Here is a 274,640-nt window from a genome sequence, read left to right as displayed (position 1 = left end):
AGTGGCTGGGTCTCGGCTTTTTAATAACCTGCCTCAAATCCGGGGTTCCCTACCGGGGCCCCGGACTGGGTCTCGGATTTTTCCCCACCTAAGGACCCAGGAGTCCCCGTTCAATCATTGAAGGTGGGATGCCAGAGCATCCCACCCCTGCCGAACAGGGGCTGTCCTCCCTGCCCTAACGCGTGGCTCACTCTGAGGCAAGTCAATACTACCGACCGAGATAACAACCGGTCTATGATCGCTTCCAAAAACGTTTTTAGAAACGCGCCAAATAAGACGTGGAAGTAGTGATACTGAACACAACGACAGATCAATACACGAAAATGTACCTGATGAAGATGACGTAAACCTATTCGCCCATCGTTCAACAAACAAAAACCATGTTCTGTCTCAGTCGATCAATTTTAGTACCTCGATAAGAAAGTGATGATGAGACTCATGAATAGTGATGGGCATTGAAATCGCCGATTATTAGGAAGTCCCATGAAATCTGTGAAAACAGATTGGACAGAATATCCAGGTTGGAAGGTATAAATAGCAGAGTCATTTTAAATAGCGCCAATATCTTTACTGAGATTGTAGGGCTATTTTATCCCGTGGAATCCGCTTGTCTAATACGATTTCCTTTAGGAAAATTGTCACACCTTCTCATCCTCTACCCTCAGCTAGATGGTTGCATCTCTCACAGATGTATCTGCTAAAAGACACTTCATTCTGGGGATGAAAGTGAGTCTCCTGCAGACATAGTATTAAACTTTCTTTCTTTAGAAGGACTTTGATTTCCTATGCCGGTTATGGAGACCGCAATCGTTACATTGAATAATATTTGTACCTATAAAAATTACTTTTTCTTGTTACAAACTTTTCATGCAGATTACTTATGAAATAAAATGGTTTTTCTGTTTTGATTTTAAACCCTTTAGGAAGTACTTTGCTTCTTCGGGCACTTCTTCCGCCACCATATCTTCATAGATATCTGAGGTGGTGGAGGGAACTTGGAAGCCTGGGAGGACGAAGATGACCCGCCAGGCGATGATATTTTTATAGATCCCTTCACAGGGTTCTTAGTAGCTTGCTGCATAATTAGTGCAGCAGGAACCTTATGTGGTGGTGTATTGACTAAACTGTTTCTGATAATCCACTGTCGGTCTTTCTTGAAGAAGTTACCTTCTTTCCAGTACTCAATGCTCCAACAGCAGATGTGAGGGATTTTACTTGGTCTGACAAACGCTTCTTGGTCAGATCTTTACTTTGTCAGATCTGACAAACTTGGTCAGATCTTTACACGATGCGCATTCTTTCCCTTTTTGTACGTTATTTGAAAGAGCCTGTACAAAATTAATACCAGATTGTACAGGATTCCTCATATTGAGAGATTTCCTCTGTTCCCGACATGCCACTGAAAAAAAAAATTTCTGCTCAGTACATGTCTTCAATATTGCTTTTTCTTCCTTGTAAATGGGAATTCCTAAGACCTTGCCGAGGGTGGATCTTTACAGTTTATACATTTTTATTTTTCAGCACATGTGCTATCATCATGTCCCATACAACTACAAGATGCACAAGCCTGTTCCTTTGTGCAACCAATTTTGCTGTGATCAAAACCCTGACACTGGAAGTATCATCTGGGGTTTGGTATACATAATCGCAAACAGATAGAAGGCAGAACTTTTATATGGTTAGAAACGGTCAGACTAGAAAACTTTAGAACTAGCGAGGATGTTGGTACATCTACCCATTCTCCTTTCTTATAATTCTCTGCTCAGATGTGACTGACTGCTGGAACAACTATTCTGTAATTTCAGTTATTTCAACATCAGCCAAGTCACAGCAAAAGATAACAACACCCTTGCTGAAATTCAGTGTCTTATGGGGCTCCACCCTACTCTGTCTTTTCCCTATATATTTAAGGGCTAGTAGTTTTTAGCATTGTTTATTACTTACTTCAGCAAGAAGGGCGCCACTATTGAGCTTTTTAAGATATTTCAGAGACCCACAACCTGTTACGACACTCTTATTTATAGGAAGGGAGACATTTTTGCAAAGGGTTTACCTTCCTTGTTGTATCTCAAAACAAGAAACCGTACACAAGAAAATTTAACATTCTCTGTAACATTTCTAGTTTCCTTATCTTTGGTTAAATCTTTAGTTGACAAGACTTTGTCAGCCAAAGATTTAGTTGAAGTCTCTTATAACTCTCAGGTTTATTGTTTTTTTAAGTGGACCAACAACCACATAAGAGTTGTTAAGTGGAACTGAAATTCAATTCCTACCGAGTACCAACAATTTAACAGCCACTACGGCAGAGTGTGCATGTACTGGAGCTAATGAAGCATACAACTGAGTTCACCTAGTGCCCAGAGAACATTGTTCGAGACTTATATGTTGTAAAGTCATCCACCCATCGGAATGATAGTTTCCACCTTGGATTACAGTTGCACTTCAATTGGTGTCACAATACCACCGAGTATAAATGTTAGAAACTGTAAGATGTTGTTGTTTTGCTGTGTAAGGGTATATGTTACAGTTTGTGTAGTGTTTGTGGTGTGGTGTGTAGTGTACTAGTGCTGTTGAAAAATGTATTTGAATTTTTTCTTATGAAAGAAACAATTGAAAAAGAAAACATTGGAATACTGCAACATTTCAAATTTATTAATTTTAATGGTTGGGAGCTACAATCAACTAAAGAAAAATGCTTGTTTCTTGTCAACATCAGTGTTTCTTTCTAAGTTACAATAAATTTTTAAAACATTTGAATATTGCAATACCTAAATTTTGGTTTTTTTTTTTGTCTAGAGAGGCCAATTTATATAACAAAGAGTCTAGAGGTTTTTGGAAGACAAGGAATCAATATTCATTTATATATATATTATATATATATATATAAAATGTGAAATCTTTTGCTTTTTAAACAACAAAACTAATAAATGTTAAATTTTCAAAACTTATATCATAATATTTTCAATTGTATTTATCGCCATCTACAGTGACTGATGCTGCTGTCCTAAACCTGCTGATGTCATTGCATGCAGTTTTTTCTTAGTCAAGTAAACAGATATTTAGAACAGGGTTGAAAAGTATATTGAGTTTGAATTTTAATCTTACATACTTCTTACAGAAGTAAGCTGATGATACCTTGTTTCCTATGAGATAGGCACCTATCTCATTCTTGAGACTGATATCTTGTGTTATGTCAGCTACAGTTCTGTTATATTATATAATAAGTATTTACAAGAAAGAAAGAGTTTTGTTAACATCAGACTTAATAATTTTAAGGATGTATTGAAATGGATAAATTGTTTGATAGAGAAGATAATTGAATTTTCTTTAATAAATTGATATAGCATGTTTGAAAAAAAAGACATAGATGCTATGCTTGTTCAAGCAGCACAATTCTTTCTTATGTTAAGTCCTGGGTCAGGTTGTTTAGCATCCTGGTAGAATTTTCTTTTAACCTCCAGGTCCGCAGTCAAGCAATTCTTTTCACAAAGGATGAGATGAATGTTTTTGTAGCGTGCATGAAAAATGCCATGTTTGACTGGGATTCAAACCCAGAACCTCTGAGTGAAAGGCCGAGATTCTACCACTCGCGCCACGAAGGCTGGCTGAAGCTATGTTATGGTCACCATTGATCTACAATTTAAATTTTTTTATTTTTGCTAAATTCCATCCTTGAATTGCTTAAATTAATTTGAATCTGGTGATTGTGTTCTTATTATCATGTGTTTATGCACATAATTTTGTAATTTTAATTTATAACTACTCCACATGAAGCATGTTTTAATTTACATAAAAATTACATCCAACCTGTTATATGATTAAAGATCTTCTCACCAACTTACGTAAAGTTAAAAGAGTCTCATTTTAAAAAAAACAATATTACTTTGTTAATGAGTTTATAAATAGTACTAATTAAAAGAAAAAACACACTTTTAATCTGTCTACATCTTTGTGAAATATATAAATTGTATTTGCTGAAGTAACATTTATTCCTTCCTACCTTCTAAATCTTTTATACTTCACAAAATTTATTTGCATCTTCAAATATTTATAATTTTTCAGTATTATGTTATTTAATTTTAAATATGGATTTTATTTTATTTTTTAAAAAAATTAATTGGATAACTCAAATAATAATTTTATTGCGCTGCTCCAATTCTAATCACGTTTTATCAAAGTTTTCTTTGATCTATGTAGGCAAATGCTATCCTTATTTTTCACCTATGATATTTATTTTATATATATACATAATTTTATCACCTGTATAGGAATTATGGCAACATCACTTGTATATCAGTTTTTATTTATTTCCTGGATTTATTTTCCAAGATAGGTGAAAATAATAAAAAAATTGAAAGCTTATAGAAATTTATTAGGAAAACTTGGAGATTTGCAAATGAAATTTTGTAAAATTAAATCAAACTTGTTATAGAGTCATTTTGGTTTGATGTGGGTACCACTCTTATGATATGGTTACCTTGTAATGGTTTGCATTACTAACAGTTAATAAAGAATTAGCTTTTAAATAAATGTAATATTACCTCCTGCTTATTGATGATATTGTATATATCCCATTGTTTTTTGATGGAAAGGGTATAATAATATGTAGTTTTATATTATCTGTTGCAGTCTTTATTAAGACTGTGATTCATGTGTGATATTTGAGTTAAGAACAGCAACAGTCAAAGTCTAATTTTCTTAGAATAATAATGCTTGTTATAAAACCAATCCCTACAGTGAACAGAGTGAAGATGTCACTTATAGAGCTGAATACCATTTTGATGGGCTTTGTATACTGATACGGAACACTATTTTTTGCTCAGTGGAAAATTTAATGGAAAGTTCTCACTTTCCATTGTAAGCCTGGTATGAAATGAATATAATTTTCTGAGATGGTTATGCTACTTTTGAGACCGACTGATATCTTGTGTTACGTCAGCTACAGTTCAGTTATATTATATAATAAGTATTTACAAGAAAGAAAGATGTTTTGTTAACATCAGACTTAATAATTTTAAACATCAAGATAACATGGATTCACTGAAGAAACACTGTAGTGACAAGGAGTATGTTAAGATTGATATTACTAAATCTGGTACCAATTCCAAAGAAAAGAAATACAAAAAGTATGAAAATCCAGGTCTATTAGCATAATACCTCAGGCAGCAGAGGTACTGCTAATTTTAAACAAGAAGCTTTACAAAAAATTGAATGAAGATATTGGGGAAGAGCAGAATGGCTTTAGAAGGGAAGTTGGAACTAGAGATGTTTTAGGTCTGCTAAAAGTGATAGAGAAGAGATATATATGGAAAAGAGACAGAAGATGTATATTGCATTTGTTGAGCTGGAGAAGGCCTTCAACAGAGAATGATGGAATAAATTAATGTTAATTTTGAAAAAGAAGAAGGTTGGCTGGAGAGAGAGATGCCTGATAAAAGAGCTTTACTGAAACCAGAGAATAAAAGTTAAAGTGGGAAATGTGATGAAAGAAAGGATAGAGGTGGAAGAGCAGTTGGGCAGGGATATGTATCTAAAAGAGATAATTAAAAGTCATTTTAAAGGCAAAAGAGGAGTGGCAATCAGAGGAAGTTAGGTAGAATGTATACGATTTTCTGATGATATGGTGGTGGTAACAAAGAGTGAAACAAAGCTGATTGAAATGCTTAATGACTTAAATGAATCTTGTAAAGATCAAGGAATGAGAATAAATAAAAAGAAAACAAAATGCATGACAACAGGTGGAAAAATGAAGAAAATTGAGGTCAGAGTGTGAGCTCAATTATTAGAACAGGTAGAAAAATTTGCATACTTGCATACTTCAGCATTTTAACTGAAGACCTAACTTGTACCAAAGAGATTAAATTAGGATAGCTAGAAGTAATTAAGCATTTAATAGTTGGAGTAAACACTGTTGTGTGGAAAATAGAGATGGGATTTATGAAAGAGATTGGCAAGATGTATAAGGAATGTCATGCTATATGGAGCTGAAATGTGGATATTAAGGAAGGTGACAGAAGGCAAATTGAGACATTTGAGATGTGGGTGTGGAATAGAATGATTAATGTTAGGTGGCAAACCGGCCTCTATGGCACGAGTGGTAGTGTCTTGGCCTGTCATCCAGAGTCCTGGGTTCGAATCCCGGTGAGACATGGCATTTTCACACACGACAAATCATTGATGTCATCCTCTGAAGCATGCCTAATGGTGGACCCGGAGGTTAAACAAAAAAACAAAAAAAATGTTAAGTGGCAAGATTGTGTAATGAATGTTATTAGAAAGAATAAAAAAAGGTAGGAGAATGTTAAATTTAATTGACAGCAGGAAAAGGAATTGGCTGGGATATTGTATGAGAAGAAAATGTTTAATGGTTGATGCAGTGGAGGGTTTGGTAAATGGAAAACAAAGAAGAGGAAGAAAAACATCTCAAATGCTGGATGGGGTTATGAAAAATACAAAAAGACAAAGAGATTGGCCTAAGATAGAATGAAGTGAAGAATGGCCATGAAAAGACCTGCCCCAATGGCAGAACAGAATGAATGAATAAAAAATTATTATAAAAATGTAATGTGGACACTATATGACTTTCTTGTACGTCTATTAAATTTCATATACAAATTTTTTTTTAAATGATAAGTACATAAAATTTTATTTCATTAATAACTTCTAATATTTTTTCATATTTTTTTTTATTGTTATTAGTGAATTATTATTTATTGTATTTTTTTTTTTACAATCAGAGGTTAATAATTATTAATAAATCAATATATTTAAATTAAAATAAATATATGAATATGAAGTCGGATTCGAACCGATGTACCTTCTTGTAAGATCCAAACATTTCATTAATTAAAATTTTATTTGGCTATAATTCTGGAACCAATGAAAATAAGTGCCACTTATGATATATCATTGATAAGTTCTCAATGAGGGCTTATTACTGCAGTTAAGAAAAAGTTCAAAATCTAAATTTTTTGTATTTTGGGCTTTCTTGGTACTTTTGGTCCGGTCAATTGCAATCAAAAGGGGAGGTGCACAACTAGATGTTACAACAGTCCTAAATCCAAAATTTCAACATTCTACGGTTAATTGTTTTTGAGTTATGCAAGATACATATGTATGTACAGATGTCACGTCGAAACTAGTCAAAATGGATTCAGGGATGGTCAAAATGTATATTTCCGTTGAAATCTGAAAACTGAAATTTTTCGCGATCACAATACTTTCTTTACTTCATACGAGGAAGTAAAAAGAGGGAAAATGATAGCTATTCATTCATATTAGAATAACTAAAAGTGCCTGTACTTGAATAAATGTAGCATTAAACAAATTTTTTTTAGATAAAAGCAATGCTAGTAAAACAACAATACCAGAAGTTGATATTAACAAATTTTTCAAGTTATCAATGGTTATAAAAATAATGTAAAAAATATAATGAGATAATAAATTGGTAACAAATTTTCCAAACTCTGGGATGGAGAGATAGCATCTTGGCTTTTCATCTGTGGGTGCTTGGTTTGAATCCCGTTCAGGCCTGAACAGGATTTACATTGAAAAACAGAAGGAATTGAATCAGTTTTTAAATATTATAAAAGAGAAATTACATACTATTCAGTTAAAAAGCAGAATAAAAATTATTATTACTTTATTAAGAAAAGTTACCTTCCTAGGAAAAAAATTATCTTTTGTTGCTTAATAAATACAGTATAAAGATTTAAAATAAGGTCATTAAAAATGATAATAAGTTCATTTTTAAGTAAATGAAAAAAATAAAGAATTCCTGCTAATTCTATAACTTGTAAATTCTACTTTATTAACATACCAGATAGTAATACACCACACATAAGAATTGTTTGACAAACATTTAATAAAGATATTCTTATAAAACTGGAAAAAAATAGCATTAATTAATTTTTTTTTCCAAAATGTAATAGAATACTGTAATTTAAATAAGTAATTTATTAAATAAAAAATAAATTTCTGAAGGTCTTTTCAGAGCTACATTTGTCAGCTTCAGCTTCATTATGTTGCCTCTTTTACTTTACAGCTACCGAATCTTTTAAATAAATATAATAAGCTTATGAATGAACAGCATGGTTTCAATATGAAAATATGGTTGTATTCATTTCTTTTGTTATAAAAATAGTTAGAAGTTTAAGCAATGACAAAATTTTGGATCCATTAAGGCATCTAAATGTATAAATTTGAATATTAAAAGAGAGAAATTAAGTTCATTTGCAATAAAAATTGACTTGAGTCTTATCAAATAGAGAAAATGTATAAAGTAATCTTCAGTTTGATATTTTAATAATCTACCATCTTTTCTTCTGCTATAATAAATCTAATGGTACTCACTACATTTTAAAATTTTGCTGTAAATTAAAACATTTTGTAATACATTTCTGTGTGATATTTTATCTTCCAATAATTTAAAAAGAGTTTAATGTTGCTTTTTTTAATATAAAACAAACAGTAACAAATAAATAAACTCTGTTGCATTGTAAATAACAAAATATTGATTTGTATTTTACTTTTTGTGCCTTCAAAACAATTTTAGTTCAGAATTGTTGTTACTGCTATTTGGAGTTTATAATACTCCTCAACAGCCTGTAAATTCAATATTCATATGATGCTTAATTTTAAACATGTGCTACTCATCCATCTAATGTTTTATCATAAATAAATGTTGTAGAAAGAAGGCTCTATTATTACTAAATGTTACCATAAAAAAATGATATGTATAATCAGCTGTTTCAATGGCTCGCTCGTATTATATATACTTCTCTTTCTTTTTCCTGTTTAGCTTCCGGTAACTACCGTTTAGATAATACTTCAGAGGATGAATGAGGATGATATGTATGAGTGTGAATGAAGTGTAGTCTTGTACATTCTCAGTTCGACCATACCTGAGATGTGTGGTTAATTGAAACCCAACCACCAAAGAACACCGGTATCCACGATCTAGTATTCAAGTCCGTGTAAAAATAACTGATTTTACTAGGACTTGAACGCTGGAACTGTCGACTTCCAAATCAGCTGATTTGGGAAGATGCGTTCACCACTAGACCAACCCGGTGGGTCGTATTATATATACTGAGTGGCTGAAAAGTAAATTACAATTCCCTCTAACTTTTATTATAATTGAGATAAATGAATTCGGTTTGCAGCATTCTTTCTAATACCAAGAAGCTACTTCAATGAACATATATTCACTCTTTTTGATTTTTGGGCAATGGGAGATGGGTGGCAACTAAAACATTTCAAATGGGAACAATGGTCAAAATGATATATCACTTAAAAATGATACAATTAAAACTAAATTCTGACTCCCAAATTCAAAATGACGGCCAGCAGAGTGTATGTTTCAGATAGTTAGAACTACAGTTGTATGTCCCCCTTTAATGCTTTTGTTATTTAAGTTATCTTGATTCTTTCTTTGGAAATCTTCTTCAATAAAAGAGCCTAACTCAGTAAGCCCCAATTTAGAGTATTAGGCCTACAAGGGGGGGGGGGGGCAAGAGCAGCTAAAAATTTTAAACGGGACATATGGTCATGTGATACCTTGTTTAAAGAGGTCTTGTGAGACAAGCAAAACAGTATTAAAAAAAAAAAATTCTGACTATTTAAACCAAAATTGTGACCATGAATGTCATTAGGTTAATTAAAAAATTAAAAAAAATTAATTATTACAATTTTTCAAATACCTCTTTTAATTAAACATATAGTCTTGAAAACAAACACACACACACACACTCTCTCTCTCTCACTTACTCACACACACAAACATGAACAAATTGTAATGCACACATTAATATATACAGATGATTCAGGAGGAAAAGGAAATATTTCTAGAGCTTGAAATTAGGAAAGAAGTTCATACAAACATATGTCCGAAACACTTTGTTGTAGAGTTACGGCTAGCGAAAAATTTTGCCTGGATTTCAGTTCCAGTCAAGTTAAAATACTTTAAAGAATACTCACCACGGGTTTATACTGTATTCATTTACAATAAATGTTGAAAATTACACCAATGATATCGATGCATTTTTCAACTTGTTTCCTTACATTTTCTGTCACCAACCTAATGATTTCACATTTCTTGATGAACTCAGCAGCATTAAAAATGCAAGTGATCAATTTATCTCCTATGTTTACTTTTCGTTTGTATTCCTCGCATTCTACCATTCCCTTAAACAGTAATTTAAGAAAGTATGGTCTGGTGATCTTGATGGCTAGTTTATCGGTCCTCCATGTCCAATCCATTTACCAGTAATTTTTTCATCTAAGAATTGCCTTACTTCATTCATGAAATGTGCTGATGATCTATCACAATGATAAAAGATTTTGCAAATGAGAAATTTTCAAGGACTTAAGAAATTCATTGTTTAAAAATTCCAGATGATTTCTCCCTGTGACATGTTCTAGTATGAAAGGGACTATTAATTGGTTGTCAATCATGCCACACCAATAATTTACTGAGAATCATTGCTGGAAATGTAATTCAACAACAGCATTGGGTTTTATTCAGACCACTGATGTGAATTCCATGTATTTTTTTGTCATTATGGGTAAAAGTACCTTCATTCAAAATTAATATGAATGGAATTAAGTGGTAATTATTGTTAACCTATTGACAAAACTGCAGTTGTCTGGCATGGTCACCAAGCTGGAGGTGTTGAACTTTCTGAACATGATAAGGACACAGTCTGTAAGCATATAATGTCCTCTATACTGTTTTTGGTGGAGTGTTGAGTAGTGTAGAAATTCTTTAGGTAGGACTAACCTGTACCACCTGAAGAATGTTTTCCCTTTTCTCACAATGTACCGGTTGACATTCAGATCAAACAAGATGGTTGAGAAGTGTACCATTCTCATGAAGATTATTTAAAAATAAAACTAAACATGAGATAAATATTTAAAAAAACATGACTGCCAAAAAAAAAAAAAAAACATTGCTTTTTAATATAGAATAATTACTAAAGAGTTTTCGGACATATGTTTGAATAAACATTTTTCCTTATTTCAAACTGTAGAATCAGTTCCCATTTATTTCTCTTTTCTTCTGAATCAATCTATATTTCCACCAAGAAATTAGGGACTGAAGAAATATAGTTAAAAATCACTAAAATTAAAAAAAAGAGTTATTTCTGTATTGTTATATAGTTTAAAATGTTTTAATATACCAATGTGTTTAAGCATCTGTTTGTTTTATTTATGAATAAATAAAACATACATACTAACCTAAATACTAATTTTCACGAAAATCATCGAATAATGCTTTCTTTCTTAGTATTTATCATCTCAAAAAAATTATGCTGATTTAAAAGATTAAATTTATCTTATACTATAAAATGGAAGTCAGTGTCAATATTAAAAACGCTATAACCTACATTTCAACTTAGGTAAAAGTTATAACAGCCACAGTTTATAATTAGACTCATGAGTTAGTAAATAGCATTCATAATTCTTTATTTAGCTTTGGCAAATAATCAAGCAAATGATAACATAAAAAACGTTCTAGTGTATTACGTTAAGAAAAAGATTACATTTTTTTAGTTTGAAACAACTTATATTAATAATGGTTTTTTATGATAAACAAATGTAGCAGACTATTAATTTTTACCATTAGCTTGAAAATACTACATATTAACTTGTTTAAAATGATGGATTTTTAAACCAAACCAAACCAAACATTTTTCCTTGCCTTGTTATACCATGATTTCATCTACATGTGAAATAATTTACACAAATTTTTATCACAAAATGAAAAACTACCTTTATTAAAACATCTTGAAAGAAACTACATAATATATTATATAATATTTCCAGTTAAATTTAGATTTAACAGGAAATATATATACTACTGTTTGATTAAATGATTATGGTACATTTGAAGTTGTTATTTTGTTTTATTATTGTGAAGGTAGAATAGTTTGGATAAGATGTAAACATACCTGAAATGGAAAAATTGGTAGCTTTTCTAAAACAAACTATCAAAAGAAAAAAAGAAAAGATTAATTAAATTGTACACGGTTATTAAAAATAAAAAGACACTTTTGATGGTTTGTAAAAAATTTATTTTTCAAATGTTGAGGTTACAACTTCTTGGTTTTACAGAATATTTCTTAAAATTTGTGTGTATAAACAGAGTATTCCACTCAACAATAACATCAGAATTTATAATGCATTGTTCTAAGTCATCTATATCAAGAGGAAGGGAAGGGACAAAAACTTCATTTTTTGTAAAACTCCACAAAACTATTGACAAAACATTAAGTTTGGACTTCTTAGTAGTTTCTTCTTTCTTTCTTGGTGTCTCTCAAAATGTGGGGTGTGCCTCCTAGGGGAGCATGATAACACTAAATTGGGGGCGTGAGCATATCAAATTATTAAAAAAAATTATTAATTTACTGAAAGCAAAGCAAAACAAAATACAATCTGACATAATAAATAATAAAATACACATTTACACTGATTTATAATACACTTATGAATAGGATTGTAATATGATGTATAAGTTAACTTATCAATAAGTTATCAACAAGTTTAATAATTATTAATGACTTCCTTAGGCTTGTGCTGCAGAGCAAAGTTTTTCGAAGGAAGATTTAATATTAGAAATAGACTTTCTGAGTTCTTTTTCTACATTTAGCTGAGATCTATATTTTGTCTTCAAAGCACCCACCACAGAAAATCCGGTTTCGCAAAGGTAGAATGTTGAAAATGGTAATAGTATATGAAATGCTCTTGTTTTCAGTATAGAAACTCATCATCCACTACTGCCTAAAATTCAAAGAGTGATTTATTTCTAAATTGTCTTTTTATTTCGCCACTTGCTGTGAAGTCTATGAAGATTTATTCTTTGACAATTGAGGCCCTTCAAGAGTATCATGAAATGGATTCCTAATCCACTTGCTACAAAGTTGTCGTCGGCAAGAAAATACTTTTTAAATTTCTTTGCCAGCACGGCTAAAGAATCCAACATATGTTATGACAACCAAATAGCTCAGTACCATCACAAATAGACCATCCCAAAACTTCTTGGCTTCCAGTTGGCTTTCCTCTTCTAGAAAAATGGTGATTTCATCTCTTAATTCATAAGCATATTACAATAATTTCCCATATCATAACCATTTTCTGTTGCAATAAAATAGTAACACTGAATGTACTGCACCCATCAGGCTCATCATATGCAATTTAAGAGTTATAGAGAGATTCTATTATGAGCCCAGCATTATCTTTTGTTAGCTGTTGTCAGGGGTTACTGGACTATCTTGTGTGAGGCAGTCTCTCTTATCGCCGGCATGAAACCAACAGATATTCTTGCTACAGAACGTAGCTAGCATTATGTTGCCAAGACACTGTGGATCATGTCCTTTATGTTTGCCCATGGTATTAGGCTGAACTTACCAGAGTTTTTAGGGAACTTGAGAGTACAACCCTTTCTGGATCTACGTGTTAATTGAAAAACCTGCAGAGAATGGTCAATAGTGGCTGACTTTTCTTCGATTTCTCGCCTTGCGCAGATCAACTGAGGGGGTCTGATTAGAGTAGTACCCTAGGTGGCTAGGTTACTGCTTGGATGCTTAATTGGCCAGAGGTAGGCACACTGGCATCGAGCCTTGGTTGGTGTTGAGTTTGTTGGATTAATTAATATGTAGCAGTATCGTGATTGGTGGGGTGGTGTCTGCACTACCGAGAAGTGTGGTAGTCCACAACCGTGAAGTGTGGAAATCCTGGTAGGAGAAATGTGGACACTCTCCTACCAGGAGCAAACTGATTGAGGTGTACTGTGAGAATGAGGTCGTTCCTCAACTCCCTGGCAGACCAGACCAGGGTAAAGTAAATGTCACACAGGACTCCGCGATGGAACTGAGTGGAGTATTTCAAATTCATATATTTCCAACTACAATAGAGTAAGTTATACACCAAACTCTTCAGCAAAAAATGAAAGGGAAAAGTATCTTAAGAAATAAATAAAATCCAGTATATAATTTGATGACAGTAGAAGACAGGTACGTTGCACGGGAGAAAAACGAGGTGGGAAAATATAAAAGAATATAGGCTAGATGTGAGAAATGAAAAATAAACCAGGCTTTCAGAATTTTTCATTAAGTATAAATTAATGTACAGAATGCCCTTTTTTAAACAATGAAAACATACTCGCTGATTTAAATAGAAAACTTAATTTTTACTATATTAAGAAAGTAGAACTGGTGTTCTGGTGGAGAGTATGAGAACTGGTGGGGGAACTGGACTATGAGGACACTGGACTAACTATCCAAAGAGAAAAAAAAAAAAATGTTAATTTACAGAGTGATTCCAAATTGCATAGCAATATCTTGGGAGATGATTCTATAGCCAAAAATAGAAAAAAAGTTCATATAAACATAGGTCAGAAAACAGTTCCAATAAACAAATAAAAATTTATAGTTAACTTTGTAGAGAATTTAATTTTGAGAAAATTGATGTAATTAATGTCTATTAAACATAAATTTAAGAAGTTCAACCTTAATTACAAACAAAACACAAACTGAATCGTAAAATTGATATGATTTTAAACAAAACAATTTTAATCAATGTTTGAACAACATAATATATAAGAAACCAAAAATAAAATAAAACAGATAATATAAAATAAATAATAAAATAAAATAAAATAAATAATAATATAAAATAGACAAAAAATGAATAAAACAGATTTCAAAAATAAAAATCACCACACTTTTTTTGTTTTTTTTTTCTAAAAAATATTATACATCAAAATAACTACTTGAAAAGCTGCAAAGATTTCTTCAAAGCAGTTGCTCAATGTGGCTTCCATTCTCTTCAATGCATAGTTCAGTTTGGTGAATTCATGCCAGCTGAGCACATCTAGCATCATTATTATTCCTAATAGTAGCTCCAGCTTCTGTTATATGATGTCTTATATCTTCTTCTGTGTCAATACGAGCAGAATATACTAACGACTTCATCCAATTCCAAAGGAAAATGTCTGCTGGCATGAGATCGAGGTGGCTATTTTAACCAGTCCATTACTTATTAAATGTGTCATTTTAATGATTCATCACATTATGACAGTAGTGAGCAGGTGTGCCAACATTGAATATCATTCAAGAGTTTCATCAGATTTGTTTGCCAAAAATGTAAGTACTGCCCTCCAGCGAGACTTGGCGGTAAGAAAAAAGGACCAATGAGATTATGATCAGGAAGACACCACACCACATTAAACAAAAATGTTCATTGGAAATGACTTGTAGCAGTCTCATGGGACTGCTTTATCTGAATATTAGATCATGAATATGGCTGTTCTTTGGTGGTTGGGTTTTAATTAACCACACAGCTCAGGAATGGTTGACCTGAGACTGTACAAGACTACACTTCATTTACATTCATACATATTGTCTGAAGTAATACCTTACGATGGTTCCAGAGGCTAAACAGAAAATAAAGAGAGGAGTTTGATTCTGAACTGATTTGTTTGGATTTCAGTCGTATAGGAATATTTTCCGCCTGAGTATTAATTTATAATGCCATTTCTTGTAAAACAGGATTCATCAGTAATTATATTATTTAGGAAATTGGGATGATGTTTTTTGGTTAACTATCAACAGTATTTCGTCTGTTTATCAAAATCAGTGGGTAATAATTCTTGAACATGTGTTGTATGGAAATGGGTGTACTTGTTGCTCCCGTAACATCACCATACACTTGATTAGGAAACATGAAAGCAATCTGACAATCTTCTTGTGCTTAAGAAGGCAGATAATTGTATTGCATTCAATATTGCTTCTTGAGCAGTGGCATTTTCACAAAACATTCACAACCAGCATCGAATCGTTTTGGTTTAAGTATACCTGATTTTTGAACTCACCTCTACAAAGCCTCAAATGTTTTACGACCTGGTACTCTTTGATCTGGATAGTTTTACCAATACTCACGCATATCTCAATTCCCCCCGAGGGAGAACACTTGAACTACATTGATACTTGAACTACTGTAACTGGGGCTCGTTGCCAAGCACACCTACGTCTGGCCAATCAAACTGTCGTCTTAATCTGTTTGGCTATACCAGCTTCATTGGCCAATCAAACTGTCTGGGTGGACCCTAGCCACCTGGGTAACTAACACTAAATGAACTCGTGGTTGCCAGTAGAAGATGTGAGGAGAAGTAAGCTAGCCAAGTAAAATTGAAAAATACAGCAGTAGAAACTGCCGAGAAAGAGTTCTCTACCAGGTCCTTTATACCTATTCAAACAACACTTCAGTTGAGACTGAAGCAACTCAAACTAAGGAGATTAGATCAATCCATCCAATGCAAAAATGTCCCTGCAAGCAGGGACATTTTTGCATTGGGAAACACGCAGAAAATGCCCAGAGTTCATAACCTAACTTGCAATAGACCTAAACCAAAAGCCTCTTGCATTAAGGGGTGGGAAAATCATCACACATATGAAGAGACCATAAAATCCGCATGATCTGGTAGATCGTCCTACTAGTAAAAAGCACTGCAAAAAGCAACCCCGAGACTCACAACAACCGTTCACCTAACACTGTACACAAACATCAAGCATCAATGAGAAGTCCTAATGTTCCAGAGAATTGAAGAACAATCTACCACTCATAAATAATAGCCATGCTCCTTACTGTTGACCGAATGTCTGCACTCTTTGTGTGCAACCTTTTACAGCTGACGCAGGATTTTGCCTCAGCTTTCTGTGGACAATCTTCCCTCAAGTTTGTAGCCTCTTCAAAAAGCTACAAACTTTTAGAAAAGACCATCCCAACCCCGTAGAGGAAGACACCCGCCTAGTGACTTTCCGGTCGGCACACCACCCCACCCTTTCCTTGCCCTGTTGGGCTTTAACGGGAGTCGTCTATCGCCCTCTGACTTTTTACATCTCATAGTAATAAGCCTGGCCTCGTTGGAATGCCACCGATGCAAATGCGTCGGTAGACATTTGCATCTCTATAACTCAGCTTACTGCCTTCGCTGTAGACATCATCCGGACATCTTAAATGTCCTACATCGTCTCCCTCTGAACTAGCAAACCGAGCTCAAGGAAGCGCGAACCCCGCGCCTATTTCTACTTGTTATGATCCAATTTCGTGAATGTCTCGTAATTCGAGGCAAAATAACACAACATACCACCAAACATGTTGATCGCAACAACGAAATTTAGTCCTAGTTCTCTTAGTGAACTCAGCTTACGCTTTAAATAATCCCTTTACTTAGGTTAATTACGGACTCCGGTCTGGTCTACCAGGGAGAGGCGGATTGATCGCCTACTCCCACTCAACGCCATCGCAGAGTCCCGCGTGACATTCACCATAATAAACCGCTGTCGAGATGCCGCTACACCTCACGGCTGCATGGCATCCCATGTCCATCGGCAGTGCAGTCGCTGTTCCGCCGATAGCTTAACAATTAACTATTGACACCTTTTATCTGACTAACCGTGGCTTGCTGCCACGGCGCTTACCGTCGGCCAATCAACTGTCCAGGCGGACTCTAGCCACCCAGGTTCCTACTCTACTATTTACTAGATCCCTTCGGCCGTCCTACGCAGGGCGAGGAAGCGAAGGAAACCAGCAACGATTACCCAGTCTCTGCGAGTTCTCCAGTTGACCCGCAGATCAAAGAAGGAGTTAACTCTCTCAAGTTCCCTAACAACTCTGGTACGCTCAGCTTCGTACCGGGTCAAACATACAGGGCATGGTCCACAGTATCATTGACCCTACAGTCCGGACACAAGCCGGAGACAACCAACCTAAACCTAGCAAACTATCCCTAAGAGCACCATGTACCGAAAGAAATTGAGTAATGTGCCGATTGGGGGAAACCCAGCTAATCGCTCGCAACTCTCTAACATTGGGAAAAATACCATGCCTATAACGTCCAGTAGAAGAATCGTTCCACCTAGCTTGCCAAGAATCAAAACCTTGGTCTTCAATTTCCCGCATACGCCCTGACGTAAGAAGGCCACCCTTCTTAGAAATATACCGCTGGGTACGTTCTGTAGCCGAAATGTTCAGGGGTTTTATGCCAGCAATCACAGTTACTGCCTCTCGCGAGAGTCCTGTAGCCGCCGACAACAGCTAACAAGAGAAGATGCTGGGCTCGCAAAAGAATGTCACTATAACATTGGAATTGTAAACGATGAGCCCAAACAGGCGCGGCGCACAACATTGTGGCCTCACAGACACCTTTAAAAAGAATGCGCATGGTATGAAAGTTCAACCCCCAATCGGGATGAATGAATCTACGGACACCGAAGAAAGCATCGATGGCCTTCTTCGCTACAAACTGGAGGTGCTCCTTGAAGAGAAGTTTCTCATCAAGGATAACACCCAGATATTTCTGAACGCTAACATACCTAATCGGAAGGCCATCACAACCCGCGGATGACGGATTGCAGTCAGACGACGTTTCAAAAAAATCATAGTGGTTATCTTCGCACTGAAAACCATCTTATGCTGAAGACTCCATAACCTTAGCACCTTACATGCCTGCGTCGCTCTGAGCTCGATCTCAGCACGCGAAATACCCTCGACCAGCAGCAGCCCATCGTCGGCATAAGCCACGATGCGACAGCCACTGGCATCCGCAATCGCATGAGAGAATCGAACTCATCGACCCAGACGAGTGGACCTAGAACACTGCCCTGTGGACAACCTTTAGACAGACTCTTTTCTACTTCCGAACTGCCGTCACGGAGGACAACAGTTCTGTTGCTGAAATAATTCGAGAGAGTTCTGATCTCATTTAGCGTGCAACCACGCTGCTGCAATTGAAACAAGGCAGAGCCACCACAAGTTATTTAAAGCCCCGGATATATCCAAAAAGACACCGAGTACATACTTGCCCTTGCTGGCTGAAGCCAAATCCATAACCCTAAGAAGCGGGTCCTCTGTGCCCTTGCCAGGGCGGAAACCATACTGGTCGTCCAACAGTATGTGATTAGAAGTTAGCCTGCTGTTAATGCGGAGGTAATAAAACTTTCTTGAAAACCTTACCTACTACAGGCAAGAGCGTCAGAGTGCGACACTTAAGAGGAACTGACACTGGGATCCTTGTCGCCACCCTTGAAGAGCAATTTCAAAATACCACGTTTCCAACATGCTGGGAATTGCCCAGCGAACAACAACCTATTAAAAACCCTAGTCAATGGACCAAGAATCATAGGCAGAGTGGGAACAAGGAGTTCCACCGTGATACCATCATATTCGGGGGCTTTATTCCTAGCCAGACTAAAAATTACTTGGCGGACTTCCGCCTCAGTAATTTCTGAAGTCCCAATCTGAGAGCGAAGACCTACAACTTCCTTTCGGACGCGTCGATGATACAACGTCTCACCAACCTCGGTATCATCTGAAGTAGATCGACCATCAGATGAGTGAGGACGCGATCTTTATCTATAACAACACAATCTTGTCGAGAGAGTCGACAGAAGAATGTCCTTTTTCCGCTTATGACCAAGAACTCGATAAACAACACCTCACGGTCCTTATTTCCCTGCTCTTGAACAAAAGAGCGCCAGGAATCTCGTTTAGAAGACCTAATCTTATGAAAATACTCGGTTCTTTTCCGGCGACAATCCGCAATCAAGACTACACGCCGATCAGAATCACCCGCACGCTGTGCGGCTCTCCTGAGCCGGTTCACAGTCCGCTTCATCGCAGTCAATTCCCGAGTCCACCATCCAGCTACTCTCTCTCGACCCGTTCTCCAAGGGATAGAATGTTCAGCAGCTTCAACTACCGCAGAAGAGAAATTCTCTGTCAGGTCATCTAATGGGACCTCGTCCAGGCTGCGAGTAAAAACCGCAAGAATGTTTGAAAACTTAGGCCAATCCGCCCGCCTGTGCAGAAAGCGCCCCTGCTGAACAGGAACGTCCGCTCTAAAGACATCGCGCAGCCCACCTACCCAATCAAAAACTATTAGCCGACTACCGACCAATTTCGAATCCTACCGGGAATATCCTTACCAATGGTAACATCGATGTTGGTACCATGGAGGACACTCCGCAAACCAACTGCACCGGCAAAGGTAGTCAACTCACCGGCTGCATTAAAAATATCAAACTGATGCTGCGCGATGAAACCTTCTATTAACTCGCCACCATCATCCGTGATCCCACCGTGCCAAAGAAGCGATTTGGCATTCGCATCAACTCCTATAAGAATAGTTACGACTTATCTCAATTTATGAGAGTGACGGGTGATATGTACATAATTAAGAGCAAAATTCAAAAAATTACTATTAAATCCAAAATTAATTAAAAAAATAAATAATCCCGCTACCAGCCTAACAATTCTATCCCATCGTTCCAAATGCTGTTCAGTGGGATCTCTGTACTGAAAATACGAACTGACTACCACTAGGTCCAAACCATTCACGGCGAGCTTAACAACGACGTGATGCTTGTCACAGGCCTGCCGTATGAAGATGACTTTTATTGACTTGCTGCACAGTACGGCAGATTTGCCGTACTGCACTGCACGTCAAGGTATTCCTTGACGCGACAGGATGCAAAATCAACTAAGATTCGTCCCTCCGACACGAACTTCTGATGGAGACCAGCCCCTAACTCGAACACATCGTGATACCGTGGGGCATCACGTTTGCCACTCTTGAAGATGAGCCTACACTGCCCCTTGAACGAGGCCTCGTCCAAATCAGTGTTCTGCTCTCGGATGAGAGGCAGAACCTCGTCATCGAAGAGACTCCGCTCTATGTCATAAACTATGACACGGGGCCTTCTCAACCAATTGGGATCTACCTTGGCCTCAAGCTTCTTGACCGCTGGAGAGTCCTTGATGATTTGGACCCTCTCCTTATTTTCTACCACAACTACCAGCCCTTTGCTGGTCTCCTTAATCTTCAGCTGATTCCGGTCACCACGAAGGGCTGCCTGGAAATCACGCTTAAGGTCTTGGCTCGTGGTCTTCGAGCCCTCCGCCTTGTTGACGAATAGGACCTCCGGCTTCTTAGCCGCCTTGCTGGCCTCACGCTTGGTCTTCAGCAAATCAGCTTAGTTGATTTGTTCCCAGGTTCCCAAGGTGGTTCAAGCCCCAGCTGCGCTGGGGCTTGAACCACCTTGGGAAACACTTTAACTTCCTTGGGCTTGGAGGCCAAAGCTTCAAAGCCCTCACTCATCGCCACAAAAGCTTTCCTAATCTTAGCAAGGCGGGGAAGAATGGTCTTCCTCGCTCCTGCACTGACTCAGCCGGGAAGCATAATGAACTCTAACTAGTAGTCCAGATCCTCCTGGACTACTTTAGCCAGCGGGGCAGAACTGCCGGGTCTACCCTTTGCTTTCTTAAATGCCTCAACTACTGGGGAGGACCGCACCTGGGTGGGTGCCCCCGTATCCATCGCGTCGCTTACCTCGTCATCAGAAGAGTTCGTCGACGGCACGGCTCAGGCTTCCTCTTCTGCCTGGACTTATGCACCTCCTGAAACAAGGGCATGTCCGAAGTTCCCCTACCGCATAACACGCTAACCTGTCCTAACAAGATTCTCGCTGTCTTCTTCCTACTAAAATAAATTGGTCAAGCCCACAAACGTGACAACTGCCCGCAGCGAGACGGGCAGCCGGAGACCTTGATATTCTCCTGTCACATTATGCACCTCTTCGCTACTGCTGGATCGATTAAATGCAATTTTTGAAGAGACCAGCACCAAGTTCAAAAAAAAACTTTTGGGCATTCTGCTTCCCAGTTTTGAAGAGTAGCCTACACTCTTTCTTGAATGCAGCCTCATCCAACTCAGTGTTCTGCTCCCTAATAAGAGACAGAACATCCTCATCAGATAGCCGCCGGTCAATGTCATAGACAATGACTCGGGGCCTATGCTTTTGCTTCGGGTCCACCTTGACCTTAAGCTTCTTCACCTCAGAAGACTTGGACTGTCTCCTTGTCATTGGTAACCACTACTAGACCCTTGCTGGTCTCTTTGATTTCCCTAATCTTGAGGCTCTTCCACTTGCCATGAAGGGCAACCGTGAAGTCCTGCTTGAGTTGCCTACTAGTTTTAGTAGACTCCTCAACCTTGTTCATAAATAGAACCTCGAGCTGCAGCGAGAGCATGGCCAACCTCATGTTTACCCTGCACAATTTTGGCATAATGCCTCGGCTGTGCAGGAACAGTAACTTTTGGTGCCTGAACCACTTCGACCTCCTTGGGTCGGGAGGCCAACTTCTTGAAACCTTCCGCCAAAGCAGAAAGAACTCCCTTAACATGACTAAGCCTAGGCAAAATCCTGCTCCTCGCCCCTGCACTGATGCTGTGGAGGCTTTATATGAAGTTCTGAAGGTTGTCTTAACTTTGCTGAGTCGCTAGAAGAATCTGGGTACCAGATCTACCCTTTGCTGCACAAAACTCTTTGATCAATGGGTCACCGCTTTCTACTTGGGTAGATGTCCCTACATCCATCTCGGAGAACTTGTCGTGTAACTCTGAGGAGGAAAGGGGGAAAGTTCTGCCGTCCTCTTCCACCCAAACTTAACTAACATAGCCTCTTCAATCATGGCCAGAGATACCCTAGCCTCACTACTCTGCATCAACATTGCTTGCTGTCTTTCTCCTACAAAAATACTCTGGGCAGGCCCACGAATATGACTACTGTCTGCAGTGAGCCACGAATTGTTGGGGACCTTCTATATTCCCGTCACTCTTTGTAGCTTCTGGATCGGTTATAAAATAACCATGGATTACAACCCTCAGCTTCCGTTCTAAAAAGAATGCAAGCAGGACTAGGGAGTATTCCCTTGCTTGTCAAGGGGACTAACAACCAGGTGTTGCCACCTTTCAGCTGCAATGAGGCGGGTACATGTCGAATAAATAGCACCTTTTTACTTCTGCAAAAATTAGATAGGACAAGTCTAAACTCAAATTGTGGCAACTGTAATCGCAGTCTACATCCAAGAAAGCCCAACACTGCTGGAGGGTACACACACAACCAACAGCTCTAAAATCACCAAAAATAGATTCAGGCTTACAGCACTCTGGATGCACTCAAGAACACCAAAGTATTAGTATTCATGCTCAGCATTTATATTTATTTTACCAGAAATTAGCATGTCTGTCAACACTTCAAATGAAAACAAATTTGTGGTTATCAGCCATTGTGAATGACTGACCAAACAATAACTGTACAAACACTGCTCAAGTGAATATTGAAATGCTTGATACTAAACTTAATTGTTGATTAGCTGTTATTGCCAATCTATGAAAAAATAAAAATTTTTAATTGGTTTTAGAAGGATGTCTTTCAAATTTATTTTTATAATTTGTAATTTGTGTGCAAATTGTTCTGTTCAAAATCATATCACTTTTCCAATCCAGTTTGTAAGTTTTGTTTTTTTATTAAAGTTGAAATTCTCAAATTTATGTAGATCAAAAACCAAAAGAAAGCATTAAATTTACCCCTCAATTTGTACTCCAAGAATTTTAGTACGGTTCAGTTTCTGCACAGAGAGAGCAGAAAGCAGGACTAAATGATTTTTGAGCCAATACTTACTAACAAACTGTTTTCTGACGACCTATTTTTATATGAACTTTTATACGACCTACTTTATATGAACTAAGAGATTACCAATTTGGAATCACGTGTATGCCAATACTCCATTCTTTTGCAGAAATAAAAAATTTGTTAGAAAAAATTCTGAATGTAGTAGATTTATTGTTAGGAGAGAAATTTAGTTCAAACAAAATAAATGATTAAAGCAAAGGTAACAAAATTTAACCAAAAGGAGGATAATAAATTATTAAATAATAACAGTTTAATATTATACATTAGAAAAGAGTTTTGTTATTTAAGGCATCAAATGATTGATGGCTCAAAAAAAAAGACAAGACATATGTCTTAATATGCGATGTGTAATAAAAAAAAAATGAGTTTCTATTTTAACCTTAAAAGTAATCCTCCGGAGACAGCACACTTATGGCAGCATTGGTTGCAATCCTCAAAACATTTTTGGACAGTATTCTTTGGTATAGCCTTAAATTCACTTCAATTTTTCCTTAATTTCATCTATCATTACAAATTGTTGTCCTTTCAAACATTGAGAACAAGAAAAGAGTTGTGAAGTGCCAACCACTAAAGAATATGGAGGGCTGTGGCATCAGTATTTTGTTATTTTGGCTAAATAATCACAAATTAATAATGAAATGTGAGCTGAAGCATTATTGTAGTGCAAAATCCAAGAATTGTTTGCCGACATTTTGTTAATTTTCTTTGTATTATCTCACATAAACAGCGTAAAACTGCTAAGTAATGTTGTTAATTGACTGTACAATCTTGTGGCAAGAATTTATAATTGATGATACCATTATAATAAAGAAAAAAAAAACAATAAAGTGAACCTTAACATTTCATCAAACTTAGCATGTTTTTCAATCTTGGTTCTTCATAAAGCTTCCATCGGCTTTGTTTTAATATGTATCCATACATCCAAGTTTCACCACTTGTCATGACACATTTGAGTAATTCTGAATTATCAGTGAAGTCAGCTAACAATTATTTTGTGATATTGCTTTTGTTGAAAATTCAACAGTTCTGGATTAAAATTCTGTTGCTACTCATTTTGTATTAAAAATGTATATCAAAATTGTTTCACACAAACATTTCTTCAGTAACTTCTCTGATAGTGATTCAATGATTGGACATAATGTTCATTATTTTGTCAATATTTTTATTGGTTTGTTGATATGTTGGGATGATCAACCCTTTTGTCATCTTCAACGTCATCAAGGCCTTCTTGAAACCAATTGCATCAATCATAAACCCTTGGTGTTGGCATAAACATTTTCACTACTTCACTACACTTTATTTCAACCTTTTTAATGCATCCTTTGTTTAATAATATTATCAAACAAATTAAATCGCCACTTGTAATAAAATAGGTTCTAATTATTCAGCTGCCAAATTTGAACTACGCAACTAACATGACTCATTATACTAATTAATATAAATTATAAACAGTGCTGTTATCACACGGGAAAAAGATTAAATCAGTCAAAAAGTTTACATAAACATGGATATCGAAACATTTTGTTTTAGGGTTATAGTTTGCAAAAAAATTCTTCCCTGATTTTTGCTCAAACAATAAAATGAAGTCACATTGAAATTTTGAAATTGGGACTTAAATTAAGATGTTAATTTAATGGTCTCATATGGTTTATGACCTCGATAGTAGAATAAAACAAACCCCAGAACTATCTCTAATAAGTTTTGAGAAAATTACTGTAAACAAAATTAGTGTTAAAAACACAACTTTTAGATTTGATATACAACAGTTTTAAATTTGTAAATATTAATTTTTAAATCTACTTCTTATTTTCATTTCTATTGACAACCACAATTATTTCTAAACTAATTTCTTTTATTTATTAAAAATTCAGTGCTCCGTCATACAGATTCTCCATTTGTCTGAAGAAATGATATTTGATTGAACAATTCGTTTTAATTTCACCAATGCTTATATTGTCACAACCATTTTATTTTAGAAATTCTTCTTAAGATTATACTCCCTTAGTTATACATTAAATAAATTTATTAATTGTATTGATTATAAAGAGTGTTTCATGAAGTTTTCCTGGGACTTTCATAACCTATTCTACTCATGAAAATAGTGGAAAAAGTTAATATTATACATATATACTAAAATGCCTCATTTGCTAGTTACAGCTAGTGAAAGATTTTGCTGGGATTTCAGCTTCCCTGGTGAAATGAGGCTATACTGAAATTTTTAGGATGTTAATTAAGGGGCAGAATTAGCGATTTATTATGGTTTTTTACCTGAAATATTGAATAAAGTAGGTATCAGAACAGTATCTGGAGTAGTTTTTGAGATACCTGAGATGAAAACCAATAAATTGGGGTAAAAATCCTGTCCTGTTTGACTTACAATAACTTTGTTAAATGGATAATAAACATATAAAATTTTTAAACTAAACTTGTAGAAAATTTAATTCTGAACAAAATGGTGTAAGATAAATATCATAAACCATAGAAAAGTTAGAAAAATTTGAATTCTATTTAGAAACATATACATGAAGTACATTAGACTAAAGTACATTATACATATCAGTTTATAATAAATGTTAAAAAATAAGCCTGCCATTTTCAATATACTTCTTGGAATGCTTCTGTACTGTGCCCTATTGTTCTTTTTCAGGGCTGTCCTTAAGTTGTTCAGCTGCATCCATAATGCAGACAATTAATTCCTCCTGAGAATGTATTTCTGTTTTGTGTACAATATTTTTCCTCCATCCACAACCGATCCATTTCTCAGAGAAATGATCTAAGTGAGTGTAAACAGCACAAGAAAAATGGGTAGGCGCGCCATTGTGCTGGAAGTATACCCCTTAGCATCTCAGCACTAAAACAACATCTTCAAGCAACTGCTACAATTCTTCTTGAAGAAAGTGCAAATAGACCTCAGCGTTTAAGCGGCCGGGTAATATGAATGGTCCAAAGAGCTGATTGTGAAGAAGGCTACATCACACACTGAAGCTAAAATTGCCTTCCATTGTTTCATGAGCATTTACTTCTTCCCATGTATGCTCATTGCTTAAAAGTTGTTGATGCCATCTCGACTGAAATTTGTTTCATCAGTAAATAAAACATACTAGCAGAGTTGTAGATTTTTATTCCACCAGTTCCAGAACTTCGGGTGCAGTGGACTGTCTCCTGAGTATGTGAAACTGGCTGTTTATGATAAGGATAAAACTTGTTTAAATGTCTTCCAAATCATCAAATGTGAAACTCTGATCTGCTTAGAAAGACGTTGTGTATCACTGCCTGGCCTGTACTGAACTGTGTTGATAATATTTTTATTAATAACAGCATTATGTTGGACATATCATTTGTATCTGATACGAATACTAGATAGTGAATGTGTTTCTCAAAGATTGCAAAAAGTCATGCTAATTGTTTTGGGATCTGGAATACTGTGATTTGGAAAACATACTTCATAGTCTATTGCACTATATACAAATTGTATACCATATCAGTGTAATCCTTTATTATAAATAACTACAGCATTACTTCAATGGCAAATTGATGACGTTCAAATTAAAACTGACAGAAAAACTTTGCTAATGACAACACAGTTGAGAGTACCCGATATACTTAATATACCTTAGATTTAAAACACTAATATAATGAATGATTTAAACACTAATATAGTATTGCGCATTGTTGATCACTATTGTTATTTTACTGCCAACTTTTCAAATAATTTATTGTACTTTTGTCATTAATAAAAAAGTTATCTAAGCCATTTTCATTCAACTATTTTTATTTTACAATTGTTAATTTACAGTTTTCTTTAAATTTTCTAACATCAATTTTTAACAGTAAATCTTGTTTTACAAAATTTTCATATCACCAGAAAAGAATTTGGTTTTTGTCTACATTAAGTACTTTTTTAACAAATGTAGTAACAAGTTTCTAAATAATATTCAAAGAGTTTTCTAACTTTTTTGGTTTTATTCAACTTATCTTAAACCATTTTGTTCAGAATTAAATTCTTTACAAGTTTTGTTTAAAATCTTTATGTGTTTATTATTCATTTAACAATGTTAATGTACGTCAAAAATAAAAAACAGCTTTTTTATCCCAATTTATTGATTTTCACCCAGATCTCTCAAAAGTTACTGCTGATATGTTTCTGGGATCTATTTTATTCAATTTTTCAGATAAAAAAACACACAAAATCACTAATTCTGCCCCTTAATGTCTTAAAAATTTCAGTACAACTTCATTTCACTTGGGTAGCACAAAACAAGAGAAAAAGAAAGTGAAAGAATTTTTCACTAGCTGTAACTCACAAAGCATATTAGGACATATATTGGTATGAACTGTTTCCATTATTTTCATGAGTAGAATACATTATGAACGGCTTGGAAGAACTTTCTGATCACTCCCTATAAGAAGCCTCCAATATAATTTTATTATTACTTTGAATTTAAGCAGTTTTTATGACTGAATTATTCTATTATTATTATTATTTTGAATCCTCCTATTTGTGGATAATACATTTAAAAACCAACCATTGTGAGCAGTAAGAAAAAGAAAGCATACACAATTAAATTTTCTATCCATCATACTACAAATATGAAAATAAGTTGCAATGTATGTAATTTATTCATCCTGCACTGATGGGTTAACTGAATAACATTGGGTAATTCAAGAATAAGTTTAAAAAATATGTTGGTTTCATAGACTTGCATGTAGAAGAACCAGTAAATTTCAAACCTATTTTATACCTTTTTGTTTTTGTCTTCTTTTTTATTAACACATAAACCACCAAAGCTGTACTATTATGGATTTCAATCCTTTGTTGCTTAGAGTAGCATTAAGATGTTTATGAATGGTTTTCACTAGTTTTGATCTGTGATGGAGCTACAATATGGGAGGGTGTAGGCATTAACATTGTTCCTAAAAGCAGACCACAGCAGAGAGAGATAGGATATGTTTTCATTAGAGGCTTATTAAATTTGAGAATCTGTTTCTTGTTTTTTAAGTAAATCAAGAGGACTTGAGTAAATTGAATTGTAGGACAAAATTGTCATTGTTGTGATCAATACTTGTTCTGTTGGTATGACAATAGTATTTTTGGTATTTAAATACTCAAGTAATGATCTGGGTGCATAGTCTAGTTGAAGTTACATATAGGAAGAGTTTTTGTGTAAAACCTTTGGTATTAGAGGAAGGTGCGGGATAAAGCTTTGGCGAATTGGTTAATTTGATAATTGAGGGTTGTAAGTTACTATAGGTGGTCGTGGTTAGAAGAGGCCATACAACAGCAATAATAGGTTGACACTGATAGAAATGTCTGTCAAGGCATCTGCATCAGTGGCATCCCGACAAAGACCAAACTGATGACTGTGTTATGATATCAAGTTTAGAGAGTCTAAAAGATGATCTCCAGTAAAGCCCATCAGGGCTAAGAATGGAGGGGGTGGTATGGCGTCTGGGATTGTCACAAGGCAAATGTCTTTCCCTACGGAATACGAGATGTTTTTTAGCATGATTTTAAGCTATTAGAAGTTTTTAATTTAAGAACTAGGCAGTGTCGAGCAATATAATGAAAGTTGAAGGAAAGAAGAAAGAGAGAGTACATACAGGGGAATTTGGATACAATTAAGTATTTTCATCGATAAAATGAAATAAACTAGTTTTATCATCGAATAAAAATAATGAATACTAACTATCATCCAAAAACTAACAAACATATGTTAAGATAAAATAGTTAATATTTTGTCTAAGAAATGAGATTATGAACAGATGGATAGAATATTAGGAAGAAAGTGTTTGAGAAGACATTAATGAGACTGATAGAAGGTGGGAGCGCTGCAGAAAATATTGCTGAAAAGGAAACTGACACCCCACACTAGAAGAATTTAGAAAACAGAAAAAAAAGAGAAAACACCTGGTGAGGACTGGGTAGTGCAGGAATTTGGAAAAAAGTTGGAGAAAGGCTTACGTAGTGGTTGAATCAATTAATTATTCTTAATGAAAAGTAAAAATGATGCTTAAAGACTGGAGAGTGGGGTTGACCTATTCTTTTTATAAGAAATGTTTCATGTAACAGATTACTGACTACAATGGAAAAGTATCTATTTATATACCTACGGACTCAAATTACACATCTTCAGCAAAATAAGTAAATAATATAAACAACAGGACACATTACATTAATTTTAAACTGTTAAAATCTAGCTAATATCAAATATAACTAAAATAAAATTTATAATCTTTAATTAAACTGGTTGGAATTTATGGAGGTGATGAAGCTTTAATAAATGGTTAAAACATTTTTGAATGGAGGATAATTAGAAAAATATATGATTCTGTCAATGAAGGTGAGGTATGAAGAATGAGGTACAATTTGAAATAAGCATTTAAAAAAATATATATATTAGTTTGAAATTAGCATTTTTAAAAAAATTATATTAAAAGAAGGAGATATTTTCAAATTTATAAAGTCAAAGAGAATTTCCTGGCTTTGTTGTGTGGGGAAAACATATTATGAAAGATAAAGGCTATAAAGATGGATGCTCAGTAGGGAATTCTGAAGGCGAATGAAGAAAAAGACTTACATTATGTTGGCTGCACATGATTGGTAATTTAAGGGTGGTAGAGATGAGAAATTGGAAGGAAATGGTGAATGGGAGAGGATTAGAACTTTATTGATTAAGAGACCAAGACTAGATTGGACTGCAGTATTAACAAAAAAAAAAAAGAAAAAGGGTTTGCTAATTAGCTCATAAAAAATTTATGATTAAAATACAGGGTGTCCCATATAAAACGCAACCCATCAATCACTCATCCATGAAATTTCAAAAGTCAAGCTTACTCCCCTACTCGTTACTGAAATGGACTCGTCCAACATCTGAACATCACGGCGATGCAGTAGAACACTACCGATAGTAACAACAATGCAATCATAACGTTCAGTATATTGCTAGAGACAAGATGGTGTTTTCGCTAGATGAATGTGTTTTCTTGTTGAGTCGTACTTCAGTACGAAATCAGTGCAAGATTTGTTTCGCCATAAGTACCCAGATAAACCAGCTCCTAACAAAACATCAGTATTAAGGTTAGTTGCAAAATTTAGAGAGACTGGTTCTGTTAATAACAAGGAACACAAAAGATCTGAGTCAGTGTTGAATACAGATACAGTCACTGAAATCAAAGACCGATTACTCGTCTCGCCAAATAAATCGATCAGATGTTTGTCTGCTGAAATTAATTTATCTAAATCAACTGTTCATCAGGCGACCAAACAATTACAATTACGACCTTATCGCATTCAAACAGTTCATCAACTTCTTGGGCCTGACAAAGAAAAACGGCTACAATATTGTCAATGGTTCCGTCGATTTCTGCGTGAGGGAATTAATGTTATAGATTCGTTATTTTTCACAGATGAAGCATGGTTTCATTTGGATGGCTACGTAAACAGCCAAAACAGTAGAATTTGGAGTGCTGAAAATCCCCACCTTTATCACGAAAAACAATTACACCCGTAGAAGTTGGGCGTGTGGTGCGCGATATCGCGGAAGAAAATAATTGGTCCTATTTTTTTCGAGTACACCATTAATGCAGAACGATATCAGGGTATTTCATTTCAGTTCATTGCACTCTTGGAAGAGGAAGACAGACACTGCTGGCTACAACATGACGGTGCGACATCGCACTACGCAGGTTCAACTTCTGATTTCGTTGAGGAATTCTTTGGTAATCGTGTTATCGGTCGAGGCTTGTGGCCACCAAGATCTCCAGATTTGACAGCGGTGGATTTTTTTTCTATGGGGTTACCTCAAAGAAAAAGCCTACAGCAACAAATCACGAACACTTGAACAATTGAAAGTCAATATTGAACAAGCTGTATTAAATATCAAGACATAAACTTTGAAAAAAGTTGCAAGAAACGCTGTAAAAAGAATTGAAGCTTCTATTCAAGAAGATGGCGGCCACTTCCAACATTTACTCTAAATGTAAGGTAATGGATGGTAATAATAAAAATTACATTTACATTTACACGTGCCTTTTTATTATTTCAATACCTACCAATGTAAGGTTGGGTTGTGTTTTATATGGGACACTCTGTATAAGCACCAGCATTGAATACATAGAAATCTTAACTACCTACTTATATTAAACCTTGCATACAGTTATTAGTTTATTTGTCTTTCATATTTATAAAAAAATATATATAATACAAATAGAGATGATTAAAAATTAATAAAAAAGAAAACAACAGAAAATTCCTATTTTTGTTGACATAATGATATTTTGAAGGAGACTGCCTGTGACAAGGCTCAGAATGCAAATAATTAAAAAATTATTATTTAGTTTGAGGTATAACAATAAAAAAATTACCCAGCTCAATCTGATTTTTACAGTTATTATACAGAGAATATTGGGATTAGGGAAAAATTTATCATTTACTATGACATAGTACAATAATTACCAAAGGAAGGATCTTTAAATGTTAACGATAGGGCTGGATCAAAGAACAATTGACGAGTATGAATTGTAGACTAACTTTAGACTAACTTTAACATTTATTAAGATGTCTGATATAAAAGCAAAAAACTATGAAGCTATTTAGTTGAGCTTGTGTAATAAAGATGAATGAATTAACTCTTATCTTCTATATATCAAAATATAAGCCAAGAAAATAATTGTAAAATAAAGCTGTAGAATTTTTTGAGTCATTTAAGAAATGAACAAGACTATTTAAAATAATATAATTTATTAACATTTAACATAATTTACAAATTATGATAGTAATAAAAATAGACCTATTGATTATTTTGGTAATTTAATATAAGTTAGTTTGGTATTATTATAAATATATAAGTGAATATAATTATATTGTTTATTGACAAGACCTGAGATCATAATTAAATTCTATTAATTTTCTTCTTAAATGGCTGAAAGAGTACGTCTTTCAATTTCTGTTAATTCTGGATGCCATACATCGACAATAAGGACTAGCCTTTGCTCTGTGCCATTATGCCAAACTTCATGTTCGAAACTATCATCAAATATGATTACTTTGCCTTCTTGCCAAGACCTACAATAGATAAAAAAATTTCATTACATTAACAAATAATAAATAATTCTATACAAAATATTTACTAAATAAAAATTATTACAAAAATAATAATGAAAAATATAATTTAAGCATCCCCACTTTTTTTTTCAATACTTTAAACTAAAGTTCTAGACTGTTAGACAGCCAACATACTTTTGCTATTGATGGATGTGCTCTATAATTTCTGCAAGGTTTAAACAGAGAAAAATGAATGCAGTGTTTTTTCTTAATGCTTTTATATACGGAAAGTAAGCTAAACTATCCTTTGTTCCTCTAAGAACCAGATCTAATCTACTACCTTGAATAAAAGCCTCAGGAAAAATTCTGAAAAACTATTTCATATGAAAACTGTTTCAAATATTTTTGTTTTGATTCTGGTTTCCTTGAAATCTTTTACTAGCATTCACCTATAGCATTTAAATCAAAATGAACTACTGTCCCACAAGATGGGAAAGAATCCACATCTGAAATTTCAAAGTTTCTGAGAAAGTTATGTCTACTTTACAAGTTAGTTGTATTACATTTATTTTTATTTCTACTGGCTGTATAGAATTTTACTAATTGTATTATTCTATTAATTTTCTGAATTTTTTTCCTAAAACTCATTTTAAGGGGGTAAATAAAAGAAGTCTTACATGGAGTAGATTGAATTCTTTTTTAATAAAATTTATAATGAATAATATTGTCATCAGAGCAATATTAACTAAAAAAAAAAAATTAGTAAAAGTTGATATCCTATTTACACAAAAAAGAGTGTAAAGAAATTCGAGTGGTGTGTTTTTGTAACTTCTAATGCCACCAAATAACCACTATACAGTGGACTTTTTTTTAACAGCACTTAATTTGGACATACTGTAAGCAGTTTGAACAACTATGAATAAGCATTCTGGTAAATTTGTTTATCATTTTAAATTTATATTCTGTTTATAAATCTACATTTAATTATCAAATATTCTGAATAATTCTTATGATATAATACTACTATCAATGTTATAATTTTATTGTACCGATGGAATAGGAATATAAGTACTGTAAATAATAAGGAGGATGGTTTTTATTTTTGTCATTAATATGGCAGCGGATTTAAAACAATTATTTGAACAGCCAGATAAGCTAAAAAAAGAAATTACAGAGAATACAGAGGAGTCATCAGGAAAAAGATAAACATCTTAAATACAAATACTTTGTCTTTTTTAGATGAACAAAATAAAACGACTGAGAATCTGGATAAAGGAAATAATGGACTTCATCAGAAGTTGCTGATACAAGATAAAATTATAGATGCTCTACAAAGAGAAAATAAATTAATTTTCACAAGATTGCTGAAGAAACATACAAAAATACTGGAAAATTAAAAGTTACTGCTGGATTTGTGTAATAGGACCATGGATGTGAAATTAACAGAAGTGGAAATTAATTATGTAAGAAGAATAGGCACTAAATGCAATGGGAAATGTCCAGTTTTGCTTTCATAAGGTTTTAAGATCAATATTGTACATACTTATTTACTTATACTTTATTTTTGAAAATCTATTTTGTTTTTTTTTTTATTGTACTGTACATAGATTATTCAATAAAGGCACTATTATTATTATTACTGTGCTAAGAAGAAAATATGTAATTTTTAAATTTTAAAACAATATAGTGGCTGTGCGAGAATACTAAGGAAAAAGGATATCATTAACTTTTTAATGTTATTTTTAAATTTATGAAAAAAAAATATATGAATGAAGTTACTTTGTTTCTATACAGTAGTATATTATAGATTGTTAGAATTAAAAAAGATCTTAAGAGAATACAGTTGAAACAATATTAATATGAATAGTAACAAGAGACTTTTTATTAGTAATGTTTCAAACTGATAAATCTAAGGAATAAATAAAAGATAATTATTACCTTATTTCTTCAGCCACTCTGATAAACGTTTTAGGTGGAACTACAAGACCTAAGTGAGCACGTAACCTACTATTAGTTGGTCCACAGTGAGCCCATACATGTGTTCCACCTTCCATAACGCTAAACTTTGTTTGACCTCTTCGACAACTGCTTGCTGGGGCAAATGATTCAATGAGTCTGCAGGTAATTGGAGTCTGCTGACAGTTCTTTTCAGACTTCATACCTGAATCATTTTACAACAATATATTATGTAGCAGAGAAAGTAAATGACTACTAAACATGTTTAAGTAAAAATGTACCTCTTTTATTCAAGATTTTTCCATAAACTGTCAGTGAATTGAACTTTAAAAAACTACTACTGAAGTGAGAAGTAAATTCATATTATTTCTAAATTAAAATACACTTTTATAACATGTAGAACTAAAAATTCTGTTTAAAAGGAATATACAAACAATTTTTATCATAAAAATAAGAATTACAGTACAATATATAGTATACAAGGTTTGTCCAAAAAGTAACCAAACTTTTCAAAATTATCCTATCAGATTTATCATTTTCAAAGTACTGTCCTCCACTGCCCCAACTTTTTTTTCATAGGTGGAGTGCTTTCTGGTAAGAGTTTAATGGAATAAACCTCTCTGCTCAGACATAAAATCAAGTAATGATCTATTCTTTATTTTATAAAGAGTACTGTGAACCTATAATTTCTTATTATGCTTTATGTGATTATTAACCAACATATTGTTTTTGTTTCTTTAGTCTTGCACGATTAATCAGATTAGTAACATGTCTTGTCTTTATTAGAATCCTAACAGCTAACATAAAATTTTAAACAATGTATCAAAACTTTACTAGTAAGAATTTATATGGTGCACGGACTCCAAAATATTAAAATGATTTTTCCAATTTAAATAAATCACAGTCTAACCTACAAATATTTTGTTAACTTCATTATTTATGCAACTGGCAATTCTGTACAATTCATTAACTAAACAGTTAAAATGTATGGCAATAATTGTACACTACCTATCTAGAGCAATTTTCTTTAATCTCTTCTACTCTCTAGAAACGCTGCTTTTCAAGCTGATTTTCATTTTTTGAAACAAAGAATTTTGGAAATTAAAATCAAATAATTAGTTCTGCTATATATCAAGAAGTTTTGAATATGCAAGCGCATTATCATGGTATAGCATCCATGTTTTGTTTGATTATGTTTCAGGCCTCTTATTTCTTACTGTATCCCTCAAACACTACAGCATTAGTTTTAAATAAAATTCTTCGTGTTTTTATGATTACATGGTGTATTCTTAATAAATGGCATAATTCATTAAAATACGGAATGTTTTCCATTATACTACTTAATAAAAAACAAGGAAAGAAATAAATATAAAATATTAATGTAAAAACGAAGGTTTTAATATACAGTTCAAAACATACAAAAAAAAAAATTGTGCATAGAGCTTACTCATATACTTCTCACCAACAAGGTAATCATTTACAATACATATTCTATCAGCTCAGTCTGAGGTAATGCTTATGGCTATAAATGTATTTTTACTAATTTTCTGTGCATTAAAAATACGTGAAAAAATAAAAATTCCTGCCAGATGTGAAATTAGCAATCCAATCTAATATTTAATGCAAGAAAAGTTTATCCAATAAAAATTTATATGCAAATAAGGACAATGTATGGTGATGAAGTTATGAATGAATGTATGAAGCATTAGAAAATAGTTCATCATGTTCAAGACAGGACAATTGAATGTTCATGAACATCATTCTGGATGACCTTCCAATAAAAAAAAACTTAAGAAAAAACTGATAACAAAATCTGTCACGATGGATATTCATTACAGATTGATTTTAATGGCTCATTTCCTCAGATTTTAAGGTCTATCCTATGTGGAGTTGTCTGTGAATTTCAAAGGTAAAATAAAATTTTGGCCTTGAGTTCTCAGAACTCACCTGAAGTTCTGAGGTGAGTTTACAAGAATGAACAAAAAACTTATGATGAAAGAAATAACAAACGGAAGAATCCTTGACATTATTAATTGATACAAGTGAAAGGGCAATGAATTTCTCTATCATATTGTTACTGGTGTTGAAATATGGATCTGTTATAAAATTGTATATTAGCAATCAATGGAACAGCATTATGTTGTAACTTCTTCAAAACTGAACAAAGTTAAGCAAACTATAAGCACATTAAAAGGGCAATGGTGATTTTCACATATCTTTAATTTACATTTTAATTCTATACTTAGTAGAAAAACAATAAATACATAAACTTACTGCAAAACATTTAAATAGTTCTTTTTTTGCAATAAAGAATAAACAATGCTCCCTATTTTTGTTGTACAATGATTCAGCTGAAATAGCTATAATGTTTAAAAAGTTTGGCTGGGAAGTATTTAAGTACCTACACCATGCACATTTTATATGGTCAGCAAAAATTTTAATTTATTTTTTATACTAAAAGAACTGTTAGAGAGCAATATTTAGGAGGTGATGAACTCAAAAAAGTTGTCATTTAATTGCTGACAAAACTAATTGTGTATTTCTATAATGATTGAAAAAGAAAAACTTATAATATGATGCAAATAAAAAACAAAATATTTTTCAAAAGTGTATTTATTTTAAGCAGCATTGGCTGCTGCTGTCATTACCCACTAAGAAATGCCAAAAGCAAGCAGTAAACTGTACTCAAGAGTTCTTAAAATCAGTGATATGAAGTGTTTCACTGAACATGGCTGTTAGCATTTTATTTCATTTCATAACCTTCAATTTCCACGATATCACACTTTGATACATCACAAATATGATTTCAACTATCAGGTTATAAAGATGTACAATTTATTTAAAAATTGCATAATGCTTCCACTCACTCTTGCGGTCAACTTCAGTGAATGATACTAATGTTCTCACTGTGGGATCAGCTGATCTCTTTGCTAGTAAGATTGTTTTTTATTTAGTTAGGCAGACATATATTTAGAATTTGGTTGGTAATATAGATTAGAATCATGTCTGTTGATTTACAATATCACTGTTCTGTCATGTGTGTTAATAAATTTCATAACATTCAAGCGCTTTATAAGGTTCTTAGCATGCATGTATCAAATATCATGGAATGTCATTCAAATTCAAAATACTTCTCCACCAAATTCTAAATTTTTTAAAATTTATTTTATCCTTGTTAAACACCCTAGGTTCAGCTAGCATCCGCCAGAAGGCATTACTTTAGCTGGACCCGAGTGTTGTGGCAGCAGACTGCCCACTCCCTCTCTTGGTCCTCTCAGGAACCGCCCATCAGGGTCCCGCCTGGATCATTAGGACATCCTGATCTCCTTGCCGGAATGCCCCTGCCCAGAAGCGTCTGACCTACATGGGGTCAGGGCATGTATTGCACATGCCCATAGCCATTCTCCTCGCGCTTTCCTCTCACACCATGAGGGCCCTTATTGCGTCCTCAGAAGTGCCACGACCCAGCCACTCTTGTGAGTGACTGGGCCAGGATGTCCTCAGCAACTAGGCTGCCTTCTGGGCCCTACATATCGCCATGATTCGTGCCCAGGCATCAGTATTTTCTATGCCTTGTAATTGTTTTTTTTTTTTTTTTTTTAATCAGATGCAGATTTTTTTTTTCCACATTTTGTGTGTATGACAACTGATATTAGTATTCAATCAAAAGTCACAACCACAAAATAATTACCATCCAGTAATTCACCATGACATTCAAAATATTTCAACTACAGTGTGCGTATTACATTAAATTTACAATACATCAAATATTTACAATACATTCTACAAACTAACAATGAATCTTAGTCTGATTTTAACTTAAGTGTTAGCTTCTCGCCTTCTGGCAGACTTTATTTCCATGGCTTTTTCAATTTCGGTCTTAATCTGCACTCCATATTTCTGTTTCTCTTTCCTTTGTTCTCAACAATTATGAGACCAGCTTCAGGTCACTTCAGACCACTGCCTCCTACCCCGGAGCATGTAATCTATTATGTTGTCTGGAGTGGTCTAACCTAGCGCATAGAGCTGCCTTATTACTTCCCATCGTCTACACCTGAAGAATGTATACTCCAGGGTATCATCACTATCGCAGTATATGCACGTCGGATTTTCTAAATCAGAATAGATTGACACCGAAACTCACCATCCCCCGAAAGGAACTGGGTGAGGAAGTAGTCCCCAAATCCCCTTCGAAGCCACGGGTGTAGACATGGGATCAAGAGTCTTGTCCATGCGCCTTTGTCTGACGTCTCCCACTCAGCCTGCCATTCCACTATCCTTCTGCGTCTGGCCTCCACTTTGGATACTCCCTCATGGATGCGTTTCAATTCCAATGTCTGAAGGTGTTTGGGTGGGACTTCTGCTATAATTTCTGCCGCAGAAGAGAGGACATCCTTCCTACATTTCTTTTGACTTCCAACACCTCATGCCAGACTGAAACTGCATATAGCAGCAGTATTGAGTTTGCCACGGACAGGAGAAGCCTTTTGTTGCTTGCTCGTGGCCCTTTTCTAGCCATCAGGATCTTTCCCAAGTCTGCCAGAGCCTTTCCAGCTTTGTCTATAGCCTCCTTCACATGAAGCGAGAATCAGCCTGATCGACCAACCACACCCCCAGATATTTTATGCACCTGCTTTCTCGGATGGTATGGTCATCAACCAGCACTGCCACTGACCTCAGCTGTCGCTTTCCAACTAAAGCCACCACCACCGTCTTTTGAGGTGCGAGCTCTAAACCTCTTTCCCTCAGCTATGTGCTGATCCTTTTTGCGGTCTCCTCAACAGAATCTTCTGTTCCCCCCGCTACCAACAGGACCAGATCATCTGCGTACGCAACCATCTGTGAATCTCCTGGCAGTTCGACATGCAGAAGGCCGTTGTACGCAATAATCCACAACAACGGCTCGAGGACTGAACCCTGTGGCACTCCCCCATACATCTCAAAACTCTCGACACCCTCTTCAGTGCTCACCAGCACATTTCTGTCCTTCAAATAAGTGTTGATGATCGACAGAAGTGAGGCACTGATGACTTTCTCACGCAGTGCCATCAGTATGACACCCCAGAGGACGCTGTTAAATGCGTAGATATCTAAGAAGGCCGCCAACGGGATCCTCCGCCTTCTCCAACTACCTGCACCACACTCCCTTGTTCAGTCAGTCACATACCTGATCGCGTCGATGGTCGACTTCCCTTTGGTAAAGCCAAACTGCTGTGGGGAGAGTCCTCCCACCACTACGAGTTCTTCTTTTATGCGTTCGGCTATCATATGCTTGTACATTTTTTCCATATTATTCAGGAGGCATATTAACCTGTATTTGGTCTCCTAATAAGCCACACCTCCTTCCAACATCTAGGGAAGTCGCCTTTCTCCAGTGTGTTGTTTAGAACATAAAGCATCAGTCCCAGATGCCGTGCGACCAGACATTGTACCAATGCAGCAGGCACCCCATCCGGGCCTGGACTCTTCTTTGCATTCATCCTTAACGCCACCCACTTCATCTCATCTACTGAGAAGCGGAGCGCATGACTGTGATCGATCTCCTCCCAGTCCCTTTCTCTGACCTCAGAGTGTTAGCACTATTTGCTGGGTCTGTCCACGGACAGCTTGGGGAGGCGCCTACCCCAAAACTTCTTCATTATTATTTGATATGCTCTCCCCCAGGGGTCCGCATCCAGTTCCCCAACGAGCTTCTCCCACGCTTCTTGGCCAGCCATTTTGCAACGTGCAGTTGGCGCTTCAGAATCTTCTACTCTTCCTGAAGTTTGTCAAACCTTTCAGATGTTATATTGTTTCTTCTTCTAGCTTTCATCAAAGATCTCCTTTTGGCTAGAGCCTCTCTTCTAACCAATGATATTTTGACTGACCACCAGTACACATTTCTTCGTGGCCGCTGATTTGTTTGCATGGCCTGCCTGTACATTTCTTTCAACACATCCATGAGGTCATCAGGGTTAAGAGCCTAGTTGTCGCCAACCTCCTGAGCCGTTACATCAACTATTTGCTGCATCTGTGCAATCGTTGGGTCTCCATGACTGATAAGAGGGCTGGTGGTGCAGTTGTTCGTCAGCGACCACAAAGACAATTGCTCTGTGGTCACTGCCGAATTCACATTTGCTTATCTCCCACTTTTCCACCATCAGGGCCAGTCCCTCCGAGACTGCTGTAATGTCAAGGACTAACCTATTCCCTCTACCCATAAACATTGGGACAGCAGGTAAGTTGGCTACCACCATCCCCAGTGATGACAAAAGAGCCGCCAAGTCATACCCTCTCGCCATGGACTGCACACCATTCGACTCCACACATTTGGCGTTAAAGTCCCCGGCCAATATTGTCTTCCTTCTTGTTCCCTACTATTGGGAAAGACATAAGCACTAACCAATATCTGTACGTAAGCACCACGGCCACAAAGCCTCTCTTGGCAATGGTGCATTCCACTGCGTATCTTTCAGATAGCGTACCAATCGCTGCATCACATTTGCGATCCACCAACCAGGGACCATTCTCCATCATGTGTTTGTTGGGCTCCGCAACTATTACAAAATCAGCCAGTGCCAATGCAGATTGCCACAGGAGATCCTGGGCAGCCGCACATCTATTGATGTTAAGCTGTATGCATTTCATTGGTGGCTATTGCACACCTGGCTGTCCGTCCAGTGGCCGCCTTCTTCACAATTCAGACATTTTGCGGGAGCCCTACACTCTGCTCTCACTCTTGTCTCACAGAGAGAATGCTACTTGCCATTTCTTTGCTTACCGTTGCTTTTACAGTTCTGAGCAATTCTGCATAGGTAGCACTCTCTCTCTGCGCAGAACCATTGTCGATGCGTTCTGTCTTTCTGATTCCTGTTTCTTGGGTGCATTCCCCAAAGGGCAGATATTAACGTCACAGTCTTTTCGTCGGGCCCAAAACTCCATTGTTTTCCAAACCCTGTCACCTACTACATTCTTTAGCGTGACCACTTCCATCATTCCTTGAAAGCTCATACATACAAAGTCATACCCATTCTTTCCTCCACTTCATCTTCTCCCAAGATCAAGGCGCCAGACATGTCCTTTACTATCATACCAGGTTTAGGCGTATGTCATTCCAGCCACTTTCTGGTGCTTGGGGCCCATTTACCTACCTGTTCAGCCATTTTGTCTTTTCCTACTCCAAGTGAGTCCATCACAAACAACCTGCCTGTATTTTCCTTGAGGGCGGTTAAGTGGCTCACCAGCTTCGTACAGTTGAATGACTGAGCAGGCCATTTCCTGTGTATTACTTCTTTCAGGTCTTCACTGGCAATATGAATGTAAAGATTATGGTAGATAAACTTAAAAACACTACAACAAGATCACCAACACTACAGTTATCTGATTCTCCACTATCCGCCTTTTTTGTCGCTACCTCCGAGTAGGTTGACACACTGGTCTGTGTCCTAGTCGGCGCTTTTCGTCCAGTTTTTGGGTTCTTGTTTGTTGATTGTTCTTTCAGTGTCTTTTCTTCTTTGTTTTTGAAGGTCCTAGGGGGCCTCCTCTGTCTCTCTAATCCTGGCGATGGAACTGCTCTTGTGGTTCCACAACTTCCTTCTTTTCCATCTTTTTGGTGGTATTTTTAGATGGACCACCAATCATCATACGAGTTATTTGTGAATTCTGTATTTGTGTTCCCACGAGTACCGGTGAAATAAAGAACCACCCCAGCAGAGCGCATATGTACTGGGGGTTGGGCTACAATACAACTGAGTTTGCTCTGGTGCCCAGAGAACATCATTCAAGACTTACTACGCGGAGCCATCCAGCCATCAACACGACCTTGGGTTACAGTTGCAGATCGGAAAATGCCGCAACAGCACTGCATGTAAAGTTTTTAAGGAAGGGTAATTGCTGTATATGTGTAGTGTTGTCAGTGTATCATGTATGTATGGTGTGTCCAGCAGCCCAATGTGTAGTGGAAGAAAGGGTGCTGGGGCTAGGGCCGTGGGAACGTCAGCCCCCAAGGTCCCAAAGGATGAGACCTCACCTGCGGGGAAATTCTAAATCTGGGTATGCTTGACTACACTTCAAGCATAGATTTAGAGAGTACAGCTAAATTGCATGTCAGTATCATTGGTTACACACAAAGTCATGAACAAGGGGTTGGATAACTAGGAAATGTAGTCTTTGTGCTAGATAAATTAACTCTCTTCTACACTCCCAAGAATTGTACAAATTGCGAGGTAATTGAATTTAACATGGAATCAAACTACAAGTTCATACCTGTCAGAAGAAAAAATAAAAACTCGATTACAAATTAATATGCAACATAATTAAAATTGCAGAATACCAAATATATAAAATAAAAGAAAGAAATAAAGAAATGATCAACCAGAAGAAGAATGATCAATGTAGAAGAAAGTTGATTGATCTTGCCCAAAAGCTATATATGGCTGCATTTCCTAGTTACTCAACCTCCTTTTGTTCACAACTATCAGGAATAAATAAAAATTTTAATAAGATTACTTTTGAATAGTTTTTGACTTTATGAGCAATTACATTAATTGAAAAATGTAAATAATAAATGATCTATCATTTAACTAGCATAAAAGTATGCTAGTTAAATGCTAGCATAAAAAGTATGCTAGTCACTTTAATAGTTAAAGTGATTTACCAAAAAGTAAAATATTTGGTTGACAAAGATATCTTCTTGACAATGATGGTAATAGAAATTAATTAAAACTTATAATTTTTTTAATAACAAACTGAATAAAAATTCAAAAATATAACATTGTTAAAAGCTTGTCATAATGTTTCAGTTAATTTTGCTTAACCTTCAATGATACGTGCTGTAATTTTTATGCTGGTATTAACTGATCTTTTTCTGGCAGGTTTCTTTTTTAGTTAAACAAACTCAGATTTAGAATTTGGTCAAAAAGGTGTATTGAATTTGAATAACATTCCATTGACCTTGATGTTAACAACAGAACAACCTTGATATTCTTTACATGCATGCATGCTAAGAACCTTATAAAGCACTTGAACATTATTATGAGATTTATTAACACACACACACACACACACACACACACACACACACACACACACACACACACACACACACACACACACACACACACACACACACACACACACACACACACACACACACACACACACACACACACACACACACACACACACACACACACACACACACACACACACACACACACACACACAACAGAGCAGTAATATTGTTAATCAACAGACATGATTCTAATCTAAAGACTGCCAACCAAATTCTAAATATATGTCTGCCTGATTAAATAAAAAACAAACCTACTAGTAATGAGAGCAGCTGATTCCATAGTGAGAACATTGTTATCATGGGTGAAAATGGCCACAAGAACGAGTGGAAAATTGTTATATATTTGGTATTAAAAAGAATGATGTAGTAGAAAACATTTTACAAACCTCTGGCAAAAATTTCAAATTGTTTCCAATCACCAACTTTTCTTAAGCTCTCAGACTCATTTAAAAAACCTCTTTTAGTTTTTAATGCTGCAAGCCCTTCGTTTCTTATCGCCTCCCAATTCTTTTCAAGATTTCTAAAAAAGAATAAAGATAGAAAATGTACAATAAGTACGAACAATATCAAGAATGGAATCTGATGAATTTATACAAATATGTACAATAAAACATAAATGAGAAAAAGAATCAACATATCTTGAATTTAAACACATAAATGCATACATACATTCACTCATACATATTCACAACATTGTTATATCAATGTTAATGGCAAAGGGATTAGATACATAAAGGAAACCATTGAAAACATGATTGTTTCAGTTGTAGAGGCAGAATTAACATTTCTAAGAACATGCTAACAAAAGCACAGCTCTTACTAGGTACTACATGTACTAATAAATAATCAATGGATGTAAATGCTTTTTAGATTAATTCATCATGTTCAGTCATGATAATAGTTGTATAACTGACATTATTCTCTTTTCCTTTATCTAAAGAAACAGATGAACAACCAACTTCCATACAATTTCTTGTACATCTGCATTATGTAAAGTAGTGGTTTAATTTGCAGTTTTACCTGGTTTCAAGGAGAAAAACTGTTGACAGCATTAATAAAATATAAAAAAACCAGCTGAAAGCAATGGAAAACTACAGCTATTTTTTTTTCCAAGAAAAATGTGGCTCTCTGCATTTTCACACAACAATAATGGAGGCGCCTTCCTTGGTAAAATATTCCGGAGGTAAAATAGTGTCGCTTTATATGGAAGTGAAACTTGGACAATCGGAGTATCTGAGAAGAAAAGATTAGAAGCTTTTGAAATGTGGTGCTATAGGAGAATGTTAAAAACCAGATGGGTGGATAAAGTGACAAATGAAGAGGTATTGCGGCAAATAGATGAAGAAAGAAGCATTTGGAAAAATATAGTTAAAAGAAGAGACAGACTTATAGGCCACATACTAAGGCATCCTGGAATAGTCGCTTTAATATTGGAAGGACAGGTAGAAGGGAAAAATTGTGTAGGCAGGCCACGTTTGGAATATGTAAAACAAATTGTTAGGGATGTAGGATGTAGAGGGTATACTGAAATGAAACGACTAGCACTAGATAGGGAATCTTGGAGAGCTGCATCAAACCAGTCAAATGACTGAAGGCAAAAAAAAAACAAAAAAAACCAGGTTTTACATTATTAACTTTTCTTCTGGGAAGTTATGCACTAATGGGCAGTAGTACTCCAACAACAGGATTATTGTAATATTTAAAATTAATTTAAACAATTTGAATACTAATAAAGTGAAAAGTAATATAATAAACCTGTAGAAATAACTTATAAATAAATACAGTGGAGGGGGAATTAGGATGGAAGAGATACTTAAGAAAACTGATATAAATTTTCTTTTTCAAACTCCTTCTTACCTGTTAAGACATTAATCAATCAGGATAGTTCTACGGACTGTCATAGTTTGTAAATTATTTAGTATGAGGAAATTCTAACCCCACAGAACTATTAATCCCGAATAAGGAAATAAAGAAAAGGATTAACTAATTAATGAAGTAATTGTAAAGAAACTGTGTACAATTTTTTATTTTGTAAAAAAATTCTGCACAATAGAAAATGCAACCACATTTAATTGAGAACTATAATAAGCCTTGATCATGATAACGTAATCATAGCTTCATTTAAAGCCATTCACAAAGATGTTTGAAGTTATTAATTTCATTTTATATCAACAGAAAAATTTAAAAATACAATAATCTGTTGTTGTTAGTGGGCAAGATACATTCCAGCACTATATTGACAGGTCAAGATAAGATTAAGGTCAAGATAATTAAAAATGTGTGAATGGATTTGGTTCTACTTAAGTCATTTATTGTTTTTTATTTAGTAGATAAATAACTTTATTATTCACAAAATATTCTTTAACTTATTTTATTATCTTACTAATGAACATTTTGCAGCAAACTACATAAGATAAAAAGAAATTAATTTCTTTTATCTGTGAAGTAATTTTACTAGTTTTCAAACACATTAACTTATCAAACATACTAAATTTAATTAATAAATTTACACTTACTGTTGCTGTTATTAATATGAAGAAAAACATTTTTGGAGTCAATAATACATCAAACAAAGAAATTATAACATGCAAATTACTTTATATACACAAATTTCATTTAATAAATTTATAGTAAAGTTAGGTTTACATTTGTTACCAAAATTATTCAATAGAATAAACTGAAACTGCCTGACATTCAGGCACTCCTAACAAAAAATACCAGCTGTTCATAAAGAATTTCCATTATTATAATCTCTTTTGTTTATTTCTAAAGGCTGTCTCTGCTTAAATTGTGTACTATTGAAGAACAGCATGCTATAAGATTTTTATATTTGAAAGGTATGAAACTGGTTGAAATTCTCACTCACAGATTTTAAAACAGTGCAGTAAAAAGTTTATTAACTATGCAAATTTTTATAAGTAGATTAAACAGTTTTATCGGGTGGAAAAAATATCATTGATTTTCGTCACCAGAACACTGGAGGAAGTTTTGAAATGCTTTGCAAAATTGAATGAGGGTCTTTTTCTTATTCACAAGGACAGATTCATAAACAATTTGGGAAATGGCTAAAATCTGTAGTGTAAGTATTGGCACTGTCTGGCAGTATACATTCCATTATCCATAAGATGTATTACTACAAGAAACTTATTTGCTGACACAAAAATCATGACCCCCAGAATCCACATTTGAATAGAACTTAAATGACAGATATTAGTGGAAGGTAATGCTTTTTTAGGTTGCATAACTTTTGATGAAAACAGAATTCGTCATTTTGATCCAGAGTTCAAACATCACAGTATGGAATGGAAACATGCGAGTTTGCCCACCAGGAAAAAATTCAAAATCTTTACTTCAGCCGGCAAAGTGATGCTAATTGAGTTTTGGGACTGCAAAGGTTAATTTATTAAGATTTGGAAGAAATATTGTGTAACTGTGAATATTATTGTGAAAGAAAATAGAGTGTAATGTACTACAAGAAGAAACTGTTCTGATTCTTTCTTAAAAGGCTTAATTCTTCTGCACAATAATGCCCCCCCCCTCATACTATTCAAAAGAACTGGAAGCCATTCAAAAATCAGGTCTGGAAGTGTTATGATATTCGTGTTCCAATTACCCGATATCAGATTTTTTTTGTTTGGTCTTCTCAGAATTTTTATGTGGTACAGAGTTTGGCAACAATGAGTGGTTCAAGAATGTCTCAGAAACTGAAATGAACAATTTTTTTTCACTGGAATAAGAAATCATTCAAAAAGGTGGACAAGTGCCTAAATGTAGGCTGGGGATTATGTACAAAGTTGTGTTAGTTTTATTTCACTAAATAAATAATTTTTCTGCAGTCATTTGTCTCTTTAAACACTGAATAACCCTCAAAATTCAATCTCCTACTTTTCCCAAATCTTAGCAAGTAAAGATGTTATTCTACCTATTAATTTTTCACCTGCGTAAAATTTATTTTTGTAAAGCATAATAATTGAATAAAAAATTAATAACTGTAATAAAAAAAAGCAAGATTATTGTACTCCTAAGAGAGTAAAATAGTTCATTACTTACAAGGCAAGATGTTTTGGATAGAGTAAAGAGCAGTTAGTTACAATATGTTAGAATAATTGGCCAGATACAAAGATTAAACAAAAGTATGTGTTCTTGTAATACAATTTTCTAATTTGTTGGTATTTATACAGTTTAATTCTTTCTGTACATTAATTCCTGGCTATTATATGAACAAAAAGACTGTCTTTTCATACAATTTATATTACACCATTCTGAAGTAATTAAGGTTTACAATGAAACTTCCTGAAAAAAAAATAATAAACATACCGAAAAAAGTCCTGATAAGTAGTCTGTTCATGAGTCCACCATGGTCTTGATGTTAACCTATCAACATTATACAATGAACGCTGATATTTGGATTTAAAAAATCCTTTTGCTGTACCTTCTTCATAAACCTGAAAAATTACAATTTTCAGGTATAAAAACAATTTAAATTTTGCAATTGAGTTAAAAAGGTTGGTTAATCTAGTTTTGATAATTTTTAATTCTATTCTGTTTTGATGTTTATTGTAAGAGTATAAATATCATTCAATATTTCTGTTTATATTTCTTATAATGTTCCATATATTTATAATTAAAGTTTCCTTCATTTGGTGATTCATGGATAATTTAACCGAATTTCACATTTATTCTTGGACATTATGATTAGTAAGGACGATTTCAAAAAACAAACAATGCACTATGAACCATAAAATGTTTTAATTTGATATGAAGAATTTGTATCTATATAGTTACATGTCTGTCGAAAGAGGCAAATACTCGGGCAGATCTTCTACAAGCAAAGATCCAAAAAAATTAACCAAATTTGATAGATGGTGATGAATGGTTGTTAAATAATAATTAGAGAGCTTGAAAACGAAGTAGGAATCTCATTTAGCTAGTGCAGTTGATTTTAATGAAAGATCTTGGGATGCAGCACGTAGCATCAAATTTGTCCCAAAACTTATCACTTATGAACAAAAGGTGCACCAACTGCAAAAAATTGCACAAGACGTGCTAGAATATGTTAATACTGATACTGATTTTATGAAAAAAATAATAACTGGAGATGAAATGTGGGTCTGTGGCTATGACCCTGAGATAATTGCACAGTCATCCCATTGGAGAACACAAAGTTCTCCACGGCAAAAGAAAGCCAGGCAATACGAAGAAATGTGAAGGTCATGCTAAATGTCTTTTTTGATTATCACACCATGGTTTATCATGAGTGTGCGGTTCAAGGACAAACTGTCAATTAAGAGTACTATATAAATATTCTTCATTGGCTAAGAGAAGCTTTTCACACAAGAGACTAAAGCTTTGGGAAAATGATGATTGAAAAATTCATTGCAACAACATTCAATCTATGCATCATAACTTGTCCAGAGATTCTTGGCAAAACATGGGATCAAACTACTTTGCAGGCTCTCCACTCACCAGACTTGACTCCCTGTGATTTTTGGCTCTTTCCTAAGCTTAAAATTCCACTTAAAGGAATGAGATTTGAAGACAGATAACTTATGGTGCTAACTGAAAATGACTCCGAAGAATGCTTCCAATAATGAAAATGTTGCTGGGATAAGTGTGTTACATCAGAACGGGCCTACTTTGAAGAGGATGAGTTATTGAACTAAACAGGTTACATATTTTTGTTATTATGAGCCAAGGTCAGATGCTTTTGATCCAACCTTATACTAACATGCATTTTAAATATTTTGCTTACTTAATTGCATATTAACATTTTTTTTTAATTTTAGCATTTCTTGATGTCAGTAAGATTTGTTTTAAAATTTCTTTATTTACATCACAAAAGAAAACTAAAAGAGTTGTACATAAACAAATACAATCAATGAGATATTTCCATGTCATAAATAAAAACAATTGGTTTCAATTCAGAAAAGTTGAGTAGTTTTTCTATAAAACATTCTATATAATATTGACTAAAAAAAAACCAAGTCTACAGAAGTGTCTTAGGGGATTGGGGGCAGAAAAAAATATCTCCAAACAATTTTTCAGTGAAATTCTGTTTATGAAAACTAATGATATAAAAGTTTCAAAACACTTTTTTAATGGGAAAGACTCAAAATCTAAACATAATTAAATAAAATTTTTAACAAAATATAAAACAATAAAAGAGGGCATAAATTTCAAGTAAAAAACCATGAAAACCAGTGTTTCTCAAACTGAGGGACATGCCCCTCCCACCCGCCCTAGAGGGGCGTGATAATACTAAATGAGAAGTGCGAGCATATTGAAAAGAAAATATTATTAAAAAAATGTATAAATTTAATGAAAGGAAAGCGAAACAAAATACATTCTGACATAATTAATAATAAAATACACATTTACTCTGATATAATACACTTATGAATAGGATTGTATTAGTACTGCAAATTGTATTTAATAATTAACTTAACAATACTAAATCAAAAACAAGTTTAATAATTATTAATGACTTGCTTGGGCCTGTCTTGCAGAGCAAAGTTTTTCAAAGATTTAATACAAGAAACAGACACTCTGAGTTCGTTTTCTATATTTAGCTGAGATCTATATTTTGTATTCAAAGCAGCAACTGTAGAAAATCTGGTTTCACAAAGGCAGGATGTTGACAATGGTAATAGTATATGAAATGCTCTTGTTTTCAGTGCAGAAAACTCATCATCTATTCCTGCCCAAAATTCAAAGAGTGATTTATTACTAAATTGGCTTTTGATTTTGCCACTACTTACCATGAAGTCTATGAAGATTTCTTCTTCGGCAGTTGAGAACCCGATGGATTCCTAACCCACTCGTAACTTGCTACCAAGTTGACGTCATTAAGAAAATTTTTTGCCAGCATGGCTAAATGATTTTCAATGGTTACAAAAACAACTTTCACATATTCTTCAGCCTTGTAAATTTTAACACATTCATCCACATTTGCAGACATTTCTAGGTTTTTTTGCTTTAAATTTTTGGTCCAAAATTCCAATTTTCTACAAAAAGCATTAACTTTATGACTTGTATTCAACATATATGTATTTGCTCCTTGGAGTTGGAGATTCAAGGTATTTAATTTCTCGAATATATTGACCAAGCAGCTCAATTCCATCAAACCATCACAAAACTTCTTGGCTTCCACTTGGTTTTCCTTTTCTAGAAAAATGGTGATTCATCTCTTAATTCATATACACGTTGCAAATACACGTTCCCATGTGATAACCATCTTGCCTCGCAATAAAATAGTAATGCTGAATGTACTGCATTTCTTTAAAAAGTGCAGAAAAGATTCTTGATTCTAGGGGTCTCAATTTTTATACAATTTCCTATGGTTACAACCATCATTAACAAAATATTAAGACTAGGACTCATTTCTTTGGAAGCCAGAGCTTATCTGTGGTTCATGCAGTGTCCAGACACACTGTGGAGATTTATCTTTAACAAGAGCTTGTACACTTTGGAATGTTTTAGACATTGAATGAGCACCATTGGTGCATATTCTGACACAATTTTTCCAGTTTATATTTACCTCATTTATAAAATCATTTAAGTTAGAGAATAATGCAAGTGCTGTTCCTTTGAGTTCTATTGGTTTGCAGCAGAAAAGTAGTTTGTCTGCTGCTGACATCATCACAAAATTGAATATAGGCAATGAAATGAACATCTTTATTGCTATCTGTTGCCTCATCAAGTTGAATTAAAAACAATTTGTCACGCAACTTCCTGAAATGATGCTCTACATCTTCAGCAATATCACCACTTCGACGGGTAACAGTAGCATTTGATAGAGGTATGGACTACAATTGTTTGGCAAAATTATCCCCAACATAGTTTCTACAATCTCAACTGGAGCTGGCAAAATAAGCTCTTCACCAATGGTGAGAAGCTTTTTTATATGAAACTTTGTCAGAGGCAAGTAAAGCTTTTCATTTACAAAGTTTTTTTTAAGAATGATGTTTGCTTTTCATATGATTTTAATTTTAATAATTCTCGTGGTTTGTTAATGTACTGACTATGAAGCGTTTCCAAATGTTGTTTAATAGGTTTCATGCTATTTGCTGCCAAAATATTTGAGCAAATGACACACAGGGGCCTTCTTCTTCATTTATTTCAACACTGGTAAACCCAAAACTGAAGTATTCTTGAGAATATTTTATTGATTTTATTTTTGGAACCATGCTCGTCTGTGCACTTGATGCTTCACTATCATCTAATGTATTTTAGTCACTTAAAAATTTGTCCAAGATTCTCTATAAATCTACTACCATGAATATTTAATACCGTGAATTGCAATTAAGATGCAAGACTGAGACTGGCTGGAATTGAACGAGGTGCAGCATTTATACACGTTTGCGCATACATTCCAGAATGTTTGAGACAAATTGGAACTACTCACGAAGCTGCAAGAATGTCCGATGGACATAAGACAGAGAGCAATAGAGAGGCATCGATTCTGGATTTGTCAATGCAGCGGATTGGTGTTGCCAAATATCAACAAATTTACTTACTCTTTGTAATTTGTAAGGTTTGTAATTCAGGTCATAGCATAGTTTTAGTGTTAAAATACTTAAAATTAAAATACATTATTATTGTTTGACAGGGAGGACACAATGAAAATTATTATTGAAAACTGGGTCGCAAATACTGAAAGTTAAGAAACGCTGATGTAAACCATTCCAGTTATAAGAAATTATTACACTGCATTAATTCACATATGTAAAAGTGCCACAACTGTAAGAGTTGAAATATCATTTTTGGACATTGCTTGTATATGTCATTGTTGGATAAAGCTACAATCACGAAAAAACCATTCCCTGTGATATTTTACTATGGAAAGTGAGGATTTAAGTAATTTCCTGTTGCTTTCTTCACTGAGTCAATGGTATATTTTGTAAATCAGCTTTTAAATCCACTGAAATTCAGGTAATATTCACCTCTAAAATATCTTCACTGTGTTCACAGAAGAGTACATAACATTAATTTCAGAAAAAGCAACAATGACTGGTGTCTCTAGTAGCTAAGTTATCAAAGTCATAATTGATTCCACTAATTAAGCTACAAATTTCAAACATACACTAATCACTGAATATAATCTGTTACAGTACTTTCAATATTTAAAAGATTTATTTAAAAATACAATAAAAAAGACTGAATACAAAATACAATACAATTACAAAACAGTTTACATTTGAATAAATCATACAAATTCACAATTGACTTCTGTTTGACTACTGAGAATAAATCAGTTGTCATAAATCGGTGCTAGCACAATAGCTCACAACAATCTACAATTTTATTATATGCACACAGCCAGTCATTCTATATAGAGCTAGTAAAACAATGGTTGATAAAACATAGAAGCAGTCATTATTGCAACTGCTGTGTGAGTGAGTATGGAATGATTTGGTTTTTGCAAATGGAAGAACTCAGTACCCATGAAAACCACTGATGATTATTCATATTGTTTTCAGTGTAATAATGATATGAGTGAGAGTGCCATGAGAAAATGGTGCTGGAAATTTGGAAAGGTGTTCAGATTGAAATAATGGAAGAATATTCAAACTCATGGACCTGGGATCACAATAATACCAGAAATTTACTGTTTATCCAAAACAAATAGTGCATGATGCTCATGAAGATGGTTTCTTCTGCAAGACAATGGTGGTCCCCCTCTACAATCATTAAAGGCTTACTTAAAGACAGGCTTTTTAATTTATTATTCTAAATATGACAAGTAATATTCACACTTAGGTAACTTGTGAATACAGTATAATCTGTTTAATTTTTTACTACCAATAGACTGCCAATTTTGGAATATCTGTTGCATAATTAATATATATTAAATATATTAGATTTTTATTTCACAGTAATTTACACCCTCATTCAATTTTGTGTTTGTTCTGAAATACCCACTGATAGTTGGTGGGAGAGCTGGTTTTTTTCTTGCTCTCAGTTGAGTGGAGAGGGGCTCTGTCAGTTGGATGAGCTAGAGACTCTTGTTACTATTAGGCCCGCACAAAATTCCAATCTAGGGTCTGAGATATGTATCAGCTAAATTTTATGAATGTACATAAAATAAATAATTATTAACATAGAATATAGCAGTTTTAGAAGAATGAAATATTACAATGAGTTAAACATTTTCATCATATTAAAAGTAAAATATGTAATGTGATAATCTTCTTAGGAATTATTTCTCCATAATATCAATTTATATATATACCATATATATATATATATATATGTATATATATATATACTACCACTTACAATACACAGCTTCAAATTGCATGCAAAAACTGAAGAAAGCAGATAAATTTATAAAGATTACAAAAATACAAACACTACTTTCATCGCTTCCTCAGGTTGACCGATGCGTAAAAGAGCATCTCCCAGATGAAAGAAGAAGTTGCTTTCCTGAGTGCCATTTTCATTTGAACTGATCCCTAATTTAAGATGTGGCACTGAAGATGCATAATGACCTTGCAGTTTTAGCAGTAACCCGTATAAAGCATTGGTCAATCCATCCTGAGGCCATCGTTGCAGACTTGTTTCTAATACCATCTTAGCATCTTGTAACCTGCACGCACCCATACATACCAAGCACAGCAACAAATGAGCATTACACTACATTTAATTTACAGCCACAAGAAGCATAAGTATAATATGGTTAAAATACATACAACCAGACTGAACAGGAACGTTTACAGAGTGAATAACTTCATCACTTTTAATTTACCATTATATAACATTAGCTTTTTAGTTTTCCACCTTGTTTTTTACCATAATAAATTAAAATCTTATACAGCAAACAACCCTCTGGAATATTTTTTCAATTTGACTTCTACATGCATATGGTGCTTGTTGCCATACTGCAGCATACCTGTCATGCTGTAACAGTGCCTATAACTCCTCTTGTGAATATTTTCTTAAATATAGTGTCTTTTTGATGGATATGCTTTACAGTAGTTAAATGTATTTTATCTTGATGATCATTAAGCAATATGATATGTTTGATTATTTATTACTTATATAAAAAGAGTATATATTACTTTTGCAAAAACTATTGAATGAGAGTAAAAAAAAAAAAGGAATAAAATATTTTGACAACTGAAAGCACTATAACTGTAAATAAATTATTCTTATGATTTACTAATTCAAATAAAATATTAAATGAAAAAACTGATTGTTCAATCTACATTTTTGTTCAAAATATTATCAGGGTTTTATAAATGCTGTATAAACTCTTTGGATGAAAATTGCAGAGATATAACATTAATCAAAATAATTGGCATTTATTAGATTAAGAGGCATATTCATAACATAATGTGATAATCCTTTTAGGAATTATTTCTCCATAGAATCAATTTATATATATATATATACAAACACACTTTCATCGCTTCCTCAGGTTGACCGATGCGTAAAAGAGCATCTCCCAGATGAAAGAAGTTGCTTTCCTGAGTGTCATTTTAATTTGAACTGATCCCTAATTTAAGATGCGGCACTGAAGATGCATAATGACCTTGCAGTTTTAGCAGTAACCCGTATAAAGCACTGGTCAATCCATCCTGAGGCCACCATTGCATTAAAAAAAATTGCCACTATCTGGCCATTAACAAAAAATTAACTCATGAGAAAAGGTTTTTATACTTACAGTTTTAGTTTACTACATGTCTACTTCACTTTTGCATATAATCGCCATTCAGTTCTAAGCACTTTTCATAATGCTGCACCAGTTTATTTAACACCTCTGCATAGAAGTTCACCACCTGGGAATTGAACCAGTTGACAATGGCAGTTTTGAGTTCCTTGTCGTTTTCAAACCATTGTCCACCACTTTTTCAAATGCAAGAGGAAGTAGTTGCTAGGTGCAAGGTCAGGACTATATGAAGGTGGTCACAAAGTTCCAAATAAAGATCTTGAATCTTCTTGGTTAAAGTAGTGATGTGAGGATGTACATTATCATGAAGGAGGATTACACCGGACGACAGTTTCCCGTGTTGTCGATTTTGGATCATACATCTCAGTTTGGTGAGCATTTCGTAGTACATGCCAACTATAATTGTTGATCCACATTCAATAAAATCAACCAAAATGACACCCTTTTCGTCCCAAAAAATGATAGCTAACATTTTTCGAATCGAGTTCGGAGATTGGTTAAACTTTTTTGGTTTTGGGGAACTTGAATGGCACCACTGCAATGATTGTTATTTCTATTCTTGTTGCGATGGTGTAGGATATTCATGTCTCGTCGCCCAAAACAATGTGGGAAAACAAATCATCTCCATCTTGATGATAGCGGTCCAAAAACACTTGTCCACTGCATATTCTTTGTTCTTCGTGTTGATCAGTGAGCATTTTCGGTACCCACCTTGCACACAATTTGTGATATCTGAACTTTTATGTGTACATAGAGGTGCGTCCAACATGCAGAAATTCATCAACCAAAGCACTAATCATCAGTTGCTGATCACATCGCAGTTTTTGGTTCACTTGTTCAATGACTTCATCAGTCTGAATACTGGGCCTGCCACTCTGCTCTTCGTCATGCACATCTGTGCGGCCATTTTTAGTCTCAAGAGCATCTGCCAATAGGTCTTTGCCCACACACTTTTATATTAAATATGTATTTTTGTACCGTTTCCTTCACCTACAGTAATGACAAAATATTATTCAATATACAAGGTGTGACTGGAAAGATTTAAGACTAGGCTTGTCATTTCAAAATGGCAGTACCTACAGGTTATTGTGATGGATCTCCTTCAAAGTAGTTCCCTTCTTACAGAATACAAATACTTGTACAGTTTCTACTTTTGGAAGCATTCTTGGAAATTTTATTTCTTAAGGGTGTTCCCTTCTCTGTATTTGCTGGATGTCTTCAATTGAGACAAATCAGTTCCCATTCAGTGAAGATTTCAATTTACAGAACAGGTAGAAGTTGGCAGGGGATAAATCATGTGAATAGGGGAGGTTGCGAAAGCACAGGAATTTGAAATTTGGCCAAAATTTCCATCATCGAGAACATATGAAGAGCTGGTGCATTGTCATGGTGGACCCAATTCTTGTCTTGCCAGAGTGCAGGCTTTTTCTTCCACACATTTTTGTGAAAAAGCTGAAAGACACATTTATAGTGTCCTTGGTTTACTTTTGACAGAGCTTGTTTTGTGGTGGCCTCCAAGGTCATCCGATCTGACCCCTTTTTTAATTCTTTTCCTTCAGGAAGTGCCTCTATTAGCTACCAGCTGTGGCTTTCATTGCTTCAAACATGCTGGTTAAAGTATGTTTGGATGAACTCCAAACATACTCCAGTATGTATGGGATGAACTCTCCTATCAGGTGGTTGTGTGCTGCATGACAAAAAGTGTTCATATTGAACACTTTTAAGGAAAAACTTTACATACTCTTTCATTTTATTTGTGATTCATTACTGTAAATCTACGTTAAGAGATATTTAACAGCTTTAAAACCTAGATATTCTTTTTGTACACCTAGTATTATGAGTATGTATATGAAATACATATACATACAATCCTGCAGTCCAAGATATTTTTCATTCTATTGACTATACATGGAGTAGAGCTAGTTACAAATATTTTGTGTTGTTACTATGTGGCATTCAAAAAGATTTAATTTTTAATAAGTGTAGATTTTTATATTAAAGTATTTTTTATAATTAGATAAATTTCATAAAATTTTTATACATGACTACTATCTCTATACATAAGAGCACTGCTGTTTAATTTTGAGAAAACAAAATGTGGTTTTCCAGGAAAAAAATATTATTTTCAGTGGATCTACAACTTCCTTTATATACTCTATACAACATTTAAGTGAGTGTTCATGTATGTTGAAGTTGTTGGCTTTTCTTCGTTCACTGATGGCCTATCTGGCTTAAATTATAATATTAGTATGAGAGTTCTTTATTTAGTGAGCAAAACTTTAGAGAATACTCAAAAGTGCAGTGTTATAAAGTATTATACATTCAAATAAAAATATAACTTACAGAAAATTAATACATTATTTTATTCTATTTTAGAGAAAAATTGAATAAAATCAGCAAAAAATGTTAAACACAATTTTTATAATTCAAATATTTTTATTATAATGCAGCAGGATTTTTTAAATTTTATTTTAAAATATTTCTTTTATACATACATTGCTCAGGGTGTGCTCAGATTTAGAAATTAATGAGCTACTTTTTTTTTTTTTGTCTTCAGTCACTTGACTGGTTTGATGCAGCTCTCCAAGATTCCCTATCTAGTGCTAGTCGTTTCATTTCAGTATACCCTCTACATCCTACATCCCTAACAATTTGTTTTACATATTCCAAACGTGGCCTGCCTACACAATTTTTCCCTTCTACCTGTCCTTCCAAAATTAAAGCGACTATTCCAGGATGCCTTAGTATGTGGCCTATAAGTCTGTCTCTTCTTTTAACTATATTTTTCCAAATGCTTCTTTCTTCATCTATTTGCCGCAATACCTCCTCATTTGTCACTTTATCCACCCATCTGATTTTTAACATTCTCCTATAGCACCACATTTCAAAAGCTTCTAACCTTTTCTTCTCAGATACTCCGATTGTCCAAGTTTCACTTCCATATAAAGCGACACTCCAAACATACACTTTCAAAAATCTTTTCCTGATATTTAAATTAATTTTTGATGTAAACAACTTATATTTCTTACTGAAGGCTCGTTTAGCTTGTGCTATTCGGCATTTTATATCGCTCCTGCTTCGTCCATCTTTAGTAATTCTACTTCCCAAATAACAAAATTCTTCTACCTCCATAATCTTTTCTCCTCCTATTTTCACATTCAGTGGTCCATCTTTGTTATTTCTACTACATTTCATTACTTTTGTTTTGTTCTTGTTTATTTTCATGCGATAGTTCTTGCGTAGGACTTCATCTATGCCGTTCATTGTTTCTTCTAAATCCTTTTTATTCTCGGCTAGAATTACTATATCATCAGCAAATCGTAGCATCTTTATCTTTTCACCTTGTACTGTTACTCCGAATCTAAATTGTTCTTTAACATCATTAACTGCTAGTTCCATGTAAAGATTAAAAAGTAACGGAGATAGAGAACATCCTTGTCGGACTCCCTTTCTTATTATGGCTTCTTTCTTATGTTCTTGAATGAGCTACATGATTTTTATACTAAAAGAAAAAACATTATAATATTAACTTATAGTTGTATAACACATATATATTTTATAATGGTATATTTTTGAAGAAAAAAGTAATTTCTGGGGCAGGAAAATGTGTTTGTGGCTAGTACAGTTACCATAAAATGCACCATCTGTCAATACTGTGTCAGACAGGGATGACAGGGAAGAGTTAAAAAAAAAGAAGTTAATAATAAACATAATTCAAAAGCAAAAGCCACCAACACTACAGTAGAAATAAAATATAACTTTCATTTAAAGAAATAATTGGTGAGTCATTGGAATGGCCAGTTACAAACATACATTTTTAAGGCAACAATCAGTAAAAACAGATTCTTTTTTCTATAGCACTTACTTATGATAAAGTATTAGATAATTAATTATAGCATTCTACAAAAATGGTAACAGTTTTACAGCAGCACTAAAATTGTTTCAATGCCACTTCAATATCCATTAGAATGATGTGGTGCGGTAAGCGCATGACGTTGAATTCTGGTTACATAAGTTTAAAGAAAATGATTCAATGAACAAGATGCCTCCTAGTAAACAATGAGCAAAGAAAACACCTACAAACAAATTGTATAAGAGCTGCAAAGCTATTAACCCTCAATTCAACTGCACGTTATAACTTATTTTCACTTGGTTTGTTAATAATCAAAGGACTATAAGAATTTATAAATACATTCATAAAAATCCAAGTAGTGCAGGTAATAAATGATAATGATTGAGTCACAAGTATGACCATTTACCACAAAATTAGAAATCTTATGAATGTAAGCATATTGTAAGCATGTATGAATACATTACTCATACAATATGCTTATGAATGTTGAATCAGATTTCCACTTAGGTGGATATGTGAATGAACAAAACTGGCACAGAGCAAAAACAACATGTAACGAAAAACATAAAAATTCTGATTGAAGAATGTGCAAATTGAAATGGTGCCACCTTCAGGATGTAGTATTCAAAACTTAAGTGTGTTAAATGCAATTAAACTACTTACAAACTGACAGTAAAGTTCTTTTTTAAATGTTTAAGTAAAAATAATTAAATTTTTAATATTGCCTATCCTATTGGCTCACCCATTATAACTAAACAAGACATCACCAAATATAAGCATAGGAACAAAAGGAAGGGAGACAAATAACACCAGTCACCACCAAAAGCAAAATCAGTAGTTTATAAAACGTAATAAAAAAAGATCCGAGTTAAGTAAAATAATAAAAATCTGTTTAATTCTACTGCAATGAAGTGGGATAAGAATATAAAATGAAAAAAGATAAGCTTTATTACAGAAACAAGATTATAAAGGTTATTAATGGTCTCCTCTGTTTTTTTTACATAAATTTAGAGAAAAAACAATAAAAGAATTAAAGAAAAGTTTAAGAACAAAATAAATGTTAAGGGACAAATAGTGATAAGAGTCAGTTATTGTTGATTTGGCTGAAACTGGGAATGAGTTAAATGAACAATTTGGATTCACTTTGTGGGAAAAGGTGGTGTGAATTCAATTTCTAAGTAAACAGAATAAAAAATAATAAAATGTCATAAAAACGAAGATAATTAGCAGTTATACATAAGGTACAAAATCAACATAAACTCAAATCTGTAGAATTTATTACATGGACAGTAAATTGCAAAGGATGGATGAAATAAAAAATATATTAAAAGTCAAGAGAGCTTAGGGAAATTATTATTTAACTTTTAAGAAGAAATCTTTTAATTTAAAATAAAATTTAAGAAAAAGAAAGAAAATCCATTTTTATGGAGTGTAATGTTTCATAGCAGTGAAATTAGACAACAAAGCCACAAAAACAAACAATAAATGCTTTAAAAATTTGTTGTAAATTGAGAATAATATTGATTAAAAATGAAGACTGTGCCTCTCTTTTTTCAGTAAACAAAAATTGTAAAGGTTTGAATACAGCTAATCATTTAAATTCAAACTAAAATATTTGTGGAAATTTTATCTTTACAGTACAACTGGTTATAACACAGAATCAATTAATAAATAATGTGGATAAAAAGTTATGTATGGGCAGTAAATAAGTATCCTCCCTTAACAGAGAGAAATTCTAGTTGTAGTATTGAAGCTGACAATATAAAAATCATTAAAAAACACTTACAGAATAGATCTACATAATTTTTTTTTGTTAGCAATGCTGCTACTGAAAATGGTAATTGCATTTTTTTTTTTAATGATCATGAAACTATTATTAATTACAAGGAATATTAATTAAAAAGAAAACCTACACTATATTAATAAAATATTAGAATAATAATTTACATTAATTACACCTAATGTAATATTAAAAACTCATAAAAAATAAATCAGTATAGTAAAAAATAAACTTTAATCCAGTATTCTTTACCTGTTTATCATAAGATAAGTAACAGCAAGTTCACTTCTATATTGAGGATCTGCATGAAATCTAGATATCAATTTATTATGAATTTTTACTGCATCTAAATGTGTTCCTGTAAAATTAATAAATAATTAAAATAAATGTACAAACCAAACACTTTATAAAATTAATTAAAAAAAATATATAATAGGATTATATATATACATATACTGTTTTATGTACATAAAAAAAATATTAAAAAATGTAATACATTTTTATTTTTGTTACCAAGTAGAACAAATAAATAACAACTCACTACATGCTTTTAGGATATCTCTGAGAATTACAGTACAGTTTAATCTTCAATATTATTGCAGATGATGCTTGTGTTGAGGTAGTTAAGGAAACTTAGTATATGAAGTGGTTTTTTTTTACAGTTTCAAATTTAGTATGTTAGTAAATTTGATGTTATTTAGGTATGTTAAGTTGATGGCTTTTACATGCTATGTTTAGTTACTACATGTTATGATTATTTTTGTATGCATATCTGGTTTCCATGAGGTTATTTCCATGACTAACTTTGATTTTGAATATAAAGCTGATATGTATGCTTTGTGTCTTTGTTCCAATTTGCTAATTGTGGTAAGCACTGTATTCACTTGAAGTTTAATTTATATAATCCTGAGTTGCTTTGTTTAGCTGTGTTAATTTTGTATGAATATTCAGTTTCATGCATTTTTTCCTTTAACAGTAGTAGTAAAATAATTAGAATGATATTGTCAGTTGAAAGATGAATGTCAATGTCAATGAATTATCCTTGGCTGCAACCCAATAACAAGGTTTAAATCTGCTCTCAGTATCCATTTAACTGTAGCCCAGATGATTATGCTACACAGGGTCAATTGATAATTAAAGAGACAAATGACTGAACAAAAATTATTATATAATCAATGAGATGACAATGAAAGTAATGCTACTTTTCAACATAATCTCGGGTTATATTTAGGTACTTGTCCCAAGTTTCTATAAGCTTTCTTATTCCAGTAATAAAGAATTGATCACCTTGATGTCCAAGTCATTCTTATACCCCATTCTTTCTGAACTTAGTGTCATATAAAAATTCTTTTAAGAGGTCCAAAAAAAAACATTAATGGCGTGAGATTGGGACTATAAAACAGATCTGCCAAAACCTCCAGACTAAACTTCTGAATAGTTACTATGTTATTTTTTTATGTCAGGGATCCCAACTTGAACATCAGACAGCTTCAGTTTATTCTATAAATAGTTTTTCTGATGCTGTCATTTGTCTCTTTAATTAACTGCTTACATGATATTGCATAATTTGTTTGTTAATAATTAGTATTTTATAGTTTTACTCTATGATTGTTTAGGTAGTTCTGTTGTAGTTAGTAATATTTTATTTCGTTTACTTAAATAACAAGTTTTTCTACTATTCTCTCTACAAAGATACTGGAGAAAGAACATGTAATGGCTTCTTATTGTTGATTTTATAAACTTTTATTGTGGCATTAATAGATTATAAAACCATTTTAAGTTTACAAATTAAATCAAAAAACATATTAATTTGACCAAAACAGAATTACAATGTAATCAGATATGCTATTGGATCTCATAGTAAATTTATTATTTAACAATTTCTAAATAAGCAACATGAATAATAATACCATCTGAAATATTATTAGAAAATAAATGCATCACAATAATGAAAAACATATTTTGAATATCTAAATCTACATATTTAGAAAATAGGTAATGTAATTTATTATTTTTATGTTTTGAAATGAACTTTGTCAATATGTAAACTGTGATTATTTGATTTAATCACAATAAACCAATAAAACAACTTGAAAAGAATTATTTAAAAAAGATCCTATGTAAATCAAGTCAGTGGGATACAGATTTCATTTTCACTCAGGATGCTGAAACCACAATTATGTAAAATATAATAAGTCACTAACAGTGTTTGTTAAAACAGAATACTAAAAAAAAATATGAATTACCTGATGTTCTACAACTGCCTTCCCAAACCCTAATTTAAATTCTCTAAGATAATAAAATGTTGGCAACTGTTATGTGACTTTTGACACTACTTCATTCTATATAGTAGAATGAAGTAGTGTAGTCTTATAATAATATAGACTACTATATTCTATATAGTAGTCTTATAATAATATTATTATTTTATTTTTAAATTTATTCCTCTAGGATTTTAGTCTAATAGTTTTTTATACAGATGTTTCACAAAGAGTCGAAAAAACTTTAAGAGCATGTTCTGCTAGCGAAAATAAAGGAGAAAGTTCATATAAATATAGGTTTGGAAATGTTTCATTAGTGAGTGTCGGCTGGTGAAAGATTTTGTCCTGATTTCTGCACCTTTGGTGAAATTAAGCAACACTGTAATTCTTGAGACCAAAGTAAGGAGTAAATTCAGAGATATAAGAAATCTGGTAAAAGAAAAATAAAGGGGTTGAAAAACATACTATTTTACGTTTGTATAAAAAAGCATTGTTAAATGGGCAACAAACAATTAAAAGTTTTAAACAAAACTTGTAGAGAACTTGATTCTGAGTAAGATGGTATGAATAAGTCAGTCGTACATAAGCACTGAAATACCAAAGAAAAAGTTCTGTTGTCTGAATCCTCCTATTTGGAAGTTTTTATGATATTTTTGCTGTGCATTACACTGCAGAAACCAAAAAAAAATGATGTCTGTGACCTCTTCATTGTTAAATATACAGAGGATTGTTAGATAATGACATTCAGGTATTACTCTATTTACTTACATTATTATTTTTTTAACCTCCAGGACCACCGTTAGGTATTGCTTCAGAGGATGAGATGAATGACAATTTTTTGTAGCATGTGAAATGCCATGCCTGACCAGGATTTGAACCCAGGACCTATGGATGAAAGGATGAGATGCTACCACTTGCGCTGCAGAGGCCGGATACTTATAATTATTTACTGCTGTTCAAATGTAATACAAAAAACTTAATTGTTGGAATCAGCTGTTAATACTGCCTATTTTGGCATAAATTATTTCAAACACATTTAGATAAAATTATTTTTTAATGAGCTTCAAAACTGTCACAAGAGTAAATTTGTTTTTTAATTTTTTGTTTTTAATTTTGTTTAGTTTAATACTAAGTTAAAATCTGCCATATTTTGATATGATTTGTTTTTAATAAACTTCATGATTCTTATGTTTGTACTTACTCTCTATGGAATTTATTCAGAATAAAATTCTCTATAAGTCTTATTTAAAACTCTTATGTGTTTATTTCTCATGTAACAAAGCTTTTTTTAAACATAAAATAGTGTGTTTTTTGACCTCAATATTTTACTTTCCTGGCAAAACAGCTATAGAACAATGCTGCAAGAAGGAAAGTATGGTAATCAGTCAAAAATTGGGGTATGGATTATTTCATTCTTGATGTTTTATAACCATTGGGAGCCCCCCCAAAAAAGAAAAAAGGGGGAAAATGTTTGTATATACTTATATACATATGTGTACTGGTATGTTGGAAGCTTAATAATTTCTGACTGAAAAAGTTTGCATTACCCCACTTTATATTAAACTCAGTACATGCGTATCTTACCATTTTTAACAAGAATTTGTGTCAAAATTTCCCCTTCTCCAAATATTGATAAACACTATCTTTTTATTTATTGTATATTTTTTAATCAAAATTTTTTCTTATGTCTTCTAAAGTACAATAGAAGTGCAAGTTACCCCCCCCCCAAAAAAAATACTTTGGGGGCAATATTGGGGGTAAGGAAGCCAATCAAAGTTTACAAATATTGAATTTTTTGAATTAAAAAAATTTTTTTTGTTTTGTTTATTTAAATTTTTAAATTATTTTCTTTGTCCATTAGAATAAAATTTCATAATTTAACCCCAATACCAAAAAATAAATATTTTTAACTTTTTATTGGTTATACATTTTTTTTTTTTTCCATTTAATACAGTAAAAGTAGAAAAATAAACCGTTTCCACCACATGTATGTTGTACAAGATGCGGCTTCATCACCGAATACTTACTGCATCATAGAATAAGTTTCAACGAAAGATTTTTGAAGTTGAATACAAAATTTTATTGCACATCTCTGTTCCATGTCGCCAGCTTGCACTAGGTCACATGAACACAATGTACGCAGCTGAATATAACTCGTGACTACAGTGATGAAATTTTGTACACACACTCGTAAGACATCATATTACTTAGTTACTTGGTTGTCCAAGAGTTGGGGCTACTTGTATCAACTACAGAAATTTAGTTCGAGAACTTTTCAGACCTACTGGGTAAAAATTGGAAAACTGCTGAAATTTGTAGTGTGAGTGTTGGCAATGTCCATTTCATTAACTGTGATTAGCTGAATTACTTCAAAATATCTCCAAGATAGTAAACTCAAAATCACAGAGACCTGAATTCCCATTTGCATGGATCTCAAAAAACTGTTTTCAGTTAAGATAATATTTTTTTAAGTCGCACAACAACTTGTGATTAAATTTGGATTCATTTTAAGCTGGACTCCAATTATCACTGTATGGAATGGAAACATCAGAGTTTTCTTGCCAGGAAAAAATTCAAAATCTACACATCAATAAGTAAAGTGATGCTAATGATGTTTTAGCACTCTAAAGGCCCAATTTATCACAATTATTTCGAAAAACATACAATTAACAGTGAGTACTATTGTGTCATAGAAAATAAAATAAAATGAAATCCACAATAAGGACAAAATATTCTGATTCTTTCTTAAAAGATTTAATTGTTCTGCATAATATCACTTGTTGCCATACCACTTAAAAGTCATGAAGCTATTTAAAAGTTGGGTTGGAAGTTGTACCATTCTTCCTTCAATTTTGGAACAAGTTTTTTTTCTCTCAAAATTTTTACATGGCACCAAATTTAGCATCAATGAACAGGTCAGAATGTGATACAAGAATGACTAATAGACACCAAGGTATACAATCTAGTCCAAACTTTACTTCTGGAATAAGAAAGCTTACAGAAAGGAATTCACAAATGAAAAAATCACAAGTGCCTGGATTATGCAAAAATGGTGTTAGTTTCATTGTCAATAAATAAATAATAATAATTTTTCTAATCGTCTATTTAATTATTTTTTTTAGTCCTCATAAATCCATCAATTTAGCTGATAACTATAAAAATAAAATGTTATTTTTACTGACAGAACATAATACTACGCTAAAATTTTATTTACCTTTAAATCTCATCCGATTAATAGTTCTGTTAGCAATTTTAATGAAGAGCTTATCAGGTATATCAGGCATATCTAGCGCTTCATTATAAGCTGCTATGGCTTTGATGAGCAGTTGGTTACTACGATGTTTCTCGGCAAGATGATCAAGAGCTTGGGCCTTACCATGATGAGCTCGAGGTGAGTTGGGAGCACGGACCAACAGGGAGGAATATAGTGTCAAGGCACGTTCAGCATGCTGTTCAAATATTGATGATTAGTCACTACATGCTACAAAACTCTTAATTTATTAGATCTTAGATTGTAGTTATAAAAAAGAATAACATGCTGAGTATAAATAAATAGATTCCTTAGTGTCAGTTGCATATGATTTTCTACTTTCAATACAAAAAACTGAAATTATTTTTGACAAAAAAAATTAACTTTTCCTGTATAAAAGATACACAAATTATCATGTAATAAATTTTAAATGAAAAAATATAATTATATTTTAGGCAAGTAAGAATAGGGAGTTACAATCTCCCCCAAACACAAACACATAAAATAATTCATTACACTAGCTTGTTAAAAATAACAGTACTGTGATCTGTCTTCTATATTTCCAATGATACTTCTTCAAATCATCAGGGTAAGTGCAATGGAAAACAGTTATTTTCCAAAATTGTTCATATAGTTGAGATTTTTATTACAAAACTTATATATATATATAATAAAAATCTCTACTATAGAGCTAATAAAAATACATGTATTTTTGTTTCAATTTTTTTTATTACTGTAACTTGAAAAATATCACAATGTTAAAAAAAATAATTATTTTACAACTATCTACTAGAAATTCATTTTTACATTTCCATTAGTGCTGCTTTTAAATATGAATCCAGGTTTTCCTTGTTAGAAAAATTTAAGTACAAAAGAATTAAATTCCTTCTTCACAAATAAATTATCTTTTCAAACTGATTAAAGAATTCAGATTATTTAGGCAAAAGTAATCTTTTTTGTGATCCAAAGGTTTTCTACATCTAACTATGAATAGACATGAATAGGTATTTAATAAAATGAAACAGATTAAAAATAACTAATAAACAAAACAATATCTAAAAACCTGGAAGGATGGAATAAGCAAAATTAGTATATATTATTTACAAACACTGTAACAGTACAGCCATTAATATTATTAAATAAACTAATTACAATGTTTGTGGTACATTTATTTTATTCCTAATGTGTATGTTGCAATCTGTTCACCTAGTGAACATTAAGCAACCCTCTCCATGGCCGAATGAGATGAAGATGATATGTATGACATGTAAATCAGGTGTAATCTTGAACAGACTCAGGCCAATCAATCCTGTGATTAACTGTGATGTGTGATTAATTGAACTCCCAATCACCAAAGTACATGAGGATTCACTGTCTAGTATTCAAGACTGTATAAAAGCAACTAACTTTTACTAAGATTTGAACCTCAGAACCTTTGACTTCGAAAATCAACAAGTGAAAAAGTTAAACAAATGATTTTGCAATGACTTTACCATTAGACCAGCCGAGTGGGCTAATGCATATATGATCAAAGATAAAAAGATATTTATCAAAGATAAAAAATAAAAAGAAAACTAATTGCAACTGAATAAATTTTATGAAATTTATGAAGTTAAGATTGAATTGTTCATTATACAAAGTAAAAATAATTTCTCCACTAAATTAGTTAGCTCATGAAATTATACTAATCTATTTTGATTTATAAAAAAGCAACTGACACTTGTTCACTGGATTTTTCAAGAGTATTTTTTTCAGAATAAAGCTGGGTAAAAAACCAAACAAACAAAATAAATCACATTTACATAAATAAATTTTGAAGCAAAATTACTTGATAGTAAAATTGTCAGTAGAAAAAAAAATCAGCTACAATATTACGGTAACACAAAATAAATAAAAAACAAGTTAGAAAATTAATTAAATCTTTAAACAAAATTAATAGGTCAAATTAGAAGATTTTCAAACAAAGCTTTACTTATCTGTCACGTTATCATCAGATAATTTATAATTTTACTGGGATGTATTCTTAAGAAAGATAATGGAAAGATATTTTATCACTGTTTAACCTGCAAATATAACAAACAGATACTGATGGGAAAATGTGCAACTAAAGAAAAAGCCTGTACTATTAACTATGACTCCAACACTTGCCACCAATAACTTCCCAGAAATTTATTTAACACTGTTAATGAAGGGAAAACTATGGAAATATCATTCTAAAGAATATAAAAAATAATGATGTTAAAGGTAAACAATTGCCAACAAAATTTATTTGAAATGTATTCAAAATTACAAAATATTGCATCTATGTACAAAAATTCTTGATTATCAACATTTTTAGGAAAGATCAGTGAAGAGAAAAATAATTGAATCCTAAAAACTATTAATTTACTAAATTTATATAAAATTTATTTACAAATTGTGTACATAAAGAGCACATAAGGAAGAACTTCGTACAAAATATTTTTTTTATAAACTAAAATTTAGATGTTTTGTAAAGTATCATTTTTAAAGTTGAATGTCTTTGTTTTCTCTTTCTAGTGATGGTTTGTTAAATTACAGCACATTGCTTTATTTTCTATGTTTCTGGTGATATTTTGCATATAAAAAAGGTAAATGATTTTGGAAGTCAATAACTGATAATTTATAAGAGATGGAGGAATCACCAGGGCAAGATATATAAATTTAATGAATGGTCTGCAATGGGAAACAAAAAAAAAAGTACATATATATTAAATAATATATTTATAATGTGTATCTGTATAGGAATGTAAATAGATGTAATTACCAGAAATAACTGAAGAACTATTATTTTAGACTAGTTGTAAGCAAAAGATTTGACTGAGGTGCTTTCAACTAGATGAATGATAACAGGAAATTTAAAGAAGTATATGGAATGTTGTCACCTTTTACTGTTAACAAGATACAATGTACTTCTTCATATTTACCAATACCAAAAAAAAAATCAATAAAGCAATCGGTAAAATTATCATTGTGGTAAATCTTAAAATAATCACTTAAATCCTATTATAAAAAATATGGACTTTGACAAAATCTGGGACAGATAACTAAAACTTTATTATGATGATATAATTTGTTAACTGTTACAGAAAAACAAATGATTTATTTACTTTAAAAAAATTACATAATAATTCGTAATTTTTACTTGTTACATTATTATTAATTTTTTATTTGATGATAATCAAAAATTTAAATCACGAAATAACTAAAAGATAATAGAGATGTCATTCATTAATGTGGGTGATTCTTTCAGTTATTTTACAATGAAAATCTTTTTATACATTACATTACAAAAAAAAAAGGAATAAATATTTTTACTAAATTATATCTATCATAGTCAAAACAATACAACTTTGTACTTCACAATTATTTAGTTAAATATGAATTAAAAAACAGCATTTGAGTATTATGTGTAACAAAATACATATTATAACCAAAATATAAAATATAATAATAATAAAAATCTAATAATTAAATATATTAAATACATTCATAAAATTATATCACAGTCAGGCAGATCAAACACTATTTTTAAACGAAGAATGAAATAATACATTTCAAGAGAACATAAATTAATTTCATATTCTTTATCTTACATGATAATCATATTACAAACAATAATAATAATGATTAAAAAAAACAAAAACAGAAAAAAAATCACACCAAACACAGAAACACTAATAAGCTAAAAACGGTTAAAGCTAAATACCTCAATTAAATAAGTGAATTTCTAAATGACAATTAACTGACTAATAAAAAATCAAATTCAAAAGCAAAAATAAAAACAAAACGCAGTATATTAAATACTAAAGAAAATTATTTTTGTGAAGGGAGTGAAAGATAAAGAAAGAATAAAGATAAAGGAAAAATAAAAGGAAAATTAAACAAGAATAAAGGAGAAGGCGTTGAAAAAAGATCTATAAACGTTTATCATCATCCGATATAACCCTAGAGAAAAAATAGATTGTGTATGAGTAAAATTAAAAGTAAATAAATAAAATATAATTATAGTATTTTTAGTACTTACAAAAAATCCAGAAACTGCATTGGTTTAAAAAATAAATTATTACAAATTAATTTAATATAAAAAAAGATCAATTAAATAAACAAAAATAAAATTTACATATATTATTTGTAAATTAGTCATTTAATTACAAAAAAAAAAGAGAAAAATGGGATAAGATTTTTTGTATTTAATATATTCTACTACAGTACTTCTTACAAAGGTTGTAAAAACAAAATAATTTCATAATTAATTTTTATCACAATCTATTTTTAAAATTGCAGAGTATAAATGTTTTTCCTATATATTTTCATAATGTACATGGAAAGTTGGTGTATCAATTCAGTACTAAAATTCCTGTAACTGCACCTAATAAATTCCTACATTTTCGTATGAGATCATATCATTTAAAAACCTTTCTAATACCGTCAACCTACTTTGGTTATTTGTAATAAAAATGTTTCCACCTGGACAAGGCGATTGACTATGTTGGTAGAGGGCCACTTGGTTGGATATTGATGACAAATATATAATTACAGTTAAAATAAATATACATAATAAAGTAAGTGATTATTGCTGAAAATTTAACTTGTAGTTATAAAAAAAAAAAAAAAAAAAACAGTTTTAATGGAATTGAACTCTATATAGTAATTTATTTCAACAAAATAAAGGAAAGGAAGATTAAAAATAATTCTCTTTAAATTCCCAAATTAATTTAATAAAATGCTCAATATAAACTGTAAATGAACACCACTGTAAACACAATATTGCTATGTACAATTAAAATTAAATCAAATTTAATAAGAGATATATTTTGATATAACTTAAGAAGAAAGAAAGAAAGAAAGAAAGAAAGAAAGAAAGAAAGTTGAATGCCTCGATAATAGCTCTGATCAATTTTTATTGAAAATCCATTCAATCAAACCACCTATCCATTGATATCCTATTCAGTAATATCAAATCAACTGACAACTGTACCTACTCAAAGTTTCATTAGTGAGTAAACAAATAATATATATTTAGGGTGTTCTTTATTATAAAAATTTATTATTTAACACAGACTATACACACTAAATATAACAATTTCATTTTGAGGAGCATCAAAAACTTAAAATGTTCATAACCTTCAACACATCAATGAGTACACAAATTTTCAGATCTTTTGATCTGTAAACATTAATTTTGGAATGCAACAAAAAAGCTGATTATAATCACTATTAGAGATTGTGAAATATGATCTGACATCAGAATTATTAATAAGTGTTATTGGTGCAATCCATTTTAATATTTTTTTTTTTTATAAAAAAAGATAAGCAATTTACTATTACATCTTGCATTATTTTAGGTAAAACTAGCCACATTTTATTATGTTTTGACTTTACGTAACTAATCCACCACAAAAGTAAAAATATCAGAATTCTATGGTCAAGACAGAGTAGATTGAATTTTATAAATCATTTAATTCTATTGTCTATTTTTCCAACTAGTATCCATATATGAGGTTAAAATACTTTTTGACCTCAATTTTAACAGAAATTTTTAACATTTTTGTCTAAAAAGAACTCTTGTTTAGGAGAGATGCTATGTGTAGGATGTGACCAAAATGAGAAATTTCACTGTATTTAAAAATCCATATATTTTAAAGTTATTAATCATTATAAACAATTTTTTTAGGATAAACAGTGTTTCTGACATAGCTCTATATAAACTTATCTAACAGTGAGATACGGCTTCATAAACAAAAAGAAATTAATCACTTTTCACTCCGACCAATCTATCTACATGTTTTGAAACAGGAATGAGTTAATGAGACTGAATTGTTAAAAAATACTATTTTGAGAAAATTAAGCAGACACTTTAATCTCAAAGTCTGTTAGATAATATAGATATTAACCATGAAATCAATAACCGATCTGAGATGAAATGAATTACTTCTAAAAATGGGACAGTTATGTTCAACAGCAGGCATTCTATTGGTTAAGATGTCATCTGTGATACCTTAACCAAAGGGATAAATTACTTAATAGATATAATTAATCTCAAAGAAAGCAATTAATTATTTCCTTACTCGTGAACATCAGATATTTTATAAGTCACAACCACTGGTCCTAGAAGTATCACAGTTTTTAGAAGTGACTTTTATCCACAAATGTGTGCTAAGAGAGTTGGCTGATGAAGTTTATACATTACAGACTATTAATTTTACTACCGAAATTGATTCTTTTTTCATGATTAACAACTCCTTAATCAGTAATGAAGGCATTGCATCATATCTTTGAAAAATAAGAAGTGCAAACACTTTTCTAATAAGAAGAGAGCTAATAAGTGATCTGCAGTCACTTTTCTAATCAGAAAGCAAGTCATTTTCAAATTTAATTTATGTTTATTTGATTGCAATACAAACCGTTACTGGTTTCATTCTAAATTTATGCAGCTATGCTTATATTATTATATTTTGTGACTATAGATATTATTTAACTGGTTAAATATAGGATGTTTAGTATTCTTAATCTTATATGAGGATTTTTAAAGCAAGAATTGATTTGTGTAGTAAAAACTGAATATGAAATTAAATTAGTATAAGAGTAGGTGTGCTGAGTAAACAAATTTGTAACTGTAAAATCTGTTGAATTCATCTATAAAAATTAAACTTTTGAAAACTATATCTAAAAATTAAACATATATTTTGAAAACTCTACCACCTACTTACAGTTTTTTAATTTAATCTTCTATCTATAATACCCAGTTTTGTAAATTTTTTGTAAGTTTTTCTGTTTTTCATTAAACTCTAATACTTTAAAAAAATATAAAAATAAGATTAAGATATTTCAATAGTTCATACATTTTTTGAAATAAATCTATGTATGATATGAGAGAGTTATTCTAAAATTTGTCTTCTAACTGGCTATTGAAAATAGTCTAGTTGATAAGCATTATGATAAATGTACAGTAACTACCAAAAATCTGTAATCTCATTATGCTGATCTTCTTTCTATTCTATTCTATTTAGTTCCAGGAAAGGCGCAACTGATGAAATATAAAAGTGTAATTTTATTCCAATAAAAGGCATCTGGTAATAATCAATTTTTTGCAAGTAGAAGGCCAATTTGCTATCAGTAACTGTAGATCTTTATGTTATGTTGGCCAACAGAATTTATTTACGTAACCTTAGACTACAATAATGCAAGGAGTTAATTTTAAGAAGCTGCAGGTTGAAGTCATTAAAAAAAAATTAAAAGTGTGGGACGGTCGCAAAGATTTTTACTTGAGCAGTTCAAGTAGCAATGATTTTCTGACTATAGTATGATCTTTTTAAAGATGAAAGTATGGTCGAGTACCCAGCTCTTTGAAAAGAATGAGAAGCTCTTGGATGTTGGTGGTCTTCTTTAACATGTTTGCATAAGCTGGCGTTGTAGTATGACAAATGATGATTGTGTGACACTAGATGGACAAATAATGTGAATATCTAGGAACTTGTGGATATAATAAAATTGTCATTCTCCTGATCAATCAGAAGTTAATTTTAGAATAACCATAATATTAAATTTTTCTAATGAACAACTAAATAAAAATAAGAAAGAAAAAAAAGCGGAAAATAGACATGTTCAAGTAGGTAGCAAAAATGAGGCAGTTAGTACTTATTTTGTTTAGACTATGATGGGAAGTGAGTAGCTAGTTATTTCTCTTTTATGCTGTGAAATATTGCCTTACATCCTACCACTAATCAGTCATACTTCCTCCATATGTGACTTCATTCTGATTACTCTTTTTTTTATTATAAATATAATACTAAAAACATATTATTTGATTGCCTCAGATGTTTGAAGAAATAAAATAATAAATTAGTAAGCTGTCTTTAATATTATATCTAAAATAAATATATTTTACCAATGGGGCCAGGCTTGAAAAACTTAATTTATACTATTTTTTTTGGACTTTACTACTATATGACCGCTATAAGTCCGATCACAGCTCAGAAGTTGGTCAATGATGTTCAGTCTAATTCCTAAACCAACACCACTATTGTCAAACTATTGTTCTCTATTAAATGGTTACATTTTTCTTGTTTTCATGAGAGGCTTAAAATAAGATGCCATATAATAAATGATGCTATTTAAGAATGTTGAGTTGCACCCTCCCAATCCCTGTGACAAAGGTAAAATAATTTCATTACTATCACCAAATGGTAGAATTAATTTGCCCAAAAACTCTCCTGAAAGTTCCATGGACCATCTGAAACAACTTCAAAATTAGGAAGGACTTGCAATACATTTAACTGGCTCTCTAGATGTTTAGCATTAAAATAAACTTAGGTACAATTTACTTATCAATTCATCAGATTACAGTTAAGGTTTTCTAAAATCTATTTTTTATTAAAGACTAGTAACTGAGAACATAATAAGTTTATATTAATAATTAAAAAAAAGGAATGAATAATTTAATCACATATTTTAAAGTTCATGGAGCAGCACAGAACAAGATTCATTGAGGATTGAGTAAGAGAGTATATGAATTGTGATATATTAAATTAATAAAAAAAATAGTAACTAATATTTTATTTCAAATATAGTGGCACCTTGAAATAATAAAAGAACAACTGCTAAACTGTAATTGAGCTTACATTCTGTTATAAACTGAAAAATAAAATAATTAACATGCTATACCAAGCAATTAATTGCTTAGATTGACTGATAATTTTACAACTTCAGAAAATTATAAAAAAATTTAAAAGTTACTAAAGAATCACTATCACCATTGAGCAAATGTGAGAAGTTTATAATCCCACAGAATTCTGTGGGACCAGCAGAATGTTATATCATATATCACCCAGGTAACGTCTACGTTTTGGATGAACAGAAGTGCGGAATAAAGTAAGGTTATGGTATCTCATTTGAAGAATGTCTGTAATAGTTACAAAATGGTATGTATAAAAGTAACCTTTTTTTAGATGTTTTTTTGGTAGTGTAATTTTAATGTTGTATGTTATTAAATAAATAAAAAATTGGTGGTCAGTATTTAAGAACAAAGTTCTGCTATTAATATATTTAAAATAAAGTTTAATAATGGTTAATTAAATAAAATTTTTATTTTGGCTCTCATAAGAGATAAAAAAAAGTTTTATTATTTCTTTTTTGAACTAAGTGTGTTCTAACAACACTACTATGAAATGTAGAATTTCATAATTTTAACTGACACTGGGATGGGAAAGGTTACGAGGATAGAATAATTTTCACCAAAACTGGTCAGAATCTCACCCAACTATTAGAAAGAGAACAGTTTCATAGTAATATATAGTGAAACAGCTAAACAGACAAGTATATCTTGTTACTAATTCTATGATATTTAATATTATTTTAATTAAATCACTTATAATTTAATAATTAATAAAAAGTTAATAAATGATTTTGTAATTTTCTCACATTACTTACCAGAACTCTTAAATGAATTTCATCTTTTTTAAAGATAAAATATAGCATCAAATTTGAATACTAGTTTAGCATCAAAATTAATGAAAAATTAGCAGCAGGATCAGTAATCATACAAACACGTATGATAATAACAAAAAGTTTATATATTTGTATTGAAGAATATTTACAGTTTATTAATTTACTTACATAATTAATTACACAAATAAATGAATAATTAAATAAATAACTAGAACGCAATCAATTGGCCAAATTAAAAATAATCATGTACTATACAGTAAAAATAAATGTAATTCACAATAAACTTACCCCTTCATTAAGCTCCAAGTCAGCAATGTCAAGCTCTTCATGAAACTCCCAGTCATACTGATTGGTAGTCTCAGCATTGATATAAACCTATTATAATATAGATTTGAAACAAATGAATGTAAATATATAAAATTACGTCTATTATAAAAAATGAAAATTTGTCACGACATGATAATATTCAAAACAGTAGAAGTTAAGTTAACACAAGATGAATGCACTCCAAAACTGCCATAACAATTCCCAAGATTAATGTTTTTTCTCAGACTTGTTAAGGAAGGGGAGAACTTAAGTGTAAAAGAAAAATTATCTGGGCAAAAAGTAGACGAAACGTTTGGTATTTTTGTTATTTATTCAGTGCTGAAAAGTTGTTAAACTTTATAATGCAAATTATTAAAACAACTAAGTAAAGAAAAAAACAACTTAAAAAAACCCAAACATCAAATTTTTGTAAATTTTAATTTATCAAGTATGTAGTTTTAAAAATAATATTAATTTAAAGTATTTGATAGTGATTTGGTAATAAAAAGTTAGAATATTTAGACTAATATTTATAGTAAATTGAATATGCTGTAGTATATTATCATGTTTCAAATAAAACAAAAAATATCATGAAAACTACATAGGAATTAAAGGATGCAATTCTTTAGGATACTCAGGCGGTTCCACAAGATACTGTTCAAACTGATAGATAGGAAGAATACATTTGGAAAAATTACTTTTTTAAACTTGACTTTTAAATTTAGTTTTTTCTGATAAATTGCATCTATAGCATTTATTGTAAACAATAAATGTTATTTTTTTTTTTTACTAAGTAACAATTTTGTATTATAATTTCAAAAACCATCAGGTTTGCTAGAAATAACATATATATAAAATGTAAAAAAAATTATTAAGTTACCTTAGACTCAGGCTCAGAATGAGATTGTTGATCAGGTTCATCAACATCCTGAGGTCCTTTACGCCGAATTGGTGGAGGTGGTTCTTCATCTGACTCTTCCTCTTCAGTACCAGTCTGTACATCCTCTACTTCTTCAGCAAGCAAATGAGCAGCTTGTCTGCCTAAAAATAAGTAGACATTTTTTCTTCAAAATAACATTTTATAAAACAGTTTTCAAAAGAAAATTACTGATCTTTTGAAAGAAAAATTAGGTATTAAAAAGTTTTTATTTCAAGACAATCATCAGAAGAATCTGTAGTGATAGTAATGTAACAGATAAAACATTTGTGGCAACTATTCTGTTCAAGTAGGTATCTACACAACTGTTTATTAAATTTATACATAATGTTAACAACTATTTCACAAACCTTCTTTTTATTTAATCGAATGTACCTGAGTTTGCTTGAAATGACTGATATCAGATTAATACAAAATAAAAATTTATTTTTAAATGTCTTGTTTTGTATTAAATGTTTTACACTATATAGCAAAATAATATAAATTATATATATATGAATGAAATCACATGTCTGAGAAGTGTCTTTGGAATGCAAAATGTGTGAGGCGAGTTAAAAAAAGACTAAATTTTTGTAACAGCATGCCAATAATTTACAGAGCACTTGTCAAGTAGTGGTAATGGCTAGTGGCAACTTTTGGAAAAACAATAACATTTGATGCATCATGCTACCACTGTTAGTTTTTTTAGTTGGAGCAAACACCTTTCATTGGATTTTTAACAAAGTGAAAATGAAAGATCTTCATGACCAATGTGCTTGTGCTAACTTTACAAAATTGTCACAGACGTTTAAAATGTGTTTTCAAGTATTTGGGAAAAAGTGTAAGCAGAGTGCAGTTCTAAGAATGCTATTGTTTTAAAGGGGGACACAATATTGATACATAAAATTTCCATGTGTGGATGACCTTCTACACCAACAAACGATGGTAACATTGATGTAATTTGTGCTGGGGTTAATTATGAAAGCCATCGCTTGTCTGTTAGAGATTACTGAAGAAGTGGGCATCAGCATATGATCATACTTTGTAATCTTACAGAAAAATTTAATATGAATTCCATATCTTCAAAATTTGTCTTGCATTTGCTGATGGACGATTAGAAAGAGAATTGTGTTAACATCAATCCAGATCTTCTTGATCAAGCACAACTTTCTTGGCCAATGACAACTTTTTGAAAAACATTAAAACAGGAGAAGAAATTTGTATTAATGACTACAATGTGGGAACCAAGGCACAATCATTGCATTGGGTGGGGAAAGGATCTCCCAATCAAAAAAAGCTTGTATAAATCGATAAAATATGAAGGTGATGATGGTTTTTTGACTGGAAAGTCTTGGTTCATTATGAATTCATTCCACATAGTCAGACAGTACACACAGAGTTCCATAAACAAGTTTTATAGCATTTGAGGAATGCTGTACATAGAAAGAGGCCTGAACTGTGGAAAATACAGAGCTAAACATTACACCATGACAATGTGCCACTTTCAGCAGCCACCCTATTCTCCATACTTGACCCCAGCAGAACTTTTCTTGTTTCCCAGAATGAAGGTAACCTTGAAAGGATGTTTTCAAAACATAAGTGAGATTGAGGAAATAAGACACAAAAGCTGAGCGCCATCCCCAAAAACATATTTCAAGAAATGTAAAAATTGTTGAGAGCTGTATACTGCTAGCAACAGGAACAAATAAACCTACGTGAAGTTGTAAGTACATTAATAAAGTTTTATTATACAAGTTTTCTTTTGAACATATCTTGTAAGTGACAGTTTGTTAAACTAGTCATTAAACAACATAATATATAGTGAAACTAACAATAAATATAATATCTAATACGGAAAAAAAATCATACTTTGCCACTTCCTCATTGGATCTTCCTCCTCTTCCTCTTCTTCTTCTTCTTCATCTTCTTCTGCTTCTGGATCGCTCTGTTCTTCAGGTTCACTCTCTGGTGGAGTAGGTGTGTATGTGTAGTTCTTTGAAGTTGGCTGTAATAACAAAAATGACAATGTTCTCAAAACAAAAAGCATACATCATAAACTAATAAAAGTAATGTGATTAAGATAATATAACTTATTTGGATTAACAGTAAATTTGAAAGATTAAGTCTATATAAGTTTTATATAAATATATAAAACTCAGACAGGCTGTAATAATCTAATATTACAAAAATGTTAAATTTTCAATTATTATTTACTATAACAGTTTTTATTCAGTGGCAAACAATATATCTGGAAATTTGACAGGATTCCCACTGACAGAGTGAAATTTACCTTATTTGATATTATGAAAGTTTTCAATGAAATAAAACAATATTTAAAAAAAAAAAAAAATGTGAAATTATCTCTGAAACCCAAATAACCAACAATGTGTTAGACCCTGCAGTATTTTATAAATATAAAGCTGTATTTTATTTTAAAAGAACATAAAAAATCAATGAGGGACATGAATATAAAATAAAACCTATTGTTTTTGTAGACATCTAGTAAAACGAATATTAACTGATAGGAGGAAAAATATTTCAATAAAAATTCACCAGTAAACCATAACTGGTACAAGGCAATGTTTATAAATGTAAGTCTATTGAACAAATTTGAGTAAATGGAGGTTATAGTGGTCATATCTGCTATCATATGGATTTCATTGTTGGCCTCCATGGCCTGAATGGTAGTAACTCGGCCTTTCATCCAGAGGTCCTGGGTTAGAATCCTGATCAGGCATGGCATTTTTCATATGTTACAAAAACTGTCATCTATCTCATCCTCTGAGGTAACATGTGAATGGTAGTCTCGGAGGTAAAAAAAAATAAAAAAATATGGATTTCATAACTTTGAAGCAATCATTATAACAGTTTTGCTCTGCAGTTTCATAGGTATACATCATCCTGACCCTTGTAGGAGAAGACACCAGCCTTGTGATAATCCAATCACCACACAATCTCCTCCATTCCTAGCCCTGATGTCTAACTGGAAGTCATCTTCTAGACCCTCTAAACCTAATAACACATTAGTCATCAGTTTGGCCTCTGTCAGGATGCCGCTGAAGCAAATACCACAGCAGAAATTTTCATCAGTGAATTTACACAACATACCTTTATACAACAAAACAACAATGACAATTTAGTCTTACAGTTCAATTTACTCCAAGTCCTCTTGATTTACTTAAAAATCAAGAAACAGATTTACAAATTTAATAAGCCTCTAATGAAAACATACCCTATATACTCTCTGCTCTGATCCACTTTTGAGAGTGAGGCCAGTGCCTGGACACTCCCACACCGCAACTCCATCACAGAGTTCTCCACACATTCATTCTCATCCTAACAGCGAATATCTCAGATAACCGGGACTTGATGCCAAAACACCCTACCTTGGCGACGTAAGTGCTCAGGCAGGCCCCTAGCCACCCAGGTTGATATTCTATCTGTACATCTATATCAATATAACACAATTCCTCTCAGGACATGGTGCCTTCAGGGAATGTTTGGCTAGGTTTGGTTTGGTTGATTCAGGCTTCTGCTCGGACAGTAGGGTTGATGGGACTGTGGACTATGTCCTCTGTGTTTGTCCCTGGTATGAAACTGAACGTACCAGAATTATTAGGGAGCTTGAGAGAGTAAACTCCTTTCTTGATCTGTGAGTCAACTGGAAGACCCGCAGAGAATGGACTATAGTGACTGGCTTCCTCTGTTTCCAAGCACTGAGCAGAACAGCTGAGGGGGTATAAGTAGAGTAATAGGGACTGCCTGGACAGCTGATTGGCTGGAGTTAGGCATGTTGGCATCAAGCCATGATTAGTTTGAATATTATGGTAATTACTAGCATACTTACTGTTGGTGGGACGATGAATGCACTATCGAGGGTATGGTTATCTATGCAGTCAAGAGGTGTAGTGACATTATGATGAGGGCGATAAATGAAATATTGCTTCAGCAGGATGGTAACTGCACTGCCGAGGGCATGGTTTCCCATGCAGCCGTGAGGTGTAACACCATCTCGATGATGGTAGTTTATCTAATAAAGTAAATGTCACACGGGACTCTGCGATGGAGCTGAGTGGAGTAAGAGGTTTGTTCTCTTCTTCATGGTAGACCAGACTGGAATCTGTAGTTATAATTTAACTACAGGGTTTAAACTATCAAGTTGAGTTTCACTAAGGGAACTAGGTATATAAATTTCATTGTTGTAAACAATTTCTTGTGGTATGTTTTATAATTATTGAATTTACCTAGAATTATGAGACATTTAATCACTAATAGTTTACTTAAAATGCAGAACAAGGCATGGGGTTTGTGCTTCCATGAATTCGCTTAGCTAATTCAGAGGGAAATGAAGTAGGACAGTCAAGATGTTCGAAAGATGCCTACAATGAAGGTGGAGGCTGAGTCAAAAAAAATCAGTCAGAGTCAAAAAAGTTAGGATGCCACCGATGTAAATGCCTCGATAGACATTTACATCAGTGGCATCCCAACCGAGGCCTGGCTAATTAGTGTGAGGTGCAATCAATTACAGGATCAAAAGATGACCTGCGCTATAAAAGATGTCCATCAGGGCTATGAAATGGAGGGGTGGGTGGGTGCGGTGACCGGAATCATCACAAGTTGGGTGACTTCTCCTATGGGGATTGGGATGTACATCTATATCAGCATCAGACCCCCTCAGTCATCCTCCACAGGGCTAAGAATCTAAGGAAGCCAGCAACTATGTTCCAATCCCTTTTTCAATTAAGTTGCAGATCAAATTCATATTGATCCTTGCAAGCTCTCCAACTACTCTGATACGTTCAGGTTCATATCTGGGGCAAACATGTAAGAGACTTGGTGCACATCATCATTGGCCCTACACTCTAGGCACAACCAATAATTAATTAGTCAAATAAAATCTTTGCAACCTATCTCTAAATTCACCATGTCCAGAAAGAAACTGTGTAATATGTGGTCGGAGGAAATCCACCTAGCAAACTGCATACTTCTCACATAGGAAAAATATCACGGGTGTAATGACCATCAGACTACCTATTAGTGCCTATAGGTAGGCACTAATCACAGATAACAATAGGAGATGCAGAACTCTCAAAAAAATATTCTTATATTATTTGTAATTCATTTCATGAGTTCAGATAAGTGCAGCATACAACATTACAGCTTCACATACAATGTTATACAGAACATGCAAAAATTAAGCCCCCAATCATAGTGAACTGTTCTCTGAACACCAAAGAAAGCAGAATAGCAAGCCTTTTTAACAGCATATTGAAAGTGCTCCTTGAATTGAAGATTCTCATCAAGGATAACACCTAGATACTTCTGCAGTGGACATACCTAATTCAATTTTCAATGACCTCATTGAAAATTGATAAACGAGGTTGTGTGACAGCTAGTCCACCCTTCAGCAACATCATGGTTGTTTTCTCTGGGCTAAACACACCATCTTATGTTGAAACTCCACAACTGGAGTGGCTTAAAAGCCTCGACTGACCTGAATTCGATCTCATTCCCACAATATTTTTTAAACAGCAAAAGCCCATCATCCACATATCTGACAACACAACATCCACTGGGTGACCTCAACCATAACAAAGAACTGAATTCAACAACCCAGAGCAGGGGTCCTAAAACATAGGACAATAGGAGTACATAATTCATAGGTATACAATTATTATTTATTACGGAATTTAATTTTTAATTTTTTATTACGAGATGTATCCAGGAAGTAAAAATACAAATGCCTTAAAAATTTCATTAGAATATATATTTACTAAACCCAAACTGATGATCTTTGATCAAAGTGCAGCTGATATTTAGAGGTGTTGTTTTAAAATGATAATCTATATTTGAAAATGTTAAAATCATTAAAGGATTTTTCTAAAACAAACTCTTTTCTTATTCATGATGTTTCATACATATGTTTTCATAAAGTGGCTGCAACACAATATTATGCTGGTTTTTGAAATATTACAATGTCATATTTCCTTCATTGGTTTAACTGCAGACAAAATCACAGTCTAAACAAAGATTTGATAATACCAAGTAGTGCATTTATATGCCAGTAAGCATGTGTACCATTGTTATTTGGCAAGTTTTAGTACTGTATTTCTTTATAAGTTAATTTGAAACTTTTTAGTGTTTCAATATTATTATTTTTTTGTTACATTATGATTAATTAAAGTTTAGTAAAAAATGTTACATTAAGTTATATTATACACTAAGAATTTGTTACTCAGAATATACTTACATAAAATAGTGACAATATTTTTGATAAAAGAAAACAAATTGGTAAGAGGTTAAAAACTTAAATCTTTTTAGTAAATTTTTGTTGTTCATAAACTTTTGTATAACATTTTTCTTGACTTTTAACTTTCCATTTTTTATGCGATTTCTTTTAACAAAATAACATTAAGTTTTGTAAACCTTCTAAATTGTGAAGAATAGAATTTCAAGGAGAATAATCTTTAAATACTCTACTATTTCGATAATTTTGAATAAACACATCTAGAAAATGGCCATATAAACATGGGAAAATTTGTATTCATCTTATGAAATAAAAGGCCATTAACATAAAACTGGATGCTAAATGAAATGTCTTTTTAAGAGTGGACCTAAAGAAAAAACTTCATTTTATTACTTACCTTAATATCATATTCATCTTCTTCTAAATCACTTCCTTCTGGTGTCAAATGACTGTACGTTTGTTTCAGTTCTTCAATGGTTTGCTTTATTTTTTCACTTTCTTCTTCTTCCTCCTCTTCTTCATCATTTGAGTATTCTGGTTCTAGAAGTAGAAAGTGTACAGGTATTAACAGTTATAGGGCAGTCACAATGAATGCTTTGGCTACAGAAAAATAAACATTTATAAATATATTGAATCAAGCAAATAATTATACTTATTGCTTAATCTTCATTTTAATTTTTTTTGACATATGCTGCTATTTTTTCTCTTTTTGCCAATTTAGAACTTCTCAATTCCTATATTTTCTTCAAAAAGAAAAGATGAACACTAATTTATAAAAATTATGGATTAAAGTGAAATTATCAACAGGCTAGTAAATGAAGGACATGCATGTTTATTTGTTTAAATATCAATTTGTTTGAATTTCTAAATGAATCTGATTGTATTAACTGTCTGCTTGTCCAAATTTATATTACTCTATTGAGATGGTTCAATTATAAGCACTTTGGTCACTCATGACCAAATGCTATTGGTCCCAGATTCATGTCTATATCAAGTCTGGAGGCTTGAATAAACAATGTGCATCAACTGGCAAGGAATTAGTCAGCAAAGTTATGTTGCAAGCAGGAAACTGATGTTCAGAAGGTGAAGACTTTACACAAACTCACCTACTTTGAAGCAAAGATTGGATCTTATCATCTACCAAAACGCCCAACTTAATGTGAGATCATGGTGTTTTTCAATAAACCGGTTTGGTCAAGATTGCTAAAGAGCTCCTGCAGTTTTAACTCTCAGAAAAAATATTAGTAGTACATGAATGTTTCAAGAGAAGTATTGAATCCTCTAAGCATTTACAATGACATGTCAAATTATGATGGGTTAGTACTGGACTTAGAGGATAACAGACAATTCAATTTTTTTATTTTTAGATTTATTTGGCTTCTTGACATTAGAATTGGACTCAAAGATACCAGTAACACCTCAAGGAGAATTACAGAAATAAGATCAATGTGCTCAATTAATGAGCAACAATAAAAGGAGGTAAAGAATGACAAAGAGAATGAAGAATGCACATTAATTCATGGGGAGCATCACTACCAGCCAAATCAAACCATGAATCAATGAAAACTTCTTTCTTTTTCTTTCCTTACTTCTTTTTTCACATTTTTAAAAAGTGTTCAAGATTATATTCTCAGTTGGTAATGTTATACCTAGCATATAAAGATTTTTAGGGAGTCTGCAATCACATTTACACAAGTGACATGATAATGTATAAGATGCATCATACTGTGAAGTTCTGCTGATGCCTTGGGTTGCAATTTCAAGACAATGCAAATTTCATCTAGCAATATTAATCCAGGAAGGAACTGATGGATTAGTGTGGCAACATCTTCACTTGCATTATAGTACTAATTTAAGGGAGTTTCATCAGTTGGATCTCCCTAAAAACTCATGTAAGTGACAAATATTTTGTGAATGATAAATATTTCACATAAGAAGCAAAAGAATCGATGGGACAGCAGCAAGAATTTTTTGCAGAGTTTTAGGGCACTGAAATGCCGATGGGAGAATATTTCAATATTGACAGCAGCTAAGTTGAAAAAATACAAACGGTTTTCTGACAGGTCTCTCCTCCAAGTATTTTTTTTATAACCATATCTGACCTACATATTGACTTACTCTTACATCGAATGACTTTAGAATATTTTTTTAAAAGAAAGTTTTTCTGTGAATATGTTACAAATAAAAAGAAGGAAGTAATCATCAGTGATAAATAATATAATTAAATATGCTAACCTTCTACTGGACTAGGTGGCTTTTCCTCTAAAGCTGAAGGTGGAACCAATGTCTGTCTTCGACTTAAATTTTCTGGAGCTGATTCTGGTTCAGGAATTGTTTCATCAGTGGGCACTGTCTCACTCTGAACAGTTGATGCACTGTCTTCACCTAAAAAAAAAAATGTGGATACCAGATGACTTCCTTTATACCTATTAAATTACATATACTAATTTTTTGCTGCACTTCATTTAAACTTATACTGGTTAAACTTTATTTAACCAGTATGTAGTTCACTAAATGGAATAGTTTAATTATTAACTTTTATTTATGTGACACACCAGAAATCTGAAACTTTTGTTAATCAGCAACTCATGGAGATTTGAATAATACTGTTCTAGAATAATATATTATGTAACAAGAGTTGTAAGGAGCATATTGCGCACAAGTGGAAAAATTACTTTCATGGGTGCATAATATGTGTTACAAGTCGAGAGTTACGTACACTTTTTCTACGACCAGAATCATATCCCCATAACAAAAAGAAAAAGCTGTCACTTGAAAGATACATTTTTATTAAAATATAAATTTTAAGGATAGAATAATTATTTTGAAATTAATAATTTACAAATCATTCTTATTATAAATGAAAATAATTTTCTAGTTAAGAAGATAAAAATATTTTTAAAAAAATATTTGAATTCAAATGTCAATGGTAATTAATAAAATAATTTTCAACAATCTCTTTGAATACAGTTAAAAAATCTATAGTTAGTTCCAACATAACATTGCATTAATTGTTCTAATAAAATAATTAAATAAAATGATTTTTTAAAAAAATAAATTGCAATTTTTAGCAGATTTTACTAAGAAAATCCAAAAATAATATGATTCTAAATAATAATTTTCAATTAATATTAAATAATCAGATATAATATAAATGGTTATTATCAACATAACATTCAATTATTCTAAATGTAGATTGTCCAGTCAATTGCAGTCAAAAAGGGAGATGCACTACTAGATGTTACAACAGTCCTAAATACAAACTTTCAATATTCTACAGCTAATCGTTTTGAGAATGTGTAAAAGGTAAAACACGGCAGGCTTTGGAAATAAAATTATTCTAATATACTTAATGTTTAAAAAAAAATTGTTTTTCGTAATTATATTATTTCTAATTCTAAAAGAAAATAACTATAGTTTAATTTTTCTAAATAAAGTAAATCAGTGTAAGGCACCTAAGATCCATATTATTGCAGCTAACAAGGGGAAGGCACAGGCTTCAGGACACCAATTTGAACCACATTGCATGTGCTAATAGTAGATCGTTTACGTGTCTTCATCACAAAATACTAACTCACAATATTCAATTATACTCAAGAAAAATGGCTTAAAGTTTCCTTAGTGTTTTATATTAATTTTGTTTCATGTCGCTCAAGCAGAGATGTGGTGCAAGTGAGAACATGTCAGTTCCATAAACATGCATACATCAGTCTGAATCCGACTTCATATACATATATATATATATATATTTTTTTAAAATTTAAATATATTGGGTTATTAATAATTATTAACCTCTGATTATAAAAATTTCTGAATTAAAATGAAAAGCACATAAAATTTTATTTCACTAATAACTTCTGATTTTTTTCATATTTTTTTTTGTATTGTTATTATTGAATTATTATTTATTGTTAAATTTTTTTACTAAAAGAAGTTAATAGTTATTAGTAAATCAATAAAGGAAAAAAGTTAAAAAAAAATATGTAAATAAAAACTGAAATAAGGTCTGTAAATAAACTAATGAGACTAGTTTTTTGACAGCCAAAGTGGCAACACTGTAAAGTTACTAGTAAACATATGGTTATATGAACAGCTGATTTAAATTAGGTGTTAATATTTCTAGTCTACTGCTGCCATGTGAGATGTAAACAAACTTTTCGTGAAACGAGTTTTTGTTGTAGGTTACAAAAATGAGTGATACCAACCAATTATGAGCAACATTTTGCAATCAAGTTTTGTGTTAAACTAGGTGAGAATGCTAGTGAAACTTTTTCAAAATTGAAAAGGGCGTATGGAGATGACACTCTGTCATGGGCCCAAGTGTTTAGGTGGTTTAAAGCATTTTCAGATGGCCAGGAATCATTTGTGGGTGATTCACACTGTGGAAGACCAAATCAAAACCATGCTAATTTGTTTCTTCAATAGTAACGGCATTCTTCATAAGGAGTTTTTGTCAACAGGACAGACTGTAAATCAATATGTTTTCCAAGAAATTCTTGAAGGACTGCAGAAAGGAGTTGCCCACCTGAGACCAGCCATCAAATACAACTGGATGCTGCATCATGACAATGCACCTTGTCACACTGCAATCTCAATTAATGAGTTTCTGGGAAAGAAAAAACATTCCTGTAGTTCCTCAACCACCTTACTCACTTGACTTGAAACCCTGTGACTTTTTCCTGTTCCCAACTTTAAAAAACACCTCAAAGGACACCATTTTGGAACGGTAGAAAACATTAAAAAAAAAATGTAACCAACCATCTGAAGGATATTCTGGTTTCTGAATTACAACACTGTTATGAAGAGTGGGAAAACTGTTTGAAGCTCTGCGTAGCTTCTCAAGGGAACTGTTTCAAAGGTGATAGAGTCCATTTATAATTGGATTGTAAATAAAAAGATTTTCAGAACCAGTTTCATTACTTTATTCACAGACCTTGTATGAAGTCTGATTTGAACTGATCGGTTCGAATCTGATTCAAACTGATGTGCCTTCCCCTTGTAAGATCCAAATACTTCACTAATTAAAATTTTATTTGGCTGTAACTCTGGAACCAATGGAAATAAGTACTACTAATGGTACATCGTTCAAAATCTCTCGATGGGGGCTTATTATTGCAGTTAAGAAAAAATCCAAAATCCAAATGTTTTGGATTTTAGGCTTTTTTGGCCCAGTCGATTGTAGTCAAAAGGGAAGGTGCACAATTAGATGTTACAGCAGTTGTAAATACAAAATTTCAACATTCTATGGCTAATTGTTTTTGAATTATGCGAGATACACATGTACATACAAACGTCACGCCAAAATTAGTCAAAATGGATTCATGGATGATCAAAATGGAAATCTCTGTTGAAATCTGAAAACCAAAATTTTTCACAATTACAGTACTTCCTTTACTTCGTACAAGGAAGTAAAAATTAATCAAATGTAATATGTGAAGAAAAGTATCAATAAAAATATCGAGTAATAAGTTATAAATTATATTAACAAATAGCATTATGCTTAAAAACTTTTTGACTAAGAATGAAAATATATATTTTTTATCAAACATAAGCTCAAGCTCAAATTCCGACTAAAACAGATAGAAAGCACTATTGCTACTTTTACACCAATTAAATAGTACTGTAAGAGATGAAATTGCACATTTTAAAGAATGTTTAGACATCATATATACAGATTTTTACACAATGTAGGAAAAAGTTATAAAACAAAAACTGATTCACTGTAATGTTACTTGTACATATGATAATAAAAAATACCTAGATTAATATTAACAGTAACATAAGCTAAAAATAACACATAAAATGTTAATAGTATCAGTACCAAACATATAATTACTATATTAGTAATATGTAAGCACTGTTTCTAGGGACACTGAACATCACATGATTTTAGGGACTCTGGGCACTGATGATTGTTGAAGAGACATTTCCACTATTTACCTATGATTTTTTTATGTGTATTTTTCATATTCTTTATAAATAAGGATCCAATGGGACAAAAATATAAAATAAGTTTATTGAAAATCAACATAAGATGAAGTATTTAATACTGTACAGAGAAAGACATGCAGTACAGTAGTAGAACAGTCTCAAAAGACTAATGATATGCTTAAAGATGGAGCAAGTGTGAGTGAAGTAATATATACAATAATCACTACAAAAGACTGGAAATGCAGGAGGAGAAGGTGACAGTGGATGTAAGAAAGACCAAATGTCCCCTGTTCAATCTGTTATGAGAGGAACTTGGTCACAGTTTTCCTTTCGCTGCACGCACCTTCACACCTGCTTAGGAAAGATATAAACTGTCGACTGCAAATGTAAAATTTTATATAAAGTTAATTTCTCAAACATGGTTATCACTAATATATTTAATAAATTATTAATAATTATTAAAAAATGAAAATCCACCTTACCAGCAAATTAAGTGTGACTCGAGATCTTTCGATTTATTTCAAAACCATCATCAGGAGTTAAAATATAATAAAGTTAAAATTTAACTTAATTTAATGTATTTTAACCTATGACATTATTTTAATTTAATATTTTAACTCCTGATGATGGTTTTGAAATAAACCGAAAGATCTCGAGCCACACTCAATTTGCAATTTTCTGTGGTGGATATTCATTTTTTAATAATTATTAATAATTTATATAAAGTTGTTACATGTACATCATACCACCAAATAGGTAAGACTTTACTGCAAAATTTCATAAAAAAATGGAAAATGTGTTTGGTTGTAACTACATCACAAATACATAAATAATAAAATGCCAAAGGGCTTAGTTAAAATGAGACCTCGGTCTTTGTTCAGTCATTTATAGGAAGTGGAAAAAATATTATTCCTTTTGTTTTCCTTTTAAATTCTATCATGGAAAAACTATTTTTGAAATAACTGTCCTATTTTCATGCACAATCTTTATAACACAGTTCATAAAAAACTGCTGGTTCTGTCATAAAACAAAACTGTAAATATCAAAATATCTTCAAGTCATATAAATAAGTCATACCTTCAGATAAAATAAAAAATAAATATCAGATCTATTTACTGTCAAATCATACAATCCGAGAGTGCATTATCAATTATAAAATTATATTTTTTCATTTGTTACTGGACAATTCATTCACATTTATGTCATTCTCACATGTGTAAATTCCAACCAACTTATAAAATTTTCAACACAAAAAAATACTAATATGTAGACCCTGATAATTTATATGTAAACACACACACAACACACATACAGTAAAACTTCCCAAGTGTGAACTGTGAGTATCCAGATTTTATCATAACTGAAAATACCAGAAATCAGAAAGAAGTAATAAAAATTTAATTTTATGCTCTAGTAAAAAAAAATTGCAGAATACATTACTTAAAAATTTCCTCTGCTGTTTGAAAAACCCATAATTCAGCAGTTTTACTGGGCTTTACTATTTTTATTATTTTATCACTTTTAGATGAAGTGTACATAATTGCTACTGAAAAACTAGGTTACATTGAACTACATACATAACAAAAGGTCCTGGAAATATTGAGAAATCTGCATGCAACATTTTGATCATTAAAAGAAAGTTTTTTTTTGGTTTGGACCTTTTGATCATTCTCCTTACTGTCTAATCTACATCTAATGAATTTTTCTTTAATCAGCTTCATTCTTGAGTGTTGCTTGATTTTCAATGATACAAGGACAGTCATAAGCTGAAAATGACAGAGATAAAACTAGCTGAGAGTTCAGGAAATGGATTTTTGTATACTGGTATAGTGTAAGTGTGTTCCTCGATACAAAAGGTACATAAAAATCATTGGTGAGAATGTAGAAAATTAATGTGGTTGTTCACAAATATTAAATTGTAATAATTTTAAAATCACAATTTTAATTTTGTTTTTCAACTTTTTCATTCATCTAATTTTTATACGTAAGAAAATAAAGAATATAGGCAAACAATTTCAAACTATTTACTAACTAAAAAATTAAAAATAATGCTACTAAAACTTGTTTATTAAACTACTTAAATTTACAACATATTATGACTACTTATACATTTATAAAGTTGGGATTGTCAATAACATAACTGATTGTGAATGGTCCCTTTTTAGAAGAACAGGTGTTGATTGGTTACCCAGAGAAACCAGTTGTCAATTATATATCCAGCTGGGCACTGAAATTACTTTACTGACCAGTACCAACAGTCATATTACATAACAATACAACTGTGTAGTAAATACCATCTAATGGCTCTAGCTATACTTACATTTCATACATCTTTTTGGTAAGATGGAAAAAACTTTTGTCCTTAGGGGAAAAATTAAAAATTTTATTTTAAACTACAGTGAATATAAAAAAGGTTAATGAAATATGAACAATTAAAACTATCTTTAAAAAATGTTCTTTAATATTATTTGTAGCAACTAATCTCAAAATTAGCAATACGATATGGTAGAATAAATTCTGACAAATAATTTACTGTGAAACTGAAATCTCATATGCTGCTAGAATTGAACAACTGTATTATATTATTCACTAATAAATAAAATAAATTTAGAATGGAACAGCGATGATTTGTTAATTTCTTTACAAAAAAAGATTGCTTTGGAATATGACTTGTTAGTTTCTAATAAAATATAAATGAAAACTAAATTGTCATGCTACAAGTACAATGATTTTTATCACTGATAAAAATCTTTTAAATTATAACATTCGAAACTAAAAAAAAAAATGAAAAAACCCAAAAAGATAAAAATAAATATTAGATGTTATATTGTCCTGCATTCTCAATTTTATAATATTCATAAAATGTTAATCGACTAAAAAACAAAAATGCTAATAGTTCTTGTAAAAAAAAAGACAAAGACTGACACCATTTTTTAAAAATTTTATCATTCGATTGTTGTCTAAAAAAAACAATTAACTATAATTATTAGTATACACACAAACTAAAAACATATTAAGAGAAAGAAAAAAATCAGCCTTCAAAATAAAATTACAAAAAAAAACTCACAGTGGAATGTACGCAGCTTGTTGATCTAGCAGTACTGGATTATTACAAAATAACATCCATGAAAATAAACTAAATTTTCCAAATGAAAATAATTATGAAAAAAGAGATTAAAATCTCTTATATGAAAAAAATTAAAGGTTATCAAATGAACAATTAAATAAATAAGATATTTATGCACAAGCAAATTAATAAATAAAACAAAACTTCAACAATTTGTGAGAACAAAAGCATTTTGTGTAATGGTTAGATTGAGTACAAACCAGCGCTGTTCCACTTTCTAACTAGAACGACATGGGCGACCACAACCAATGCTACACCCACTCCAAATTTTAATGCCACTGTAAATAACAATAAAATTGTGGTCATAATAACACTATCAAAGTACAGGATTCTTAAGAAAAAATATTAAAAGTAAAAAAAAAACCTGAAAAATAAGAACTCAACATGCATAACACACGAGTTCTATGCAGGAAGAGGATCATGAGAGTGAGGTAAGTGATGTTGGGGAGGGTTGGATAATGTTTGTAGTGATTGTTATGGTCTTCATTAAACATTTTCTAAGGTTTCCATATATGACACAAATGATAATTGGTTTAACTTTTAATTTATAAATAGAAAACTAAATAAAGCAGACCGATGCCTTTGAAAGGCATCAGTTTTATGTAATAATATTACAATATTACATTTAATTTAATATTTTAATAAATTAAAATAATGTAAATGAAAGTGCCCGGTAGGATGCTAAGGGAAAGGTGGCTGAAGGAACGGAAGAATGTGTACAGAATAGAGAAGAATGAATGGACAAGGAACAGAGGTTTTGGTAGAATAAGAAGAGATGGAGACTTGTTTCAAGTAGACCTGGCCAGCAAGTGGCAATTGCACATGATAATGTATGCAGATAGGCCATGAGCATTAGACAATGATTTCGGAAAAATTCATACTACTCTATAACTTGGTATGATACTATAAGTGATGAAAAGTAATCTTTCTAACAAAAAGTAAATGAATCAGAAGGGGGTAAAATTAAAAACAAAATGGCCCAAGTACCTGGTGAAAATCGCATACAGCTTAGCTGGAAATCAGTTTAGAAAAAAGTCAAGAGAAAAAAGTTTTAAGCAATTGCTTAACCTACAAATTGAGATTTAGTAGATAACAATTTCATATTTACGTTACTGAAAGAAGCTAAAAAGTGTGAAATAATGAACCTGAAGCTGAATCTAAAATGTCAGGTTCATTTTTTTGTGCTTTTTTGCACTTTCTAGCATATTGCATGTGATGTAATTATGGTATCATTATCGACAACATCTCAATTTATTGGTTAAGCAATTACCTAAAACGTTTTCCTCTGACATTTTTTCTAAAGTGATTTCCAAATGAGCTGTATGCTATTTTCACCCATCAATTGCATTATTTTTTCAATTTTACCTCTTCTGAAACCTGATTTATGTTACTTTTTTGTTAGAAACATTAGTTTTTATCGGTTACAATATCATGCCAAGTTACAGAGTGGTACAATTTCTTCAAAAAAGTTGCCTGTTTTATGTCTAATATTTCTGACCTAAGAACTTACTGATCATAAATCACTTCAAACTGAAATATCAAAAAGCTAGTGCATAACACAAATTATAAAGTTTAAAGAAGATTTTAAAATGTAAAAATGATAAGATTGATTTGATTTAAGTTAACTAGTAGTGTATCAATTAAGCATCAGGTGTCTCGTAAACTAAATCATTCTGCAACTATACACCATCTAAAATGTTGTGCACAATTATATAGGGCTGATTACATGAATGATTGTAAAGGATTGCAGGTTTAAAGCATACATTTTTTATTAGTTTAAACTTTATTTACTTTGTAAATTATTTCTATTAATTTACAAATAAAAATTAAAAAAAGGATGACAATATTTAGTCTTTATTAAGAATTATAAAGGTGATTTCTTTATACCAGATGCTATGAAAGGAAAGTAAATAAGCTGTTATTTTAAGGTAAAACTGGTGCCATCTCAAACTACCCTTTTAATCTAACAATTTCTTTCCAGTGGGGGGTCTTTTTCAATATTTCTATATGTAACACACTATTCTTGGAGTTTCATTAATTTCTGAAGGAAAAACATTATTCTGTTTCAAGATCAGTAACATTTTATTTCTGCCATGGGGAAGGTCCCATGACTTTCAAAGTGGTTAAGAGAGGGACAGGTGGAAGTACAAAAGGAAGCACATCAACCCTAGAAGCAGCAAGTATTAATTTTTCTTTTTACTAGTAGAATACAGTTTACAATGTAATTGTTGAGACTGATACTTCATATTATTAGAATTTTGAAGAACTTCAGAAACTGTCATAGCATATTTCTTCTCATCTTTAATCTTCATTGAAATTCATATTATAAATACATCTACAAGGGTGACTGAAATATAATGCACAGTTGCTCATAACCCACAAATGAAAAGAGATAGTAGAATGAAACAAATTTGGCATAAAAGTACATCTTATTTGCTACAAAAACTTACACATATTTTGTCATGTAGTACCATTTACACCATTTCTCCCGATGAAGAACCAATTTTCTTTTTACATCAATGAAGAATGCTGGAATTCTTTTCTTTATGAATTTTCAGTGCATCCTTCAGTTCATCATCAGATTGCATGATCTGTGGTGAAATGAATACCCTTGTTGAAATATGGAAAGTATGGAAGTGTGAAATAGGTTCAAATTTCAACTTCACAAGAATCTCAACAGTTGCACACAATGTTTGTGGCTGACATTATTGCACTGCAGAATTATAGGCTGTCTGGATTTTAAAATAAACACACATATCTCTTAATCTGTTTTAATGTCTCTATGTGTCATACACAATTTATGGTCAACCCAGCTTTTAGGTAGTCAGTCAGTCAGTCACATGTAGCTGTTTGGAATCCCAGAACAGTATCTCAAGACGCTGTTCTGCAGCAGTACTTATCTTTTTTTTGCAGTATTTTGAATTTTTTGGTTGTAACAAATCATAGGGCTGATATCCCATGTTCTGCTGCTTTTCTTCTGGTCACAGTGATGTACCCAAGTTTTTTTTACTGTCACAGTATTGAAAAGGAAGTAATTTCCCTCATCACTATAACATTTCAGAAGCTGTTCACAACATTCCTTTTGTTATTGTTTGTTTTTTTCTGTCAATTTGCGACACCCACCATTAACAGATTTTGTGGTAGCCCAGTTGTGCAATAAGTCTCACTATTTTTTCAACATGTACTGGTATGTGATGTGATGGTCATTTTGAAACAACTCATCTATCTCCTTTTAGTGCTTCACATCAGTTACAGAGACTAGTTGACTACTGCTACATTCAACATCATTATACACTTTATCAACTTCTGATCCAAAAAATTCTATTGCCCACAGTACTTGCTCACTGTACTTTGTTTTAGATGTATTGGACTAACAGGCATACTTGACTCCATAATAATGGTAACTGACAAAAAAATGAGAGTATGGATCAATGAGTTTTGGAATGTTAGTAGTAGTGGAATGAAACTATAGATGGCAGCACCGGTCACTTTGTGGAACATTTTGTTTTCCATTATGGCCCACAAAAATGTAATGTCCAAGGTCTGCATTACAATGCCTTGCATGCTATTATAAAGGTCTTCACAACTTTAGAGCATATAAAAATTTATTGAGATAACTTGCATTGTGCAGTGGAGGGGTGCACCTGTTGCTCCGACACCATGAGTGTTATTGACGAATTGGTTGGAAGTGTGGAATAGCCAGCTCTCCCCACTCCTAATGAGCCCACCCAAGCATATTATAACTACAGGCTTAATCCTACCAACTATAGATGCTGAGGAACAAAAAGCCTGTTTATATTTGATTTACCCTTGTATAAATATTTATTTAGATAACTTACATATCCGGCTGAGGCCTCATTCCATAGAAAAGCACATCATCAAGCTTTTACTCACGTAATTCATTAGTACCTAATTCGGCCACAAGCACTTTCACCACACTTGTTAAAAATGGATTCATTTACTGGTGCGGAATGTGCTCGCTGAATGTTTTGGTTTCATGAGGGTTTTTGCTACACCATATTCAGCAGTTATGAGTGTTCACGTTGCCAGTGATGTGAAATGTTGACTCACCACTAAAAATTACATAATCCAAATCCAAAAATGTATTGCTGTCTGCAATTCTATCAATCATTTAAATGTAAAACTACAGCTGAGCAGCTTTGTTGTCATCTGTAATGGTTAGTTTGTTTCGCTTCAGTGCAATTGTTCAGGTAATATGTGCCAGTCATCTGTGGAATGCCAGTCTCATTGAACATTGATGCACATTGAACTGATTTCTTCATATTACGTGTAACTTTCTCTGTTCCATGGCAGTTTCAGGGATGTGTGGTCATCCTGATGATTTTGTATGTTTAACAGAACAACCTGTTTCAAAGAAGGTTTGGTGCCAAGAGTAAATTGTATGCCTACAAGGAGGCTCCCTGTTGTACTCTTTATGAAAATTATGTTGAACTGCATTTGCTGACTGTATATTGTGAAACCAAAACACACAGGGTAAACACAAATTCTGCACCAGTAAAAGTATCCATTTTTAACAACACTGGAGGACAAATTTGATACCAATGAACTACGTGAGTAAAAAATTGATGTGTTTTGCTATGAAATAACACCTCAAACAAATTTGTAAGTTATCTAAATAAATATTTATAAAAGGGTAAATCAAATATAAACTGGATATTTGTTCCTCAGCATCTACAGTTGGTAGGATTGGGCCTGTAGTTATAATATGCTTGGGTGGGCTCATTAGGAGGAGGGGAGAGCTCCACACTTCCAACCAATTTGTCAATAACACTCACGATGTCGGAGCAGCAGGTGCACCCCTCCACTGCACAATGCACAATTATAACATTTCTTGCTCGTGAAGAAGTTCAAGCGATGGAAATTTTCCAGAGATTGAATGGAATGCACAGTTGGGGAACAATCACTGTCAAAGACTCGTGTGTTCCTGGCATAAAAAGTTCAAGGAAGGACGAGAACAAGTGGAAAATCAGGAACATGATTACGATCCTCAGACCCGCATTACAGATGAAAACATTCGCGTGGTTCGAGACATTCTTGAAGACAACTGACAGGTGAGAGTATCTGAAATTGTAGAACAGGTCAGAATAAGTTATAGGAAGTGGTAAGTGATCATCACAAATGACCTACAGTTCTGTAAATTGTGTGCTAGATGGGTCCCTTGCCTTCTGACCGCAGATCAGAAGGTGAGACATCTGGAGGTCTGTCAGAGGCTTACGAAAGAAGGTGATGCATTTTTGAGTTGGATCATCACCTGCAACAAAATGTGGGTCCACCACTACACTCCCCAGTTGAAACAAGCCAGTATGGAGTAGCAAAGGAAGGGGGAAGCAGTGCCATGAAAGCCAAGATTCGACTGTCAGCTGGCAAGGTTCTTTCAACTGTTTTTTTTGAGTGGCAAGGCATTTGCTCAATGATTTTTTGCATGAGCGACACACATCAATGCTGATTACTACTATGAACTGTTGAATGATGTGACAGCTACATATTGCTGCTAAAGATAAGACCAACCGATTTGAGAGGCCATCCTCCTCTACGACAATGACAGGCCCCATACTGCAGCTCTAACAGTCTCAAAACTAAAAGAAATGCACCGGAATCAACTTGATCATCCTCCCAACAGCCTGGACCTATTGCCTTGTGATTTTCATTTGTTTGGGCTGCTTAAAGCTCTAGGAGGGCAATGATTTAAAGATGATGAAGTCATGGAGGGATTCATGTGCAATTGGCTCATAATGCAATCAGTTTCATTCTATGATGCTGTGATAAAAAACCTTCCTTATTGCTGGGAAAAATGTATTTCTAAACAGGAAATTACAAAGAAAAATAAATTATATTTGCCTTTTATTTTTCAATAAATAAATTTAAAAAAATAATAAAATCCCATTTATATTCAATTTATCCTCGTATGCTTTAAAAGTTCTCAAGTCCTTTTTGAATCACCCTGTACGTGTATTTATGTTTTACTGTAATAGCTGTTAATTCTACAAAGTAACTTCCACTTCATGTATGTAGTTAATTGAGTTTGCATGATATTAAATTAAATTACATTTCACTGTTTTTGTACTTTTTATTCTAAAAAAAAAAATGTGAATTAAAAGTAATAGTAATCTGGAAATTATTTTAGATGAAAATAATGACTTCTATTATGAATTTAATATTTCTTTTGAACACATTTCAGATATGTTAATTACTAAACAATTAAGCACGTATATGTCTACAATTATAATAATAAAATAATAAATGTGAAGTAAAAACCTACAATTGGAACAAGGTTATCACAGTGGAATACACAACAAACTTAGATTTTAATGTTGGAGTGTAGGTCACATATCACCACAAAACTCTCAACTATTATATATTAAAATTTATATTTTTTCCACTCAAATAATTTAAAATTTTAGCTAAGTAAACACTAAAAAAAGATGTATAAACAGGTTCACCATCTTATAATTCTTCAATTTGTAAAAAAGAAAACCGTTTTTTAACTTTTTCAGTTTTAATATACTTGATGTTACATTTATATAATTATTATAACTTTAAAATTAACTTTATTAGATCATAAATACAACTAATTTATTTTTATATCCAAAACAACCACTTAATTAAAAAATAAATACATAAATTTTGCAAATTCAGAATATAATTGTTATAGAAATTTACTACTTTGCTTCTAGGGTTAAAGCATTCCTCTTTTAATTGTTTTTTTCATAACAAATCACAATCCTAGGGCGAGTAATCTACTATTCTAAAAAAATATTTTTCCTAAATAGGTAGGTTATTATGAAGTGAACAAAAAAAAATAACAAAAATGCTATACCAAACTATGAAAAACATTCTGAAATTTTGGAGAAGCTGCAAAAGACATCCTTTTTTTCTGAAAATTGGATATAACAAATAGAAACAACAATAAGAAATAAAAAGGGAACCCAACAATCAGAAAATAAAATTAACAAAGATGGAGTACAAGAAAAAATCTGTCATTAATCAAAAATAAAAAGTAATCTTCTAATCATTTATCAACCCCCTTTACCTTATTTTTGGTCAATTTTCCTCATTGAGGTTTTGTGAATATGGGGCAGGACAAATGATCAATAATGAAAATATGGGAATATTTGTAGTTTAATAGTTACAGAAAAATGCCAAAAAAACCTGATCTTCTGATACAACTGGCGCTTCCTGACAATTTCAATAATAATAATTTTATATCTTTAGTTATGTACTTGGTTCTAGATGTCATACATACATACAAATAAATTACACATTATACTAGTGAGTGCCAAGATTTGTATCTCAGAATTTCATAATTTTTGTTCTATGTATCTGAACATCATAAATTTTACTAGGGTAATAAGTAATCCCCCCACATGCCTGCAATTCGTAAATAGAAATAACAGCCAATTTATGATTCGGCAGGTAACATGTTCAATATCAATTTAAGGTAGCTAAAATTAACCAGACCTGATGTCTGCATTACTGAAATAATCCAGTTGTCAAGTATCACTTAGTAGTATACTATTTTAGAACTGGCTGGAAAAATAACTGACAAGAGCATAAGATGACCATCAAATATTAATTGAGCTTACAGGCTGTTAAAAGGCAAAGTAAAAATTTTGACTTGATGAATAGTTGTACCTAAGATGCAAAACGTGAGTAAATTATGGAAAATGGCAAGAGAAAAATTTCTTTAGACAACTATTTAGTAAGGAATTGATGGCTGGTGTTCAAAAGCCCCGGTTTCTATTATGGTCCTGAAATTAAAAGCAACCATAACTGATTTTAGAAATTAATATCACAGTTTGGATTTACAATATTGATTGAAAAATGTACAAATTATTAATCAAAAACTCTTATGTAAATTTTAATTTTTTAAAATAATGAAAGAGCACATAGCCACAAAACAGTCTATCTCAGTAATTGACTATTTCAATTAGAGTTACAGATATTAGTAATTTTTGGCATATTTGCCATGATAATAGTTTTATAAAATGTTTTTCTGAGTAAATAATTATAAATATAAGCAAACTGTATAGACCATTTATATATAATATAAACCTGAGACTTGATGACAAAATGCCTATCTTGGCAAAGTAAGCACCCAGGCGAGCCTCTAGCCATTCAGATTACTATTCTATCTATATATCCATAACAGCATCAAACTCCCTCAGCCATCCTCTGCAAAGCTAAGAATCTCAGGGAGCCAGTAACTACGTTCCATTCCCTTTTCCAATTAAATTGCAGATCAAACCATAACAGACCCTTGCAAGCTCTCCAACTACTTTGATATAGTCAGCTTCATATTGCGGGCAAACATATAAGACATGGTGCACATCACAATGGGCCTACACTCCAGGCACAACCCTGAATTAGTCAAACCAAATCTGTCCAACCTATCTCCTCTAAACGTACCACGTCCAGAAAGAAACTATGTAATATGCGATTGGGGGAAATCCACCTAGTAAACTGCATACTTCTCACATCAGGAAAAATACCATGCTTGTAACAGCCATTAGTTATTCAGACCACCTGACCTATCATAATGTAATTGAAATTCAGTCACAAGGATATCAGTGGACTTAATATTAGAAATAACAAGGATTGCCTCTTGACAGACAGTCCTACAGGCACCAATCATAGATAGCAAAAGGAGGATAGGCTCTATACAAAATGTTTATATAACATTTGTACCTCATTTGATGAACCCAGATAGGTGCAGCATACAGCATTATGACTTTGTAAACACCCTTAACAGCACACATAGTTCTAAAATTAAGTCCAGAAGTGAACTGCTCTCCTGAACATCAAAGGAAGCACCACAAGCCTTTTAGGAAGTGTATTGAAAGTGCTCCTTGAATCGAAGATTCTCATTAAGGATAAAACCAGATACTTCTGTAGTGAGACATATCTAACTGGATGACCTGCCATTGATACACGAGGCCATTGTGTAACAGCCAGTTTGCCCTTGAGCAACATTATCATTGTTTTCTCTGAGATAAATACCACAACTGAAGTATCTTGCATGCCTGGGCTGCCCTGAACTTGTCTGATTTCTGGAATCTCCTTTAACCAGCAAAAGCCCATCATAATCAGCGTATCTGATGACACAGCATTCACTGGATAACCTCAACTGCATGAAAGAACCGAACTCAACAACCCAGAACAGGGGTTTTAAAACAACCTTTAAATAGTGTCTTTCCTACTTCTGAGATGCTGTCTCGAAGAATGATGTCTTAATTGCTAAAATAACTATATAACATATTCAGTTCATTCTGCATACAATCATGCTTTTGCAGCTGAAACAGGGGCAGAGGACTATCACATACGATTAAAAGCTCCTGATATGTCCAAAAATATACCCAAGACATACTCAGACTCCCTAGAAGAAACAATGTTCATAACCTTTATAATAACAACTTCCATCCCCTGAGTGAAAACCATACTGTTCATCCCTCAATAACTTTCTAGAATTCAACCTATCATTAAAATATAAATACAAAACCTTTTCAAAAATCTTTCTAATAATTGGTAGGAGTATTAAAGGTCTATAAGAAGAGCTCATGGTGAGATCCTTATCACCACCTTCAAACAACTTAAGAACACCTTTTTTCCAACCAACAGGGAAATAGCCAGAAAGTGCATCTTATTAAAACTTCTAGTCAAAGTAACAACACAAATTTTGACATAACAGACAAGGAGCTTCACCGTGTTTATCGAAACCAGGGATATTATTCCTACCAGAACTGCAAATTACCTGATGTACATCTGCCTCTGTAATTTCCACAAATAAAACATCAGAGTGAAAATCAGTAACCTCCTCTCAGAAGTTGCTACTTCTAAGAGATTTTATTAGTCACAACATCACCTGACAATAAATCATTCAATAGAATATTTAAAATCTCAGTTGTGTTAGAAACAACACTCTGCTGGTACGAGAGAGAGCCGAAAAAATAACATTTTTATTATGCTTATACCCTAGGACTCTATACACAGCATCCCAGGTGTTCTTATTTCTTGCTCTCTAACAAAAGAATGCCAAAATCTTTTTTATTTTTGTTTTGACCAAATAAAAATCTTCAGACCTCTTCTGTCTTCAATAGTCATCTACCAAAACTGCTAGCTGTTCAAAATCATTCTCCCAGTGAGCATTTCTCCTGAGACGGTTCATGGACTGTTTCAACAAAAACAATTCTCTAGTCCACCAATGGCAATTCTCTCTTGTTCCAAACTATGGGGAATTGAATTCTCAGCGACATTGATAAAAGCTGTCAGGGAAAATCTTTCTGCCAGTTCTTCCAATTGAATATCATCTATTACGAAAGAAGTGACTTAGCATTTACACCAGCAACTAGCAGTATAGTGTAGTTATTAATAAGACCAAAGAAATCTACCTTACTTTCCTAAATATTTCTCAGTGGGATCTCTATACTGAAAATACGAACTAACACAGAAACGACATGATGAGTATCAGAAACCTGCCTTAAAACAATGCAATCTAATGTCTTCCTACAAAACTGCAGACATACTGTTATTCCAGCATAACATTTTTGCCAATTATTAAAACCTGGTAGACTGCCCTATATCACATATGGATGTTGCAGGATTATATTGAGGGACCTTCTTTCAACAATTTCACCTAGTCAATCTGAGCAATGTAAGCACCTTGAGTATTTATCTGTCCAAAGTTGACCATGCAATGAATTAAAATACATATGAACAGCTCTCAAAAAACAATAAGTCTTTACTGTAGACCGAGTGCTTAAAATACTTGCGCACCTTTTGCAATTTTTACAAGTAGGAGCCTCAGACTTTTAGGACACATTTCACAGTTATGACCCATATCACCACAATGCACGCAGAGTGAAGCATAATGACAAAATTTTGGCTTATGACCAAATCTACAACACTTAAAACATCTCTGAACATCAATGTACTCCTTGAATATACTAGAAGAGAAATTCACAAACTTATCTTCAGCAACAAATTTGTTAAACAGACTAGGTCCAACTTCAAATACACCATGATACCTTGGGGTATCATGTCTACCGGTTTTGAACAAAAACATGTACTCAGACTTAAATGTCGCCTCATCCAAGTTGGTGTTTTGCTCTCATATGAGAGAGACAACCTCCTCCTTGGACAGGTGATGATCTATATAATAGGCAATGACTCGAGACCTTCTTTTATGTTTTTGGTTCACCTTGACCTCAAAATTCTTACTAATGACAGATTCTGAAATGATTCTGTCTCCTTGTCATCCGCTATGACACCCAGACTCTTTCTAGTATCCTTTAAGTACCCAATGCTCAAATTCGACCTCCTGTCCTGAAGGATAGTTTGAAATTCCCCTCTGATTTCTTTAATTGTTTTTGTGGAGCTCTGCTTCCTATTTAGGAAGATAACCTCTGGCTGCTTGTGGGCTAAGCTGGCCTCCTGCTTGCCTTTAAGCATCTTTGCACAATGTTTCTGCTTTGCTTTAAAAAAATTAAAAAAGAATTGAACTAAAAAGAACTGAAGAATAAGTAACTAAAATCCTCAATCTCTGTGAATCACACTATATTCTAATAAAAAAACCAGACAAACAAATATTAACAAAAAAAATAACCATACTTGAAATAAAAAACTTAACAATGAATAAATCCATAAAAAAAAACTATTTTTTGCATTATTTAATGTTTCTGCTCAGTGCTTATAGGCACAAGCGCTGATACCAGGATGGAAACTGCCTTTTTAATTATAAATCTTTGACTTCAGTTGGCTTAGAGGCAAGCACCTCAAATCCATTCACCAATACAGAGAACATTGGCTTAAACTCATTAAGTCTTGGGATCACTTATTTGTGGACTACTGCAGAGGCGCTTTGAGGGTTTTCAATAAACCCTAAGAACTGTTCATATTGTTCCTCAAATTGTGCTACTAAAGGGACAAAACTAGCAGATCTGTCCCCAGCCTTAATGAAATAACTAATCAGACTATTTTTTGGTACCTGGGTGGACATACCTGCCTGACTAACTTGGCTTTTGTCATCTGAGAAGAAGACGGAAACATCTTCTACTCTCCACTTCATTTTTAACTTGCCTGGATTTTACCTTAGGGTAGTGTTTCTCAACCTGTGGGACGCGCACCTCTAGGAGGGGTGTGATAAAATTAAATGGGGGCACAAGCATATTGAAAAGAAAAAACATATTAATTTACTGAAATGAAAGCAAATCAAAATATATTCTGACATAATAAAAAATAAAATACACATTTACAGGAATACAATACACTCATAAACAGGATTAACCAGTACTGCACGATTTATTTTAATAATTAACTTATCAAAACTAAATTAAAAACAATTTTAATAATTATTAGTGACTCCCTTGAGTTTGTCTTACAGAGCAAAGTTTTTCAAAGGAAGGTTTAATATTAGAAATAAATACTCAGACTTCTTTTTCTATGTTTAGCTGAGATCTACATTTTGTCTTCAAAGCAGCTACCGCAGAAAACCTGCTTTTGCAAACGTAGGATGTTGAAAATGGCACTAGTACATGAAATGCTTTCAGTGCAGAATACTCATCATCCACCACTTAACAATCCCAACCCTGTAGGGGGAAGATACCCACCTTGTGATGTTACCATTTGCCACCACCACCCCCTCCATTCCAAGCTCTGAGAGGCTTTACCAGAGGTTGTCTTTAGACCCTCTAACTGATTACATCTCACAGTCATCAGCCAGGTCTCGGTCGGGATGGCACCGATGTAAATGCCTCGGCAGACATTTGCATCAGTAAAATACATATCAAATTTTACCTTCACGTAGGCCTCAAAAAGACATCTTTCACATCCAACCTAACATGATTCCCTCAAACTAACTGACTGAAACTGTGGAAGCGCGAGCCCCGTGCCTAGCCATGATTTGACAGCACTATTTGTGACTGTGAATGCCTCAAAAATGAACAAGTTGAAAGCTAAATCAGTGCTATACTTACACCAATCAAAATTATGTCTTACGCAACATAGAAATTCAGACCTACACCCAAATAAGTCGACCAATTTAGGTCAACTAATAAGGGGAACGTAACCTCATTCCAGTTCGTACAGGAGCCGAGGACAAACCCTGCACCCTCACCCGGTCTCATCATGGTGTCTTATGCAGCATTACCGAGTCATGATCAGGAACGGCACTGGTGGAGGGAAGCCACGCCACTGGTCGCACAGCTCACCATACCCCGGCGGCACGGCCACCACCACCACCAATGGGAGCCCCAAAGCAAATCACAAACAATACCAATATCATTCACCACTACCCAAAATTCAACTATTGATTTATTACGAAACTGTCTTTTGATTTCACCACTAGCCGTGAAGTCTCTGAAGATTTCTTCTTTGGCAGAGAGCACATCAGGAGTATTTTGAAATGGATCCCTAACCAAGTTGTTATTAGCAAGAAAATACTTTTTAGAATTCTTTGCCAGCATGGCTAAATAATTTTCAATGGTTACAAAACCAACTTTCACATGTTGTTGTTCTACAGCCTTCTAAGTTTTATCCACATTCATTCACATTTGCAAACATTTCTAGCCTTTTTTTGCCTTAAATTTCTGCTCCCATTTCCAATTTTCTACTAAAAGCATTAACTTTATGACTCGTATCCACATATGTGTATTTGCTCCTTGGAGTTGAAGATTCAAGGTATTTAATTTCTCAAATGTCGATCAAGTAGCTCAATTCCATAAAAAATAAACCATCTCAAAATTTTTCAGTTTCCGGCTGGTTTTCCTCTTCTAGAAAAATGGCGATTTCAGCTCTTAATTCTTAAGCACATTACAAAAATTTCCCATGTGATAACCATCTAGCCTCACAATAAAATAGTAACTCTGAATGTACTGCAACCTTGTCTACAAAGTGCAGAAAAGATTCTTGATTTCAGAGGTCTCATTTTTATATTATTTACTATAGTTACAACCATTTTTTGCACAATAATCAGGCCAGGACTCATTTCTTTGGAAGCCAGAGTTTCTCTGTGGAACATGCAATGTGTTCAGACATACTCTGGAGATTTTTGTTTCTCAAGTGCTTGTATACTTTAGAATCTTTCAGAAATTGAACGAGCACCATCGGTGCATATTCCGATGCAAATTTTCCACTCTATATTTGCCTCGTTTATAAAATAATTTAAGATAGCAAATAATGCGAGTGCTGTTGCTTTGAGTTCTATTGATTTGCAGAAAAGTAGTTCTTCTACTGCTGACATACCATCACAAAATTGAACATAGGCAATGAAATGAGCATTTTTATTACTACCTGTTGCCTCAACAAGCTGAATTGAAACCAATTTATCACACAACTTCCTGAAAGGCTGATGCTGTACATCTTCAACTATATCACCGATTTGACAGTCAATAGTATCATTTGATAGAGGTATGGACTGCAACTGTTTAGCAAAATTATCTCCATAGTTTCTACAATCTCAAATGCAGCTGCGAAATAAGCTCTTCAACAATGGTGTGAGGTTTTTTACATCTGGCTATTTTATATAAAACTTTGTCAGAGGCAAAGCCTCTTTTTCATTCACAGACAAAGGTTTTTTTAAATAATGATGTTTGCTTTTCGTATGATTTTAATTTTAATTCAAAGAATTCTTGAGGTTTGTTAACTTCTCACTATAAAGCATTTCCAAATGTTAAAGTTTATTAGGTTTCATGCTGTCTGCTGCCAAATTTTTGAGCAAATGAGACAGGGGCTCATTTGTTTATCTTCTTCATTTATTTCAGTACTAGTAAACCCAAAATTTAAGTACTCTTGAGAATATTTTCTTGATTTTATTTTCAGAACTAAGCTCGTCTGGGCACTTGATGCTTTACTATCATCTAATGCTCGCTTATGCCCACTTAAAAATTTATGGATAAATTTACTGCTGTGAATATTTAATACTGTGAATTGAAATTAACATGCAAATTACAACATAGACATTTACAATAGATTCAATAGCAATAGAAGGAGCGATTCGACTGAGACTGGCTGGAAATGAACGAGGTGCAACATTTATACATGTTTGCACAGATGTACCAGAATGTTTGAGACAAATTGGAACTTCTTGTGAAGCTGTGAGAATGTTCGATATAGTGGATGTATGGCAGAGCAATAGCGAGATATCGATTGTGATTTTATTAATGCAGCAGATTGCTGTTGCCAAATATCAATAAATTTACTTATTCTTGGTAATTTGTAAGGTTTGTAATTAAGGTTGCAGTGTAGCTGTAGCATCAAAATATAACAATGTATACATCAATACATTATCGTATACATTGTTATTGTGTGAGAGGAGGAGGGGGGGATGAAAATTATGGTTGAAAATTGGGTTGCAAATACTGGAAGGTTGAGAAACGCTGCCTTAAGGCTCTCCAGCCCCTACTATGAACACCTTTGCCAACGCTTCCCTAAGTAAATAAAAAAAGCTAAGCTATTCTATCTACTTACTGCTAATATCTACCACTTTTTGAGACAATGACAACTGCTCGCAGTAACCTACAGGCAGCTGGAGGCCTGATTGTCCTCCTAACACTTTTCACACTTCTTAGTTGCTCCTGGATCGTTTTCGCAAGTGAAAGCAATTATGAAAATACTGATTACGGTCCTGCTCTGAAAAGAGCACAAGCAAAATTGGGGTGAACCCTACCTGGGTTGACTAGAAATATATTACTAATTGTACCTTTGTCACAATATCGTTAAATTATTATTTATTTATTGAAAACGGTAAGCATTTTTCACTAATAGTTAGCATATTCTGTAACTGAAAGTGTAAGCATGCCTTTTAGTTCTTAAAATAATGCACCATACAAAGTCCAACAGAGTAATTGCTAGTTTGAGTGACTAGTTTCTTTCTTTTTTTAACAATATTAACTTTTAAGATTTATTTTAATAATAAAATATTTTTTAAGAAGGCATATAATAATGAAGATAGAAAGAAACTGAAGGAAGTAAACTTCTTAACAAGTTCATAACTGTTAAGCCAAAAGTAAAGTCAGACTGGAAGCTAAAGTAACATGAACAAGAGTAAGATAAGGTGATAGATAGCCTTTCCTGTTTAATTTTTAACAGCAACTGAGGAAGCCTTTCAAAAGGGCAGGAGACATTAGAAAAATTGGAGTAGGTATAAACATCCTTGATTTATCATGATCCAAAGGTTGAAAAAACTTAAAAATCAAATAAAGTCCCTTAATGAAATAAGTAAAATAAGGATTACAGGCCAGTGGCAGAAAAATTGGCATTTAAAGTAAAGATAAAAATAAAGCAATAAGGGTTTTGGGATTGTAGGGAAGTTTATCACCTTGTAGCTACTGTGTACAACAGAACTGATAAGATGTAGATTCAAATTAAAATTAACAAGTAAATAAGTGCTTATATGCTTGCAACAAATCACTGTCATCTGAAATACATCCATTACTGTTAAAATTAAGAATTTACAAAATCATCATCTCACCATGCCTAACATATGCTACAGAAGTCCTATAACAATATAATTAATTTTGAGAATAAGAATCAAAGTTCGGAGTAATCAAAATCAAGTGAGAGGGCGCGTGGCCCCTCCCCCTGTGTAAGACAGAAGTGGTTTCTGCGCAGAACAGAAGCTATGCAGATTTACTGTGACAAGTGAAGAGTGGTGCTGAGGGGGACCTCATGGAGATATTGTCAGTGAGAAAAGGCAATTGGGTGAGGTACTCATAAGAGTTAAAGATGAGGGTCAAGGTCCAGAGATATTAAAGAAGGTAACTGACAGGGTTAAGGGCACCAATGTGAGTTGCACAATCAGAGCCCGCTCTAAGAAGTTGGTAATTAAGGACATAGACGAGTTCTCTACTGAGAAGGAAATTAAGAAGGCTATGGTAGATATGTCTGGTTTAGAGGTCACTCAGGTACAGCTGCTTTTGTTGAGACCTTCGCACGGCAGTACTAAGATGGCCACGCTGTTGGTGCCCACCAAGGTAGCTGACACCTTGTGTAATAATGGCAGAGTAAGAATAGGTCTCATGTCGAGTGATCCTCAGTTCGGATGTTGAACAGTGCTATAGATACTGAGCGATATGCCACAAAGCATCTAAATGTGGCAGACCTGATAGGAGCAGATCTTGTTTTAGCTGTGACAAGGCAGGTAATTTTAAGGTCGATTGTGTTGAGAGTAACAATAGTAAAAATCAACAATTTTGCACTGGAGGTTTGGAGTGCCAAACAGCTCCAGAATGATCGGGCTGATGTTGTCTAACGCACACAGGAGCAATTTATCTCATTATCTAATTGAGGAGATTGCTAAACAGTATGATGTAGACTTTTTGATTACCACTGAACCGAATAGGTTTGCAGCCGCAAGAGATGGATGGTATGCTGACGGGTCTGGTGACAATGTCAATGAGCTATAAGTGGCAGGTTGTGTTGGAAACTGCTAGAAAGAAAGTGTGGTGTAGTAGCTGTCGAGCTGTCACAGGTCATACTTATTGGAGTATGTATTACTCTTAATTGTGGTCTTGATCAATACGCAGAATTCATGAGTTGTCTACAAGAGATTGTTGCTCAAGCACCCAAACAGGTGCTTGAGGGGACTTCAGGGGACTTCATACTTGGGGGACTTCAATTGTAAAACTGTTGAAGCTGGCTGTTCATACACAAATAGGCATGGGAAGTTCCTAACTGAAATGTTGCATCAGATGGGGATATGCTGTGTTAATGATGGTTCACCCATTCGAGAACAAGGGGCACGTGTTCGTTTTGGATCTCGCTGTTATTGATGGGATCCCATTGGGATCGACATTTGTGTTACTTGAGAGTTCTGACTGACGAGACCACCAGTGATCATCGGGCATTGCTTCTTGAGCTGAAGGATATGCCATTCAGACTGAGGGATGGTGGGCAACCACTACGTTTGTTGGACCATCAGGTGGATGTTGTTGTCAAGGCCGTATCTGATAGAATCAGGAACGAGTTATACCTGTCACTGGAGAGACCCTACAAGAAGTAATTAAACAAGAGATACCCAAGATAACATTCAGACGTGGAAGATACAAGGCTGTATACTGGTGGACCTCTATATTCATGCAAATGCATTGTGATTTGGAGGCAAGTAGCTGATGAATGCAACGATTGTGTCAGAGTGGTGGTGACGGTCTTGAGGATGCTGCTCAACAGTACAAGGATTACAGGGGAGCCCTTAACTTTGAAATTAAACGAGTCAAGAAAATGAGATGGAGGAAGGAAATTGTGTAAGGTCCTACAAGATGGATAGGGCCTACCACATCGTCATGAAGAGGATTAGTAGGCATCTGCTGGTGCTTGACGAGAAGAGAGGTTGAAAAGCTCTTCCCATGCACTAAACAAGTAGTAGCTGGATCTGTGTCTTTTGAGAGGAGGAGGTTCACAGTTGATGAGGTCATTCTATCTATCAACAGAGTAGGGAACCAAAGGAGTACAGGACTGGATGGAATCCTGGCTAAAGTGCTCAAGGAATTGGCAGGTCTAGTACCATGGACTCTGATGGATATAGTGAATGATGAATTGGAGTCTTCCTTCCCAAGGGTAGATGCAAGAACCTTTTCTTTTTTCTTTTTCCTGTTTAGCCTCTGGTAATTACCATTCAGATAATACTTCAGAGGATGAATGAGGATGATATGTATGAGTGTAAATGAAGTGTAGTCTTGTACAGTCTCAGTTCGACCATTCCTGAGACGTGTGGTTAATTGAAACCCAACCACCAAAGAACACCGCTATCCATGATCTAGTATTCAAATCCGTGTAAAAATAACTGACTTTACTAGGACTTGAATGCTGGAACTCTCGACTTCCAAATCAGCTGATTTGGGAAGACACATTCCCCACTAGACCAACCCAATGGGTAGAGACAAGAACCTGGTGAAGGGGTACTCCCCGTTGTGCCTGCTCAACAATATGTCTAAGGCTATGGAGAGAATGCTGTCGGTTTGCATCCTTGAAGAACTGAGACATGGTGAGGGCCAACATGAATATCAATTTGGATTTGCAAAGGGCAGATCGATCATACAAGCAGTCACATGAGTAGTTACCTGGGCTTTGGAAATTCAACAGGGCACTTTGAGGAGATGGGGTATACCAATGTTGGTATTGCACGATTTAAAAAATGCTTTCGGGTTGTCACCGTGGAGCATTATTATGACTGTATTGGCTAACAAAGACATCAGCAATTATTTGTTGAAGATGGTTAGTTCATACTTAAGTGATAGATGGATGATGGCAGAGATAGTGGAGGGGCGTCTTCGCTTTCAGATATTTAGGGGATCTCAAATATCTGAAATATAATTGGTATATTGGTTATCCCAAATATAACTGGTAGGGGTCTGGATTGGATCCCCTCTTGTGGAACATTGCTTATGACAGCCCCAACAGGGAGGGCCAGCATGCTGAGGTGTGCTGGTTCTGATGAGTGGTTGGGGACTTCTTGGAAGATCAGGTTGGGGTTTAAATTAAAGACTGAGCCCCGGCCACTAAGTGGGGGCCCAGGAATGACATAGATGGGTCCGGTTCCCCCCTTCTGGTAGTTAGAGAAAGGCAATTTACTGACAGAGTCCCAGTCCCCGGGGAGCAGTCCAGGAACGACATAGTTGGGCCTGGCTAACCCTCCCTGGGGATTTGAGGCAGGCAATTTAAAGATCCAACCGGTGAGCTGACATGCCATGCTGGACATTCTGCCAGTTGGCGGGGGGGGGGGGGGCTCATTTCAGTTAAAGGACACTCTTCTGGGCTAAGCTTTTCTTGACTGTATGTCCGGCCCAGGGGAGTAGGGATTGAGAGAAAAAAAAATAATGTGTAGAAGTGTGAGAGGCATCTTGTGCTGGTATGATCAGAGATATGTTTCCCCTTTTTAATTAGTTCTGTCTATTAATGAAGAAGATTGAATAGTGATTTTAAAGCTATTCAGATAAATAAACCTGGATGTACAATATTCTGTAATAAATACTAAAATTATATTGTATTTAACAGAAGTTAATACTTCATTAACACACTTAATCGTAAGATGTTCCTGTGAGGAAGAACACAAAACTATTTCAACATACATGTAATTAAATAAAATTGTGTTATTATACTTATTCCATGACAGAAATTACTTACATTACCACGCAAGAAAATTCAACTGGAACAGACAAACTATAAATAATTCTCATTATGAAGATTTTCTGTTGGGAAGATCTATTGAAGTTATACATTTTCTTTTTAATAAGATGCTTACAGAAGGCAATTGGTAAGCTCCAGAATAGATTAAAAAAGAACTTGTGAAAAAATCTTCAAAAAGTAAGTTACATAATTTCTCTAACTCAAACAATTAATGTTTTTTTCACTAACCTCCAGAAGTTTCTTCCTCTTCTCCCTCTTCTGTAGCCTGTTGCTCACCTTCAGCCTCCTTTTGCTCTTCTATATCATCACTATTTTTTTCATCATCTTCTTCTTCATCAAACCTTTGCTGTGAAAAAAATGTTATACTACAAATCAAAGTCGAATAAGTTGAAAAATAATTTTAACTTTAATCTCATTAGCTAAAAATAAATTATACTTATATGCAAATTAGATACTATAACTGTTACGGTCACAAATGATTTGACATGAGACAAAGCATGACCTTTAAAAATATTGCTGGCAAGTCATTCCCAGCAATAACAAGCATCTCCTTAAAATTGAATCTAACATTTATTTTATGAATTAGTAACTTTTTAAACTATTTATGTAACATGTTCTGTTATAATTTTTTTTGCAGATAAGAGTAAATTTTATTTTTTAGGGATAGTTTTATTAAGAAATTATTCTTAGTAAATTTTATTGATTAAAATTGCAATATCTAAATTTTTAAAAAGCTGAGTAGCGAAGTATTAGGAATGAGAATAATTATTAGATACTTTGGATTATTATTTCATCTACCTAAGATTTTTCAGAAGTAAAACAATCAGATTTTGTTAAACATTTAGCTGAAATTAATACTGAACTTGATAGAAGTATTAATTTGGAATTTTAGTGATGGTAATTCTGGACCTGGACAAGGTAGTTCAGATGAAGATCATTTCTTTGAAAGTTAAATTACACAACAGTAACTATTTGCATAAATATAAATCTTTATTCTTAACAGAACATAAAAATACATTATATAGATAACATTAAAATAAGATAAATTATAAATATAAAAACAAATTATAAAATAAAAAAAGTTGTGTTTAAAGTCAATCTTAATCATTTAAATCGAAAAACATGAAATAATGTTAAGGTAAATATATATAAAAAAAAAATTACTACAAAAAAATCATGTTTTAGAAGCTGCTATTGAAAACAATATAATTTGTTTACATCAAAAATTAATTTAAATGTCAGGAAAAGATTTTTGAAAGTATACGTTTAGAGCGTCGCTTTATATGTAAGTGAAACTTGGACGATCCGAGTACCTGAGATGAAAAGATTAGAAGCTTTTGAAATGTGGTGCTATAGGAGAATGTTAAAAATCAGATGGAGGATAAAGTGACAAATGAAGAGGTGTTGCGACAAATCCATGAAGAAAGAAGCATTTGATTTGGAAAAATATAGTTAAAAGAAGAGACAGACTTATAGGCCACATATTAAGACATCCTGGAATAGTTGCTTTAATATTGGAGGGAGAGGTAGAAGGAAAAAATTGTGCAGGGAGGCAATGTTTGGAAATGTAAAACAAATTTTTAGGGATGTAGGATGTAGGGGGTATACTCAAATGAAACGACTAGCACTAGATAGGAAATCTTGGTGAGTTGCATCAAACCAGTCAAAGGACTGAAGACAAAAAAAAATTGAAAATTATTCTGAGCACATATTATGCACATGTTGAATGGGATGCAGAGATATTATTTTTGCTTTTTAATTAAAATTATTTAAAAATTCATTGACAAAGTAATATTGTTTTCTTAAAACAAGTTGTTCTAACTGTGTTTTAAATAAATTGGTGGGAAAATTTTTCAAACAGTTCAACAATTTATTAAAAATGGCAATGTTAGCATAATAAGGCCCTTTCCCGTAAGCTGAAATTTTACTGAAGTCAATGGATAACAATTCCATTGTTTGATTTGGTAAAGGTGGATATTGTTATTTTTAAGAATAAGTTACCAATCTTTTTAGCAAGGATTACACATTCATAAAAATTATAATCACAAGGACAGTTAACATAATTAATTTTTTAAATGTAGACATGATTCATACTAATGGATGTCAATAATGAACTGACAGTCAATTTTATTATCTTAGAAACTGGTCTGACTTTTTGAGGCAATCGAAGATGACCTTACACATTATATAAGAATATATTTAAGCACAATAAACAATTAATAATGATGACAAGCTTAGCGTTTTTATAAAGGCACTTCAGAGCAAAACAATTAAGCTTGATTTTTTACTAACGAAATCAATTTGATCATCCCATGAGGGCTTGTCATCTAATAAAACATCCAAAAACTTTGTTTTGTGGGCAACAGAAATTTCAGAATTTTCATTAATGAGAATTCTATCCATGTGATTGCCAACAACTTTACGTCTACCTGAAAATCATAATGCAATAGTTTTATTCATATTTAAAGTTTGACAGTTAGAGTACATCCAGTGAATAATTTTTTGAGCAGCTATTGTACAATTTTCAGTTTATTTTAAATATTTATCTTCAGATATAGACACAGGTGTGTTGTCTGTGAAAAGGGTTACAATGCATGGCTTAAGATTTGAGGGAGGTATAATAAACAAAAAAAAAGAAAGGGACTGAGAAAACTTCCCTGAGGCATGCCATGTTTTACATCCTGAAGCGAGGACCTAAATCTTACATGTGTATTCTTAACAAAGGTGAAATTTCAACTACTTGTTTACGGTTGGTAACGTATGACTTTAAGCAATTATAAACAGTTCTTCTGAAAACAGAACTAAATTTTTCATAAGTAAAAAATAACAAGTAAATAGAATGCTTTATTGAGATTGCAAAACATTGAAAATGGAATATTTTGTTATCTATGGAATTTAAAGTATTTTCCAAAAACTGGGAAATGGGTAAGTCAATAATAATTTTTTTTAAACCTTGCTGAAAGTTTTTTAATATGATATGCTTTTCCAAAAAAGTTGATTCTTCATAGTTTTTTCAAATACTTAAGGAAAACAGACTATAATGAAATTGGCCTATAATTTTATAAATTAAGTGCCGAACCTTTCTTAAGATGGGGAATGCAAAGAAAAATCTTAAGACAGCTAGGATAATCTACTGTTTCTTAGAGCCTGGATGAGCTCCCATTAAATGACCCGGCAGAAAATTTTATTTCTATGGTGGTAGCAACTGCTGCTAGTTCCTGCTCAGAAATACTAGGGTGTAATGCTTGATGAGAATCTTCAATTCAAGGAACACCTTCAATATGTTACCAAGAAAGCTGTTGTTGCCTTTTTTGGAATTCGCAGTTATCCATCCTGATTAGGGGTTGAATTTCCAAATCATGCGTATCCTCTATAAGGGTGTAAGGTCTCTATAAGGCCATTATGTTATATGCTGTGCCTGTCTGGGCTCATTGCATGAGCTTTAGGTGTTATAGGGACTTTCTTTTGAGAGACCAGCATCTCCTTCTGTTGGTGGTTACAGGACTGTCACGGGAGGCAGTCTGTGTTATTGCTGGTATTAACAGATGCCAACATATTGATAGATATTCTTGCCACAAACATAAGGAATGTTATATTTCCAAACAGGATGGTGTTCTTACTTTGGAACATATGTGGGAAATTGAAGACCAGGGTTTTATATCTTAGCAGGCCAGGTGGGATGACTCCTCTGTTGGTTGTTTCACGCATTGTATACTTCCAATTGTATGATTTGCATGCGATTAGGTGGATTTCCTCTAATCAGTATATTACGCAATTCCTTTCTGGGCATGGTCCTTTTCAGTAGAGATTGGCTAGGTTTTGTCTATTAGAGTTAGGTCTATGACTGGATTGTGGTGTTTATGACATGGTGGACCATGTCCTCCATGTTTGTCCCTGGTACAAGGTTGAATGTACCAGAGTAGTTAGAGAACTTGAGAGGGTGAACTCCTTTCTGGATCTCTAAGTTAACTGGAAGGTCCATGGGGAATGATCAATAGTGGCTGATTTCCTCTGTTTCCTTGCATTATGTAGATCGACTGAAGCTGTTTAAACAAAGTAGGATTCTGGATGGCTTGGATTTCAGCTGAGACATTTGATTGGCCGGGGGTAGGCGTTTTGGCAACGAGCCTTGGTTAATTCAAAAGCATTGATTGTTGAAGCTGAAAGGTGGAGCCGCTGTCGGCGGGGGGGTGGGCTGTGCTACTGAGGTCATGGTTGTCCATGCAACCGTGAGGTGTGGCACTGTCTTGCCGAGAGTGATCTTCGAATGTGATATGTGATTGAATAAATGTCATGTGGTTAATTTAGGGAAATAGTTGTTAAAATAGGGTGGCGGGGATGACTCGACTACCGAGGAAATGGTAGTCCATGCAACAGTGAGGAGTGGCACTGTCTTGCTGAGGTGGTCTTCAGGTATGATGTTTATAGTAGGTGATGGGATGTAAGTCTGAATTTCATTGTTATGAATAATACAATTTGAACAGTATGAATTTAGCATTGTATTGCCTCATTACTTAGTTGATGGTTGACGCATTTAGAGTTACAAGCGTTGGTATTAAAATTGGACTAGGCGCAGGGTTTGTGCTAATGCGGACTTGGTTGGCTAGTTTAGTGGGTGATATTGTAAGAAAATAAGAGTGAAAATGTCTGAAAGAAGCTAAAGCAAAGACATTGGCTGAGATAATTTTTACTGATGTAAATGTCTGCTGAGGCATTTGCATCAGTGGCATCCCAACTGAGGCCGGCTGATAACTGTGAGATGTGATCAGTTAGTGAGTCTAAAGACGACCTCCAGTAAAGCCCCTCATGGCTTGGCATGGAGAGGAGTGGTGTGGTGACTGGAATCACTGCAAGGTGGGGGTCTTCCCCTATAGGAATTAAGATGCCGAAAGATTCATACATTAAATTTGTAGGGGGAGGGGGGTATAAAAATAACATTTACAATTTCTTTAAAAATACTAGCAGGAATTTTATCAATGTCCACTTAATATTTATTCTTTATAATTAAAATAAAAGTTTTATCGTCCTTAGTATCAACGAGAAATAAAAATACCGATTCATCAAAAAAACTATTCAAGGAAATGATTTGACTAATTTAATTTTTGTTTTAATGGCACATTTCAAACAAAGTTTGAAATGGGTCACTATTATTATTGTTTTTTGAAATGAAAAAAATTATTAAAAAGTGAAAAAAATTATTAAATTCCTCTGCTACCTGTGTAAGCTGAGTCCTACTTCTCTGTAAGCTGAGACCTTTTGTATTTTCTGGTAAAGTTATCTGGCCTGTTTTATTTTCGAATTCGTTTTTAAAAGATATAACTTTATTACAATATTTTTAATTTTTCCTGAAAGTTTTATTAAAATATATCCATTAGAATAAAAAAAAGGACAAACCAATTTTTTGTAATGTAGGTTATGCAGATAGAATATAGCAACTTATGAAGAAATAATAAGATAAATAAGTAACATTATTACAAGAATTAATCCCAACCACAGTTATCTAAGATGGTATGTGAATTTTGCAGTATATGAGCATAGCCTGACTGATATTTAAACCTAGAACATTTGAAATGAAATACTCAGGTTGCAAGGTTAATACACAATATGAGTGTTAAAACGAAGACAAGGTCATTTAAATATAAACTAGAATTTTGCTCTTATGATGAAGAGCAGTGATTGTGGTGTGGTGCTGTGGGTAGTTAGGTGAATATGTGTGGAGAAGAGCAACTGACCATCCATGCCTGTAAGTTATGTTTCCATGTTAATAGCAGAATGTCTGAGCAGGAAGGTCCCATCATCTGTTGCGCAACAAATTATCATCCAATTTCCCATCAAAGAAGGTGTCAAATCCTCTGAAATTTTAACTCAACCCAGGCACAGTTAGGAGATGCTTCCCTGTCAAAAACTTAAATGCTTGATTGGGCCAAAAAATTTTGAAGTGGCCGTGATGCAGTGCATAATTAAAGTCACAAAAATAATCCCCCAAACCAGCGTCAATGAAGACAACATTCATTCATTCAGGCTGTTTGTGACCTGCTGGAAGGTGACCACTCCATAACAGTTGTTGAAATTGTATCAAAGGTGGGCATAAGTGTTGGGAGTGTGCATACAATATTGGTAGACACTCTTGGATACAGCAAAGTGTCAGCGAGGTGGGTTCCATGACTTCTCACTGAGGCACTGAGAAATGTCCAGAAAGACATCTGTCAGTGACTTCTGAATTGCTTTGGGGAAGGAGAGGAATTTTTGGATCACATTATTACCTTTGACAAAATGTAGGTCCCTCATTACAATTCAGAGAGCAAGAGAAAAAGTATGGAGTAGTGGAAAGGTGGGGAGGGGGCACACTGATCAAGGCCAAGAAACACTTGTCAGTTGGAAAAGTTCTGGAAACTGTGTTTTGGGTCTCAAAAGTTGTGCTGCTGACTGATTTCCTGTACAAACAAAGGATGGTAAATGCAGCATACTACTTACTGGCAGCTGTTGGATGATGTCAACCAATTAACAACGTCCTCCAAAACAGCACATCTCCACATTCAGCAGCTGACTCGCAATAAACTTGCTAAAATACATTGTACACCTATTGAATACTCACCGCACAGCCTAGACTTGTCACCGTGTGATCTCAATATGTTTAGTTTGGTGAAAGAAGCTTTAGGAGGAAAGACGATGCCGCAGTTGAGCATTATGTGTGCAATTGGTTGTTATGACAGCTATCTTGTTTTTTAGATGAGGGGATCAGGAAGCTAGACACCTAGTGGAGAAAATGTATATCTGCTGAAGGAAACTATGTAGAAAAATAAGGTACTTTATTTGTAATTTTATTTAATATCAATAGAGCTATGTAAACAAATTCTGGTTTACATTTGAATGGCCTTTGTATTGATCTTATTTTTTCTTCAGAACAGCTGAGGTTTAACATGTTCAGTGCCATGGGCAAATTATCCAAGTCTTCAAAAAACCCAACTAGTAGTGAATTTTTCTTACTTTGATTTAATTATGAATTAACCTACATTTATGAATAAACGATAACATATTTTACATTTTTAGTGATAATTTTCCAAATACGTCTTTGTGGCGCCAGCCTTATTGAGATAATAAAATACTGATGCACAGAATGTAGAGTCATTTATTTTTTAATTTTCATATCTAAAAATATTAAAAACTGAGTTTAGGCCAAACACTTTTATGTGTGGTATGGTTAATGTTCAAAACACAAACCAGAAACATCAGCACGTGTCTTACAATAGTATATTGTGTCTTTCCGCTTGCCATTTTTAGTACATTGATGGTATGCTTTCCTTGTTTAGTCAAGTGTATGACCTTGTTTTTCACCAACTTCACATTTGCTAATGAAATGATTTCCTTGAACAATTAATCAGGCACTATTCCTCTCATGATGAACTTTCGGATAACAATTCCTCTATTACAGCCAATCGGAAATCTCGAAAAGAAATATTGGTATTTTTGTTCTTGCAATAAGTTTGAAAGAATTTAGTAACATCACCTCAATAATACGAAAGCCTAGTTTTTTTTATAAAAGGTTATCGTTTTTTGGTCACAGGGAAATACGATAACATCTGATTTTGATGATCTATGCTTAACATATGTTTATTGTACATTGTTATAGGCTTTGGTTTCATTTTGTTTTACCTCTTCTATTTCAGTCCAATTAAGTAAGTTCATTTTTGAATTCAGTGGATAAATACATGATGTCTTTGTCTTATCATTTACTGATTCCTACCCCTTCTGAATACTGGCATATTGATTCCCCAGTATCAAGTTTTGCCCAACATTTGCCCACATTTATAGGTTATTTTTTGGTCTTTTTGAAAAGTAGCAGTAAAGTATGAACCCATTTCTAAAATTTTTTAGATAGATGAAATGAATTATAAAAATTATCCATATAAATTGAGTGTCTGGACATTAATTTTTCTTGTATCAGATGTAAGACAACATTAGCAGCACGGCCCTGACTGTCCATATCATCTAAAATGCCAGTATAGATGGATTCTTTGAGAATTGTTCATTAAGATTTGGTCAGTAAATAAAGTTTGGTACCATATTTATACTTTTTGTTTTTTTATATACGAAAGATCAAACAACCATACCATAAAATCATCACTCCATCAATGCAAAATTCTGTTTTAGGATAATACAGTGGACACATTTGTTATTAAATAATTCCAATGAAGACCTTATTTTATACAAACGGTCAGTTATAACTTCTCCTGTTTTAAGATTCTGATAGAAATGAAGGTACCTCAAAATTGTCATGTATCTATTTCTCCCCATCTAATTATAGAAACAAGGTATATTATACAATCGATGAGTAAGCCAATTATTTTCTGAACCAATATAACATTTTCCATATGAAGTAGAAGACCATAAAATATTAGCAACAGTTCCCTCTTTAGTTCTTTCCAAGATGATACATGTGAATTTAGGGATTTTGATTTGTTGGACTTCGAAATTTACCTTTTTAAATTATTAGCATATAATTTTGTCTCCTTTAAAATAAGTTCAAAAACTCATTATCTGCAAATAAATTTAAAAAATCTACAGGCTTACCTTCATTCAGTATGTTTAGAAGTATACCAAAATTTCCAGTAAAGTCAATTGTCTTTAAGTCAGGTGGACGTTAGTCCAAGTAATTTTCAGTTTTTGTTTTGACTGCTTTTTATTTTTATTTACTTCAGGATTTATATGTTCAACGTCGTTAATATTATCATCCGTCACATGTTCCATTTCACTGTCACTATCCCCCCTACAATAATCAGGGTCATTATTAACATCAAAATTATCATCATTATTATCACACTCTAAAATCGCTTTTAGTTTGTCATCTGTCATAACTTTTTGTGCCGATAAAGTGTTCTCTTCAATTGTGAAAAAACCACAATTTGATCATCAGCCATACTCAAAGAATAAGGAAAAAACTTGGACCAAGTACAAATACACTTTCTCTATAAACACAAGTAACACACCACAAAAAGAAACAACGCTTAACTGTTTAACTGAATGACTACGACTGCTATAAACGAAGCTTTGCACAGAGTGCCTCTACGGCGATCATTTTTCAGTCTGTGTAAAATACTTTCGTTGTGCTATCATTTTGTGTGTGAAGAAAGAATGTTGTTAATGACACTAATTAAGTTTTTCCAAAAATTCAGTAATAACAAAGGTGAAGTGATATTAAAGATTTTGCAAGCATTCAGTTACAATGTTAAATAGAATTATTTTTCTTTGGTGAAGAAGGGTTAATCAATAAAAGAATGGAATAACTGTTTTAAGAAAGGCTGAATTTTATTTATTAATAAGGTTAAAGGCAAGATATATTGTTAAAGTTTGAGGTTTACTCATAAAAGATCATGTGGTGACAATCTGAAAACTGCTAATATATTGATGTCACTAGAGGTTCAGCACAATTTTTAAAGATCAGGATGTGTACAGGTTGGTTACATTTGTATTCAGGTTGCTCTCAAGTGAACAAAAAGAGCTTTGTACTGTGACCAAAAAATAATTGTTGAACTGCAGTTACAAAATTAGTAACTGTTTGTGGCATTCTGATATTATTAAGAATGTGATAACTGATGACAAAAATTAGGTTATGGGTGCAGCTCAGAAATCAAAACTATTCATTGCACTAGGAATCATTTTATTCTTCAAATGAACTAAAATTATTTTGATGAACTAATACTGAGATTCTGTCTCAGCCTTTCTAATTCATATTCTGATTTTTTCTTGGTTTATTTTTTTTACATTAATACTTTTCTATTCCATGATGGTTTCTAGTTTGTATTTATATTTTTGTCACTCTAAAACACTTCCAGAAATATTTTGAACTACAATGAAAGTATTGGTTTATGTGTTGTATTATAAGAACAATACTAGGAAGTAAGAGCTAGAAGAAAATATAAACAAAATCTTTTTTTAATGCTTTAATAGTATAATTTAATAAAAAGAGCTAGCTTACTTTAAACTACATTAACTTTCCAACTATTTTAAACTTAGACAACTTAAATTTATACTAACTTACCTTAAAAGAGCTTTCTGAACTTTTCTCTTCAACTTCTTTATCATCACCTTGTTTCTTTTCTCCACTATCTTCATCCTTCAGACTTTCAGATTCTTCCAGTTGTTTTGTATACTCATCTATGAAAATTTATCAAAAAATTACATTAATTTAAACAATAAGTATAATTAAGAAAATCATCATGAATTTTAATTGTAAAAAATGACTTAGTTTATATCTAAAGTTAGAAAATATATAAAAACTATTTAAAGAACTCTGATGAAATTAGTTATGCAGATCGAAATAGAACATAATTAAATATAATATTTCTAAAGTAAATAACATAATCTAAAAAATTAAAACTGAACTGAAAAAAAAAGAAATTTTCAAAGCATTATCCTCTGTCTTTTTGTCTGTACTGAGTGTAGAAGCAAAAAGATAAAAAAAAATAAGAGATTGAATAAGTTAAAATAAATAAAACCATTCTTGAAAAAATACTAATGTACTCTACATGAAAAATTCACAAAAGAAAACAGATTCAAACATTTACTAAAAAAAAAATTAATTAAAGCACTTACTTATTGGACTGAACAGTTAAAGATGAAAGAAAACGGGCATCAGAACATAAAACTAGCAAATTTAAAAGAAATAATACAGAAAATATATTAAGTAACTGTTTATATCAGATATAAGGAAAATTTCAAGAAATAACATCAAAAGATTCTTACAACAGAAGCTATTGGGTAAAACTCTTTAATTTACTTAACCAAAACCTAGAGGGTTTTGATAAACAAATAACTTGTTAAATTATATCACTTTGTTTTTTAATTATTTACTAAATAATTATAATTAAAAGATAAAAGAATATTAATGCCAATAACACACTATAGGTTCAAAAAGTGTTTTACCAACTGCTCAAATTTTCATGTTTTTTGTTAACCAGCAAGTGGTAAAACATTTATCTCTACACTATGCAACATATTAAACGATAATCAATTTAGAGACAATTAACTGAAACTGAAGCAAGTCATCAAAATTCCCAAATTGAATTTTTTAGTGTACAATGGGAATTTAAAGAGCCTGAAAAGATTCTTGCATGATATGATCAATAAGCTTTTATTTTTTTCAGTTTTCAACTGTTGTTTCATAAATTTCAAAAATGATCATAATTTCCTTCAAAAACTCAAATTTATCCAGTTTTCTACACTAATGAAATCACAATGTGTTTATATTTCTGACTCATAATAACAGTACATAATATGATTTATTAGGAACAAAGACATGAAAAACTAATGCAGTTAAAAGTTTACAAATGTACAAATAATGAACAATTAAATTTAACACAAGTTATTAAACAAATATAAGACACTAAATACAGAACGTATGATATGCCAACAAATTCTGTTGGTAAGCTTACTCATAATATAATATGTAGTAGTATATACATCTTAGGGCTTTAATGAGTCAGTGGAAAAAAAAATCAGGAAATACAGTTGTTTATAAAATGGGCAATAGAAAGTATATTTACAAAAAGTGTTTTACCAACTGCTCAAATTTTCGTGTTTTTCGTTAACCAGCCATCTCACAAGTGGTAAAACATTTATCTTCACACTATGGAACATATTAAACAATAATCAATTTAGAAACAATTAACTGAAACTGAAGCAAGTCACCAAAATTCCCAAATTGAATTTTTTAGTGTACAATGGGAATTTTATATATATATAATTTTCATCATGATTTTTAGTTTTAGAGTTCATAATAAGTATGAATTCAAGGATTAATGGTAAATACCAATAAACTTTACATATAATCACCTCTAATATTACTACTAACTATGATATTAATTAAAAAAAAAAAAAGAGTAACTTAATAGAAATTAAATAAATCTCACTATACTTGATAGGTCTATAAAGTAAAATATTGGTAATCATTAGATATAAAAAACAAAATTTGTAATGAAAAACGCGTAAAGGATTAATTAACTTAATGTTAATTAGAAATTAAATAAATAAATCCATATAAAATAATTGAATATTAATAAAAAATTATAATATGTTGTACCAAATCTATTGATACCAGAGTGAGAATAATAGCACCAATAACTGCAGGTGGTTGCAATAGAAACTGAAACATATGATTTTTAAAAACTAAATTTTTAATGAATATCAGAAAAAATTCATTTATCTATCATATCTTATGTAAGTGCTATATTTTTTATGATGCAACATTTCTATATAGTTTATTTTTTAAAAATGCGAGTATAAAGAGAAAATTTTAGGGAGTATTTTAACATGATTGAAATATAATCCTGTTGAATATTTACCTTAATTATAAGAAACTGAATCTGATAAAAAGTACAGAGTTCAATTTTTTTTTAGATAAGTTGTACAGTTAATAAACTACTATACTTATTAGCATAAGAAAAAAATGATAAAAAAATATAAACAAAAATATAGAGGAACTACATTAAATGATTGAAATAGTTTCCAATTTATGAGTAAAGTTGCATGCAAAAAGAAATTATTTCATCATTTATATCTTATTTAGTTTTAGTTATTAATAAATCATGATAAAAACTTTCTAATAGTAGAAAAGGAGAATGATTTTTCTAATCAAAAATTTAATGATCAAAAAAATTCATTTAAACTCATCATCAGTACAGAAAAAAATAATCAAAATTAGTACAATTATAAAAGAAACAAATACATTAAAAAAAAAGATATTCTGTCCAATCCAAAAATTACATATTTCATAACAATATTTACAAATCATAACAAATTACAAAACTGAATTTACAGTATTAACAGAAAATAGATGATAGAAAAGTACTAAAAAACTATAATAAAAAAAATTAAAACAATTAACCATAGTTGCAGTGAATATAGTGATCTAACAAAACACATTAAGTTTAAGAATAAAAAAGCAAATGGGTTAAAAAACAAAAATCGTTAGTAATAGTCAAAACAGAGCAGATTAAGGGGAATTTTAGTTTGGAATAGGAATAACTACTTAAGCTCTTGTAAGTTCATGATCTCTCTCGATTTGCCAATTCATTTATTTATACTAACAATCACTCACATAAAAAATAGCAATTAAGTTCTATTACACAATGTTTTTAAAACCAACAACCTTTTTTTTTTAAACTTTGAGAGCAACTGGTAACTGCCTAGAAGGTCCCTCTTCGATCATCGAGACATCATGACCTGTATTCATAGAATTTACTGTGGAGCACCACAAAAAATGTGTGTGGAATTTATATTTAAAATTGGATAATGAAAACAAATCTACTTTATGCAAGCTTAGTGTTACAAAGCTTACAGTTACAAAAAATATGATAAAATATTTTTTTTTTTAAAATGATGCAAAATTTGTATTACACTCATGGAATTATTAATAAAGTTGAGGAAGATGAAACGCTTCTTACAATGTACGAGAAGTTATTTCTAAAGTAAAGACTGTTTCATTGTAAAAACATTTATTCTGAAAACTTTATAAATATTTTTTATTTCTCTTAACTACATACCTTATACTACTTCTCTATATAATTGTCACGTGAAAGTCACTTATCGTAGCGATACACCAGCTTCAATATACCCTCGTCATATTCTTCTGCCCCCAGTCCATTTAGCCACTGATTAACAGAATTTATAAGTTCATCGTCACCAGTGAATTGCTTACCACTCAAAATTTCTTTCAATTTTCCAAACAAATGGTAATCAGGAGGTAAGTCTGGAGTATATGGTGGGCGATCATAAATTTTCCATACAAATGTTCTCAGTAAATCATGTGTTGGACCCACAACATGTGGATGTGCATTCTCTTGCAGCAGGATGATGCTGTCAGTCAGCCACCCACGTCGCTGATTTTGAATGGTGCGCCGTAAGTTATGTAGAGTTTTGCAGTAGGCTTCTGCATTTATATTCGTTGCATGTGGCATGAAATCAATCAGCAGTATGCCAAACCGATCCCAGAAGACTACAGCCGTCAGTTTGCATCCAAATGGCTGTGGTTTGACCTTTGTTGGTGGTTGAGGATGATGTCATTCACTTCACTGCCGTTTTCTTTCTGGCATGTACTACGAATTCATCTTTAATCGACGGTAACAATTGAATTAAGGAACTAATCACCTTTTTCTGTGCAGCACATCAAAAATTCCAAAGCAGATCCCATTCAGAATTTTTTGTGACTTTCTGTTAAAACGTGCGGCACCCAATGTGCACAAACCTTTCTAAAGCCTAAATGGTCATGAACAATGCGACCAATAACAGCTCTTGAAACATGAAAAAGAAGGGCTTACTTTGCTTAAAAGAAGGGCCATGAAACAAAAGAAGTGAAACAAATACAAATACAATCGGAAATCATTGAGCGACGATCTTTTCATCATCAACGCTTTTCAACAAGTTCTCTGTGATTATTGAGGGCCTCCTCTAATGTTCTTCATAATGTGCATTAATTCTGTTTTTTCTAAACCTTTCACACCATTTTCGGACGCTGCTTTCATTCATTACATTATCACTGTACCCAGCAACCAACTGCCTATGAATTTCAGCCGGCTTAACGTTTTGATAGTTTAAAAAACGTATTACTTCACATATGCCTATTTCACAGCTGGCGGCAATATTGATTTTCCAATTCATTTTATAAAGAATAATTCACATGTAATCAAAGATACCACAACACGACAACTTATAGACAACAATGCAGTGTCTACATTACTAGTGTGACCATGAATGACACAGGTTCGCCAAATTTAAGGAGAGAAACTCCCAGCGGTCTTTACTTTACAAACATCCATTTTTACGTAAAAATACCGCTATTTTTAAATATTTTAAAAGTTTAAATATTGTAAGTGATATTTCAAGTTTATTTTAAAAGTTTAGGTGGTATTTTAAAATACCACTTTCCATCTTTGTAGGGCTACCAGACTTAAAACAACAAAATACATAGATAATAGAATTGGATAATGCAACCAAATAAGCATATAAAAGCTGTTTCAATATCCAGTAGATCGTATTCTTTTTGGAGTCATCAGTTATACAATCAGCTGACTAGTTTGAAGCTATTCTTTATTCCTTTTTGTTCCATACTGATATTTTTCAACATATTTGTTACATTCTATATTACCAATTATTAGTTTTGTGTAATGTAATCTTTGTCTTACTCTGCAATTTTAGCTTCTAAAACAAATATAAATTTTTACCTTTTTTTTTTTACAAATTCCGCTATTACAAAATTAACTAACTAGTAAGTCTTAATACATGGTCCATCACCATCAACCTTGTTTATCCCTTACAAGATTCTACCACAAATTTGTCTTCTTTCCAACTTTTCTTATGAACTCTTCATTTGAATTTTAAAGCATTCATTATGAAAAATAAATTCTTCAGGTAACAAAAACATGAGAACATGAAGTTTAATCACAGAGTTCAAAAACATTCATCAGTCTAATCTGACTATTAAAACTACTAATTATGCATAGCAGATAATTTCTGTTCCAGCTAGCTGAGATTATGTACAACCCTTTTTTCACACATGTTGAAGAATAAATTATCTTTCTGATACTGCCTTCCATTATCTTTATTTTCAGGCTGTTTTTCATCCAGTGAGTTATGGGTTCAAATCCCAGCCAGGCTAGAAAAAACTGATAAAAGTACTGCAATCATTAAAAAAAGGTATGAATATCTAAGTCACAAAAATTCTGTATGTATGTACAAATGTGCCTATCTTGGGTCTATTTAACTTTACATAATTTTATTTAAAATCATACAATTTGATATAGTAGATTGGGTAATAGGGGAATGTTTTATATATATATATATATATAAATAAAACATTCAGATGAGGAGATATTGAGAGAGAGCTATATCTTAAGGGTATTGGATTTTAAAAATTTAATCATTCGTATATATATTCTTTAGTATATTAAAAATAATAATACCATTAGAAATAAATACTGAATATTTTTCAAAACGCACCCTAATTAAAAAAAGAAGAGTTTCAGATACTTTTTTCAGATCCAATTTATTTGAATTTTGTAAAATAATATTTCTCTACTAAATGAGGCAAAATTAGGATTGGCAAAGTTTTCTATCTTTTTTAGAAGAGTAAAGGTATTATCATTAAGGTAGCTCTATAATTAATAGGATCTTACCTATAAAATGTAAGTTAAATAAATTTTTCTCAATTATAATTTTGATAAATTTACTTGAGAGTTTATATTACTTTATAATAGGGCAGTATAGGGTGGGAATAATTTCAGCCATTACTCCAAGGAAGAGGATAAATTCTTGCATTAAACTGTATAAGATATTGTAAAAAATAAAAATATTTTTACAAAAGTTTTTTAACAGCATTATATGATGACATAAATAACTTAATATTAGAAAGATATGGGTGAATTTTTGTAACTCTTTAATGGTTTTATTAAATCAATACAGACGTTTCTGTAATTATTTTTATTTAGGTAGGATAATAAACAGCCTAAAGGATATAAAACAATTTTTAACTGTCAGTGTGAGAGGAAATACATTTTAAACTGTATGCAAATACCAAGAAAGCTTAGCAAAATTATTTATGATTGCCAATATTTTTCTTTAGTAGACATATGAGAATGTTTTCTTCAAATGGTGTAAACAGTACATATAAAGAATTTTTCTCAACACAAAGAAGTACATTACAGTATTGTTTTATACTACCTCCTCCAGTCTTCTTTTATGACTACGATGAATGTTTTTATGAGTAATAATGTTCACCGACCAATCAGTCACTGTGTTGAATACAACAAACATGTTGCTTACAGGTCTGAATATTACATGCATTTTGATGGGACTGGCATTTTAAATGTTCTTTATTTGACTCAATAAAGAACCCAATGGGAAATCACTTCATTACTCACTTCTCAAATTGGTACATAATTTTTTATTCTTGGGAATGGCTATGTCAGTTTTGGCCAGTAAATGGTTTGTCTAATGCTATAGTTATGGCATTTAACATACGCAAATACAGTAATCCCTCACTTAATGCGATGCTCGTACAATGCGGTTTATAAACTGAGAAAAGATTCGCTTAATGTGATTACAATTTCCATAGATTGCAGTTTACAAATTCTTTTAAATTAATTAGTTTTTATTATATATACATATATATATATATATCATCTTTTGCACTTGCACTAGCATTTTTTGACCTGATATATCAGAAACTCAAAGACATAATCAAGATACATCCACAATTAAAATAAACAATAAAATATAGGCTAATACAATACTTTGTTGTTCCCATATAAAAACAAGTCAAGTTGTGGAGAAACATAACATTATCTTGTACGAGGACTTGTCAAGTGAAAAAAGTTAAATGTGTATCTATAATATTTACAAATTCCTATAACAACAAATTTCTATGAATTTACAAAACTGTATTAGGGGAATTACCTTCCAGCAAACAGATGTACACAAGCTTTTTTATGAAAAATTATACCTCAATATAGCACTAGAAAATTTGTAAGGAAACTGGATATTTGTTTAGCACCACACTGTGAACTTAATCAAAAACTGAATCACATGGTACGCAAAGTCTTATTTCTAATTTCATGATAATTAAACCAGTCAAACTATGAAATGATAATTTTACAAACAATGACCAAGGGATTTCAAGTGATGAAGACATCTGGGCACTGTTAAATAAACCTATGGAATTTTATTCTCGAAGATAGCAATGAGGATATTAAAAATGCTTTCTATTCTATCTGCAGTATGCATGTGTAATGAAATACAAGTATAATTTTTAATTTTTATAATTTCATATTAAGTTATTTATATGATTTTTAAGTTATATGAATTATCTGATTTAAATAAAAAACCCTCTTATTACACATTTTATTTTGTAATTAAAAACAACAAAGGCTTCAGAACCTAATCCCTTTTTTATGTAATGTGATTTTCATATAATGTGAAATTTAAGTGAATCTATTAACCATGCTAAATGAAGGATTACTATATATATATATATATATAATTTTTTTTAAAAACAATTCTTTTAATAACAATATCTGTACAAATACAAATTAATTTATATTTAATTGATCAACCCTAAGTACAGAACAATTATTCTATACTTAGACTTGTTCTATTATATAAATTAATATATATATGACAATAGCAAGGTTAAATTATATCCATCCCTTTTTATAAGGCATCAGTTAACAGGTTGTAAAACTTTATAAAAAATTCTGTATTAACAAACAATGAAATCTAACTTTCACAAGTAGTGAAGATAATAAATGGATAATTATAAAACGTTCAGTAAATGAAGGGCAAATGATAAGCAAGGTACTTAAAAACATGCTAAATTATCAATAAAGCACTGTTACTAAACATTATAATTATTTCATTAATTCTTACTATCATCATAATTTTCTGCACTTTCTGTGACTCCAGGGATGTCTTCACCTTTGTCTTCTATTTCTTCATCATCATCATCTTCTTCACCTTCACTCTGTTCATCTTCATCACCTTCTTCACCACTTTCGTTTTCTTTTTCTAGATCATCTTCATCATCTACTTCTTGATAATTCAATACCTCTTCATTTCCTATTTTATATTTTTCATCTTCATCATCATCTTCTTCTTCCTCATTTTCATCCTCATCCTCATCCTCATCCTCTTCCTCTTCTTCTTCTTCATCCTCATTGTCATTTACCTCCCCACTAACATCATGATGTTCATCATCATCGTCATCATGAACTTGTTCTTTACTCAGATTTTCATTTTCTTCATCTTCATGGCCATGTTCATCATCATCATCATCATCATCATCATCATCATGCTCTTCATCTTCATCATCCTCATGATCATCATGCTCTTCATCTTCATCTTCATGTAGCTCTTCACCACTATGTTCTTCACCAGAAACTTCACCTAAACTGTCTTCCTCTATAATATTGAAATAAATATATAATCTTTATATTACATGATTTAATTAAAAAAAATATATACAAATTATTATTGCGCTTGCTAAGATAATATCCTGCAGAATATTCTTTGTTGTGGATGTACTGTGGCTATGAATTTATTGATCACATATTGTTTTATTTTAAAGTTATTTATAGCTTTTTTAATTATATTTTGGCTGATGATGTACATGAGTCCTGGGAAATCACTACTAAAAGAGAGCCTTTTGAAAATTTTTACTGGCTGTATCTTAGTGGTAAGGTAATAATAATAATTTCATGAAAGATATTACTAATTATCACAGGATAGAATTCAATAAGAGAAAATAAATAACTCATTTATAGTCCCTTATATAACAATGTTAAATGTACTTCTGTTTCACATCTTTGTTATTAGATTGCTAGTCAAATAACTGCTTGCAATATAGTTTATAATTTAATTATTAAAGAAAATACATGATAATGAATCTATAAGTGCTTATTCAGAAGAAATTCACAATATTTTATCTTGAAAACAGAATTTTAAATTATTTACAGCCAAGAACTTTATATTGTATTAAAGAGACAAACATAGTGATTTACAAAAATATAATTTTTGTCTTTACTCTAATGTACAAAATTTAAAAAAATGATCAATGATAAAAAACTACATGAAAAACCCGTTTACTGTGCTATTTCATGAATGGTTCTTCGTGTCATGGATGTCATAAAACTAAAATATCATGTATGAAAATAACACAAAAATCACTTTATATCTGAGGTAATCTATCTTTGTATGGTTAAAAATAGTAATATTTACTTGTAATAATAAAAAAATAAGAGCCAATATCAATACAAGTCTTCATGCAGCTAAAAAACATAAATAAAAAATTTTAACTAATTTTTTGAAGGATATGGCGTTTATAATTCAAAATCATTAAATATATTAAAAAGATCAGTAGCCATGTCTGGATTGAACATTTTATCAAATTGAGTTTAATTCTGTTAATAGTTTTAACAGTCTTAATATTAAACTAATTTACATACTTTATTTGAATGCAACCTGATGGTAAATTAGGATAAATAAAAAAAAATTATCTTTATATTAGTTTTGCGACTAATATCTTTGTTAAAGAGCTTTTGTACATACAAAAGTAATGATGACTTTTGTCTCATCAAACAATGACAATGTTGTACGCATCAAAAACAATGACGACAACATATAGTTTTTTAAATTATAGAAAAGGCAAAAAAAGGTATTAGTATTTTACTTCCTCAGTTAAATTTAATTTAAAAGTTTTTAATCAAAAGTGAATATTTTATAAAACCATATATGTAGAAATATATCTGTATGTATTTTTATTAATAATATTTTATATTTTTTGTTTGATGGTTTTTCTTTTTATTATTACCTAATTATTACAATGTTATTAATATTATGTTACTAATTATCAATATACCTGAATAAAAATTTATGTTATAATGCTAAACATCTTTTGGCATTAGTCTGGTTCTGGAGCACGAAAATAAAAATAAACAGAAAAACAAAATTATTCAAGAACAAGAACATTAATTACGAGGGTTATTTTTTTCAAGGTCCAATCGGTTGTGAAATAAAAACCTGCGCAAAAATCGGATGAACCCTTGCGCATATGTGTTGTGCAGTGTTTCTAGTATGGCCTTCAATCACGCCGCATCGCTTCATTTAGTTCTCAACACGCAGCTAGCACATAAACATGTCTACAACAATAGCATCTCCCGCTAAGTGTGAAGTGCATGCGGTAATTCGATTTCTTCAGGCTGAACGTGGCATGACCATCACTGCAGCCGCATACTGCGTGATTCTTCAACATCTACGAAGGGCAATTCAGAATAAGCGGAGAGGAATGTTGTCATCATGCATTGTCTTTCTCCATGACAATGCTCGGCCGCACACTGCAGCTGTAACAAAGAAGGTTCTGCAGCGTTTTCGTTGGGAAGAGTTTGATCACTGACCATACAGCCCGGACTTGGCTCCATCTGATTTTCACCTCTTTGCTCACACGAAATGCTGGCTAAGGAGGACAACATTTTGGCACAGACATTGAGCTGCAGACCAGTGTAGAAACATGGCTGAAAAGACAGGCGGCTCCATTCTATGACAAGGGTATTGGAAAGTTGGTACCACGCTACAACAAATGTCTAAATCGGAGTGGCGACTATGTAGAGAAATAGTCTAATTATGTAAGTACTTGTTACAAAGAAAACATTTTTTATTTTAACTGTGATTTTAATTTCGTGACCGATCGGACCTTAAAAAAAATAACCCTTGTATATAATATTTCAGTGTAAATATTTTATAGGTGAGGGGTTTAATAAATTAATTGATCATAAATAGCTCTCATTTTAAAGTTATGCATATTTATTTAATTATATTTTGGTTGATGAAATACATAGTCCTGGAAAAACGCTACCAAAAGAGAGTTTTGAAAATCTTTACTGGCCATATCTTAGTGGTAGTGTCATAATTAATTCATTGAATATAATTATTAAATAAAATTTTTCTTTTTCTTGAATTCTTTAATTAGATTTTCAAAGATTATGATTATTACCTGATTATTACCTTTAAAATAATTAAAAAATTCATTTAAAATGTATATATTTATTTAAAGATTTTTGTTCATATACACAAGCATGGTTCTATCAACTTAAATCTTTAAACATAAAGATTAAAATATGTAACTTACTAAGTTCATGCTCATCTGTGTGATCAGATGTAGTATCTACCCAGCCTTGAAACATTGATGCCCATGGTGAATGAGAAGGTGGTTGAATTTCGACTGAAAATAATTTTCATACCTAAATAAATACAACTTTCAAAAGAAAAATATAGATGTATGAATTATATGAATAATATTAAAAATATTTATATGTATATGTAATTAATAAAAATTACCAATAACAGTCCAAGACAGCAAGCTTAACACAAAGCAGCAATTTATATAATAAGCATTTGAGCTATGAGGATCATTGAGAAAATTCTCAGCCTGACACAGAGAGGGTACAAATATGACAAAATGTCTAAGATATTTGTCAAGTATGATCCTTCAGATGGCATGCTGTGAAGTTTCAGACGAACGTGTTTAGTTGCTAGTTTGTGGCAATCAAGCAAAGCAAATAAGTCAAGTCATGAAGTTTTCTGAAAAATGGAAAAGATTGAAGTTTGAGCTGCTTCTTCTCCATAATTTTCAATGGTAAAAAATGGGAAACTGAGTTTAAACACAGTTAGGTTGTACATCCACTCAAGATACTGAATGCTTAGGATGCCCAAAAACCACTAAAACTGATGAAAATGACAAAAAAATTCACAATACGTTATTAAATGATTGCCTACTGAAAGGTTCATGAGCTTGCTGATGTTGCAAACATAGATCATGTCAATACATTTTACATGATATTTTTGGTATGAAAATGCTTTCCACAATATGAATACCACATTTGTTGACTGAACATTTTTCAAGGATGTTATTTAAAGTTGATTCCACTGAGTTTCTTCAATATTTTATAACAGCAGATAAAAATGGATTCATTATCATGCGTCATAGACCATACAGTAGTCCAAACAGTGGGTGGGAGCAGATGAAAGTGTGCCAAAGAAAGCTAAAATGTTTCAATCTGTACGAAAAGTCATGGCTATCGTTTTTTGAGATTCTTGTGGTGTGGTGCTCATAGATTACCTGGAAAATGATAGGACCATCATAAACTACTTGGACCAAAGGCAGGGAGTATTATGCTTCACTACTGGAGCAACTGAAAAGTGCTGTTCAGGCTAAACATCCACTCTGTACAAAAAGAAAATACTCTTTCACCGTGATAATGTGCCTGCACACATGTCTTGGGTTGTTGCTACATAACTCCATGAGAATTGGAATATGCTTCTAGGTGCTTTCACATGTGCCGTATTTACCAGATTTGGCTCTCAGCATTTATTTCTTCTTCCTAAACCTTCAGATATGGCACACTAGATGAAGATTTACTTGAAATGATGAAGTCAAAGCTGAGATAACTGCTTGTTTTGCAGAACTGGACAAATTGCATTTCACTGAGTATTAAAAAGTTCTGAAAAGTCATAGATCTAAATGTATAAATTGGAAGGTGACTGACTACAATGAAAATAAAAAGTTTTTTTGAAAAATCTTGTTTTCTTTGTCAGACTGAGAACTTTCTGAACGGCCCTCATAATCCAATGGATCAGCTAAAAAATAATAATAACTGAATGACGCATTGTCATCTTTAAAAGTAAAAACTGATAACTGATAACTGTTATGACCAACTAATTTAAATAATAATCACAGTTAAACTATTTACATTAAAACAGTTAGCAATTTGAATATTTATGTTCAAAATTTACTTGTTCATTCAAAAGTGAACAAAACAGTTTAAAGTTATAATTAATTTTATAAATTATACTACTATTAAATTTACTTATGTTTTATGACCTAATTTTATTACAATTTAAATACAGTGAAACTTCTCTTAATGGACTCTTCCCAATAACAGATTTCTCTTAATACCGGACATGTTTAGATTCTCTGGCATTTTTGTATTGGTGTTAATGGATAAAATACTTCTCAATAATGGACACAAACAATGAATTTACCTATAAAAACTCTTCAGTTATGAAAAATGGACAACAGGAATAAAAATTGTAATTTTTCTTGTTTTATTTTATACTCGGTGTGAGACTAATTTGTTTTTCTATTGAGAAATGCATCACTTCCCGCCTAGACACTGATGTTACGATTTCAATCATCATCCAGCAAGATTTTTAACAATTCATCATCGTAAGTCCTCAGTTATGTACAAGTGTACACTGGACACTGATTTTTGTTATGGTATTGTACTGCAATTTTTTTCTGAAGTACATTTTCTGTACATATGTTTAATGTATGTTCAATTTTGTGTATTTTATAAAAATCATTACAACCATCATTACCACAACTTAAAATGTCTCAAAAACGTAAATGCTTGACATTAAAAGAAAAAGTAGTAGTTATAAATGTTTACGAAAAATAAAAACTCAAATGTGCATGATATGGCAAAATGTTTTGATATTGGGAAACTTGCAAAAACTGACTGCACTTAATCAAACAATTTTCTTTATTTTCAACAGAGAACACTGAAATTAGATCACATAATTTCAGTGTTCTAGTCAAATTATTAATACTTTAACTATGTTGTACACATTTATTTATTAATTCAATATTAACTGAAATCTGTTACTGGAATAAATAAACTTAAAAAAACTAATACCAATAATTGACCTTTGTAGGATCCCGCATTATTAGTTGGTATACAATTCTATAATTACATCAATCAATTATTAAAAAAACTTAAAATTCAGAAAAACTTAAGTTATCACTTATAATTTTAAAATTTGTTAAGATGAACACACAACTCCGCTGCCATTTCAGTAATGGCAGTGGAGAAAGTCTAATGTGGTATTTAAAGAATAATTTAATACCTCGTTAAATTTTGTTTTTCTCTTTTACATTATTTTTAAGTTTCATTTATTTAAAATTTGTAGCAATTATGGGCAAACTATATAAAAACAGTACTTCATTATTCTACTGTTTTTACCGTACTGTATTTTCAATCTTTGTTAACTTATAAAAAAAAATTAGGATGTCATGTATTTAAAACAGTATTCTCTATCATTTAATCATTATTTGACATTTATTTTTTACAGATGGTTTCAATATGAGGCCATTTAAAGAAAAACTTAGCAAATTTGGCTCTCAGTAACCATAGGAGATTTTTTAAAATTATCTGTTAACAAGATTACTACTGTATATAAATAATCTTGTAATTTACAGGTGTATCAAAAAAAAAACCGGATTTCAAACAAATTGGGTAGTTTGTACCCAATTTGTTTGAAAAATTTCATTCAGTGAATGAAATTTTGCACCATTAGAAAATTCAGGTCCTAGAATTTTGGATACTGGCTAACAGATTGCAATACTAGCATTAACCATGGTTGTAAACAACATGGTGCCTATGCAACAGAAGGAGGTTCTGTGTTCTACAATTTAGCAAGACAGTTCGTAATCACAGTTCAGCGTGCATCTTGACAGTGTCTCAGGATTGATCTCTCTTTTTCTGTTTAGTGAGGATGATATGTATGAATGTAAATGAAATGTAGACTTGTACAATCTCAGGTCAACCGTTCCTGAGATGTGTGGTTAATTGAAACCCAGCTACCAAAGAACACCGGTGTCCATGATCTACTATTCAAATACGTGTAAAAGTTGCCTTTACTAGGATTTAAACCTTAGAACTCTCGACTTCAAAATCAGCTGATTTCCAATGATGAGTTCACACTAGATCAACCCAGTGGGTTGGTCTACTATCAGCTAAGAACATTTGTTGCTGGTATAAACAATTTGAAGAATCGGGATATTTATGTAAGAAAAAGAGTCCAGAGCGATCATGCACTTCAGAGGAAAATGTACAACGAATTCAAGAAGCTTTTGTGTAAAGCCTGAAAAAGTCCACTTGTGCTAACTGATAATTTAAAATCCCTCATGACTGTTTGGCATGTGTTAAAGACAATGGTTGCATTTCAGGCCATACTGGTAACAACTAGTAAAAGATCTTCATGTAAGAGACAAAAGAAAATAAAACGATTTCTGGGATATGTTCTTAGTTTACATGGAAGATGCCAGGTTCTCATAGCGGATAATTTTTAGCGAGAAACAATATTTCATTTAAGGGGTAAATCTTCATCATAATGTTCGTGTATGAGAATCCGCATGACATTATACAGTAGGAGACAGATTCACCAAAATTAATGTTTTTTTGTATGGTTTTGTTAAAAAAAAATTAAGACCCTTTTTTTTGAAGGAAATACAGTAACAGGCTATTATTTTCTTGAGATGCTACAGGAATGGTTTTCCACAATTAAATAAACGCTCTTAAGAATTCATTTTTCAACAAAATGGGGTCCTGCCACATTAGCACAACCAAGTTTATCGGTTTCTAAATGAAACATTGCCTTAATGCTGGATATGGTATATGGGAACCCAAGACTTGGCGCTACACTCTTGGCCCTGAAGATCCCCAGACATTACACTTTGTGAATTTTTCTTTTGAAGAAATGTGAAACAAAGAAAATGAAACAAAGAAATGTTCTACCATTACCTGTTAATTTGGATGAACTGAAAACTAGGATAACAGCTGCCGTAACTTCTGCAACAAAAGACTGACTGAAATATGTTAGTGAAGAATTTTTCTATTGTCTTGATTTTAACTGTGCAGCAGATGGAGGGCATATAGAAGATTTATAATTTGTAAGTGAAATTTTAAACATTTTTGAAAATATGTAATTTTTCTTGTAATTTTAATACATTTTTATTATGAAATATATGTGTTTGAAATTGGGTCATTATTTTTGATAAACTCTGTATATGAATAGTTGAATAAAAAGGATAAGCAATAATAAATGATTTCCTTTAAAATACGTAGAAATCTCTAGTAATTGTAGGTAAAGGGGTGCAGTCACTTCATACTACTGTGAAATTCAATACCAACAATTCCATGGAGTATTATGAAGTGAATACGTTCTCTAACAGTAAGGTGAGATTTTCATCAGTTTTAATGAAAATTTTAAACTTCCTTCAAAACTGTTCTTTCATCCCTTTGTTAAATGAAATTATGTAATAATGAGCTGAAATAGTGTTTTTTTAATGGCCACTAATGAAATCAACCATCACCAAAATTAAAAAACAAAAATTATGAAAAAATTTGTTTTGAATACACTTAAAATGTAATTTTTTTATCTATTTACAAATTTATAGAACTTGAAATTACATTTTATAAAAACAGCCAAAAAAGGTACTTTTAGGTGTCATTTTCTGTAATAATTTTTTTTCAAATAAATTGAAACGCTGATGAATAAGTCTGATGTGTTAAAAAACTCAATTTTTTCCATTAAGTGACATAGGATATAACACTTCAAATAAAAAACTTTTTTTTTGTGCTATATATTAAAATGCAATAGAACTGAATTCTCCATAAACGAATTTTTTTTTCTCTCAACTGACATGGCAATGATGCTGATAAAGTAGGTTGTTAGTGCAAGACTTACTCAACTTAAAATCTATTAATAAAGCATGTAACTAACCTTCCTTTGATCCTCTATACTCAACAATTATAAGACCAACCATAACACCAATTGCCCCAAGAAGACAGAAGAATACAATTTTGGCGCAGATATTACCACCAAGAAGAGCATCTTTTTGCACATGAATCACTTCTTCAGGATTAACTGATCCTAAATCTTCTAAGGTTTCTTCTGCAAACAAATTTTCGCCAAATTTCAACATGAAATAAATACTTGAAAAGAGAGTGACAAATAATTTTATACCAGGTGATCACTTAAAAAGTTACCACATTTATTATTCAACAGCTATCAGTCCCATCATGTTTCTGTTGCAGGCATATATACCATTCTTGGGGGAAATAATTTTAAAATTATTTTCAAAGAGGTGGAACCTACCTCCCATCACTGCTACACCTAAAAATTGTCAAGGGTTGAAAACTTGTTTTTTTAAATGAGACGATGTAGCTTGTGACACCTCATTTGAAGGACCTTTGAATGACAAATAGTTTGGTACAAATAACATAAAAATTGGTTCACTGGTATTGTGATTGAAGTTATGTGGTTTGAAGTTATGATTAAAAATGTGTTTTTTTTGGGGGTTATGTTGGGATACAGTGTTACTGACCTAAAGCATTAGGACTGAAATCGTACGTACTTGTTGAAAATATGGTTTTTAGGTTTCTTCAGCATTGAAAAAACATACCAGTAAACACAGCATTATAACATTAGTTAAAAATACAAAAAAACAATAATAAGGCACCTACTTCTTTGGGCTGGCAACATGTTGAAAAATTGATTACACTGTTAAAACAGGTTATAATTTTCTGCTAATTACTGAGATCTTAGTATCTATGATAAATTTTTGCAAATTTTTTTCTTTCATATTGTATACAATTAGTGGCAAAAAATATTTATTGTATTTATTTTGTCATGTTTTATTTAAATTGTTTGTGTTCTTTAGATAAAATTGGCATTTAGTTTGTGTTATTGTTCTACCATTTGGCCTTTATTTCTTGTCTTTAGTAAATCTGTCTCACTAAAATGACTTAAAATCTGGAAAAGGACAGAACTAATTTTTACATACGGAGAACAAAATAAATATGCTAGAACTGCCCAAATGTTTAATAAACGGCATCCAAAAACAAATGTCTTACATTCATAGATTGTAAAATTTGTAAAAAAAACTCCAGGAAATGAGATCTGTCATGAATAAGAAACGTGCATGACAAAAGGTTTTAGACAAATTAACTTTGGTTGGAATCTTAGGAAATATAGTAGCAAATTCTCAAAGCTCAATTCGTGATACTGGAGTGATATAAATACTCATGTTTTCAATGTTGGAAACCTACAACATCCTGAAAAAATAAATGTGTGGGTCGGGATTTATAATGAAAACATAATCGGTCTAGTATTTATTAATGGGAATTTGACAGGTGAAAAGTATTTGCAGTTGCTGGATGAAGTTATTCACCCACTAATAGTCCATGCCTCAGAAAATCAGTTAGATGACAATGGAAATATGTTACTTAACGAAGACATGCTTCACTTTCAGCAAGATGGAGCACCTGCTCACTATTCACTTCCAGTTTGGCAATGGTTGACTGAATGTTTCCTGGGCATTGGGTAGATAGAAGAGGAACAGTTGAGTGGCAAGCAAGGTCTGCTGATCTTATACCACTGGACTTTTTTTTGTGGGGGTCATTTAAAATCAATAATTTTTAATTATTGAAATTTGTACTAACATACAAGAGATGAAAAATAAAATTGTAAGAGCATTGTAACAGCATACATTTTTTCAATGCTGGAGAAGCCTGAAACCCATATTTTTAACAAGAACAAATGATTTCAGACCTAATGCTTTGGGTCATTAACACTGTATCCCAACATAACCCCCCAAAAAAACCACATTTTTAATTATAAATTCAATACCAGTGAACCGATTTTTAATTTAATTTGTACCAAATTACTTGTCATTCAAAGGGCCTTCCAATGAGGTGTCACAGGCTACATCATCTCATTTAACAAAATATGTTTTCAACCCTTGAAAATTTAGAAAAAATTTAACAGCAAAATTTTGTTGGTAATTTAAAAAAAAATTTTCACAGTATTCATCCACAGATTATGATTATTTCAAATGGTTTAAGAAGTAATATCACATAATTTTAAACTTATTTTTGTTGGGCTGAAATCTAAAAAAAGTACTACCCCAAATGGTTTTTCGCACCTACCTAGCAAAAAGAGGTGGGCAGATTTTAATTTTCTTTTCACCAAAATTCATTATTTTTTTCAGGTTTTCAATTAATATAATTAGATGTTACACTGCCATTTAAGACTTTTGAGTTGGGATAGGTGTAGCGCGGAGAGTGGGTTCCACCCCTTTGAAAATAATTTTAAAAAGGTTCCTCCTGGAAATGGTATATATGCTGCAAACAAAAACATGATAGGACTGATAGCTGTTAAATAATAAATGTCGTAACTTTTTAAATGATCACCTGGTACACAAGAACTAAGTAAATTTTGAACTACTAAGAAAAGAAAAGACTATAAAGTTACATAACAACTGACTAGATCTGAAACAACAGTTTAAATATCTACACCTATTAATAAATAAAATAATTAATATTAATTATACTTTAATGAATTTAATTTTAGAAATTTATTACTGAAAAAAAAAAAACTATTTTCGTTCAAGAAAATTATTTATTTTTAATAACAATCAACTCTTTTCGTCACATTTTTTAATTGTTGATATCAATACATTATGGTGTACAAAAAAAAATTGAGGTTTTAATCTGTTATAATATCTCTTGGATGAGGTGTACAGTGTTGATTTAAGATTAGAATCAAAGAGCAAAAAGTATAGTTTTAGTTGACCATAGTGATTACTTATCTTTCCACTTGACAGCGCCACTAGCAAGATGGCGACTACTGAACAAAAAATTGTTTACAGAAAAGTTGACTACTGAAAAGATGTTTAAATTATTTTGCTAACATTTTAAAATATATACAGCATAATTATGTGTTAAGTCGCACCCGCTTTCTGAGACTAAAACTTTAGGAAAAAATGATTTTCTTAGAATTTTGTCAAGACCAAAACAGAGATAGTAGTATCAAGAAACTTGACAACGTTGTAAATTCCTAAGAGTTGCACTTCCACATAATGGTACCCCTTCGCACAGGAGGGATGAATGTTGAAAAGCTTCTACTGCTTGCCAGGTAATGGCACCAAATGAGACAAAGGGGGAGAGGGTGTAGAGCATTACCAGTATCGTGTATACTCTTTCATTAGTTGGCTGGTTACTCACTAAGCAGTGAAATATGGGCACCGTAACAAGTTACATTTGTAACTGTTATGCTCAAGAAAATAGAAACCGAGGAGCTGGAAGGAAGTTCGATGTGGATGAGAAAAATGTGTGAGGATGGATTGGTATAAAAGATGCTCTTAAGACACATCCCATAGTTAAAAATTTTTTCATGGCAAAAAGGCAACATACCCGGCAGTAGAAACCAATTGCTGGAATATGTTAAGAAAACATTGGCAAGTGGATTTTCTGTGTCCATAGAAATGTTATAGTTTGGTACGCATCAATTATTATCAAAGAGCATGAGAGTTTCTCAGACAACAATGGTGGATCTGAAGTTACATCACAGATTCATGCTAGTCATAGACAGTTTTAGAGACCACTTAACAAAAAAGTAAAGGCAAAGTTGCCACAAGAAAAGTACAACATGGTTGTGATACCAGGGGGATGGCTGGCATGTTACAACCACTAGATGTTTTCATTAATATTTGCCTTTTAAGCCTAAATTTGCTACATTTTTATCACGACTGGGGATGCAATTTGATGGACGTGACTTCGACCAGGCATCTGAAATTATCTCAATTCTGTGAGTGAATTGTGGCTGCATGGACACTAATACCACATGAAATGGTCACCTATAATTTCAAAGTCATCTCCATCTCCATTTCAAACTTGATGGATGGCACTGAAGACTATGCAATATGGAAACCAAATCTTCTGAAAGCAAGGACTATGGTGGGTGGTTAGGAAGAGTCAACTGATGAGTAGAGCTAGATGTTATAAGTGCAAATGCAGTCAATATTATCTTCAAAAGGTATGTTTCAAAATTTTTATTGTTAATTAATAAATTCTTTTATTAATTGTGGAGTGAAGTGACCTACAGGCCTAATATCTCAAACACAAACCGCACCCTATTTTTCCTCAGCGATTCTGGGTTAAAAAACTGCAACCTATATAGTAATATAGTAGTAAATACAGAGTGTGTGTATGTATATATATATATATATATATAGAATGTTTTAATGTTTAAGAACCATCAGTCATGTGAAGTTATTGTAAATAATAGCAATCTCTTTTTATAATTTTACTTAATCTTATTAATAAGTTGTCTTCCTAGAGCATTACTGAATAAAGAGTTGATTTCTGTTATCAGTAATACTGGTTTTATTTTACACCAAATCAGCAACAGTTTCTTTAAAGGGACTAATTTTATAAAATAACTTTTTCATTCTAATACTAACAATGTGTTGTTCATATTGTTAATATTAGCATATTAGTGTTTATTGTCAATATTAGCATGAAATAAGTTACAAGCAAGGGCAGGTAAAAATATATAAACACATGACTCAAAATATATAATCAATCAATATGCAGAATGGTATTATTTACCATCTTATATAAAAAATCAAGCGATGTACAGATCTTTAGAATGCATGACTTAGGTCAGGAAGAAATTGAATGGTAACTATTTATGTGGCACTGATTAATTGTTTCAAACAATCGAAAATTTAGCTACTTGTTTCTTCCAGTAGGAATATTAAAACTTCTAATAATATATCAATTACTACAGAAATAGACTGAATGAATAAGGGCAATGCATCATAGTCAGTTATTACAAGCAAGTAACCTTTGTCTAAGTATAATAAACAATTAATTACCTTTGAGTATGATAATTTGGTCAAATTTAGTCAAACCAATATTGCAGTACTAGCTTATTTATTTTAGCTATCTATTAGTAATTAATAAACTGGGCTTGATCTGTAAATTTAATAATTAATAAATAAAACTGTAGAAATAAATTGAAACAAAAAAGTAAATAAGTAAACTTTGAGAATAATTTTGTCCATTAATAAATCACATAGTTTCAACAATAAAATTAACTATTTCAATCATACCTAGCCATTGAAAATGTATGTCATTATATATTTGAATTTAACATGTCTTTTAAATCAGAAAATTTTACACGATACGTATCAGACATCTATCACAACCACCTTCCACATAATTTTATAGCAGCTTCATTCAACTGTATCCACTACTTTGAAACAGTACCATATTCTACATACAACTTGACTACTCCTGTATAAACTTTGCTTTACAGTTTAACATAATATTACTAAATGCCAACTTTTTAAAATCTTACTGGTTTGTAAGCAGTAACTAACAACAAATATGCCTTACAGTACATGTATAACAGTTGATATCAAGAAATTGTAAATTTTAATGTGATTCTAAAGATGTTTTATCAAATAATGTTAAGGTGATTATGAGCAAGTAAATAATACAATAGCTTAAGGGTTTTTGTATAGTGATAATCACTCACTATCTGGCACTATTAGAAAACAATGGCTTAAACCAGGTGATATTCTTATATATACACACACACACACACACACACACACACATATATATATATATATATACACACACAAAAAGAATGTCTTAGTAATTGAAAACAACTAGAAATAGTGTATTTTTGTTATAGATTAGTAATATGGTAAAAATAACAATCTACTGGATATAAATTATGATTAGAATAAACATATTATGTTTATTTTAAGTTAAATAAAAGAAAATAATAAAAAATAAAAGTTATAACTTTTTTCAGAAGACTTGCATCTAAAAAAAAATAAAGATCATTATATATAATTTTCTACATATATTTTATAAAAACAAACCACACAGTCTACAACCACTGCAGTCCCCCCTATTCACAATTATTCAATATTGTATACAGAAGAATGAAAAAACATATGTGTACAGAAATATTGATGGTACAGAATTGATAAAAACCGAGACTTAAACAAGTTAAAATTTGATTATTAAACAAATAAAAATATTTTTAGATAAGAAAATGTGACAGATATAAAATGAAAAATATTTTTACATTTTTCAGAAGTCATCTAAGCAAATCATCTAGTAGGCAGACATTTCACAGAATTTGAATGAAATAATTTGAAAATTTCTGCAAGTATTATCTAAGTTTCAATAGGATTTACCCTTCAGTGGAGATATGGTTGAATGAATTATACACAATTCATCCTTTTCCAGGATCTTTTCTTTTCTATGATGTTCTGTAAGTTTCAGCTGGATGACCATGAATTTATGCTAAGGATGTGAGGATCTGTAGAATTATTATATTCTTGGAAGCTTCATTAGGTGGAAACATCTGTTTATGTATCAGTTCTCTTTTCTATCTGGCACCTATCCAGAAAGCCTAACTTCAGATCAAAATGCTTACTAGGTTAGGTGACTACTGAATACACAGATGACATAAATACAATTGGACTACTGATGTTAAATGACATAGGGCATGGATTTATGAATAGGCAGGTGAGGCTACGTTTAGTTCACTTGCTGGAAATTTGATTACAAAAAAGAAAAATTTAAAACCCAGGAAATTTTCTGGAAAAGAAGGTATAAAGCAAAAATAGTCATATTATTCCACAAAGGGTATTAAGTCATTTCAAATTGTTGTTGGCCATTGCACATATCACAAAAACTTTTATTAACACTTAACTACATTAAGATTAGGGAATAAGCTTGAATATTTGATGATTTTATCTGTTTTAAAATATAACTAAACCTACACAAACATTTTTAAAAGTTAGTACTTAACACTGTAATACAGTAATATTAACACTGTTTTCATAATAACAAATGATTAATAATTTAAAAAAGAGATTTTAACCTATACATATGCAGTATCAATTTGAAATTTAACCTTTGAACCTAAACAGATCTAATTGGTATAAGAGTAAAAATAAGGCAACACAATGTATAATCAAGTATTAATTTGTTAGTAAACAAATGCAACAATCTTAAATTATACAAATTTTAGTTAAAATAATAAAAATATTTAAATTTCTTTTAACTACAATCATAAAAGTTTCATAAAATTTTGAAAGAATTAAAATTAGCATCCAAAAATTTAATTATTTATTTTTTAACACAGGTATTTTTAGTTCAAAATGAAAGAAATATACATGCTAAGAAAAGGATCCATAGAGGTTAAAATCAGATATAGAGATTATGAGCCTATATCAGCCCAAGTATTAGCACATTTTTAGATAGCACATATCATATAATCTGAGGATACAGGCAAGAAATTTGGAATCAGCACTAAGTAAATATGTAAATATTTGAACTGAGAACTGAAGAATGTATGCCAGTAATGCATGCAGCCAATGTGAAATAGATGGAATTTTGCAAAGAATTTACGAGAAAGTAATTGGATCATGGATAGGAAATTAAGTATTTAAGAGTAATAATTAATAGGGAGATCCTATGTAAGACATCAAATTGCGCTCTGATTGTTCCTAAAAACCTGGAATATCTTAAGTGATAGTAAAACTAAGCAATGCAAAATAAGCATAAACATAAATAAACACTGTTGGTATAGTTCAAAATTATTAGAAAATTAGATTCTGTACATTAATGAAGTTAACCAATGCGGGTGCACAGTTTCATTGCATGTTGTTAGAATCTGTTAATGACTAAACATCAAAGCAGTTAATGGCACTTAAAATTTATAAACAAAAAATATGAAATCCATGAAGAATTTAAAAAGAAAATTCATTAAATGATATTTTAATACCAGAAGTAATCATTTATGGAAGAAAATGTTTTTAAGAAAAAAAATGTGATCAATATCTAAATTATATTAATCAAATAAAACAACGCTGGAGAAATTAAGAGGAAACAAAAAAATTGATTAATCAAAAAACTGGGAATGAAAAGGAAATAGAAGGCTCTTTAGAAGTTTTAGGCTAATGATCATGATAAGGTGGTTAGACAAGAATCAGGAAGTGTAGTTAAAAGTCGACAAAACCATGTGTATAAATGTTTTACAAGGCAAATAAGTCTCAGTTGATCTGAATTTAGACCACATGTCATAAGGCAAAATGGTAACTGAAAGAAGAAAACAATTTGAATTGTATAATTATCCTTTAATAAAAATGATGAACACCAATATTTATTACAAAAATTTAAGTTTTTAGATATACAACTATTTCATATACATTTATTACTCTAAGTTGTGTTAACACAGTATTCCTGTTAATTACTGGAGTTAAGCAATTGAGTATGATTTAGATTATATGTATCTTAGAGGTATCCTATATAAAACTGTTATAGTATTAAAAGCATGTAACCACAAAAAATAAGCCTCTTATTTATTTCCAAAAGATCAAGGGAAAAATTATGATATATAAAAAAATATATAGAAATTTGCATAATACATAATCTAACATCTTCAAAATAAACAAGCACATATATATTAAACATTCAACACAGTAACACCACAGTAAGTAAACATACAATCTGTTGTAAATAACACTGATAAAAATAATTTTTGTTTCCTAACTACATGATTTTCATTTATTTTTTGATGCTGAAAATGAATATGAATTCAGAATCTTTCTATCACCCACCATTTTTGAAAATTTGTAAATTTTAATTAAAGGATTTTTTTAACTTTTCAACATATAGTTGGGATTTTAAGCTCTTATATTGCATTTTGTTCGCTCATTTTTATAAACTTTGTTAACATAATTTGAAATAAACAATACTAGACAAAGAATTAAATCATATCATAGTCACATATGTCATCATATCTAAGACTGGAGAGTGAGCCTTCATGGATAAGATTAATCATGTCTGTGCAGGTTAAAACATGTTGCTGAAAATACAGCTGTGTTATTTGTATTAAGCAATGGATTTAGGGGGCTAAGAATTAAATCATATCATAGTCACATATGTCATCATATCTAAGACTGGAGAGTGAGCCTTCATGGACAAGATTAATCATGTCTGTGCAGGTTAAAACATGTTGCTGAAAATACAGCTGTGTTATTTGTATTAAGCAATGGATTTAGGGATGAATTAAAATTGTTCAGTCTTATTGCTGTCTTAAGTTTGTTGACAGTGCAGTGTCATGCCTCGAAATTGTGTAAATGATGTGGATGCCTTTTGTTATGTAAATGGTGAGTTTACCATAAAATCAAACAGAAAAACAAATTACAACTTTAATTAAAAAAAGGCATATCATTTGTACTTTCAGTGTAAAATTGGTGATCAGAATAAGACTCCTCATATAGTATGCACTAACTGTTCAGAATATTTAGGAGGATGGCTGAAAGGTACACGGAAGGCTTTGCCATCTGGTGTACCTATGGTTTCGATTATTACTTTTGCTTAACAAGTGTGTCTGGAATTTCTAAAAAATCTAAATATACTGTAAAATATCCTTCATTGCAATCTGCAATCAGGCCTGTAACTCACAGTAAAATTATTCCAGTTCCTGAGCCACCTGTGAATGTATATTTTGAAAGCAGCGATGAAGAATCAGGCAGTACTGAAGAAGGCAACAATCATTTTAATTTTGAATTATCTTCCAATAAGCCACATCTTATATCACAAGATGAATTAAATGACCTGGTTAGGGGTTTAAATTTATCAAAAATCCAGCTGAACAGTTAGGATCAAAACTGAAAGGTTGGAATTTACTTCAAAAAAATGAAAAATTTTGGGCTTTCAAAGCTAACAAAAAGAACTTTCTCAGTGGTTTATTGATGAAAATAATTTGGTTTATTGCACAAATATTGATGAGCTTATGTTGCACTTAGGACAAGTTCATAAACCTGAGGACTGGCACCTTTTCATAGATTTGTCCAAGTATAGTTTAAAAGTGGTTCCATTACACTATGGTAACAAATATCCTTTGATACCAATCGCTTACGGTATTAATTTGAAACAGACATACCATGTGATGAAAGATGTTCTTGAAAAAATAAATTATAAAAAACATAGCTGGAATATGTAAAGTGATTTGAAAGTTATAGCTATTTTGTTAGGTATACAGTTAGGCTATACTAAGTACATGTGTTTTCTTTGTGAATGGGACAGCCGAGCTAGGGATAAACATTATGTTACCAAAGAGTGAAAGAAATGAGACAACTTAATTCCAAATGGGAAAAATATTATTCATGACCCCTTAGTTGAACCCAAAAAAATATTTTTACCCCCTCACCACATCAAGCTACGACTAATGAAAAATTCTGTAAAAGGAATGAAAGATAGTCCTGGATTTTTGTACATCAGGCAGAAATTTCCGAATGTAAGTGAAGGAAAAATTAAAGAAGGAATATTTGTTGGTCCTACAATAAGAGTTGGCCAAAGATTAAGTATTTAACTCAATGTTAAATAATGTAGAAAGTGCAGCTCGAGCTTCATTTAAAGTTGTTTGCAAAACTTTTCTCGGAAAACAAAAATCCGACAATTACCACGATTTTATTAATCAACTTCTTACTTCATACAGAGCTATGGGATGTAATATGTCTTTGAAAATACATTTCCTCCACTCACATCTGGATTTTCCTGGACAAACTCGGAGACATAAGTGACGAACACGGTGAACATTTCCTCCAAGACCTTTCGGTGATGGAAAGCCACTATAAAGGGAAATGGAATACTAACATGCTAACTGATTACTGTTGAACATTAATTCAGGATTTGATTGAGGTTACATATAAAAGCATCAATGAAATCATTCTAACACAGGTACGGCCATGCAAAATTATAAATTTTAACTATATTTTCCCTTAATTTTTTTGAAACTTTTTTTATATAAAACTAAGGGTGATAGAAAAATTGTATTTACAGATCTGTAATGTACGTAAAAAAAGCAAATCAAGAAATGGTATCACACAAACATTTAAAAAATTTGTTTTGTCTATCGGTGTAATCAGCAGATATCATAATTTCGCTAAATTTCTTTTAGTGCAAAGTAATTTAGAGACAAAGAAATCTACAGTATTGTAAAATAAACTTAAAAAAAGATGGACCTCTAAAATAAAGTTCATTCTAAAAATTTAAAACTAATATTTTTTCCATTCTTTTAATTATAACTGCTAAAATCAGTTTCATATTAAAAACTAAACATAATTTTTGAACCCTTAATTTTAATCAGACTACACCAAAAAATTGTTTTTAACTTGACACAGATTTCTAAAACTCAACAATTACAAAATTGAAAAGTATTATTTTAGAGAATATCAGATAATTTTTACACAAGTTTTATTGTTTTTAACTTTGTTTTACAATTATAATTTTATTTTTCTCTAAAATCTGAACAGGCTGAAAAAATGCAGTTCATAAAAAAAACACCTACTCATAAGAATTGTGAAATTAAAATATCTGCTTCCATAAAAGTAAGAAAAGAAGTGCAATAACACTCATTATGTTCTTTACTATATTTAGAAAAAAATAAAAAGGAAATGGAGAAAAACGTTAGAAAATGCTGACATATATGAACTAAGAATGACAGGAATATGAGAATATTTATTTATTTTTTACTGTTTTCCAATTTTCTTGAATTTTTGAGTGAACACTCCGAACCAGATTGCCACCAGAGAATATTTACATTATTATGATATATAATAATTTATTAATGACAAATAAATAAATATATATATCTTCAAATTGGCTATAAAAAACATAGTTTTTTTAAATTTATAAAACTGTGAATTAAATTTTATTTTGTAGAGGGACTTCTATAAAATAAATACACATCTGTAATGAATAAAGCTTAAACACACACTGGAGTAATTCCTCACAGATTCTTCTTTGAGAAAATCTTCTATTTTTTTAAAAAGAGAGTGAGTGTATAATGTAATTTTAAACTTTTAATCAATTTTTATATAGTATTCCATGTTTATATTAATATTTTTAAATCTTTACAATTGTGATTAGGAGGATATATGTTTAAAATTAAACAAACAACAATTTCAATTAGTTTTCAGGAACAATGATTTCATTTCTATGCAAAAATTGCATACTGTATAATGAATAAGTGAGTTTTTCAAACTTAGAATAAATGTCTGTTTTAAATGATTATCATTTAAAATGGATCCATTTATAAATCCTGTTAACTGGTTAAAATTTAAAATATTTATATTATTAAAGAGTTGATTACAAAATTAATGTCTTGCAAATCATTGGAATAAGCCAAACAAAATTTACAATAAAATTTCATTTTAATCTACTTGTAACAGTCATTTAGATAAATCTATAATTTATATTAAATCAAAATCATCTAGATAATACATTTTCTTGATATATATGATTTAAAAATATGGGATTTGACACAGTCTCTTTATTAAACATTAGAGGTTAGATTTAAACATTATATGTATGGAATACCTAACATCTTGAAATGCAAAAAATAATGCAGTAAAAAGATATAAGGTCCAGCTTTTAAACTTCAGCAGAACATAGCCTGAGAAAAAAACATCAAGGAAATTGGTAAGTAGCAATGATGATGAGATGTGACCTTCTCCTACAGGTAGTTTCAAATGTAGTAGTAGTAGTAGTAGTATGTAGTAGTTCTAAATGTAGGCAGTACAAAAACTTGCTTCTAGGACAATTCTTAATTTTCAATATAGATTGAACATGATCTTTATGAAGATTAAAAAAGCCTGTTTTTAAATAATTATAACACAAATGATACTATAAAAAAATTTAATGTCATTGTAGATTAAGATAATATGCTCACCATAAATGTTATTAAATTTATACATGGTCTTAATAAAGTTATAATAAAACACTATTTAGCTGCATCCAAATAAATTTGTATAAAAAAAGATTGACTAATTCTAGACTAATTAAAACAAAATGAACAGTACTGATAAGTATGCATTTTTGATAGTGATACATACTTCCTTTTAATTTACAATAAACAGTAAATAAACAATTGATACTTATTAACACGTAACACTGAGTGTCTATTAACAAACCATGATGTAATGGAAAAAAAAACACATAAGAAAATGTTCAGTATAACTAAATATAATTAAAACTGATGATTAAATTATTGACAAACATTATCAACAAAGTGATGTGTAATCTGTAAAATAAAATAAAGTAAAGTTTTTAACTAGTTCTTTTTTAATTTACTGAATAAACTTTTGTGGGATGTATGTATGTACATATATTTTATATATAAAGCTGAAAGTTTGTTAGCTTGTTTTGGCGTCACGTGAAAACTAACTGATTGATTGCTTTCAAATTTGTAGGATACAGTCATGTTATCCCAGGGAAGGTTTTAAGCCATATGCTCAGGCCCTTGCCCTCCTGCAGAAGTTGTTGGTTAAAAGTATTCATTACAAAAAAGGATTAATCCTTTTACTTCATTATTATATTTCTGTCACCATGGCAACAGAAATAAGTTATACATTTTTCATTATCAAAGGTAATTTAGTTTCTTTTTCAGGTTTCTATGAAGCCTGAATATATTAATTGTTATCATTATTATTCTCACAACCTTGAGGGTAACAAACACTGCGCAGAAGGGGGTGGAGCCCTCTGGCAAGATAGGTATGGTGACTGAAGTGAGCTTTGGGGAAACGGTGGGCGGAGCAAGCTCTGTGGCCCTGGGTAGGCCCCTGTAAGATCCCGGGGTCAGCCTTGAGAAGCTCTAAGGTCACCTGGGCCAACTTGGACCAACCATTATATACACAGTGTGCCAAATAGTTAATAAGACTAATTTTTTTCCAGGAACACTTTAAAGAAATACACCAAACGTGGTAACCATTTCACCCAATAGATTGTGCTGAACACGCAGGCGCTTTGATCGTGTTGATGACTCACTCAGTGCATGCATAACAGCCGTGAATGTAACATTGTGCAAGTAGCGGTGGTCAAACATAGCATCATGGATCAAAGAGCTATGATAAAATTTTACTGTACATTAGGAAAAATGGCATCAGAAGTTTACAGAGTTTACAAAGGTGTTTTAAGTTTGACCTAGACATAAAACATCAAAGTATGGAACATCATCAGAGAGACAGAAGAAAATCAGGTTGCAGAAATCATGAATCAAGACAATGGTGATTGTTTTTTTCTATGCTTCTGGAGTGATCCATTGTGAATTTCTCCCTGAGGGCACATCAGTGGCTGGACAGTACTACTTAGGAGTCATGCAACATCTCTTTGCTCGCATGTGTCATATCAGGACACATCTGTACTAAAGCAAGAGTTGGGTTCTTCTGTATGACAATGTACCAGCTCACTGCGCACTACCCATGAAACAGTTTTTAGCATCAGAACAGATCTGTGTACTCGAACACCCACCCTATTTGCCTGATTTGGCACCTGCTGACATTTTTCTAATTCTGAAAATTAAATGTGCTTTAAAAGGAGAATATTTCAGTGACATTGAGGACATCCAACATCTGTGACAGACAGATTGAAAGAGATACACAATCAGGATTTCCATCGTTCTTTCAACAACTTGTATGATCGATGTAAATGTGTGGAAGTACAAGGGATTATTTTGAATCCATGTAACTGCAAAATTAAAATAAAGTTCTTAGTTTCGATATAATGCTAGTTGTCTCATTACATATTTGGCACACTGTTTTTTATATTTACACAGTGTGTATATATAATACACAGTATATATATAAAAAATATATTGTAAGTATTTAATAATTTTAATCAACATTAAATTAAAATCATCATTGAGTAACAAAGAAAGGAAAACGATTTTATTAATAAATCAGTTAGAGCACTTTTGTGGGATTAAATCTTCAGCTTCTATAAATGATTAGAATATACAAACAGTTAAATACAAAAACAACAGTAAAATATTATAAGGGCATAATTACAAAATATATCAATGCCGAAGCCAAATGGTTGTAGGTAACTTGATCACAAATCATTTCTAAAAATGGAGACAACCCATATCAGGCTAAAAGAATGTGAGAAATGAAACTGTTTTCTGTTGCTTTCATCACTCATCTGATTATATTTCACAAATCATACCAAACTTACCGAAATACAAGTGGCACCTTCAACTGGCTATATAATGAATGCCATTAATCTAATAGAAAGCAAAACTGATTGTTGCTTTAAATAAGTTAAAGCATAATGAAGACTGAGACAGATAGTGTAATCCTAGACAGTAAACTAGAGAGTACAAAACCTTGATGTTGCTGGTGAAGCTTAAGTGCTCTGGTGATCTTGAACACTGTTGGTAAGAGTTATGCCAGCTTAGCTACAAGTAGGGTCTCCCGAGATGGACCAGTTGAATATTAGGAGCCAGACTAAAAAGTAATTCACAGAAGCGTTCTCCAAATTAGAAGTGGTTTCAAAGCAGTATCTGTTCTCTAAATTAAGAGTGGCTGCAATCAGCATCTTTTTCCAATCTTCGGGAAGGCTGATCTACAGAATTGTAGCCTCCTGTCCAAATATTAACATCATACCACATTCTTCTGTCAAAAGTTCTGGAATTAAAGTAACTTCACATTTAGATCAACGGGGGAAGCAACAAGAGAATTTGTGGGAATCAGTGTCTAGGAGTAATCATTTGATAAAAGAAGAGATAAAAAAGCATATGAAATGTAACAATATTTGCATGCTAGAAAGTTCAAAAATTTAAATAAGGGATAAAATAAATAAAAAGAATATAATCGGAATGAGTGAAGTGAGGTGAGAAAGAAAAACTGAAGATAACAGCAATGGTCTTACATTGCATTATTCAGGAAATAAAAAAGGAAGAAATGGTGCATAAACCATTCTTAAGTAAACTGAGTACAAAGAATGATTTTTACTACTAGTATAACTACTGTTGGGATAGGAATTAACCCCAAAAATATGCTTTTAATACAAATTGTACACATGTACATACATGTTCATATTTAATACAAAAATGTTGCAACAGAAATAATGCATGAACATAAGAGAAAATTACTGAACAGGAGGGTATGGTGAGATTGTGGTGGATCTTATAATAATGACAGATAGGAATGCATAGCAGGGGAAGGAAAAGAGAAACAAGAAGTGGAAAGCATAGACCTGACATACAAAATTAATTGGGAGAAGGCTTATTGGGTTTTGTAGGGAAAATAACATGTTCAAAACAAACACCTACCTTAAAAACCATAATAAATAATGTACACGTGGAAACAAAAATGTCAAATTGACTATATAATTGCAGAAGAAAAGATTCAGAAATCTAATAAAAAAAAGCAGATGGTTTCAGGAGCTGGCATTGGTATGATAATATACTTCTGGCAGCAGAAATAAAAATAATGTTACTGATAAAACAGCAAAGAAAGTAACAGAATGGAATCTGGAAAAACAAAAAAATAAGTCATTAGAAAGTATAATGGGAGAAGTTAGTTCCCACTATTAATGAAAAAATAGCAGAAGTACAAATCAATTTTGGGCGAATATGGAAAATGCTGTACAACAAACAATTCGCTTTATTACGAGAATATTAAAAAAAGGATAGAATTAGTGTAAGAGGAAGAAGATATAATATTTAAAATTCACAGATGACATGGGCTTTTTTTTAGATGAAGCATAGAATGTTCAACAGATAATTTCAAAATTAAAAAATACTACGACAGAATGTGAACTGAAACTAAATGCTAAGAAAATCAGAGTAATGAGTGTAATGCAGAACTTTTTTAATATGATGGCTGCAGAATTTTTTTAAAAAATGCATGTAATTTTTGTGAGTTACTAGTCCCCATTGTCTGGTATTTGCATTTCCATTGGTACACTTAAGATTGCTGTACCTCATTAGCATTTGCCTCTTCTAACACTATTTGTCAGTAATTGATAAAATTATTTGTGCTATTTAGCAGTTGAGTGTTATGTACTGAACAAATGTCTTTCTTCATTAGGCTTCAACGATACCAATATTATATGTTCAGTATTGCACCAAAGTAAATTTTACCTAGGAACTGTACTGCACAGAAGAGAAACTGAGGACAGAATAGGATTCCTCAGTGTAAATGTTCATATAGAACATATGTTGCTGGTACTCCAGCAAACATATTAAAGATTATAAAATTAAAAGAAATAAAAACAAGATTATCAATGGCTAAGGATGCATTTAACAGAAATGAGCAGTTATTATTTAGTAAGATGAAATTAAGAGTTGAAGTGCTACGTTTGGAGTAATCTTCTGTAAAGACTCTAAGAAAATAGGAAAAAGAAAGGCTGGAGGCATTTGAAATGTGGGCTTAGAGGAGATTGCAAAAGATTACACAGGCAATGTAAAAAATAATTAATGAGAATAGAAGCTTAAGTTTAACAATTCAGCATAGGAAAGCTAAGGATTGGGGCATAGCATGAGACAAGAAATACTGATTACAACAGTGCTAAAAGGATGAGGTAGTAGGTGGAAAAAATTTAGTTGAGTGGAGATAGACAAAGTGCCCTTGGGGCAGATAATATATGATGAGTGTAAAACAACAAATAAATGCACCTCTTTCTAACAAGAAGCAATCTATTATATTATAATATTTTTACTCAGTAGTGAGAAAAACTGTAGCAATAAGTACATAAATTACTAAAATTATAGTAGAAATTTTAAAATTATATTCTAATCTTGGTTTTTCTTTATTCTTTCCATCTCTAAACTTTCATGAAAAACCAAATTCTTTTAATTCTGAATGCCTTAAACTTGTAATTACCATCTTCTCTGAACTTCTCTATCTCCAATTCATCTTAGAATTATCAGGGGTCATTCAATAAGTAAGCAGACAATGTTTATGGGTTTACTATTTGGTATGTACAAACTTTTATGACAGAATTCAATAGAAAAAATGATGGCAAAATATTCTACTGGAAAAATGCATCAGGAAAAGAGCTGCTTAAAAAATATAATACTAGTAAAACATACATGTAGAATAGATAAACCTTTTTGAAACTGATTTTAAAAAAAGATTGTTTCCCCTGTACAAGGGGAAAACACGAGTTGATGATAATGAAGTAAAATTATTAATATAATATACTGTAAAAAAAACACAGCTAACAGAATAGAATGGCAATATTCAAGCGAAAAAACTGCAGTCTAGTGAAGGGTAACAGACTGACACATAATATGATATTACCTATTCAAAACTGAACAGGCTGTTTTAAACATGTATAAAAAAATATGAACATAAAAGAAAAAAGATACTTTTCTTCCATGCACTACTTATCAATTATAAAAGAAATATGTAAAACAATATGTTTGTATGATTTAATAGGTTTAATATAACAATAATTTCAGTGCACATTGCAGTGGTAGTTTCATGAATGTATTAAATAACAATTATTAAAAAAAAAACATTAGTATAAAAGAATGTAAAAAAAATTAAAAATCATATTTCAAGCCATGTCTGACACACTGCTTCTCTTGTCATCCAAGTTAAACAATATTCAGCGCAGGTTAACTGCACGATATTGAATTTAGTAATTAAAAGCTAGTACAAAAAATTAACAGAAAATAATTTTAATTTACACAAATAACTATAAAGTAATTCTTAGGTAAACAACTATTAAAACATAATATTAATTTAAAACCTTAGGAAATAACTATATATACATATTTTTCTTTCAAATTACCTTTTTAACTAAATGAATAAATAATATAAATTTTGTATCAGATTTGAAAAGTAAAACCATATGCAAAATCCTTTCAGAATTATCTAATATTTTTATTCAAAAACATTTTCATTTTTTTTTTAAACATAAAATAACAAATAGTATTTTTTATTTACAAGGTTAAGTCAGTAAAGAGATCATAGAATGATGCAAAGTGGCTGAAAATAACAGCAAGTAGCTTCTAGGGGTATGTCATTAAATGGAAGCACAATACAGCTTGATGGTCAGCAGTCACAAAGTAAAAAGGTGGATGCATAGCTCAGTTTAAAAATGTTGACTGTACTCTGAAAAGTGTATGTTAAAAACCAACAAGCTGTTGTTTGCTTTTTGTGGGCAAAAGGATATTCTAAAGGAAATACTTTTACTTATGGTAAAAAGTGCCTGGCCATAAAGTGGATGTTTTAAAATTGCAAGGAATTGTAATTCTAGTGCAGCTACCAAATTTACAAAAGTGAGATAATAATGTGGAAGATGCATAATTTTTTGATGATTTGGGCTACAATTCAAAGAAAATGGCCAGGTCTACTGATTACAAGATTATGCTCCATCAAGACAACACATACCTCATTTTTTCCTAGTTTAATCCAAGAAAGAAATTACGAATTAGAATGGCAACTTCTTCATGAGTACTAACTTAATTTCAAACAAGCTAGCTTTACCTGTTTGGTCCACTAAAAACTCACTTCATTTTTCAGATTATCATGATGTTGAATATGAGGTACAAATCTGGCTGACAGCAGCTAACAATGTGAAGGGATAATTGATGTAGATTATATTGACAATAAAAATGGTTTTGAAGAAAGAATTTTAATAATAGACACATGTGATCTGTTTACTGACTTTTCTTTGCATTTACATTTTTTAATATATAAATCTAAACATTTAAAACTAAAAAAATTCTCAAAGATATTTAATAAATATGTACTTAAAATAAATACAAAATTAACTAAAGTAGTTATTCAGGTAATACAAAAATATTTGAATATTTAAAAGATACATTATAAATTTTTTGTTAGGTAATTTACTCAGTTTGTAAGCTCAAAGTTTGTGCATGGAAATATGGTATGGAAACTATGTAACAATAAAAAAGCCAAGTCTGTCAGGATTCAAACCCATGAACTTTTAGAAAAAGGCTGAGAGTAACTACATCACTGTGCTACAAGAGTTGGTGAAATGGTAATTTAAGATGATAATATAAGGTACTGAAATCCTGAGTGAGTGGTTGGGGAGGTGAGGAAGCGCATGATGGAAATTAAAGGTGAGAAAGAATTAAAGATGCAAACACCAACTTCAAATGAGATGGGATAAACAGACTAATATTACAAAAATTGAACTATAAATTAAAAAGTAATGAAAATGTAAGGTTTGTAAGGAGATTCAGATTATTGCATCCTTAGAACAAATCTTGTCTTGTACATGAGTGAGTTAAAGGAATAACTGAATATAGTCTGAGAAGTGACAAATATGTTACAACTGGTACAAAAATTATTCTAATTAAGATAAAATATAACTAAAGGCCATTATTTATATTATATATAATCTTCATTAGATTTATTATGTATAATTGTATGTCTAAGATATACATTATCATTAGGTATGCGATTACAAAACTTCCTTCAAAAAGCAAAGTTTGTATCACGCGATACAAATCCCTAACTTATAACTCATTTTTTCCTTTAAAAGGATTTTAAAATGGCTGCTACACCATTAAATGCCAGTTTAACATGTATGTAATTAATAATATAAAATTTAATTATTAAGAAAGATTAGACTTGCTGACTTGTAGTTAAAAAGAGAATTAGTAAAACAATCAAAAGGAATAACTATTATTACTTAGCAGAAATATCAGTATCAATAAAATAGCATTAGAGAAACAAACAAACATAAAAAAAAAACAACAGCAATAATGAACACACACCGGGTTTTACCATCTTTGGAGCAGAAATATCAGGGTGTGGTGCCATGCTGGTAAAATCTGTGAAATTAAAAATTATGCTGGTTGAAAATTAAAAACTGACCTTCCACATCAAATATTAATATAAAGAACAAAATTTTGTCAAAAAAAAGAAACAATTGCCAGTAAAATTTGTTAACCATTACAAAATTTGATCAAATTATTACAGCTCAAAAAATTCTCTACTAAAAACTACCTCAAATTTTTTAAAATAAATTATACTTTAATTCAAACGACTAACAGTTTTTTTTTGTTTTTTTTAATTATTAAAAACTGAAATAACACTTTAAATTATTGGAATTAATTATAAACACTTTCTTCAGAATAGTTTCTAGGAGCAATGTTCTTAAGGGTACCAGTCTTAAAAAGATTAAGAAATGAATTAAATGTGTATTAAATAAAACACAGTATATACTGTGTATATCTACACAGTATTTGAACATTAATATGAAAAATTAATCTTGTATCTGTCAAACTGAGTGTGTTTATAAATTTGACATTGTTTACTTGTGTTGAGATCTTTGTTTTTAACTAATAAGTGTAAAATTTTATCATGGTAATATTTTATTTTTTATAACAAATTATCAATAGTAATTTATTAGTCACTGTAAATTTAAACTCTTTATATGAGGTGACTTTCATCAAAAAATGCAAATTTTACATTTAACACATAAAAAAAAGGTTTCAACATGATAGAATAATACAAAACTTACCACCACCACTCAGTTTGACAAAAATAACATATTAACTAAATAAATACAAAATACATACAATATATTACTGAATTACATTTTTTTATGGATTTCATAGCTTTTCTAAGGCAGCTGCTGTTAGAGGGCTACCAGATGCTTCAATGAAGAAGGTGTTTATAATAAGTTCTGAAAGACCTTTTAAAAGAAAGTAATTCGTTATAGTTTTCAAGTGTTATCACATTTCATCATGGTAGTGAATGAACAAAATAAACATTTTGGATATGTTATTGATACAAATTTACTCCAAACATTAAAATATAATTTCATTTCTTTTAGCAATGTTCAACTAAAAAAATGAATATTCGGTATTCGTGCAATTTCTGTTTGCTGACTTGACTGGTCTGGTATTTTAAAGGCTCTGATTATTTTCTCTTAAGAAATGAGTCGTGTATAAATCCTTTAATCATTTACTTACAAGCTCTGTCTTCAAACTTCCAATTTATTTCATCAATTATGTAAAAATGGTGGGGAAGGAGATTATTTGAACAAAATAATATTATTTATGATTTATGTAGAAGTAATGTAGTGTATATTAGTAAATAAATGACCAAATTCTGATTGAAGATAATTAGTACTTGACTGAAAATAAACTTTGAATGGTATAAGCAGTAAAGGGATCCACTCACAAGTTGTCACATATGGTTTTCAAAATGTCACCATATAATTCGGAACTAGTACAGGATGAAGCAGAGGAAACACATGCTTTTTAAACCGTTAATACTCAGCGACGACCTGTGGTGGATAGCTCAGACTGTGGAGTTTCAATTGCTATGGAGCGTAGAACATCGTGAGTTTGCTGTTAATCAGGTTTTTTACAAACCATGATTCTGTGGTCACGGTTCAATGTCTTTACATGAAAATTTTAATGTCGAACATCAAGGTGCAATTCCAGATCGTAACACCATACTCCAAAGGATTGAGGTGTTTAGAAGTAACATCAAAGAAGTTCATCTTTGATGAAGAAAAAATAACCTGGCCTTCCCATTCAGTCCGAACTCTGGAAAATGTAGCCAGAGTGAGAAGGGCAGTTCTTGCTAGTCCGAACAATCTACTAGGCGACAAGCTGTAATGCTGGGTATATCATGTCGTTTGCTTTATCACATCTTATACGGTTATCTCAAATTTCACCCATACAAAATAATGATTGTCCAGCAGCTAACTGAAAGGGATTTTGTGCAACACAAAGAATTTTGTAGCATAATGAACACCATTCTTACGGAAGAACATGAGAGAAATGTGGTTCCAACAAGATGGTGCCACAGCTCACATGGTGAGAGCATCAATTGAAGTGGTTCAACAAATGTTTCCTGGACATGTCATTTCACGATTCAATGATGTTTTTTGACCCCCATATTCTCCCGATTTATTGATTTGTGTCTTCTTTTTGTGGAGCTACCTGAAATCCAGAGTGTACGTGAACAAGCCACACACAAATAAAGAACAGAAAATTTCTTTTGTCAAGAAATTGAAGCTGTGTCAAATGAAATGTTGGAGAAAGCTGTGCACAGCTTTGAGGAGAGGCTCCGAATTTGCACCCATCAAGAACATCATCTTACTGACATTATTTTTCAAACATAATTAAGGCATATTGATTTCAAATATGCAATAAAAATATTATTTAATATAAAACTTCTTTTTCTATTATTAAAACAACTGAAGTTATTCAGTAGTGAAAAACATGCTTTTCCTCTGCTCTACCCTTTATAAACATAAGATTTTCAATGAAATTCAGTAACTGAGACTAATGTGTAAATTTTTAACAGTACTTTATGAAAATCAATGCAATGAAAAAAAAAGTTTAGTTAACTAGGATAAGTGCTTTACTATTTGGTCAGATAGTGCTACTAACAAAAATCCAAAGGTTGGTCATCTATGTGCAAAATTAAACGATCGATTGGAAACTCAGGAATAATGTTTTTGCTCAATTTCATATGACAGTAGAAAGAATACACATGTAGAATAACTGATAAGGAAAAAATCCCTAAGCTACTTTTTTTATTAGAAAGCAAATTACTCACCCTACACATCCTAAACTCTGTTAAACTTGGGGGTTAAATATATTTTTATTTTTCAAAATTAAAAGTTACTCAAGATGAAACAGCAATATTATATCATAACAGCCATCTCTTAAAATTTCTAATAATATTATTTTCACAGGAGAACATAATGCTAACATAAGAAAATCTAAATCTGACAAGCATAAGTTAGAATAACATTGTGAAAAGTACATAACTTAATAGTTGTTAACAATACTTTATACAACAGAGTAAATAAATGTGGTTTAGTATCAAATAAGTAATAATTTATTTGGGAACAATAGGCTGATGCTTGATTAATTATCTATTATTATAAGGAGAACAGGTAATTAAAAGATGTAAGATCCTATGATGGTAACTGACCCAGGATCAGCTTATTAAATAAACATGGTGACCACTACATCAACTAGTCAGTTAATTGGTTTGAACAAACATTATGAGTAAGACTTCATAAAATTACAGGTTATTTAGATATAGTTTTATTTATTTTAATGTAAAGAGTTGTAGAATAAACTAAAAAGCAGAATCAATATGTAGAACAAACACTTGATGAAAAAAAGGTAATCATATGCTAAATGAATATGAAATAACAAGCAAACTTAGTATGTGTACTACTCAGTTTTCAACCACTAAACAGCTTTTCATGCAGAATATATATTTTATTATTTGGTTCAATAACTGGTCTGAAAAATGATATCAAATTGTGTAATGGTTATAAAAAAAAGTCACCATACATCCAAAAAAATACAACCCAAAACAAAATACTTGTATAAAACTTATGGGAAAAATAAACCATAATATTAAATCACAAAAAATAAATACAAAACAATCATAGGTACTATTAAAGATGGAAATGAACATTCCAAACTAAAATCACAATTACAAAAGATGTACAACTGAAGAGTTTCAAATTCAGTTATATTAAAATTTATTTAAAAAATAAATAAATAATCCAAATATTCAATAATTGAAATAAAATTGTAACTCTTTAGTTGTGCAATAATAAAAAGAAGGATGACAAAATCTGATAAATAAACAAAACATCCAGGGGGAATAACAAAAACCTTCGCTTCGAGAACTGTGTCTACGAAAGTTAGCCGCCCTTTCTTCTTGGTATTCTTCACTGCGACGTGCCTCCAACTGTCCTAAATTTCATCATCAGAAAAGTTATAAAAATCCTAGTATACATAACTACTACAGAGTGAAAGTACAGAAAATTATCTTTTAGTTTATAACTATATGGTTTCTTAAAGTAAAACACTATAATTTTAAGTAAATACTTTAAGATAATTTTTTAATGCAGCTGTTCATTTATAAGTATCAAAATAATAACACATCTGCAAGAACAAAAAATTAGCAGAACTAATTAAAGCATAAGATATTTTTTTATTCGGAAAAAAAATTATTTGTATAAATTTGGAAATGTAATCTTAATAATTTACATTCTCATTTATAAAATTAAAATATATTAGTTGAAATAATAACAAATAACTAAAAAAAATACATTAGTCATACACAAGATGAATAAATATTTGAGAAGTGGATGTTTGCATTTGTCAAGATACTAAGAAGCAGTACAATTATTCTGTTTTAAAAGTAACACAGATAAATTCAATTATCTAACTTGAATTCGAGATAAAAGTTGAGAATGGCTTCAACTGGGTATTCAATTAAAACTTCTTCAATTTACATTAATGTATAAATTACTTAATATGCATTATTTATCTGTAATAATCTTATTTATTCTTATTTCCAGTAACAATTTTTATTTCATTAACTCACATATAATTTAATGAAGATATGATTAATGATTTTCTTAAATAAATGAACAACATTATTATTATAAAATATAATACTTATTTTAATGTTATTTTTGTAACAATTTTTAGTGATTACCAGGTTCAATTACTCGTAATATCAGAAAATGTTTATTCGCTCAAGTGCATAAGACTAGAGTTTACCACCTGATTTTAAGCACAACCTTTAAAAGTTTCTTTTCAAGTTATTCAAAATATTGGAATTTTAGGTTGTATTCAAAATCAGTGTTCTTTTTACTTAAGGTTAGAATAAACACTGACTTAAAACCTGACTTTAAGAATGGAATTGAATGAATGTGTTTACATACATTATTTGGAATACATTCAAGTTACTTCCCATAGCACCATTATATTAAGAAAAGAAACTTAGTAAACAAAGAGGTCCTACTTCAAAGACTACTAAAATAAATATAAAAATAAATTATAAAACACAAGTAAGTTCTGGAATTACAAAGACTGGAAAATTAAGGAATCAGGAACCAACAAATTCAAGATTTAAATGAAAGAAATGAACCCAGAGGATAACGCAAGGCAGATCAGATCAGGTTACGACACTATCCACAATCTTTTATGCAATCAAGTCATTTTAATCCACGGTGGGAACAACATATTACTAATAAATGCTCATTTTGCACTGGTAAGCTTAAATATATACTGAAAACAGGATAATCTCAAGATTGTGGTGGACTAATATATATATATATATATATATATATATATACATACACCATAATTGACTACTGGTTTGAATGCAAAATAAATTGTTAAAAATAATATATTCTGTTAATAAATAAACTACTTTAAAATAAATAAATCTATTAATTGGTAATAATAACTTAAAATTAAACATATAAAAATCCAGCAGAGTATTTAAAAAAATAATATTAATTCTTAACACTTTCAATGTGGCAACTGCACTGTTTTTATATTTGAAAACTTCCCTTACAATATACCCATTTATTCGGACTGCATTAGAATTTAATTATAGCTTTTGTGAAAATTTCGCAACAATGATCTAATACAGATGTATTCTTTGCTTTAAGATTTTTAGAGCAAAAGTATTGCATTAGAAACTTTCCTATAAATGATCAATTTTACCTTTATTTCTTTAAGCAAATAAATATAACAATACTGTGAAGTAGGAATGAACATAATTGGCACTGATTACATAACTGTTCAGTAATGTAAATTTTATTGAAGTACTGGTTTCAGATTTAAAACTGAAAACTTAACTCTATAATATTTAGAATATATTTTAATAACACTGTAATTATTTGAAATAATAATCACTGATAACAATTTGGTTGAATGATGGAGGGCAATTTTCTCTTAAGGTTTAATTCATCCTTTCAATAATACTTATTAATATTTCACTGTTTGGTAATTATCAAACAGAAAAGTAACAATTTTATTTTTTAAATTACACATTATTGATATGCTTTACTCAGTTTCTTTCAGTGATGGAACATTCAGAAAAATAATCATAAAGAACTTATGCAACATGGTATAGAAGAGTGACATTCAGTAACATTATTCTTACTTTCAACTTCATCAAAAACAGGCTTAGGATTTCTTGTTTTTAAAGCTACATTTTTCTATAATCATACGTAATATAGTTTTATATTTTTCAATTAATTATTATTTTTAATTATAAATTTTTAATATTTTGGTTTAGTAAAAATGTGTAAAAATTTGAACTTTTTTTAATTAAAATTTGTAATCTTGTTTTCAATATTCATCACAATCCCCAATAACAATTTAACTATGTCAGTGATTAAATGTAGAGAAAATTTTACATTTTTTAGATGTTCTATAAAATAAAACTGTATTGCTTATAATTAAATTATCATTGTCTAATCTTTGAATATTAATTAGAAACTCTGCTCTCCTAACCTATAGTAGCCACCACATAATGGTGAGCTTGGTCAGCCCGCACATCACTGCTATACTATTGTTCTCTGAAACATTGACACATCATGATTAGACATGTCCTAGCAACATAAACATGATTCAACTTATGTTGGGTAGTAATTGCCACCACTCCAAGCTCATGTTAGTTGGCAGCAACTGTACTATCCAATAGAATAGATAATCAGAACACACTATAAATCACACATTATGTAATTATTCTATTCTAGATAAAAGAAGCAACAAATTTTCAATAGAATAAATCATGTCAACATTGATAATTTTTAAGTAACTCAGGAATAACATCAGTATTATCAATTTGTACTCTGTGAAAATACACTTTCACAGAGACATCAGAGTATTTCTAGGTAATAGTGGCAATTAATTATCTGCCATGCAGGTAGAAGCTCATGGTGAACAATGCTTTTGATGTCAAAAAAGACTGTTAACATCATCATTGTGTTTGAATGACTTTTGTGAGTGTTTTTGGTTTTGGTGATGATTCTTCAACTCACTGGCTGAGACTTTATCTTTATATCATACCAGTACACCCCTGTCTCATCGTCGATTGATATTATATAAGTTTTCATTATCAATTTCACTATTAAAAAGTTCCCAAACAAATCCCTACACAATTGTCCTTCTGTTCTTATGTCAAGAGTTTCGGAATGAACTCGGCATGGCAGGATGGCAAACTAATTTCTTAGTTAAGATTTTGTGACATGAACTCACTGAAATCAGTCTTTTTTATTACCTCGTGAACAGTTAAACATTACTCATAGAATTAAGTGTATTGCTAAGAAAACCCTTTAGAACTTTTGAATCATTCTGTTTATTTTGTAATATCATTGTCAAACTTAACACTAAATTCCAACTCTTTGTTCATGTAAGAAACTAATCCAAAAATCGCCAGTCATTAAATAACAACTGTTTCGAATGAACACAACACAAAAACTAATCTTCATGGACACACGAGGGTGATGGGGTAAGATTAGTAAGTTCCTACATTAAGTAATGAACTGCAAGTTTCAAAATATCTCTATAAGTACCAGAGAAAAAAGTGTTTCTTTTCGAGCAGACCTCAAATAATCATACATTCAGTATATATAAGACTTATGGAAATAATCGTACAATAAAATTAAAGGAAAAATGAATGGTCTTTTGCTAACGAAGAAGTATTATGTTACACAATCCAACTAAGGATTACTGTACAAAAATGTAATGTAACAGTACTTCCACAATAATAGATAGAAATAACTGTGTGCATTAGAAATCCCTCTGATTTACTTCCATGCCATTAACAAAAAGAAACAACTATAGAAAAGTGTGCCAAAAATGTATAACAGATACTTAGAAAATTTGCTTAATCACATGGTAATGATCCTTTAATCACTCACTTCGGCTTGAACTCAGATCATGTAAAATTTTATTTTGAAATAACAATGAGCAATGAACTTGTAAAATATAAAAAAACTTGAAAAAATATTCAACTTTATTAAAAAATGGAGTGCCAATAATCAGAAATCACTGAACTTAGGATAGTACTAAAAAATAAAACATAGGCAAAAAAAGACTTTCAATTTTTGATTGCTTAATGCAATCAGTACTTATTTTGAGTGAATATATGCTATGAATTTCCTAAGTGTTGAAGTGCAATTACAAAATTTTGATGAAATTAAATCACAATAGACTTAGTTCGCAAATTTAAACATGAAAATTAAACTTTAGCTTAATAAACTAATCATAGTTTTAAAATGAACGATGTAAGATTTGAATAGAACCAGTTTTGTACTTCCACTTCCCCCAATATTCCTCATGCGCTTCACAAATTAGGTTGGATTTAGTAAAAGTTAATTAAAGGATCCTTTAATATAGATTCATTACAACTGAATTAAACATGAACAAAAGCAGTTTTTACGCTTTTGTTTTTGTTTTAAAAGTTGAGTATTTTGGTACATTTACCTCCTATAATTATTTACTAACTTAATTTGAATTTAAAACGCTTACATAAAAGATGAAGGTCACCTTTTTATTGTGTGTTATATGATCTTACCATTGGTCATTTTGATTATATGCGACCAACATCAGGATTTACTTTTTATAATCAACAACGAATCAAAAATGATGTTTTACTGTGCAAGAATGATATGTAATATCTTGTTTCAGTCTTTGATATAAACTTAAAGCCTTTGTAATTTTGTCAACTGAATTACAGATAAATCCAGTGTTACTTGTAGAAAGCTTTTGTGTAATTGTTCAGGTGAACGTATATATAACGTAGAGTATGTTGCTTCACACACTGAGCCGATTTTCATGCACCGAGAATTAAGATATGGGTTGGCATCTGTATCGTAAACTGACAGAACAAATATCTTATGAACTAAAAACAATAAAACTGATTTAAGTATGTTGCACAATATTTTTTACTTCAGTTTCTTGTTACAGATCTGCTACTAGAAATGCAGCGGTCATGAACACTGGGACCAGAGGCTGGTTTTACTTTCTGCAAGAAAAGTTTTAACAAATCAATAGCCTCAAACCGATTTCCTGATCACTTTAAATGAGGCATAACTAATCCTAAATGGTCTATATTTAAACCCATAAAATTATTTTCTTTTCGTATTATTTTCTAAAGAAAACATTTTCACAAAAAAACCACAATTAATACTGAAACAAGAGTATTAATCATTGAGGCTCGTAATGAGAAAACTGAGAAAAGGTGTAGTCAAATGATCCACATCGCAATTCGTATTGAAAAGTTGCTAGATGTAATGGTGGTCACACTGAATATGCGATTTATTAAATCTTGAAATAATTTGTTATAATTTTATATTTTATTTTATTATGACTGAATATATTCATTTTTTTACATTTGTTTTTTGATTATTTTTTTCAGTTTATTTTCTTAGTGATGGGTTTTTCATCCATCTGGGTTTCAGTTCTTTCTTTAATTTGTGGAGATCTCTTTACAACACCTCACTGTTTTCAGTTTCTGTAAATAAAGCTACATCCAAAACTTGTTAAATATGATTATGAGGTTACCACTTACCGAGCTTTACTTTAAAATTAATTAAATTATTTAATCTTAATATAATTATTTTTTTAAATACAGCATTATCATTTTGCAGATAGTAATTGGGTTTTAATTCTACAAGAAATAAAAGATATACTGAAATTTGTTTCCTCTTTAATTAATTAATGTTTAGAGTAAAAAAAAAATCAAAGATAAAACCTTTTTTAAACGTAGAAAAAGACAAGCCAACTATATTATTTCTAAGAATATTTATGATGTGAAATATATGAGAACAAAAAATACGATGCATAAGATTTGGTAACTGTAGCCAATTGCACACACGCTTCAAAGATTGTTAACAGCCCTGGAGGAAGAAATGAATGAGAATTGAATGAAAATAAATATAGGAAACACTTAAGTAATGAAAGTAAATAACAAAGAGGATTTAGTGGAAAAGACACGTGAAGGAAGAACAGAAAACGTAAAAAATTATACATATCTGGGGACTATGGTATCAAAGATCTAGGAGAATGGAAATAAAATGAAGGATAGCAATTACAAAGAAAACCTTCAGTAAGAAGAGGAAATTACTACGAAGTAAATGTCTGGACTTAATAGTTAAGGAAGAGGTTAGATAAAAAGTATGTAAGATATTTTGTTTCATGGAAGTACAACATGCAAGATGAGGAAGAGTACTCCTACTGTATTTAGGCTTTTGAGATGTGGATATGGATCCATGGGAAAATACGATGGACAGATAAAATGGGGAATGAGGAAATAATAAACAGGTTTAAAGAAGGAAGAGCATTTATGCAGGAAGCATATAAAAAAAAACTCAAAACATTTGGTTAAAAGAAGTGGAATTTTGACAACTTTATAGGAGGGATTATTAGAAGGAGAAAGGAAGTGAAGAATAAAAAGAATTGAATTAATAGATGAGGTGAAAACTGGAAACTACATGGCGATGAAGGAGAAGGTTTGGACAGAAATGGATGGAGACAGTAAGGGACCTGTCGTCAGGCTGAAAGTCAGTTGATGATGATGCTTAAAAAGAAGCATGAGTAATATTTTAATAAGTTTAATCTCCATGGAGATATAGCAACCCTCGATCAATATCTCTCCTACTTAGCATGTGAATTTATTCGGGGGTAAAAATATTATCCTCTTCAGGATTAGTTTGTATTATACAGAGAGATTCAAAACTATACAGAAATTTTTCAGTAGCTGATTCTATAGCTAAAAGTAGGAAAAAAGTCCATATAAAAGTAGGCCCGAAAAGCTTCATTAGCAAGTTATGGCTAACAAAAAATTTTGCCTGGATTTTGTTTCCCTGGGGAAATGAAGCCTTTCTGAAATTCTGGGAAAGTAAATTAAGTAGCGAATTAGTTATTTCTTATGTTTTTGACCAAAACATATAAAAAAATGGGTCTTGAATTGTACCTCCATTAGTTTTAAAGATATCTGAAATAAAACACAAAAACTGGGAGTAAAAAATAACAACACCTTTGTTAAATGGTTAATTAAGTATTTTTTTCAATTAGAGATACAGAAAATTTAGTTCTGAAAAGATTCATTAAATTATTTAAGAAAAAATTGAATACAGGATATTGAAATTTTACTTTATTAATAAACAAAAATAGACTGAATTAAGTGAAAAAATTTAACAGCATGAAATAACTAATTTTGTCCATAGGTTTGAAATAATAACTGATAATTTATTTACTACCGTTTTTAACAGAATGAATTAATTTGTTTTCATAGGTTGGCAATATCAGCTAAACACAATTAATTTTTTGAAACAGTATTAGAATAATCTTGATAGTGGTTTTTGTATTGTACAAGTATTAATGTATTTGCAAGATTCTGTGTGCAATTCAGAAAACAGTTTTTACAAAATTTAGTGAAATTTTCTTTAATACATAATGGGAGACCATGAAAACATGTATTCATGTGAAAGGTATATGGACATGATATTAATTTACGTAGCCAAACAAGAGTGGTTTGGCTGCAGTTCAAGAATATAGTGACACTTACCCAAATCAAAGAGCACCTGATCGCAAAACTTTTGAAGCTGTGGAGAGATAATTTAGAGAGACCGGTAGTTTTAAACCAAAACGAGTAGATACTGGCCATCAAAAAAGTACAAGAAATCATAATAATGAACAAGCAATAATAAATATTGTGCAATTATCGCCAATTACAAGCACCAGACGGGTATCACGGCATTTAAATATTTCACAATTAAGCTATGCCGGACACTTCATGAAGCATAGTTGTACCCATTCCATGTAAAACGGGTACAAGACTTATTACTGCAAAATCATAATAAACGGAACATAATTTCCCGATGGTTAACTAGAAAATGGGTACGAAATCACAATTTCTTTTGACGTATTCTGGTAACTGATGAATCATGCTTCACAAGAAATGAAATAGTAAATTTTTATAACACCCATATTTGGGCGGATGAAAACCCACATGAAACTGACAAGAAATTTCCAGCTACATTTTCAATTAATGTATTGTTTGGTTGGTCCATTTTTCTTACCAAGGAGGCTTAAAGGAAATTTGTACTTAAACGTTTTGGAAACAAACCTGCCACTGTCTTGGAAGATATTTCTTATGAAAACAGGTTGGAGATGTGGTTCATGCACGACAGGGCACCACCTTATTTTTCTAATAATGTAAAGAATCATTTAAATAATAGATAAGGTAGACAATGGAATGGTCGAAACAGACCAGTGAAATGGCCACCGCGATCCCGACCTCAAGTCATTAGACTTTTTTCTTCGGGGTTCGATGAAGTCAATAGTTTACGCAAAACGGATTAACACAGATTACAATACAGTTGCAACTAAGGAATCGCACAATAGAATCTGCAGAAACTATTAAGAGTACTCCTAACGCTATGAGACGCGCTAGAAAAGAATGGATTCGTCGAGCGAAATCATGTATTGAACAAAACGGGGAACACTTCGGGCAACTTTGAAGGTAATTAATAACTCCTTCACTTATTTTTAATGTCATTTTTCCGTTGTTTTCAAAGCTAAATTACATTTTATGTTAAAAGTTGTTTCCAGCCTATGGACAAAATTAGTTATTTCAAGCTGTTAAATTTTTTCACAATTCATTTGTTTTGTTTTTTAATGAAGTTAAATTTCAATATCCTGTATTCAATTTTCCTATAGTAATTTACATGAATCCTTTCAGAAGTAAATTTTCTACATTTCTTATTGAAAAAATTCAACTTAACCATTTAACAAAGCTTTCTTACGTTAAATCCAAAAACTTTTTTTTACCCCCCAATATTGTGTTTAACGTGGGATATCTTTAAAACTAATGGAGGTACAGTTCTGAGGCCCATTTTTGTAATATTTTCGGATTAAAAATCAAAAGAAACAACTAAATTCGCCCCTTAATTTACCTTCCCAGAATTTCAGAAAGTCCATCTCAAGGGGAACCGAAATCCAGACTAAATTCGCTAGCCGTAACTCGCTAATGAAGCGTTTTCAGGTCTTTGTTTATATGAACTTTTTTCCTATTTTTAACTATAGAATCAGCTCCCGAGAGGTTGCCGTATAGTTCTGAATCACCTGTTTAAAGTTATACCAAATTTGAAGATGCTGCTGGTTAAACCGTTCAAGAAGGTTAAAGTAGAATGGAAGCCAACTAGCACTAGATAAAAAAAGTCTTGCAATCAAAATGTTAATATTTTTTTGTATAAAACGGAAATTAAAACGAAAAAAAATATAATAATCTACGGGAGGGATCATTTTTCATAATATCTAATAGCTTCCCGCTGTTAACATCTATAAAATAAAAAAAAAATAGTATATGTTAAATAAATTAAAATATATATATTTATTCATTATAAAAAATAATTCACGCTACCTGTTCATTTAATACGTAAATGAGTAAGATTACTTAATGAGCTACTGTTTTAGACACGTGTACTTTTAAAAATATCCCTACTCAGTTAGCAAGTACTCTCACTACTTTCAAGAGCCAAATTTCTATCACCGTCGAATTACACTACTCATATTGCAGTAATGTATAATTATCATACAAAAGAACTATATTTTCCAACAGTTTGTTTTTAACATTAGTTTACATCTAACACTTTACGCAAGCTAATATTTTTACTTTCAATTCCACAATACATTTTAGTGAGGTGCTTTATAATTAGAAAAAGGTTCTACGCTGAAATTCCGGTTAAGTTTGGCATTTCTATAAAATAAAACGAATAAATAAGCTATATATAATTTGTAGCTCATAGCTCATATGTAACTTAACAACTAACACCAAACGATTTTAATAAAATAGTTAACAAAGGGTACGTTTCAATATTTGCTAGTGATAATGGATAATAAGGGGGTTTTAATAAATAAAAATAAGATGGTACTTGTAAACTACTTTTTTAAACCTAGAAATAAAAATTCAATAAAACCTCAAGTAATGTTTTAAATAAAAGTAATTGAAAAGATGATTTCCTAAATATATCTTACTCAGTTTCATAACAAAATTAGGTAAGCAAATAGTTATAAATAGCTGTTTGAAAATAGTTAAAAAAAATTTCAAACTCTTCATATGAAAGAAACTGTATACTTCGCGATTCAAAAAAAATAACATTACATTATTTAAAATAATCAAGTGCTCATAAAAGCCCTTTAGCTTTTTTCGTTTAAAGAATTCCGTCATTAGAAATCATATTTATGGTTTTTTTTCAAACTAAATATTTTTTAAATAGATAAACTGAAATAATTTTCAGAACTATGAGGATTGGGTGGGGGGGGTTTCATTAGTGTTTTTTCTCTAATTTTATGCTTTACATGATGTATTAAAAATTTTTCACTCGCAAAACAGCATTACCCTAAATTAAATAGTTCAAAAAATTGTTGTTAAAATGTACTTAATTCTGCAAAAGGAAAATTTTATAATCTCTACTTTTGTAAAAAAAAAAAAAAGAATAAATATAAAAAAATTCAACAATATATATTAATTCTCAGGAAAATTTCCGGTCTAATTTTTTGATTTCCGTTAAAACCAAATTTACTTACAAACGTGAAAGTAAGACAGTGACGTATAAATCGCTTAAAACTTTTAGAATTAAAACTTTTAAATGAAATATAAATTTTGTAAACTTTTAATTTTATTTCTAGTAAAAGTACTTTTTTAAATGTATCATACATTTGTAGAACGTAAAGATCGTTGATTAAAGATATTACGATAGAATTAAAATTATAAAAAAAAACCACACACAAGAAAAAACTTACAAAGCGGTGTACGTAATGATGTAGTAGGCTTAAAAACTCTCTGCGGGTGGACTAACTGGAGTATTTCGATCGATCAAGAGTTACTATCGATGCTATTGGTGTAACATCGATATTATATTAAGCACCCGATGGTACGTCATATTGGAGGACAATGAGAACATTAAACAAATCAATAAAGAAACCACAGAGCAATAATACAACACCTTCGTTTATTTAAACATTTATATGTATTATATTATGCAAAATTAATCTCGTATAACAGATCGAATACAATTATGACATAAACAGTAATGCATATTTTACAAAACGATATTACTGTATTTAAGAAATTATTTTAACAGGTTTGTTAACCCTTGGCTTGTTAATAAATTTAGCTGTAATTATTTTCTATTTTCAGACAAAACGAATAGCTGCAATTAGATATATTTTTTAATATTATAAAAACATAATAAATATTTTAAATAAATTATTAAAAAACATGTAGAACCTAATAATATTTAAGTAAAATGATAAAAGATGTCGGTCGATCACAGGCAGTTGGCTATGAAATATTATTAAAAATCAGCGTAAAAGAAGAGAAAGCAAGGCTTGTAGCCGGGTATTTATAGAATAGATCGTACATACGAACTTGGCATGCCCGTTCGCTGCGGAGATCCTAGAAATCTAGTAGCATACGGTATTTCAGGAGAGCAAACGACCCATAATCCCAGCTTTGCCAATCAAAAAATAACAAAACGCACCTGCTCAATTAATAATAAATTTATCAATATTTTAATAATTCCAAAGTATATAATAATCAATAAGAATTTATAGCACTAAAAACGCAATTACAGAATTTTAATATAAAATGACCCTTTCAAGCAAGATTCTACTTTCTATTTAATGTAAAATAAATTTAAAAAAATTACACCGATTTAAAAAAATTATAATATTTTTCAACTCTTATTTAAATTTCGATTCTTTTAAAAGTCCGAACCAAATATTAATGGTAGAGAGCCGACCGTAATTATTTTGATTATAATAAAATTTAACATCAAAGAGTTGAAATTTAGAGAATTGAAAAGCTTTTTTTTTGTTTTAAGAGGAGTACGGTAAGGCTCCTTGGAATATTTTTACTGTATTCTAATTAAGAGTTTGCCCAAGACTATCTGGAGTAAAATGAGCAGAAATACATATTGTATTTTTACCCTACGTTTTCTAACTAATTCTTTAAAAATCAGAATGACATGTAACTGTACATCATAAATCTATAACAATATACTAAAGCTATATTCAATACTAAACATCGATGAAGACGACAGAAAACTATTACCTACTCGTTTAATTTGCTTCTTAGGAATTGAACAAACAAAACCCTCTCTTTATCTGTTTAGCCTCTGGAACCACAGTAAGGTATTACTTCAGAAGATGATATGTATGAATGTAAATAGAGTATAGTAGTCTCAGGTCGACCTTTCCTGAGATGTGTGGTTAATTGAAACCCAGCCACCAAAGAACACCGGTACCCATGATCTACTATTCAAATCCGTTTACCTTTACTAGGATTTGAACCTTAGAACTCTCGACTTCAAAATCAGCTGATTTCAGATGACGAGTTCACCCCTAGACCTACTCGGTAGGTTAAACAAAACATTAATACAATCAGTGCACACAATCCCGCTTTGAAACGTTTATCATTAAGACAAAAAAACACCTAAAATATGATCTACACGTGACCTCCCGAAAAGCCCCCCACGAATTAAAATAACCATACAACCAATTTTCTTGTTTCAACTGGCTGCGCCAGGAGAGAGTTAAGGCGTTGCCCCTGTTATTCTAGAACAGCGTACGGTTTTTGTATTAGAGTTAAAATTGTATCTGCTTTCCGTTAATTTTCCTAAAATTATATGTCTTCCGTTCGATTCCCGCCAATTTTCCATTTGCCATTTCATTCATCTTATTTAATTCGTTAAAATGTATTCAAAAGCTTGTCAGTGGTCGTAGTAAAAAAAATCAAATGATTCGTCCTGATCGCACGGATGACACTAAATACAATGAGAAGCAAAAAAGGACTGTTTTAAAACAAAATATCAATAAATTAAGAAAACAGGGTTCCATAACAGTACTACAAATAAATTAAAAATAATTAACAAATATAAATCTAAGATTAGAAATAAACATGAAAAAAAAATAGCATTATTAAAAATCAGTGTAAATGTGAAAATGAATACGAATGGGTAAATAATTAAAAATAAATTTAAACTTTAATTGCAAATCTTTTAAAGAGATACCAAAAACTGTTAACTGGAAAAACCGACTTAACAATGCACTAAAAAATCTAAGTAAAACTGTTTAATTATTTAAATTTAACCCTTTTGAACTCTACTCCTCATTAACAACCTTTAATTTACAAATCGAATTAAAAGTGCATTTTTAAAAGTAATCTTCTTTTTTTAGTTTTATTTAAAATTTGAATAACCTTAAAAAATGCTGTCCGTATAAAAAAATCGCTCTCAACAATGCAAAAGCGAAAAACCCACTTTTTGATAAATCCAAGAAAAAGACGTAAAATTACTCGAAAGGCTGTTAACTAGCATAACTAAGGTTTTTGGAATGCGAGATTACGAATTATTTTTTACTAAAATTTAAATTAAACATTTTTTTAAAGAAAAATACTAAAATGTTCAACTTTCGCATAAAATTTCCTTGACTATCAGAATGATATTATATTGAATACCACTGTGCTAAATACAATACTAAGTAATGAAAACAAAAAAATTGAAAAATATTTTCAAATTGCGTAAGTAGACAAAATTTAACTATTTTCCCATTTAAATCTTCCTCTTAAATTATCTGCAAAAACTTACAGCGGGATCACCAAATGAAGTTTCAAATTTAAAAACGAAAATGAGCACTATTTTTATTACAATCCGTTACTGTTAACGAACTAAGTGCTTCCAACAAATGTACGTTTGCCACATTCCACTCTGCGATGTTAGAAGATAGATTTTATTACTTTTTTCAATTTTGTATGAAAATAATGTAAATGTTAGAATGACATCAGTTTGTATAAGAGATCATTATTCTACAATAATCCGATACAAAGCAATGACGAAAACAAAATATGAGTAATATCTTAAAATTGTATCCGTGAAAATACTTTTGTTTTTTTGCTTAAAACTTATTTCTCAGATGTTATCTAGAAGAAAACTATTACGGAACCATAAAAGGAACTTCCCCTGTAAAATAATAGAAGAATAACTAAAATCGGAGTATCAGGTCCACCGATTTATTACGTATATGTAAGTTTCGTATAAAAAAGTACTTGTGAAGGTATTCTTAAAACTATATATAAATCTATCGCACTATATAACTATATTAAAAAAAGAAATTGTTTTTCAAAATGTGTTCTAGCATAAAAAGTAATAATTTTAAGTACATAACGGTGTCCAAGAGTTTCAGAGTCCCATGCGCCACGAGTCCGAACTTTTACATTGAAAAAAAGGAAAAAAAGTTATGGTATTTGATCTTTAGATTTTTGTGTAAGTTTGCTACTTTCAAAAAAACTACATTCTTATCTCTCAGTATGGTACAGTATCCCAAACCCTCACAATTAATAAAAATTGAAATACTGCAAAATAGAACCTTCTTTTTTTTAAAATTGCTTTACTTTCAGAAGAAAATTAAAAAAAAAGAAGTCCAAAGATTATTATGCTCTTGCCTCCCAAATACCACAAGCCTTTAAGGCCTACTATAATAGCAAAATTGAAGGATTGAGATTCGAACTCAAATCTTTTTCTAAACACGTCTATGTTAAATAAAAAATCATTTAAAAGAGGTTTATCTATTCTTCCTTCCAAACAGCTCATGTGCCAAAAATCCTAGAATTTAATAAACCAAACAGTATTGAAAAATTGGAGCCACTATTAAAAAAAAACAAAAAACATGTTTTATCTTTGAAAAAGATAAAAAAAAAAATTATTATCTGAGATTCAGTCCTCTTCGCACTCCAAGAACCTCCAGCTCTTTTTAATCCAAAATTGTAATTCTGGGATAATCAATCCTTCAATCCCTTCTTTTCATAGTGTTATGTTTCACAGCAGCCAATAAAACTACGGCATGGAAAGTTTTAGCTTTGTTACCCTCCCAGCAACTCTTTAATTTCTTCACCGATTGGGATGGGGATGCTTTTATGCTTTTAACTTTTACCCCAAACCTTCATTTAATTAAAACTGAATTAATTATTTTCTGCCTTAAAATAAAAAGATAATTATGCTTCAAATTAACATACTTTTTTAAACTTCTATATTTGGATCAAATAAAATCCTCAATTGTGTCAATCAAGTCTGGCCCTCTCCATGCTCTCCAACTCGCGTCAAACAATTGTGAAAATCTGATGGGCTTTGCATTTAGCAAAAAATTAAACTTTTGCGAACTTACTGATCATCAACATCCCATTTGCAAGTCTTCGTATTAAAAAAAAATAATCCTTATGCAAACCAGCCCTTTAGTACCCCGTTTTGTTCTTCTTTGGTTAGTTAATCTTTTCTTTTTATGTAAAAACAGTACGAGTTTTAATGACATTTGAACGGAAAGCTAATAATTATAAATCATGTCTGAATTTATAATCTATGTGTTAAGATGAAATATTTTGGAAGGGTGCAAAAATGCACCCTTCAATGCAAAAATTTTCAAATGAACCCTAATGCACATAATAAGTTATAGTATTATTTGGTGTCTATTTTCTTTTATAATTAATTTTTTATAGGATCAATGTTTACCGCTTAAATGAATGATAGTAGAGGATTACAAACTGCTGAAATCGGCTATTACCTCTGGCATTTTATAAAACATTTTCTTTTTTAAATATAGATTTATTTAGGCTCGCTTACTTACAAAAAAAGACAATTATAGTCTGGCTAACAAAAACACAATTGAGTTTCAACTATTATAACTTTTTAATCAACAAAGATAAAAGAAAAAATACACCTAATTTAAAGAATAAGGGGAAAAATTAATTTTAAGTTCAACTTCGACAAAGAGTTGTGAAAAATATGTAAAAGTAACACTCTGTAATGTGGTTTAAAATACAAACTTCTTTTTTCACCCTCGTTAAATCTCATTTCATTCCGGTAATTATTCCGACAGTAAGCGCTAAACAAATATCCTTCTATTTCCAGAAATAAAGTCGAAATCATTTTTTTAAAGTAACAAACTAGCACAGCAAAAACCGCAAGAAAATAAACAATTCTGGGCAGTAATTTACTTTTTCAAAACATATTCAGAAATACTTTTTTTAAATTCGATGAGTTTACTATTCCATCTTTTTGAAAACAGTGATTTAAAGATTTTAATAAGGATAAAAATACTTTTTTTAAGTTTTTATAAAGAAAGAAAAAAATAGTCTACCTCTTAACAATGTCCGTTTTAGAACGGGGTAGAAAAAAATGGAAATTATACATAATCAAGTAATCTTTTGACCTGATAAGAGCCTATTTTTTTCGTACAACACTTAGTTTCTAATCAAAGTAGAATGGGTGCACAGAACTGTACTTGCGTAAAAACAGAGAAAAATCAAACTTTCCTTAAAAATAGTCTACCACCAACAAGTTTCACCATAACCAAATAAAAATAACTAAGATTTAAGTTTATGACTAAAGTTTGTGATTTTGTGACTTTTTTTAAATCCGCGGTTTTTAAAGAAAATCCAAGAAACGCCCTTAAAAAAGACCTTCGTTAAAAAAATAAAATAAAATAAATTTACTAAAGATTAAATAAAAAAAAAAAATTCTGCTACAGTCAATTTTTATCATATAGAAACGACAAAAAAAAATAAAATTTTTCACCTTCAAAAAAATCTCTTAAATTTTTTTAATCAAACTAATATTTTCTTACGTTTAAAAAAAAAACTGCTATTCCAATTCAATAACCTCATTCAATCTACACGTACAACATTAAAAAGTATATTTCTATAAAGAAAATCTACAACTCCGATGAGTTATAGACCCATCGGATTCTTAAAAAGTAATTCCGAACACGTCTCAGAAAAAAAAATTATTAACTAGAATTATCTTATATTTATTTGTATTTTTTTTCTTTTAAAGCTAAACGATTTTATAATATAAAATATTTACATATTAGATGGTAAATGATGTAATTGTATAAGAAATATTCGAAGTTTATCTTGTTAATTTGATTAGTAACTGATGTAGTGCACCGGTTTGCTGCCAATCGGCAAATAAATTCTGGAAGTCATAGTCTGTTCTTATTTCAATGCGTCTGGACTGAAGCCTTATACGAGGGTAAGAGTAATGTGCAATAATTGTTAGACTGTGAAAAGTGTTATAAATGTCAAATATGCTGCGAAATGTTAAAAAAAATAAATAAATACACCTATTTAAAAAAAACCGAGCTAAAAAAATCAATACTTTTTCAATTCTTCTATAATTTTAACTTTTTGAAGTTGGTGTCAAATTAAAAAAAAAGAACTTCAATGAGATAAGAAAAACAAAAAATAATTTTTAGGACAGTTTGTATTTTTTAAATTGGTGTAATTTATTTAACTTACTATTTATTTATTTCAATATTTTTTTTTTGTTTAATATTTATTTAAAACAGAGAGGGTTTAAAAGAATACTATCCATTTGTAAAGAAAAGTTGTTTACAAGAAAATGTGAGAAACCTGCATCTGACAAAAACACACAGTGTAGAGAAACAACGCCAACACGGCGAAAAATGACAACGACGGCTAATTGTCGAACTTTAAATACATGCAAGTAAATATATACGATGATTTACTTAAAAATTAATTTAAGTTTCTCTACTAATTTCACTGACTTTTTACATTAAAATTGCTTTCAAATACGCTGACAATTGATATTCACATTTACAAATGAAATATGGCAAGAAGCTTTTTATGCCTTTTAGACCTAAGCGTTTAACTTTGGTATCTTGCTCAGAAAATTTGAAATTTTATGTGGTATTTATCATTTCTTAATTTGTTCCTTCACATCGGCTTTATCCATTGTCACTTGCGAAACTGATTGATAAATAAATAATAAAAAGATTGAAAAAGTACGAAAAGGGATAAGTTAAGTGATTTCTGTTTAATTCTATACCGATTGCAAGACTGTTTGAACCTCATGATGACAATTTACACACATTAAGATCATCTTAACAGCCAGGATAGATAGTGTAGAGCAAAAAAAAAACAACAAATTAACGTACACCTTTCTGTCATGAACAATACATTACGTACCCTGACTTCAATCAAAGGAAATCAGAAGTGCTATTGCAATAAAGACGTGCTATGACTGGTGATGGGTGTGTTCTACTTACACTCAGTTAATACAGTAGCATTTTAAAATTTAATTACACTAAAAAAACGTTAACATATTTAATTTCATCAAAAAGTAAGTTTCTTGGCTTTTCCAGTAATTTTAAATGTATTCTGTTTTAATTTTCTGATACTTCTTTTTATGTAATTTATTTATATACCTCCAGATATTTATTTTTATCAGGGAGTCTATTTTAACTGAAAGAATGGATTTTAACTATAAGAATAAATATTTACAAACTTACTTTAGATGTATAGCATTGGCCCAATTGCTCAATAGAGTTTGCTTTGGAAAACAGGATACATATTTCAGATTTTGTCCAGATATATTTACTGACATATGATTTATTATTTCCCTAGAAATAGCAAAAATGATTTATATGGATAACAGCTACAACCATAATGGCTGTAGGTAACGCGATACGAGACGTCAATAACACTTTTCAGAGTTCAAAACAGGGACTGCTTGTATAGTTAATATCATTACTCACAGAAAAAGTAATTCTGCCTAGAGCTGGTCACTCTTTACGTTTTACACATATTACTGAAATAAGAAAGGCTGAAATCGATCGTGTAAAGAAATAAATTAGTGTAGATCTAAAACATCTTTTGTTTTACTTATCTTTTATCCTTTACTTTTATTAACTATGTTAAAAATAATAGATCTGGTAAAAAAAATTAGTTACCCAGACTTTAATACCAATATGTAAAAAAAAAAAAAACTAAAACTATCAGTGCAATGAGCATGAACAAAAAAATACTCATTAGTGTTCTAAAATACTAACTCAAACTTAATTTCAACCAAACATTAATTGAGAAACAAAGACACATACCTAAATGACCTAATCACGATTAATATCAATAATTGGTTTTCATAATTACAATTTCCAATATCAATGTAATGAACATAGTTCTAAAAACAAATGTAATTATGAAAAAGTTATTAAAATAATATTAGTAATAATAATAATGACAACATATTAAACTGAAAAAAATGTATGCATTTAATTCCTACTTATTTCAAGATTATTATGCACTTGCATAATGTTTACTCTTTGCAATAAAACTGATAAACAGTTCATGAAGGTTTATGAGTTATAAACAATTATACAATCAGTAAATCTTTTTAACAGCTTACATTCACTTTTACAAATGATAAAATATACATTAGTGAGGTAGGTTAATTTTTCTTGACATGAGGAAATAATACACATGTATATTATTTATGAGATATTACTATTTAATATATGAAATGTTAGAAACTGGTATCATATTAAACTGGAGTGTAGTTTGATTGCTGATGTGCTTGCATTTCAATGACTTCAAAATGGTTGAACTGATTTTCATAAAATAAGTATCTAGTTATACATTATCTCAATTGCTTGAATAACAATTAGTACATGATAGTGATTCCAATATTGTGGACGTTCACCCCCAGAATGTGTCATGAAAGTTTGGTACCGCAAACACTAAAATAAAACAATCTTAAATTAGAGTTGCAGATACCATCTGTTACAGCACATTTGTTTTCTGTAACTTCTCACTAATTTTTGTATCCCAATATTATATATTTTCTTGGTATTAAGTTCTCGCTAATGCTCACTTCACTCGATAGACTAGTGAGCGAAGATTGATTAGTTTATATTTATAATTTTATTTATTTATTTTCTTATTTCAATATAGTGTTTCAGTGGCACCATCTAAGTACTAAGTAACTAAAGTGGTAGATCGCCTACGACATTAATACTATTTTCTTTGTTTTGATTATATTTTTGTCCTTAATAGTTAAAGGATAACTTTAATAGTAATAGTTAATAATAGTAAGGACAACTTTAACTTAATAGTTACATCAACTTTAATAAATAGTAACACAGGTGTGTGAAATTCCATGCAGAGTTGTTCACTTACTCTCTACTTTTGAGTAACACTGCCTAAATATCTGTCTACAGGTCACATGACTGATGAATATAACTCTTGATTGGTCTAAAACAATTCAACTGACTGTGACTCAAATTCCAGAACATTCAAGCAGTAGTTGAGAAATCTGAGGTGAAGACCATGTTTTCTATGTCTGATGTACAATAATTTTGTTAAATGAATAATATATGTAAAACTTTTAAGCAAAACCTATAGAGAATTTAATTCTAAACATAACGGTGTAAGATAAGTTGAATAATACAGAAAAGTTAGAAAAATTTGAATTTTATTTAGAATCCATACATTACTACATTTGTAAGAAAAGTACTTTTTTAATGTAAACAAAAAACCAATTTTTGTGATGTGAAAAATTTGTAAAAACAACATTTGTCATAAATTGCTGTTAAAAAATAAAACAAAAAAGAACTGGAAAGTACTCAACAATTGTAAAATAAAAATTACATAATTTTTTTATTAACAGAAATACAATAAATTAACTGAAAAATTATTATTTCAAAGTCGGGAATAAAATAACAGCTGATCAACTATGTGAAATACTGCATTAGTGTTTAAATCATTCTGTATGGTACATTAAGAATATGGGGGTACCGTGAACTACGCTGTTGTTAGTGAAGGTTTTCTGTGAATTTTAGTTTGAATGTGATCGGTTTGCCATTGAAATAATGCCGTACTTATTTAGAACAGAGAAGTACGTTGATATAGTATTCATTTTTGGTATGTGTAACGGTAATGCTACAGCTGCAGCAGAATATGAAATATGTTTTCCGAATTGCGGAATTCCAGATCCCAAAGCAATTAGCACGACTTTTCGCAAACTTCAGGAAACAGGTTCACTACCTGGTATTTGTACCAGCTACGAACGATTTGTCCAACAAGATGATGTTATTGATGAAATTATTGTTGATGCAGTTTAGCACAGTTCAGAAGTTAGTACACGACATCTTTCTAAGCGGATCGGAGTTTCGCATTCGATGGTTCAGAGGACTCTTAAACAAAATAAGTTTTATCCTAATCATAAGTAGCCAGTTCAACATCTACAACTAGGAGACGGTTTGCTTCGCTTGGAATTCTGCAACTGTTGGAATACAAATCGGCAACTCTACAAATATGTTTTGTTTGCCGAGACAAATTTTAGTCAAGATGGTGTCAACAGCTTATGCAATGAGCATATATGGGCAGAAGTACATCCTAATAAAACAGTGGGTGGTAATTTTCAACACTGATTTTGGCTATGTATGGTGTGGCCTTCTTCACAATCAATTGTTTAGACTGTTCATATTACCTACCCGCTTAAATGTTTAAGTCTACTTGCACTTTCTTCAAGAAGAATTGCCAAAACTGCTTGAAGATGTTCCTCTAATGCTGAGATGCAAAGTATACTTTCAACACAATGGCACACCTACCCACTTCTCTTGTGCCGTTTCCACCCACTTAAAACATCATTTCTCTGAGAAATGGATCGGTCATCGAGATCCACATTCCTGGTTACCAAGATAGCCTGATCTACCACCTTTAAATTTTGCGTCTGGGAATGAATGAAAAATATTATATATAAAAACAAAAATATATCCTCCTGAGGAATTAATTTTCCGCATTATGTATGCAGCTGAGCAACTTGTGGAGAGCCTTGAAGAACTAAAAAGAGCAATGAAAGCAGTGCAGAAGAAATGTGTTGAAAATGGAGGGCTCATTTTTATTAAAACAAAAGCAATATGTATAATGCACTTAGGTCTACTGTTTCTGCCGGCCTCCATGGCGCAAGTGATAGTGTCAGTGTTTTATCCAGAAGTCCCGGGTTCAAATCCCAATCGGGCATGACATTTTCACACGCTACTTGTCATTCATTTCATTCTCTGAAGCAATACCTAATGGTGGTCCCAGAGTTAAAAAAATAAAATAAAAAAGTCTACTGTTTCTAAATAAAATCCGAATTTTTCTAACTTTTGTTTGTTTTATTCAATTTTTGTTCAGAATAAAATTTTCAATAAGTTTCGCCTAAAATTTAAAATAATTTCACAATCATTCTGTTTTATCATAAGGTCTGGATATATAATGCCCTTCACAGAAAGTAACTTAAATGGTGCCTCTTGCTCCTTAAGTGGTTCATATACCACTTACAAATGAAAGACTGCGATATAGAGTGTAAAACAACAAATTAATAAACTTTTTTCTGTTATGAAACAATGCTTTACAAAGACTGCTTTAACTCAGTAGAAAATGAAAACTAATACAGAGAAGTACGTTAAAACAAATTTAAACTGAACAGCCATAAACTCAACAAGGGAATGGTTCAAACAAATGATACTGAAAAAAAATTAATTGAATAAAGTTAAAAAAGCGTGAACATAAATTTTACAATATTTAAACAATCTTAAATAAGATATATCTTGGATATTTTAAATAGACATCTATGTACTTTGTGGCACTTGTCATATGAGAATTTGATAAAAAACAAAAATGATTTTGTATCTGTAAAGCCCCCATAGACTCTGTTATAGTACACAAACAAATAGTTTTCACCTTTTATGATAAATATTCCTCAAATGAAAAGGCAATGGGGAATCATTTCACGCTTCACTTACATTTGAAGCCTAATATGGTATGGTTGTTATTCTTGAGAATGGCTATGTAATTATTAAAAAATAAATATATAAAAAAAAAGATAATTTAAATTAGTTCCAAATGTATTACAGTGCTGCTAGATATTATTAGTACTGGATTGGGTAACTGAAAATAAGAGTAACACAGGAAAAAACAAGCAATTATGGGCCATAATGAACCAAATAAATACTGAAGCCCAAAAATAGATTAAGTAACAATAATAATATACTATAAGCAATACAATGGATAATGTAATGGTCCTTTTATGAGAATCAAAAATGTATAACAGTAAAGATAAAATTTAAGTAGTAAACATCAATAACTAAACCACTAAAATCATTAAATGATAAGAAATGTTGAATCTTCTTTTCATTAGAAACTAAGGTGCAAATCTTAACAAATGAGCACTTTAATCTCATCTGTGAGTTTTTTGGAGAACATCTACCCATACCAAATTTTTTTATTACCATCATGTTAATGAGATGTAAGCTTTCTTTCTAGACTTTTTGAAACTGTAATTTAGAACGTATCTAGCATCTCATTTTAATATAGTTAGTTATGAAACTAACTAAATTCAAGGAGAAACTTGCCATCTTTTTAAAGGAAGAGAGTGGGGTATACTGACAGCATGTAATCATTTAATTGCCCACTAAAAGCTTTCTGACAATAGTAGAGATTGAACCATGAGGAGAATAGCATCTCAATAAATCATCAGAAAATTAACAACTTAATGACCTAAGTTATAAGACTCCTCTGGAATTTTTTTTATTATGAGCTATTTCTGATATAGTTTAAGAAATAACAATTATCAATAATACTTAAAAGAATTCCAAAAATGATAATAATGATACCGGAAATACAACTGTTGTCAAAGAATGAATATTAAAATTCCAATTAAATTAAAATTTTTATTTCTTGTCAACGCTTCTGTCATATAATAAACTACCTGTAAAGAAAATTATATAAGCAGCACAAAACTCATTTCTTAAAAATTTATCTTTACTACCATGAAATCAACTTATGCAGGTGTGAATCTTTATTATTCTTAAAATTAATTACTAAGAGTAAAAAAATTTTTATATTAATGTGTAAGTACAAGAGATAAAATAAAAATTGAGATTTTCAGTATTCATATATGTAGTTTAATCATCAAAACAATTCATCTATAACTATAACAAATAATAACCAAATTTAATTAATGTTTCAATTTGATTTATATAATCTTTCTCCAGCAAATTCTATTGGATTGCTGACACATTTACAGTTCAACTCGCAGTCATGAATAATTTTTTTATTTAAAAATATTAACCATAACAATATACTTTTAAAATAATTCCCAAAATTAAGGGTATATTTGGCTAAGGTAACATGGATCTATAAAAAAAGTATATATGTATAAATAAAATTGCGTCTTTTTATAAATTATACATCATGAAGATCACAAAACTTGCCAACTTTAAGAAGAGGCCACATATTATTTTTGGAAATCAAGGTTTATTTCTTTGGAAACTTTATATAAATAACTGCATTTATAGTTTTAAACATAACATCTTCAAATAAAAATACGAATTTTCACTATACCAGTAATTGAAATACGTCAAATAACGATTCAACATCATTAATGTAGTTATAAAATGATGAGAAATATAATATGCGAAGTAACAAAATAAAATAAATTATCTAAATTCATAATTAAATCTGTTTTGAATAAGTAAAATTTAAACAAGTCATCTAAATACAAAGAAAGTTAAAGATTCCTGAACTTTCTTAAAATATAATTAAATCTAAACCAAAATACTATTTATATTTTTACCTTTCTTTCGTCGCTTGTCCTTCCTCTTGCGCGGCTGCACGTCACCAGACATTTTAAAAATTAAATAAGTATTAATAAAAGCTTAATATCCTGCTGTACTAACCATCTATCATTTTGGCAGACGGACTACTGACTGTTAAAACTCTAACCACATCTCTAATATGACCTACCACCACGACTAACTGAAATACAATACCCGTTATATTTCCATATGATTTGTCAGATACGAACCAAGACTGCCAACGTAAGTGTCTTGAACGTTAATCAAATTAAAGACTTAATTAAGTCATCTAGAATGTCTAAATAAAAATAATAAAAAACTAAGATGATTCCAATTTTATTTAAAATTACATATATGTAAGCAAGCTAACGTTTTAGTAAAATTGAATATATATATATATATATATATATATTTTATTTTCATGAATTATAGATTTTACTTAAATTTATATTAATAAAATATATTAGACAATAAGATTACAGTACAAATCTTTGATATTTCTGGTTAATATTCTTGAAACATATGTTAGTTTAAAGTAAAATAAGGTGTTTGATTTAATTTTGTGCAGTACTGGCTCAATATATTTAGTTCTTGATAGCAGAGCATGACAGTTGGATGCGATGATATGATCGAAGTTGGTGTGGATAACCTAAATTGTTTAATCTATAATCTTATTTTTAACTAAAATTTTAATGGTATGTTCAATATTTTTCACGTTTTAGCTGTTATTTAAATAGCTTTTGCTAGAATTTTATCTGAATGAGCTAAATTTTTGAATAATTAAAATTTTTATTCTCCCTATTTATCTGTTATTAATATGAAATTTGTAGCTGTTGTAATATGTTATAAAATTTTTTACTTTACTATATGGTACATTTATTTTGTTTATGTGGTCTGTCGTAACAAGCATTTAAATAACGAAATGTATTCAGATTAATTGCATTTAGGTTATGAATGGTTTCTTTGGGGGTTAATAACTGTTGACTTATAGTTTCTATTGGCCCTATCGGTAAGTTATTAATAATTTAATTTGTATTATTACTAAAGTATTTATATTATGTACCCTACTCTATGAATCATGAGACCTTGCCGTTGGTGAGGGGGCTTGAGTGTTCAGGGATACAGAGTAGCTGAACCGAAGGTGCAACCATATCTGAGAAGTATCTGCTGAGAGCCAGACTAAGGAATGATTCCTGAAAGAGGGCAGCAGCTTTCAGTAGTTGTTAAGGACGTGAGTCAGAATGACTTAAACGGCCATATCAACATCACTCAGTCCTCTGAGTACTGCGCAGCTGAAAGCAATGGAAAACTACAGCTGCTTTTTTTCCAAGAAAATGTGGCTCTCTGCATTTTCATATAGCAATGATGGAGACGCCTTCCTTGGTAAAATATTCCGGAGGTAAACTAGTTCCCCGTTCAGATCTCCGGGTGGAGACTACTAAGGAAGGGGTCACCAGAAAATAAAAAAATAACATTCTACGAGTCGGAGCGTGGAATGTTAGAAGTTTAAAAAAGGTTGGTAGGCTAGTAAATTTAAAAAGGGAAATGGATGGGATAAATGTGGATGTAGTAGGAATTAGTGAGGTTCGGTGGAAAGAGGAAGGCGACTTTTGGTCAGGTGATTTTAGAATAATTAACTCAGCTTCAAATAATGGGCAGGCAGGAGTAGGTTTCTCAGGAGATGAGGTAGAGTGTGTATACAAAGAGATTGATGAAGCAATTAAACAGGTAAAAGGAGATGAAAATTTAATAATAGTTGGAGATTGGAATGCAATCATTGGAAAAGGCAAGGAAGGAAATATAGTGGGTAAATACGGGCTGGGCAAAAGGAATGAAAGAGGGGACAGACTTATAGAGTTTTGCACGAAGTATAATTTAGTAATTGCCAACACCCAATATAAAAATCATAATAGAAGAATATACACTTGGAAAAAGCCAGGCGATACTGCAAGGTATCAGATAGATTATATCATGGTTAAGCAAAGATTTAGAAATCAAATCGTTGACTGTAAAACTTACCCTGGAGCAGACATTGATAGCGACCATAATTTGGTCTGGGTTTAAACCCCAATGAAATGTAGATTGGGGTTAAAAACCTGAAGAAAAGGTGTCAGATGAATTGGTGGAATTTAGAGAAGCTTAAGGAAGAGGAGGTAAAGAAGATTTTTGAGGAGGACATCGCAAGAGGTCTGAGTAAAAAAGATAAGGTAGAAAATGTAGAAGAAGAATGGGAGAATGTTAAAAAGGAAATTCTTAAATCAGCAGAAGCGAACTTAGGCGGAATAAAGAGAACTGGTAGAAAACCTTGGGTTTCAGACGATATATTGCAGCTGATGGATGAACGTAGAAAATATAAGAATGCTAGTGATGAAGAAAGTAAAAGGAACTATCGACAATTAAGAAATGCTATAAACAGGAAGTGCAAACTAGCGAAAGAAGAGTGGATTAAAGAAAAGTGTTCAGAAGTGGAAAGAGAAATGAACATTGGTAAAGTAGACGGAGCATACAGGAAAGTTAAGGAAAATTTTTGGGTACATAAATTAAAATCTAATAATGTGTTAAACAAAGATGGTAAACCAATATATAATACGAAAAGGAAAGTTGATAGATGGGTGGAATATACTGAAGATTTATACGGAGGAAATGAATTAGAAAATGATGTAGTAGAAATAACAAAGATGGACCACTGAATATGAAAATAGGAGGAGAAAAGATTATGGAGGTAGAAGTATTTTGTTATTTGGGAAGTAGAATTATTGAAGATGGACGAAGCAGGAGCGATATAAAATGCCGAATAGCACAAGCGAAACGAGCCTTCAGTAAGAAATATAATTTGTTTACATCAAAAATTAATTTAAATATCAGGAAAAGATTTTTGAAAGTATATGTTTGGAGTGTCGCTTTATATGGAAGTGAAACTTGGACAATCTGAGTATCTGAGAAGAAAAGATTAGAAGCTTTTGAAATGTGGTGCTATAGGAGAATGTTAAAAATCAGATGAGTGGATAAAGTGACAAATGAAGAGGTATTGCGGCAAATAGATGAAGAAAGAAGCATTTGGAAATATATAGTTAAAAGAAGAGACAGACTTATAGGCCACATAATAAGGCATCCTGGAATAGTCTCTTTAATATTGCAAGGACAGGTAGAAGGGAAAAATTGTGTAGGCAGGCCACGTTTGGAATATGTAAAACAAATTTTTAGGGATGTAGGATGTAGAAGGTATACTAAAATGAAACTACTAGCACTAGATAGGGAATCTTGGAGAGCTGCATCAAACCAGTCAAATGACTGAAGACAAAAAAAAAACACTTCCATAAGATCTTTTCAGAGTTTTAATGCAGCTTCTTCATCATGTGGCACTGTTGTTTATGTTGTCCATCTTCAAGTTCTTAGAAATCCCATTTACTTAATATAAAATGGGATATTTGATTTGTATTATATTTGTTTATTCAGTTTGTACATGAGTTTGAACTGCATCAAACCAGTCAAATGACTGATGACAAAAAAAAAAAAAATATTATGTACATATATTAAAATTATAATTTGATGTCGTTGCCGTTTTTGTTGATGTTTTCATGTAAGTTGTCATGTTATACTAAAGGATACATGGTTTTAAAAGTGGAAAGTCTAAAAGTATACCTGAGCAATAAATTCATTTAAAATGCAAAAAAAAATTTCCTGTTAATGTTTGTTAGTTTTTAATTGAACCATGTTGTGTAGTTCTACAACATTAAACTGTTTGAAGATATACTGCAGTGTTTTTAAATTGTTTACAAACATTTGGAGCTTTAAAGTGCTGTGATATTAGTAAGCTTATGATTAGTTCCTGTACCTGTTATCTCACCTTGGGTTTTGGCATGCAGTTCATGACTAGCTTACTTTTTATCATTAGTGCAGATTATCAAGTGCATATGCATTTATATTTATATATTTTGATATATTTGTGGTTTTAGAAAATTAACCACAAGTTTGTTTATTTTTGTAAGTTTAAGTAAATTATCATTGTATAATTTTCTGACTGAAGTACAGCAAAAGTTAATAGTAATCATAAAACTTATTCATTTTTAATTAGTATATTGATAATTCTGAAACAATTTCTTGATCAACTTCAAAATTTGTTCATACTTTATTTAATATACCATAGTAGATGTGCTTAAGATCAGGAGAACACAAGATCTAAATGTCAGAAAGCAAGTTTGGACAGCGGGTGACCTATACAAGATCAAAGTCTGCTCCATGTTATCAATACTGTAGTCAATTAGCAGTCAGTTTTGTTGTTATCGAGACCTGTTCAGATGGTAATCTGTTCTATAGAGAGAGGTTAGGGTTAAGGTTAGAATTTTGTGGAGAGGATTAAACCATAAATTAACCTTAATAGTCATTAGAGTCTGTCTCATAGTCAGTTGTTGAAGATGACTGATAATGCTCTTCGTAAGGTGATTATCCATCATACACATGACTAATATTATGTAACAGGTGTAGTCTCCCTATATGTAGTGACTATATTTCCATTTAAATAAAGATTCAGCTGAATTTTTCCAGGAGGGGTGGAAGTTTAGTCAGTAGTGCGCAGTTACACATACACACTTATTACCATCATGCGGAACCTGTTAGCGAGTCTGACATTGCCTAGACACCCAGAAATGAGGTTCCTCCACCTCTTGTGTCCTATGAAATAATGTTAAGTATTTCTTACATTAGTAATTTATCCCTAACCTCTCTCTCCTGAAGTCTAACCTTAACATCTCTCCACAGAATGGATTACCATGTGATCAGGTCTCAATAACTCACAAAACTGATAGCTAATTGACTAGAGTATTGATAATGCAGCGCAGACTTTGCACAGACTAACCCGCACATGAACGCATCTTCCCAAATCAGCTGATTTCAAAGTCGAGAGTTCAAAGGTTCAAATCCTAGTAAAGTAACGGATTTGAATACTAGATCATGGATACTGGTGTTCTTTGATGATGGGTTTCAATTAATCACACGCCTCAGGAATGGTCGAACTGAGACTGTACAAGACTACACTTCATTTTCACTCATACATGTCATTGTCATTCATCTTCTGAAGTATTATGTGAAAGGTAATTACTGGAGGCTAAACAGGAAAAAGAAAAAGAAAGACTTTGACTTTGCACAGGTCACCCTTTGGCCAAACGTGCTAGTTTGTATTTCCAGATACTATTGTATATTAAAGTATTAAAAAAAATTGAAGGTGATGAAGTAGTTATTCAAAATGACTTATATAATTTTTTTAACTTTCACTGTCTTTAAAAGGTTAATATTACAGTAGTGCCATGGATTAGTGGTGATTATTCCATTGCAGCAGAAATTGTAGCTGAGAATTTCATATTACTATCCTATTTTATATAATACATTTACTTTTTTTTACAGCTAAAAAGATGCAACTTCTGTGGATAGTTATTGAAATTAGTCTATTATATAGTCATATGTGGGTATCAGCACAAGTGCCATCTAGGGATGATGTGGAAGATGAATTTGCAGAATTTGAAAATTTTGATGAAGATGAAGAGAAACTAGGACATATTGAAGATACACAAGGCCAAGTTTCAAAAGGGTCTGGAGGGTTGCATGTTGTAGAAGAGGAGGAGGGAGAAGATGACGGTGAAGAAATTGTTGTTGAGGTAAATATATATATTCTTTTAACAGTGAAATTTTACTATTATGGATTTCTCTGTTGCAGAAATCTCTGATATATTAGCAGTGTTGTTGGTCCCTTTACATTTAAAATAAATATATTTTCATTTCTGAATTATGATAGACAATAATTCCAAGAATCCCTCTACAGCAGTAAAACTGTGTCCTACACATTTCTTGGCAGCTTATATTACATGATTGCCCACAATCTTAAGTACAATTTTTATCTTTATGTATTAAAGCAAGGCGTTTGCATCCTTTGATTAACGTGTGAGTTTTACTCTTTTATACTTTTTTTTTAAGAATAGTGTACTGAAATAAATAAGTAGCAATTTTTCATTAATTAAGAAAAAAACCTTACCTATGTTAAGGAATTTAAATCTGTAAAAATGACTGTAGTATCTGTCATTATATTGTTCCTTACAATTATAACATGCAATTAAAACAACTTATTTTTATTCTGGGGGACCAATTCTTGGCTATGTCTAACCTTCTTTTTTGTAAGAATAAATTGATATAACTGATGTTGCTATATGAATACTACTAAATATGATTCAAGCATTTTTCTATTTGTCCTGCATTGCACTTTTTGCATTGATTCTCTAATCCCTATGTGCTTTCTGTATATTGGGTGGGTGGTTTGCTGGTTTGCTTCCATTTGTAGATCTATAAAATGCTGTCATGGTTTTATAACAATGGTATTCATAATTTTCTGTCATGTTTTTAATGTTGCTTTAGATCACCATTCATCTGGAAAAAAACTTCCTATTCTTATTTTGCCATTATTATGTTTCTGTTAGCCTTTTCACACTGGAAATCGTTATTTTCTTATTCTACAGAATCCACCAAAACCCCATTTCTGAGGTAGAACCATATTATGTTTACTATAAAAAAAATTATTTAATTTCACCTATTTGACCAGGTCCTCTACCCATTCATTGTCTGATATGTTTAAAATAGACACAAATTTCATGCATTTAATTGGACTGTCTACTACCATGTTATGACTTATCCTCTTCCTCTTCATGAAGTTTAATGGACATGAATGAATAATAAATAAATAAAACAAAACCTTAACTGCATTGTTTCATCATTAACATTATCCACCAAAGGAATAAAACTTTTAGATGTAAAAACCATGAAGGTACAATACTGGTTAAGGAATATATTTGTTGTCTCTCAATAATTTACTTAACCTGTAATATTTGTCATCACTCATTTCTTAACATGTTGTAAGTAAATAAAGTTCCCAACTATGTGGCTGTATTTATAACTTAAAAATAGGTAGTAGTAATAATAAGAACCAAATGAAATTCAATTTCTTGACACCCTAAGGGAAAGATCTGAAAAGATATATGTGCTTTGCATGATAGTTGCCTGTGGATCTTTACATCACCATTTGCCTTAAAATTTGTTATTTTTTATTGTATATTCCATTTCATATTCTTTATTCTGAAAAACAGTAAATAGCATGTAAAATGTTATCTTTAAATGAAAAAATTTGAGGTAAAAAACCCGTTTATTTAAATTTTCAGGATGAAGATAATGAATTTGACCATTTTCAAGATGAAGAAGAATTTGAAGGCTTTGATAGTGAAAGAATTAGTCCTAATAGCAAAATTGATGAAAAAGAAGCCCCTAAAATCACTATTACAAAGGTAAATTATTTTAATTATATGTCTTAATATATATTAAAAAAAATATTTGTTGGATATCTTGGGCATGTTCGAGACAGTATGTAAGTAATTGGTTGGACTCTTTTTCTTGTATATTTTGAATGCCCGTTTAGATTACCATTTATCTTCAAAAATGGCTATTCCCAGTTGGGTAAAGTTAACAAAAATAAAAGAACACACAGCTCGTATTTGCCAAAAGAAATTTGACTTTAATTGAAAAGGAAACAAATGAACTTAATTTAAATAATAACCTTAAAAAATAAAAATAAATTATGAAATTAACATAACTTAATGATACTTAATATCAGCTGAATCAACATATGAACAATAATATTAAATGAGCAGATACATTTTTTAAATACACAATGTAACAAAGCCTGAAAACAAGAAAACATAAAACACCTTATTTTCAAATTAGATACTTAAAACATAACATCAATAGAAAAGTGTAACTGGAAAACAGTTGCACTACTGACATATTCTGTAATATCAAAATTAGCAATGAACAGATGTCATTAACTTAGAAAAATAAATTACAATAATTTCAGTATAAAAAAGAGTTAATTACAATATAATCACATTAAAATAAGTAATAATATATAAATAGAGTTCATTTTGGTAAATAAGTATTCTTGAAAATATAAAATTACAAAGTCCTAAAACATAACTGCACATCAGGAATAATTTGCTTTAGGTTAATTTACGAGAAGTATTATGAATACAGTTCATGAGTAGAAAAGGATTAATCTCGGCGATTAACAAGTTACAAGATTAAATTATAGAGTTAATTACCATGACAACAAATTGCAATAATAAAGCACGTAAAATAGGTTGCAGCTGAACAATGACACAACCAGTCAGCTGTCACTTAAGTACAGTCACTGGTTTTTTAAACTAAACTTGAAATTGAAACTTGAAAGGCATAAGGTATGATGAGCTGAATGTTCCACAAATTTTAATGATAAAATAACCTGTAATATTAGGGATTAGAATTCTTTCCTTTTTCTGTTTTTTGCTTATAAAATCAAACTGTTAGAGTAATGACAACTCATTCAATACAAAAGTTGTACAAAATTACAAAACTTGTAAAATGAGACCTTATGTGTTTTAATTGTTAGATTTCCTGTCGAGAAAATTCAGAAAAACTGCTAAAAATGGTTATCTTTGTGAAATTTCCAACTCTGTTGTTGTTTTTGCTTTTGAAGCATCGGCCATTGGGGTAAATACATGTAATGTCTTATAGAAAATGTGCGCCACATGTGTGTCTATCCAGGACATCTTTTCAGGTGTCATATTTTTAGTGAACTCTGAAACTGTTGAAGAATTCTTAATTTACTTTGGAAGATCTTCCACTTGAAAACGCCCAAAAACATAATAAATAATGAAAATTGAACTTTCCTGTAGCACACAAATATTAGCAAGAGACGAATTCGTGAATGAAGGTAAATGAATACATACAGTAATCCTGGGCATAGTCTGCACTGGTGTATCAGGAATACAGGGTGAGACGTGGTTTAGAGGTAGAATAATACGTAGCATCTCAGATATGTAGCAACGAGTTTGGAGAGATTCTGCATCGATGAAAAATGTAATCAGAAGCTCGAGAAGATTCGGCGTCGATAGAATTGGCAGTTTTTAGTGATTGAAACACTTTCCACAGAGACGTAATATAGAATTTGAAGAATAACTTAACGAAGAAACGAGGCTGGACGAACATAGAAAACTGTGAAATCACGAAAAACTGACGAGTAGAACTAGAGAATATTTCGACAGAGAAATACTGCAACGTTTATAAGAGTATGAAGAGGACGAAAGTATTAACATTATACGAGAGAGAGAGAACATCGAAGCCTAGTCCTCCACTGGAGGACCAGGATCTGCACAACGTGAAAGTCAGGCCTAGAATGAACAAAGCTGGCGTGGTGAGAGGTAGGGGAAGTGAACAAAGCAATGGACAGAAGAGTATGTGTGTGTGTTGACAACAAGAGTAGTGTCTTAGTGTTAGTATGAGAACGATTAGAGAAAACGTGTGGAATTGTAATTCTATAGTGGTCTGCTTGCTTGTAAATTATTTTTGTTATGTCTTCGTTCCCGAATTCCACACGTTTTCTCTAATCGTTCTCATACTAACACTAAGACACTACTCTTGTTGTCAACACACACACATACTCTTCTGTCCATTGCTTTGTTCACTTCCCCTACCTCTCACCACGCCAGCTTTGTTCATTCTAGGCCTGACTAGAATGAACGAAGACATAACAAAAATAATTTACAAGCAAGCAGACCACTATAGAATTACGTAAGGCAGATAAAATAAATTCTGAATACGCAAGTTGAAGAAATGACATCAGGGCAGACAAAGAGAAATAGACTTCTAGGAACTATGACAATATTGAAATTGGTGAGAACAAAAATACTTAAGAATAATATATATATATATTAAGACCAAACAGCAATAAATAATGCGAGATATGAAATACGTTGACACCAATATGATGATGCAATCAGTAAGTCAAACTGGAGACTGAGAGAAATGATATCGAAAACAAACCCAAACAACCTATTTAAAAATACACGTAGATAAGCCTTACAAAAATGCAAAATAAAATTACCAAGCCTGTAAACTACAAGACTCGACCATAACCTTGAATTCATTGGAATAAAAACAACTTTACGCGTTGGCGTAAACACCAGTTTTTTTTATCATTATATTTCTATAAGTCTTTTCACACTGGAAAACTTTATTTTGATAATCTTTAGAATCCACTAAAACCCCATTACTTAGGTAGAACCTAGTCAAATTATGTTTACTATGAAAAAAATTCATTATTTTCACTTATTTTGATGAGCCTCTCCCTTCATTGTTTGATATGTTAAAAATTGGCACAGATTTCGTACATATAATCGTTATTTCTAGTTCCTCTTCATACAATTCAATTGTGTTTAGTTAGTCTTTTAATACTGGAAAACTATTTTGTTAATTTACAGAATCTACCAAAAACCAATTTTAAAATCATTATTACAAAGGTAATTTTTTAAATTATTTATCTTAACATTAAAAAAAAAATATTTTATGTGTCTCTTAGGTATGTTTGTGACAGAAGTGATGCAATTATTTGGTTGCCCTTTTTTCTGACATGTTTTGAATGCCCCTTTAAATCAGAAATATCTATCTGAATACTTTACGTTTATGATACTCTTTTATTTATTTTGAATTTTATGTTTTTTTTTCCATGGTAAGCGAATTTTTATTTGTATGCTTACACATATCAGTATATTCAGATGAAGAAGGTAATGAGGATCCCTTTATTCTGATTTGCCTGAGTAATCTACCATGGAATGATTATTATTCTTTGGATGAGTTCTCTTATTTTTGTGGGTGATTGGCCTCATTTCAGGTTACCTTTTCCTTTATAATTATTGCATGAAATGCATATTTCTATAAAAACGAAAGTGAAGACAAGTTATTAAATATAATCTTAAATTTTTTTTGTTAATCATATAAAATACAGTACAAAAATAAAGAAATTCTCAAAATATAATTAAAATCTTATAGAACAATTAATAAAGCACAAAAAGGACTGTTTTTATGAAAAAATTGTTACCTGAAAACTGATTGCAGGATATTTTGAAGTCCATTTCATAGACGAAAATGTATTTATTTTAAATTCACAACTTGGTGTAACAATTGTTTAAACAATGTTTTTGTGCAAAAAAATTGCCTTTTTGTGTTTTTTGCTTATAAAATCAAACTGTTAGAGTAATGACAACTCATTCAATACAAAAGTTGTACAAAATTACAAAACTTGTTAAATGAGACCTTATGTGTTTTAATTGTTAGATTTCCTGTCGAGAAAATTCAGAAAAACTGCTAAAAATGGTTATCTTTGTGAAATTTCTAAATCTGTTGTTGTTTTTGCTTTTGAAGCATCGGCCATTGGGGTAAATACATGTAATGTCTTATAGAAAATGTGTGCCAAAGCTGGATTCTATCGGATGCATAATTTGTGCACAATAGACATTCTAAATTTTTCATCCCTTGTAACATCCATTCTGTCATATGATTGCTTAAATGAAAAGTTAAAGACAATTCGGTACCTAGAAAAGCTAATTCATTAATTTATATCCATTCATTTAAATGCAGTTGAATTAGTTTAAAATGCACTCAAACCTCGAGTGTTACATGCAAGTGTGTTGAGCAAGGTGTTGGTAGTGGGAGTATATATTGGATGCGAGTGCCGTGTTGCACTCAGACCACTTTATTTTCATATTCTGCTAAATAGAAGATTAGAAAGTGTAAAATAATTGTAAGATAAGTTTCTATTGTTTATGAGGCTAAAAAACATGATTTTTTACATTTCATACTTATAAATTTTTTTTCATTCACATGAAAATCATGATAACAGATTTTTAGACATACTCCCTCACATATAGTTGTATGTGTTATAACATTATTACACAATTGCTGAGGTAGTATGGAAAGAAATTGTGCATGTTTTCTAAAGATTGCATATACACCTACCATGCAAACTAAATTTACTTAAGCCACATTCATATTTACAGTTCTTTTTTATTTCCTATTTTTCCAACTGTTTTGAATTGTTGCTGTTCTACTGACAATATGAGGGTAGGTGAAAAGTTCTGGGCCTTAATTAGAAAACATTTTTCTGAGTTCATTTGGTTTTTTTTCTCAACATAGTTACCATTAAGGTGTATACACTTAGCCCAGTGTTTCAAAAGAGCATTTATGCCAGTTTGGTACATCAGTTTATCCATCCAACTCTAAAAAAACCATTTATGATGGTAGAACTTCATAATTGGTCAAAAATGTCTTCCTTCCATGCCATTTTTTAAATTAGGAAACAAGTGATAGTTACTGGGAGCTAGATCAGGTGAATATGGAGGGTATTGGAACAATTTGAACTGTAATTTGTTGATTTTTTGCATCGTAATTACTGAATTGTGAACTGGAAGTGTGTGCATTGTCTTGATGAAAAAGCTAAATGCGGTTGTTTTTCTTAATTTCATCATCGAGATGTAATAGGGTTGCACATTATTCATCATTTATTGTTTCACCCTTTTTAAGATAATCAATGAAAATTATTCCACATGCCTCCCAAAAAACACTTGCCATAGCTTTGTTAAAGGATAAAGTCATTTTCATTTTTTTTTGGAGAGGTTGACCTTTTTCAATCCATTATTTTGACTGTTGTTTTGTCTGTGGAGTTTAGTGATAAACCCGCATATCCTTGGATTATGCTGAAAGAGCTTGAGGTAATTGCTTCTTTCTTTTTCCTGTTTAGCCTCCGGTAACTACCGTTTAGATAATTCTTCAGAGGATAAATGAGTCTTGTACATTCTCAGTTTGACCATTCCTGAGATGTGTGGTTAATTGAAACCCAACCACCAAAGAACACCGGTATCCACGATCTAGTATTCAAATCCGTGTAAAAATAACTGGCTTTACTAGGACTTGAACGCTGTAACTCTCGACTTCCAAATCAGCTGATTTGGGAAGACGCGTTAACCACTAGACCAACCTGGTGGGTTTGAGGTAATTGCTTGAAATATTTTTTCAGCACTGTTCTTTGGTTGGGTGTGAAGAAATGTGAAACTCATCTAGCGCACAGCTTGATCATGCAAAATATTGCGCACATGTTCTGCTGATATGCCTACAGACTCTGGTAACTTGTTCACTGTCACTTGTTGATCTGCCAAAATGATTTTATGCACTTATTGTATCATTTTTGGCGTAGTAACTTCAGGGCCACTGCACGGTACATTGCTAGTGTGTTTGACTCATTTTAAACTCTGCAACCTAGCGTTTAACTGTTACATTTAATGGAGAAGAGTCTCCCAGTGTTGTATCAAGCTCTCCTTTAATTTCCTTTGCACTTAAATCTTTCAGAAAAAGTATTTAATCAATGTATGAATTTCCATTTTATCCATTTTCCAAAAAATGCCCTAATTTTCCTTTTTGACAGACTGTAAATACTGTATGAAGTGATTCAGTGATTTGAAACGATTATAATAAACTAATGAAGAATGGAATCATGAATGCCATCGAGAAATTAAGCATACTAACGCCATCTCTGTGTGAGGCCCAAAACTTTTCACCCCACCCTCGCATATGGTTAACATTAATATTCAACTAAGCAATTCATACTAATTGCAGATGAGGTCTATCTAATCTCATATTATATAATGAAATAATCTTTTTAGTATTTAGTGGAATGAAATGTTACAATAATGGATTCTTATTAATTGCACTATTTGTATCAGAACTTTTATTGATATTGATTCTTTAAAATTAATAATTTATTGATTTTAGGTTCCTCTGCACCTTCGCACCAATTGGGATAGTTTCTATTTGGAAATGATTTTGATAGCTGGACTTATAGTGTATTTTTTAAATTTTTTCACTGGAAAAGCTAGAAATAATAAATTAGCCAATATTTGGTATTCGACTCATAAGTCTATTTTAGAGGAAAATTTTAGTCTTGTCGGTAAGTTTATGGCATTATTTTACTAATAGAAGATATGGTTGTGTAATCCCTGAAAAACAAATTTGGTGTGAACAATTCCTTTACTGTACAAGCAAATAAATATTGATAATGTTTATATTCATGAGCTGCATAGGAGTGTGTGCAAACATCATCCATTATTATTTTGGTTAATTCTCAAAGTTTGCTGAAAAGTATTGAGATAGCTCATGTAGTAATAGATCTTTCGGCACTGCATTTCCTCTATGGGAATGAAAGTGTAAACATTTTTTGGCATCCACTACAAATTTCAACTTCATACTGTTACAACATAAGTACAAAGGGCAAATTATAAAAAAAGCATGATTGCTTGCATTATGCAGAATAAGAAAATTTTATGAGATGAAATGAATCTTTGAAGACCATGCTCTATCCAGGACATCTTTTCAGGTGTCATATTTTTAGTGAACTCTGAAACTGTTGAAGAGTTCTTAATTTACTTTGGAAGATCTTCCACTTGAAAACGCCCAAAAAGTTTAAAAATCTCAAAACTTCCTTGGTGTCATATTGGTAGTTTAATTTAAGAATGATAAATGAATTTGAACAGTTTTACTGTTAAGAAGATTTAAATTCAAGAATTGGGAGTATACAGAATATCCTTCAGATGGTCAGTTACATATTTTAAAAATGTTTTCTGCTGTTCCAAAATGGTGTCCTTGAGGTGTTTTTTTAAAGTCGGGAACTGGAAAAAATTGCAGGGACTCAAGTCAGGTGAATAAGATGATTGAGGAACTACATTATTGGTTTTCTTTGCAAAAAACCCATTAATGGAAAGTGCAGTGCGATGAGGTGCATTGTCATGATGTAGCATCTAGATGTCTTTGGTGGCTGGTTTCTGGCGGGCAACACTTTTCAGCAGTCTTTCAAGAATTTCTCGGTAAACATATTGATTTACAGTCTGTCCTGTATGGAAAAACTCCTTATGGATAATGCCATTACTATCGAAGAAACAAGTTAGCATATTTTTGATTTGTTCATTTTTGCTTTTTTGGGAAGTGGTGAGTTTGAAGTGTGTCACTCCTTGCTCTGGTATTTTTTTTCTGAGTTGTACTCAAATATCCAAGATTCATCTACAGTAATTTTAGAAAATCAGAATCAGTTTCAATTCACCATGGAAGATTGCAGCACACTTCCACCCTGTTGTTTTTCTGTTCAACAGTGAGGTTTATTACGACCAGTTTTGCACAACTTTTTTCATGTCCAATTTGATGTGCTGTGGTATGGTTCAAATTCAGTTCTGCAATCATTCTGACAGTTAATCGCTGGTCAGAGCATATCAAGTTTTTGATTTGCTCAACATTGTCATCACTTTTTGACATTAATGGTCTTCCAGAGCGTGGATTGTCCACACTGATTCCCAGCGGTCTGAAAATGCTTTAAACCACCTAAAAACTTGGGCTCATGAAAGAGTGTCATCTCCATGTGCCCTTTTCAATTTTGAAAAAAGTTTCAGTAGCATTCTCACAGAGTTTTAACACAGAACTTGATTGCACAACATTGCTCATAATTAGTATCACTCATTTTTGTAATGCACAACAAAAACTAGTTTCACGAAAAGTTTGCTTACGTCTCACGTGGCAACATAGACTAAAAATATTAATATCTAATATAAATCAACTGTTCATATAACCATATCCTTAATAGTAACTTTATAACTTTACAGTATTGTTACTTTGGCTGCCAAAAAAAAACTACATACACAAGTTTTCTGCCATTTAAAAAATTGAACTTTTTTTATTTTTCTTGCTTACACTCTCAAACTTTTATTATTTATTTCTGTTCAATTTTCAGATGAGAATTATTAAAATATAATCATGTTTCACATTTTAAAGTGACCTTTGGTTTTTTGTTAATAATTATGTATGATCCACAAATCATTAAGAAAAATTGAGAACACTGATTGTATGCATTATAATATTTAATGCATTACTGGAATTACCATTACATGCTATCTATTTATGGCAAATGTATTTTGAAAATTTGTATCAGCTTTACCTTCACAGTTGAATTTAATGTGAGTATTGAGAGATTATAATAGTTCAGTATAAAACTACATTGGTTGTGTGCTACTCAACTACATTAGTGCAATTACACTACAGGTTGATTTAAGCAGTTGATAAAAATTTATTTTGTTACTTTCTTGAAAATAATATTTTTATTTTTAAGTTTTAATCTAATTAATGTTAATTAGATATGAATGTTCATGTAACTAGTCTATTACTCTTAAGGTTAAGTTCTTGCACAGTCTCACCTTTGTTTGACTTATGTTTAGGTAACACGTAACATTTTATTGTCTTTGTAGTTTATTCTTTTTAAATTATTTATATTAATGATGATATTCATTTTCATACTTTTTCAATGTCATCTAATTTTGCAGGGGATAATGGTAAAATGGAGAATGATAATCCAGGATTAGTTAAAGAATCAGAGAACATGTATATGTTATGGTGTAGTGGTAGAACATGTTGTGAGGGTATGTTGGTCGAATTAAAATTTATTAAGGTAAGATTTATTTTTATTTGAGCTAATATTATTAAATCAATTTATGTTGTACTGGAATTAATTATAACTACATGTTGATGAAATAAATCTTTTATTGATGCATTAGATATTCATTAACAGTTTATTGAATGTGCTGTAAAATTAGAGGAGGGAAGATGCTGGGTTATAAATTTTGTATTTAAGCTATTACAATATCAGTCTGAATTGTATTTGATATTCAGGTTCAGTGGAATCGTATTAAGAATTTAAATAACTCGTATTCAAAACTTTGGTGTAATTCCTCTCTTACATCAGGATAATTAGCTTATCCTTTAATAGATTTTAAGCCTGGAACTTAAAAATTTAGTGTATAGCATGTTAAGATGACTAAAATTGCTTATTATTTTTTAAAATATATTTTAGAGATTATTTTGATCATTATTATTACTATAAATTATCATTTTGTAGTATTAATATATTTACTTTTGTAATGGTGATAATTTTTAATTGCTGTATTGTTTTTAATCAAATACTTTTATTATAGTTTACTTGTGTAGATTAACAGCGAATCATTGTCATGTTGATAAAGTTTTATAATATGCAATATAGACTTCTATTACACATTAAATTACAATTATAAAATTTTGTTTTACAGAGACAAGATCTTGTTGCAGTTATTGGGCAGTTAATGAGACCAGTTCAGGATCAAGTTCACATAAAGGTTGAAATGAGTAAAGATGAAATGGATACATTTGTATTCTGTGTGGCTGCAAAAAAGACAGCTGCTAGATTAGCTAAAGATATGGCTGATTTGGTATAATATATTTACAGTTTTTATTAATTAATATATTTATTCATTCATTATATCAAACTTTAAAAGCATAAACAGAAGTTTTTTGTTATCAAGTTATAGTTTGATAACATTTCTCCATTTCCTTTTGATTACGTTTTATCTTTGGTTTTAATGTTGTTTCTGTTACATTGTAAATCTTGTAATTATTTGTTATACACTTTAACCTTATCTTCTATTTTACCACCTACACTTCATTTCATCACCAAGTGAACCCATTTGCTTTAATATGTGATAGTAAGAATTTTCTGCAAGTTTCATTTTTCTTGGATTTGTCATTTTGAAAACCCTCATTCTTTGCCATTTCTACTAACATTATTTATTACCATGTGGTACTATGTTATATGCAAATGTTTTCATAAACTGTTTTCACTTATGCTTATTACTATGTTTTCCACTATATTTTCATCTTGTCTATATGTATTCAGCATGATATTTTATTTATTCACATGATTACTACATTTTCTGCAGTCTTTGGTTATATTACATTGTTTTGTACAACAAGTTTTTTAGTATCACTTAACCTAAATTTTTGTTGAGGGAGATGAGCTCCTTTAATTAGTTATAATTAAACATTAATTTATATTTGGATATTAGATCTTTTATAATTTGTAAATATTTGTTTGTTGAATTTTTTAAAATTATTTTCATTAGTATATAAGTTCCTTGTATTTGTTTTAATACATAATTTGTGTATTAGTCTTGTTTGATTTTACTAATATTAAATCATTATCATTACATTTATTTTTAACTTGTTAGTCTAAATAATATGATATTTAGAGCTACTCGTACAAAAAAAAATAAATAAATAAAACAATAAAAAGAAATAGATGAAGTAAAACAAATAGCAATATTTAATGGTTTTGATGATAAAATTATAGAAAAAATGTATAAAAGACAATAAAAATACCAAGACAATTATACAAAAATACACCAGCAGGAAAATAATACAAAGATTAATAATAGTTTTTACCTCAAATACAATTACACAAATAAAGTAACAGAAAAAGTTATTAACATATATGATTAAAATAAATATAAAAAAGTATATAAAACAACCACATTATAAAATATTAAAAAATAACATTAATAAAAGTAGCTGAGAGGATTTACAAGGAATATAAAAAAATTAAATACAATGAATGTAATAATATTTGTATTGGAAAAACAGTAAAGTATAAAATCATTAAAAAAAAAATCAGAACAAAGATGTAAGAACAAAGATTTATAAAAGTTTAAAAAACAAAAAAAGAGGTATTTTTAATGTAGCTGACCATTTGTTAGAATGCAGACAAGGCTATTGATTGCAGAAATAATTAGAAATTTTGGAAGTTTGTAATATTGATAAAAAAGTTAATATACTTGAGAATTATTACATTTAATAAGTATAAACAAAAATATGAAATGATGAACTACCATATCATTTTTGAAGATTATGATTTAATTAAAAGCATAATAAAATATAATCTAACGATTTGCAGTAATGACATTAGAACAAAGGAAAATTCCGTGTTTTAAATATTACATCATTCTATTACTGGACAGCAGAATTTGTGTATTCATCTGTAATAAATTAAAAAATTTATAAATGGTAACAATTTTGACAAATTCAAAATTCACAAATTAAAAAAACAGTTTATTTTAATGTAATTTTAGATTAAATACCAATTGAAGATGCATCCCATAAAAATTGATTTTTGTTATTAATATGGTATGGTTAACTTATTTGTTTACTATATTTTGGTGGGTTAAATCTCATTCAATTTAGATCAAACAAACCAGACTGCTCACTTTTTTCTATTAGCACAGTGGTCAATATGTTTACGAATTATTTGAATTAAAAAAAAAAATATATATATATTTCCTTTGGAAAGTAACCTCTGTTTGGTTATAAATAAAACACAGTTGTAGATAAATACATTTATTATATGTATCTTAGAACTACATCTTTCCTCTACTTTTCAGCATAATTACCATTTAAATTTAGGCACTTGTCGTACCTTGTCACTAACTTAGAAACTCCGGCTGCAAACGATCTTCCGCCTGTTCCTTACTTACAGAACTTATGGTAGCCTAATTTTTCCATCACTACCTTGAACAAAACAGTCCTGGAAATTTACAGGAATTCATTGGAAAGCTCTGAGATTGTAAAACGTTGATTTTCATGCACTTTGGGATCAATCTTTTGAACCAGTTTATGATTGACCACAGATGTTTGGCCACTCCTTTCTTTGTCATGCATGTTTCTTCACCTACTTTTGAATGAACGAACTCAATCGTGTACAACTCCTTCGGTCATAATCTTTGGTCCATACATTGCGCAAAGTTCCCAATGAACATCTGCCGCTGAATATTGTTTTGCCGTGAGAAATCTTATAACAGCCCGCACTTCACACTTCATGGGATTTTCTATTGCAGCACACATTTTAACAAGCTACAGAAAATCAACGAGTGATCGCACGACCTTGCTACTGCCACAGCTGGATGCTGACTGGCCTCCCATGCACAACTGTACAAAAACAGTAATGCTATCCCCATTCCTTCCTGTGTAGTGAGCAAACAGAGGTTAATTTCTGAACTGCCCTGTGTGCACGCGCGCGTTCATTAATAGAATTCTGTGTTTGATTGTCCATTATTTTATAATGTTTTTTTTATTTTTATTCATTTGCTGTGCATGTGTAAGATATCAGTCTTTGGCTGGTTTAATCTTCACCATTGCTTCAATCAGATGTCACAAAAGAAATTAATATCTTGTTGACTCTGCCAAGAATTGTGAGATGCAGTTATTTCCTTTCCTTCCCAAAAGTGGTGTTTACTTTGAATATTTTCCAAGCACAATATATCACTTACTCCTGACTGATATTACTCATTCTTGAAAAATACTGTATTTTGTACAAGGTTTATTCTAAAAGTAAGTGTACTGATTTTTTATTTAATTTCTTACATGACTTACCTGAAATTACAGGTTATCTCCTTTGAAATGTGACCCATAGGAAGTTATGCAAAGGTAATGTTTCTTCCACTCTTCATAGCAGTACTGGAAGTCATTTTCCGTAAGTGTGTGTAGTTCATTGGTTACAGTTTTTTTTGTTTTCCATCATCCTGAAATGATGACACCTTCAACTTAATTCTAACTTAGAGAAGAGGTAGAAATTGAACAGAGCTAGATCTGAGCTGTAAGGAGGCTGTGGAAGTAAGGGAATGTTTTTCTTTATCAGAAATTCTTGAATTGGAAGTGAAGTGTGAGCTGGCACGTTATCGTGGTGCAGCACTCAATCATGTGTAATGTCCGTTTTTGAAACGGGACTCACTGGGCCTGTTTTTGAAGTTTTTGCAAAACATCTTTGTAACTTTTTAACAGACAGTTAACTAACTGTCTGTCCTGCAGGTACAAATTCTTTGTGCATAATGCACAGCACGCACCACTTCCACATTGTCATCGTTTGTTGACAAGGTTGGTTTTCCAGAGTGAGGGTCATCTTCAACATTTTCTTGGGCCTCTTTGAAAGCTTTGTCCCACTGAAAAACTTAATTCTCAATAGAGGTCATCTCCATAAGCATTGGTTAAATAATCAAATGTTTATGTGGTAGACTTGTTAATTTTCACACAAAATTTGATAGCGTAACGTTATTCAATATTTTCCTCTATTGCAAACATAATGAGGTTATAAAACATGACCATATATGAATAGCAGAGCATGCGACTGACTCAACCAATCTATGTTGATCAAAGTATGATCCAGTTGAAACAAGTATGCATGTACAGCCAAGGTACTACTTACGCGCTGTTATACATCAAGGGCATTTTGCATTACCTGTTTGTCCATAGGAAGATCAGTACACTTACTTTTGGGATAAAACTCTTATTATCTCTCTTAAAGCATGGTCTGAGTGGATCACATTTTTCAAATATAGAAGCCATGTGAATATTAAAACTTAGTTGAAATAAGTTTACATCCTTTACACTTGAAAAAATTTAATGCATAAAAAAGCAGCAACAAAAGTATAATTAATGCATTAAATAAAAAAATATTTTTTCATATTGTAATTCTAGGCATAGAATTAATTACAAATATCTTTCTCTGAAAACCATTATTTTCGCTAAAAAACAATATAATGAGTAAAACACCAATTCCAACTCAATAATGTTAATTTAAAGCAAAATTGTAAAATTTAAATTTAAAAAATCAATTTTTTCAATTTAAATTCACTTAATTTTGTACTCAATATTCAAACTTAACTATGGTTTACTTTATAATTATTATAATTTCAAGTATTAAATGAAAGAAAAGTAAGTAAATTTTGTAACTTATTTAAAGAGTAAATTATAATCATTATAATTTTGTTACAGAGTGTCTATTGCCCAGAGAGGCGTGCGGGTGAAAAATTTGGCCTGCCTCCCAACTTTAATGTACTTAGTGAGATGGCTGAAGTTAGTTCTGCTATTTTGGACTCCAAAGTTGTCTCTGCATTAAATAAATATTCTGATCTCATAGATTATGTACACTTCTCTGATCAGTTCTCTGGACCTAAACAACCCGAGTAAGTAAGATTTATGTTAATCATCTTTTGATTTGTAGTTTAAATAATAAAAATATAACATCAATTCAGATTTATAGGATTTCTTTGAAATCGTTTTAATATAAATCATGTTATATCGAGTGTTTGTTTTTTCAACAGAAATTGTTGCTGGATTGTTCAAACTAGGTATTTTTGTTATTTCTGAAGCGATTTCAGCTGTATGTAAGAAATTGTTTTGTTCGTATAAAGATTGTAATAAACTTTTAGAAAATATACATACTTTTTAAACGGCATGCTATCAATTGAAATATATTAAATTACAGGTAATTCAGTTCAGTTAGCAGGCTGCAATGTGAAAATTTGTTGAATAATTTACATTTTTCTACTGGCATTTTGTGTATCCCCAAAAAAATCTGTAACAGTTAGTGGTATTTCCTTACACTATCAATAATAGTTTAGTAGTAATCCTCTCATAAAATTGAAAATTTTACCAAAGAAAAATCCTTTTTCACATCTACTAAGAGACAACAATTATTTCCTCCCTGTGTGGTACAAAATTAAGTGCTGGAGAAATACATCTACTTTTAAATGTTATGCTTATGGAATTATATTCTAAGGAGTCATTTATGTATACATTATTCCCTAAATTCCAATTTAACTTAACATAAATCCCATGAAACTGTACCCTACTTGCTCTACCCGTGCACTTACCACAAAGAATATCTTTTGCATCTTGGAAAGTAACACATCCATTGAACCCTGCACTGGGCTTTATCCTGTAAATTCGCCATGAACTCCATAGTGTAAATACCTGCAAGATTAATCCATCCCTTGACCATCCTGCTTTGGTAATTACAACTGTTGAAGCAATATTTCTTTCAAGCCTACTAATTGGATACTCAACGTCATTGTTAGAAGAACATAACAAAAATATAATTCCTAAGTGTAGAGAAAGAGTGGATCGACCTCTTTCTCTAAATAAATTGCACATTCCTAGGTAAAAAAGAAAATTTCTTTTAATACATATCCCTCAAACTTTTCCAACCATTAACTCTCTCTTCCTTTTCAACCATTGACCTTAGGCCACAACAGATCTATTTACAGCCTTAAACAATCCCATGTTCACGGAGACAGAAACATAATTTTTATTGAATAAACAATCCTCACTATTTACACCAAATTTTGTATTTGTAAGATTCTCTTTAAAGTGTGTATCCAATGAGAATGCGGATGAAAAATTCACCTGAAGATATTTGTAACTCTTCATGATCTAATTGGTCTAACTGCACAAAACCACCTTCTGATCTTAGCCAACCCACTCTTACTAAACACAACAATTTTTGAATTGATGGTCTCTAAATTGACAGTTGGTGACCATCAATTAAGTATAATTCTAGATTATTAAACCTTTTCTGTAGATTCCTTAGATTATCAAATATCAAAACAGATTGGCAAAAAGAAGAAATCCAACGTCACGTTAAATTTTTCTCCCCAAACATTCAAAATGAACAAAGAGAATACAGGATCGATGACAGTACACAACCTTGTTTTATACAATTTAATCTTTTATTTGAAAACTTCCTGGTAGGCCCCCATTACACATAATTCATCTGTATTATTTTAACAGTAGAACTTGGAAAATAGCAAAAATAACTTTATGAGTTTACATTGTAGCACTATATGTTTAAATGTAGCAATATTAATAAAAGATAAAGTATTGAATGTAAATGGTAAAATATTTGTAGAATATGATAATTTTGGTATTGTTATTCTAAATGGAAGAGCACCAGGTGACTGATATAAAATTCACTTTTCTAAATAAGACAGAGGTGAACTTTTTGTGTCTTTAGACAAGCCCCATAAGAGATTTATGAATTTATTGAAAATGCCCTGCTGTGCAACTTCAAAAATACCATTTTTTTATCCACATTATCAAAACCACAAGAAAACCAATGTAAAACGATACTCACATTATAATTAAAATCATTTATCTAACTTAAATATTTTATCAACTACAGAGGAACATTTCCTAAATCCTCTGGTACTCTCACAATAAAATATTTTGGTTTTATTAACTCTCCATCAGAAGACAATAAATTTTTAAAGTACACTACCCACTCCAAAGCAGAAATTATTGGCACAGATTGAAAATCATTCTCTTAAGACCATGTACTAGATCCTAAAATTCCTTGGAATCTCATGCCATTTGAAATCCACTTCTTAATCAAACAAGATATGACATTCTTTAAACTATGTGCATAATTTTTTAAACTCCTTTTTAGCATTCGTATATGCATATTTAGCTTCCTCATTATTTACTTTCCTTAATAAATTTAGTAAATTGAACTCTTGGGCCCTAATCTCATACAATCAGCATTGAACCATCCCTGATTTCACCCCTTAGTAACAATAATATTTTTAAGCTGTAACTTATGCACAAATTCATAAATAAGATTATTTAAAATACTAATTACTTAGCATCCTCCAGTAACCCTTTCAATTGAAAACACTTTTCTCTAAATTTTCTCTTATAGTAGTCATGGTCATCCATAAGGGATTACCAGATAAGTTTTGCTAATAATGGTTATATAGTAACAAAACTATTAATGTTACTTAAAAAAACTTTAATATATAACAGCATTTGAACTAAAAAAATTCTGATGAAACAAAATTTATTTGTAAAAGTAACTCAATCCACATTTGCATAACAAAAATTTATGACTGAGAATCTGATCTTATTTCAAAAAATTAATTTTACCTCCCTGTCACCTGGTGCTCTCCCATTGAGAATAACAAAACCAAAGTTATTGCATTCTAAAGACATTTTACTGTTTACATTCATACCTTATCTTTTAGCAATATTGCTACATTTAATTATTTCTTTCATCAAGTTAATTCTTTAACTATTCTTTCTAAGAAAGAATACAATCTTTCTTTCTAAGAAAGAAAGAAAGAAAGAATGTATTGTTAAAATAATATTAAAAAGTATTAAGGTATATAATTATATTAAGGTTTATAATAAATTAAAAGATTTCCTGGGATCATCCATGTCTTTATGCCATACTGAATCAGATCTACCACTAACATAGATCAGAATTACTTATTACTTAAGTTACTGAAATTGTGATTTCTGTTAAGTTTCAGTCTCTACATTTTTTGCATTTACTGACTTGAAAATTACTAATTTACGCTGTATAATAGAACCTTTTTTTAAAATGCCCAGAAGGAAAACACTCTACTTACAGGTTCAGCAGGCTGTATGAAAGCTTTCATTTACAGAGTAAAACTAATCAAATTGATCAACGAAGTAAAAAAAAAAAAAAATCTGAAAAAATCTTACCTACCAGACCAGCTAACACAGAAATCTTACAAGTGAATTATAATTTCTCTTCCTTTGCTTGACAGATAATTTTCTGATTACCTTTATTCCAAAGATTTTTCAAAATATTTTCTCACGGCCAAATATATACAACAGTTTAATAACCCCAATCTTCAGAGCTCATCCATTGATGAGATCTATAGTTGATAAGCTTTGATTTATACAAAAATGAGCAAAATCAGTCCAGTGGTTGGGACTGGTGGACTCTGCCAAGGTTTTTGCCATTTATTTTAGATTTACACACACACACATATATAATAGAATTTAAATATATAAATATATATATATATTTTTTTTTAAATTTAAATTCTATTAAGTAAACCACCTAGTACAGAATATTGAGATAAGACATATCTTACCTTAATTTTTCATGAAAGGACCTTTGCAGGATTCTGCATCCTCAGTCATGATTGAAATAATTCTTTTATTATAATAACAGAAAGTGTTACCTTATTACTTTTAATTATACCTTATTATAATAAGGCATGATGATATGTCATCTCAATATTCTGTACTAGGTGGTCTATTTAATATAATTTAGCAGTACAGAGGAATAATATGAATCTTAAACAGATTAATATGTAAAGTAATATGTTTATATATGGGTAGGCCTACAAAAAAACCTACCTACCTACCTGTATGGAAAAAACCATTGTTCATAACAGGAGAAACCTGCACCTTGATGATAATAAGAAAACAGGTGGAAAGAAATGATGTAAAGACACTGCTGCTGGGTGTGAAATAAGACTCTTTGGAATGTGGGAATATGTATTATATTTTTTACCTGCAAGTTTTACAACTTGAACTTTTATATGAAAATACTTTAAATATCAGAATGACAGTTAAGCTTATACATTCATGTTATAACAATCCAATACATATTAAGTAATGTAAAATTAATTCATTTTGTAAAAACTTAAAATAGTACCAAGAAAAGAAGAACTGATGGTCAAAAATATAAGTAAGAATTGTCCAGGTAGTTCAAATGTTGATGAGTAAGACTTTAAACATACATGAAAAAAAATTTTGTTAGTCAAATTAAGAATCTTCTACTTTTAAAATCAAGAGTTATGTATTTTCCGTTTATCTTTCTGCTTAAAGTCGGAAATTTCATTTAATTTTTTAGTTCGGTCTCAAAAGTAACTAAGATATCCTACATTAAATTTTGTTAGTTTACTTTCATACCTATTACTAAGATAAACTATTGTTCTGCTGAAATTTTAATGTAATTGAATTTACATTCATATAAAATGCTATTCTACTGCTGAAGGAACAAGAAGTAACTAAATTTTTTTCTGTGAATTAAAGAAAACAACATTGTCATAAAAGTATGAGAAATTCATAAAGATCTGTGGCCTTTTTTTACAAAAAACCAAACCAATACTACTTACCAAGTTAGCGTAGGATAGGATAATATTAATATTAGTTTAAACTATAATTTCCAAAAATTTGATGTGTTATGTTTCAGAGGTAATAAAAGTTCTTGTGTTATTAGTCTGTTTCTGAATATCTATTAAATCAATAAAAAAACTAAAAAGATGTTTTATACAGCTTATTTCTCATTTGAAATATTGCTGTTATGGATCTTGGTTAAAGTTGTATGAATTGTGCTTTTCATTGCTTCTAATGGCTGTTTTTTTTTTTTTGTGTGTAAAATGTGATATTAATATGCTAGAGCATTGAATTTATAAGCTAATCTATTTGTTTTAGGGACACAACATTAACAAAGTTGCCAGAAACTAAAAAAGTACTTTTATTTGGACTTAATATTGTTACCAAAGGTAAATCAACAACTGAAGCCATGGAACAAATGCGGCCATTAATGCAGCTTATCTTTTACTGCATGGAAAAAATGAAACGCTTTCGTTTAAGCAAAGAGGTAAATTAGATTTTTATTATATTTTAATTTAAAATATAAATATATACTTTTTAGAGTTTGTAAACTAAATGTTTATTGTTTACCTTTAATTTGCATCACAATGTACTTAATACTCATCACTATCGGATCGATAGGAAATCAGAGTTTTATTGATTTTTTTGCTGTTTGTAAGATGTGAATGAAACTATAATATCTCTTTTAATATTTCAGGCAAAAAATAAAGCAGATAAAAATAGGTTACGTGTTGAAGAAGCATTTTTGAAAACAACCCATGCTGCACGGGCTGAAGCTGCAGCTGCTCGTCGTGAAGAGAAAAAGAAACAAGAAAAGGAAAGAATTTTACAGGTTTGTATTAGACAATGATATCTTTGCTAAACCTAAGTTTCTATTTTATGTAACTTTGTTTTGATTTAACTAAAAAAATAGAAGAGATTACTGAAAGTAACAAAATAAAAATTGCACTATTTTATTTCAGAGATATCTAAGTACGAGTTTATCGAACATGGATTCGATTATAAGCATTTTATTTCACATTCTTTCTTGTTACTACACCCTGAAATGAATCTGGTGTTGCAGAACCAACAGATTCTAATGAATACATTTTTTGTCTTATTCAGGACTTAAGGGTTTTTTTTTAATAACTTCTTACCAGTTGGCAGTTAACAACTTATGTCAGAAAATAGATCCCACACATGTGAGTGGATTGTGCATATAAGGTGTGTCTGGTAATTAAAAAGACGAATGCTGTATCACAGAAGAACTGCTCAATCAAAAAAATTTGGATTTGGGATTTTTTCTTAACTGCAGTAATAAGCCCTCATTGAGAGCTTTTCAATGATATATCGTAAGTGTTATTTATTTTCATTGGTTCCAGAGTTATAGCCTAATAAAATTCTAATTAATGAAATATTTGGATCTTACAAGGGGAAGGCACATTGGTTTGAATCCAACTTCATCTCTTTTTTTTCTTAATTCAAATATATTGATTTATTAATAATTATCAACCTCTCATTGTAAAAATTTTTATAATAAATAATAATTCAATAATAATATTTAAAAAAATGAAAAAATATCAGAAGTTATTAATGAAAATTTAATGTACTTTTCATTTTAAAAAAATGTGTATATGTAATTTAATAGGAGTACAAGGAAGGCATGTAGTTCAACATCAAATTTTTTAATGAATATTTTTTTATGTATAATTTTTAATAGAAGTCATATTTTTGAAATAAATATTATTTATTTTCTAATGAATAAATAAATATTTTATTTAAGTTGGTGTATAATATACATTGCTGTTGTAAGTTATGTCAGGAATGGTAGGTGAGCTATTCCATGAAAGAAAAAAGGAACTGGTCCAGCATTTACTTGGACAAATGTCCACAGGAAAGTGGATAGTCCGAACAAGATGGCAAAATACATAGGTGGTATTTTGTCAAATCGATATTGACATGTAGAGAGTATAATATAAAGAGTAGATGTATGAAATAACAATTGGTAGGAAAATTTAATTATGTAATTTATCAAAAATGTGAACAGAAGTAAAGGCCTTCAATGATAGTTCTATATAGTTGAGTTAGGTGAAATTTGTTATGTTGTCTACCGACTGGGTTGGTCTAGTGGTGAATGTGTCTTTGCAAATCAGCTGATTTTGAAGTCAAGAGATCCAACATTCAAATCCTAGTAAAGGCAATTACTTTTATATGGATTTGATTACTAGATCATGGATACCGGTGTTCTTTGGTGAACCATACACCTCAGAAATGGTAGACCTGAGACTGTACTAGACTACACTTCATTTACACTCATACATATCCTCATTCATCCTCTGAAGTAATAGCTGATAGTGATTCCTGGAGGGTAAACAGGAAAATAAAAGTTATGTTGTCTGGTTTGGTAGAGGTGGATATTGTTATTTTTTAGGGATATGGCTGTGTTGTAATTGACCAAAAAAGAAGGTATACAATTCATCCGTATGTTTTTATATTGTGTGTAAGCCTTAATGTTCATGAATTACATTAATTTTGATTTTTCTTGTTTTATTTTGTAGAAGTAGTTCATGAGGTAGTCCCTTTTTAAATTTATCTATTGGAAAAATTTATTTTTTATGACAAATTTTTTACACCTAAGGTTTGAAAATATTTTTCATTCAATGTTAAAATTCAAGAAAATTAACTGAAAGCTTGGTATATATTCCAATAAAAAGCAAGGTTTAAAAAAATTACTTAAAAAGATAACCTGCCAAAAGTAGATTCTTTACTTTATTATTTTTCTAAATTCAACTTTTTCAGGCCAGCATCAAGCAAAAACAACTTTCAACATTCTGTAATTCATTATCTTACGTTGACTATAACAAAAGCCATTTTTCAGTTCAATGAATTGAATATACATTTAAATCCATTTTGATTATATTTAAATATCTAATTTTAATGTTTAAATCGTTGTCGGTTTAAGTTTTGATTTTATCCTTATTACAATGATTCTATCGCTATGCATTTTGAAATACTCTACTTTCTTCCCTATCTTCTTGTTCATTATGCAACCTACTCCTGCCTGCCCATTATTTGAAGCTGAGTTAATTATTCTAAAATCACCTGACCAAAAGTCGCCTTCCTCTTCCCACCGAACCTCACTAATTCCTACTATATCCACATTTATCCTATCCATTTCCCTTTTTAAATTTTCTAGCCTACCAACCTTTTTTAAACTTCTAACATTCCACGCTCCGACTCGTAATAATGAATCGAATATTTTACCAAGGAAGGTGCCTCCATCATTGCTATATAAAAATGCAGAGAGCCACATTTTCTTGGAAAAAAAGCAGCTGTAGTTTTCCATTGCTTTCAGCTGCGCAGTACTCAGAGGACTGAGTGATGTTGATATGGCTGTTTAAGTCATCCTGACTCCCGCCCCTAACCACTACTGAAAGAGCTGCTGCTCTTTCAGGAATCATTCCTTAGTCTGACTCTCAACAGATACCTCTCCGATATGGTTGCACCTTCGGTCCAGCTAATCTGTATCACTGAGCACTCAAGCCCCCTCACCAACGGCAAGGTCTCATGATTCATAGAGGAGGCTCTTTTTGCTAGGATTTAAAATTTTTGTAATTTGTCATCTTGATAAAAAACCTACAACTTTTGTAAGAAGAATTTTTTAAAGTGCTCCAATAAAGGTCTGAAATTTTATTTTTGCCACACCCCTCCTCCGCCCTTTTTTCCAATTTTTTCTAAAATTTTATACTTTATTTTCCTTCGATGGTGGTAGTACCTACGTACCAAGTTTGATGGAAATTGGTCAATGGGATCTAGAATTATAAGTCCAAATGCAAGCCAAGAAACACATACGCACAAACATCCATCTAAGAAAAATGCATTTTTGGACTTGGAGCGTTGGAATAAATTTTTTTTTAAGTGTCACTTTAAAACACATAACTTCAAAAAATACCAGTTTCTTTAAATTTTTTTTTACAGATCTATTTAATTTCCCATTTATAGGTACTATAGCAGCATATATCGCTGTAGTTAGGAAAGAAAAAGTCAAAATTTAAAGAACTGAAAAATATTACTTTTGCCTTTTGAAGATTTTTTTTTGGAGTTTATTTTATTTTTTCTAACTTATTTTTATTTTGCAAAGGTGGAACTTTTTTCACACTGATTTAAAAAAAAAATATTTATATGGGTGTTAATTGAACATTGACAATGGGAATGAAGTAATGCTGAAATGGAGAACTAACCTGTTGCACTCTGATAATTTAAAAGGTTAATCCAATTGTGTATGTTCCTTATCATTTCAGATTAGTTATACTCATTATAGTTGACAAGAATTATTATTATTATTATTATTATTATTATTATTATTATTATTATTATTCCAAGGCTAACTTCAAATTGCTCCAAATGACTGTTTCTTGCTATTATATTAGCTATTTCTATTACTGTTTCTATTTTATTTTCATTTCAAAATCTTTTGTTAATCATGTTTCCTAAGAATCTGAACTGTTTTATTTTTTGTGTTTTATTACATCATTGATTGTTTTTCCTTCAAAATAGTTTTCGAGCATACATTGTTGTGCAGTCGACTGAAAAGATTGTTTTCACGGAAAAGAACATAGTGAGAAATCATAATTTTCTTTTTCAGAATATCTTTCACATTTTGCTTGAAAATGATACGTTTCTGAGGTTGTAATTGAAAAAGATAGTGTTAAAAACATTGAATGTAGTTTGATTTTTCTAATAGCTATTATTTCTGGTGTTTGACAGAAATTTTTTGATAGAATTATTACTAGGTTTATTATTTCATAAATTTTTCATTTTATATTTGTAGGGAGCAGTAAAAGGGATTGACTCTTAGCCAAAGAGTCCATCCTTTATCCAACTGAAGTAAGAAATGCCATAGTAATTTATTTAATTTTGTAACCATTTTTTTTTTAAACTATAGAAAATGTAGTTTTCAATATAATTATTCAAAATTTTCAAAACTGACTCGCAAAGATCTCTATTATAAAGTTCCAAGCAGAAAGTGTGCCTACAGTATTTTATTTTTTTTATGTATTGGAAGTTTTTGATAGTAAAATCAAAATTATTATTTTTGAGTTAAAAAGCCTACCACAACTAAGTTATTCAAACAAAATAATATTTTTATTTAAACCTCAGTATATTATTGATTTATTTAAATCATGTAAATTTTTAATCATACTTATGTGTACTGAAATTACATCAATGTACTTACTAAAATAAATTTTTCTTTATTTAAAAAAAAAAATTATTATGTTGATCGTACTAAAATAAATATTTCTTTATTTAAAAAAAAATTGATTATGTTGATCCTGTAATAACAATTATGTATACAAAGATGTAATTGCTTTGAAATGATTGATTTAAAACAAATAAGATATGATCTGATGTAACGAATTCCCATGGTTTGTAATATATTTATTATAATTAGTATCATTACTTATGTATCAGATCATATTTTGTTTCATCTGTTCCGTTCACTACAGGATCATTTCTATCTCTAGGAGCAATTTTTGTTTGTCTTTGTCACAATAACTGTGAAAAGTATTCTTTTTCTCATTAAGAGAATCAAATTTTTTTTTGTTAAATCTATAATTTTATGTTTCCAAGTAATTGAAACAATTCAGAACCATTTAAGTTAGTAAAATATATTGACTACCACAGTAATGCCATGATTGTTTACAAGCATAAATTTTTTTTAGAATAAGGCAAATGATAAATCCACATTTACAATGAATGAACTATGTTTCCAAAAAAAATATTGATTGAATCTCCATATATTGAGCTAATTACTGATAAAAAAATACTAAACTACAGCACATTGAGTAAAAGTGTATTGCCCAATACATTTTATCATAGCTAGCATTCTTTACTCAAAATCGATGGTAGATTATTGTTGGGCATTTTAAAGGTTAAAATAAATTTTTATGTTAAAAATAGCAATATATAACTTAATATTTTTTTCTGTTTTCATTTATAGGAAGATGATCCTGAAAAACAGAGAAAATGGGAAGAAAGAGAAATGAAGAGACAAATGAAGAAGAAAGCTCCAAAAATGAAACAGCTTAAAGTGAAAGCATTGTAGTGCTTTAAAATATAGATTATTGATGGTTGTATGACAAATAAATGAGATCACATATAAGTGTGTTTAATTTTATTTTAGTGTAATAATATCTATTTTTTAAATTGGTTAATAGTAATTAATTTATTTATATTATTTAATATAAAAACATTTAGGGGTTTAGAATTATGATGATTAATTTTACTCTTTAGTTATTATTTATTTATTTACTATGTTATTAATTTTAATAACTGATTTAAGTTGTTTGTTCATTTTTGTGTTATTGATTTTTCATGGTTTCTTATTTAACATCCTTGTAATTATATGAAGAACTATTGCTTTGTACCAGCAGATTTTAAAGCAGTGATGTGTCAGGGTCATAAAGTAATTTTGTTATAATAAAAGAATTTTTGAAAAAATAATTGTGATATTTTTACTAATCCCTTCTAGTGTTTATCAGAAAATAAATTGATAATGTGTTGCACACCTTTCTAAAAAATTTTACTTTTATATTTTGAATTTTTTTTATAAATCTTGAAGCAGTTTTATGAATTTGGCATTCAAGTCAAAAGACCCTTGAAGTGCAGTTGCCTCTTACTATACTCTTTTACTTGTTATGTGCTAATTTGTTGCCTTGTTGGTATTTAAAAAAATACCAAGTATTATGTTAAAAATAAAACTGCTTTTTTTTACTGACATGCTTTACAAAGTATACATTTATAGTTTTTTCAAGTTTATTTAATTTAGAAATGGAGAATTTAAATATTAATAACTTTGATAAAAAGTAGAATTTCATTCTACTTGAAATACTTATTCATTTAAATATAAATGTATTTATGGTGGATTATCATGAATTTGTGTTTAAAAAAATATAATCAATTTTCACACACACACACATATATATATATATATAATTGAGATAACTGGGTGTGGTTTGTGGCATTCTTCTTTTTACCGAGGTGCTACTTCTATGAACATATATTACTTTCTTTTTGATTTTTTGGCAGCAGGGAACAATGGTCACTTGTTTAAAGGTCTTTGTGAGAAAAGTAAAATGATATCAAATAAATTAAATTCTGATTATTTATATGTTCATTGAAATAGCCCCTCTATAGAAGGAAGAGTGCCCTGAACAGCATCTACTTATCTCAATTATAAAAAACGTTAGAGAAGGTTGTAAGTTACTTTTCAGCCACCCAGTATATATTCTCTAATAACTATTTAACAAAAATAAAAATGAAGGAATTTTTACACATTTTTTTTGCAAAAAAAAAATACTATTTTTCCAGATGGAAAGTAATAAGTAAAACTAGTATTACTAAAGTAAAAATATTACTAAAACTAGTCTGAACTCCTAAGTAAATACATTATTTACAAAAACATTATTTTTTATTTTTTAAAAGTAATGGTGTTACTGACATATGGTAGTTCTACATGTGCTCGCCTTTCTGATTGAATAAACATTCATTCAACTGTTTGCTTTTATTTGTCAGTCTTTTCTAACTCAGTTTATATTCATCATAATTTTATTTCAGTTTTACATATTATTCAGTAAAATACTAAACAGATACATTATTTTTAATTACTAAATAGTATTATCAAAATTCTATTAAAATAAAAATGATGTATAGTTCAGTTGGTTACAGTGGGAGCCTTGATAATAATTTAGTTACAGATTTTTATAAAGTTTTTTTTTGAGAATAAATATCATAATATATCATTATTCTATACAGAGCTACACAGCTCCCTTCTTTAACGCTTAGAGCTGTTATTCTGTTTGTTTATTAATTTCCTTCCCTTATTAAGTAGAGACAGTTGCATAAAATTGATTGCATTTAGACAGAAAAGAAAGATTAATTTGTTGTCTTATAGTACCTTTCCCAGTCTATTATGGCTCTTGTACCTCACACATTTGAGGTACAAAAGGTTAAAGTCAAAAGGGCTTTCTCTCAGAGTAGTGATATTGACAGTAAAACCAGTCAACCAGTCCTGATAATGTACTGTGCCAGAATAAGTTTGTACAATTAACATCTTTATTTTGGTGGGCTTGTACAATGAAAAACAATTACATGTTTCACTTTCATTATTTAACATCCTTACCCATTTCTTATTCAATTTTATAAAGAGAGGAGTTTTCTGGTGGAAAAATTATATATTGTTTTTATGAACATAAGGAAAGCTTTTTAATATTAATTTGTATATAATGATGGAAATGTTGGAATAAATTATTGGGGTAGATGGATAAAAAGTAATTATAAATGTAAAAGAAACTGAGAGAAGCAGAAATTAGGAAGAGAGTATGACAGGATTGCTATAGCTGTGTAGCATATCATTTTGGCTGGTCTTACATCCTTTATGATGATTAGATTTCCAAATTTATTATATTTTAGGGTTTTCAGTTTCTATTGTGGAGAAAGAAAGAAAAAAATAATGATTTATTTATGTATTTACTTCCCACAAAATAATACATCTCTGTAGATGATTTAGACCTTATCGGTACAATGCTATTTATTTTAATTAAGACTTTATTAAATTTTTATTCTAATCTTTCAAACACAAATATTTAAATAAAAACAGGTCTTATCTTTATTATTAAAATTTCATTATCTTAGGGAATTTATGTAGACTGATTTGATCATTTTTATTTACATTGAATTTTAGATTAAAACTCAACATTTTGTATACTACAAAATTAAAACCTAAATTTTGCTGTATGTTAAGGAAAATTGTTTTAATTAGATAAAAGTTTCATTACAGTGTATTTTTCATTTATATCAATGTTGTAAGTCATTAACTGAGGCATCAGTAACTTAAACAATAGTCTGACTTTCTGAATCATAATTAAGCATTTAATTTTAAACTTTACTATTTGGCAATTTTATTTCTTCCTGTTTCTCATTTATACAGCATAGTTTTTATTTCAACTATGATAGTTTTATATGTAAAATTTTCACAAATATCTTAGTTCCTTGACTGTTTGTCCAGTTAATTCAATTCCAAGTTACTTTGTCAGGAAATAATGAGGTACATTTTCCGAATTTCACAGCCAAATCTTTTCTTTTTTTTAATCAAAAATATACACTTTAATTCAAAGATTTACTTTAGCATATTAATTGGTTGTGTATAATATGTGTATTTGCTTTAATTGGCTCATGAACATCTTCACTAGTTAAATTTGGATGTATAAATATAGAACCTCTTTGAAATCGAAACAGGCAATTCGTCTCTACCTTGATGAGAAGAACTTTTATTAGATGAGGTTAGTAAGTGTAGGTTATGTTGATCTATGTATTATTCTGTATACTGATGAATCATATGTGTATCAACATAACCTAACTAAACATCATTTGGTTGTTAACCTCATTTATTTAATGTTAAATATACAAATTATGATTGTATTTTTTTGCTGTGAAATTCCCAAAAAGTACCGATAATAAAGTTGAGTACCAGCCATCATCTAAGTCAGTGAAGGGCTTCTTCAGTACCAATCATCAGGGCTTCTTCAGTCAAGTTTAAAAAATATAAAGATCATTTTTTATATATATTTATAAACAAAATTTAAACAAATATTTTTTTTAGAGTGATTTACAATTTTTGTAAAAGGATCAAACTAGGGTATTTTTCAAGAGGATGCCCACAGGTGATCTGTAATAGTCAGTTAGTTGTTAGATGGCACCACTGAAAGAAGAAAATAAAATTATAATCTAACTTATAAATAAATTTGTATAAGTAACTAAATAAATAAATAAATATATATATATATATATATATATATATATATATATATAATAAATAAATCTAAAATTATAAATATAATCTAACCAAATTTAAAATATGCTGGCTTCACTAGCTAATCTTTGTTTGCTAGTCAGGGTTAGCGAGTGTAGGTTAAGTTTGGTTAGATTATAATTATATTTATTTATTATATAAAGTTAGATTATAATTTTAACTTATTTTCTCCTTTTAGAGGTGCCATCTAACAACTAACTGATTAACTACAGATCGGGCATCTTCTTGAAAAGTACCCAAACCGGGAAATATTAAAATAAAAAAGATATATTTTTTATCACTCCAGTAAAAAAATTAAAAATATTAATTTATTTTTCATACTAAGTGAGTAGTGTTTATTTAATATAATAAAAATAATTAAAGATAAATAAATTTAAAAAAAATTAATAAATTATATAATTCTATTAAAATATTTGTTTTATCTACTCATATATATATATATATACATATATATATATATATATAAAATTTAGAATAAAATCTGAGTTAGGTATGTTAAACTTACCTAGCTTTCTCATGTTAGTAGTCTCAGAGGATAAATCCTGCTATATTTTACTGTGTAATAAAAATGTCTAACATAATGAAAATTGCGTATTAATACTGTGAAAGTACTTACATTGTAAACTTAAGGTAAGATATGTCTTATTTCAATATTCTATACTCTGGTGGTTTATTTTAGTGAAATTTAAATGTAATTTAACAGTACAGAGGTTTAATATGAATCATAAAAGATTAATTTCTATAAAGTATTCTATATATATGTATAATGTTATATAAACATGACCTAGATTTCCCTGATTTACTGTTTAAAATTTCACCTACTTTTCCCACATCCATAACGAATACAATACTAACGTAAATTAATTTTGAACAGGCATGTGCCTAATTATAAAGAATTTTTTCAATTGTGTGGGATGAAATGATTAATTATTAACTCGCTGTTACTTAAACCCAAGATCAAAATATTAGAAATCAAAATGATTCTATATCAAATGGCCAGTCTGTTTTAGCTTGACAATTTGATGAAAAATTGTCATTTAGATTTGCAGTACTTTCAAAAACTTGGTTCTGTGACTGAGATAGAATTAATGAACTGATATCTCTGAAGATATAGTGTTGTTGTGTTTTTACAGTAATTATTTTTTAGTTTTAATAAACAAACTAAGATTGTGTGTTCTCACAGTGAAATCTTGACCTGAATTGTTCTATTCAAAAAAATGAATAATAAATGAAATCTGGATGTGTTACAAATAGTTCTAGGTAATTAATAATCATATAATAATTTTTTTAATTAATTAAAATTTTTATTAACAGTAGTAGAATGCTTTGCTTTTTATTCATTTAGAATGATGTTTAAATCAGCTGTTTGTATGTAAACAATTATGCTTTTTTTGTTTTTAATATATTTTGTGATATGTCATACAATGTAATCATATTACCTCTTGACATTTTGATATGAACTGTTTACAATTTACTCAAAAATTACACACTGAAGCAAACATAATAATTACTGTATTTCATTAGTGAGTATTACCTAAAATTACTGGTTTTTTAATTAACTTTCCTTTGGGAATAGAATTCTAATATATTTACAGATTATGAATCAGACAGAATTTACATGTACATATAAGTGCCATATACGATATTTCTCACTGTCACACAAAGTGTATAAATAATAAATGATAAAACTAGGTTAGGTTATATTATAAATGAGACTCCCATTCTGATTATAAAGGTAATTACTTTTTTATAACTGTAAGTTGTTATACATTATTACTCATAAGACAGTTGCCTTAACCTTCTGCCTGGGTTTCAAAAATATTTTATAAGACTGTAGGAATTTGTAGATTAGCATGTTGATAAAAATTGAAAAATAATATTAAAACTACTTTTAAACGACTTAAAGGAAATTCCTAATAAAAAAAAAAAAAAATGTATATAGTTAAAATGTAACAAAAATATAAGTAACAACAGATTCAACTTGTAGCAACGAAAAAAAAAATATATTTTTTTTCTATTATTCTTAGAAAGAGAATAATGTATAAAATTTCTCCTGGGAATGTATGTATATACTATAGAAAAAACTGGATATTTGTATGGAAAACAATTACAATAATAGTGTTATTTTCCTAATTTGCAGAATATAGTTTTTTTTTTATAAATTCTGTTATAATAAAAATTAAATATTTAAAAAAAAAGGATAAATAAAATTGCTTATAGGAAATTAGTTTCAATTTCTAATTAATACAATCTTAAAATAATTTTCAATTACATATTTTATTTATTTTACACTACAGTAATTTTGTAGCTTACAGTCCAGTTAGAGTCACCTAACATTATTTTTCTGTTTAGCCTCTGGAACCACCGTAAGATATTACTTAAGATGATGAATGAGGATGATATGTATGAATGTAAATGAAGTGTAGTCTTATCCCATGTAGACCATTCCTGAGCTGTGTTTGGTTAATTTGTAACCCAATCACCACAGATATCCACCATCTAGTATTCACATCCGGGTACTTATTGGGTATATGGAACCTCTACTGAAATCCAATTGTTTTTTGTGTTTTACTTGTTCTAGTAAATTTTTATCATTTATCTATTAGTTTATTATTTGTGATATTAATTTAGAAGTATAAGATTATAATTATACAGGAGGTTAGCAAGCGAAGCGAGCATAGGTTGATATGAGCATATGCTGATATTATTTTTGAGCGTATGTTGATATTACATGTGCGATTCATCATTACATGGAATCAACATAGTTTTTAGTATTTTGTTAGTTTAACCTCTGGGACCACCGTTAGGTATTGCTTCAGAGGAGGAGATGAATGATTCGTAGCGTGTGTGAAAATGCCATGCCTGACCGGGATTTGGGCCTGTGACCTCCGGATGAAAGGCCGAGATGCTACCACTTGTGCCACAGAGACTGACACATGGAATTAACATAATCTAATCAAACATAACCTATGCTCACTTCGCTCGCTAACCTCATCTAATTATAGTTAAAAATAAAAATTATATACAATAAGTTATATGTATATAAGTTTTATCATGTCAAGTTAAAAACAACTGGATTTCAGTAGTGTCCTGTATAACCAATAAGTACCCAAATCCATATAAAAGTAACTGACTGCCTGTACTTAGAACTTTAGACTTCGAAATCAGTTGATTTGCAATGACCAGTTCACCAATAGACCAACCCAGTGGGTTAGAGCCACCTATCTGGTGTTTTTTATGTACAATTGAGCATGTTTTTGTAGTATGTGAAAAATGTCAAACTAATCAGAATTTGTGTCCAGCATATCTTTTTAATTGTTAACAAATAAAACGCAGAATCACTATTGTGACAGTTTGTGGAGATTATTAAAATGGTAATTGGTTAATTTTTTTACCAAAACTATTTAATTCATTTAAAATAAATTTATGACTGTTATTAATCAGAAAATCTAAAACCTACATTAGAGGCAAAAATATTTTTAAAAAAATATTAACTTAGTATTTTATTATTTATACGTAAATGAAAGAATTATGTATTAAATAAATAATATTTTGTTAAATTTTATTTATTAAGTTTTTCCTAAGGATTATTTAAATTTTAAAATCATTTACTTCTTGAAATAGTTAAAAAACATACTAATTTAAATAAGGAAACTATCTTTGCAATGCTTGTTATTGTAAACAACAGGGAAACCTTTAATCTTTTCAATTTCCTTAGTAAACCTGGTATGGAATTCTTGTAATTGTTGAAAATGAATATGCCATTTTTGGGAGTTACTTGTGATTATGTTAGATCACCTATCAACATTATGTTATGTCATGTCTCATACAGATTAAACAAAGAAATCAATTATTTTATTATATATAACTACCAGAACAAAATAAGTTGGCAAGTTAAACTTACCGTAGAAAAAATATTACATAGAAATATATCATTGCCATACTGGACAGCAGAATTTGTATTTTCATGCAAAACAGATTTAAAAATTTATAAAACTGTAACAGTTTTAAAATTGACAGTTTATAAAATCAATTTTTTTATTTTAATTATAGAATTAAATGCCAACTGAAAATACAGGATCCTGCAAAAATTTATTTTTGGGATTAATATGGTAAGTTTATCTTATTGATTTGATGTGTTTTGGTGGTTTTATTAGTGCAGTGGTCATATGTTAATAATTTATTAACATATGTTAATAAATTATTTGAATTTAAAAAAAATTATTTACATATTTGTAAAATTCTTACTTTTTAATTCATTTTCTTGACCTAATTAGTGTAATAGAACTTAGAGGGTAGATCTAAAAAAAATCTTATATGGCAGAAAGAGTAAAAATTCACAACTTCATGTTAATGTAATTTATGGATAATCCTTATATATTTCATGACAAGTAAAAATTCTAGATAATCTATAAGTCAAAAGTTTGGTAAGTTATGAAAAATAAAAAAAAATTTTTTGTTGAAAATATGTATTTGTATAGATAGATAAAAATTAAGTTTAGTGAATAATTATCATTGAATTGTAAAAAATTTGTACATTGATGAAGGAACTTCTTATTAAATTTAAATATGTGATGTTGAGCATGTGAGAAAATTTTATTAATACTACTGTAAGTTGTGGAAGAATATTTACGCAGTGTTGGAGGAACATTTAATACTGCCATCTGATAGTTTTTAATATAATGTTATACTAAATTACTGTTGCGTTGTGTTACGGTTTGCTTTTATGTGTTATGTGGATTTATATATGAATTATAATAATAAATATAACAGTAATAGCAAATATTGAGCATTTATTACTCTATTATAATTAAAATATATTTAAGAGTTTGTAATGAATTTAACTGCAGTAAGTAACAAAATAAGCTTAAACAAAAAAAAAACTGATTATAATTTTAATAACGTACCTAATTTTTATTTGTTACAATGGTAAAATTTCAAGTTTAGCCGTTCAAATTTATAAAAATAATTACTGGTGTCTGATATTTTGGGAAAAATATTCTTAGAGCCAGTACAGCTTGTTGTACCTTCATAGAAGTAAACTTTTGCTGAATATGAATTTGCTATTGTTTGTCTGACAGACTAATTTTATTTTAATTTAAAAATTCAATTGAATTATATGAAAGTTTAGAATTATTTTAAGCACATAAATATTTTATACACTAAGTATTTTAAATATAAAGTTTTTATTACTGGTGATCATATTTATTGGTTAATAAATAATAAGAATTAAGTTATTTAATCACTATGTAAATTATCATTTTATAAATAAACTATTTTTACTTTTTTTTTTTTTTTAATTTCAATATTAAATATTATTTATTGTTTAATGACTTATGTACTAATAAACCCCTTATAAAGTAAACATAATATTCTTATAGTTTTGTTAATATAAGAGAAATAACCGAGAAGCAAACGAAAAAATAAAATAAATAAATAAATATAAAAAGTAAAATTAAAATGGGTACTTTTTCGGAATCAGACAGCCAATTTTTTTTTAACTTAATACTTGTAAAAAAGCTCGTTTTGAATGCTTAATTAACAATATCTTGGAAAAATAGAGATAAAATGATAAATACACAGAAAATATTGTTGTATAAAAAAAAACTTATATTTAAACAATACAAAATACAACTTTTTGACCAGTCATAAGACAACTTTTGTATCATTAGACATAACAATATAAAACACTAGTACTTATGCAATAGACGATAACAAAACAAAATACAACGTTTTTTTAGTCATTAAACAGAAACAAATTCACTATTATATTGAAGCAATACTTCAAAAAGGTCTTCGTCTCTGTATCTACGAGGTGTGTGAGAAAAGTAATGGGACTGACATTTAAAAGTAGTTCCCTTGGGCAGCTATGCACCGACGAATTCGTTGTTCCCATTCCTGGCTGCAGCGCTGGAAGGCTTCAACTGGTAGGGCTTTTAACTGGTCGGTCACAGTCTTTTGAATGTTCTCCAGAGTTTCAAAAGGACGTCCTTTTAAGACATGTTTCAATTTCGGGAAAAGGAAAAAGTCACAAGGACTCAAATCACGTGAATAGGGAGGGGGGTTAAGGAACCGTAGGAATGCGTTTTGAGGTCAAAAATTCCCTGATGGAAATGGCCGTGTGACACGGAGCATTGTCATGATGAAGCATCCACCTGTCTGCAATGTCTGATCTCACGCGAATCACTCTTTTCCTGAGCCTTTCAAGGACACCTTTGTAAAACACTTGGTTGACAGTTTCTCTTGGAGGAACAAATTCTTTATCTACGATACCCCTACTGTCAAAAAAGCAAATCAACATGGGTTTGATCTTTAATCATTCGACATTTTTTCGGTCGATGAGATGACGGGAGTGTGCCACTCTTCGCTTTGCCGCTTTGTTTCAGGATCGTACTCAGATATCCAGGATTCATCACCTGTGATCACACGATTGAAGAATTCTTGGTCATTATCAATCCTCTCAAGATCAACGCACACGTTTCTTCGATTTTCCTTCTGTTCCGTTGTGAGATTTTTCGGCACCAGTTTCGCACAAAGCTTTCGCATGTCCAAATCGTCTGTCAAAATTTGATATTCGGTGCAAGTGTTTAAATTTAACTGTTCACTTATCAACCTATTGTTAAAAGACGGTCTGATCTCCCTAGAACCCTCACACGCTCAACGTTTTCATCAGATTTTGAAGTTGAAGGTCTCCCTGAGTGAGGTTGATCTTCAACATCTTCTCGGTCTTCCAAAAATGATTGTGCCAGCGGAAAACTTGTGCTCTTGATAAGAAATGTTTCCCATAGGCCTGCTTCAACTTTTCAAAGGTCACACTCGCGGATTACCTAAGTTTAACACAAAACTTGATTGCACAACGTTGCTCTAAATTTCGATGCTCCATTTTCGTAACACACAACAAAAACACAACTTCACTGATGGTGCTGTCAAAAGTAATGTGTTGGCTGAACGTAGTTGAAACTCGTACTGAGTATGTGGAAGGGATGAACAAACCGGTCTAGCACAGACCGGTAGACACAGCGTTGCCAGATCGCTCGCAGTGTTACCAATCTCATTACTTTTCTCGCACACCTCGTATGTCTTCATAAAAATTCACATAAATAGGAATTCATTAATTCACTGAATGTTCCCTTTTCCTTTTTAGTTCCTTGTACTGGAAGTATTGTAATCGCGAAAAAATTCGGTTTCAAATTTCAACGGAAATATCCATTTTGACCATCCCTGAAGCGTGATATCTGTACATACATGCGTCCGTATTTATGTGCGTACGTATGCATCTCGCATAACTCAAAAAAGATTAGCCGCAGAATTTTGAATTTAGAACTGTTGTAACATCTAGTTGTGCACCTCCCCTTTTGATTGCAATCGACTTGACCAAAAGTGTACAAAAAAGCGGAAAATCCAAAAGATTTGGATTTTCGACTTTTTCTTAACTGCAGTAATAAGACCTCATTGAGGGCTTTTCAACGATAATGATACTTATTTTTATTGGTTCCAGAAGTATAGCCCAATAAAATTTTAATCAATGAAATATTTGGATCTTACAAGGGGAGAATCCGACTTAATATCCTTTTTTTTAACTTTTTTTTAATTTACATATATTGATTTTATGAATCATTATTAAAGATTTACAATAAATAATAATTCCATAATAAAAAAAAAAATGAAATAAAAATATATGTAATTTAATAGGCGTACAAGAAGTCAAGTGGGGTACATATCAGATTTTTATTTCGTTGTATCTGAGAGAGGTCCAGTGTAATTATAATTATAATATAATCTTATAATCTATATCTTATAATATATATCTTATAATTATAAATATAATCTAACCAAACTTAACCTACGCTCCCTAACCTAGGCTAGCGAGCGTAAGTTATGTTTGGTTAGATTATATTTATAATTTCTCTGCTAATGGTAAAATTTTTTAAAATCTTAAAAAATGAAAATTACTTAAGCTTACTTTAAAAAAATTGAAAAAAGTGGCTGTCGGATTCCGAAAAAGTACCAAACATAATAATTTAGAAAACATAAATCCTAACAACCACAAAACTTATACCATAAATTTACATCATTCCAGTTGGTAGTGAATTCGTGTTGTTCAAGTATTGTGAATGTTAGGATTTATGTTTTCTAAATTTCTCAGTTTTTATTTTTTGATATAATTGTAAAATTATGTACCGGCTAATGATGGCGGGGTCTCGCAAAGTCGACCTTTGGTATTAGTTTTTTTTAGGGTTTTCTGTTAGTGTTTGGTGGTTAATTTGTTGTTTGAGATTAACTGGCCCAATGGTCAGTATGTTGATTTATTTGTATTTTCAGAAAGTTTTATATATATATATACACACATATACCGGGTGATATTTAACTACGGAAACTGCTTTATACTGCATATCTGAGGTATTTGGAGGCAAGTGAAATGAGGTTCTACATAGTTTAAAAAGAATCTTCTGCATTATGGTGGGTTTTTAATTTTTGTCCAACATATTGAATCAAACTTAATTTTTTCAAATATAAAGGTGGACCTATGCCAATGATCTTGATTTAAAATTTTTCAAGAAACACAATGGTGAAACCCGTTTTTCTTTTAATGCCTTCGTTATCGAGTTAGAAGCATTCAAAGTTGCAAAGACGTAAAAATCTTGTTAACAATAAAACGAAGTAAATCGCACTGCATGAACAATTTTATTGCATTTTACATTCATAATGCATATAATAACGAACTTTAAACAGTGTTATCATATTGATAATAATAGACAATTACTAATAACACTGATAGACAAAAAAAAAGTTTTTTAAAGTTTCTCTAAGCGTGATACTATTTCTGAAATTGCTGTTTTGCGTACATTATAGATCTGTAAATACAATTTTTAGATCATCCTTAGTTTTAAATAAATTACCCTTCAAATACAAATTAAGGGAAAATAAAGTTAAAATCAGTAAAATTTATAATTTTGTTTGGCCATACCTGTGTTACAATGATTTCGCAGATGCTTTTCCTTTATAAATAGCCTCAGGCACATGCAGAATTAATGCCCAGCACTAATCGGCTAGCATGTTAGTATTCCATTTCCCTTTATAGCGGCTTTCCATTACGTTCTTGTTGGAAACGTTCACCGTGTTCGTCACTTACGTCTTTGAGGTTGTCCGGGAAAAAAATCCAGATGTGAGTGGAGGAAATGTATTTTCAAAGACATATTGCATCCCATAGCTCTGTGTGAAGTAAGAAGTTGATTAACATATCGTGGTAACTGTCGGATTTTTGTTTGCCGAGAAAGTTTTTGCAACTTTCAAATCACCACATTTGTTCCAGCTATGTTTTTTATAATTTATTTTTTCAAGAACGTTCTTAATCATATCGTTTGTCTCTTTCAAATTAATGCCATAAGCGATTGGCTCGAATATTTATCACCGTTGTGTAGTAGAACCGCTTTAAACTACACATGTACAAATTTATGAAAAGGCGCAAGTCCTCAGGTTTATGAACTTGTCAATATTTGTGCAATAAACCAAATTATTTTCATCAATAAAATACTGAGAAAGTTTTTTTTCGGCTTCGAAAGCCCGAAATTTTTGTATTTTTTTAAAGTAAATTCCAACCTTGCAGTCTTGATCGTAACAGTTCAGCTTGATATTTTGATAAATTTAAATCCGTAAGTCATTTAATTCACCTTGTAATATAAGATGGAGCTTATTGGAAGATAATTCAAAATCAAAATCATTGTTGTCTTCTTCAGTACTGCCCGATTCTTCATTGCTGCTTTCGAAACATACATTCACAGGTGGCTCAGGAATTGGAATAATTTCACTATAAGGTACAGGCCTGATTGCAATGAAGGATGTTTTACAGTATGTTTAGATTTTTAGAAATTCCAGACACACTTGCTAAACAAAAGTAACAATCGGTTACGTGATCCTTTGGTTCACGCCAAACCGTAGGTACACCAAATGACAAATCCTTCCGGCTACCTTTCAGCCATCCTCTTAAATATACAGAACAATTAGTGCATACTATATGAGGAGCCCACGACTTATCCTAATCACCAATTTTACATTGAAAGTACAAATAATATATGCTTTTTTAATTAAAGGTGTAATGTTTTTTCTATTTGAACTCACCACATACACAACAAAAGACATCCACATCATTTAGAAAATTTCGGGGCATTATGATACTGCACTGTTAGCAAACTTAAGGCAGCAATAACACTGAACAAAATTAATTCATTCCTGAATCCAGTGCTTAATTGTTAAAACATGAAACGTGGAGGGTACAACTTCTGTGTTACGTCGGGTGTTCAAACGTCTACAGCAACAATTCCTTGGTTCTGAAGTTCGTCGACTATCTCTTCTGTACAATTTTTTAGTCCCCGCACGCAGCTCCCTTGGAGGTATTTAGTGTACCATGAGCTACAACCTCAACGTCGATGAGTCCTATCTTCGTCGTTGCTCGCCCCGGACGTGTGCGTAGATGTTATTGCACGAACGTGGGGTTGGGATTTATCTGGAGCATTATTATTATTTTTATTACTTTTTTTTTAAATTTTAGATTCATCGACTGCTGTTGTAATTAGTTCTTTCTCACATCAGAAAAAAGAAAATGTTTCTTTCCCTCCCGGTTAAAAATACTAGTGACCTAGTCCGTAGACTAGTCTTGTCATAATAGATCATCCAAAAATAGATTTGCCAAAGGACATTAAAACCCTGAAAGAAACAATATGACAAGGGTGTAAAGGGTCCTTGCCACTTAAAATCACTTCAAACTAACACTCTAAAAACACTTTAAAAATAATTTGTTAAAACACCTAAAACACACAAACTATTTCCAATGATATATTGTCGAAACTTTCAAATGATGCAATGTCACGGGAATATTAAAAAATCATATTCATTATAACAATTCTAAAAGCTCATAGAAACTATTTCATTTTTTAATGCTATCGCTTATATTTATCCTTAGGCCATTATTTTGCTTCTTTTTTCCATCTTCCTGAAGGCCTCGTTGTCGAAATTCAGTGTGTCGGAGGCCTCGGATATGGATTCTTCTGATCGCAGGATCTCCTGCTATCGCCATCAGATGATACCGGCTCCGATGGTGCGGTCAGCAGTTCATCAGTCGAGACTCGATGCACTCCCTGCTAAAGTGTATAGGGCGGTAGAAGACCTCGCTCTCTCGTTTAAAAGCATCCGTGCTTTATAAGGCTCCATTGTTGGTCATTCAAAATCCTTTTCTTCTAACATCTTTACTTCGGGCTTCTCAAATTCCTGATTAGGGATTTTCTTGAAGTGAATTTTAATTTGTGATTTAGTTTGCTCAGACTTTCGCTGAGCCTTCTCTTCATTTGGCTTTTCTTTAGAACTGGTTGAAGGCTCTTTAGAACTGGTCGGGAAGTAGTCGTTTTAGCAACATCCACTATTTCTGAAGCGGTTTACGATTTATTTCTTTAACTGGTGTTGATATATAACGTCTCGTGTTTTAAAGGTAGCTGCAGAAGCTGATGGAACTGCAGCAACCTGAGCATAAGACGTAGTCTTCAGCGATCTACTAGTGACAATTTTCTTCGCATCGTAGTTCGGTCTTCACTTCCTGGATTGCTACTTCTTGTTTGTAAACTGGACAGTTACGCGATCTTGCTGGTTGTTGTCCGTATCAATTGATGCACAGAGGTGGATTCCTGCAAGTGTTATCAGGGTGCAACCACTCGCTACACGCACAGATTTGTTTCCTTGTACATCGCGCTGCTGTGTGTTCAAACTTTTGACATACAAAACACTGCAACAGAGTTGGGATGAATGGATCTAATTGATGAAAATCAGCTTTTATCTTCTCCGGACGCTTGGGTCGGTTGAACGTCAGGACTTGCGACACTGAAGGTACAACTTCTCACACTCGACACTGAGGGTACGTCTTACTTGGCGCGTTTCTAAAAACTTCTTTGGAAGCGATCATAGGCCGATTATGTCACCTGGTAATAGAGATTTGATTTAAAGTCAGCCACGCAGTGGCGGCTCACAAAGCTGACGGTATCGGATACAAGAATTCCTTTGGCCAATATGACAGGAGTGGTAGCGCGATTCACGAAATTGGCATGTTTCCGCATCTAATTCTAGATAACGCGAATGAATTCATCCCTTTAATATCTGAAAAGCCAAGGCCACCTGCTGTTCCTTGGTGGGGTGAAGATTGCAGGAGTGCGCTAAGGGATCGTCGGGATGAGCGCGCTGATCGTGCGGCAAAGGAGGCTTGTTTGCAGCCCCCTTTCACTAATCGCATTGTTTCAAATAATCTTATCTGTTTTCTGAAGAACTGGTTCGTGATGAGTTGTAGAGTGAATGGAATGTTACCATCAACAATAAACATCGTCAGTTAAGGATACGGTTATGTGTCACCTTGCAGCACTTCATGTAGGAATAATCCTCGAGAAGAGGTTATTATTCGCCGTTTTCCAATAGGGCACACTAGGCTCACTCATGGACATCTAGTGACTCAGACTGATACACCTCGCATGTTCATCGCCTAGCAAGATACCTGGGACCACGAGACCAGAGCACCAGTATGCGTTACGTCTATCCGGGACTGTAACTATTACTTTCGCCCTTACGCAATCCTCTTTAACGAATTCTACTAACTCTTCAGGATCGGTGACATTTGCTAGCCTCCCCTCTACTGCAAACTAATATACCCTGTTTTGGAGGTCACTATTTTTTTCTAGTTTATTAAAATATGAACTTGTCATTATTTCATAACCAATTAGGAAATGATCCGATAGAGTTTCTTCGTCAGTATACGACAGTTATGAACCATTGCCAAATGTTCTTCCAAAATAAACGTCAGGTCTATCACAGAACTCGCTTTTCTTTGCCAAAAAGTAGGTACATTCGTATTTACGCATGTTAGTCCCCAGGCGCTGACTTTGTCAGCCAAATATTAGTCTCTTACATTTCTAACAGTCCCCCCAAATTTAGGTGATTTTGCGTTAAAGTCACTCGAGAGAAGACTTTTCTTGCCTCTAAAACTTAGTACTTTCTCACTTAGTTCTGCAAGAAATTCAACAAAGTCTCCAATGTCGCGTTCGGAGAGTGGTATACTGCAAAGATCACTACATCTCCCAGGTCCTTCCACACAAATCCGTGACTAGCTCCACATTTCTCGACAAGGGTTCCATTGTCGGAAACCCTATCGCCCCCACCCCAATCGCGTGTGTTATCCATCCTGGACTGCTGACGACCGCTATGTTCGGTTCTGCTATGACGACCATGTCAGCTTTGGTATTCATAGCAACCTACCAACATACGTCATAAGCCCTGCGGCTCCAGTTTGTATTTAGTTACAAGACCTTCATTTTGCAGCTGTGCATCTTACTGTTCAATGGCCCTCTGCCACACAAATCGCGCACGCCTTAGTTTTCATACATTTTGCACTCCTATGCCGCTGTTCCCCACAATTGAAACAGAGGTGTGTTCTATCTACGCCCTTGCAGTGGGTGGACACATGGGCTGAGCTCCAGGATCGATAGAATTTTTCTTCTGGCACCCGGATATATGCCCGGCAGTGTACCCAACCGAATCGTTTACGGAATTCAACTAACTTCATCGCCGCTATATATGTCGTTATTATCGTTTGGTTTTTGGTCTCCCCATACGCAGGTTTAACTGAAGATACTTGAAAGTCATCAAGGTTATAAGACAATCTATGATTTAGAATATTTTCACTTACTGTGAATTGCAGAAAATTTTCAGAGTCTAGTAACATCACTAAGTAGTAAACAACTTACAGTCTCGACTATAATACCTATTAATAACAACAATAAGGACTATCTCCAAAAAAGCTTATTAAAAAGTACACTACAATTTACCTACAATTTAAAACTACATTTTACCAATTTGATCTCTATTATTAATTTGATAATTATTACTTAGTACATTTTTAATAAGATAAATTGGAAAATTGTATGTGGTAGAAACAACTAAAAGTTTATCATAGTATCTAAAATAAAAATTAATGAAAATAAACTAAAAAATTAAAATTTTTCTTAACAAAAACAGCCTTAAAATCTATACATTTTTATTTTATATCTTTCTGGACATATGATCAATGACAATGGCTGACTTGTGTGATTTTTTGAACAAGGAATGCAGATATAAATACCAATATGAAAGTATAAGTACTTCAGGTGTGAAGTTGCTATTTAAATGCCACTTACATGCCCACTAAAGAGTTAAAATATTACCTTTTTTTGTATTAATAATTTTTTTTTCATGCTATTATTCAAATATTTGTGCTAATAAAAATTATACATTTGTGCTAATAAAAACTGTGGTTGTTTATAAGATTAGAATAATGATAATTGCTAAGAAATTTCTCTCTTTTTTTTTAAACAATTGTATGTATTTACAAATAGTTACGTTTTTACATTTCTATTACTAAACTATGTATTACAATTAAAAGCGATATGTAGTTGGAAATGGAGAAATGATTTCTTTTAAAAACCTATTACTACTGAAGTAATCACTGAAATTTTTAAAGTTTTTACATGTCATAGTTTACAAGACTGTTTTGCTGAAGTTCAGAGTTCATACACAAAGAAAATAGAAGAAAAAAAGAAATGTGGAAAGAGATAAAAACATGTATTTTCATTTTCTTAAAATATAAATGAACTATAAATTGCTATTTTAAATGCGTTCTTAACACAATAATGATAAAATAACAAGCTTTGATTTGGTAATTATAACAGCTTAAATTCCAGCATCTTTTTTTTTTAATTACATTGATTGATTTCTTTTAGTTAGGGAAAATAAATTATAGTTAAATATACCTAATAATTTTGAACTGTTTGAAAATCAACAATCATGAGTTATTACAATCATAAAGGAAGGTTAGCAGGTTTTGATGCAATGATGCAGGTTTTCATGCATCTTTTAGAGAAAATTAATTAACTTCAATCGGATAGCTTAAAATAATGAATCATTATAAAAATTTATAAGATTTCAATAATTTCAGTTTTTAGGAGAGGAGGTAAGTTTTCAGTTTATAAAGATTTTTGTATGTTAATTTTTATTATAAAAAAAACTTGCATAAAACTAAAATATTACTCAAGTTAAATTCCTAAATCAGTACCTTACAACCCCTGTTATGATTTAAAATAAAATAAGGTTAATAGAATCCATCCTAAGACACAAGGAATGAAACAACTTTTTATAATTGTAAGAAGTTAAATTGCTTCAATCTATAAAGCAAAATATATAAAAATACATGGAATACATCCAGTGATTGAATTGTAATAAAATTTTTACATTTTTAGATTTAATGGACTTTTTGATGTTGAGAGATACAAGCTATTTCTCAAGGGGAGGTTAATATTTGGTCAACATGCTATAATAACCAGGAAAGTAATACAAGTAGAATTTAGATTTTGATAGTTTTTCAGTAGAAAATTTAATCCCTTTTTTTAATAACCATATCAGTTTATATGAGTAGTATGAAATTTCAGTAATTATCTTGATAAATCCTGAGTAAATATATTAAATTATGTTAATTTCAGAAATTCATAAAAAAATTAACAGATGCAAGGAATAGCAATTCTACATGACAATTATGGAAGAAAATACAGGTGTTGTGAGTAATTTCACTAAAGAGACAATTCTACTTTTTGACAAGGTATGTGATGTAATTATAAGTGAGAAAGGTTATATCAGTGAAGTTGAGATTCAGCAATTGGTAAGTGTATTGAGAAAGAAAGTTAAAAAATTACAGAGTATTAAATCAAAAGATATGTTAAAAGTTGTGTCTTTAGAAGAATTCAAAAGTGCTTCAAATTTGTCAACTCTTGAGGGAGCAAACAAGCAAGAAACAATAACAGCTTTAGAAGTTATTACTGACAAGATGAGTAATTACCTTATTCATGAAAGGGGTACAGTAATTGAAAAAGATATTCAAGATATTGCAAATCACTTAAGAATCATTTCAAGTATTAGTAATAACAACTCAAAAGTTTTAAAGAATGCTTCTGATATAATAAGATCAGGAAATAGTAGTAAACTAAAAAACAGTCTAAAGTCAATCTCTATAACTAATATATCTTTGGTAAAAAATAAACAAGATGTTAGAAGGAAACAAGAAAGTTGTATATTTTATAGCATTAAGAAAAATAAAGAAGGACTCAAAAAAGAAAATTTGGTTACCCAAGAAGTAAAATTTAGTTCGATTCCTTGGAGTAAAAGTGATAGTTCAACTGCAATAAATAAAAATGAAATAATTAGATGTTTAAAATTACCACGGTCAGCAAAAAATAGTTCTACAAGTTTACACATTACAGTTTCAAGAATTGAAACAACAGGAAAGCAGTCAAAAATACCACTACTTAATCCAAGAAAGCTTGTTACCTTGGTAAGCCAGAGTAGTGTATCTTCTAATATAAGCACAAAAAGCAATACATTTTCATGTCAAAGTAGTATAAATGATACGTGTAAAAGTACAAGTACAATTAAGAGAATTGAGGAAAATTCTGATTTTGTAATGAAAGATGAACCATCTTTTTCAAATTCAAAAAAATCACTGAGTATTGTTAAAAAAGGAGCTACTAATAAAGTTTATTATTCACAGAAAACTCAACAATCTGCAGGTTAGAATACATAATAACTGACTAATATAATAACAGTAACAGTTTATAAGAAATGAGCAACCATTGTTAATTGTAAGGCGGATGTTCATAACACTATGTCCTAGAATTATAGAATTTTTTTATTTTGAATAAATTCTGAAAAGTAGATAAATCCTTGGAACAGGAAAATAATAGTATTACAACAAGAAAATAATACAATAGTAGTGTACTATACAAGTAAATCATATTTTAATTTAAATTAGTGTCTAGGTGCCTGTTTTTTGAAAGTATTTTTCAACTTCAACTTTTTTGACTATTTTCTGCTTTCCTTTAAAGAAAATTAAAAGTGAAAAAGTGAAGATTGGAAAGTAAAAAATAGCAACTAAGAAATTTTCTTTATAAACAATTTTGTACTTTTATCTTCAAGAAATGAAGAGTCACTATATTTTTTAGAAGTTTTTCTGATTTTCCACAATGTATTTTTCAAAATAATACTTTGAAGATTGAATTAGTTATATGTAAACAACATGGCAAACAAAAACAGTTTCGTTAAAAAAAAAAAAGAAGTGAAAATGGCACTTCTTGAAGTCATTTCTAATGAAAGGAACATTTATTTCCAAAATTTGAACCAAGTATAAAGTAACAGATGAAAATTACATCATATATTTCTATGAATCATTTCTAAACTTCCTGTTGTGATGAAACTTTAAGAAAAATATTATGTATCAAGGTCATCTGCAAATACAAAGTAAATTTTTCCAAATAATGAGCACAGCTCATTATATGGAACATAAGTAAATTTTTGACATAAGTAAACATGGAAAATTTTCAAACAACTTATGTTCAAAAAACAGAATGCGTAAGCAATGCACAGATTTCTTCAACTTTTCACTTTTCAAAATTACAAATTAAAAAAGGTACAGAAGTAAACAATGCAAAATGAAAAGTTAGATTTCATTCATATTTTTTTTTTTTATCGGTATGCAAAGTTTATTCAAAATATAATAAACTTTCTCTTCATTTTTGCAGAATGAACAGTGACAAGTGAAAAAAGTTGAAAAGTATTTTAAAAAATGGGCCCAGGTAATGGATCAATTACTATTCAACAGCATATGAATACAAATTGTCAAGGAACTGCCTTATCCCCAGCACTATTGGGATAAAGTTGAATGCCATTACTCCTAGTGGCCCAGTACTCCTAGTCAATGTAGCTTAAATTTTATGTGGTAGCTATAATGGGGCACTAATTAAGCTCAAACCAACCATTGAAAGATTATTTATTGTACATAATTAAATTTCCTCTCATAGCTATTAAAAAACATACTCTTTGTAGCTTCATATAAAGAAACAGGGTATTTTTTAAATCTATGTAGAAATCAAGTTTTTTTAACTTGATTTCTACATGTTACTGTGGATATGCAATTTTACGTAATAAAATTTGTTTTTGTACTTGTTCTTAGAACTCTAAGTTAATTCATTTACACAGTTATAACCATCATATCAAATTACTCATCTACCTAAGAAAAAATACAATATGGTGTGTTTTAGTGTTAAATTGTTCTAAAATTCATTGAAAAACTTTAGAGAAAAGAACATTACAGAATAGGAATGATTGAAATAAAGTACCCATTTTAAGAATACTAGTGCTACACCAATTTATATTAAAAAAAATGAATTTAAAAAATGTCAGATGAGTGAGGATAATGAAAACAATTTATCCAATTAGACGTAAGTCACTCTAATATACAGTCGTCTATTAGTATTACACAAATACCAATTGTTAATAGTAACGAAATGTATAAAAACAGGATTTAATTATCAAGTAATTTTTCTTATTATTGTAACTGCTGTTAATAATCTTTGATTCCCAGGTATACTTGTACAATAATTTACTCGGATGAATTTTATTTCTAATTTATCAAAGCTTTCTCAGCATTGTATATGCACACATAGTATTCACCAGGTTTTACAGCGTGGTTTAGAAATATTTCTTCAGTTTTTTATTTTTAAACTAAATAGTATTTCAATAAAATCAGTAAAATAAATCACTAGTAAGCCTTCTAATTTCAGATTGTTATGTAAGTACAACTGCCAAGATAAGCCCATTATTTGCTGAAATTTAGAACTCTTTTATTCATGATTGCTACAGTGGTGATTAGATAAATTACATGATTTTGACAGGTAAGGTAGAAGAATAAGTGGATGCAGGAAATTAGAGAAATTATGCAACAGAATGGTAAGATAGACAGTAAGAATTATTTTGTCACTTTCAATACTATGTTTCTTTGATTATAGAAGCAATTCCAAGTTGAAGGAACAATGAAGTCAGACATCCCTAAAGAGGCTTTCTTAACTGGCTGTCATAGATTGATAAGATGCATAGTTGAGTAAACAGTTCAGAATGACTCTTTTACTGTGCAGCTGATTAGTAGTGAGATAAGAAAAGGAAGATAAGAAAAGGTTCAGTTTATTATAAAATTTATTTTTTATTGTCATCGTAGCAGAAAATCCAATTTCACAGAGATATATGGTAGAAAATGAAATTAAAAATAAAATGTTTTTCTGGTTAGTGATGGTTATTCATTTTTTACATTTAGCCAAAATTCATATAAATCTAGTAAATGCCATTTTCAAACCTCTATTGCAAGATAGTTTTATTTAAGATTCTGTTTCATTGTTAGGGTTCCAGGAATGATACCCACTGTGAAAGGGTTTCATATCAATATGAATTCAGAATAGTCTTCTTTAAAATATTGTTCAAAAGTTTCAGCAAGCATTAGGCAGTGGCCTTTTAAATCATTGATGAGATTATCTTTTATTACAATTTTGTGTATCATCACAACATTTTCCAAATTTGGAACAGATTGTAGGTTTTCATTTGTAACACTACTATTCATCATTTGACAACTTTGAAAAATGCCATTATTTTGTTGCCTACTGAAAATTGATTTTTTGTTTCACCTTGGTAACTTAAATTAGATTAACTTATTTAAGTTACTGAGGCAATCGAAAATATCTGATGAGTAGGCTAGTGGTATGATCTGCAGTTTGCCTGTCAACTGATCATGCAGTTCAAAATCAGTATTTTTTAGGAACACTTGCACCTCTGAATGCAGCTCCAATAACCTGTTTAGCATTTCTCCTTTAGAAAGCCATATCACCTACATGTGAGGCAGTGAATAAATGTGGTCATTCCCATTTTGGAGCACACTCTTGAAAATAAACGAGAATTTAAAGCCCAAGATTTAATAAAATTGATCACCTTGATGGCCTTCTGGAAGATGTGTTTAAATTGTTCATGCATCCATACTACTGCTAAAGCTTCTCTGTGGGTGCAGTGATGAGTGAGGGTACAAGTTTCTGTAGTCAATTATACTTTGGTGGCAATACCTCCTTATTTTCATGTCATAGCTTGAGCACCATCAGAATAGAAGCCAACGTACTGGTTTTTTTTGAATATTTCATCTGTAATAATACATACCACACGTAAACTGTAAGTTGAGTGTAGTTTCTTACATCCGTGCACTCATCAAGTTGTTTGGAGAAAAAAATCACAACTTTTGACTTCAGCTATCTCTTTAACCTTTAATTCCATGTATCGTTTGTCAGTGGTATCGTATTTAGCTGTTTAGCTGACAATTCACCCACTTGCATGTCACCATGTCTTTTGGAGTAGGTAATAACAGCTCTTTACTAACTGTATGAGCTTTTCCACACTTGCTATTCTTAAGCTCATTAAGAAAGATACTTCAATTGTTTCTTGAATACTCCCTGTCAAAGATGACATAACTTTCTTTGTGTATTTTATCTCTGTTAATTTTCAAACAAAATAATCCTTAGATTTTATTTTCTAGTGCTGAATGAATATTTAGTGCTAAGGTGTTGTTTCAGTAGTGTGGGTTTCATGCTTTGTTTTGAAAGAATTTTAAAGGTTACACAATGAGTTCATGGCTCATTTTTTTTACGTACGAGAAGTAAATCCAATATTAATATACTCAGGATCATATCTTCTTATTTTCATTCGAGTTTTAATAGGGAAAAGAACTTGATTCATCATAAATTCTGATTCTGAAGTAGAGTTCGTTAGTACGGGTTTTTAATTGACGATGTTTTCCTTGTAGTTGTTCTATTAAGCTACTTATACATGCCGATTTATATTTTATGTCAACTAAACTAAACCAGATTAATTGAAGCAAACTACTTAAGTAAGTATCTATATAAGAAAAAGTCCCTTTCGAGATAGTATGCCAACACTAGCACTTCAATTTTATCAAACGAAAAGAACACAATATCAATATTCTCAAATCAGATTATCACAGAGTATGTAAAACAACATAAACAAATTATCTGTCTGTCTGTAGAATAACCATGACCAACTCGCTGGAGGAAACTATGACAATCATTTTATGGTGGGCATTAAGAAAGTTGTTGTAATGTGCGACACGATGCATACATGGACCGACAAGTCGCTTCATGTGGGCTGTGGCACGTAAGAATCTGTCGGCATTGTGTGTTCATTCTTGCTAGCCAAATAATTAATATTTTATTGTTGCTAAACACAAATAATTTTCTCAAATTATTTCGCATCAGTTTATTATACTAGTATTCTGCTATTTATCAATACTTATTCTGCCACTCTTCAAACATTTCATTCAAATCTAACTTAAAAAAGAATGGTTTAAGAGAGAAGAATCGTTGACTGAAACTTTTATTTACTTTGAACATACTTGACAGATGCTTTCAACCTTGACAATATTTTTTTGATTTACATAAAACCTTTAATTGCGCTCATATACCTATGGGATTGTGAGACCAAACTACCCAAGATTTCAAAATCATACGTGATACATGATTTCAATACGTGGTATTTGAAATACGTGTTTTTTTTCTATATTGTCATAGAAGACAAGTAATTTTTATCGAAATTGGAACAAAAATATTCTGAAAATTATTAGGGTCGTTGGAAAGTTCTCAGCATAACATAGAGATGGCGCAAGTATCACTAAATGATTATAATATTTGTCAAGTGTGATCTTTTAAATGGTGAAGTTTCAGATGCCTATGTTTAGTTGATCGTTTGTGGCGATCATACAAAGCAAACATATTTTTGTAAGACGCCCAAAAACCGATATAACCAACAAAATCGTCAAAAATCCACAATGCTTATTAAATGATCGTTGGGTAAAGGTACACAAGCTGTCATTACACACATTTCGATAGACTGTGTCCACTACTTTTACACCATGTTCTGTGTATAGAAAGGTTTTCTGCTCAATGGTTCCGTGTTTGTTAACGGTCTACCAAAAACACATTTGATACTTCTCAAGTGCGTTTAGACTCATTTACCTAATTTCCTCGATGTTTTACTCGTATGGCAGTAGGTGAAATATGGATTCACCGTTGCATGCCAGAGAACAAGCAGCAGTCCCAACAATGGGCGGGGAAGTTAAAGAGCGCCAAAGAAAGCGAAAATGATTTCATCTGCAGGAAAAGTTATGGCCATGGTTTTCTAGGATTCCTGTGATGTGGTGCTCATTAATGGAAAAAGGCAGTTCCATTGCCGAGGAGCATTAGTCTTCACTACTGGGCCAATTGAAGGGTGTTATTCAAGCCAAACCCCATCCACAGCTGGCCAGAAAGTAAGTTCTCTTTCACCAGATATGTGCAAATATACATTTCGAGTTATAGCTGCAAAATTCCATCATCTGCACTTTGAAACGATTCCCACATATGCTGTATTTGGCTCCAAGCAACTTTCCTTTTCCTAAACCTTAAGATATGGCTAACTGGACAAAGATTCATTTCAAATGATGAGATCAAAGCTGAGACATTCGATTATTTTATAGATCTGGACAAATCACATTATAGTGAAGGATTTATAAAGTTGGAAAGTCGATCTAAATGTATCAAATTGCCAGATGACTACGTTGAAAAATAAAAAATTTCTTTTGTTTTCTTTGTCAGGCCAAGAACTTTCTGAATGAACTGCATAAACTTAATTATTAATCTTATAAATAATATAATTTTAAAATTTCTTAATTTCAGCCTCCAAAGATAGGACTAACAGATCGAGATCAAAGTGGGTGGTTGATAAACAAAGATTTATGAATATGAAAACAGGAGATATAAGTAATATTTTTGTACATCATAGAAAAACAATTCATAAACAAGAAAACAAAATGGATGATGACAAAGCAGGAAAAATATTTCAGTTCTTTAATAGAATTGCAAAATTAATTTTATTTGAAAAACCGGACATAAAAGACAGCGACATAGAAGGTATATCAAGAATGTTAAGACAGTATTCAGGAACCAAGAAAGAGGCTGAACTTAAATCATTTACTGTTATTACACCAGATATGCCAAACTGGGCTTTAAGAGGTTTAATGAAAAATGAGGATTCAACAAATTGCACAATAAATATTTTTCAACCATTGTTGTACAAAATGGTTGACTACATCATATATGTAGAAGACAGAATAATTAAAAGTGACATTGAGAAGTTTTGTTCTATTTTAAGAAAAGAAACTAAAATTTCAATTGGGGATATCAAATCCAAATCTAAAGTCATCAAGTCTCAAAAAAAGGAAATACATTTTAAAGATGACCAATTAGAAGCAAAAATCAATTTTAAAAAAATAAATGGAATAAATAAAAGATTAAAATCAGTAGAAGAAAAATCTGCAGCAGTTCAACATGAAAATGAAAAACCACCCAACTCTAATTGCAATTACTACATAAACCCTAATGATGATGAAAAGCAAAACATTTGTGTAGATTTTACTATAGAAGAAGGAATTAGATCATTAGAATACATCAAACGATTGAGTGAGAAGTTATTAGATGACCTGGATAAAAGTACTATTAGTAAAGAAAACAGTAAAAGATTACCTATAGTGGAAGTTTACAAAAATAACCAGTTAACTAGAAGAGTACTGAAAACAGCACCTAAAAATGAAATTGAGAAATCTTTTAAAAAAGAGTTTTATGCTAAAAGACTGCAAGAAAATGAAAACAAACAGAAAACACAAAATATCAAGAATGATTCTGACAAATCTTATTTCTTATTAAAGCAAATTCAAGGTAGCAATGATATAAAAGAGAAAAATGAAAAAATGCCAGCCACAAGTTCATTTATTAACAAATGTGAAACAACAAATAAAACACAGAATTCAAATAGAGAACGCACTAGAAGAAAACAATTTAAAGATGTAGAAAGAAAAAGTAATTTTCAAGAAAATGCTGAATTATCAACAGCAAGACAAAAATGTTTTATATCTTCTTCCAAATACAAAAATGATTTTGTTAAAAAAACAACTGAAGGATCTTATAGATCAAACTGGGCACCTATTACATCATCTAATCATTCCAATCTTATACAATCAACTCGAACGCGATTAGAAGCTATGAAAATTAAAGTACAAGAAAGACCCAAGATTATAGTGAAAAAAATAGTAGATTCAGGACAAAAACAAAATATGCCTTTAGATAATACCCATGAGAAAATAAAAACAAATACTAGCACAGATGATACAAAAAAAAATAAAATGCAATCTAGCAACACAGTACTAAAAACATGTAGAACATATTCTGTATTTAAACCATTTCAGAGTAAAGAGAATAATAAATGTGCAGTCCCTGATAAACCAAGATCACCAAAAGAAGATAAAGTTCATTCAGTTCAATCAAAAGAGTTTAAATTGAAACATACTAATTCTAAAATACCAATAAGCACTCTTTATCACACAAACAGTCTATTTTTTTCAAAAAAATAAATGTTTGTGCAGTCAAAAAATTTTAGCAAAAAGAAATAAAAAATATTTGTTCTCTATTTTAATGTTTTATTTTTCGTTTCAAAATCTGAATTTAATTATTGATTTTATTTTTTGTGATTATAATTAGATTACTTTTTAATAATACTCTAAATGTTTATAGTAAATTCAAATGTTTGTCAAAATTAAAATACTGATTTGAAAAATAAATATTGTAGGCTTTTTTCTAATCTGTGCCAGAATATAAATTTTTATCACAACGAATCTAAACCCAACGATACTTATTTTATATACTTATGGAGTTTGAGAAAGGCTCAATCTCATTGATCTTTTTATGAAAATAGTGTGCATGAATAGATGATTTTAAATAATTTATAAGCAGAAATAAGATAGAATGAAATAACATTTTTCTAACTAAAAGATAATGTTAAAAGGGAATAATGAGTTCTCTTTTGGGTAATTCTCTCCCAAGATTAGTGAAAACTATAAAATTGGGAGAAATAAATACAAGAAAAAACAAAGGAGATTTACTTTATATGATGTCTTTTTGTGTTAGCTTTCAGAATAAAAAAAACCTAGTATAATTCAATTTATTATCTCTGTCTGCTTTATATGAATGAAAAGTTTGCAGCATTCTTACTTGCACTGAAAATCTACTTCAATGAAATATATGTCACTCTTTTTGATTTTTGGATGGTGGTGGGGGAAGGCAACTCAAAAATTTTAAATGGGACCAAGGAAGTGATACTTTCTTCAAATAGTATGACTTATTTGGAAGGAAGTATCACTTCATTCAAAAACATATGGTTCTGTCAGATGTGTTTCTCATAATTTATATGTTATGGAAAGGGATTTGGTGGCTACTCTGTAATAATCTTAGAAAACCATCAAATACAATATACTTTACTTATGCATTCTTTTTATTATACATCTACTGAGGTATACTTATTTATTGAATTCAGTTTATTTTCAATTTAATGATTGTTAATACTACTTTATTTTTGTGGAAGAGAATCTTCAAAGTTCAAAAGAAATGCTAGGATTTAATATTTAACTTAATGAAATATGAAAGAGATAAGAACCGTCAAATCTGAAATTCAATGATGTGATTCAACTGACTGGTGTGATTCTGACTTGGTAGGAAGTGTTGATCTTTTTTTCATTGAAGGATGGGAAACCTTTGGTACTGGACCATGTGGTCTTGAACCCTATGGTAGTGTGGGACTTTCCCTTGTGGATCTATCCACTAAAACCTCTCGCTCTCTGCAACATGAGATGCCAGACCCACCTTATGGTAATATCACAGCATCCTGTGTATTTTATGTAATAGTGTCCTCCATTGTTGGCCCCATGGTTTTTATTAAACCGCGAAAGACTCTGGAATTATTCACCTCTGCATTTCTTCCACCATCGTAAGTGGCAGGTCTATCCACAAGAATCTGGCTCGGCTTCAACCCCCCTAAATTAGTTGAAGTTAAGGGATTCTGGGAAAGGCTTTCTGTATGCAGGTGTCCTTCATGATGATTGCAGGTTGATGAGAACAATTATGCTTCCTCACGCAAATGGATTGCTTCATGATCTCAGATTCCTTGAAACAATCTGCTGGCAAATTCCTGCAGACAAGGCCCAGAACCTCATCTGCCACACTCTGTGAAATAAGGGAGCATAACTGTTGCTCCCTGCTTCTTTGTTGTTTGGGTGACAGTTCTGCTATTTCCTTTGCTCTGACAACACGTGCTGATCCCTTAAAGGGAGTAGGACATCACCTCTCCTTTATCCTCCCGCATTTTAATAATACTGACCCTAGCTGCTTAATCTCTGATATCATGACAGAAATAACATCATCAAGACAGTTTGGGACTGAACAAGCCTTATTTAATACTGAGGAGGTCATTTTGTAAAATTTATTTATTTACTAATTTAGGAAATTTATTAAATAAAATAATTGGTAAAGTGAAGAAATAGAGAGAAAGATAGGAAAGGAAGAAAAAATAAAGAGAAAAAAGTAATAGAGTGTCTCAACAGCAATCACGTAACACCTGAACATAGCGGAAAAATCAAAGAGTTGCAAAATTCATAAATGCAGGAAAGCCTTGAGCTTGACTTAACCTACTTAACTCCACCGCTGTGAATAAATTAAATATCAAAATCGATGGCAATAACATGAGGAGGCTGAAACGCCTAAGGCATTCGCCGGATCTAGCCACTTGTTGGCGCACGAAGACCGAAACAGCTACCTCCAAAACAACACGAGTAGGTATGAAATCGGCCAGCGTCCCCTCAGGGCTACTTCCCAGCGCTTATACGTCGTTAGGAAGTTGAAATAATCTAGAAAGTTTCGTAATAACCTCGAAAGAAAAGTTAAACATTATTTAATCTCTACTTTAATAAGGGACTCTTGCTTAACGAACAAGAAAAAAGTAAAAATAATAAATATATAAAAATATAGACGTAAAAAAGATAGATGGAAGAGAAAAAACAAGAGAAACAGATAGATAGTAAAAATTGTAGTAAGAAGTTGAGCAGGGACACGAAGGTTCTAGCGAAGGGAACTTCTAGTGATAGAGAGCCTAACCGATAACCAACACGTGGGGAATTAATAGGTTACTGACTAATTAATAGGTTAGCGATTAATAAGTTATTAATAGGAACAACCTGAAAATTACGAAAAACTAATAGATTATGTTAAAAGAAAGTAAGTAGAAATAGGAAAAAAGGTGAAAAATATATAGATAATTGAAAGAATAACAAAAGTAAACAAAAAAGTAGTGCAGTAGTGTGACAAGTGGCTGCTGTACCACAAAAAAAACCGAACACACAAAAAACAAGCACGAAAACTAAAAGAAAAATACAGATTTAAAAGGAAAATGGGAGATGTAGGTAAATCTTTCTAAAAAACGGGCTAAAATAGGTTAAGAAACAAAAGAAGTTAGCACTTATCAAGGGAAGGCTGGTGCTGTCTAATCTGTAATCATCACGTGGTGAATTAATTTGTGAGATTGCTAATATTAAGAGAAAATCGCTAATATTAAAGACGAAAAAAGTTAAATTAGGGGGGAAAAGGCAAAAATCACACCGTATGGCCCACGAGACAATGCACAAAAACTCAATAACACACGAAGGACAAGCTTACACTATTACACACCTGGAACACAAAAAAGCGACGTATAACTCTGGAAATCCTAAATAAAAACTATAAAAAAATGGAATCAACTCCAAACTCAACATCCAGTTAGTGGTGACTGGTATAATGCAATTGTTTCCATATTTTTATTAATTGAAGAAAATAATTTTAATGCTTTTTTTTTCATTTTAATAATTAGAATAATAAATTACTCATGTTACTTCAACAAAAAATGTTAAAAAGTGTAAACTTGAATACTTACATTTAATTAAACAAAAAATACAAATCAATAGCAATTCAATAAACACAGATGTTAACCAATAAATTTTAATTAAAAACTTTATGCTGATATAAAATAAAAATATGTTGTTAAAGTAGCATTAGCATCACGTGGATATTTGTAAGGTCAAATTTAAATATATTAAACGAGAAAAATTTGAACTTGTAAACCATTAATTAAAGTTTGACAATGATGTGTTATTTAATTTTTATAAAACAATGATTACAAATCAACTTGTCTACTTATTATGTAAATAATTTTTATGGAGTTCTGTTTTCTATACATTAAGCAATTAGATAGAGTTTTTGTTTCTTCAGGGTTGTTATTTTTGTACAAAAGTAACTAAAAAAATGTAGAGATGTACATTAAATACTGTATCTCACTCACTAATGTAACATTAACTACTCTGCCGCTGTTACATGGTGCGTAATGAAGCTAACATTTGGTACCACTTTGAATATTTTAACCATAAATAATTACAAATGTATATCTTGAATAAATTTAAACTAACTGTATTGTTTCCCTAAATCAATTTTCATTTATATATTTTTTTCTCTGGGATTTCAAGAACGAATATGGCTTTTATTTTGCAGCACTCGATAGCGTAATACGCATTATCTTGAAGCGACAACAATTATGTTTTAGTTTTGTCATGTCATTCTCCGTCAGATAGCAGCAGTTTATGATGTTGAACAGGCCAAACTGTTTTGATCCCAGACTTCACTACTATGGCGTCGCTATAGGATTTATACTTTGTAATGTCAGTCGTCCGTCAACTTAACATTTCTAAAAGATTCCACGATGTTATTCGCATGCGATTGAAACTTTGTGCTTACAAACTCCAGCTACTTCGTAAAATTAAACCTAATAATAAGCCACTAAGAGTTCAATTTGCAACGACCAAGCTAGATATCTTTTTTGATGAACTACCTGCAGTGCATATTATTTTCTGAAGTATCATTTCATATTTATATAGTGGTGAATCGTTGTAATGCTTGAATATAGGGCCCATAAAATCCACACGAGTTGGTGGAATTCATCCGTAGTTACGGATGAATTTCTGGTATGGTATCATGCACAATCACGCGATTGTGCATGGTACTATACCAGATTGTGAACAATCGGAAAAGAAGATCGGCCGGAAAAGATTGTGATTGTGAAAAGGACTTTACAACTTTAAAAGCTTATATAAAAAAATATTGAGATAACTTACACATTCGGTTGAAATTTAATATTACAGCAGTAGTGCTAAAATGGAGCTACTGCGCCACTAGTACCCCCAGCTGCCACAAGAGCGCTAGTGTCGCAGCCGCCATCTTGGATTCACCATCTTGTATCGGCCATGTTGTGACGTCACAAAGTGTGTGTGTGTTTGAATATAAATTTAGACGTACCTCGAGGATGATCCTGATCGTTGTGGCCGTCGCATCGGGAGGCGTCACCTGCTACTCCAGCACCCGGACATGGCTCGTGCACCAGGAGGCGGCGGCTGCTGCGTGTGTGTTCGCGTGCGTGCGTTGACGTAGCGGCGCGCGTTGTTGTTGACGGTGCGAGGTGCGGCACACAAGTGCGAAGAACAGCTGACGAACACGACCTACGGTGGTGGTGGTGGTGGTAGTATGGGACACGTGTGTCCGGTTTGACCAATCGCAGCGCCAGCCGATGTGCACGCACTCAACACGTGCGCGACTTTTGGGTTCAACAACAACTGCGTACGTGCGACCTCGAACGTCGTCAGTCGTCCTTAATAAAATCTTAGACACTCTCCTCACCATTTGTAATATAATTTGACAGTGGATAAATCCAATATTAATTATATTACATGCCTTCGAACCGTATATACAATAATAATAATTATTGTATGGGGGTTTAAAGTGTTTTACCAAGCAATAGTAGAACATGGAAACATCTTCATGATACTTCTTTACAAAACCATGATGTCATGAGTAATGAACAACAAATGCAGATGATGTATACTGATAAACTTGCACAAGAAAACATATCCAACTATGGGAGGAAATTAGTTATTAAATTACAAATAAAAAATAATAAATAGTAAATAATTGTCATGACTTTTCAGGAAACTCACTTATATATGCGAAACTCGTTTTCTTGGGTAAGTTTATCAGTATTCATTTTATGATGAATACTCTGCATTTGTTGTTCATTACTCATGACATCATGGTTTTGTAAATAAGTAACATGAAGATGTTTCCATGTTCTACTACTACTTGGCTATTAGTTTCGCATACATAAGTGTACTATACCCTGTTGTAGTCTTGAAAATTATTTTTTTTAAATAAATTTTAATTTTGTTAACACCTTCCTCACCATTTGTAACATAATCAGACAGTAGATAAAGCTAATATCAGATCATGTCACAGGCCTTTTAACCACTGCATTCAATAATGTAAACATTATTGTGTGGGGGTTTAAAGTGTTTTTTTTCTGTATTTATGTTTGTGTATTGTATGTATAATGTGTTGTAGTCCTGAAAAGGACTTTTTTTAATGGTAACTGTAGTCTATTCAAAAACTGTCATATGTTTTCCCAACATTACCTTTGTATATTAAATTTAATTGCATCTCCACTACCTTCTTCATCTCCTCTTCGGTCATCACTTTGGCAAATCGTTTTGGTAAGAAAACTTTACACATCTCACCCTCACACTCAAGCATACACAAAACAGCCTTCCCAAATTTTGTGTCCGTTACATCCATCGACTTAATTTTATACGTTTTTCCTATCACTAAATCACAGACACTTTTAGTTAAAATATTTGACGCCGCCGGTATATTGTTTAATCTAGTAATGAAACTTTCTGCCATTATAATGATTTTTTTTGTTATAGTAGCGAGATACAACAAGTGAACACCACGAGGTACAACAAGTGAATGATTTAAACACTATATATAATAACGCTTTATGTATCTCTTCTTCCCACCACTCACACATTGCCGTCATCTCGACCAATAAAAACACGGCAGTTATCATTTAATGGTACACCCGCGGGCAAAGTACCACACCCAATCCATTAAAGACGTGTGCCTAATACCAACGTCTATGTGTATTCAGTCACGTACACAACATGACCACTAATTGTTATCAAATATGATGCAACTCTCATATTAATTATTATGCTTCTATTAAGAACCCTTACCACCTAACTAAAAAAACTTTTCAATTTTGATGGTTTCAGCAACCGCAGTGCGTCAATATTAATAATAACCTAAAAAAGAACTTAATGTATTAAACACTGTCCTCACCATTTGTAATATAATTTGACAGTGGATAAATCCAATACCAAATCATATAACGGACCTTGGAACCACTTCTTTCAATATTGTAAAAGACTTAACTTTTAAAAGTGTAATAGTACCGTAAATTATTGTATGGGGTTACAGTGTTTTTTGTTTTGTGTGTGTGTGTGTGTGTTTTGTATGTGTAAATTGCTGTAGTTCTGAAACGCACAGTTTAATATAGATTATCAATGAAATATTCTTCTATTCGATGATGTTGAATAAACTTCACGTTGTATATAATTCTTGTACTTTATGAAATAAATCGATGCTAACAGACGAACTCTTTCGTACTGATCACTTTCACCATAATTAATTTCGGAATCCTCTTCTGTATCATATGCAACAAGCACTGGTTCCCTTTGTTGTATATCACAATTAGAAAAGTAATCTGGTTAATCACATCCTCTCCATCCACTGGATGCAATACATGATGTGGTGGCGGCGTTGATTCTCTTTCCTTTGCGGTGTACATGTTAACAGCAAGAACGTTATTTTTTAAACAAGTCGTAGTTTGGTTTTTGAACGTAATCGTATCTAACTTTATGTTCAATGAATCGTTTAACTTAAAGGCCTTTATGCGGTGGTCGTTATCGCCTTAGAAACCAGTAAATACAATTTCTTTATTGTCGAAAAGTCCAATCGATTTGTTCCCACATTCAGTCAGAAAAAATCTTTTTTCATTATTCATCAGATCGAAGATCATCTTTATAATTACATTATCACCGTCTTTATCAAATGCATGATCGTTAACATCAAAAATGTATATATAACTGTATTTTAATTTGAAACACATTAGTGACAAATGTTGTTTACCAACCGTAACATCTACCTGTTTAATTAGCTCCATAACGTGCACAAGATGACAACAATGTTGTTAACACTTCAAAGTCCAAACTCAAAATGAGACAAGTTCACAACGTCTGTTTCTAAATTAGCTGTTACTGGTTATGAATGACCTTGAACATGAAAACAGATATCGTTGCACAAAAGAAAACCGATATTTTTACAAACTTAATTTTAAGTCCTCAGTGATACCATCGTCTTTTAAACCGTAATAAGTTAGCTTCATCGAATGGCGTTTTACAACGCTCAGTTCGTCTTCGGTAAATTTTTTTGTATATTTTTTTGATAAATATAATTGAAAGCATCATAATTCTGTCTGAAAAATCGCTGTCATATAATAGTGCACAAATGCGAACCTCGCCATTTTCTGTAAATACTTTTCTCATATCCAATAATACGTAATCTACACCGACACTAATATCGGTCAAAGTTCTCAACGGTAGCTTAAAATCCCGGTCGTCGTTGAAAATATTAACGAACGATACAGCGTTCATCGCCGTCATTGTAGTTGTAGGACTTGCACTTGAATGATGATTGTCCAACGCCGTCGGTGTCGTGTAAATATTTATGTAGTATTCCTTTCTCCCACTCTTTTCAGTAAGTTTACAAAACAACCGGTAAAGTTTGTTTTCATCGATAACTACATGCAAATGGCGGAGGACTGTCCCAAAGTAATTCAAATTTGTTTCCACACAACAACGCTTTAAGTTTTTTCACGTTTCCAATAATGAATTCGCACGAGCACAAGTATTCGGGTAACCCACGACCGCTATAGTCGAATTTTCTAAAATCGATTGCATGACTTTGGCCATCGTTACAGTGTTCAACAAGCATCATAAAACAATGTTTACATATGTACGGTGCAACCAATTTCAATTCGTTAACCAAATCGGTAAAAGTCTTTTTTGTGATAACCATTCTGTAAATTCAATAACCGATTGTCTGTGGAAGAACTGTATTTTATTTAGTATACCTTACCATCACCACCACCACAACCTTTACACATACCATCAACAGTATCGATCTTTAAGCTATCAAGATATTCTTGCAAGCGACTATGAATTTCATCATAAGTGGCGTTATAATTGAAAACTACTCTAACCGTATTGAAACGATTTAAATCAATATTTGTGTTTAAAGCTTGCGGAAACGCTGCGTTCACAATTTTCATAAGATATCGCAATGTTCTTACACGACGATGGGGGAAAATTTAATTAACCACACCGATGCGGCAATATCAACATCCATCGCTAAACTGTTAATACATTAAATCATCGGACCCTTTTTTTATAGGTTGCGTTTCCACACCTCCCTGGAGGTAGCAACCACAGCGCGTTGAGATTTTTTTACATGAGTGAAATCTCTCCCCGAGAGGCCTACTATAAAACACTCGAATTTTCTTATATCTATTATTTTTGTTTTTTCTTGCAAATTTTTATATTAGATCCTTGGTAAGCCAATATGGGAGGTTACAACTATAATTGAAATCTGTAACCAAAGACGTGTATTCAAAAGCGTCTCGTAGCATACTGAGCACTACAGCGGTAGTCTTTGATGCACAATAAACTCGAATGAAAGCGGAATGTTTTCCTTGATGCAATTCTTACAATGTTGTAATTTGTGCGAGTTAATCGGTTCGTTGCACCAACAACATTTTACGCACAATTCATTGAACGAACAGTAATAACCATTCTTGGCCAACTTCTTCTTTGTTTTCTGCGTTCGTATTTTCAAACGATCGCAAATGATCCGCTTCTCTGACCAGATCGAACGGAATTTTACATAACTTTAACCATTCTATGTAAAAACATTCAGTTCGTAACGGACATTTCCCACTTGTGTGAAGATTGTGATACGGACATTTTACGATGTAATTTGAACTCGGTTTCGGTGCGTCTTTCGGTATCGGCCGAACATCGTCATGAAATCGATGAAGGAATTCGGACTTCTTCAATCCCTTGGTATATATTGTAGCGAATTGTGAACAAAGCTTCTTCATAATATCATTTCTGTATACAACCTCACCGTAATCCCAATCGATTTTGTGAAAATTTCGCTCCAACCGTTATTTCGATTTTAACTCGGACCTCGCGTACGGTGAATGAAAATGAAGAATCATATAATTTCCATATCCAACGATAGCGAGTTCTTTAACTATAAAATCATTGTTATTAACGTGGAAGCCGTGATACTCGATTACTTCTTCCATGACGAGCACTCGACTGCGAATGAAGTCTGACGTGTCTTTCACTTTATTATATCACATTAAAGTTACCCCCACCATCATTACAACAAATATATTCTTTGGTTAATTCTTTCTTATCCATTGGTAATTTATGCGATTTTTGTTCGTTCTTCGGTATTCAATTTATTTTTAATATTCTTCTTGTTCTTCTTCTTTTCCACGCGTGACTTTGTTTATTCTGCAGTCTTCTTCTTCCTTTTATTATTATTCTTTTCTACTAAAGTTTCCTTCACAATCATTAACGGTTGGTCGGTGTTGTAGTTCTGTGAAGAAGTTCCTTCCATGACCACCGCTCAACTGTGAATGAGGTTTGAGACATTGTTCTTGCTGCTTTATGATGTAACTGTAGATGTGTTTAGTGTTACCCCCTTCACTTATGGAAACAATTATTGCATAGGATGAATTTTTTTCTTCTTCATCTGTTAATCCAAAGTCATAATCCTCCACAGTTTGTGGTGTACTTCTTACAGTAGATTTCTTCAAGGTCTTAGCTGTTGTTGAAGATAATGATGACAAAGTGCCATTTATAATGGTGGTTTTAATATTGTTACTGATTGGTAATATTGTTGTTGATGTGTTTGAGTTTTTTACCATAGGTGTTATAGATAAAGTGCTATTTACATTGGAGGTTGTAATATTTTTACTGATTGGTAACAATTTTGTGCTACTGAATACGTTATCTTTTAAAGTAGATACCATATTAATACCTGTTGTTGTTGATAACGACCAGTTTTTTTACCATAGGTTTATATTAACGACGGTATTTGATGAAAAATTTGTCTCAACCGCCGACGAATTGCACCATACTAGCGGAACGTTTTCTGGTGAAAAACAATTCTACACCTTACCACTTTTACCGTCAACATTGTGAGGGTTCTGAATAGATACCGAATAAAACAGATAAAAGTAATCCGATCAAAAAGCCTGTTTTAAATACGCCCAAAGTTACCAACCACCACTTACACAACCACCATGATGGAATACCTGTACTTTTATTTAATTTTTCATCTCCGTCTTCTTTTTGATCAATAAGTGTAAACTTTTCCAAAATTACATAACCTTTCTCACTATTACCGTAAGCGGTGTGTACGTAACGATGGATCGTGAATAATGAGACATTAGGCAGCCGTATTCACCGGTATATTATTTTTAGTTTCAAAATCGATGGTTCCTGTTTTAAGTGATTCGTTCTGCTTGGAACAATCAATAACGATCAACGGCACATTATTTTGGAAATCTGTTAAACTGCAAGCAGAACATTCATCCTCTGATTTGTTGTAATACCCGGAGTGAAAGCTGGCAAAGATTTCATACATCATATTTATATCATCCTGCAGGGTATCGTAGGGATAGTATTGTGAATTCAAATACAGTCGTACGTTTACCAACTCACACAAATCGAAATTAGTCAAAGTTTTTGTTGCTTTATCTTTTTTATTTGTTTGTAAACCGAATATCACATATCTCGGTTTCTCCGTTTGCGGACACGTTTTACCGTCCAAGTGTGAATGTTTGTTTGCGGTAGAGCCGAATACTCCTGTATCTGCCATGTAAGAAAAGCGATCACCAACGGTCTATCTCGTTCTACAACCTTTAACAACTGCAATCGCACTGTATCGGTTACGTGAACATATGGAATTTTCCACGCCACCTTAATCACCTTTAACTTGGAATCGGGCGCCTCTTTCGTAGATACAAGCGCGTTTACGTCGATGGAAGATCTTAGTAAGACCAATTCTTCTTTCACGTTCAATATAATGTGTTTTATAGTCTTCGGCGAAACCCATAAGCATACGCAGAGGCACATGAAGCAAAATCGTCCCGTTTTTTCATCTAAAGTAAATTTATCCGACAGATTAAACTTCCAACCGAAGTTTTCCAAAATATTCTCCTCGCTTTTACGTAACGACAAAATATTCTTTATTGTAGTTGTAATTCCCAACTTTTGTACTCTACACAATTCCGTTCCATTTATTTCATACCGCATCTCCTCAAACAGAAACGGAACCGTGTTGTTGGTAAATGTTGAGTCCATCGCTTTTTTATCTCCATTCTTAGTAGTTACTGTACCTTTGACCAGCAAAAAATCTTTATGCGGTAACGTGTACACGTCTTGTTGATGAATCGGTATCCGGATTTCATCGTTGTTGTTGTTATAAGTCTTCGATGCATACAGTAAATGGGTGTGATACTCAAACTGCGTTATTGTGTTATCATATGAAACACTTTCACCAATGTCTAACATATATGCTGTTGCCATTACGATTCACTACCGTATAACCGAGTTTGCGAAGAAACAACACGTTCCGCGATGTTAACCCTCTGGTGTTCAAAGATTGACTGATCGGTTTGCGTATCGTACCACTATTGTATATTAGTCCCATTTTCTAATCTTCGTCTTAAATGTAATCTCACGGTTATTGTCTCTCTGCGGAAATTTATCAATTTTCCGTTCTGATCGGTTAACCTTAAAGTGATTTCGTTTATATTCCTTATATTTACCGGTAAGTATATTATATTCTTTGGCGATTCTATTATTTTGAAACCTGGCGGTACGCTTAGTGTAAATTCATGTAACACGTGACCTTCTCATCCGTTAATATAGGACCCTCGTATAAGATTGCATTCGACACGTACGGCGTTCACGTTATTAATGGCTACCGGTTTTGATGACATGTGCCACATATTCGCTGCTAGACACGCTTTTTCAAACTCCAACAGTGGTGCCAAGCTATCCTTCGATGTTAGGTCAATCGTGGCCTATTTAATTTAGCTTCACATTTTAGCGTACTGTTATTCGGTCGAATAAATAAGGTTATATCGTGTTTGCTTTTTAATTCATCGCTTATTGTCTTGGTGATATCGTCCACCTCATACGACCCGGTCGGTAGTATCAGCTTGATATTTTTTGTTTAATTGGTAAAACGGTAAACGGGTTGTTGATCCCCTCTTCCACATTCGGTATCGAGTTGTACGTGGTTAGGATTATCAACGCCAATTCCCACTAACCATCAATTAAATCTAAACCTGGCAGAATGTAGTGTGTAATAACGATGAATTTCCACCTATGCAGAATATTATGATCTTTGCTGGTATCCGGATGATCCACGACTGAGGAACTGAAGACATAAATGACCACAGATAACAGTGTTTATACGCTGTCTGTTTTCATAATTACAGTTTATAATCGAGTTGGATGGAAAATAACGCATCAACTCGTTGGGTGGACGCAAATTACCAAAACTGTCGATATAGTCTACCAATCGTCCTCGTTTTCGATAACATACCCAATGTGTTCCATGTCCGGTACTACGATAAAAATTAACTATTGCTGACTTGTTAGTGTATGGTTTTTTGGGTAATGCATCCAACATGAATACTCCTCGAAAATCTTAAATTTTTGTTTTCGCGTACATCATTAATTCGACATTCGATAGCGGTCGCACTGGTATTCCCTTTATCGGAGATGACGTTAACGACAACGATGGTGTTTTTTATTTTTATTCCTACCACCTATTCCCGATCCTGTCGAAGGGTGGGGTTTAAGGTATAATCCCCCCCCCCCTACTGCTTGTTTTTTTCATAATTTCTACAAGATGTTCTAAATTATTCTTTTTTGTACGTCTTCTTCGTCTTCGTATTCTTCCACAACATCCACCACCGAACTTCCCTTTTACTTTCATCGCGTTTGTAACAGCTATTGCAGCAGCCTTTTCTGCAATACTGGAATCTTTAGCTATCACTCTTTCCCAAGCGCTATCGGTTAATTTACGATCTGTCGCCGCTCTGTTTTCGTTATCGCTGTACTTATCTTACGCGATGTCGTGCTCTTTACAAGCGGCGTCTAACTTGTTTATACCCGGATCGCCTCTCTTAAAGCGTTTTTTTAATTTCGTTCCCGGTCCGCAGTATTGTTACCCGGGTATATGTAATTCTACCGGTAGTAAATCAACGCCTTTGTTTATCACCCTTCCGACTACCTTTGCTGCTCCTGCGCTTAGTGTTGTTAATAGTCCGCCACCTCGCGTAAAACTGACTTCCTCACCTGACCATTACGGATCTGATTACTGACCATACATATTGACCTCCTCATTCTTCCCATGTTGTAGAGAGACTGGACTTTTTTATGATTGCCTTGAAGTAAAGTGAGGAACTACTTTGTTTGAATCTGCGATTGGTAGTCGTACTTCATTATTAATCAGATGTCTTTCTTCTCATGTCCATCATCCCTCGAAGGAAAGTGAGGAACAAATTTGTTTGGATCTGCGATTGGTAGTTCATTATTAGTCAGATAATCTTTCCTCTCATGTCCGTCATTCTTCGGCGGATCTGTTTTTGGGTGACGAACCTAATTCTTAGTAAGATCCTTCTTATCGTTATTATTTACGTCTGCGTTTGGTTGGTCGTTTTGTATTGTTAATTACATCTGTGTTTGGTTGGTCTTTTTGTAATTAATTTTTCACCTTTATTATATTGTTTGTTGCTTGATACCTTACCATTGTCTAGACCTTCCAGAAATTCCTGCCACCTATCCCCAATCTTATCAAATTGTTCGTTATCTAAAACTTCCATAAAAGCTACTCGATCAATTTTTTGAAGATTGGGGTTGTCAAAATATTGCATTATAAGTTTGTAAATTCTGAATGGGTATTCCACAATGTAGTCCTTTGTACTCTGATTTGATATAGATAACTTTTTATCGCTATATTTTTTAATAACACACTCCTTAAGATCAGCATACACTTTTTTGACAAGATCCTTTGCTCTTGTCGCCTCTCCAGAATTCATAAAAAAGCTACCATTCAGATTAATATCATTCTTTTCACCAAACAACTTGTGTAAATAATTGAGGTTAACGACATCAATTTGACATCAATGTTGACAATCTTGTCAACAGGTTCACCGACATCACACAAACGCTTATGTGAAAACGATAGTCTGTTCTTGTGTGATGGTGAAACTGTCGGTATATATCCATTGGTCAAATCACTTCGCTTTACGTAAATCTTATTCACAAAACCAAAAGTAGTAAACATCATCATCCTCTATTGGACTTCCCACATTGCACAACCTACGTTTTTTGATACCAAAATTCCCATCACTTCTTTTGTCAAACGTTTCAACAATCCGTGTGGGCGGTGGTCTATTACTACCGTACGCTCCACCACGAAACCGTCCGAACTTGTCGATACTCATCTTTAGACTGATTAAAATAAAATGTTACCTCTACCCTTCTTTATGTACCCACCTTCTTGCAATTCTTCTATAATGGAAACTATTTCGTTATTATGATTAGTATGACCTGCACGTCTTGAAGCCACCAATAGACGCAGTCTATCGCAAAGTTCGTTAGGATTGTCCCAGTACACATAATCTGAGCTAACTCTTTTCTTTGCCCTCGTAAGTAGCCCTGAACCTGTTTTAGGGCTTTCTTGTTCTTCCTCCGCTTACTGATTACCTAATTGCCTGGGTTGTGTAAACATTTCTTTGATAATATTGTATTTGTTAGACCGGCTAGAAATTATGCGACCGGTCGTTTGACTTTTATGCGCTTCAGTATACTGTAATATTTTCTTCTAATGATACTGTCTATTGGTTATAGTCTTTGGGTTCCTTAAAAAATAGCAATTGGTATTAACCGTTGGTTCCTTTGTATATTTTTTTCCAATGTTAATGTTATCTCCTTCAAACACCACATTGCTATTTCCAATCATCCATTGGTCGTTTACGTTCTTTATACCATATACATTATCAATTTGTCTTTGTCTATTCGTTACTACCAGATCCAAGTAATAAGCTGCAAGATGACCAGGTGATGATTCTGTAGGTTTGAACGATGTTGTGGTGTTTTAAAAAGTTTCCTCTAACTGTCTTTCCCCTCATCGTCCTCTTTCTTTAATTGGTTTCCTTATTTTTGTTAAATGTTTCCTTAAGCTCACGTAAAGGTTCAACAATTGGTTTAAAGTGCTTTTGTAGCACTTCAACCGTCTCCATTATTCCTTGGGTAATAGCACGATGTTTTCTTTTAATTGAATCTCGTATTTTATCGATTTCCATAACCACCTCGCTCGAGAGAGTCGGTGTGACATCATACTTGTTTGACATCATAATAAAGACTGATTACTAACCTGTTCATGTAATCACCTTATTTCAACTGATCTAAAGAATAATGCACAACATCAATTTGTTTGTAAAAACGCACAACATCGATTAAAGCTATATTCATCCGTACAGGTCGACCTCGTTGTCTTTAGCTACATAACTTGCGGTAATATTCAGTAACACCTTGATCAATAGATGGTATCGAAATTTTGTACTGATGTTTTTAAACACAACAGATCTTTTTACATTACCAATCCACAAAGAAATAGTCGTAACTAGCGAGTGATCACGTTTAGGAGTTTTCGTAATATATTTTTGGGAGAATCTTCTGATGGGGTGTTGATCACCTTGTGAATATAAATGTATTAAATAGCTGTTGAATAGCCAAAATTCATCTCGCTTTGCATCTGCATATTCACACCATCTTTGTAGTAACTCTTTGTTTTGGATTTTAAAGAGACCACCACGGCGTTTATTTTTATATGTCAATCCGAATATATCAGCGTATAACCGTAACGTAGGTAGCGATACCTTTAGAAACTTGCTTGAAAATAAAGCCTGAGCCTTATTGTTAACAATATCGAAGGGTAACCCTCCACGTCTGATTGGTAAGGTTTCCGATACATTGTCGGTGAATTGTACTCCGTAAGCCGTGTCAACAAAGCACTTTTGTCCATAAGATATAGCAATTCGGTATAAAGTTTTAGGCGATCTTATTGGTATAGTTCGTTCCGTTATCACAATACAACATCTTGTTCCTTGAAGTCGACTACCGTAGTCTAAATGTGCATGTACACATTGTATAATTCATAGACGCGTGACGGTTTCTTTGCTCTAATAATGGGTTTTGATATATCTGCGGTGACGGCCGAAAACTTGAGATAAAATTCCACCTGTGTCTGATTGCAGTGTTAAACATGTTTTTATCGTAAACCACCAACTCGATCGGTAATTCGTATTTATCGCAATCTTTTAAAAACTTTAACCATATACGCTTGTTGAAAATTTTCCCTTCACTGGTAATCATTAGCAGCACTACTAACGGATGGTCACAATTTAATCGTTTCACATGACGCCAACACCTTCGATCTTTATTTTTGCAATAGTTTACCCGCCGGCCAACGTAGTTACCGCAAAATTTTTCACTTTTGTTAAAATATTTTGAGCATAGGTTATTTTGCGGTTTTTGTTTAAAGTGTATCGCATTCGCATACGGGATACCGTACTCATAAGTTTGTATGCTTGCCATAACTGCTGCAAATCAACTGATCTCTTTTAAAAAGATATCAAAGCTTATTCGATATCGATCGTTGTCTATATCATCCTACTTATCCACACATATAAATCCATGTTTTGTTTTCCACGCCTCTCCACATAAGCTTTTAAACTGTTCGAATTACATATCTGTGTTTACATGGTCTTGATATATATGACGTAAAATAAGATCGTCTTGTTTGAATAAAATGAGAAGGTTGTCTCGTACAAGGTGCTTACCAACATTAGAATAAGTTTGTGTGAGATAGAAACTATCAATGTTATTGTGTCATCCCATAGAAAAGTACTTGCGAATATTATCTTGCTTTTCGCACGCTACATCGTCGAAAATCATTATCGAATTCGGTTCAGCTTCGTTAGGAACCACTACATGGTCGTTTTCAGAGTAGGCAAAATAACCTATCTCATGTATACCGGACATGACTCGTTCTAAAAATTTATATTTCGGTTGGTATAGCGATTTGGAAAAAACATAAATAATTTTGAACCGCAACCCGACAGGCGAAAATAACAAGTTGAACAGAACATTTGTTTTCCCTCAATTTGACGGTTCACAAATAATACATCTGATTGTGTTTGGTATCAGAGGTCTGTGTCGCTGTTTTTTTCCTCCACCACATCCACCGCCATCAGTATATTCATTGAAATTTTGAAGTGTAATATTACCGAGTTGTTGACGTTCCAACTTCATGTTTACGACTGAAGACTTTAACGTACCAAATCCGACTTATTTATCCAACTGTTGTGCTTTTTATCAAACCCTTGCCATTTTCCATGCAGTTTATCGCCTTTTCAACGTAAGATTTTCTCCACGTTATTGTTAGCAATGGATGATTTAGTTAACTCTTGCCTGTAAAAATTTACCACTCAACATATGACCGTTAATATCCATTAGTGTATAAGTACAGGAATGAGTATTGTCGTGCACTTTATGTACAGTAAATATTTCATTTGTCCAATTCGGTAAATATCCTTTGGCGAAGGTCTTTTTAAATTTGCTTATACGTACTCAGTCACCAAGTTTGAATTTCGGTAAAGTAGGCTTTCGATAAAGTACCATATTCAGTCGTCTTAAAACAACAGCTTCGTTTTTCTTATTTACATCTTTTGGTTTCATTCCAATAGTGTGGTGACGACTATTATTGTATTTAGCGCTTAATTTTGGTAGCAAATCTAATCACTTGTATGTACCCTGTTCGGTAAATTTTCTCCACATCATTGTTTTCAGTGTTCGGTTAAAACGTTCCACAATTGAAGCTTTTTTATCCGAATATGTAGAATAGTGATTTATGTTGTATGAATTTAATAACTTTTTAACGGGTGGATTGTAAAATTCTTTACCCAAATTGGTTTGTAAATGATGAAAATCATCAACGTTTGTAAATCATCATGGACTTCACGTTGCTGCGAACTTGGCATGCTTTTTTTGGCCGCAGTGAACTTGGCGACTTCCACTGCGACGACTCCTGCTTAGTTTCAGGGTCATACCCGTACACCCATGTCTCATCACCGGTTATGATATTGGAGATGAAGTTAAGGTCATCTCTTGTAGAATTTTTCAATTCACTACAGACAGCTACGCGATTTTGTTTCTGGTCGCTGTTCAACAGTCTCAGTACGAATTTTGCAGAAATGCGCCTCATGTTCAAATTGTACGACAAGATGCATTGCACGGACCCATATGACATTTGTATGATTGCACAAACATCATGGATTGTTTGTCTACGATCTGCAACAATAGCCTCTCTCACTTTCACGATGTTTTCCAGTGTTACGCTTGTTGATGGTCTTCCTGAATGCTCATCGTCATCGACTGTCGTTCGTCCATCTTTGAATCGTTTGTACCACAAATAAGTAAACTTTTTTGTGGTACAAAATCTTTTGTCACTTATCCACTCATCTGATTTTTAACACCCTCCTATAGCACCACATTTCAAAAGCTTCTAATCTTTTCTTCTCAGGTACTCCGATCTTCCAAGTTTCACTTCCATAAAAGCTACTCTCCAAACATATACTTCCAAAAATGTTTTCCTGACGTTTAAATTAATTTTTGATGTAAGCAAATTATATTTTTGACTGAAAACTTGTTTTGATTGTGCTGTTCGGCATTTTACATGTTGGTTTGTTTTTCTTTAATCTTATTTCTACTATTAATCTGAGCGCTAAAATTACTTCCCTTGTCCCTATACTTTTTCTGAAGTCAGATTGGTCTTCTCCTAACACTTCTTCCACTCTCCTCTCAATTCTTCTGCACAAAATTCTAGTTAAGATTTTTGATGCATAAGTAGTTAAGCTAATTGTTCTGTATTCATCACATTTATCTGCTCCTGCTTTCTTTGTTATCATGACAATAACACTCTTTTTGAAGTCTGATGGAACTTCCTCTTTTTCGTAAATATTACACACCAGTTTGTATAATCTATCTATTGCTTCGTTACCTGCACTTCGCAGTAATTCTGCAGGTATCTTGTCTATCCCAGGAGCCTATTTGCCATTTAGTTCTTTTAATGCTCTATTAAATTCAGATCTCAGTATTATATCTCCCTTTTTATCCTCTTTGATTTCCTCTTCTTCCTCTATAACATCAGTTTCTAATTTATTTCTTCTGTATAACTATTCAATATATTCCACCCATCTATCAACCTTTTTTTCATATTATAAATCGGTGTACCATCTTTATTTAACACTATTAGATTTTAATTTATGTACCACAAAATTTTCCTTAACTTTCCTGTTTGCTCCGTTTATTTTACCAATGATCATTTTTCTTTTCACTTCTGAACCCTTTTCTTTAATCCACTCTTCTTTCGCCAATTTGTACTTACTGTTTATAGTATTTCTAATTTTTATTTGTTAGTTCTATTTGTCGATAATTCCTTTTACCTTCTTCTTCACTAGGATTATTATACTTTCTACGTTCATCCATTAGGCGCAATATATCCTCTGGTACCCAAGGTTTCCTACCAGTTCTCTTTGTTCCACCTAAGTTTGCTTCTGCTGATTTAAGAACTTCCTTTTAAACATTCTCACATTCTTCTTCTTTATTTTCTATCTTATCTTTTATACTCAGACCTCTTGTGATGTTCTCCTCGAATATCTTCTTCACCTCCTCTTCCTCAAGCTTCTCTAAATTACACAGATTCATCTGACACCTTTTCTTCAGGTTTTTAAACCTCAGTCTACAGATGAGTCGTCATCAAACATGAAGAACATTAGTATTTTACTACCTAAAAGGAAGTATTTACATGTGAGTTTCCAAAAGTGTATTGGTTACTTTGATATAAAACTACACTTTCACTTTTCTTTTCAAATTAAAAAGAAAAAAATTACCACATTAATTTAATGAATTTTTTACATTAATTAAATTAATTAGATTTGGGTAATTTTGAGAATATGGTAATCGGGTTAAATCTGCTTACTTCAGCATCAACTTACTTAAGCACTTTCAAATAAAAACATTTAGAAGAATGTTCAACATCCCATGATAGATCAGAAAGTATGTACCATTGGAATTTTATATTCATTAATACGTTGTGTTAAAATGAAATGAGACAGTCCAGTTGTGTTAAAATTATTATCAACAAAGGGTTAACAAATAGTTTATTTATTTATTTTTTTTGTTTTTAACCCCCTTTTGTTAATAGTTTTAGTCATTTGTTAAGATTAAATATATATGATTTTTTTGCATTTCAATTTTATGCATAACATTTAGTTTAATTTTAATGCATTAATTTTATGCATACATACACAGTTTGAAATTTGTAAATAGGCAAATCAGTTATAGTTTATTGATGGTAACATAATCATAATCACTTCATTGACACTGAGATATGTGATACAATTTAATATAGTCATTTTTGTTATGTTTATCATCGATCTTAATAAGTCACTGGTATATCAGTTTCGAATAGTAGTTATAATTCAATGTTACTAATGTTGTAGATTTTAATAAAAAATCAAACTTTAAATTAAAATTTTTTGAAGTGTAGGTCGAGTTGAGAGTTGTAGATTTTAAAACAAACAAAATCAACACTATTTTATTTAAGCTATTTATTTTTGTTTTAAACATTTTATTTTTATTTTTTATATACTACGTTATTCTGAACAGTTTTAAGAAAAGCTTTTACGCATTTTTTCACAAATTTCTTTGTTTTTAAAATAAACATAAGTTAAGTATTATATAAAAAAAAAACAAGTTAATGAAGTTTAAAATTTTGTTAATTTGTGTTAAAATTAAACTATAATTTAAATGGATAGTAGGTTTTTTAAGTACTTAAAAAAAAGAATATTTCTTTCTCTAACTTTTCAGTGTTTAATTTGCATTCTTTATTTTAGAAATAATATTAAATAAATTAATATCTGTAATTGGTTTTATTATCAGTAATCAGACTTTACAAGGAGTGTGATTCAATAAAATAGCTCAATTTTGTTTTGTAATTAAACTGTTGTCATGGAAACCAAAACTGTTAATTCAATATAACACTTTCCATTATACAAAACGATTTCTTGGAATACTCTTGGTAGGTTAATGTAGTTGTCATTGTAAGTATTAACATTGACAGAAATTAATTCTTAATACCGTTTTTCATTTTACAATTAGTTCATGTAACATTTCTATTGACGATTTTCAATGGAATCTTTGACAAAAAAATAATTAAGTGAAATAAATATATGGTTGGTTTAATAGAGTATTTTGATATATTTGAAACATTTATACATTAAATTATTTGTGCCTAACTACCTAAGTAAAAAAAAAATATACTTTCATGTTAAATACAAATAGATCTTTTTAACTGCAGTGTATACACTCTATTTTTTTTTTTTTAACAGTATCATTAATTCCAGTCAAGAAATAACAAATTTCACCTGGCTTTGAATGCTGCTTGCAATAATTTATGAAAATATTTGCATTAAAACATAAGAAAATTAATATTTTTTGACAACTGATAGACCTCACCAGTAAAAACGAATAAAATAAAGATCATGTTACATAAGCTGAGGTAACCTTTGATATTTTGTGGTTAGAATTTTACTGGTTGATGACTAAATGATCGAAAATAATTAACACATAATGTTCAAATCAGGACATGAGTTCATAATGTAAATGCAACGTAGATGTACGCATATATATAAACAAGTGTGTGTGTTTAGTATATATATATATATATTAAACACATATATAGTATATATATATATATACTAAACAAGTGTGTTGGTATATACTAACACACTTGTTTAGTGCAGATTTCAGTTAGAGATAATTAATACAAGATAACCTAACGTTTGGTATTAGGTTCCACACTGGTTGTACACTTGTATACAATTGTGCCTTTATTTTCAAAAAAGTGAGAGTACAATTATTATATTTTTATTATATAGATTTAACTAACTCATGACTTGTGAGATTTAACAATGAGTGACTATGAAAAGTGATTATGTATACTCATAAACACAAATGGCCTGGAACAGTATATTTATGGGTCAAAGACCTGTCTGAGGAATAATCCCAATTATCAATATAGCAATAAAAGAATAAACAGAAAATAAAGATTGATACACCATTGCAAACCCTGATGTTAACATAATTAAAATAAGAATATCATACTTCAGAACAATATAGAGCACTTAACTGTTAAATCAGTATGTAGTCAATAATATTTAAAACATATAAATAAGAAATAAGCATAGAAACGAATATCTGTACACCAAAAAAAAGCGAATACTTTTAAAATCATATCATTTGGCTCAACTAATGGCACATAGTGTTTTACGCAGTGAACTCTTTGTATTATATATTTTAATAATGCTATTAATATAATTTCTTTTAAACTTATTATTATAGTAGTTTGCATTTTATAAATACCATTTTTTCTGATATTTGAAGATTTTGTCACCAGTATCCCTCAGTTTCTGTGCATTGAAAAAACTATAATGGGTTAAAGGCATATGTAAGTAAATACAGTGTTTATATAACAGCAGAAGGTATCAGTATTTACACAGTAGTATAATTGTACTGTACTACATTTTTTGATAATACTTGAACTAATTCAGCTCTGATAGTATTTTTAGAGGGCTGTGTAGTGTTTTTGCCTTTTCTGTTATGCTACTGGACTAGGTGGCACAGAGTTTTAATAGAAACTATTGAGTTTTTTGTACGTTAAAAACATTAAACATATATTAAGAGAAAGAAAAGTTAAAATGATAGTTCCTATTATTTATTTCAGAATGGCAGGAAAGGGGAAAAAGAAGCAGCCTGCAAAATCACAAGATAGTGGAGGAGAAAAGAAACCAAAGACTGGGAAAAAGCCATTAACAAGAAAAGGTGAAGGTAAATCCAAAGTCAAATCACGTTGTCATGTAGACATATTTAATGAATATGCCATGGATAATGCTTATGCAACATGTCACAATGTACAGGATCTTTTACGGTGCAGAGGATTTCCTTGGCCAGATTTACAGAAGAAGAAAAAGAAAGGAAAGAAAAAATAAGTTGAGGAAAGAATTCAGCAACAATTTTGTACCTTTAAATTATTCTTTTACAGGGCTAAATATTTTATAAGTAAATGAATAATCAATAATTCATGTTTTTACAGTATATTGCTTAGGTACATTATAATTTCAGTTACTACGAATTATGTTGAATGATTTATCCTTATTGGGAGTTTTGGATAAGTAAATGATTAGATACAAATTTAGTCTTGTTCAATATTTAGATAATCAATATATTTGATGTTTTAGCTTTAAGAGATATTTATTTACCCATTAAACTTTGATTACAACATTACAATTACCTGCCTCCTGCTAAGTCAATCACCAGCATCCTCAGCAGTGCTGAATCTTGGGGAATGAAACACCAGCTGTCACCTTGATGGACCACAATCTATCCTGATGCAAATTACATGTCACTGTGAGCTGTGGAATAAGATTCAATGCCACTGATTCTCTGGGATTCCCTGTTGAAAATTGAGGGCCACCAGAATTGAATTGGTGAATTGGTCTACCTGAGGATAGATTCAATAACCCACCCAAAGGATTTTTTTAATTTGCTCTCTAAAAGACTTGCCAAATTAATCTTTGCTGCATTCTTTGGATCACTGCTGAAATCAGCAGATCTTTGTTGGTGATAAACCTAGTTCAGGGCTTATCATAAGTTTGACCACAGTCGATTGCACCTAATTGTAGAGACCCAATCCTGGACCATTTATTAATTAGGAACCATGTCTACCTTTGAGAGATGCAAGGCAAAAATCATCATCAGAAAGTCGATTGAGACTATAGTTAACCTAATAGCACAGTGTGCCTCAGTTTTGAAAGTATAGCTTTGCTGTCAGCCTTGACTGATAAGGGACAGCTTTATACAAGTCCAAATCTCAATTAGATGATGTAATGTGCAGATACAGGTGCTATCTCCATGCTACTGGGGATAATAGCTGCATGCTACTTTAATTCAGCCTTTGCAGATAGAGCTTTGCGGATAGAGCTTTTGGTTGTAATGAATAGTAATTAAACAGAATTCACTGACTCAGAGACAGCTTATGATGATAAATCATCTTTATTATTGAGTTTTTAATTATAATTTACATATGTTTATCTTTAGTAGTGAAATATTTTAAAAATACCTTTTTATATCTAATCATTTTTCTATTACTTCTGATCATATATTATTGAATAGAGTTTGTGATTTATATTATTTAATTAACAAACCTAGTTAGTAACTAAATTTGTCAGTTCATTAATTAAAGCTGATATTATTAATCAATAAAATACAGCAGATGCTAATTTAAATTATTTTAAAAATATGTACATGCATAACCATAATAAATTACAATCCACAAAATCTTGTATTCCTGTTCTTAACATACATAAAGAAAATCTGCCTGTTAATTAAACAAATGAACAAATTAGAAAATCTTCAGGCTTCTATCGGAATTTAAAAGAAAATTGTTAAAGGTTTTAGAAATA

At 31.4% G+C, this 274,640-nt stretch overlaps 4 protein-coding genes across 10 annotated transcripts; 2 read left to right on the top strand and 2 right to left on the bottom strand.

Moving 5' to 3' along the window:
* Positions 1–32,257: 32,257 nt before the first annotated feature.
* Asph (Aspartyl beta-hydroxylase) lies at positions 32,258–188,974 on the bottom strand. 7 transcript variants are annotated; one of them, XM_075357235.1, is made up of 21 exons: positions 188,779–188,972; positions 164,165–164,245; positions 160,277–160,333; positions 139,637–139,807; positions 134,202–134,294; positions 130,949–131,479; positions 122,571–122,686; positions 112,760–112,877; positions 92,596–92,673; positions 85,573–85,722; positions 83,735–83,877; positions 78,960–79,095; positions 77,055–77,215; positions 76,157–76,243; positions 66,365–66,599; positions 61,142–61,247; positions 53,942–54,173; positions 47,903–48,030; positions 43,972–44,105; positions 34,516–34,738; positions 32,258–32,598 (listed from the first exon to the last, which is right to left on the bottom strand). In XM_075357235.1, the coding sequence occupies exons 1-21, from the start codon at positions 188,828–188,830 to the stop codon at positions 32,448–32,450; spliced, it is 3,183 nt and encodes a 1,060-aa protein (XP_075213350.1). In that variant the 5' UTR covers positions 188,831–188,972; the 3' UTR covers positions 32,258–32,447. The 7 variants fall into 7 exon arrangements, 6 of the variants coding, with proteins under 6 accessions (XP_075213350.1, XP_075213394.1, XP_075213367.1 ...); XM_075357279.1 differs by lacking the exon at positions 130,949–131,479 and having other exon boundaries at positions 188,779–188,973; XM_075357252.1 differs by lacking the exon at positions 92,596–92,673.
* Positions 188,975–189,318: 344 nt separating this feature from the next.
* On the top strand, positions 189,319–221,767 carry LOC142319673 (PAT complex subunit CCDC47). Its single transcript, XM_075357224.1, has 10 exons — positions 189,319–189,474; positions 194,180–194,430; positions 195,979–196,101; positions 202,451–202,625; positions 205,039–205,163; positions 205,798–205,956; positions 210,344–210,534; positions 215,603–215,771; positions 215,982–216,116; positions 221,265–221,767. Exons 2-10 carry the CDS (start codon positions 194,188–194,190, stop codon positions 221,367–221,369), a joined length of 1,425 nt encoding a protein of 474 aa, XP_075213339.1. The 5' UTR covers positions 189,319–189,474; positions 194,180–194,187; the 3' UTR covers positions 221,370–221,767.
* Positions 221,768–260,757: 38,990 nt separating this feature from the next.
* On the bottom strand, positions 260,758–261,561 carry LOC142317551 (uncharacterized). The gene has a single exon (XM_075354110.1). It carries the CDS (start codon positions 261,559–261,561, stop codon positions 260,758–260,760), a length of 804 nt encoding a protein of 267 aa, XP_075210225.1.
* An 11,342-nt stretch (positions 261,562–272,903) lies between these two features.
* On the top strand, positions 272,904–273,167 carry LOC142318135 (uncharacterized). Its single transcript, XM_075354674.1, has one exon. It carries the CDS (start codon positions 272,904–272,906, stop codon positions 273,165–273,167), a length of 264 nt encoding a protein of 87 aa, XP_075210789.1.
* Positions 273,168–274,640: the final 1,473 nt, after the last annotated feature.

The sequence above is a fragment of the Lycorma delicatula genome, chromosome 1 (genome assembly GCF_047948215.1).
Source record: "Lycorma delicatula isolate Av1 chromosome 1, ASM4794821v1, whole genome shotgun sequence".
Taxonomy (NCBI): Eukaryota; Metazoa; Arthropoda; class Insecta; order Hemiptera; family Fulgoridae; genus Lycorma; species Lycorma delicatula.
The sequence above is the reverse complement of the archived record's forward strand: the minus strand, read 5'-3'. Positions and strand labels throughout refer to the sequence as shown.

What these genes read in the sequence shown, in the direction of transcription:
- LOC142319673 (XM_075357224.1), top strand. Translation starts at nt 194,188, where the DNA reads ATGCAACTTCTGTGGATAGTTATTGAAATTAGTCTATTATATAGTCAT. An exon ending in GGAAAATTTTAGTCTTGTCG is followed by an intron (nt 202,626 to 205,038) that starts GTAAGTTTATGG and finishes CTAATTTTGCAG; the next exon opens with GGGATAATGGTAAAATGGAG. An exon ending in TCGAATTAAAATTTATTAAG is followed by an intron (nt 205,164 to 205,797) that starts GTAAGATTTATT and finishes TTTGTTTTACAG; the next exon opens with AGACAAGATCTTGTTGCAGT.
- LOC142318135 (XM_075354674.1), top strand. Translation starts at nt 272,904, where the DNA reads ATGGCAGGAAAGGGGAAAAAGAAGCAGCCTGCAAAATCACAAGATAGT.
- Asph (XM_075357235.1), bottom strand. Translation starts at nt 188,830, where the DNA reads ATGTCTGGTGACGTGCAGCCGCGCAAGAGGAAGGACAAGCGACGAAAG. An exon ending in GGACAAGCGACGAAAGAAAG is followed by an intron (nt 164,246 to 188,778) that starts GTAAAAATATAA and finishes GATGAAATTTAG; the next exon opens with GACAGTTGGAGGCACGTCGC. An exon ending in ACTTATCTTATGATAAACAG is followed by an intron (nt 54,174 to 61,141) that starts GTAAAGAATACT and finishes GGGTGCGTGCAG; the next exon opens with GTTACAAGATGCTAAGATGG.
- LOC142317551 (XM_075354110.1), bottom strand. Translation starts at nt 261,561, where the DNA reads ATGGCAACAGCATATATGTTAGACATTGGTGAAAGTGTTTCATATGAT.